Here is a 288358-nt window from a genome sequence, read left to right on the forward strand (position 1 = left end):
TGGATCTTTTTTTCGTTTTTCTAAATATGGTAACACGGGAGATTGCGAATTCTGTTCAAGTTGGTGACAAAAAGGAAGACTATTATGCTTGAAAAATACAACAGATTTCTGTTTGAAAATCTGCTATATGTGACGTTTTGATATCGTGTAGACACTAAATAAAAAAATGGCAATAGTGATATCAAAGACATTATCCGTTGACAACAACAAATAAATGTATAATCAATGCATGTGTACAGAGTATCGCAGGTGACATGTGAAGAAAAATGTATATTAGCGCTTCGATATAGTAAGTTGGAGTTTAAAGATACACACAGAGAAGAAGGTGTTAAAATGACCTTTTAAAAGAGTCTACGTTTGTCCTGGAGACGACACCCAATTTGAATCAACCTGCAAGTAACAAACGAGTCTACCCACTTGACTTCTTGATTCTCAACCTATTGTCTACCGTTATATAAGCCTCCTCTTATTCTGAAATGAACGAGACTTGTAAAGGGGGAAAGGTCATCGAACTTTTCACAGGGTCAAATTTCAAACTTGCTCAAATTGTTTTGACAACCATTCCAATGTATTTCAATGTATTCCACTAGTCACAAGGATTCAGAAAATGTATAGTTTGACCTATTTAGGACATGTCGTTCTTGAGTTATAACCAAAAAGGTCAAAGATACGGTTTTTAGCTCTCAAAACAACAAAAACAGAGTGATCCGAATTTGCCAAAGGAGGTGTTAAAATGTTTGTTTTGATAAAACAAAGCAAATAAGGATAGGATTACACCACCTTGGATGTTTCGTTACCTAGGTAACACAGCGAAATAACCTTGGCAACGAAACACCTCAGGAACATTAAAAAAGTTGGTTTGGTTCAGTCTTGTGGGGGTGCAAAGCAGGTGGTCCTAGCTCCCTGAATAACGCTTCTCTAGCCTGACTTGTTACTTCAAGTCTCACTTTCATTTACCGCAATTTAACAAGATAGTGACCGTGATGAGGTGTATAATATTCATTTGTAATGCATGATGTGTTTACATCTCATTTGCGCACGGATAAAGAAAAAAGCGCGGTGATTTATAGTGCGCTACGCAGAGACACAACGCCTAGACGTTGATCCACAAGCCTAACCAAGGTAGTTAAGCAAATGCCCTGGTGCCGTGTGTCATTACCTTTCATGCACTGATCAATCACACGATAAGAGAAATCGGGAAGCACTGTAAAACTTGGAAGTGATGACAAGAAAGTTTCGCACCACGTACGTCGAAGTTCACTTTTCAAAGGGCGAACTGTTGTTACGAAAACAAAACGGCTGGTAAAAAAGTCTACTAAATGACCTCAAAATGTCAAGTCTTCTGCTTAACGCTTAAAAACAAAATGTCGAAATTGCGACAAGAACTGTCAGTGATTGTCACCCTTGCGAGTGAAACTACAGTTTATTTATTGTTTTTCTTAACATATTGGACTACCTCCACAACTATATGTTTTTTTACAATATAACAGCAACAGTAAAAGAAAACTGAAATTGTTCGTCATTTTTCGGCACAAAAATTGTTGGCAAAAAATGACATCACGGAGATAAACAACAATCTCCTAATTAGCATATGGTCGCCATTCCTCCAGCTAGCTCGTCCTGTGATTGGTCCTTTAGTTATCTAGTTTTATTCTATATCGCTGAGCCTATCCCCTAATAGACTGCGCTGCATTCCTTTTTTTTTTTTTTTTTTTTTTTTTTTTTGATAAACAATTCATACGTTTCCATGCATAAAACCATTTAAAATCTATGACGAAACACATTACATCTCCAGTGACTGCCCTGCCCAGAAAAAGTTTTCTCATGGATATCTGAGCTGTTGAATCAGAACAGGAATGATGACTTTTCCATGGTCAGGGCAGAGAGATTAATTTAGGGAATGATAAATTAAACTGGTCTACTACAGTAGACTAATCCCCTAATAGGCCTGGGCGATACATGGAAATACGACGAGTAACTACTTGTTTGCATGACATCTGAAAAGACTGCATTAAAATCACTGTAATACATAATTAGTGGTATTTAACCATAATATCTATCGACTATATTCGACTATATTCTAAATAGGTTAGAAAGTAACTCTACCGCAGTTGGGCTTGAAAAGATTTTAGCGGTTTGTGAACTGCAAAGTGACTATGGTTGTGAAATACAATTTAAGTGGCGGTGCTGTAAAAAAGATTTTACAGATGAGGTAATTTGGGGATTGATTGCTACTAACTAACGTCTCAATTACTTGATCTGGAATATATCTTTTTATAGATTAGCAACATTGGAATAAAGCCAACTTATCCGTCTGTGAATATTAGAAATGTGACTGACCTGTTGTTGCGGAGTTATTGATAAAAATGGGTCGAAGGTTATAACTTGTTCGAGCGTCAAAAATCGACACAGGTTGGATGCCCGTTCCGGGCAATTTTCTTTAGATTCAAATATTTTAAAAACCGCAATTTAAAGAGCCAAAACGAGCGAAAGAATTACGCTATACAGTCGTGAACTTCATTTGATCGATTAGTTTAAGGAAACGATGAGGTGTCTCCGTTAAACTGGTGCGAAACTCATCAAAATTTTTTCACTGAGATAACTGGAATTGTATATTTTTAGACCTTTTCAATAGGGACAGTAGATATTAAAAATGATGTATCCTAATTATGCAAATTAATCATACTTGAGCTAAAAAGTGTTCTCGTTTTTACATGGGATACCCGAAATGGATACGTAGAAAAAGCACTCTGCATTGCGCTATTGCTCTTACCATTTCACATGCTTTAACAGACAATATTGATTCCCTGATACCGTGGATTCTTAAACATAAAGCATTAAAGTGTCTGTTTTGATCTAGCCACAAGCTACTCTTTTATGATATCCATTTTTACGGAGTAGACAAATTTAGACTTCATTACCATTGAAGTGTTGACATTGACTATAATATGAACTTATTCATATTATTTGTTTTTGCCAATACCATTTTAAAATGTCAAACTTATTTCAAAGTTTAGTATAATCTTGAATAACAGTGAGCCGACAGGTTTGTCGAACAACGAAAAACGTTTAAAAAGTTACATGGTTTAAGATCTTTTAATGTATATAGCGAGTTAGAGGAGAAAAAAGTTTTTACAGACCATCATTTCGCAAGATAATTTTTTTACGTCAAGATCACACACAAAAGTATATGAAGCTTGACGTTTTGGAATACATTGGTTTAAAACCTAATTCAATCACTAATTCTCAACAATATGTGGGTTGTTTTTTACCCAAACCAATTTTTTTTTCCAATAATTGGTCTTTGAACTAAATAATACATAACCTGTAATTTTGTAGATTCATGGCAGAGTGGTTTTGAATAGATAATCCTCCTAGGCGTTGACGATCCTGTATCATATACTGGGGTACCCAAAAAGGTGGTTTTGTTACATTTTGATGTGCAGCTTGGATTTCAAAACACTGTCTCTTGAGTATTCCTTCACTTAGAAGATTCAATTAGGTCTTAAATTGAGGCTAATTTATTCTATATTACTCATGTTTTTATCCTGTTTTAAAATATTTTTTAATTATTTTCTTATGACGTTTGGCATGAAATGTGCCAAGTGTGGTGTGGTTGAGGATTAGGGGGAGGGATTCGTATCGTACATAAATGTCTTAATGAACTCCCAGACATCTAAACCATGTAAATAAATACAGAAGGTCATTTGAAAGACTAATACTTGCTCAGAATTATTGTAAATGTAGTGGGGTTAAATCCCACCTACTTTGTGATTGTTTTTGTCCGCACTCTCTCATTTTTAACCGATTTTTATTTAAAAAAAGGTGTCAAAATGCTCAGATGGATGAACCACTTCAAATGAGATGTGTAGGTAAAATGTTTGAAACATTTCAGTTTTTTTACTATGTAACACAAAGGTAGCCCAGGTTGTGACACAGGACCTGACGTTTTACTGTCATTGGTGGCCAATGTGTTTATAAACCTGACCTTAAAGTCAGGACAATTATTGTATTTAAAACAAATTATATTTGCTTCGTTTGATTTCAATACATGGCAAATTTACATATTACATTATAACATACCAACATTACTACATAAGCTTTCTGATTTTCAATTCAGAATGTATTAAAACTTTAAATACCATACCGTTCAATTAACAGGTTGTTCAATCAGCAAAGCTGACCCGGATACGAAATGAAACAAAACGAAATAAAACAAAAAACATAGGCCTATGCAAACAAGGCAATAAATACAATAATGCAAGAGGCAAGAAGCTTGAGATGAGGTTGATCAGATGAGCCCAATGTCGGTTCATGGCAGGCATTCCAGATAGTATAACTAGAGAGGATAGCAAGTTTGCTTGGGTATTTGTTGATTGACCCGGGGTTTGGCTTTGACAATATCCTTTTGGTGGTATCGGGTGTAACCAAACCACGTGAAGTTCGTGAACAGATTTCTATGCAGGTGAGATTGCAAGTGAAACCATTCTCCGAAATGTGCAAGTAAAGCCATCTTGGAAATGTCTGATATGAGGTCTGATTGTATGGTTTTAATTGTAATAATTCAAAATGTGATTGTCAACTTTGTTCCCTATCTTCTTAATTTCCTTGCAGCCCAAACAAAATAATGTTCAATATAGTCCATGTGAACACGGCGTGTACGAGTTCGACTATTATTTTCGTGAACACGGCGTGTACGAGTTCGACTATTATTTTCATCGTAATAATAATAATACTGTGTTTTATTCAAAATCGCAAATTTTGACAAAACTACAGCACCTAAAGACATGATTCTTGCCGGGCGTGTTTAATAAAGTACAGAAAAAAACAAACTGAATTTTAAACAATATTGAGGGCGTCCGTCTCAGCAAATATAAATAATATGGCTTTAACAGTTTTGTTTACTATGTTGAGCGGAAATTAAAACGAATAAACACGTTTCGGCGCGGTTACATAGTTTCAGATCAATGTAAAATAAAAATGTAACACCGGGAGGTACTATTTTATGCATCGATATTACATTGTGCAAAACAGTAAATGGTACTGCTTCTCCTTCATTTTTTAGTAGAACATGAATGTTTCAAGGCTTTGCCTTCAATTATTCAAACATCCGCTGTTCATACACATGTTATTTCCGGTGATAACAAGAAAACACGAATACTAGTAACGAATCATTATACCAAAATCAAGTAAATGTGGTATGGTAGCTTTTGTCTTTCATGTTCTTCAAGGTATTGATAATGTTGTTTAGTAGGTTTGATTTGACCATTAAAACGGATCGTACATTATTGCTCAAATGACCAGTGAGCCCCCCCATCGATCTAAAATTTTAAAAATATCATAGAAAATTGCCGAAAAACGGCTTGTGCCCCCAATCAGATCCGGTGCCCCCAATCATGGTCGGTACCCCCCCTCCATCCCAAGTGACGACCCGCGCTACGCCACATGTTGAAAGTATTTGCCGACGGAGGAAATCCATTTCGACAGAAACTATTATGATATGATAACAAAGTTGTACAAAATAGACAATTTTGCAGCACAGTAGCTTGTTTACCGCCTTTACATTCAAATGTAGAGAAAGACTTTCCGCTGCGTAGAAGGTCACTTCGAGGGAAATTGTCTACACGCTGTAATGGCAGCGCGGAGGCAGCGTGCGTATTTATAAATACGTATCTACAAATATATTCAAAGCATACTATTGTTAGCGATTAGTATATATAAAAAAAGGCACAACGCACAACCTTGATCAACAAGACTAAGAACATTTTACAGGTTGTCGCTGACCACTAAGGCTCCATATCATTCCATAAACCATTTAACAACAAATCGGTGACTTTGCTTAATGGACAAACAACATACTTGCTGGAGCGAACAAACAACATACTTTCTGGAGTGGATGTCAACTTGCATTCATTACAGAACAATTCCCAGGCTCTATGGATGATATACAGCTGTATCGTCATATACTTAAATGGAGAGATGCAACGATTGGCACACACTAAAGGTTGGATTTTTGTCAAATAATTTACAATCGTTATATTTAACAATTGATTATTGTACCTATTTGCAGAAACTGTTGTGGTTTAGTATAACTTAGGACATGTTCAAATCACCCAACATTGCCGCAAATGTAGTTTCAATATACTTCAGGTGGCGCTGCTTTATATTCAGTTCTCCTTATTCAAGTATTACCGATATATGAAGCTATTTTAATTATAATTGTCTGGGCTAATAGATTTCCTATTATTTAGTACTAGACAAATTCCAGATGTATAGATGAATATCAAAGGGTAGTGATTCAAGTCTGGGGCATCTTACAAATATTGCCTGATTGAAATGTGCTCCTTTTGTATTCATCCTATTATTCCGAATGATTCCACATTTGCTGCAGTAATTGAATTGCCAGGTACGCTCTTTTTTTTTTTTATTCCAGAGACATTAATGTGTTAAGTGGTACGTGACATTGATCGACGATATCGCAAGATGAATTGTGATGAGAAACTCATTACCTGAGGATATTCCTATGTTTTATACAAATCAATTAAGGAGGACAAATTACCAGGTAGTGCAATGGGGATATTCTGATAATGCGAAAGGTATTGTCTAGTCGCTAAAGACATAAACAGCGGCACAAATAGATATTTCGAAATTTATATATATAGATGCACCGACTCGTTTGTAGCAAAAATTCGATTTCACAAAATATATAACTTTTATAGGAGCCTATGAAGAGTGATAAATGCACAAACACGTATAGTACCATTATGATAAAGCTATGGAATTTGCAAGTTGATATCGTTTGTATGATGCTGGGGAGTGCTATATTGCATGCCTTTTAATAAAATACCAGAACGTATTTATTTGGTAACTCAATCTGAAGAACATAGTTACACATTCTAGATTATCAAATTATGCAGTATATCTGAATAAAGGGTTGATAAGTCGATAATGGTAAAAAAGTTTCTTAAAGTCGCATGAAAATCAAAGTAAATGGGCCAATATTTTAAGTTTGATTTCTTTAAGATATCAAAAGCGATTTAAAACATAGGAAACATCCAACTATTTTATCAATGCCGTTTCGGTAATAAAGGCTCTATGCTTTATTCCACGCACTTTGCTTTAAGCATCTTAACAGTTGAAATAATTATTACTTACATTCACAATTAATATATTACCGTAAAGATTCGCCTAATGGCGCTATGGCTCACTTGACATAAGTGGAATTTTAGGTCCTCCCGTAAAAGCCCCAAAATGCCAATCTTCTTCTTAAAATAAAAAAAATAAAAAATCGTGAAAAACAACCTATGTAGGCCTATTCGTATACTTACTTGTATACGTAGCGATTACCATAGGGTACTATAGATATGGGGACCTGGCAGCCTTAATAAACATCTCAAAAAGTAAGTAACCCCTCTTAAGTGATGACCTTATTGAAAAACGGGCAATTGCATTACAAATCTGTAAAATGCGTTGGAAGCAGAATTTATTGCTGCACATTTTGACACCTCCTTTGTAGCAATTGACTGAATATTGACGTCACAGCGTACATTTAAATCAATGTAGCCCAAGATTTGAAAGTTGCAGTAAATTCTATTGATTTTGCATTCATGACATCTGAGTGTTTTTGTATTGTAAAAATTTGTATGTAAGTGCAACTTTCAAATCTGGAGCTCACTGCATTAAATTGCCCAGTGTTTTATTGTTTTCTGGGCTATCGTATCAAATGATGTGTCAAAATGCGTAGAAATAAACTCTGCTTCCAACGCATTTTACCACTTTGTTATACAATAGCCCGTTTTGAATAATGGCTATTATTTAAAGGGGTTAGTTACTTTTTTGAGATGTTTACATTGTGATGTGTAATCGATCAGCAAGCGCATTCAATTTATTTAAATGTAGCGCATAAAGTAAGGTGGGTGATAAAGAAGATTACATCGACAGCTAAATTCTCCTTTATAGACTTCAGACCCGCACAAGCACACATTTGGGATGGTACCACTTTATACATGACTACCCTTACACGTGGCTGTTTTGTGGTCACTTATTGATACTCGCCTGTTGTGTAGAGCGTTAATATGATGCCGGATCAGTGACCAATTTAATGGCGGAAAATTGTTTAAAACAATTTTACCATTTTTATGAATAGCCTGTCGGAAAATCAAATCGGCATCAAAGGAACAAAGCATTACTTAATCTATTGCCACTCTATGTTTATAAAAGCTCTTTGCTCAAGACCAACTCTGGAAAGGTAATATGTTAGCTAATACTGATACCGTATTGATACGGGTATCAACGGACTAAGTTAATCCAATATCAGTCTACATGCTGCTATATCAATAAGGTGCATTTTTAAAACAAGCTTTCGTCTCTTGGTGACTGCCTTGTGTCTTTTGCGCAAACAAGTATATTTATTTTAATTTACGTTGGGTGGGAGTAGGCACTTATATTATACACACCATGTACACAGTGACTTAAATTCTTTAATAGTAATTGAAAATTAATTACCTGGTTGAGAAGCTTTAGTATAAGGACAATATTTGTTGTTTTTATCAGCTCAACAAATGTGATTGAAGATATTTGCCGACTACAAATTAAGTTTTTCAAATCCACAGGCAAGTGTTGTCTTCAGACTCGCATGATTTTCACACTGCCGCATGATCTCGAAATCTCAACGTCATCGCATTATTGATTGAACTAGCTTGACTGTTGTTACTTTCAGTATTACATCACGTCAACTGAGGATGAAGTATATTTGGAAAACAATACTTTTGCGACGATTTAACAATACTTAATACGGTGTTGACAATACAGCATACAATCCATTAAGGGACAAAACACGAACATACACAACAACTTTCAATTGCCGTGACTATTATTGCAAAGCATTACACATAATTGTAACAGACATAGCATTTAAGTTCGTGTACAGATAAAGGAAATAGACTAGGGTATTTATACATGACAATAGCAGGTTAGCGATAACCAATGTTTTTAAATCAAGACATCGAATTAGATTACAATATGCTTCATCAGAGTGTCGCCAAACTTAACCAACGAAGACACCGATTTTCTTGATAAGGCTTGGTAAGAGTTGGTGTTAAGCAGTTTTGGATACAGTTTACCGGGTTGCCGTAGAGGTCTAGAGTTGTTTTAGTTCAATTACGTGATATCCTCGAAAACAGTATTTAATACACCCTGACGTGCTGTGTGCCATGGGTAATTAATTAAGGGTGTTCTCAACACCGTAGTCGGTTCACCTAAGAGAACTCTACGTTTTTAGTATGCACTTTTCTAGATTTGATTTACATATCAGTTCAATTTAGTTTAGTTCAGTTGTATTTGTCACAACACATTGGTTCAAGTAAAGAATAATGTAATACAGAATTGATATTTAGGAATTGATTTTTATAAATATAAGAACGAAAGAACAGTTTACCAACCCAAAGTGTTGCCAACCCAAAGTGTTACCGACACAAAGTGTTGAAAAACTATTAACTTATCATATATTTCCTCTTCAACTGGTACTAACATGAAGTGTTTAATCCTAGAACTACAAGGTTGTGGAGTTTGTACCAAACCCTTCCCCTTAATATTTTTATATTATCTGTCATAAAAAAAACACACGCGTATACGCCCAAACTACCTATGCTAATAGGCGCTAATTTTAGTGATATTTTTACACCAGCATCAAAGATTATCATAGGAAGGGGGGTGATGAGGCCCTAATGATTTTCATTTCGCTCTGAAATTATTCCATGAACTACTGACTATTTACTTGTTAGTTAGGTAAAATTTGGTGAAAATCGCACTCTTGTATAATTTTTAGCGGAAAAATCAATGTTGCCAATAGTTTTGTACATATCCAGAATTTTCCAAATTTGCATGGACGCCCTCACATTATAACGTCATAGCGACATTCTGTGGAGAATATTGGTATCACTGGATAGAAGAAAGCCATAGCTATACACTAGTACCAAATAATAATAGCGGTATATGACGTTTATAATGGAAAATTAAGGGGGTTGCAACAAACCCCACCCCACCCTTCATAGTCCGTATTACAAAATGTGGCTCTGTTAGGGTTAATTGTAAGACTTTGTGTTAGTAAACTGTTCTTTTTTATAAATTATGTTCAGTTTCCTCTTGTGTTGTTACTTATATTATGGTAATGTTATTATAAGCCCTAATACTTCTAAGCACTAGGAGACAATTTTCCATGAAAAAAATACTGTGACTGCTTAAAACTCCGTGAAAAATCTGTGGTATGTTACAGATTTTTCAACCAATCACTGATTTTGTCTCCTAGTGTTATCAGTGGACTTCGGTTGTATATATAAATGCGCATATATAAATGCGCACGTGACATCTACAAGTCGCCATACCGTATTAAACGATATAAGGTACCCGGATGTACATAAACTCCCCGTGCAAAAGTATAGGGGAAAATGACAGGTCGCAAGGAAAATTGCTTTTGCAAAATAGTGGCATTGATTACAAAGGGTAAAATAACTTGACCCGAAAGATAAACTCTTTATTAACGTTTTCCATCACGGAAAAATTTACAAAGATTTACAAACTTATATTTCATAATTCCCGTGCTAAATGGGCGTGCCAATTGGCCATATCTATGACGTAGTGCTGGTTTCATACTATCATTCTGCTTGCCGCCGAGCGGCGTGACACACGCGCATTGTAGACAAACAGACACAATCAAGACTTGTGAATGGCTGATAAGTCATGCCTCTTGTCGCAACGGCATGAAAGTATGAAAGGGGACATGATTGGCTTTAAGGTCAGAACTGTGCAGGCGGCGGATGACATGATCGAGCCGGCAACTTGTGAAACCGCTCGGCCGTATGGCATTTTCCAATATAGTCGGTTAATTTTGTGGGGTTCATTATCGAACCCCAACGGTTTTAGCTTGTATTTATATTATTTATCAACATAGGCCTATTTGTTTGTGATATTTCAAGCGTTTTAAAATTTCAAAATAATCCCATTCAATTACACGGTTGACGATGAAAATTTACTGTATTTAGAGAATGCAATGCGGCCACCACCTGGAACTGTGGTCGCAATTTCAGTGATTGACAGTGAGGTAACACGAACATGGCACTGGTATCTGGTCACGTGCGCATTTATATATGCGCATTTATATATACAACCGAAGTCCACTGGTTATAGGCAGTGTGTATTATGCAATACATTTCTCGTTATAATAATGCACATATCAAATGCATCCCCGGCCCCTGGGGACCCGGGGATGGCCGGGTCGTGGGCCGTGGATTTTGGGTTTAAAAGTGCAAGTCCCGGGTAAACACCGGGCCAGTCCCGGACCCACCCGGGCAAAACTCTCAGCCACTCCCCGGCCCCTGGGGCGAATATCCGATGCAAACCCGGGTATTCCTCGGCCCAAGTTCCCGGCCCTGAGCATCGGATATAGGCCTGGATCTACATATGGTTTTAATATCGCGGGCTCAAAATTCGGTATTCAGGTATGTCTTCACTAAATGGGCTGCCGAGCTCTGGACGTGCTGGGAGGATTCAAACGCTTCAAATATAGGCCAACATGTGTGTTGCATTGCAAATACGTCAGTTACTCACCTTGTTGCGGAACAACTAAACGATAACGAAATTAGGCTACCTAGATTCTCGTCACTAGTGCAGAGCAGCGTAATTCTCAGATATAGGCCTACTGTTTCCACTTTCGGACTAACGTCTATTGGGCTATTCCAGAATATAGGTGCACACCCCCTATAGAGGAGTAAATTTTCAATCAAAGAAATGTCCGGATTTCCAAGTTTGCTTTCTGAAAACGACTGGATTTCCAGTTGCCAATGTTACTGGAAAAAGCTTGGATATCCAATCCAATGAAGGGAAAATCACTTTGGGCACTTTAAAAGTCTGGATTTCCAACAGTCACGACTGGACAAAAAGTCCGGATATCCGAACTCCTCTATAGGGGGTGTGCATCTATTTTCTGGAATAGCCCATTATGTCTAATGACCCTTTTTCGGACGAGCACACCGTCGAAGGAATTTTACGTTACAATAATCAATGTCGGACTCCAGTCACCCGACATTCCCATTTTTCATGCTTTACAGTGGCAGGGGAACGGGACAAGTAGGTCTATATGATTAAAACATCAAAGATATGAAAGAAACAGATCACTGCATTTACACCTGTCCACGATTATACGGGAGTGGCGAATGTTCGATCTTTGCATGAACATTTTAAGCACATAATATTATAGGCCTATATATGATTTTTTTTATGTCAATCCAAAATGCAAATTCAATAATTATAATGAGGCTATTCTGTAAAGGCCCATACCCTATCCAAATAGGCCTACCTTGTATCTTTTTTAAAATCAAATGACCATCTATCAAATATTAATTGGCGCACTAGTTATTAATATTTTGTTTGCTCACCAGGTTGTCATTTTGGGTAATATTGAAAACATCCTTTCAAAGATTTGTGATTAAAGAATATTGTTGACGCTCCAACATGAAAATATAATATAGTTTTGATATCTGTATATTAACACAAAACATTGAATTCAATTTTTATATCATACACTTATAATTATTTTTTAAAGAAGAAAAATACAGCTGGAGAGTTTATAAAGAACATGTACACTACCTATAGTATCTAGTCTTCTATTAAGTATTATGGCCATGTATAGCAGTCGATCGCAGATGTCACAAAAGTATCATGGATTCTTTTATTATCACGGTCAGTTTTGTTTTTGAGTGTAGGCCTAATAATTTAAAACTTTACTCTCGGCGGGTGGTTAAAACCAATACATTTGGCATAAATAAGCGTATAGCAGGCTCTCGTTTGAACGTGCATGTCAAGAAGCCAGTGTGGTCTGGTTAAACGTGTTAACTTTAGAGCCCCGCTCAATAGCAGATACATGAACTACTAAGGCAAAATTTGGAAACAACAGCCAAGATTTTGTTTTTGGAATGGATTTATATGAACAGTAACATTAATGTGGCGACTCAGTGGATTATTAATATACATCCACGGCTCAAGTACGGCCAAGTGATAGGATTCCCTGACCCATAAATGTGGACATCCTTACTAGCAAACCACGGCCCATTTTACTGGTTGGAAAACCCCGGGTAAGTTACGACATAATCCCGGCCCGGCTCGGGTAAAGTCCCGGTCCACTTTCCCGGGGTTTTGGCCGACGTCAAGTCTTATACCAGTCCCGGCCAAAACCCGGCTCCCCCCGGGATACATTTTGAGTCAAATCCCGGGTCACATGATGTCAAGTCCCGGACCATCCCCGGGTCCCCAGGGGCCGGGGTTGCATTTGATATGTGCATAACCTGATGTTTAACATTAGATGAGGACATTGATCCTAACTCAAATGTGTTATTTAAAATAACAACATTTACAGATTGAGTACTTTAATTCTATCAAAGATGCAAGATAAATGTCCATGAAGTGACAATGATAGATGCCCTTTACTGCCGTAGACAACTTTACTTGCTGTCTTAATGCCAATGTCCGATAGCAAATTCGTTCGTCTGATTACAATTTGACTTAAGCAATAGCCATCAAATGTTACGAGGAACAATATCTTCGTCATATAGTTACACCACTTAACTCTCTGGAACATAAAACAGATAAACGCTTAACCCTTAACTTCAACTCGTAGTTTATTTGGTTAAACAGATAGTAAAAGTAACGTATGCATTCTACCCGTACCAAAAATTTTAAAAAATGGAAAAAAAAACCCAGTATAATAAATGAAGAGGGAGTGGGAGATATGGAGAGAATGTTCATAGCATATTAATTAAACAATGTGTATTTGTTGGCAATACACATATATACCGGTTCTCACATAATCCAACATTATTGAGTTTATTCCGCGAGTCTTGCCGCTGGTATCAATTTACCTTGTCGGAAAGCCCCGTGGTTTACGTAAGTAATGGAAGTTGGAGTGTTATGGTACCAAAAAGGCACATCTTCTCAAGGGCTTAATTCATCTCAGAAGACCTTAAGGGAGAATTTCATTAAATTTGATATTTAACATCTGGGGCTTGGCAATCTTTCCAAATGCTACTTGACACGTGTATAAAGATGATGATGACACAGAGGACATGGGAAGGAAAAGCTGTTTGCTAAACTTGACACAGGCATTACAGCCAGTGTGTGAAATGTGTGCTGAAAGGTTTTCTGCCGTAGTATATAAATGTCAATATTTGATGAAGGATTTGTACTCTCTGACTGAAATTTCCAATCAGATTTTAATTTAAATGTCTTTCTTTGAACTACTACCCTTTATCATTTGCCTTACAATGGTGGAGGAGGGGTTGGTTCTATTGCTTTCCCCAGGTTCAAATATAGTTCCATACGACAAATCATGGTCCGGGTTTTCTCATATATTAAAGCAGGCGTGCGATCCCGAGCAGATACATTTGAACGTCAAAATATTGACATGGGTAGAGCGTGGACCTTAGGTGCCCCTTTAAGAATTTGGCTACACTCTAATTTCACACTATTCATGTGTCCATTCTATTTTAACAAGTAACGATTTAAATTAATGTATCCAACTTTTTTTGGACTAAATTATCCATTTCGATTTGAAAATGTTCTGTTATATCCTTCATGAAAAACTAATAACTACAGTTATTTTAACGACAAAGCAATCTTTTCATATTTGATGAATTCTTGTCATTTTGATGAGAAAATCCGATTCGTTTTGAGAAATGTTGAGAAATATGTTAATTTTGAAGAGTAATAATGAATGTCTGATTTACGCAACTCAATTTTATATTGGCATTTCTTCAAACCCGATTTTCTCGTAAAGCTGTTTATTCGTGGTGCCCCACTATACGCCACTATGAAATACAGCCGACGAATAGCCGCATGGTCCGATGTACATGGAATAGAAATTGATAACTTTTGTATCTTGGGTGCACTTAATATAATATGAAACAATCTGGTATGAGACTTATTGTGTATTTGCACTTACTTACAATGCGTTGTATTGACGGTAACCTAATACCAATACGTTATAATAAAGAAGTGATAGTACAATATAATGTCATGGAAAATTGGTGGCGCTCTTACAGCTGCAATAACAGTTTCTTTTCGCCGTACATATTGACTATGTCGCTAATATGTACTGTTTTGGTGATGTATGTAATGTGTATTTTTGATTGCTTGTTTTACTTTGTACTAAATCATGATATTTCCAAAAATAATATAAACTGGTCCCAAGGGTTTTTTTCCAAGATGATGTCCAAAATGGCCGCCAAATGCCGGTAATCACTAGAAATGACCATATGAATATTATTCCTGGACCAAACTAACCTTTTAGCTTAATTAAAGAACCCAGCATAAACTCAAATTGATATAAAGAAGAAACTCCCAAAAGTCAGTGTATTTTCAACATGGCGCGCAAAATGGCCGCAAAATGCCGGTAATCACTGTAAATGACCATTATGAATACTATTTCTGAATCAAACTAACCTTTTTGTTTAATTAAAGAGCCCAACATAGACCCAGGTTGATATAAAGAAAAAGGTCCCAAAAGTCAAGGTATTTTACTAAATGGCGCCCAAAATGACCGCCAAATGCATGTAGTCACCATAAATGACCATATGTGAATGATATTTCTAAACCAGACTAACCTTTTAGCTCAATTAGGCCAAAATGACCACCAAATACTGAAAAAGACTCTAAGTTATTATATATCGGGCCTTTTCTCGAACCAAACTATAACTTTTTGGCTTACTTTAGGTCCTAATATACTTCTAAGATAAGGTAAAGGTAAAAAACATCCCAGCCACTTAAAATGGCCGCCAAAATTGGCACCCATACTAAAAATGACTAAATATTCTGAAATATTAATGCTTATTCAGTCAAGCATGAGGTCAAACTTCAGGCATCTTTGACCCTGCATGACAAAGATTAAAATATATAGTAAGTATTTTTTCCTCCCTATTACAAGTTTATTTTAGTAGATAAATGGACATTTTCTATAGCGGGTGTCCGCCGCTTGCTACTCACAAACATGTTAAACTGTTAAAAATAAATATATAACAAGTATTATTTTCTTACTATTGAACAGGTTAACATTAGCAATGACATAAGTAAATAATTAGACATTTTTTGTATCGGGTGTCCACCTTTTCAAAAAAATTACAAAGAATTTACATTAAACACACTTGAACAGACGCAATGCAATTTTGCAGGCATCAGCTTAATCAACATTGAAACAAACAACTCGTCGCTGGGCGGGAAAAACCTCATATGTAATTCTAAAGGTCAAATGCAAAACCGCATATGTAAAAAGTGGGCCCCAATTACAAAACCTCATAATGTGCAAACCCGCCCAACGACGAACTATACTAACATACAGCCCCACCCTACCCCCGTAGGCAATGATAATAAAGTGCCTTGTCCAAGGACACAACACGTTTCCACGAGCGGGGCTCGAACTCGCAACCTGTGGATTATGAGTCGGGCGCTTTATTCACTCGGCCACACGTGCTCCTACGAAGTAATATTATTTTCCCATCTGTCTAGCATTTTATCAGTCAGTGTCTTCCAAAGAAGTCAGACTCCATGTAGACAGCGTCATTTTCTTCTGCATCAACATCTTCCTCTTCGTTCTCTGTGATATCTACTAAGAGTCCCTCTAGGCGTGAAGGAAGAACAACTCCTTCTGTCCAAACTGGTTTTGTGAACTCTCCTGGTTGCCTTATCCAGCCATACCCTATCGGATGAGCTAAAATATATGTGTATATTACATGTAGTATAATAACTGTTGGTAGTGTCCATGTCTAGGATTGAAAACTGTACAACATTTTGTTAGAAAAGTTAATAAATGATCACATCAAACAGCCGTGGATAGAAAACATAAAATCAATTGGATTAATTTTTCCTAATTGCACACAAACGCAACTGGTATTATTATAGTTTCCACATAAAATAACAACAAAATGAAATTTAATTTAACAGTCATTAAAATGTGTGCTTTCGTTTATCAGTGTGACTTTACATATTCTTTCAGGTGCACCTTATTTTTTAATAAACATTTTCTGGTAAAGTGTTTTCTTATGTTCAAAATCTGTTTGTTTCCAAGGAGTATCCAAAAAAAAAAAAAAAATAATATGAAGGTTATGTGAGTTCATAAACTACAGTTTGATTCATATTATTGTTGTTGTCATAATATGCTATCTTTTCCACAAATCACACTTGAACGATGGCTTTAACCTAATAATAATACATTAAAAAGCAAATGTTCTGAACGAATTAAGTAAACATTTTAGCTGTAGTATATGAATTAGAACATTAGTTTTTGTGGTGACAAGTCATACCTGCATCACAGTAACTAAGAAACAATGAACATGTTTTAGCAAAGATGTCAAATAAGTAAACAAGAAGTGACATTGATTTATGACCTTTTCCTTTGTTTCAACACCAATGTCCAATGTGAGGTATATTTTGTTATCCCTCCTCCTGTTTTCAAGACGGAAATACGCATATCCTGAACATGTAGCTACTGTCACATAAGCACTCAAAAGCAACGGAAACATGTTACCAACAATGTTTGGTTGTTTTCTACGACTAACGAGTGTTCACTCTGATTCACTTAGTCACATCAGTCAACCTTGTCAAGTCCCAAGAACATATGAAAACATTGGAGAACATGTACCTTTTTTGTAGTTTGTTTGGTGAAAGCCATATTATAACATTTGCTGAGAAGCACGCCCTCATTATTTTCTAAATTCTGTTTTTATATGATATGTGTGTAATTTAGTAAACTAACATACCCTGCAAAAATCAAGACTTGAGGTTCTGTAGTTTTGTCAAAATGCGAGATTATGAATGAACCGTAGGAACCGTCGGTTTATTATTACGATGGAAAAATTAGTCGAACGCGTACAACGATGTGCATAACACAGTGCATGTCGTGCGGACCGTCGCGAGGATCACGACGCGTCGTGACATCAAAAGAACCACCACGACTTACGTTGGAATGAGTGGCTCGCATGTGCGCTGGCATTAAATTCTTGACTCCTCTGTTTGGGCCCAAATTACAAGAGGACATATACCTGACAGTGAAAACTAACATTTTATACCAAAAAAACAAATTCTATTTCAATTCTATTTTAATTCTTATTTCTTATTTCTTATAGAAATTAAAGAAATGGAGCTCAGACAAACTGGCATTATAATAAAGGAGAGAAAAAATCAGAACCGTTCGGATTCGAACCAGCGTGCACTGACGATTACATGTCGATCAGCTCACCACCACACGCCACAACAGCTCATGGCGGATCTACCGGCGAATAGAATATGCAATGATTTTATTCTCTCAAAATTCTCTCTTCTTATAGAAATGTTATAATATGGGTTTAAATAAGGTACTAGGTTTCTGTGAGAGTTCAATGTCCTTTTCCTGCTCCCTGGTATGCCATCTAAAAGTATAATTGGTCAAAGTATAAAATTTAAATGAAATACGAATCTAATAAACATCTCAAAAAAAGTAACTAACACCCTTAAAGAATGGCCATTATTAAAAAACGAATTCAAATTAAAAAAATTCAAATTTATTTTAGCGCATTTTGACACCTCATTTGATACGATAGCTTAGAAAACAATAAAACACCGGCCAATTTAATGTAGTAAGGTCCAGATTTCAAAGTTGCACTAACAACAATACAAAAACACTCAGATATCATTACACAGATTTTCATCCGTTATTCTGAATATAAATCAATAGAATTTACTGCAACTTTCAAATCTTGGGTTACATTGATTTAAATGTACGCTGTGAAGTTAATATTTAGACAATTGCTCTAAATGAGGTGTCAAAATGCGCACAAATAAATTATGCTTCCAACGGATTTTACAGATTTGTATTATAATCGCCCGTTTTTGAATAATGGCCATTAGTTAAGGGGGGGTAGTTACTTTTTTGAAATGTTTATAAATATGCTAAAACGTATGTTATGGAAGTTTGAATATTTGCATACCAGAACCGCGCATTATAATAAAGTGCTTCATTTATCTCAGAAGTCCCGGAGGAAGGAATTCGCTGAATTTGACATTCAAAATCTGGGGTTAGTAAGATCCTTTCGAATACTACTTGGCACGTAAATTACCATAATAAAGGCCGGTGATAACAAGCGTAGATGGCATGAATACGGGGCTACTTGCTAGAATATGCCAATAAAACCAGTGTAATGCCGATGTTTAAAACATTTCGGACTTGATTCAGGTTCGGTTCTGGACAAGCACCAACAACCATGTTTTGCCATTATATTGTTTTGATCGTAAAAAAAAAAATGTTGCTTTCTTTGATATCTTCATCAATCGTTTTCCTCATTTTTTTTATCTTTTGTTTGTTTCAAAAATCTCATCGCCAGACAAATCTTATACTCTATACGATTATTTTGAGCATTTATATTCATTTTATTCATAGTTTTATTCGCTTATAGACATCTACAATAAAGATGTTTGGAGTATTAGGTTTGCTTTTATATCCCATGTCTGCCACTCGGAGTGACATGACTACGAGCCTCCTATCCTATACACCCACCACTCACCATGCCCTCTGGGCTAACTCTTGATTTGGTTATAATGTACCACATATAAAGAGAGGAGAGAGAGACATAGACAGAGAGAGAAAAAGAGGAAGAGGTGGAGGGAGGGAGAGAGAGAGTGAGGGAGAGAGAGAGAGAGAGAGAGAGAGAGCGTGGGGAGAGAGAGGAGAGGGTGAGAGGGAAAAAGAGAGACAATGATTATCAATTTATGACTACATCATGAAAGGCTTTTAAAAACACCTGTCCGGATATGAGCTAAAACATAACTATTGATATAAGTATTAAAGGTCTAAGTTCTCGCTTATCGAAAAATCTTTTCTCTATTGCAATCAACTTCTCTGTTTACATTATTTTATCATGTCTTATAATAACGCACTAGTTAAGATTTTCAAAGATATGAGTTTCTGCATATGTCGTTTATTTGAACTTGAAATTATAGAATTACTCCACTTTATTTACTTTTACTGAATATACATTTATTTGAGTATTTATATTCATTTTATTCATAGTTGTATTTGATTGCCCAGCAAACACAAAACGTTTTTGACATTATTTGTAAAAGATTAGAAAAGATTGCCAGAAAATCGTTGAATGTAGGGTTGTATAAAGGGCATATAAAAAGGGTAAAAACGTTTTCATAACATTCAAAAACATTTTTTGAAAACTAACTGTAGAATGTTTTTACATAGCGGTTTTAAGTGCTGACGAAATAATTAGGAATAAATGTCTGCCAAAAATATCTTACAACAAAGTTTTGAAAGGTGAAAGATAAGAGTTTCGCTAATCGAAAAATAAATCTTCCATAAAAAAAATACCATTTGTGTATAACATCGCTAAAAATCAGTTTGCTGTGTATGATGTGCTCTCAGGGCCCACAAAATGCTGTGCTAAGGTGGGTAACCAATCCCTTAACAGACATTATCGATTCCATGATATCGCGGATTCTTAAAAATAAAACATAAAAGGGTCGGTTTTGATCTGGCTACAAGCTACTCATTTATGATATCCATTTTACGGTGTGGATCGATTTAGACTACGTTATCATAGTTGGTTTGATATTGAATAGGACACGAACTTATTCATAGTTGATATTTTTCTTACCGATTAAATCCCATTTAACATGTTTAAAATATCACAAACTTATTTGAAAGTCCATTATTCTCTTAAATTCACTCTTAAATAAATATTCTCTTTTACTTAAAAGTACACTTATAATGAGCTTAGAGCGAATAAAAGATTGATTTTTGTCTCAATTTTCACTGACATATGGGGACCCAAAATGCAAAGAAACAGAGTTGAAAGGGATACATCACGACAGAATCATATATATAAAGTTTAGGGTCGCTTTGGATCCCCTTTCTCCTATGCATTACTTATTTGAAAGTCCATTATTCTCTTAAATTCACTCCTGAATAAATATTCTCTTAAGTATCCTTATAATAACACTGAGCTTAGAGCGAATAAAATATTGATTTTTTGTCGCAATTTTCACTGACATATGGGGACCCAAAAAGCAAAGAAACGGAATCATATATATAAAGTTTAGGGTCGCATTGGATCCCTTTCTCCTGGATATAGAAATATATGTATCGATACCGTGTAGTGCAATTAGGTACTGTTCTACTTCAATGTTTAAAACTTCAACTTTAAGGGGGGGAATGAAATGGTGTAGGTGATTTTTCAAACAAATTATAAAAATTATTTCAAATTTGGTCAGATTGTATACCCTGATGACACTTATCATTTTCACGCAAACAAGGGCTTTATTTCGAGCACACAATATATGAAAAAATAGAGATGCCCTTTTATTGTTTCTAGGGTGTTTCATCGGCTTAGGGCATGATGTTTTATATGAGTCATTCTTGATCTATATTATCAGAAGTACCATTACTTTTTATTATGTTTCAGATTCAAACTATTTTATCTAGCATTCACCTTTGAGTGTGTACGTTATTGATAAAGTAGTGCACATGTATCTTAAAGCCATAATGTGTGATTTGCTTCACAGCGACGCCCTCAATTTTACTCGGATCTAAGTGGTATACTAAAATAACACGTAAAAGACTTTTTGTATCAGAGTTCAACGATCGAGTACTTGCTAACATGTACCGTGGATGTCAGCTTGTATGTACACACGTTGAGCGCGATGCTCCGTGCAGTTTCATGTAATACGATCGGCGAGCGTAGTACACGAATTGTAGGTGTTGGAATGAATCCCAAATTTCTTCCTTATACCTCATTTGTTTGGCTTTTGTTTTAACACAAATATGATACAAAATGTATCATTCTGATGTAGCATTGACACCGTGCTAATGATACGTCCACATTTCAATTATTTACATGTTTAACACTAACATTGTACACATTACTAGAGACTACAATGTACCAAAACAAAGTTTTGTTATGCTAGTCAGTTGCTAAAAATAAAACAGGATCGCAGGATTATACATTTAGTAAAATATAATAGTCTAATATTTTCTGTTCTTTCTTCCCTATCAGGACATTTATTAACATTACAATAGTTGTTTTTTGTTGCAGTGTGTGTCTTTTAATAAAAACAAATATTGAATTTGTATGATTATTTATTTTTGTATTGAAAATATCATAAAAACTGTAAATTTTAATGTAACACAGATATTCACATGGAAACTGATGTCAGCGTGTAGTTGCAGAGCGATTTCCAGGTTCTACTTACTGTACATGTACATGGATGAAAACATGCCAGACGTGGATACATCTTATAAATTACGATGCATCTGCCACTGGTCACAGGTCCTTAAAGTGTAGAGTCGTGTTTCCCTTAAGAGAGTTTGGGACAATACAGAGCATCATATCGGCACGTATTTCAATTGATTGATGACAAGATTGGCACGTACTAATGGTCGGACCATTGCAAAAACCGGAAACGTTGGACAATTGAATATTGTAACTATTTGCAGAAACTAGCATATTTGAACGAGTTCCACCGTTTCCTTAACATATGATAAAGCTTTAACTTTAATACAACTATCAAAACATGTTCAATACTAGCCCTACTTCTTTCTTACAAAGTTACTAGTTCGACAGCTATTAAATGTCAGGTAGTTATGATTTTTTTTATTTCAAAAACAAAACAAGCAAAAACGAAATAGCGTTAGTTCTTTTTCCTCAGAAACTTAAAATTGGGTTAAATCGAAACAAATCGAGAAAGTGGTGTTATTACAACTGTGGTTAAATATTTATTATGTCATATTAACATCATCAAACAATGTCGTGAATTCGTTTTAAGTTACAAATGAAATGCGTTTGTATTCACAGTGTTCCATATTCAAGTTGTTCTCGACATGGAGCTATTATCCGAGCTAATAGCTTTAATATTCAGTACTAGACAAATTCAAATGTTTATATGAGGACTAAAAGGGAAATGATTAAAGGTCTTGGGCATACCATCACACGACGCTAACATTTCCCAGCTCTTTTGTTAAATGTTACAAATTGGTAATAACGCTTCTGATTGGATTGTAATTCTTTTATATTGATTCGAATAACGTGAGCCACTCCGCATGATATATACATTTTATATTATATTTACGGCAGTAATTGAAACTACAGATACAGTTATAATAATGAGCACTGATAGTTACACTTAAATTCTCATACAAGAAATATTTATAGGTTAAGTGGTTCGTGACATTGATCTGCAATATTCCATCATGAATTGTAATGAGAAATTCATTACCTGAAGACATCTCTATGTTTTATACAAATCAATTGAGGTAGGCAAATTACAAAGCAGCTAATGCAGTGGGAACATTTTTTCATTTAACCGCAAAGACAAAAACAGTGGCACAAATAGAAAACATATATTTTGATATTTAGATGCACCAACTCGTCTACAGAAAGAAGATATATTCTTCGATATCACAACGTTTTAAACAATTCAGGAATCTATGAAGAGATATAAATGCACAAGCACGCAGTGGCAGATGATAAAGCTACTGTGAATTTGAAGTCGATTTTATGATGCCGAGGCATGTCATTGTAACCATGCCAAAACGTATTCATTTAGCTCAAGTTGGAGGGAAATTGACATCGATATTATCATGATTATTCGTTCTGTTCTTTTAGAGCTACATATTTGAAACTTTTGAGGAAACTCATTTTTCTGCCAAACACCGGTGAAAATATATTTTTTTAAATAAGGAAAACCATTAACACAACTGTCTATTTGATTCTCGTGATAGGATACTAGATATAACTTCCACTGTAAATAGTTTCACTATATACCTGAATGTATCCTTTACGACAAATCCTTGCACATATTTCCCAAAATTGTGCTGTTTGATAGATGTGTCGTTTTATAAAGCAGAGTTCAGCAAATCGAAAGAAATATATAACGACTTGACATTTGGTATAGTATGGAATATATTTTCGCAAATTTCCAAGACTGGTCTGGAAGGGGGCTGCATAAACCGCACGGGCTAAATATTAATTGGGGTGTGTCGGGCGATAGTATAAAATAATTGTTTGATAGAAAATATGCTTTCAATGAGTTTGCCTAAAATGGCGGATTTAGGAAGGCTGAATTTGAGCTTTGTGAGGGACGCAATTTCGGACTTTATGCAATATTGTTCGGTCAGCAATTGGCAATTGGCTGAAATACGCGTACAATGTACCATTTTTTTAAACATCGGAGGAGCTTAAAATGTGGCTCTTAAATATGACCCTGAGGTCAAAAGTTATAAAACTGCGGTACAATAAACAACTACGCGGATTCTTGCCTGTCCAATGAACTCACGCTATTGCTTAGTGTACAGTAAGTTTATAACATTTTGGCCCAGGGGGCCATTCAAACCTTTTGAGTGCGTACCACTTTTCAGAACCATATTTTTAAAGCTCCTCCCACTTTCAAAATTGGTAGATTTCAAGTGCATTTCAGTTCTGACCAAAACTTATTGGTATCTTTCTTTGGAGGCACAAATGCTACAAACACATTAGAGAGCCTACGGCCACTTTCTAACTCAGATCTGCCACGAGAAACCATTCCTTCTGTCTTTTATACTAAAGCAGTAAAACTGTAAATTCCGAGCTACGATTTTCTCTACATTATATGGGGAGTTCCAAGATCCAAAATAGATATGATTGAACTTTTTTTCAGAGTGTCAAAACTGGATCCCCCAAAAGATGTCTTTATACACAAACTCGTGCATGATTACTTAAAAGTGGAGTTCCCGTCTTTCATATCTCTCTTGAAATAGTGAAGTGAAATTATCAAAATAAATTACCCAGGTAGATAATAGTGTTAGGATTAATAATAAATATTAGGATAGTATGGTTTAGGTTTAGATATATCTGAAAAGTAGAAAGGTTTCTGAAATTCGTATTTGGAAATCGAAATTAATTCAATCAATTTCTAAACCAAAATACATTTACGTTTTTAATTGGCATCCCTCTTGAACACACAAAAAAAGAAGAAAAAAAAAGAAGATTTTCAAAAGGGATGCCAATTATCAACACAAATGTTTCTTGTTAAAAAAAGTTATATAATAATGTATTCTTTAAGTTCATTGAGGTACGTAACATCAACCCAAATTTTGAATTTGCTTACAAGAATCTTTGAATTATCTGATTTATTGACATTCCTGATGAACTTATTTGCGGATCTTAACCAAAATAATTTGCAGATAAGGCTATAATACGTTAAGCAAGTGTGAATACAGAGTTTCATTGGAGGTATAGAGTTGCTTTACTTCAATTACCTGATATCATGTTAACAACTTGTATGCCGTGGAGAAATTAGTTTGAGTTCATATTATTAAGTGTCTTAGATATCATTCGTATAAGATGACCAGCTGTTTGTAATGTAAAGGCCCTGTGACTCGTCGATATTATAAGTGTATCGCCAAAATTGCGGACTTTTAAGATTGCATATTACACGTCCAAGTTTTGCATATAATTGTAGGCGTGTTTTGATGCTTCTCTGGCTATCCATATTACACTGACGCCATAATATCAGGACAATAAATAACATTATAACATAACATAACATAACATAACAACGGCGCTTAATATAGCGCAATACCAAACATATGAACATTGCGCTTTAAATGTATGATATCCGCAATTGTATTGCCATTTAAGAATGATGGCTCATAAAGTAGTCTATATTTTCGTCACTTCTAATACAATACCTAGGAGAAATTCGATTATCTAATCCAATTTGTGAGCACCGAGAAAAGTGAGATAATTCTGTCCCTTTCAAAAAATAAATGTGTGAAATGAAGTAATAGTTGTATAAATGTCGTAATAATTTCAATGGATTAAAACTCCTCATATGTCTACTCGTTGAAATAAATGGTGACAAATTACACCAAGATTTTGATAATGTTTAAAATAAATAAATTGTTATAGTTCCATTTTTTAATATTGGTAGTGTGCGGTATCATGTCAGATTTAGAATGACTAATGATCAGCAGAACTAGCTTGTCATTCAGCAATTACATATATTATAATATTATGAGCAACAACAAAACTGCCACTTTAAAGTGCCACTTTAACTTCACAGAGTTCGGGGACATTTACAAAGATAAAATAAGACAATGCGTGCACAACAACAACCACACTCCACACCCCACATGCAAACACACCCCACATTACCCATCCTTCAAGCAGATTGGAGCAGTTAAGTTGAGCGTGCTCTGTTCTTTGCTGGAGGTGGCAGCTTGGTTTACATGAGTTACCGCCGTCATTTGAGGATGTTGTTTTCACTACATTTTGACTTAGGGCAGGACTTGTTTAATAAATATTCACCATCAAGGCGGTTGGCTCTATTCAGGACAAGGCTCGAAACGTATTGTTTTGATTTACGGATTACTAGTAATTACCCCCTCTGGCCAATGTTAATCCCAGCTGGCCAAGCACCCCCTTTATAGAGAAATGTTATGTATTAATGCCATTATGGAACCTGTTGGCACACTTTCCCACTTGGTTAACATCTTTATCAATAGGGATCAGCAGGGGATAATCGGAGGGATTAGTGGTTTTAATTCTCGCGATTCACTAGCTTTTGCTGGTCCAAACTTTGACCTCCAGGGTCGACATCGCCTTCCTAGCCACCATTAGGTTTTTACGCGAGTGTGATAATAATAATGCTTAAAACAGCTCCACAAAGGATTCCGTGTGATCAATAGATTGAAAATGGATCTACTACAATTATTGTAAACTTATGTTTAGTGTACATTCGCATGTAACATAATTATATTGACATTTACACACACAATGACATGTTCGTGTGTTGAATTCGTATTACGCGGGCTTTGGATGTCGACATTTTCCCATGATGCACTGCGTATTTTGGCCTTTCCCGAGCAACCGCTGGAGGCGCATCGTATTGTGAATCGACCGAATTTCTTTCCTTTTTCATAAAGCGACTGGTTATTTAAATTAGGCTCAACTTTGTCAATACTGCTGTTTTGTTTATTTTGTTGTTGTTGTTGTTGTTTGTTTGTTTGTTGTAGTTTATTTGCCAAATACCGAATGACAATGTTAATGACCTATCATCACTTTAATGCAAAAACTCAATTATTATTTTTATAGTTTCGCTAGGATCACTGAATACACGATTGCATGAAAAACTGTCATTTTAAAGAAAAGTTGTACACTAATGGCGCTATTTATCATAAATCTTGTTTGCATCTTTGCAAGGGGTAGACACTTGCATAATGATATTAGAACATCAGCATAAAGACTAAGAAATGACAAGGGGATTTTCAAAAAACTTTTTATCATGAAATTTAAGGTATAACTCATGTTATTTGGCTAATTTAAATTGAAATGATGTAAAATAGCGCCCTCAATTTGAAAAGTACAGTTTTGTTGTAAAAATTACACAAAAAAGCAGAAAGAGATGAATGATTTGATATAGAAACAAAAATCTATGTTAAAAATTGCTACAAAATAAAATACAATTTATTAGTGCGATAGCTGTTGGTATTATTCAGGTCTAGAATTGACATTACATAATGCTTTGTTAGAAAAATTAAAAACTGATCACATTTTAAAACTTAACCTGATAATGTTCTAGCTAAATATTAAGTTTATGTCTTGATGTCAATTTGGTACTACGAGGAAATAATTCCACACTAACTCTTAAAGTTCAACGTTTATTTTCACAGCATGCCAGGCTATATATGGATCTACTGATTCAGGTGTTCACTAAAAGGGTTAAAAGTAGAACACATTTTGTGACGTATGTATTACTCAATCTGAATATCCTTCTCTTTTGTATTTATAGATTAAGTTTGTTCACTTGTATTTCAAAATTGAAGTAAAGTTCCTTTGTGCATTTACCTTCGCTGTTGACTAATATAACGACACTTTGATGATGCACTGTATTTGCATTTAAATCGAATACGTGTAATGTTTTGGTATAAGATCCATTATTTTCGTTATCAGTGTAAATGATGAAATAGTTTAAAGTGGGGGACTATTTAAAACTTGTACATACCACTGACAATACATGTATGATACTATAAATCATATCACGTTGTAGAAGCTCGTATTATCATTGTTTATGATTATATAACTTTCACAGTCTCAAATACAAATAGCCTTAAGGGGAACACATTTTGTGACGTATGCATTACGCAATCTGAATAACCTTCTCTTATAATTATTATAGATTGTTAAACCTGAATTGAAGTGTAGTTGCATAACGCAATACCTTTCTCTTTTATATTATATATTAAGTTTGTTAACCTGTATTTCAAAATTGAAGTATAGTTCCTTTGTGCATTAGTCCTTTGTGACTAATATGACGACACTTTGATGATACACTCTATTTGCATTTAAATTGAATACGTGTAGTGTTTTGGTATAACACCCATTCTTTTCGTTATCAGTGTTACAATGATGGAATAGTATAAAGTGTGGGAACTATTTAAAACTTGCGCATACCACTGAAGATATGATACCTAATCATATCACATTGTAGAATCTCGTATTATCATTATTTGTGATTATAACTTTCACAATCTCAAATACAAATAGCCTCAAGGGGAACACATTTTTGACGTATGCATTACGCAATCTGAATAACCTTTATAAGTATTATAAGTCGTGTTCACACAGTCGGATATAAGTGAGCTATTACCGGTAATAAGCGACTTATAACCGGTAATAGTGACTTATACCGGTATTAAGTGACTTAAGTCCGACCGTGTGAACACGACTGTAGATTGTTAAACCTGTATTGAAGTATAGTTTCTTTGTGCATTTACCTACGCTCTAAAATGCTATCAGGATTAATTTAACGACACTTTGATGATACACTGTATTTGCATTTAAATCGAATACGTGTAGTGTTTAGGTATAACATCCATTCTTTTCGTTATCAGTCATGGACTAATAGTTTAAAACTTTTAAAACTTGCGCACACTGAAGACATGTATGGCAAGTATATTGCACAATAGAACAGAAAAACCTGGTTTTTCGTCGATAAACCTGGTTTTTCGACCTGGTTTTTCAATCGAAAAACCTGGTTTTTCGATCGAAAAACCAGGTTTTTCGATTGAAAAACCAGGTTTATCAATTCGATTGTCAGAGTTTTTTGATAAACTTGGTTTTTCGGCTGATAAACCAGGTTTATCAAAAACTATGACAATCCAATCGATAAAATTGGTTTTTCGATTTGATAAACCTGGTTTTTCAATCGAAAAACCAGGTTTTTCGAATTTGATTGTCATAGTTTTTGAGAAAACAGGTTTATCGGCCTAGAAACCTGGTTTTCACTGATAAACTTGGTTTTCAATTCGATTATCATAGTTTTTATTGATAAACCTGGTTTTTCAATCAAAAAACCAGGTTTTTCGATTTCGATTGTCATAGTTTTTAAAAAACCAGGTTTATCGACTGAGAAACCTGGTTTTTCGCCGATAAACTTGGTTTTTCAATTCGATTGTCATAGTTTTTTTGATAAACCTGGTTTTCAATCGAAAAACCAGGTTTTTCGAATTTGATTGTCATAGTTTTTGATAAACCAAGTTTATCGACCGAGAAACCTGGTTTTTCCCTGATAAACTTGGTTTTTCAATTCGATTGTCATAGTTTTTTTGATAAACCTGGTTTTCAATGGTTTTTCAAATTCGATTGTCATAGTTTTTGAAAAACCAGGTTTATCGACCGAGAAACCTGGTTTTTCGCCGATAAACTTGGTTTTTCAATTCGATTGTCATAGTTTTTTTGATAAACCTGGTTTTTCAATCGAAAAACCAGGTTTTTCGAATTCGATTGTCATAGTTTTTGATTAACCTGGTTTATCGACAATCGAATACTATACGCTTGCACTCCCCGATTGCACTTAGGCTAGATCCTCCAGGCCTCGAATACCGGTACTCACGCACGGCCGCTTCACTGTGTTGTATTGAGGACTGGAGCAGGGCCTGGACTGGAGCAAACAACGTTCGAAAATATGAATATTGAGTAGATTTTGATTACGTCATTGATTTCAGAGACGGGGAATATAAAAACAACAGACGCTTATGAAGCCGAGTGGATTTGCTGATTTATTGTGGTTTGTACGCTACATAGGCCTACAAGGAGCTTAAAAACAAACTGTCGAGTACCACAACTTCGTACACGCATCGATTCCACCTGGTACTGTACACTCCATGCCAGCAAATTTTCAGCAATTTTTCGTCCGCCATTTAGTGATAAATCATGATGTGCTTACAGGTTTTTAACATGATATTGGTAGGATGGATGTGGAATCTTCAAGGGGTAAAAGAGCATGCACCTTTACCAAATCGGCAGGAGCGATGAAATACCAGATTCAGGCGTGCTTGCCTTTATAAAATGGGGACGGAAAAAAGAAGAGAAAAAAGAAAAAGAAGGGAAGGAGAGGGAAAGAGAAGGGAAGGGAGAAGGAGAGGGAAGAAAAAGGGAAGGACAAAGGGAAAGAGAAGGGAAAGGAGAGAAAGAGGAGGGAAAGGGAAAGAAAGAAAGAGGAGGGAGAAGAAAAAGGGGAGAAGGAGATTTAACCCAAAAATTTCGGCTCACGCGCTACTCGCGCTCGTTATTTACCAAAACAAATAGACTCGCGTGCTACGCACACGCGATATTGCCATAAAAAAGAATAGGGACGATAACGACGTTTTAGGGACGATAACGACGTTTTAGGGACGATAAAGACGTTTGCCCCCTCGGACTGACAATGATGGCTACGCGCCTGTTTGTGTATCTATACAGCACCGGCTTCACAGATTCGGCGAGCAGGGCGCTCTATCCTTTCTACCTCGTTGATCACACCATAGACTAAATCCTCCAGTCCTTCAACATCTACGCATGGTCATCGGGTATGCTGATGGTATAAGGCAACGTGAAGGATTGTGGGTAATATAAAGACGCCGCAATTCTGGGCCTGGAAGGATTCAGGCTAATCACACCATGCCCGCGCGCCATGAAGTGTGTCGCCATTACTAATGGTTTGGAAATTCCGGTTTTTCGAGGAGCATTCGATTGTCATACAATGTAGTTTTTGATAAACCTGGTTTTTCGAATTCGATTGTCATAGTTTTGAAAACCAGGTTTATCGACCGAGAAACCTGGTTTTCGAATTCGATTGTCGTAGTTTTTGAAAAACCAGGTTTATCGACCGAGAAACCTGGTTTTCGTCGATAAACTTGGTTTTTCAAATCGATTGTCATAGTTTTTTTGATAAACCTGGTTTTCAATCGAAAACCAGGTTTTCGAATTCGATTGTCATAGTTTTTGAAAACCAGGTTTATCGACCGAGAAACCTGGTTTTTCGCCGATAAACTTGGTTTTTCAAATCGATTGTCATAGTTTTTTTTTGATAAACCTGGTTTTTCAATTGATAAACCTGGTTTTTCAATCGAAAAACCAGGTTTTTCGAATTCGATTGTCATAGTTTTTGAAAAACCAGGTTTATCGACCGAGAAACCTGGTTTTTCGCCGATAAACTTGGTTTTCAAATCGATTGTCATAGTTTTTTGATAAACCTGGTTTATCGACCGAGAAACCAGGTTTTCGAAAACTATGACAATCGAGTTCAAAAACCTGTTTTTCGTTTGAAAAACCAGGTTTATCAGTGAAAACCAAGTTTATCGGCGAAAACCAGGTTTCTCGGCCGACCGAAAAACCAGGTTAACCAGGTTTATCTACGAAAAACCAGGTTTTTCTGTTCTATTGTGCAATATACTTGCCATAGACATGATATTAAATCATATCACATTGAAAATCTCGTATTATCATTGTTTATGATTATAACTTTTACAGTCTCAAATACAAATAGCAATAACTATTGAATGCGTACTTCTGCTGGTCATCTTTCTCTATCGTAGCTAACCACCCAATTTTTGGCATTTAAAATATATTTTATTACAAAAAGAAAATAATAATCAAACGTTGAATCTCCATCCACTTAATTTCAATATATTGAATAAAACACTCACATGTAATCCAATCTTTGTTTTCCTACTTCAATTTTAATTTGCAGACAGTTAAACCTGTCTGCAGCCAACCCAATGTATTAACTTACCATACACAATCATAAATATATGGCCAGGTATTAAGGATGCGACAATAACGACTATTCTACTCGAATCCTCGCCCTCGTTTCAGGAGTTTTATCAGAGTTGATTCAAATGGAATTCCTAATTTAATCAAACGGGTGGGCATTAATTTGACAGCCCGTACTTTGTTGTTATGATGATAATAATAACGAAATATTCCAATAACTTGTAAGTAAAGTAATTGTATAAATTTGACATTTTGAAAAACTGTGATGTGACATTTTAAACAATTGCAATCGTCAAAAGTGTTTTTATTGGCACCGCCTATTGTATCAACTGTCCTTTTCACACAAGAAAACGTTCACAAATAGAATGGACGCTAATAAGATTTATAACGTGGCAAAACAAACAAAACGCATTGACAGTTGAAAAGGAAATATGGGAGATATGAGTTCAAGACATGTCATTTTGAAGGGAGTATGCTATGGACAACCTACGAGCCTAAGTGCCTAAGTGCTTAAGAGTGCCTAAAATGACCTCAAATGAGGCTATATTGTTCTTCCTCTCCATAGACATTGTGTGTAAAATGGCAAGGTCCATTAAAAAGAATTGCAATCAAGTTTGCAATAAAATGCTAATTAAGCAAGTACATTATCCAATGCATTAGTTTTCGAAAGGGCGTTATTCATTTTTGATGTATTGCAGCCCTGATGTATTGTACTGTATGTCACTGGTATATATATGTATGGACTTAAATTTGTCCATCTGAAACATAGTTTTGAAATTCTGTGTAATTTAACAGAGGAGAGTTATGTAAATATACTTCATCATATAATCAGGCTAACAGGTGGTTAAATTATCTCTGTCCCTATCTCCATGTCTTCCCAGCCCCCTACAGCATATCAAACCTGCGCGTACCACTGAAGATATGATACTAAATCATATCACATTGTAGACTCTCGTATTATCATTGCTTTTGATTATAACTTTCACAGTCTCAAATACAAATTCACACCGAACTGTTAGACGTTCCAATGTAGCCCAATGTGTATTAAAAAATTGCTACAGCAAATGCCGTTTTGACATTTTTAGTCCTATTTGTGAACAAAATTGACGTTAATCGTTAATCATAAAATAGTATAAAACTTTTTATTTGTTACAACACCGCGGCGTTGCCAAGAAAACGAGTTTAACAAACATTTCTTATCCACATCAACCGGAAATCGGTTATTTTTTACTGTGTATATATATCAAAGTAAATAAAAAGAAACACTTCATTCTACTTATAAATTCATGTTACCTTTCTAAATAATCTATGAGTCAATAATACATTCCCGAACTCATGTAAAATGCATTCGCTTGACATATAAATATATTTGTCATTGAAGCTTGAAGAAGATGTGTTATACACGTATAACTTACAATGTTTTTTTATAATTTACAACACTTTAATAAAGCGAATTCACAGATAAAAATCACTTCTCATTCCCTCTCATTTACGTCAGAACTTAAAGGGTATTTGAAAAGTATGTCCAGTGAGATTGAAGGTGCCATATTGTTTTTTAACTTTAACCATCGAAATAAAAACTGCTGTGTATTTGATATTAAGGTAGGCTTTAGGAAACCGACTTTTGCTTGCAACATGGCAACATGGTTAGTATATTTTTCGACTTTTTTCCACGACCCACTCCCTCCTAGGCGGAAGTATCTATACACCAAAAAAGTCAATTGAAGCCGTACAACTTATAGGAAATTTAATATTTAGACACTTAGCACCAACCCTGAAATTTCATGTCAGAAATTGAAATAACTCAACAAGCCGAAAATAAAAAAATCACTTTCTTCTTCAAGTGAGCAACAAAAGACTGGAATAGAAAAAAATGTTCACACGTAACATGCTAACACTTTAAAAATAACAATGAGATTTGCAACCGAGAATGAAAATAGAAACTAAAACTGTAAAGATAAAAAGACTATAAATAAAAAAAACTTTATTCTTTCAAATTGAAAGCGATTTAACATCAGAAAGTTATGAACGTATTATTTTAAAAGAACAGCGACATAGTTTATTCGTTTCATTAATCCCGACTAGACAAAATCCCGTTGTTTCTTGTAAATTCGTCTTCTCAATATGGTCAAAGAATGCAGTGACGTTTATTGCATTCGTAGTCTTGGTTATTTCCAGCGGGATACACCACCCGTCGAATATAGCAGTGTCCATATATAAGGGTTACTGGTGTACAAACAGTATCGATATATGTTGGTACCAGCAGAGTAGTCTTAGTCCAGGCTAACCAGTATATCGTTATGTATCGATTCCAGACTAGAAGAGCACGGCGTGTTGCCAAACTTGAAAGTTATAACTCAATTTATTCAGAAATCCCTACGACCTGATGAGTTTGAGCTTTTGTCAACATATTTTGCTCTAGGACCATTTTAATAATACACTTCCTTCGTTAGTTTTTACATGATATGGTGTATGGTATGTTTATTGCATTTTCCATGGGCAAGTTTTCGCATTTTGTTGGTGCTATTTAACGTTCGTATGGGCGAATTATTAATTAAATGCAATGCACCGGGAGCATTAATTGTTGACAAATGAAGTTGCGAGTGGCCTCAACCATAGCATCTAGGCAAATCGGGTGGTGATTCTGCAGCTGGTTTAGGGTCAAATTCTTGAACTTCGTCAAAATTTAAGGTAAGATAAAACACGTACAGAGTGTTGTCCTGTTGAACATTTATACTGTATTCCGCCTGAATTCGTAACAGTAGTTTTAGGTCATGAATGTAGTGGGGATGTGTCATCGACATGACATCATGATTGTTGCATGCACAAGCCTGCCGAATTTGACTCCGCTCAGTCGCCATGGCCATGATGGCGAGATAAATCAGATAATTAGTGCTTGTATATCATGTTTTAGCTCGAGGTACCCTATCATGCCTATCTTATGCTGGTTTCATACTACCATGTCACATACCACCTAGACCTATAACTGCCCATCCCTAACCATGCCCATGGCATTAGTTGAAGCCACGTATCCAAGGGTGATTTTGGTCGGGTGGTCGGACGTACGCGGAGAAATAAGCGTTCATGTCTGGAACGAAAAACGCGATCGTTTGCGTGATTGCTGCGCCGTTATCGCCCGCGTCAAATGCAACACTTCTGTAGACGCGAACATGTCTGCTTGTTTGCGTCCGGGTTGCATCCTTGACCTTGTCAAAATCGCTGCTAAGCAGTGTTGACTTCACTACGCAAACCAAAGTTATAGGTCTATAGTAAGAATTCCAATTGAATGAACGCAGCTTTTAACAGCTGCACTCGATCCAACCGCGATCGTATATTGCGTATTTTAAACTACAACGCGAACGCACGACCTTGGATAAAATGCTATCCAATCATGAGTGCGTTGGCATGGTTGGATTCACTTCCGCGTTACTCACGCACAGTCGCACACGCTGGCGTACATCACGCAGTGTCCGCAAAAATTCGTCACGCTATTGAAAGCTGCGTTCATTCAATTGGAATTCCCACTATAGGTACTTGTTTGTCTGGGTAATATTCCACTGAAGGCAAGGCTTTTGCCGCTCTGTCGCGCTTTTCGGCGCTCAGCTGCAAGGCCGCTTCGCCGCCCTAGGATCGCGAGGTCTTTGACAAAGACTAGAGCAGCACCGCTCGAGTTGATTTGAATTCAACTCCCAGCGGTGCTGCCGCTCATGATAAAGCGGTGGAGTGATTGATACATGTATATACCGGCTTGCCGCTGGTCACCGCTAGCATTTTTGGTGAGATTGCGCAGTGAAGTAAAATCATCTTCAAAGCGGCAACTTCCGCAAGCGGCAGGAAAGTATGAAACCAGCATGAAGTAAATTTTACAGTACTATCTTACATTATCTCACTGCTGTATTTCAGCTGGGGCGCAATAGGTAGAAAACCTTTTTACGTCACGAGACACAGCCATCACATTATCCTTTTTAATAGCCTGCACTTGCGTCAGCCGCAGCGTATTTAAAAGTTGTTAATGTTATACAGTGATTGGATTAAACACATCACATATATCTGTATATTAATGAGGTTATGAATAATTAAATACATTTATTCATATGATATTCAGCATTTGAGCATGTACGCGACCGCGACCATTGCCTGGCATTGAAGTGGGAGAGAATTGAATAGGCTAGCTGGGTCAGTCCATGTCAAATCAACCTAGGGAGGCTAGAGTCCAGGGCTGTCAACTCTCACGCATTGGCCATGAGTCTCACGCATTGGGTCACTTTCTCACGGTCTCACGCCAAGGTAGTATAATCTCACTCCTAGGTAGTAAATCTCACGCAAAATGCTGGAAAATGAGTAAAATCTCACGATCGTCAAAATAATTTGTTGTCCCTACGCACTTTATAGTAAACGATAGGAAAACCTAGAACCCATGACATAGATCATGCAGCACACTTGCAACACATTAACCTAGCTTGGAGTAAAACTGGTCACATTGTAGCCTAAACTAGACATCAATACCAAAACAATGGTTCATACATACGCGTTATATAACAGCATATGTGATTGGTCGATAGGCGGGCATAAACGTTTATGCCCTGCTTTCTGGTCATAAACAAGCGGCGTCAGAACCGATGAAAGCTCATGAGTAGGATATACGCACGTATGCTTTATGAAGCTATTTACGCAAAGCGCGAATGATGTACGCTGATGTTGGCGCTGGCGTCCAAACACGGTGGACTATGCAAGTAAACGTTTTCTTACAATTAGCAATGGAAAAACTTTTAAAAGGATAAGAAATTGGTAGTTTTTATTCTAAAATGACGATATTTTTTAGTCGTGGAGGAAAATAATAGCACGCAGAATGTTACGTAAACATGTATGAACAGGGTTCTATTCATCCATCTCAATACCTTGCTGGGTTACAAAGTTACAGTAAAAATAAATTTGGGAGGCACAAAAATCAATAATCCCTATACTTTAACACATGCCTCAACCGTAAGCACCTCAACCGTAGGCACCTCCACCCCTGACTCTGCATCATTTGAATTGCAATATCTCAAAAAGTAAATACAGTGTGAAGTTTTTACTTTCCACAAGTTTAGCTAGATAAATTAGCAACAAAATAGACCAAAACAAGTTCAGTACTCCTCTTCATTCTTGAGATCTGAGGCAGAACATCCTAAAGAAACTGAAAAAATGTAACACCCCCACCTTTTCCTATACCCCAATTCATGGCGCATGACCTTAAAATATCACAAACAAATAGGCCTATGGGGCCAGAGCCAAAATTCCCGTTTGTGGCGGGACGGAATTTTGATAGACCTTTTAAATTGTAGCTCTGTGACTGTTTATTTTATGGATTCTTCATGTTCTTAATATAAACAAGTAAGTTACAGACTACATTCACACGCAAGAAAAATAGTCCAAAGAATCAACATGTTGCCACGGTAACACAAATTCATCGATGTGGCGGGACGGAATGATAAACTTCATGTATTTGTGAACACAGTACATTTGTTGAATTTTATCAAAAGTACTGGGATAAAACATTTGTTTCTAACATTGGTATTAACTTCAACTATCCTTCTTTTGTTATGGAAGGAATTATAAAATTCACCCCCTCTTTATAGTACGCTCATTAATTTTTAAAAATCATGTCATTGTGGCGGGACGGAATGTGGCGGACGGAATTTTGTCCACCATGTCAAAATCAAGAAAAAAAAGCAGTTGATTCACTTTAAAACTGACAAAATTGTCTTTTCTTTCACTTCCAATGAAAAAATTATTGCAAAATATAAACTGAGAAAGAAAATTTTCATCCCTTCCTGAACTTAAAAATATCATCTCAAAATGTGGCAGGGCCATGTTTTAAACCACAGACCCTGAAAATAGCCTTATTGCTGGCATCCTACCAAAAAAGGCCTGAAAAAGAAGAAGTTAAAATGGAGCTGAGTCTAGCAAAGTTGATGAATTCAATTTTGTGTACTCAGGAATGTTTATTACCATAATAGTTGATATTTTGGAAAGTTTTGACTAAAATTTTTTTTCCGTCCCTTCCGGAACGTAAAAAAATCACCTCAAAATGTGGCGGGACGGAATTTTACACATATTTTAATTTATTTCTTTATTTTTGCAAAGTCCACTGATATTTTTTTTAGTGCTGAAATTGTCCATACAGAAGACCTTTATAATACCATAAACAAAAAAAATCCTATCTTTTTTTTTTTTGTAGTAACATCAAATTTAGCAATTCCGTCCCGCCACACCAAGAGGGCGCTACATGTGTATTTAATTGCTTGCAGTCCGAAATTGACGGGCAAATTTTACTTTTTTTTTGCCGATTCATAACCTTTGGTTAGTAGTCTATTAAACCAGAGGAGAAATTCACTCCTGTGACAATTTCTAAATTTTAGGTTGAGTGATGACCATTTTTGGCTCTGGCCCTATGTTAATAAATAATAGAATCTAAAACCGTTGGGGTTCGCTAATGAAACCCTCAAAACTAACCTTCAAATTAATTTTACAGTAAAATTTAATTATTACTGGGTGAGAGTCGCTGTGATGGTTTTAAATTTGCCGTGTTGGTTTTAAGTCTCGAACACTCAGTGTGCAAATTGAATGGCGCTGTACCATGATCACGGCAGCTGCGTAAATTCAGTCCTGATTTACTTCCGTGTTCGATTGTATGGAAAGTGCCATACGGCTGAGCAGTTTTGCTGTCTCTCTCTATTCATGATGTCATCCACCGCCTGCTGGCTCCATACATTCGATGTAGGGGTGTACTTGTGAGTGTCAGTGGTGATTTTTACCAACTTAAGTGGCTCATACATGCAACTTCCTTTTCTGGTCAGATAGAGAGCTGCAAAGTTGCATTCTACAGGTTGAGTCAAAAAGAAGTAAACTCATGTTTGAGTGGCTGTAACTTGAGATCTGTAAGGAATCTGCTAAAAATGAAAATACCACTGGAAAGAGCAAATTCTACACGTCTAAATAAAAACAATTGTTGCAATTGCTCACAGCAAACTCAAGTTCGGTGGTTGAATACAACCACCCATTTTTGTAGCTGAATTCAACACCCTTAGACAAGAAATAGCAGGTTTTCCACCCTATTTTCAAACTGCCATCTAACTATGATGGAGTTGAGTTCCAAAGCCACCACAACACTACACCTAAACACCCCACCCACAAGTCTTTAGTTTTTAAGTTTTTAAAGTCTTAACCTCCTCTCACCAAGCCTTTGTTTACCTGTGGATGGTTACCACCCACTCGAGCACCAGATACTTAAATGATTTTGGTACCAGTCTTCCTCTTTCCATTGAGACCAACTCGAAGCAGCATCAGGGGCGTAGCCAGCTTTCTTAGTCCGGAGGGTAATATTTGAGTGGAAAGGCAAAACAAAATTCCCGGTTGCATCATTTTGGTACTATCGGTGCGATATACACATAGAGTGTGATCGGAAATTGGGTAACATTTGGTGAAAAAATAGGATTTATTCAAATTTCCATAAAAAATGGTTTTAATTTGGTGGAAAGGATTATATTTTAATAATCTAAAAGAAAAAAGAAAAATTTGTCGTAAATTTTGTGTTTTCCGTGCCGCTAAAGTTGCGTGCATTATTTGTAGCGTGAGGGACGGACACTATGTTGCATTATTATGAAAATACTTCTCTTAGGAAGAGATTATATGCTATTGTCAATTTTTGTTTACAGATTATTAGTACAACCCTTGCTACAGGAAATATCAATGAGATTTTTAATTGGATGTCTTCCAGAAGATAGGAGGGGTCATGGAAGGTGAACCCTAGAAATTTTGTCCGTCCCTCACGGATAAAAATCCAAAAAAGTTTTTTCTCTGAGAAACATTTCAAGGAATTAAATTAGCATATACCCTATCTATCAATATTAGTGCTCACCTTACTAGAGATAAAGAAACTAAAATTCCCAATCTTTAAATCTAAGAGTTATTAGTCCTTAATTAATGTGAGGGACGGACATGTCCGTCCCTCACACTAACTTATTTTGGATGTACAGGTACCAATGTATGTTAAGTGAAACTATTTTTGTTTACATATCAATAGTGCAACCCCTGCCACATGAAATATCAATGAGATTTTTAATTAGATGTCTTTCAGAAGAGAGTTGGAGGTCATGGAAGGTGAATGCTAGAAATTTTGTCCGTCCCTCACGGATAAAAATCCAAAAAAGTCGTTTCTCTGAGAAATATTCTAAGGAATTAAATTAGCATATATACCCTATCTATCAATATTAGTACTCACCTTACTAGAGATAAAGAAACTAAAATTACCAATCTTTAAATCTAAGAGTTATTAGTCCTTAATTAATTAAGGGACCGACATGTCCGTCCCTCACACCAACTTATTTTGGATGTACAGGTACCAATATATGTTGAGTGAAAATATTTGGCCACTAAATATTAAACCCAATTCTTCTACCCAGTCAGAGAGTCTGTCTAAAACAAATTCAGGCCAATCCCAGAAGGTCATGCTCCCAAATATTTGGAATTGAAGGTCCTGTTGCTAAAAAAGAGGGTCTGTCCGTCCCTCACACCAACTTATTAAAATTAATATTATTGTAAATTACTGCTTCTTTATCAGTAAAACTACAATTGGGTATTGAAAACAAACAGCATGAAGTAAAACCTCTGTGTAATTTGAAATTAAAAGTGAGATAGACACTGAATAAGATATTTAGGCCATCATATGTCCGTCCCTCACAGACAAGCTGTCCGTCCCTCACACAAGTATTTAGGGGGTATAATCATATGATATTTCCACTGAACTTGAATTATTTTGACAACTGCATTTCATTTAGATGTCAAGGATAGCATAAGTGGTGGATTTGGAGAAATCTTGCCAAATTTGAAATTTTGTAACATTTTGTCCGTCCCTTACATAGAAAATGTCCGTCCCTCACATAAACTTTGGACCCGCTTCATAGACGCCTTGAAAACAAACTGAGTCAAATTTCTTAATGTTTGGAGAGATGGAACATTACTCTTTCATGAAAAGTACATATTGATTAAACATGTGTATAAGTTTCAATAGAAAACTTGAAGATGTAACTAATGGTGGTGATTGCTTATTCTATTGATTTCCGTCCCTCACACGTGAAAATTTTGTATAGTGAAATAATTGATGCACATGTGGCAACATTTTCATGCATGAAATAACTATTGGTTGAAGGGTTATATATTAACCTAACTTAAAGGAATAAATTTTAACAAGGGTTAATTAAATACAGCAATTAATCTATTGATGTCCGTCCCTCACGTGAGGGACGGATTCCGATCACACTCCATACTGGTTTTTTTAGCAAGACTACATGTATGGTAAGTCTTCGAGCTTCCAAAAAAGGGCTTTATTCGGGCAATGTGTGCATGAAGCACTCAAAAAATTATGACCCATAATCAGGGCTTAATTTTGGTGGGAAACAATCTTCCCAATTTTCTTCCATTTTTGTTCATAATTTGTAAGTCTTTAAAGCTTTCCATATTAAAAAGTGTAGAGTTTTTCACAAGAAAGTTATCAATATTAAAAGCAGGGCCTGTTTGTGTTTGGTTTTCGAGTGTCAATGCATTAATTCTTGTAACCCAATATTTGTTACATGTATAAACTAGAGCGGTTACCGCACAATAGCTGAACCATGGGGCTTTGGCAGTATATTGTGGTACATGTATGACCCCTTTATGACCCCTTAATGACCTTAAATGAATTTTAAAATATTTTGAACATGTTTAGAATGTCATAAGGATCATTGCATTTAAATTTCAGCTCAAATGGACCATTTTGAAAACTTGACCTTTGACCCCTTTATTGACCCCTTAATGACCTTAAGACAAGTTTTAAAAAGCAATATTGTATTATCACCTGTTATGCAAATTTTGTGGAAGAAGCATTGTGAAATGAAAATCACATTTTTGTTTATGAAGAGTTTATAATATGCATCAAAATGTTTCTGTGATTATTTATAATTGAAATTTATTTTTATCATTAAATATTTCCCTTCCTTCCACAGAGATTTAAAGGGAAAGTTAAAAAAAACCAAGCTCATTCTAGAAATGCCGTAGCTGTGAGAAGGCAGCATATTCACAGAAGAGGACTTCAAAGTTAATATTCCTCTGGCAAAGGCGAAGAAGCACAGTGAGACCAGGGTAAGTATTAAACTGCAGTAACAAGATCAATAGATCATTCTGCTATTTGGCAGAGATGCTCTGATATTGTGCCATGATGGGCAATAAATGCTGTGTCTTGATCTGGTGGCGGGATCTACCCCGGAGTGTACCTGGGACGTAATAGAAGAGTACTCATAACTGTGCTGGGTCGTATGCAGGGGAAACACTCGCTGGGACTTGAACATGGTGCCCGGGGCTAGGGGCGGGGACTTGGCGGGATGTACCCGGGATGTACACAGAAATAGTGCCCGCCCTGCAGGGATTAAGACGGGACTGTAACATGTTTGTAACAGTTTCCAAAATTACATCCCGGGTAGGTCTCGGCCCCGGGGCCGGGACTACAATTGATTTGTGCATTATTTCAATGAGTCAACTGAGTCTGTACCTTTTGCAGGGACCTTTTGATATAAATTTACCTATTATTGAAGTCGAAAATTTTGTTGAATTGCAATTTTAGCAACATTTTTGATGTGATCGCCCGCCGTGACCCACTGTGTTTATTTCTGAACTTCCATTGCTTTACATGGTGCCATGCTTCAGCGAATGCAACTAGATTTTGAATGCAATGGTCTCTAGCCTCGAATGTGAAGCTATCAGTGAGCAAATTCGTGGCTAGACCTCTCGAGCAACTCAAGCTTAGAGATCATTGCACTCGAAATCTAGTCGAATTTACTGAAGCATGACACTGTAAAGCAGTGAAAGTTTAGAAGTAAACACAGCCGATCATAACACTACAATTTTGCTAAAATAGGCAACCTTTACACAAAAGATACACTTGAATCATTGTAAATAACTTGCAATCTGCATTTCTACATAACAAAATAACATCCATTGCCTAAAATGTCAGTTGATGTTGATCGACCGGAAAACGACAGAATGGACTCCAGTATCAAATGTGTACAATCGTGCACAAATTTGAAGCTAAAGTTCTTGAGTAAAATGTGCGATTTAAAAATCGCTAGTAAAGTATGGTACCGTAATCATGGTAATCAAAATTCAAATGCCGGTAGAATTATCCAATTCAGTGACAGTGGTGATTTGCTATTGATAACAACTTTTGCGACTCAAGGAAATAATGCGAATCGTTGCTTTTATAATTTTTTTATTATTGTTTTTTTTATTTCAGGACACCATCCATTACTGATACTCAAGTGGTGAAGAGATCAGCATCCATTGACTTGGGACTCTGCTTGGGGAGAAAAGGATTGCTCAACCTTACTAATCCCAGTGTCAATATTGGCCCACTGGTTTTGGTAGAGTTGGGTAATTGAAATCTCCCACACACAACATGTCCGGTTCGAAGAAAGTGTCAAATCCAATCAAATCCTGACATGTCACCTGGGATTTTGTCCATGAGATGAATGGTGTGAGCGTAATAACAACAGCGATGACTACATGTGCCTGCGCCTGATGATGCGACTCGTGGTTTTACAAAGTGCATCAAGATATTTAGGAACATTTTTGAGCTTTCCATGTAGTGTACATAGCTAATCTGTATCTGATTTCTCATCAGAATATACATATTCTGTAGAAAGCTGACAATGTCTGACATTGTGGGAGTAAAATAATATAATCGTTATGTATGATCATTCTAATTTGCTGTAGAAGTTCAAGTAGTGATGTAACAGGATTAATTACCAAAGCGATGTATGAAAACATTTTTGAACGTATTGCCCTGCACTAGACATACATGGTAACTCTGTATCGCACCATTAATGATCAAAGAACATGCATAAAGACCTGTACCTGGTCCATGTACGTTTCATTTGCACAGGTACGATTAGTGTCTTTGCAAAGAGCGGTAATGTTTTTAATCTATGATTGCACACATTCACAGACATGACAGGTGATGAGTGTGCCTACTTTATATAATGTAGGGCGACACATCAAAAAAACACAATCCGACAGCGACCTTTTCACCTATCGCTGTGGTAATTTATCTCGCAGCATAATTCTCATCGAGCCAGTACTGGTGGGGCAATCAAAATGCTCTTGCACATGTGGATGCTTTATGAAGTCACTACAAACTCCAGGTGAAATGAGATATAACAAAAAATGTAAACTTGGCATAGATTCGAACAGGGGTAGCATTAAGGCCCGAAAGTCGGGGTTGATTTCCGTGTTTTTCACTCCCGAGCTTGGAGAAAATCCAAATACATGGGGTGAAAATTAAATCTCGGGGGTGAAAAATATTTTGCAGTGTAGTCAGGGATAGGAGTAAGGTCCAAAAGTAGAGGGTCATAGTTCACCCCGAGCATGCACATATTCTCAATATAGAGGGTGAAAATTTAATATTTTTTTTTTTTTTTTGGTCATTCACCCCCGATCGGGGGTTAACTCTGTCCCTGGATTTGAAATAAATCAATAATATTTCTCCTGGACAGATATACAGCATATACTGATAAACTACAGAAATAATAAATGTATGTTCTCCAACTTGTCTTTCTTTTGTGTGTGTCATGTTTTCTGCCCTAACTGATTGAAATTTGGTGCACTTGGATGAAAAAAAATAAAGTGTCATAATATGCTATTATGATAGTATGTGTATGCATACTTTTATGGTACATTAAATAAAATGCAACACTGAAACTAGAGTTTTGTTCTTCATAGCCTATGCAGGGTTCACCAATATTTCAATTTCCCCACCTTTGAAAATATGTATGAAGTCTCCGAGCACTTTCGAGGAACCTTTAGTTGTAAGTGATTGTTATGGCACAAGAAAACAAAATAACAATGGAAATGTAAAACTGTTTCTTCTTAAAAGTGGGCACCAAAGTTGTTTGAAATAATTGCCGAGATTGCCCGGGAATCAAAATAATGAATTTTAGGGTCCCACTATAGTGTTCAAAGTGGGGTACTGGGCTCAAAAATGTATATTATGTACAAGAGTAATCAATTAGGATACTGGCCGGGGATACTGGCTATGAGGCTCTACATAATTAATGTTTGATTTCCTGTTGCTGCCCAGTGCCCACCCCCAAATCCCAAAATAATTCATTATTTGAGATAAATAATTTGACAGCTGATGAAGGAAGAGAATGCAAAATGGAACTTGAGAGAGTAGAACCTTTAACTAACGGTACTACTAAGCCATGCTAAGTAGGAAAGGATTTTTTGTGCACTTTTGTTTCATGCTTCAGATATACATGATTGATTTTGCTATAACTGTAGCAGGATTTTTGGTGTGTACTTTTCTTGCTGAATAATTTTATGGACCCCCTCCCATCTCAGGTTGAAAATGTTTATGATCCCCTTCTGCCCACAAGACTCAAAACAAATTATTCCTTGTTGGAACGAAGGTGTGGAGCGCTCAAAATGTCTAATTTGTAAGGACAAAGGATGCACACAAAAAATTGAGTACACAAAAATTTTGATCATAAGCAAGCCTTGAAATAAGCAGGTGCTGGGAGCAAATGATGCAGTAGATGCAGCAGTGCTGATATGCTGCATTGTATATGCAGAACAGGATTTACTATTTGAAAATTGCTGCCCGTTCTTCAAATTGCTCCTGGTTCCCTGTGATTGCACTTGCAGTGAACCAGGAGCAATATTCAAAACAAATTGCTCCTGTTTTCAGTCTACTTATTTCAAGGTTTGATCATAAGTGTAAAGAAAAGATTCTGAGTGTACAAAAATTTTGATTACCTAAAGATTGTGGCATTGTGCACACAATTTAATTGCATGCATGCAAGTTAAAAAAAATGTGTGTGTAGTGCGTAAATATTTTGAGTCACAGCACCTAATAATTTTAAACCTGTATTTTTGGTGTCAAAAATCACTTAACCCCCATATTTTGGTATAAAAATTCAATGACCCCCAGTATATTCATGAGCCCACATTTCAAAGAAAATGTGGCCCCTAACGAGAAACATTTTTTTATAATTTTATAGCCAAAATCCCCCCCCTCGGCTTGTCGAAAATTGCTCTCCCCTGGTTGGCCAAATATCCCCCCATTTTACCCGGGCTCAAATTATTGCACAGCCCGGCCCCTCAGTTGAAAAATTGAAGAGCCAATCGCACCAGCCTTTCTCACCAGGCCTACTCATCCGGCATTCCGGTAGCTCTATGGTAAGTCTCGAACGACCCCCACCCAGCCCACCCCTCCCGCAGGATCTTGACCACCTTGATATTTTGGATTTTCAAACCCTTTTTTGTACATTTTCGGTCATTTTGACCATTTTGTCAAACTCCCCCCTCTGAGTTGCTTTGTCTAACCCCTCTTGCCCCCCCCCCTCCGAAAACATCCTGGCTATGCCACTACATCGATCCAGCACATATCATGATATTACCTCACCATATTTTAATGTTTGGGCATATATAGGCCTACTGTATAGGCCTAATTGCCATTTTTAGACCAAAAACAGTAGTTTGTTGCTCATATTTGCAGAAAAAACCATACAAAATATATCTAACCCTTGTTTGAAAAAGCTGTTTGGGTAGAATACAAGTGCAAAACAAAAATAGGCTATCTTTCATCAAGGAAATCAAAGAAATTACTCCCTTTTATTTTCTGGGCGCTAGTATCTCAAAAAATGAAGCTGTTCATTACTATGCATTATTACTTCATTTTTTTGTAACATGTATTTTACTTCCCAGAAATGCTTCAAATGAAAAAATATACCGCTTTTCTCGATTTTTTTGACACAGGTAGTTAGATAATAGTGTTTTGCTGTCATTTAAACTAAATTTAATCAATTGGATGTCTGAATTTTTTTATTAAAAAAAAAATCTGCACAACCAGAAAATCACATTCTGATCAAGTCGGGCATGAAAAGGTGCAAAATGGTTGCACAGTCTAATTGTGTGTCAAAAATGTATTTTGTGTTTATCAATTTGCGTATATTTCTTTGTAGGTTACGCTTGCTTGCCTTTTAAACATTTTACAGTGTGGATGAGGAGAAAACTTCCCTGTAGGAAAAGTATAAAGTCATGATAGATTTGGAAAAAATCTGAAGTTGTAAGTTCTACGAATGATTTTTGTTTATATTATAGTCGCTTCTTGCAAAAACGCCCTCATGAAATCGCTGTTACAGGCTTACAGCTATCACATGATTCTATATTTCGTTCATGAATAGCGAGGCATATTATGGAGGCAGAGGATGATTTAAGCACTTCCCACCACGCCACTGTGTTGACTTGCGGTTAGCACAGCTGTGTGAGTGAACATGACACGACTGCTCGCACACTGCATTGGCGGCCATGGTTAAATTTGAATTTGGACTGATATATTTACAATAAAAACGCATTCACAATGCTGGTCGATTTCACATTTTATGTTACCTACAGAAGGTGTGAATTATCCTTCATGCATACATCACTTTAGATCTGAAATCGACCAACTAATAATGACACACGCACAATTCTTAACCAACGTCTTTTGCACAGAATTCAATGGGATTTGAAAAGTAAAGTGGCAGTTGAAACTCTGGTGATAACACGTTTGCAGTGCATGATGGGGCTTCCTTAAATCATCCTCTGTTATGGAGGATAGCAATTTACGTAAGAGTATCCAATTAAGGGGTCGTCTCACAAAATTGGCTTATAAGCCACATCGATCAGCATTCAGTTCCTGTACTGGTCACCGTACATGTACCTGTGTGCAGTGCATTGAGAACTATGTGAACATTTTCTTTGACCTTGTCGACTGTGTGAGTGTGTTATTCGTGTGTCTCTTTTACGTCCATGGGCATGGTAGAACGTAGTGCAGAACATCATGCCTGGGAATGCTACATATATTACCGTAGTAATCGAGGTAGCAAATTCCGTCAACCGACATGAGTGTGTCTACTCTAAGGTAAGCTGGTATGTAACTTATCTCTATTGTTCATATATTATTATTATTATCATATTATAATATTAAAAATCATGATTGTTTTACTTTCAGACTTTTAAGCTTACTCCTATACTGTTACGTTACCCGGGTACTGTACTGTACGTCAGTGGCGTATATAGCCAGTATTTTGGAACCGAGGGGGCACAAAAAGAACTTGTAAATGTACATTGTAGGCCTACCGACGGAAATATTTTTTGCCGACGGAAGTTATGATTTGTTGACCCAATTTTTTTGCATTGTTTGAAAAAGTGAAGAGCAAAAAAAGAAAAAGAAAATGGGTATATAAGCGGTACCGACATAAAAACACAATTTTTTTTATGTATTACTATAATTCAATTTAATTCACAATTTTTCATGCTTTTTTTAAAATTTCGCCTTTTTCTGTCACCGTGGATAAAAAATAGTCTATTGTTAGCCGGCCCCCTGCCCCCTCCCGACTAGCTACGCCACTGCTGCACGTGCTGATCATCATGATCATGTGATGCTGTACCTCAATTAGAGGCAGTGGCGGCGCCACGGGGGGGGACATGGTGGAAAATGCCCACCCCAGTCAGAACCCTTCCCACCTTGTTTCCCCCAGTAAAATACGGTACGAAAATTCCCACTTATTACCACATTTTTGGGCAATTTTTTTCATTTTGCCCCCCCCCTGAAATTCACTTTGCCCCCTCAATGCCCCCCGAAAATAATTCCTGGCACCGCCACTTAAGGTTGGTCTGAACCCTGGAATTATGAAAACTTTCGGGCCTCATAACTGCTAAATTATATAAAAGTATACATTTTTTGAATGGAAATTCATCTGTGAGGTCCAATTTGGGCCAAAATGCTCATTTTTGAGAAAATCCCAAAAAACGGGTTTTTTGGCCCAAATTTTTCGTGCAACGTAACAAAAAAATTGTTTGGCCAAAATTTTGTTTTTATTAATTTTTAAAAACTAGATAAAAATATCTAGGGACTGTTTTTTCATTTTTTTGAATTTTGACAGGAACAGGAACATTTTTCATTCAAAAATTAAATTTCTTTCTGTCATGATTCGAAATATCAGAATCAAGAATCAATTCTTCAAATAATTTACTACCTGGGGGACGGTTAAGGAAATCATCAACATACACATTAGGCCGTGTGTCCTGAACTCGCCACCCTTAGCGTTACATGACAAATATTATGAATTTTTACACCAACCGGGTTTCTAATTAGATTATCTCGACAATCATCAACCCTAAACTAGCAAAAGTATACATTTTTGGAAAGCTGAAGGCATAAGCAATTCAAATATATACATGTCAACTCATTATACAGGGTGACCTGCAAGTTATACAGGGTGGAATAAAAAAGATTTTGATAAAAAATGGGTCACTCAATGCATTGCTTATTACCAACTTACAGTAATAAACTGGAAGTAAGCAACATTCATTTGGTTAGAGGATATGGAGAGCCAACTGACTTTGGAAGAAACCAAAATCACAGCTGTTTGGTAATCTAGGAATATAGGGTGTCCCAAAGTATGTTAGATTTTTTTTACAATTCAACATATTTTGAACCTATTAAAACATTTCCCCCCTAACCGGGCCCCTAACCCATACAGAAAAAATATGTCCATATTTAGATTCCTCGTCAAATTTCCCTTCAGAAAATCTATACTTTGACTATGATAGGATAAGTAATTAAAATTTTACAGTAACTTTTAGATTTTGAAGACATCTGCATTACTTACTACAGTGTTTAATATGACAACGGGTAGTTTTGTATGGAAAAGTTTGTATTTTCTAGACTAAACCAATCATAAATTATTAAAAACAATTAGTAGAATTGTTAAGCTGTAAGGCCATGAGTGTTTTAGATGCTAAATAGAGTCCAAATCCAATTTACATCCTTTACAGAAGCAGATTACGCGCTAAAAATACCAATCCCATAGAGTTTGTGTGTACCACATCCCCCACCACCACATCCCCCACCACCGCCACCCTGCCCGTTCTGAATTCTATGAAGCACAGTGTCAGTATTAAAAAAGTTGAAGTATTTCTTTTTACAGGGTTGAAAGTGCATTTTATTTAGCAATAAAATGAGACCACAAGCATGACAATACCTTCTTGCTTGACAGAGATATCATCATTTGTTTTGAGTGGACTTTGGCAAAATGTAACGTCGCCACCTTTTTTGGTGGCGAGCTCAAGACACACGACCATTACCTTTATCACACCAGTCTTCATAGTAAAAGTACTGTTTAGATTTTGAATGAATATTTCTAAAAAAACATAAAGATTGGCAGGCACCAAGATTAGGTAAACATACCAAGTTCTGAGGGAATCAGCTAATTGGGTACAATTAAGCTTATTTAAAATACTTTCAGGAGCATATGATTTCCGTAAAATATCATCATCAGACATCAAGCAGTAAATTAAACCAATACATTTTTTGAGCCAAGGCAAAAGTGTAAGGGTCTATCATACGAAGGCCACACAGAAAAAAATCATTGCACACACATTTTCTTCTGACTCTATCATTACCAGCATTCCAAATGAATTTGAAAAACTGTAAATAAAGAATTGGGAATTTTAATACTCAAAACTGAAAAAGATAGAGCAGCTGAGGCAAAAGAAGTGTTTTAATAACACAAGTTTTTCCTATCAAAGAAAGGTTTCTAGCGCGCCAGCAATTTAAGGTTCCCTCTATCTGTTTAAGCTTAACCTTCTAGTTGAGATCAAACATTAACTTAAAATTCAATGAAAAATTAATACCCAAAGTTTTAAAATCTCTAGTTTTCCAAAGAAGACCCAGCCCAGAAAAGGGACGATTTAAACCTTTGATTGAGCCAATCCAAATAGCTTCGGATTTGATGAGATTGATCTTGCAGCCAGAACAAGTTGCGAATCTTTGTAAAGTTTCAAAAAGATTGTTTTAAAAGGAATCAGGCAAGCCATCCAGGAAACAGGTTGAGTCATTTGCTAACAAAGGTATGGTTCCCTTTCTTTTCAAATAGCTCTTTTCTGGTTAATTGTTTTTAAAAAAAATGGTCATGTGATGAACGTCAGTCTGTGAGCACGTTTGTTGGCGGATGCTCCCGAATTTTTCATCATTTTAACGTTCAGCTTTCATTTTACTACTCTTATCCCAAGATGCCAAACAATAAAAACTCAGGGACAAATAAGAGAGCGGGTTCGCCCATGAAAAGTCAGCTGGAAAACAGCAAAAAGGCTGCAAAATCGTTAAGCTTCTGTGATCAAAGTATGGACACAATGGGTAGCAGTGATCCGGCTACTTTCGGTGTAACAAGCTCAAAGATGGCAGCGCCCATGGATCGGGAGCCGCCTACTCTTTTCGCCAAACGCCAAGAGTTTCTTGAATGCTGTTAAAATAAGAAAAGTTTTAATGCTAATTTATTGCACATTCTAGGGAAGCGTGGATAACCGAGTGAGAGGGTTTTCAATCAAATATTTTTCCTGTCAAAACTGGAGTATCCTCTGTATAAGAGAAAATATGAATATTAACTGCACATCATAATGATTCGTGATACCCAATTGTGGCACATTTGATGTCGTTTATGAGGCAGAGAATTTTATTTCAATGCTATATACGCCAAAATATTTTTTTTAATTGAGCGAGAATGGCGATAGAAAAAACATTGAAAATTCCATGTAAAAATTACATTAGACCCCGCCAAAGATTACTGTTTTGTTTTTATGGTAATCTAATCTTTTATTTCCTGAAATAAAATTAAGGGTCTAATGTGGATTTCTTGTATAAATTATAAAAACATTGACGTGTATTATACAAGAAGCTACAAGAAAAATGGTAGGCTGCATATACTGACTGACATATCATGCATATTGAAGATATGGACTTTTCTCCCAAAAAGACCTATTGTTTTGTGGAAAATAATCCATATCTTCAATACGAAAGGTCTAATGGGACATTATAGAGCACATCAGACATATTGAATTGCATTCTGAATACGAAGAATGTCCTGATGATATCAAATAATTTTGATTTTTTGAAATTCGCAATGTAATACACATTTTATGGCAAATGATTGAAAATTTAGATTTTTGACATTTAACAGTACTCGATGTAAACTTTATAAATCTGATGATTTATACTTAAAGTGTATGTAGGTGGGATGAAAAGCCGACGATCAATTGAAAATTTTGACATTTTGTATTGAAGATATGGATTTTTTCCCAAAACACCAAAAAAAATTAGGTCTTTTGGGAAAAAATCCATATCTTCAATATGAAAGGTCAAAATTTTCAATTGATCATCAGCTTTTCCTTCCAGCTACATCATTAGATTGATAAAATTTACTTCAAGGACTGTTATATCAAAAATGTGAAAAATGTCAAATTTTAATAATTTGTCATAAAATTTGTATTATATTGTGAATTTCAAAAAAATGAAAATTATTTGATATTCATTCATTCATTCATTCATATTTTATATCAGAAAGACATTCTTCGTATTCAGAATGCAATTCGATATGTCTGATGTGCTCTCATGTCCCACAAAAAATACTGTCTAAACGCTCAAAATGCTCATTCCAGATCCCTATAAAAGCTAGAACACAATTCAAAATCACTGAGTACTTTCAAAACTTGTTTAACTGAATCAATATCCTTAACAAACAAGCACAAATCATCTGCATAGCAGGACAATTTCAAATGTGTGGTTGTATGATTGTATCGATTTGAATCCCAATTATGTCCTCTTTGTTATTTAATTGAATACACAGAATTTCAATGGCCAGATTAAAAAGTTGATGAGGGGATCACCCTGTCTAAGACCATGCATGACATCAAAATATCCTGTAGACATACCATTGTTCATGACACAGCTGCATGGTTAATATGTTTTTATAGAAAGTACCAATCCATTTTTGAATTGAACTTCCAAAATTAAAAATCTTCATGACTTTAATACATAAAGTTTAGTCTATAGAATCGTATGCTTTTTCAAAATCAATAGTAAAATCCCAGGAATATTTCTATATTTGGTATGAAAAAGAATATCGGACACCCTTTAGCTGCGGCCCCTATGTATCTTCAAAAGCATTGATGGTGAAATAAACACAAAATGATAAATAACCCTGTAAAATATAAACATCAATAATATGCTTTCCAGCAATGAATATAGCCCTACTTTTAAGCCTGTGTAATTGGTACATAAAATGGTATCCAGGAATTTTAGTATACCATTCATCTTAAAATTGATGTTTTCAGCTATGAAAAAAATAGGGTCAAAACTTTAATCTACAAGTTGTAGCACAATTATACTGCTGCATGCAATTTTAGGTAATGTTTACCCATCTCATCTGCCTGTAGACTATATTGTACATTATAAACATACATGTACCTGTACAGTTCAACCATGTGATATAAATAGCCATGCATGAGTTCACAAGGTCACAACTCTACACAAACTGTATGACAAACATCTTGACATTTTATAGTGAGGGACTTCTCAAAAATGTACAATGTTCTGATTGTTTATTTTAGGCACTAGCTAAGGCCCTTCACAATTGATTCGAGTTTACTGTTCAAGATTTTTAAAATAGGACGAGGTGACTTTTAATTATTAATCTATTATTTTCTTTATTTAGTATTAGTTATCACAACCAATTATCAACCCGTTTTGACAGGAGTCGGCATTTAATTATTTTATTACTATGCTTACTTTTACACATACTATAAGGAATAAGGCCCGTTACAATTAATTCTTAGTTTCCTGTTTCCTCGCATGTCCAAAGTAGAGAATTGCAAAATATTTAATTATTTTATTTTAATTTTGGATTTTCTCTTTTAAAATAACTTGTAATGACTTCCATTTGCTACTTTCTGCTGACTTTGCTTGTATAAATGATGACTAAACTGTACCGGTCCTGTGTCACAACCTGGGGTACCTTTGTGTTACATAGTAAAAAAATGAAATGGTTCATACATTTTACCTACACATCTCATTTGAAGTGGTTCATCCTTCTGAGCATTTTGAAATATTACGAACTGCCGTGCTGCCTTGCCTTTTGAGTGAAAATCCAAGGCAATTAACAACTTGCCCTAAAAAAGTTGCTGTGCCCCTTCAGATCCTTAATTCGAGGCCTGAGTAGGGAGGATGTAACCCCACCTCTTTATTCCACATTTACAATCATTCTGAGCAAGTATTGGTCTTTTAAATGAACTTTTGTATTTATTCACTTGGTTTAGATGTCTGGGAGTTCATTTAGACATTTTTTTACTAGATTCAAATTTTTAAAGGGGTTTTAAATCAAATTTGCAATATGAATCCCTCCCCCTAATTCTCCTCCCCCTAATCCTCAGCCACCCTTGGCACATTTCATGCCAAACGTCATAAGAAAATAATTGAAAAATATTTGAAAACAGGATAAAAACATGAGTAATATAGAATAAATTAGCCTCAATTTAAGACCTAATTGAATCTTCTAAGTGAAGGAATACTCAAGAGACAGTGATTTGAAATCCAAACTGCACATCAAAATGTAACAAAGCCACCTTTTTGTGTACCCCAGTATATGGCACAGGATCTACCATTACTTTTAAGTATAAAATCAAACATAGTTGTAAAATAATTAAATGCATGTTCCGATCAAAACAGAATGATGTAGGATGCGACCACTTGTTTAAAAATAAAGAAAATAATAGATAATTAATAATTAATAATTAAAAGTCGCCTCATCCCTTGTTTTCAACCATGAAACAGGAAACTAAGGGCCTAAGGTGCAGTTATGCTGTTTGTTTATTCATCATTATTGTTGATATGATTCATGTTATAAAGTAGCAAGTAAAATTCATTAAAAGTTATTTTTAACTAAGGAAAATAAAAATAAAATATTAAATATTTTGCGATTTTCTATTTTGGATGCGGGCGGTTAACAGTAAACTAAAAATTTAATGTGAAGGGCCTAAGCTGGATTTAAGAAATGATATGGTCTATGGTTATACATGCAGGAGTGCTCAGAAATACCTAGGGGGGGTAAAAATGTAGGGGGACATAACACTTTTGGAGTCCTGAATCGGGGGTGGGGGGGTAAATGTTTTGGGTGTATGAACAGGGGTGTCAAAAGGTTTTTGGGCATGTAGAGAGGAGGTGTAATAAAAATTCCTTTAAAAAGGAAATGGGCGTACCAAAGAAAACTGTCAATGATTTAGGGTATTGTAAATGTTTAACATAAGTATTGGGAATAATGGTATGAATGACTGAACTGGGACACACATACACACACACAAAGAACTTAAGGGTTGGGGTATGAGCGCTTGGATATTATTTTTGGTGGGACATGATATGAGAGCATATCACACATTTAAGGTAGCATTTGAGTTGCATTCTGAATACTAAGAATGTCGTTATTATATCAAATAATTTTGATATGCGCGAAATAATTTACATTGTATGGCAAATGATTAAATATTGATATTGTTTATAGGACTACTTAACAGTTGTAAAAAAAACCCAAAAAAAGAAGCAAGTCTGTTTTGGGGAAAAAATATATGAAAGGTCAAAATTTTCAAATGATTGCTTAAAAACTGAAAGTTTACTTCGAGGATTGTTGAAAACATAGGGTTGTAATAATAAGACTGACATAGGGTTGTTATGCAAAACAGACCAAGAAAAATCGGACAATACTTGTGTAAAGTGAGAGCTGAGAGGTCTATTAAGTAATATGCATTTTTGTGTGAAAAGAGCGTTTTATATTTGGATAATGTGGATATGCTGCAGAGTAACGCATCATGTTGATATCTGCATGAAGTCTACAAATGTGTGAAACTCCAGATCATGGGCCAATCACACCATTGGACTATTATGTGCAACTGTGATAACGACTTTAATCATTGTACTAATACGTTGAAGATGTTAAACCATGACGCGTATTGAATACTTTTTTCTGTAACTATTGTGTAAACTGAATAAATTATTCGCTATGCATGAAGTTTTACAAATTGACTCGGTAATCCACGATATATATTCATATTGTGTGCAGAAACACCTCAAAATATAATGGGGTTGCACACAGTGTCATCGCCCCGATATCTTCATGGCAGAAATCGCCATGGTAGGTTGAATCCACCGCCACGCATGGCCATTTTGTATCGATCTGTTTAATAGTTTTGAATTGCATAATGTGCCGAAGGACATATGACTAAGGCTACTGACAATAGCCACGATTAGCTTGGTGACTGACCTCGCTGTGTTTCGAGTCGAGCATGGTACACCATAGGTCATATGCTTTTAGATTACCTACACGATTAGCCTATACACTGCGCTATATAATTTGGCACATATAAATCCAAATTATTGTCAGTTTTTGACTCAAGGCATAAGCCAGTCTCTCAAGAGCGCAAGCTAACGACTATCATATCTGTTCAAAATATACATTCAAGTGTAAAAGGAACCACATCTGGTTTCTTTATACGAAATCATTTACGGGAGATATTCATCATTTTCTACCCCGGTATCCAAAGATTTTCTTCTCATATCAAACTCGTGCATAGCAAATTCACGTGTATCGATCCTGGGTATTTTATAGTATCACTGCTGACAAAGTATAATTACTAGCCAGGTGATGTCAGTGTGTTGTGCAGTAACTGACGATATTCCTCGATAATCCACCAAAAAAACTTGTCATATAATGGATTACCATGCAGTTTCCATTGAATTCAATAGCGTTTGTTTTGGTATACCGTTGCTTGAATGACCCTGCAACTTTATGATGACAACCATTATGGCTTAAAATGAAAGACCAATTTCCGTCCATCCGTGTAGCTTAATGGTAGCAGATGTCGCTTCACAATCGGGAGGTACACGGTTCAAAACTCAACTGGGCTCAATTTTTGTTTGTTTCCCACTCAAAAGGTCACTTGTATTGGAATTGTTAATTTTAATTTGGCCAAACTTATCTGAATGACAATGTTGTTATTTTTTTCTTTGATTGTCTTTTTAAATGAATTAATATTTCTGGTGTTTCCTTATTGATAACTTAAATTACCCGTTCGTCATGTTTGAAGTGGATGGAAACTATACCTTTTATTCTTTCATCAATACTATAATATATATTTTTAAGATAAAATGGTGAATGTTATTAACAATAGTGATAGGCTGTACAGCCCCAAAAAAGGGGTGATGTTTCAAAAAGCTTAGGGTACCAGCTGAATTGAAGCAGCTAATCCTCCTGAGCATTTTGACACCTTTTAAAAAAAATCGGTTGAAAAATGAGACAGTGCCGACCCAAAAAACTACGCACAAAGGGGATTTCTTGGGACCCCCATATTTTCACTATTTTGACAATTATAGGCGTTTTCTTTGCCTATTTGTTGGATTCTAATGATTATTTACATGATTTTGGGCCCTGGATATATTTGTGCAATTTTTACACAAATCGTATGTTTTGATGCAAGTTTAAGAGCCAATTTAGGATGTGAGGGCGCTGTTCAGCCTAATAGCTGTAACATATCCCCCCCCACTAAAATTGTATAATTTCTTATTATCAAATCAAAGTTACAGATAAATAACAGCATCTGTCCAAATTTGACCTTATTTCACTTGTGCGTGGTATCCATTTGAAAATGTATAGAGGCGCTTCCATTGACTTACATGTGATACAAAAGGTCGTTGACCCTGTATATTGCTATGGGCAGGTTACCCCTGTATTAAAAATTAGCGCTAGCATTATAATGTGCACAGTTCAACTGTTTAACAGTTCAAGTTCTTATCAAGCGGTTACGTGTATGCGCATTGAACCATGCTGTCTACTGAAGATAACTAATACATAATTATGTAATGAATGATTTATGACAAATTCCTATTACTTTGTTATATTATTTGTTTTCAACAATAATTATAGGCGTTAAATTAGAACAACCTAATATTCGTTAGAAAACATGTTTATTTGGCCTATAAAAACTCAGCATTATGGATGTTTTCAATAACTATTCCCTAAATAAACAAATTTCTTTGCCATAAAATTTTTTGTAACATATTTCAAAAGGAGAATAACTACCTAAAACTTGTGAGTAACAACAATTTGATATGATTTCCTGTTTTTGAGATGTAGCACAAAAAACTTACTTTGCTGCGACAGCTCAGACCAACTAATCATAAAATTTGTGTAGGTTAGGTTATGTTTCACTGACCACTCCCTAAAAAAAGCCAATTCCTTTATCAACAATTTCCAAAGCATATGGTATACTCCCATATTGTGTGCAATATGAAGTTCACATGACATTCCGTTGTTGAAAATTTTGTGAGTTCAAAACAAAGTTTAGATAAATATTTTGCAGGTTTGGAGCCTAAATACGAAATATGACGTAATTTAGCATAGGAGATGAAACTGCATGCTGTATCAAACTGAGTATGCAGGTGTGGAATGGGGAATATGGAGAGAAAAAAATAATGATGATCGTAAGATGATATAATTTATTGTAGCTGGTGAAAAATGTTCTTACTATGTCTTCAGTCTAATCTGGGACACATCATACAGCACAGATCGCAGTGAATATTTTACTGAGCGTAGCAATTGTAGTGAAATACTCTCAGTGCATCAATGTGCGCATCTTGGGCGTAGGGCGCTTGTTGTCAGGTGACGGACAGCTGTACATGTACACAGAAAGTGCACATACAGTATGAAATTAGTGCGTTCAGACATGACTGCACACTGAATTGCAAATTTGTGTAATTTTTGTCTTTTCAAAATTCTTTTCACAGGATGTTGGGAGTATTTTGAACACCTCAACAGAAGGCCGAAAACTACTCAAAAATGGCAACATAAAGAACCATCTCTTCACCATCAATGAAACTTTAACACTGTAAACAACATTCTGGTACAGCATATAATTTCACGGTATGGGTATAGGTAAGCAACATTTCTTTATATGAATGGTATATTATATATATTCAGAAAATTATAGCATACAAATTAATAAAAAGATATATCAGGCCTTATGTGCAAAGAAATATGACCCTGCAAAGAAGCTATTTATAGTAGAGGTGGGCTATATTATGGGTCATATTAGGTTATACATGTAGTTTTAGATCATTTCAAAAACAATTGATGGGTACTAATCATTTTGGGGAGAAATCTGAAAAAGTGCTAAATTTTGGTGGCAAGTTCTAAGTTTCATAAAATGCTCTCATGCATACAAGGGTCAGCAAGGACCTTATTATAATAGTTGTGTGTGTTTCATTGAAAACTTTTAAGCATGCATGTAGTATTAAAGCGGCACATCGTTTATAATTACAGTCTGATTTTTAGGAAATATTTGAAGTGCAACCTTTTTGGAAAGCGCCACACAGCTCAATTTTGCCAAAAATGGCAGTAAAATGAGGGGTCATGGTGAGATGAAAGTTGCAGAAAATGATACCTAAATACTTATAAAACTTGTTTTTGAGAGGATATGGCAGAAATAATACTCGACACTTTCTGTGGAAACAAAATACATCCACTATATATAATTACATATTGTAATTCTTTTGCAGTCCAGGCTCATTTATCAAGGATGCAATGGCTCAAGCTGTTGTAAGGGCCTTTCCCTTTCTTAAGGATCTGGCCGGATGTACAGCTCATACAGGCTATGTAAGTATATATTATTAGGTGTCAAACAAGAGACATTTTGTGTGACAAAACCAAGTGAATTTTTACTCACTACAATATTTCTGACTACAATAGGTATGACTGATATGGTTATCTGATCCACTTTCCCGGGAGATGGGTTTCCAGTGATGCTTAGACTCTTTCGCAGTCTTCAAAAGCGGATCATATACGTGGCTAAGGAAATATGTGCCCTACTCTCTGTTTAAGGTCTTGCTCCCCTTCTTCTTATCTCCATGGCTTCTCGAACTTCTCTAGACGTCTTGTTGTGCTCCGCCAAGGATCTTTGAATCATCCCAATTAATAACATGGTTGGCCGGGCAACATGATCAGAAATTGCTGATTTGGTCCGTTCTTTTCTGATAACTTGCGTTCAGAGCGAGTGTACTTTTTGTTAGTGGCCTTAGCGTATATAGCCACACATATGATCCGCTTTTAAGGACTCCATCACCGGAAACCCAGCTCCCGGGAAAGTGGATCAGATGACCATATCAGTCAAACCAGATGAAGTCCTCCGATGTAAAGGACGAAATATTGTAGTGAGTAAAAATTCACTTGGTTTTGTCACACAAAAATGTCTCTTGTTTATTTAATCAACAAACCTGATGAACTTATTCAACGATATTAGGTGTCAAGCGAAAAAGAAAGCCCTGCTCTATGTGCAAGCAGTCTTTTGAAGTAAGGTCGGTCGGTCAGTTGGCATACTTTTTTCTTTACTTTTTGTGGGTCGCCAGCATGTTGACACTTAGCTTTTGCTTGGATGTATGTACAGATGTCCCCATCAACCATTTCACGCCAAAAGGTGAACCAAGAAAGCAAAGTCTGATTTTGATGCCCCTTGGCATGTGGGTAGTGACAGATACAAGTGTTACCCATGCAAACTGATGACAGAAAATATGCATATTAATGAGCTCATTTGCATATTTCTTCTGATTGAGACAGTTGTGCTTGTACATTGCAATGTACACCCTTGCTGTTCCTGTATCTTTGCAACTGCTTGAGGGGATCTGGTCCAAGGCGGCATTTGGACCTCCGCTCACGCCACAGGTGCACATGTGTACTCTTCAGCATCCTCCGGGTCCTCAGAGATAGTGACAGGAAGCCCTGTCACAGTCTAGATCAAGGAGGGACCACTGTATTTTTTAGTTTTAGCTTCCACTATGCCGCTCAATTCATTGTATAGACAGTCTGTTTGTACATGTAGATTCAGTTGGCCTAAATTATATTTTTTTGTTTACTTCATAGTAATATAACAATTGGTTTCTGGATAGAAGTGGGAAATGTGAAGTGGCCCACAGGTTGATATTCTCTGAATATAGCAAACGCTAAAGCTGAGAACCGCAAATTCTTTTTTTTAAGCACCCGCGGATTTTACATTAAAAAGTTTCCCAAATGCCAAATCTGGGTCGGTTGGGCCTCGTAGAACATGGTTTTCTTTTTTCGTCACCTAATATTTTCATATACTGATCTCTCATAGCTCTGATGATCTGTTTACATTGCACAAATGAAGTTCTGGGATCCGCACATGTCCATTATAAACTTAAAGCCATATTATAACATTTGCTGAAGAGAACGCCCTAAAAAATGTTAAATTCTGGTTTTTACATGGTTGTAATGTACTTAAGTAAACAGAGATACCCTTTACCACAAATGAAGGCCTTCAAATAGCTGTTTGAAAGCCTTCACTGAACAAATAATTTAGCCTTCAGATATTAGCTGTTCAAACAGCCTTCAAAATGACGAATTAGTGCAGATTAGGTACAGCTAGCTAAGCTAAGCTACTGGCTGTTCAAACTTCTGCTAAGTAACAGCCTAGTGAAGGCTTAATTAGCTGTTCACTTTGGTAAGGGACTCTGCAAAATCAAGACTGTAGGTACTGGAGTTTTGTCAAAATCGAAATTTTGAATAAAAGCGAAGGAACCGAAAAGTTGAAAAGGTATTTCAGTGTCTATGGGCACACAGATTAGCTGTTTTCTAGAACTACAAATGGGTTTGTCTTCATGATTTTCATTGCATCCCTACATGGGATTTTAATCTTCCTCTTAAAACGGCTGGTCTTACAATGCTACATGCATAACTGTGTACAGTATTTTGCAAGAATGCCTTTTGCTGTTTTGCAGGGTTTAGGCATGCTGTGCGTACACCACGCATTATGCAATCACTATGCTACAGCAAACTATTTTTCTACTCGAGAGTACAGCAAAAGTCAATCTTGCAAAATACTTATACTCATATAAGTATAAGTGTTATACTCATATTAAGTAATGCTAGTATAAATAATTTCTATTCATTTTAGGAAGCATGGTTTTGTCAAGGTTCAAGTGGCCGGCCAGGAGAGGAAGAATTGAAGCACATACAGTTGAAATATGCCAGGACTTGCAAGAATGGTAAAAAAAGTAAGCCTTGCAATTAGCTAAACACCACTCCAATGAAGCCTCATTTAGAGAATAAACGATAGGAATTTTTGTTTTTACTACTGTATCCTCTACCGTGTGATAGATGACAGGCAGGTCCAATATTTTGAGTAATGGATGCGGGCGCAGCCGGTACCCCTCGAAAAAATATTGGACCTGCCTGTCGTCTATCATAGGTAAAAAAAAAAAAAAAATGAGGCTAAGTCCATTTTCAAAAAATCAGAAAATATGAAGATCAAGAGATCCCAAGCTAATTTTTCAGTTCTTGCAGAGAATTACCTCTTCTTTGATGAAATCCTATTAGGAGAGTGGGTGTGGCGTTGGCGCATAATAATACAGGCGTGCAAAAATGTGCAAAAATAGGAAATTTTGACCTTTGACCTCTGTTAACTCGGTGCGCCAACGAAATCCCAAAAATTTTTTGCTGAAAAATGAAACTTGCCATGGAAGTCTTTAATTTCAAACTTGTTCGGACTTGGGATCTTGATGGCGCAGCCCGTTATGATGCTTTGAAGTTTGCCGGCGCTTTTCATCAAATCATTGGATTTGCTGATTTTGTGCGCCATCAAGATCCCAATTTTTTTCTTGGTTTTTGTAATGTAACCATTTGGTACTTAAAAAATGCAAAATGCAGGTTGGGATGATGATGGCGCATGCGATGTTATGCACCTCCAAAGTTTACCATTTGCAAGTAAGGCTCAGAGAGGCTGAAATTTCAAGAATTTTTTAAGCTGAGCGAGGCGCTGTGCACGCTCATATTTTACATGTGAGTTGTTGGTGCTAATATGTACCAAAATTATTTTTTAAGAGAAAATTCTATTTTTTTTTGTATCACAGATGGGTACATAATAAGGGAGATTGGCTCTTAAAGCCCATTACACTGTATATAAACATGGGAAATTTCAAGATGGGGAGAACAAAGAGCATAATGAACCTTACATAGACCCTATACTCCCCTTAATTATGAATGTGTTTGCCTAGGGATATTCTCCTGTGTAATAGTTTTATCAATAATATATGGATAGACTATTCGCATTGTCTAGTCAAGCATCTGCAGGTCAGACTTTTCTGCATTTAAAAAAATAACATTAACATTTTGTTGTTGTTGTTGTTATTTTTGGAGGATAGGGGCGGTGGTTATTTCTTAACCTATTTATTTAATTAAAAGTGTATGACCTGAAGGACAGCATCATCCCCAACTTTTCACCATCAAAGGACGAATTTGGTATCAGAAGAAAGCCCATATCTTCTTATTACCCTAGTCAAATATTTCCTTCAGATATTATAAACAAAAATGTTTGAAACAATGTGGTCAACCACATTTGCGTACATTTTTAGTAAAATACCCCTTTATAAAGAATTTCATGGGCGTGCTGACAGTTGACAGCAATATTGGAAACAATCACGGTACCTATTTTCATTATAACAGTACATGGTAGGGGTGTGTGTGCCATATTGTGTGGATGGCGCTCGTCTGGCTGCTCATCACATCGGGCTGGAAATCAACTTGATTGTTTTACCGTATTTGACTCGAATTTTTAAATTTTACTTTATTGCTGCATTTATCTGATCATCAAGAATATTTTGTGCTGCAGAAACTGTTTTAACTGTTATGTTTTGGTGTATTTTACTTCATTTTCGTCTCGACTACTGTGCTCTTTTATACATTGAGCTATTGCGTGTGTACAATCTCCGCATATTTACCGTATCGAAAAAGTATCGACATATCGATTTGTTTATAACTAGTACTCTAACAATTCCTACTCTGCAATACACCAATTCCACGCTGATCAATATTGCGGAAAGTGTGATAAACACCTCAGAACAAGGTTGATGCACAGACATGGAACATCATCAATGAGCTTGGTATATCTGCCAGAAAGAAAACCAGACGCGGCTGTCGAGCGGGTAAATCTAGAAATAAACAGCAAAAAATCCCCTCGATTGTTACAATTAGTCGCGATTCAATACCCGATTGCCAGACGAGCAGGCCTGCAGTGAATCATTCCAATATATCCCTATCAACCATAATCAGCAGAGCGCTCTAAACGAATGTAAAACTGCTGAAAACTTTCCGTAAGACAACCAAACCTCATATTCAAACTAAAGTTGCTACATTCAATGTGATTTTATAATCAGAAAGGAAATTGATATTCTCACCATTCAAGAATCGTGGCTATGTGGTGACGAGCGAGACAATTTTACATTTGCGGACATATGTTACACCTTGCCTAACTTTGACTATTTCCAGTCGCCTAGAAAATCCGGAAGAGGCGGTGGAATTTGTTTCATCCTCAAAACAGGATACCATCCTGTTATCAATAAGGGTACAGTGTACCCGAGTTTCGTAGATATGGATATGACAATCTCCCAAGGATCTTCTGTCAGGGTGTTTAATATATAAGCCACCACCCTCCTCGGAAAATAAACTTACTCAGTCTATGTTTCTCGAGGAGTTTGGGACATTCCTTGAGACCATTTCAGCCATACCTGTCGTGATAATTCTCCTAGAGGACTTCAACTGCCATGTTAACGACGCAGACGACCGATTTGCCAGAGCCTTCCAAGATCTGTTGGACGCGGTTGGTTTGCAACATCATATCAATGGCGCAATGCATAAATCAGGACATACCTTAGATTTGATGATCAGTCGTGACACATCTAATGTCATCATAGGTGTAGTTGAAATAATTCCAGAGATATTCTCTGATCATTATCCTGTTGGCTGCTACCTCAATCTACAGCCCCCCAAAGCACCCAGAAAGACTACGAAATAATCGCAAAATCAGAGACATAGACACAACTGAATTCATGCGTGATATTGAGTCATCGTCACTCTATACTAATCCTGCATCTGATCTGGAAGAACTGGTTAACCAATATGAAACGGTAATGGGCATGCTCCTCAATAAGCACGCTCCGCTTGTTGAGAAGTCTGTAATTGTCAGACCGCACTGTCCCTGGTACACCGACGAACTACGATTGGCAAAGCAGAAGAAGCGTCAGGAGGAAAGAAAGTACACCAAATCCTAACTTGAAATAGACAAGCAAATTTATGCCGATCATAGCAAAAGCTACAAGACTATGCATGAGACGGCAAAGCGTAACCATCACCGATCCAAGATAGAGGATTGTGACAGCAAGGAGTTGTTTCGCGTTGTTGACAAGTTATGTAATCCCGCTGCTGAAACTAGCCCTTCCCAAAATTTGCTAAAATGATACTTCGATGAAAAAATCCGGAAGATCCGCAATGACTTGCACTTGGTTGATCAAGACATCTTCTGCAACTGGAGGCTCCTGTGTTAGCTCATTTGAGACTTTTCGTGAACTTTCAGGTGATGACATCCATGAAATCATTATGGATTCTCTCACGAAAAGCTGTCCGCTTCATCCTATCCCAACTGATCTCTTCAAAAAAATGCATGGAGAGTCTTCTCCTGTAGTCACCAAAATAATCAACCAGTCGCTGTCTCTAGGAACTGTGCCTTCGAGTTTTAAAACAGCAAGAGTGTCTCTGTCGCTGAAGAAATCAAATTTGGACAAGAGCGTTTTCAAGAATTATCGCCCGGTTTCTCAATTGCAGTTCATGGGTAAACTTCTGGAGAGGTGTTGCCTGACACAAGTTCAAGAGTACTCTATGTCCAATGATCTTAACGCGGAAGCCCAATCTGCGTACAGGCCCAATCATTCAATAGAAACGGCATTACTATGTGTCCAAAACGACATCTTGCAAGGACTTGACAAACATCAGGAAGCAGCGCTGATCCTACTGGACCCAAGCGCTGCTTTTGACACCATGCATAGACCAGGTAAGACCACACCATTCTCCTTGACAGACTTCAAGAGCGCTATGGTATTTGCGGTGCAGTTCATTCCTGGTTTCGCTCTTATTTGGATAGTTGAACTCAAACAGTTATCATTGGTGATTCTGAATCGCGTCCTCGAAATCTTGTTTATGGTGTGCCTCAGGGTTCGGTTGCAGGAGCTCCACTTTTCACATTCTATAGTGCCCCACTCAGTGACATTATAAAGAGCCACAACACCAGCCATATCATGTATGCGGATGACACCCAAGTTGACCTTCTTTTCCATTCAGATGACAAAGACTCCGCCATTCACCAAGTTGAACAGTGCGTGAAAGACATAAAAAGCCTGGGCTGTCACTAACAAGTTGCAATTTAATGACTCTAAGACTGAGGTACTGCACCTAACCACACGCTTTAAGGACACCAGCTGTAACATATCGATCCAGTAATTATCAGCGATTCCGTTGTTACCCCATGTTCGCAGGCTCGCAACCTTGGAGTAGTGTTTGACGAACATATCACGATGGAATCTCATATTTCCAACATCCTTTGTGCAGGGTGGGCATGCATCTATAAACTGGGCAAGATCAGGATGTTTTTGGACCGCTCATCTACTGAAAGGCTAGTGCATGCATACATAACATCTCGTATTGACTCATGCAGCGGCTTACTTGCTGGACTACCCACAAAACAATTGCATCGCCTTCAAAGACTCCAGAATGCCGCTGCCAAACTTGTTTCGTGTACTAAGCTGTGCCAGCACATCACCCCAGTTCTCCTTGAACTACACTGGCTGCCAGTTTGTAAGCGAGTTCAGTACAAGGTCTTACTTCTGACTTTTAAGTGTCTTCACGATCTTGCCCCATCATACTTGAAGGAACTGATCAATTGGTACGAGCCCGCGCACGCTCTTCACTCAGCATCTCAAAACCTTCTGCAGCAACCGTCTCGAATGCCGCAGAGTCTCACTTATGGCGCAAGAGCTTTTGCTGCGTCACGCTCCTGCATTGTGGAATGAGCTTCCTACAGTATCAGGCATCAGAATACCATTGGACAATTAATTTAAATCAGTTCTAAAAACAAATTTGTTTGAGCAATATTTTATGTAATTGTTTCTTGTTCTGCATGAAGATCGTGTGTTATGCAGCTTTCGGATTGTTTCTCAGTTGTTTCTGTTCAAGTTATCAGTAATAGCTTTGTTTTATTATGCTTCTGTTCCTTGTTCGTGGTGTCTGCTCCTTGGCGTTTGTTTGTTGTTCCTTTTTTCTACTCGGAAACAATTTATTTGGCTAATTGTTGCAGGCACCCATGCGAGGGGACCAGTTAAGTTTTGGTGCATTGCATTTTATTAATGTTTTTACGTTTCGCTTTTTCTAATGCATGCATCGCCCAGTGGTTTTTGTTCCTCCCCGGATGGGTTTTTGCATGCATCAGCACAATGTGAACGTTCCTCGCATAACCATTTTCCAGTAGTATTTTTAATTGTTATTACAATATTATATATGCTTGCCTTATATGTATGTTTTGGAATGCCATTGTATAAGAAATGTTATTCTATGGTATAACTTTTTTAAGCAATGTTTTGATGCTATTACTGCCTTGATTATATGTGGCATGTTGTATGATTTTATCTATTGTAGTTAATTACTTTTGTATTATACTGTTATAGAATTTATTTGTAATTTGAATTTCGCTGTTGTTTTAAAAACCTGTTTTTATAGCGCCTAGAGGCTGCCTTTGCATGCATTAGTGCGCTTTTAATAAATGTCTTTTATTATTATTATTATGTGTGATCAGGGTTTGTTCAGAATTATTGTAAGACTCGTGAACTTGTGCTTGTGCATTTTGCATTCACTGGTTGGGTCTGGATGAACCAACTGTGTAAACAAACAATTGAATACACTAATATCAATTGTAAATTACCTCTCTGTCTTTCAGATAAAACAGAAAAGAAACCTGAGAAGGACACTGGAGAAGATACATCAGAAGTGACGAAATTCAGGAAAAATAGAATGGCTAAAGCTCAACAAAACTAGGTGAAAAGCTCATCTTTGGCAGAAATATTAACTCAGTTTCCAAGAATTCTGAGTATTGGAATGGTATGTACTCTATATAGACCACTTCACATGTTTTTATATTACTTTGCACAACTGCAGGGCAAGAGTATCAATATTTAAAATAGGTATTTATAATTAGGTATAATTTACAGTGCCTGTTTTAGATTATTTTATTCAATTCAATTGAAAAACAAATAAGGTAGTAATAATGGTAGAATTCAACAGAAGAATGTGTAAGTGATGCCAATCATGACATGTGAAAGGAAAACAGCATTTTTATTGCTGACTTTTATTGTATGAAAAGTCAACTCAGCAACTCAAGGCAAGTAGTTATTGATTTATTAATCAAATATTGGTTTCCTCAATTTTGACTGTAACTCCACAACTGTTGTCTGTGCTGAAATAAAAATTTCCAGTGCAGTAGTCGTAGTCCTTGCCCATATAATATACATATCTTGCTTGTCATCAATGCTCTATAACTTTTGAGAAAAGTGCAAACATAGGCACAAAATTGGCCAGGGGTGTAGTACCCCCTTAAATGTTGCATTCCACGGGCAGGCATAACTGGCCTTTTACCTGACAGTGACAGGATACATGTGCATGTAGTAATCCTGTTTTGATCAGGGTTTGTCACCAGATTCACTCACATCACCATACACAATCATCCTCACTCCAGCCTTTGACCGCATCCCTCCTCTAATAAACCTACTTCCTCGCCTCCTTTACTTGTTTCTTCTACATCTTCTTTGGTTTCCCCTGCTTCCTTGGACCTTTTAAAATTTGAAGACATCCTCATTGGCGGGAGAGGGTTCGATCGGACGAGGTCTGACAACCAAAATAATTGTTTATTTGCCTATTTACAGACAGAAAATGTAAATAAATAATGATGCATGTTATATTTTGGTTTGCAGATTGAGCAGGAATTCACAATAATGTACCCTGAGAAGACAAGTAAAGCATTGGCCCGAGGTGTCTGGTGTTTATTTGAGATACTTGAACACCAAAGAGCCTGGATGGACTGTTCATTGAGTTGATAAAGATGATTTAGGAAAACGAACGAAAGGTAAGCTTTTCTAGTACATTTTTAAAGGAGCTCATCACAGGGTTGTCTGGAAAAAAAACTTGGTTTGTCTCCATAATTAACAAAATGATAAAACAACATTAGTCTTTATCATAAGCAGAAAAATATATTGTTTTGCAATTTCATGAATATAATTGAACTAAAATAAGAAAACAGGTGCATTACACTGAGTGAAGACGGGTCATGCATCAACAGGTATTCATAGCCTAGAATTAAATTTGCCTAACTTTGCCTATACATATTGCACTAAAAACTATACTTTGAGCGTAAACTGGAGATGTTCTATAGTTTCAATAGGGTTTTGTCTAGATCCAAACGAAAACCTAACGATATACTGAAATTTGTAAGAAATGTTGACCTACATTTAACCTCATTAAACATTATCACCTCTGGAGAATATGAAGGGGTATGTAACATGCTTTTTGGGATCTTTCAATTGCCCTTTAAGGGGGTACTACACCCCTGACCAATTCAGTGCCTATTTTTGCATTACTACTTACTACTGCACTGAAAATTCAGCAACTCAAGGCAAGTAGTTATTGATTTATTGATCAAATACTGAGTTTCCCTCATTTTGACTGTAACCCCACAACAGTTGTCTGTGCTGAAATAAAATTTCCAGTGCAGTAGTTGTAGTCCTTGCCCCTATAATATACATATCTTACTTGTCACCAATGCGCTATAATTTTTGAGAAAAATGCAAAAATAGGCAAACAAAATTTGGCAGGGGTGTAGTACCCCCTTAATGAGATTTTGTCAGGACTCAGGAGTATATAAGATGACTGAAGTGTAAGATTGTTGCCAACATTTAATGTTGCCCCTATCAGGACTCCAAAAAAAGGTAATTTCAAGCAAGATTCCAGCAAGAATTCCAGATTCCAGCAAGCCAAATTTTCATGTACAAAAGGCAAAATTCCTCCAATTTCAAGATTTCTCTAACTTTTCTCCAAATTCCCCATTTTTCCTATAAATGCCCCTGTACATGTAAATGTTATTAATTTAGGCATGTCTTTGCCATGGCTTAAAAAAGTGGGGAATTTTGGATGCTCCCAGGAAATCTTGATATTTGGAGGAAATCTTGAAATTTAGAGAGGAAATTTTTCTTTTTGGTAGGCCCTACATATGCTCGTACAATGTAAGAATCTATAGAAAGTTGTGGAATTACTTTAGCATGCTTGAATTTTGCTTCCTGGGAAATAAATTTTTTTGAGCCCTGGTGTGCATGCTTAAGATGAGCGTACATGCATTTTGCAAACGTGAATTTTGCAAACATGCTTAGTACGTACATGTGTATTATGATGCCTGCATTTGAATGAAGCAACAGAAAAGCAAACTTATTCAGATTTTGTCAAATCTACGTCCAGCACAAATTGTAGACTCTGGTGTATTGTTATTTTATGTACATTACAATGATGTGAAAAATAGTGATTTCAAGGAAATATAGAGAGTGCTCGATTTTGTAAAGAACACACATCTTGTCTATAAAATAGGCCAAGTCATTCTATAAATATAGGCCAGTACCTCTATTTTCTTGAATGTATTGTAACTTAATTCTTGACAGCAACATCAATATTGTGTTGTATTGGGCATCATTTTAATCTACATGCATGTGAATATGATTGTATGTTTACTCTAGCTAGGGATAACAATAACTGTTGCAGAATGTTTTAATGTGGTATAATATACGAGGGCCGGTCAAAAAGTTTGTAGAACTCGGTATGCTACTTTGTCGCACGGTATTGCATTTGGTCTCATTTGAAAGCTTGTTCCTTCAAAACATTACTGCAAAGATATTATATTTTTGCATCACTGTATACTGGGCAGGACACTGTTCAGAGGAAGCCTACCTCCATGAATTCCCAGGGGCTACCAGAAATGAATACAGGGTCATCATGGAAATATCTCCCGACGGTGGAGAAAACTCAAATGAACTTTAACAATGTACAGTTATTGTAAATGGTAATGAAGTACTTGGTATTCAATAGCAACGAAATGATTTTTAGAGTTCAAGAATGGAGTGAGCGTGCTTGAAGATCATCCAAGGTCCAAAAGACTTGCTGACGTCACCACTAGTGATATACGTGCTGGTACAGTGGCATTGATAATGAATAAAGAGCCAAATAAGAAAGATGAGATAGCCACAAAATATGACAACTCGGATGAATGTGTTTTCAATATTAATCCATTAACATTTGGGTATTCCAGGGTGTCTTCTCGATGGGGTCCCAGAATCTTCATGCACAAAGCACAAAATAATACCAGTTGACATATTCAGGTCCACACCTTCTATACATTTAGAATGAGGACCAAGGCAAATTTAATCTATATGTGGCTAAAGGTGATAAGGCATACATTAATCACTGGAATTATGACACCCCTCAGAAGATCATCGCTCGGTCACCGTAGTGCAAGATCTTCATCGCTGTTTCTGACATCCAGGGATAGTCTTGATGACAGATCATTTGCCAAATGAAAGTAAAATCATAGGCATATATCATACAAATTTTGATAGCAAAATTGAGGCAAACAATCATGTGGAGGAGGTTGATGGTAGGAATGTGGCTGTTCTCGGATTGTGTCCTGTACACTATTCTTAGTTTGTCAAGCTGCCATTCACGACAGAGGGGCCAGTTATTTAAAGTAACCATATATTGTGGTTCAGGCATGACTTCCAGTTAGTGAAACCTATTTTAGAATTTTAAGTCCTACCTTCATAATATCAGGTTTGGTGGTGATCAATGCTAGTGAGCCTTCACTGAAGAATGGCTCAAGGAGCTATCGAAAGACTTCCATTTTATTGACATAAAAGGTTTCAAGAAAAATTGCGACAGGTACATTACGGTATGTAGTGACCATGCTCAAGAGAGAGATAGAAAGGATTTGGCTAGTACTCTTTCAAGTACCTTGTTCTACTGAACTTATTGACCGCCCTCGTAGCATTAGCTTTTATTATCAATCTAAATGCTTCAGTGTATCCTAATTACATTGTTAAATATACCTCAACAAAAGATTTGTTACCATTAATAATTTTCATTTCAGATGAGCAAGTAAACACTGCTCTGCAGTTGTTACCTTTAATCATGAAAGGAAGGTCTAAAGGTGGGAAAGGAAGGTGCGGCTATGCAGCATCACTTGCTTCATTTACAGACCAAAAGAGTGTAAGTGCTGCAGTAAAGACAAAAAACATCTTATTTTTACTACATGTACTGATAGGGTTGCTGATTTTTTTAATAAGGTTTTATTAGTTTGTCTAAATAGAACCAATTTACCTCCGCAGAGAGTGGTCTGTCCTAGTGTTGCTATGGTGTCGTTTACATCCGAGTTTGCAATGCCAATCGGTTTTGACGTAACTCAGCCAAAAATACATATTTATGTGGTTAGGGTTATTTTAATTCACATGTGTAGAGCAATAGCCCTAACCGTACTGTATCTCACTATGCCTCACTGGAAAATGCCCTCTGCGCATGCGTGCCCGTGTGATGACGTCATGATCCTCGCTCATGATTAGGGAGGAAAAGCTAAACGGTTAGCTTTCCTCGTCGGTAGCGTGCATCGGGTGGCCGAGGTGTTTTCATTATTTGGTCAAGGAAAATTCAAGAGTCTTGAATATTGATGACCAAATTCCAGTAAATATCAGAATTTTGTATTCAAATGAGTTAACAAATGCCAGAGATTTAGCAAAAGTTTGATATGCCAATTTCAAATTTGTTTTTTATTAAGTGTTGATCTGAATTTTTTTAAATTTAGGTCAATGAAGTTAAGTCCTGGAAAATCCAGAGAACGTAGAAAGCTGTGGGAACCCTGTTCTGAAATTCCTTATTTATTATACACTATATTAATACAATAATGTGTTATTTTATTTCCTCTGCAGGAAAATTGCAACATTGACACATTTGAGTGCAATTAGTGCAACAGAGAAGCCACAGCTCTATGTCTTGTTACTGGGAAACAGACTGACACCTATAGCTAGACAGGTCTTTGTGATAATTGAACGTAGGGCCATGTCCACTCCACCTGTATTGAAGGCAATAGACATTTGTTTTAAGACTCACTACTACGTCCTGGGATTGAAATATCAAAGTCATTGCCAGGCAGTGTGGCAATTCATGGAGGCAGTGGTGTTTCAGATGGCTCCTAAACAGGAGATATATAGCTGCGTGAGAGAGTTCAATGCATTTTTTAACATTGTTCAGTCTTACAACTCCCGCACCTAATAAGTACTGTACAAACCTCTATGTATCTCAATAATGAGTTCACCTTGGGCCTATAATGTTTGGGCACCATATCCTGCAGCAGAGATTACATACCTTGTTCACTTATGTTTGTACCAATCAAAAACCAAAGCTTCTGATTATGAAGAGTTTTGAGTGCATCTTTAAAACATGTTCACTTAGGCTTGAACCAATCAAGAACCAAGGCTGGTTGTGATTATGAGTAGTTTTGAGTAAACTTTGAAAACTTGTTCACTTATGTTTGTGCCAATCAAGAACCAAAGCTTGTGATTATAAAGAGTTTTGAGTGAATCTTTAAAATGTGTTCACAACCAAGGCTTGTTGTGATTATGAGTAGTTTTGATTGGACCATTAAAAAGTGTTCACTTAGGCTTGCACAATCAAGAGCCAAAGCTGGTTGTGATTGTGTGTAGTTTTCGGTAAACAATGAAAATTTGTTAACTTATGCTTGTACCAATCAAGAGCCGAAGCTTGTGGTTGTGAAGAGTTTTGAGTGAATCTTTAAACAGTGTTCACTTAGGCTTGAACCAATCAAAAACCAAGGCTGGTTGTGATTATGAGTAGTTTTAAGTAAACCATGAAAACTTGTTGTTCACTTATGCTTGTACCAATCAAGAACCAATACTGGATGTGATAATGAGTAGTTATGATTGAACCATTAAAAGTGTTCACTTAGGCTTGCACCAATCAAGAACTGAGGCTGGTTTTTGATAACTTGTTGTTCACTTATGCTTGTACCAATCAAGAACCAAAACTGGATGTGATAATGAGTAGTTATGATTGTACCATTAAAAAGTGTTCACTTAGGCTTGCAACCACCAATCAAGAACCGAGGCTGGTTTGTGATCATGAGTGGATTTAAGTAAACCAATATAATTTGTTGTTCACTTGTACCAATCAAGAACCAAAACTGGATGTGATAATGAGTAGTTATGATTGAACCATTAAAAAGTGTTCACTTAGGCTTGCACCAATCAAGAACTGAGGCTGGTTTTTGATAACTTGTTGTTCACTTATGCTTGTACCAATCAAGAACCAAAACTGGATGTGATAATGAGTAGTTATGATTGTACCATTAAAAAGTGTTCACTTAGGCTTGCAACCACCAATCAAGAACCGAGGCTGGTTTGTGATCATGAGTGGATTTAAGTAAACCATGATAATTTGTTGTTCACTTGTACCAATCAAGAACCAAAACTGGATGTGATAATGAGTAGTTATGATTGAACCATTAAAAAGTGTTCACTTAGGCTTGCACCAATCAAGAACCAAGGCTGGACCTTGTGTGATCATGAGTAGTTTTGAGTAAACACTTGTTTGTACCAATCATGAACCAAAGGTTGTGATTATGAGTAGTGAAATTGACTGAACCTTACAAAAGTGTTCACTTAGGCTTACACCAATTAAGAACCAAGGCTGGTTTGTGATTATGAGTAGTTTTAAACCATGAACACTTGTTGTTCACTTACCAATCAAGAAACAAAGCTGGTTGTGATTATGAATAGTTTTGAGTGAATATCTCAAAAAAGGTTTGTACCAATCAAGAACCAAATAACCATAATCAAGAACCAAAGCTTGTGATTATGAATACATACCAAGATCATTATGGCCAGTTAATGGATACTTCTATAGCATAGTACCTGCATAGCTACTCCAAGCTAGAATAGTGCTGGGGTACTTCAGAGCTACTCTGCGGCTTGTCTACCATGAGCTACGGCATGTGCAGCTAATTCGCCATGAGCGACCTCATTGTAAAGTAGCACCAGAGTAGCTCTGAAGTACAACCAGCGCAACTCCAGCGTGGTGTTGCCTTGGCAAGCAGGGTTTTCTTTAAGCATTATGCTGAAGGGGTATTTTCAAATTTTTTTGACCCTTTCAATTGTGAATTTTTCCTCTGAAGGAGTCAAAAACATTGCCCAAGGGGTATTTTTTTAATATTATTTTTGAAGACATTTTACACGATATGTGTACGCCACTGTTTGGAGCAGTGGCGGATCTAGAGCAGTCAGAAGGGGGTGAGGCCAATTTTAGAAGAAAGTAGTAATATTTAAAAATGCCCCCTGAGAAGTAAGAAACTTTTGCAAAATGAAGACCTAATTGAAAGCAATTTGGTGTGTAAAATTGAAGTTTGAACAGTTGAAAAGCCGAAAATAGTGAAATGACGGTCTATACAGCCTTTCGTTGTCACGTTTTCCCCATTAGACCTATAAATCGTGTTAAACATAGGGCCTAAATTGGCAAATGTCGAAAGCAGAAGCGAAATCAGTGGTCACTTGTTTATCCACTACGCATGGGGGTGTCTGATGTTCCCCCCTGGGAGGGAAAAATTTGCAAAATTAAAGTCCAATTGAAGACATATTTGGTGCATCATTTAAACAGAAAAAAGGACCCGAACCCAATTTGCAAGATTTCAAACTGACACTATACAATTTTAGAGACTCGCAATCACTAAAACATACATGGATCGATGCTGACAAAATGTGATGGGCCCTACATATCGGGAGTAGGTCCTAAATGCCAAAAGCAGAGAATAAATGCACAATATCGAGTGTTTCTCTATTCAAATCTTGCAATAGGCCTATCTGAACGCGTACGTTTTCAAGATTTTGTACGCATTGGACTTTGGGACTATGGATTTGAAGGAGTCAGAAAAGTGCCTGAACGCGTAAATACGCGTGTTTTGTGCGTTAAAGTAAACCCTGTTGGCAAGACACTGCTATAGTAGCACCCAATAACTAGCCATAGGAATCTTAGTGTGCAGTTTTGATATAAAATTGGATGGATTGAGCATGATATACAAAGATATTGGTCAAGCTGTGAGTTAAAGATATCTCTTAAACTCACAGCGAGACCAATATCTTTGAGTATCGTGTGAAAGGATCCATTCGATTTTATCATTATTATGCTTTGAGAATCTAATTTTGGTCAAAAAATGAGATTTTTGGTCAAAAATGTGATATTTGGTCAAAATTGTGATTTTTGGTCAAAATTGTGATTTTTGGTCAAAATGTAATTTTGGTCAAAATGTGATTTTCTCCATTACATTTTGTAACCATTTAAAGTGGGTTGTTAAACAGTGTTACGATATCTACACGCTACATGTACGGTGATCGTGGACTGTAAGCAGATGCAGAGACCTACGATATCGGGTAAATTGGGCACCAATTTCAGTTCGTGACTCTAGCGGTGCCAGATATCCAGAATAATTGGTTTTGAAAAATGTGTATAAAGTATAGGATGGAAGATTCTCAAAGCGTAATAATGAGTGAACTTGGAAACCTTGTTCACTTATGCCTGTACCAATCAGAGCTTGTTAAAGCTTGAGTGAATCTATAAAAAAGGGTGTTCACTTAGGCTTGCACCAATCTAGAACCAAGGCTGAATGTGATTATGGGTAGTTTTGATTAAACCTTGGAAACTTGTTCAATTGGTACCAATCATAAACCAAAGCTTGTAACTGAGTAGTTTTGATTAATCAAACTTTACAAAAGTGTTCACTTAGGCTTCCACCAATCAAGAATCAAGCCTGGTTGTGATTATAAGTAGTTTTGAGTAACCCAATGAAACTTGTTCACTTATGTTTGTGCCAATCAAGAACCAAAACTAGATGTGATTATGAGTAGTTTTGATTGAACCATTAAAAAGTGTTCACTTGCTCGCACCAATCAAGAACCAAGGCTGGTTGTGATTATGAGCAGCTGCAAGTAAGCTTTGAAAACTTGTTCACTTGTGCTTGTACAGCCAATGCTGGTTGTGATTTTGAGAAGTTTTGAGTGAATCTTTAAAGAAGTGTTCACTTTGGCTTAAACCAATCAAGAACCGAGGCTTGTGACTATGAGTAGTTTTCAGTAAACTTTGTAAACTTGTTCACTTATGCTTGTACCAATCAAGAACCAAAACTAGATGTAATGTAATTATGAGTATTTTTGCTTGAACCATTTAAAAGCGTGCCCCTAGCGTATGAAAATCAAGAACCAAGGCTGGTTGTGAGTACGAGTATAGTTTTAAAAAAAAAAAAAAAAAAGTGTTCACTTTGGCATGAACCAATCAAGAACGAAGGTTCTGAGTTTTGAGTAAACTTTAAAAACTTGTTCACTTATGCTTGTACCATTATGAGTAGTTTTGAGTGAACCTTAAAGCCATAATGTGTGATTTGCATAAAGAATAGATTCCTATTTAAATGCTAGTTTTCAATGATCACATTATTCCCTTTTAATTTTGAGCCAAACAAATGAGGTAAAACAAAGAAAATTGCGATTTCATTCCAGCGCCTACAATGTGCGTATCGCTCGCCGATCGTATTACATGTAATACTGCATCGCGCTTGACGTGTGTACACATAAGCTGACATGTTAGCAAGCATTGGATCGGTGAACTCTGAATAAAAATGTGTCTCACCGGTAATAATATAAAAACTTAAATTTTACTGTTATTAAAGCACTTCAGGCTTGGTCTTTAACATGGTATTAAGGTACACAACTGGGCATTATAATTATGCAAAAGTTGAAACCGAGTAAAATTGAGGGCATCGCTGTGAAGCAAATCACACATGGCTTTAAGCAAGCATTCACTTAGGCTTACACCAATCAAGAAACAAGGCTGGTTGTGATTATGCTTGTTCACTTATGGCAAGGTTCAACATCTGACCCCGGTTTTACTGCCAAAGGTACATGTAGTTGATATTAAAGTTTAAGTATAAATTTACTTTCAGAATATGACATCAAAAATGCAAAATCTTGAACTTGATTTTTTCCCTATTGGATTGTACATGCCCAAAATGTCTGAATATAGTATTCATTTGTTAAAAAAAGTAGCTCGTCAAAACAAAATTAGCTACAGCTCTACAAAATTAATGGCTTATTGGCGACTGTACTAGGCATAAGCAATTGTTTTGTTGGTCTTTAGCTTTTTTTGTTTTCATGTTCTACATTTTTAAACAAATGCCTGTATTGTTTTCAGCCTTCAAATAATAAAGGGTAATGGACTAGGGGTAACACAATTGGATTAAGGGGTCATTCCGCATTCTAGACCCTTCCTACCAAATTGTGTGAAAAATCTAAATAAGTTTTGTGAAAAATCTAAATTAATTTTTTATGGAGATTTTTATCAATTTTAAGAGACCATTACAAGCAAAATATTTAATATATTTATTTGGAAACTGTTTTAAGTAGTCGACCATAATTATCATAAAAAAGATCGGAAAGATCATTGCAATTTTATTTTCAGAGTATGGTGGACAATTTGTAATAGTTGGTAGAAACAATTGTCACCAAAAAGTGCCCATTTACAACCCGAAAACCGTATTTTTAACGGAATAACAACATAAAATGTGAGGTTTTCGGTTGCAAAATAAGAAACTATAGACAGCTTGTACCCTTAATAGGTACTACATTCTTCCAATTTTGTGCCTATTGTTTGCATTTTTCTAAAAATTATAGCGCATTGGGGACAAGTAAGATATGTATAATATAGGGGCAAGGACTACAACTACTGCACTGAAAATTTTATTTCAGCACAGATAACAGTTGTGGAGTTACAGTCAAAAATGAGGGAAACCAATATTTGATCAATAAATCAATAACTACTTGCTTTGAGTTGCTGAATTTTCAGTACAGTAGTTGTAGTCTTTGCCCCTATACATATCTTACTTATCACCAATGTGCTATAATTTTGAGAAAAATGCAAAAATAGCCACTAAAATTGGCCAGGGGTGTAGTACCCCCTTAAAAGAATTATGTTTTCATTTTGAATTGATATTTTCATCCCTAAGTTTTTCAACCTTTTGGCAGTCAAACCAGGGCGAATTTTGAACCTTGTCCCAATCAAGAATCAAATCTGATTTGTGATTATGAGTAGTTAACTTCCCAGTGTACTTTGTAAACTTATGTTGTGTTGTTTTGTTAGAAGTTTAATAAAAAAGAAAATAGAGCAAAATTTGTGTGACGTTTTTCATTCAGACTCATGGAGTGAGTATTATTTCTGCGAGAAAAGTGTTTGCAAACATATAAAAGACTTTTAAACCACATTGAACAATAAATGTTTTAAATTTTTAAAGAACTAGATGTTAAGGGTTGGATGTTAACCATTAACAATTTTAACTTTTAAACGCCTCTAGTTTAATGTTTTAAAGTTTTGAACAATTAATGTTTTAACTTTTTAAACAGCGAGTGTTTAAGTTTTGAACACTTTTAAACCAAGCAAGAGTTAAACCTTTAAAATCTGTTTTGGATTAAAGCTTATAATGGGGTTTTGAGTTAAAGATTTAAACAACAATTGCTTGCACGTTTAAAAAATGGCAACCTGAAGTTTAAGGCTTTTTAACAACTACTAGAAGGGAGCGTATTTATAACACACCGGTATAAGATTGTTTAAAAAATACGTAAATCGCGAATTAGAGTGTATAGTTGTGTCAGAATTTCCATTTTGATTTCACCCTTTTTCACTTCAGGCTGCTAAAATGTCGAACTCAGTACTTGAATTTCGAAAGCTACCAGCAGAAATTAATAATCAATATTTTTCTAGTGGCTTGCAGAATCATTCAACCATGGGTATATTTACGTCTTGATTTTGCATATTTCTCATCGGAAGTGAAAAATTGGGAAATCATAATAGACCTAAATAGGCCTATGCAATAAATCAACCGGACCAGTATATTATTGATTGAAATGACAGCCATGTTGGGGGCCCGGGGTTGGGGCACAGTTCTAAGATGACATAGGGACACCGAGGTCTCTAGTTCAAATCCACAATTCCCGGGAACCATTCAGGGAGAGCAGCGAGTGTTCGCCCTATTTTTTTTCGACTAGCGAATGTCAAAATTAAGTTTTGGACGGATTTGATTGGCTCATGTGAAAGCTATTGGCTAAATACCACCACATTCTCAGGACTACATGTCTTACCATAGCAGCAGCGTAAAGCAAAAAGAAAACTTTTCAAAGTGTAGAACTTGTCCCATGCTGGGGCATGTCAAGTTCGCCCATATCACTGCATATGGTGGTGTAAGTTCACCCTATTCAAAAAATTGTGTAAGAATAACACATTTCATATAAAAATTTGTGTGTTATAGGAGTTTAAAATTCTCTTCCGGGGACTTGGAGGGTATGGGGGTCCAAAGTGAACAAAAACATATTTGTTGAACAACTTCAGGGGGATAATGGTTTAGGACATACACAGGTATAATACTAATACCAAATGAATATTTAAAAACAGCCTTTCCAGCAGGTTTACCGGTTTTAACATGTTAAAATGGTACATGTATTAGGCCTATTATCAATATTTTGCATAAATACACGGACACGGATGGGGCAGTCTGCCCTCGAGTTTGGGGTAAGTCCGCCTCGGGCAAGCATGGGGCGAACATGCCCCATCCTTATAGGGCGAACGTGCTTCTTGTGCACATCTTTGTCTTTACCTCAGGTTATGCCAAAAACAAATCGAATACTGAGATTTACAACTGCATAAAATTTTTAACAAAACCCGCACGTTCCCAATTTAGATAAAACAACATTACCCATGTTAAAACCTTACTTGAATATGTTGATGGGTATATAGGCCTACCTATAATGCAAGAAAATTCACGTTTTGGTGTCATTTTTTGTTTTCCTTAGTTTAATAATAAACATGTTGCTATAGGCCTATGTCGCGTATTTTTTTGTGGGTAGTTTACAATGACCTGCATGACCTCATAGCTGGGAGGAAAGACCGACGACGAGCAATTGGTGTTTTTTGGGGGAAAATCCATATCTTCAATACGAAAGATCAAAATTATGCCTGCTTTTCATCCCAGTCCCACATATCATCATACTTATCACTGCAAAAACAGCAGAGCAACACTTAATAAACACTTTAGGGGTGGTGCAATAATTATGTGTACCTCGGGGGTGAATTATAGGGGGGCAAAGATTTTTGGCAGGCCAAAGGGGGGGGCAAGCATTTTTGGCAGGTCGAAAGGGGGGTCAAGCGATTTTTGGCAGGTCGAAAGGGGGGGGCAAGCAATTTTTGGCACAGATATTTTGGGCAACGTTTCTATATTACGCCCTAAAAGGCGTAGGAAAACATTATGAACACATTCAAATATGCAAAATTTCCTGCTCGCTGCGCTCGCATTATATGTTAAGACAATTTAAGGTTTTAAATTCGGGTTCCCCAAAATCTTGCATGTGTAAGGGGGGGCAAAGATTTTTGGCACGTCAAAAGGGGGGGCAAAGGTTTTTGGCATGTCGAAAGGGGGGCAAAGGTTTTTGGCACGGCCAAAGGGGGGGCAAGCGATTTTTGGCAGACCATTTTGAGAATTCACCCCCCAGGGGTACACATAATTATTGCACCACCCCTTAGCACTTCATAAACACTTGTTTGTACAGTGAAGGTACAGGGATGTTAGTTTATAAACACCAAAACACGTTTAGAAATATGAAGATGTTTATGTTTTTTAACACAAGATAGTGTTTATTGGTGCCAATAATAAATAGTTCATACTGTGTTATTTTTGTATAAATGAGTCACCCCACCCCCGCCCCTATATCCTCAAATGTATATGGAGAGGTTTGTACAAATTGGAGTGTAGAAGACTGATATACTTCGGAATATCAGATATATTAGACTATGAGGCATGAGCATTTATCTTTCACTTCTGTAGTCTACTCTTGGGAACTACATGAAAACATAACAAATCAAGAGAAAAGATATGTCTGAATTAATATCCAAAAAGTTCCCACGTTTTACTTGGGACATTTAGGAGTTATTTGGGGTTAAAATGTGTTTTTGTGATTTTTTCCATTTTGCCCAAAATGTCAAATATTAAAATAGCTGTAACTTTAAAAATAAATTGAGTAGAAATTGTATTTCTATTGTAGATGTTACATGTCACATGGATGTATAATACTGGTGAATAAAATGTAACCGCACAACTCTAACATATAAAAATATGGCAAAATCATATTTTTTGTGCTATTTTAGCCATTTTGACCTAAAATGTAATTTTTGCATGGAAAAAAAAAAAATATATATTTTATTGATTTAAAAAATATGTCATTATATCAACCTAGTTATTCTGAACAAAAAAGTTAATGATGGTGAATGGCTGTGAGCTATAGTTTTTTATCTACGGCCCTTTCAAATTCACATATGGACTAAAATAGCATGTTTTTATCAATTTTTCCAATATTAGGCTGAAAATGGTACTTTTTTGTAATTTTAACAAAATTTTCAGTGTTTGTAAAGTGGGAACTTCACATATATTATGGACATATTATAGTACTTTCATTTTAAGCTATTTGTAGATCCACTGGTAGCTCGGTTTCCATGGCAGTAGCAATTATATTGGTCAATTTTACTAATTTCAATGCAGCAAAATCATTTTAGTCATCATTTTACTGCATTGAAAGTAGATAAAATTGCTGCTACCCCGGTAGTGGGCATACTAGTGGATCTTGAAATAGCTTAACATTAAAGTACAATTACATGTCCATATTATTAAGTGAAGTTCCCACTTTCCAAAAACTAACAAGTTGGTTAAAATGGCCATAAAGGACCATTTTTGGCGTAATATTGGAAATATTGAACAAAAATGTGCTATTTTAGTCCATATGTGAATTTGAAAGGGCCATAGATCAAAAACTATAGGTCACAGACATTCACCATCATTAACTTTTTTGTTCAGAACAACTAGGTTGACATAATGACATATTTTTTAAATCAATAAAATATATATTTATTTTTTTTTCCATGCAAAAATTACATTTTTAGCTCAAAAATGGCCAAAATAGCACAAAAATATGGTTTTTGCCATTTTTGTATATTTTAGAGTTGTGCTGTGACATTTTTATTCATCAGTGTTGGAAATCCATGTGACATGAAACTACTACAATAGAAATGAAATTTCTACTCAATTTATTTTGAAAGTTACAGCTATTTTAATATTTGATATTTTTGGGTAAAAATGGAAAAAATCACGAAAAACCCATTTTTAACCCTAAATCACTCCTTAATGTCCCAAGTAAAACGTGGGAACTTTTTGAATATCAATTCAGACATATCTTTACTGTTGATTTGTTGTGTTTTCATGTAGTTCCCAAGAGTAGACTACAAAAGTGGAAAACCAAGGGCCGTAGAGATGCATGCCCCATAGTCTATATTGAGTTTGTTTTAAAACTTGATTTAAACAAAAAGCAAGATAATTAGGCCTATACTTTTACAAACGTTAACGTCTATGTGTGTTCGTGACATCATATTGGGGCTGGCGATACCCAAATAGAATAAGCATCGGTGAAAGGCCGCTTTATAATGAAACCTTGAAAATAATAATGATTGCCTCATTATGAGCTGATGTTTTAATATTTTTTCCATGATATTTTCTTGTAACTTGTAAGGGGCTGTGCCATAATTCTGAGCCGAGGGATACATTTCTAAACGGCCTGCCAAAATTCGCTTGCCCCTCCCGCTGAGGTATACTAATATCAGCCCCCTGGTCCACCAAAAATATTGCCCCCCCCCATTTGCACATGTTAAATATTTGGGATCCCAATTTGCAAACTTTTACTCGATAGGCCTATATTGCGAGCGCAGCAAGCAGGAAAATTAGCATGTTAAGCTTTTTCGTACTGTTTTCCGAAGCCTTTTTAAAGAGTTTTCTTTAATAGGCACCCCATGAATGTATGACAAAAATGCACCCCCCCTTTTTTTTTTGGCCAATTTTATCCTCCCCAAGCTTATTGCACACACCCTTACAAAAATAGGTCACATAATGGGCCACGTAATTTTAACTGATTTATACTTAAAATGCCAGCTAAACCAAGCGGCCAAATTCCACCATTAACGTACATGTATACATGAGCAACCAGGATGAACACCCTTGGCCTACTATATTATATAGGCCTATAGGCTAATCCTGATAAATCGGACACTCGTGTACCTGTTTACCATGTTTACTGGTATGAGCCAGAGCACATCATCGTGGCTGGCAGCAACTTCGTAGCATTGCCAGTGTCCTAATGAGACTAAAACAGTATCACTATTGATCGGTTGCATGGTAGGCTAGACTAAGACTAGTAGTCTAGCAGCGAGATTTAACGAATACTGCTGGTAACAAGTATCCGATTCATATCGCTGGTGCCTACTAAATTAACCTGGATACACAGGGGAAATTATAGATTTGCTCTTTTCCGGCACTGTACATGTTTGAAACTTAAAAGATGAAGATAAAATTGGTCACAAGTAAAGTTTGCAGGCAGGCAACGAAAAAACTGGGCAGATGTCGGGCAACTGCGGGACGACTTTTTGGGGCGCCCTCCATGGAGGACCCCGATATTGTCTTGGAATTACAAATTTCAAATGTTGGTTTTGCTAGATTTACTTTGCATTTGTTTTGTTTGAAAGTACGTGCTCAAAATAAATAATGCAATTGATTATATCAAGTGTAATTGCTTTATAATGTTTTTAAATGTGTTTACTATAATTATTTTGTATTTGTTGTATTATGCCTAATAGAATATGTTCTTTTGTAGTTTTTGCATAATGTATTAGTAAGTTTAGTTCTCTGTTCAGCGCATTGAGGCCTGGCATACTGCGCTTTATAAATTACTTTTATTTATTTATTTATTTATTTATATTACTGTTTACTAATTTGCACTAAATGTTAGTAAAGTAATTTAAGCTTGAAATACGAAATTAATGAACGCCTTTTTTCCAAGCTAGAAACACGCAAAATGACATTGTTGTTGTTCTTACTTAATTTTAAGATTAAAAGATTACTTAAGATTTTGTCCAATGATTCAAGAGTGATTTATTATATTGTGAAACTTTTACGAAATTGATTAATGTATTAATTCCTGTATTCAGTGATCTTTCTGTAATATGGGTTATACACACTATTTTATCGGATGTAAATCTTAGAGCATCTTCAAAATTGAAACAGCAGTACTTTTATCATCAGATACGATATTAAATAATTCATTTGCCAACCTCTTAAAGCAAAGACAAATAGTATATGATTACCCGGCACATTTACACAGCCCAAGAATCAGCACTTATATTGCTATTAATAACTCAATATTGATATCAAGATATATATTAATACGGTACTTTTGTACTCGTCAAATGTCTTATTAGTATTAAGTGTGTGAAAACAAGTTGAATTTACATAGGTTGAAGACACCCAAATCTCGTAAGAACAATATGGGGCAACCCAAGGCATAATTCGGTTAATTTCCGACATCGAATGGATACATGAAACACAATGCTCAAGTTGTCCGCTTTACAGGGACAGCTGACCGTAACCGTAATCCTAATAGTAGGGATGACCAATGAACCATCAACTTGATTAGAACACTCCCATAGACATGCAGGGAGCTTAACTGTGCACTGGGTGCACTGACATTTCTAAATTGAGCTAATTCTTTTATTTTTCATAATTGTTCTGACAAAATTGGGGATATTAATGCCAATTATGTTTTGAAACTATCCTGCAAATTACTGCAACATAACTTATTTGGTTTTCCTGTAAGTGTGAGTCAAAATTGATCCATCGCCACAGTGCGCTTAATTGTCAGTGGCAAAGTACAGCACTACTCATAATGGCACACAATATTCAGATCAATAAGATCAGATGAGAACCTTGACCTACTGAGATGTAATTTGGCAGAGTTGCCATTATTACCTCTATCATACCCTCTGTAAAAAGGTTAAAAAATGGACAAGTCGATCTCGAGTTACAAATCAAATCACCAGCTTCCCTTTGGAATTTCCAGACACCTTTCTGAACATAAATGTGAAGTTTCGTGCTCATTTGATGTATTTTTCACCTGATCCCAACCCTAAACTTTTTCTTATATTTATACCATCTACGCTGACTATACACGCACAGGAGCTGTACTTTTAAAATACGCGCCTAATCAATAATGAGTCTTTCACTCCATTGTTAAAGTACTGTACTCCCTGTAGCATTATGGAGTGACCAGGTCCTAGAGTGTGATGGTTTTGTAGCAGATGACAGTGCTCATTCAAGCCTATCAAGGTCAGTTATTAGCCACTTGCTGAATGGTTGGGCAATATCAGCTATCAAAGAGATACCTTATGCAGCTGCCAATCACAGAGGTTTGATAACATTTTGTTAAAAACCCAAAAGTGATATAAGGACAAAGCTGTGCATGTTGGTACTTGATTGTTTGGATTCCTATGTTGACAATCCCTTGTAGTAGCATTTTGTATGTGTAGTGTATATTATTCATGAATTATATAGCTTTTAAATTTAGGGCATTTGTGCTCTGTTACACTGTATAAACACTATAAAATTGGATTTTTTTTCATTAAATGTTCTAAATCATGCTCATACATGGCACCAAATTAAATACCACTTTTCTCCACAGAAGTGCGCCCTCGCAGAATTAGAAAACAAAACATGGATCACATACCAAGTGAATTAATTACCATTAATGATATGTTTGTAAGAGCAGAAACATATATTACACAAAACATTCCCAGTCTGGACGTTTTTTACTCCCGGTATAAAGGTGATAGGTCAACATTTTAACATTTTGTTTGCTAAAATGAGATCAATGAATATGCTAAAGTCATTTGATCGCTTATTGCATTTTAGTTCACAGGGGAAACGTTTTAAGGGGGTTCGTTTCCCTTCGTAGAAAAAAAATTAAAGCACGTACCATAATTACTGCCCCTCTCCAAAAAGAACCCCCATCGAGCCCCGTTTTTCTCCTAGTTTAGACAAGTTCATATCGAAAGTACTTTCTTATGTCCCTTTAGTGCATTGCATTATTAAGCCAAGCATTGAATAAATAATTATTTTGATTTATTAAGGGGGTACTACACCCCTCGATAAATTTGTGTCTATTTTTGCATTTTTCTCAAAAACTAATAACATTGTGGTGACAAAAGTTATGTATATTAATATAGGGGCAAGGAATCCAATTATTAGGCTGGAATTTCAGTGACCCAAGACAAGCGGTTCGTTATTTATGATAAGAAATGAGGTACCGCTAGGATGTACCTCATTTCCTATCATATATACTGAACCGCTTGTCTTGAGTCACTGAAATTTCAGTGTAGTAATTGGATTTCTTGCCCCAATAATATACATAAAAAATTGAGAAAATGTAAAAATAGTCTCAAATTTACCACAGGTTTGTAGTACTCCCTTAAGCTAACGATTTATTTAACGATCAAAGGTTTCTTTACATGCCAAAATTATACTAGATGAACTTTTCAAAAATAGAGGGCGCATTATTGGATCTGTTTTAGGCAGGCGGTGATGGAAGCGATATCGCCAATTTTCAGGTCGCCATTGGATTAACACATAATCATGAAATCTTCACAAACAATTCTAAATTTGTTATGAGGTGTCAAAGCAAAAGTATCTTACTCTAAAACCGTCGGGGTACGACAAAGTACCACACTGCAAGTATGTTAATTTTCCATTTGTAATTGCTAACCGTGTATTTTGAATGGGGCTGACAGCCCTGCCAGCCCTGTATCTTCGCCAGCCTCGTACGTCACGTGTTGCGCTTACTATGCCGCCTGGTTTTAGGGACACCCTGTATGAGCATAATCTAGAACATTTAATGCAACGTACATTGTAGTTTCAATAAAGCTGGGCTGATTAATGCAATGCGCTAACGAGACATAAGGCAAGAACTTCTGTATGATCTGTTAACAGTTTTGGAGTAATGTGACAAGCTGGCGGGTAGTAGTCTGGTTCGGAAGAGTTACCGACGTCATTTGAGGCTATCGTTAACACTATAGCTTTTGGCTTAGGGCATGGCTTGTTTAATGAAGCTTTATCATCAGGCGGTATTCATTCTGTTTGGTTGGCATAGTTTTAGTGCAAATGTATTTTGTGTCATATTCATTTTTTTAGATGGGGTTGATATTGCAGCAACACCGAATTGTTGAATTGTTTACCTAATCGATTTAATTTACCTCACCGAATTACTTACATCCAATAAGAGTAGCAAACTTAAGATCTAAAATTTAAATTTCCATTGCAATTAAAAAAATTACAATAACTTTTCGAAATGTAACAAAACGCCTTAGATATAGATTTATAACTATTCCTTGTTTAATATGTTGTTCAAAGGAGAACAATTTCAGACCACTTTGATCAAAATCGGAGCATTTTTGATTTGATTACCCCTTTGGACAATGTTGGACACCACAATTGGACATTTGACCGTTATGTCTATAACTCAAAAACTACACATCAGACTGCATGCATTAGCAATCCGGGAAATTAACCTGATCTGGTCTGTACATGTACGGCATGATTTACTGGAATGAACAGAGATGCCAAAACCGCTTACTCGTATGGCACGTATTTTGTCCGATAAAAGAAGAGACTGAATTCATCGGTTAGCCTGGTGTCTAGTACTGACTAGTATTGACATTATGGCAATGTGTTCTCATCATGGGTCACCCATGTGGGTGACAACACTACTGATATCGCTCGCCTTCAGACCCTCCAAAACTGGGCTGCAAAAATCAAATGCAAAGAAAAGGGACCATGTATCGCCGCTTTTACGTCAGTTCCACTGGTTGTCTGTAGAGGATAGAATAACATTCAAAGACATGCTGTATGTTTTTAAATGCCTTGCCGGCATTGGACCAGAATACATGTCATCTTGTCTGGAACTTGAGAATCCTTGCGAGGGCCTTAGATCCGTCTCAGATCGCACACGTTTGAATGTACCGATCATACTCAGTTGGACTTTCAAATCCCCTGCCGACAAGGCAGGACTAAAAACCCGGACTAACAATCCTTGTTTGTTTTTTTCAAAAAGGCGGTGTAAAGCGATCGCTAGATACCTCAGCATTAGCGCAGCCATTGGCTCAAAAATTATCTTGAAGCAGCGCGCTCACACTATTTTGCAGCGATAATGGCTTGCCGATTTGCTGAGGTATCTGGCAATTGTCCCAACCATAATAATATTGGTTTCTCATCATTTCATTTTTCTTTGTCACTGTTGTGTAATAATTGCATTACTATGCTCCGCTTGTATGTATTTTACTGTGGTTTTATATGCAATAAAATATATGAATATGTATAGGTATAATGTAGGTGTGTAAACATGGAAAAACAGAAGTTTTTCTGGCTCAAACGTAAACATTTAAAATTATTTTAAAGCAAATTTTCCATTAAAATTGAACAAATTCCCATGTCAAATTAACAACAATAGAACAAAAAAACCCTACTAATTTAAAGTGTACTTTTCCAAAACCACAAGATAAGATCGCTATACATTACATACGTTGTCGGCGATAACGGTTATCAAAGATATTGGAATCAGGTGTGGTCGAGTGGATAAGGCGCCCCACTCATAATCCATAGGTTGCGAGTTCAAGCCCCACTCGTGCCAACGTCTTGTGTCCTTGGGCAACGCACTTTATCCTCATTGCCTACTGGGGAATAGGTTGGGTTGGATGTTTGCATAGTTGTTTGTTTCAATGTTGCAATATTGGCGCTGATTAAGCTGCTGCCTGCAAATTGTATTGTGTCTGTTTAGGTGTGTTTAATGTATAATTCAAGCAATTTGACCTGCGGGTCACCATTACAGTTTGAAAGAAAACCTTCCTTTTTTATATTGCTTTCATAATAATTACAAATACATTGTTTTCAAAGTATTACGCAATAATTGAAAAAAACACATTAAACAAAACAAAGCAAAAATGTTTTAGTAAATTTAACATAGCAGCAGACGTAGCATTTAAGCACATAAACATAGGATTACAAGTAGATAGGCGGCAAAACACGTAACCTACAAACAATGTTCGTAAACAACCCATCGAATTAGATTACATCATGTTTTATCAGAATGATACTACACTTAACTAAAGAGGACATCGATTTGCATGATAAGGCTTTGTTCGGTGTAGTGTTAAGCAAAGTCGGATAGAGTGCACAGAGTTGCCTTGGAGGTACGTACTTGCTTTAGTTCAAGTGCATGATTATACAATCTCTCTCAAGGCAGCTGCATTTGATACGCCCTGTCTGCCATGGAGAATTAATGGTTCCAACACATCATCTTTTGCTTTCAGGTTATAACGTTGCCAGGCATGCATATATGTACTTTATCCAAGAGATGTTTTAGTTACTGTTACCATTACGCAGTCTTCTGGTTTACATTTCTAAAGGACCAAATTATGACAACAATTAAGTTCAATGGACAATGCATATGACCAGGTAGAAAATGAGTATATATACTAAAAACCAAACTTTTAGTTAATATAAGAGTGTTGCTTACTCTAAATTATTTTGTTATTGCTAAATGCTTCTGTGTCAATCCGTATTTCGATACCTCATATAACGTTCAATGTACACGTGTTAGGAAAATATAGCTATTGATGTCTACTTTCTACTATACCAAAATGTGATGCGATCAAGCAAAATCAGTCGGAACTCGGCAATAATAAATTTTCAGTTTCTAACAGAATAGTAAAAAACATTTACAAAGCTGGGTTTTGCAGAAAACCCCATTGGAATTGAACATTCAGTTCCAAAGATATGAGCAATTAAAGAGTTTCCAAAACAATAGGAAACAAAAGGAAATATTTCCTTCATTTGGCTATATCTCAAAATCAATATTTCCGAGTTCCGACTGATTTTGCTTGATCGCATCACAAATAAGTACCAATATTCTCCACAGAAGTGCGTCCTCGCAGAACAACAATATTTTTAAAATGTTTTCAAAATGCTATTGTAAACTATTTTGCAAACAATTTTTGCCAAATATTTTGTCAACACTTAAATAACATTATGTTAAAATATTTGCACCCAGCAAACACAGAAATGTTTTAAGATGTTTTTTTTCCGAAACGTTTTAAGGTTGGTCTGAACCCTGGAATTATGAAAACTTTCGGGCCTCATAACTGCTAAATTATTAGTCTAAAGAATATAAAAGTATACATTTTAGAATGGAAATGACTTGATGAATTCATCTGTGAGGTCCAATTTGGGCCAAAATGCTCGTTTTGGAGAAAATCCAAAAAACGGGTTTTTAGCCCAAATATTTAATGCAACATAACAAAAAATTGTTTGGCCAAAAAAATGTTTTATTAATTTTTAAAAACTAGATAAAAATATCTAGGGACCGTTTTTTCATTTTTTTGAATTTTGACCAACTTCACCAAAAATATTTGAAATTTGGGCAAAAATCAGGCTTTTTATGATTTTTTTGAAAATTTTCCATTTTTGACCATTTTGGTGCAAATTTCTCAAAGTTGATCAAAATTCAAAAAAATGAAAAAACGGTCCCTAGATATTTTTATCTAGTTTTTAAAAATTAATAAACAAATTTTTTTGGCCAAACAATTTTTTTGTTATGTTGCACGAAAAATTTGGGCCAAAAATCCCGTTTTTGGGGATTTTCTCCAAAAATGAGCATTTTGGCCCAAATTGGACCTCACAGATGAATTCAGCAAGTCATTTCCATTCAAAAAATGTATACTTTTATATTCTTTAGACTAATAATTTAGCAGTTATGAGGCCCGAAAGTTTTCATAATTCCAGGGTTCAGACCAACCTTAATAACATTTAAATGTCGGGTTATATAAAAGGGGATGAAAACATTTTAAAAACGTTATTGCAAATATTTTGGGCAAACATTTGTCGCAAAATATTTTTTCAACCGCTAAATAATATTCTGTTTAGAATGTTTTTATCAAGTTTTCAACAACAAAAAAATGGACTGTTATTAAAACGTTTTTATACCCTTTATATAACCCGACATTTAACCGTTTTCTGTAAAACATTTTGTATTTGCTGGGCAGTAGATTATCAAAAAATGTTTTTTAATGTTAAGAAAACGTTTTATACCCTTAATATACCCTTTATATAACCCGACTTTTAAACGTTTTCTTACAGGTTTTTATTAACTTTGCGAATGATGTCGAAAACGTTTTGTGTTTGCTGGGTACCAATTAAATTCATTAACGCTTAGAATATGTTTGTATTAGAGTAAGTACAAAATATTGCACATATACAAGTTTGAAGTTTGTTACTCCCGGATAAGGTAATAGGTGAACCTTTTCGCGAAAAAAGCTTAAGGATATACTTAACATTAAAGAAAGTAACTTGAGCGTTTATTTGAGTATTTTAGTAGGGCGAGGGTTAAATCACATGCCATTATTATGAACATAATTTACCACATTCAATGAAACATAGATTCAACAAAGTCGGGCTTAATAACGCAAAGCCCTAACGAGACATACGAGAGGAACTTCAGTATGAACTGTAAACAATATTGGAATAATGTTCTAAGCTTGCGGGTAATAGTTCGGTTCAGAAGAGTTACCGCCGTCATTTGAGGCTGTTCACTAGCTTTTGGCTTAGGGCCTGTTTAATAAAGCATCATCATGCGGTTTTCCTTCCGTGTGGTTGGCTTGAGTACAAGGTTTCAAAATATTACTTTCCAAAGGCATTTGATCTTGTGTCAGATTCATTTTTTTATACAAGGATGATATTTCATCAACACCTTTATATTATAAAATTGTTTTGAGAGAGGGGAGAAATACAACATGAGTAAAGGTGTGCTTGAATAGTTCCCGTCACTAGTTCCTGTCGTAACAGAGCTTTAAAATTCTGACGAAATGCGACGGATCTAGACGTCAGTCAAACTTGGTTAGTTTTACCAACCTTTCACAACATATTCTACTGGTTTTGTAAACACAATAGTTTTAGTTGTGTAATATTTATTTATCTATTACAAGCCAAAAAACAAAATAGACACATCAACTTAACCCGTTACATTTCCATCCACACGTATAATAAATGTATTGTATATAATAGAAGCAAAGATTCACACTTCATGCATTACGCATACAGTCAAACGACTGATGACCATGTATTGGTGCACAAGTTATCCTTATCCGCGACTTATCGTTAGAAGGATGTTGAGTATTTTTTAATGGTTCCAAAAACAATTAATTTGAAGGATTCAATGACATGTTATGCTCGGTAAAGTTCACTAAAGAGAGACTATCGACAGAAACTCAGGTGGGTTTACATTTAAATGTCCCGAATAGAATTAAACAAAGTTTAGTTAGTCAACATTTTTTTAACATTATACACTTTTGTTCCGATGTGAGTGCAAAAGTCCAGAGATTCGATTAAATTAAATTTATATTTCACACACATTCTTTTGGCTAACCCATGTTTGTTTTGATTACCTATTTAATTTTGGAAACTTTAAGATGGTACTACACCCCTTGGTAAATTTGTGACTATTTTTGCATTTATCTCAAAAAATAATAACACACTGGTAACAAAAGTTACGTGCATTATAGGGGCAATGTTACTGCACTGGAATTTTAAGACAAGCGGTACGTTATTTAAGATAAGAAAAGAGGTACCGCTAGAATGTACCTCATATCTTAACACATATAATAAACCACTTGTCTTGAATCACTGAAAGCAGTGGAGTAATTGGATTCATTGCCCCAATAATATACATAACCTTTGTTACCAGTGTGTAGTTAAAAATGCAAAATTCGTTACAAAATTTAGCAGGGGGTGTAGTACCACCTTAAATGCTCACTTTTCCAATAGAAGCTTAGCTTTCACTGGTATTATGTCTTCAGACAATACAATAGCCTCTATGCCTGATTTATCTTTATCTTCTTAATGATACCCTTCTCGCTTTTGTGAAGAAAACAAGAGATATTTGATTGAACATCAGTTTAAACAGCTTTGACGCATTTCAATACATCATTATTTTAATTAAACACTTTGATCAAATTCAACCTAGGACATAGCCAAATTCAATTTAGATGTAAATAAAGCTTAACTTTAAATCTGTCAGTAATCGTTCCTTTCACTTTAAACTTTGAAATTCCTAATCTTTTTAGATGGACGCTTTATACAATACTGTCTATAACCATGATCCTAACCTATATTTCACATAAAGTATCTAACACAAAATAGCTAACACAAACATTGTGATTAATGTGATGAATATCTGGAATCACTATAATTATATAGCATCTTTAACATTAGTTTCTGCCATCGGCAATTAAGCCAAACATTTATCTGACTGATGTTATGAACTAAAATATCGGCATCTTATATAAAATTACGCGTCTGATGACAAAGACTTACAAATGTATAGTTTTTGCTATCTACGACCTATCGTTATTGAGTTATCCTACAAAACCTCATTTTTAAGCAAAATTACATGTTTTGGTTGTAAAATGTCAACTTACTCCGATTTGGGCAAAAATGGTATAAGTATCAAAAATCAGAGATCAACAGTGGATTAAGGACCCAATGGAATTTGACCTTGAACACAGAAGATAGGAACAATTATTCTTTTCCTGATTCTATTCAGCTACACAAACAACTTGCGACCAATTTTGCCCAAATCGGAGTAAGTTGAAATGTTAATTCATGTACAACCAAAAACGTGTAATTAAGCCTAAAAATGAGGGTTTTGAGGGATAACTTAATAGCGATAGGCCGTAGATAGCATAAACTATAGATTTTATTAGTGACCTCCAGCGAAAAACGTACCCTACAATTGGAGTCCACTACCCCTAGCAGTGATCTAGAGGGTCTATAATAATACCTCGTGGTATCAAAAATTGGTTGACATGGGTGTTGAACTCGACCATTTTTCAAAACCCCTAAAGCTCCTAAGACTAGTGGAATATCGCAATATCTTTAGTATTACCACACTCGCGTGAAAGTCTAGTGGTGGCCGGATGCCATACATTTGAAATGACACGTTATCAGCATTCTATAAAGGGTGTAGCTTTGAGTTGGTGACCATGGATTTCAATTTTATTCAATAAATATTCAGTCTATGCCAATCCTCAGATCGTGCTACGGTTTTACGATACATGTAGGAAGCAAGGTTTTATTTCAAACTCTAATGGTGACCCATTAGAGGTCAAATTGCTAGAATTGTACATTAAACACACCTAAACAGACACAATGCAATTTGCAGGCAGCAGCTTAATCAGCGCCAATATTGCAACATTGAAACAAACAACTATACAAACATCCAATCCAACCCAACAACATCCCCAGTAGGCAATTAGGATAAAGTGCCTTGCCCAAGGACACAACACGTTGGCACGAGCGGGGCTCGAACTCACAACCTATGGATTATGAGTCGGGCGCCTTATCTACTCGGCCACACTCGGCTCCCACGAGTGTGCGGTTAAAGTGAATAGACTCTCACCAAACATTAATTATGCTTTAGATATTTGACGTCAACTTTGTCGAGTGAGTTAATTATGTAACATGTGCGTATATTATTGGTCTTTACTATCATTTCTTGTGTTGTATTAGTCCGTGATAAACAGAGTGGCGCTATCAATGACCCTTTATGTTCCAGTTACGAAGTTGCATCACGTTTTATCTGTCTCATTCTTAGATACAGTCATTCTGAAATGCAAAGCTCTATATTGATTGATCTATTTGGGTGAGATTTGAATCTCTAATACTTCTCCATCGGTCTCAAAACCCACCTGGTCAAATCATAATGGCTACTCTGTATAGTACTGGATATACCTGTATTCAGATAAAATACTAATCTCAATATGTGATTTGATCAAGCAAAATCAGTCGGAACTTGGAAACATCAAATTTTCTGTTTCTTAAAGGATAGTAAAAAGCATTTACAAAGCTGGATTTTACAGAAAACCCCATTGAAATTGAACAACCACTTTCAAAGATATGAGCAATTAAAGAGTTTCCAAAACAAGAGGAAACAAAAGAAAATATTTCCTTTGTGTGGCAATATCTCAAAATCAATATTTCCGAGTTCCGACCGATTTTGCTTGATCGCATCACATATGTGTAGTTCTCTTTAAGGTATTTAGCAGGATGGAAGATATCGCTGTCATTATAGCTGCGACGGACACAGGTGGACTGGCTATACACAAATCCATGTAAAATTATAAAGTAGAAATTTGACTTTAAAACCAATGCGAAGTATTGCTGTTAATGCAGACAATACTTCGTTTCATATCCAAACTAATAATATTCCCGCTTTGATAGTTTATTCTTATTATTTAAAAAACACCTTTGACATTTATCGGTTTAACAAAACTGGGGCATGTAATCCCTGTGCCTCTTCATAAATCATTATACAGTATCAACTTCTTTGCGTGAAACCTTTCATTTGATTGAAAAAATGCATGCAGCGAGGGACCACATTAACTGCGCTTCCGCGAACATGAGCTTAACAACCTTCTTCCTTTCTTATCCACATCGCTTGAAATTCCATCCTCGTTTCCACCCATGTAACCTCAATGAGCAATCTTTATGTCAAAAATGCATTCACGTACTCATGCAAAATGCATTCATCTGATACGGAGCTGATACACAAAGATATGTGTCATTAGGAACCTCATCCAAATTGGTTTGGTTTGGGATGGTCCATGGACATGATGGATGATGCATGGATACATGTTATCAATACATATCTAGATATATCATTTACTAGATACCTTGAGGATTGTTCACTTGTTTACAGCTGCTGATTTGGACGTTTTGAAGAAAACCGTAGAAACACAAATGAACGTTACCAAAGGTTTGTCTAAAATCTATCTCAACATAATCTGTACGTAAATAATTTTGATTCTCACACCTCCATAACGCAAAGAGAAACAGAGAAGTGCTCGATTTTGATATTTGTCTAAGACTGTCCGGTTGCCTACTTTTGTTATCTGCTAAATACTCTTGTTTTCAATTATAAATCGTACTGATATCAATATAACAACAGCAACACCAATAACAAGAGTCCAGAGTAAGAAGAAAGGTATCATACCAAATGCTGCTGGAATGTAACAATTTATATGGTTAGTCAATGGCTATTTCCTCGCTGCCAGTGATTTGGGGTACCTTGTTCTGGGGCGGACATTATAAAAATGAATGCAATTTATAAGAGCAGCAACAACACCACTTGCATTACATTCCAGATGTTAAATGTACATCATATGCAAAATTTGAGGAAAAATGAACGAGGCCGTTTTATTTTAGGGCCATTTGTCTATAACTGATCTTTACATGCATGTAGCCCTATGGAGAGCGTGCCCGTTGAGGGCGCTATAACCCCCATTTTAGGAACAAAAATGTGATTTAAAAAACGGCCTCGTTCGAATTTTCTAAAATTTTCCCAGTATGTAGTATGAATATGTAAAAATATAATCAAGTAGGTACCCTACCTGCTCTTCTCCGAAAAAATAAAAAGTCCTATACCTCAATGATAATGAAACCTAGGTGAGGGTATACGATGTATTGTTGGTCGAAGCAGCAGGAAAAAAAAGTTGTTCACAGCATCTTGCGAATGGTAGTGAGCTTTAACGACAATTGCATTGCTCAATTCATAGCGAGCGTGTAGAAGAATTCAAATATCACATATATACTTTTGTAGGTCCTGTGGTTCTTGAGTTATGTTGTAAAGAGGGCTGAAACAAAAACACTTTTGTAAAACGTACATAACTCATTAACAACAATAAATTAAGCAAACGCACATAAATGATAAACAACAGTAAATTAAGCACGTTTTCCAAGTATATGATTTGTAGAATGAACTTTTGCAAAACACTAAAGTGTTATTTTTCAATAACATATTGATTCCGATAATGAAAATCGATTTTTTGGCTGCTTCGACCAACAATATCTCGTATACCCTAATGTCGTGGAGTTGTCTGAATATGAATATGAATACGTCTAACCGCGGCTTTGTCGTTGGGACGTAAATAAGTATTGATAACATGGTCATGCTATAAGTTCAATATTATTTTAGACAATAATAACTATCTGTTTTGAGGTCATTGCGTAAATTTGAAAGGGTTTGTTTTGGGCCAAGGTATTTTACCGAAGGAGCGTAAGCTCCGGATGAAGCATACCGAGGCCCAAAACAAACCCCGATGATATCGCGCAATGACCGTAAAAGTTAGTATTGTCATTCATTATGACATTTTTCTATTTCATGAAAATGACACACGATTTTTGCTTAAAAGACACTTGGAAATGTCCACTGTTTGAATGCGCATTTAATACGTGATCCTCACGTACTCGGGCATGGTCGCGGTGTTTACCCGCGCTTGTGGTGCGTGTTAAGAAACGATACCCAAATACGGGATATTTATCATGTTTATGTGCAATATTGGAAGAATTACGCGGTCAATTGTGAGATATTAGAGATATTGCGATGTTCCATACGTACTGCGTGGCCTGCGCGTTTATACGGCGTTCAAAACGGCGTTCAATATTGCTAGTCTCGGTTCCGAGCTGGATTGTGCTCCTTTGTCACGAAGGAAAACAAGGCGTATTTACAAAGACAAACATCTGATCATTATGGAAAGGTTTCTATACAAAAACGATTCTCTTATAAATCAGCATGCGCACAGTTTTCACCTCGATACACCTGAGCACACATTTTCGTCACAAGAGCTTCCAAACAGAGAACAACAAGCAGTGAATGTCTCCACCACAGTCTTTGATTACACTACACGGTTGAGTGCATAGCAATGTAGGAGCTGTGAAGCTTCTAGCTAAAAAATGGGCCTCTTTGATTGGTTTTTGTCGAAATCTCAAGTGTTCCCTTCATCCAATCAGAATTTTGTTTCATATCAAACGAACGCTAACACTTCCCCCTAAAACACTTTTCGTCACTAGGTAAACAGATAACACAATTCAATGTTATAGCAAGGCAAATGTGGAAAATCTGTTAAAAACTACCTATCCAAGCACATTTTTTGAACAAAATGTAGGTTTTAAAAGTCAAAACCCCAAGTGTTCCTTACAATCTTTTTCAAATTGTATGTCATTAAATGAAAAAAAAAACACACTTATATTGTCCATATACTAGAGTCACTAGAATGAGCAATGGTCAATTATCTTTAAATTGCAAATCTTTTGCAAAAAATTACTATTTTTGCCTGTTTTGTCATACGGTTGTAAATTCAATGAACTATGACTTTTAAAAGAGAGCACATACAAATTGATATGTTGGTGACAGGGGTACTTGACAATTGTGATTTCCGGTTCTTTTGTCTACTTCAATACAGCATGGTATTGATTTTGACTAAAAACCAAATGTAATATTATGCTGCATACATCAATTTTATTTCAGTGCTTCAAAAATATTATGGTTGTTAAAAAAACAATTGTTTGTAGATTAAGGACCACTACATCCATAAATCATGACTTTCCTTTTGAAATCAGACTTTGACGTGGTAAAAATTAGGCGCGTGCATTAACGGTCGTGACGTCGTATAAAATGTTAATTGCAACGTGGACCGTGCGTATACCGTGCGTAAAGTGTTTCCGTCGTTGTGTAACATTCAATTTGGATTAATATAATTGTCAAGTGTATTCTGATGAAACAGTTAATATTAGCCGATTAAGAGGACAAAATTGTGTTCAATGTGGTGGTAAAATACCCACGTTACGAGAGCTTTTGATGGCAGACGTCGTAATCATGTAATGCAAAGAGGGTGGAGCTTTTGGTACAGACAATGTCTGGAAGATATTGTGTTCAATTTGGTGGCATAATACCCAATTTACCAGAGCTTAAGATGGCTGAAGTCTAATAAATTGTCTGTTGCAAAGAGGGTGGAGCTTTTGGTACAGACAATGCCCGGAAGACTTCAAAATGTCAAAATGGGAGTCAAAGTTTTTTTTGCCTTATTAAGATCAATAATGTGTCTATTCTTAACCTAAAATACATTTTACACGATTTGAATGCTGTCTGAAAACAGGACTAAACGAAGTATATTATTTCGCAAATCATATTAAATATCTAAATTATATGTTATTCAATTAGCGACAGAACATGTTTTTCATTAACAACAAATGCCTTATTTTAACTAATAAAAATCAACCTCAAACCTTGAGTGTATCGCATTCATTGTATAAAAATGATTTGCCAAATTAGTACATAATGGATTATGTCTTTGCAATGTATTAATAAGATAGCCCGTCGGGAGAGTTTTCCGACTAGAGATATTTGCAGCTAGAACGGGGTAAATCGAATGTCAAAATTTGTTAGTAAGCAGTGTAAGCTTATAAATTGTCAGCATCCCCAAAAGTTGTTTCCTTTCCCTGTTATATCATTTAGTTTAGTAGCCCATGGTATTTCAAATTATAAACATTTGGATTATTTATATATTAATCTTGTTGATAGAAATCTTGAAAAAGTGGCGCTACAAAGTTAAAGAGAAATGATCCAAAAATTCCTTGCAAGAGAAACCTTAATGCTAAATTGATAACCGCAGTCATAATATCTAAAATGTGAGATTTCTACCATGTTTCTTGCTTGTGTTATCTGTCATATAAAATAACCTTCACAATTCTACGCAATTTATATAGTCTGTGTTACATCGAAGCTATAATACAATTAATCTGTAAAATAAGATAAGATAACAAAAATTACAAAATAAAAGAATGAAGAATGGCCGCCGGACTGTGAGGACATGTACTGTGTGTGTCCCCCAAAATTGATTTAAAATGTATCTTTCTAGCAGTACATAACTTCAATATCCTCACAGATCCATTATATTAGTCCCTTACTAGCTTATAAGAACCAACTTTTATGCCTGTTTCACTGGTGTGTGGAGATTTGCAGTGTTTTTTCAACAACCAACTTGTGTACTGAATGACAGCCAGAGGAATTCAGCAACCTGGTATAAGCTTACATGTACATGGCAGTTGAGCAGCTAGACCAACAGCACTACAGCATAGGCTAGCATCCTAAACGGCTAAAAGCACGATTTCTTCAGCTCATAAAGGTGAGACCGTTCTTGATTTTTCATATCCCTTGTGACGTACACACTCATCTCCAAGATTAGAATGCTGAGAATAACTTGCACCACTGGAAGCTTCTTCATTGTTGTATTGGTGACGCTACATGTCGGACTCCCTGATGGACATAGTCCAGCTGATGGTCATCCCATGCAACGGCGTACTACAGTCATCTTTCCTTCTGGTCTCCCGTTTAATTTGTCAGTCAATCTTGGTACAGGTTATAAACAGGGTCGATACCATGGTAGACCTATTTCATATGGGGCTAATATCATCAGTACCTACCACGGTTATCGGATCATAAAGGGTTCACAAAAATAACTTCCCCCCCCCCTAAAATTACAAGACATTTATTTGCATAACTTGACATACATTTCGTTGATTTGAAAAATCTAAAACCTATGAATAAAGGAATAATTTTCCTACCCTTCCGAAGTTCTTTCCTTAAAAAATCTTTTTGTTTTGGCCAAAAATAATCACATTTTCCAAAAATGATGCTTTCAGAAAAAGTTGCACTTTTCCACATACTATACATTTAATGTACAAAAACATTCTCGATATCAATGTTTTGATTTATTTAATGGTGTTTTTGTTTTCTTAAATTTTTATGTATACGATTACCCAGTCACCCATGCAATCATCTTGCAGTATAAAACAATGACTAATTGACATGTACGGGGTTTTTCTAGAAGATTTTATTGAGCCGGTGTTTCAAAAATGGTAAAATCAATTTAGGAGTTGCAAAACATTTCTTTGCATAACTTAACATTCATTTTTTTTATTTGAACAATTTAAAAACCTGTGAATAGAGGCATCGTTTTACTACCATACCAAAGTTATCCCTTCTCAAAATCTTTTTGTTTTGGTAAAAAATAATCACATTTTTCAAAAATGATGCTTTAAAAAAAGTTGCGCTTTTCAACATCCCATGTACAAACCTTTCTCGGTATCAATGTTACGATTGATTTAATTGGGTTTTTCCTTCACCTTTTTGTCTCTGAACTCTTAGTCACCCATGCAACCATCACGTAGTGCAAAATAATGATTTGTTGAAGCTAATTTTGACATAAATGAGGATGTTGAAAAGTGCAACTTTTTCTGAAAGCATCATTTTTAGAAAACGTGATTATTTTTGGCCAAAACAAAAAGATTTTCAGACGAAAGAACATTAAGAGGGTAGAAAAACAATTCCTTTATTCACAGGTTTTTAAATTTTTCAAATCCACAAAATGTATATCAAGTTATGCAAAAAAATGTTTTGTAATTTTAGGGGGGAGTTATTTTTTGTGAACCCTTTATTATCAAATGACATTGAGTTAAATCCTGGCCCACAACAAACAACAGGGTCCCTCAGTTCATTATGTGATGACATGCTGACATTAAAGGGAATTAAAATAGCTCCCCTGAACATTGTATCGCTGCTTGGAGAAGATAATTCAAAAATTGACACTCTGAGATTAGTATTACAAAAGATGCCAGTTGATGTTTTATGTGTAAATGAGACACGGCTCTCAAATCAAATTACATCTGAAGAGGTCTCAATAGACGGCTACTCTCTGTACCGTAATGATAGAAATCGTCGTGGAGGGGGAGGAGCAATCTATTTTAACAATAAATATCAATGCGTTCATAGGGATGAGTTACAATGCGATTCTATTGAGTCCACTTGGATTGAAATTGGTTTGAGACAGAGTAAACCTATCATAATTGGAACTATCTATAGACCCCCAGAAGAAAAGGTTGAATATATAGATAGACTTAAGGACCATCTCAGTAATGTAACTGATGCAGCGGGTAGTAATGATATCATAGTTACAGGTGATTTTAATCTTGATCTTCACAAACCTGAGACAGCAAAGACCATGAAGCAAATATGTCAGCAATTTCAACTGCATAATGTGATAGACACTCCAACACGTATAACTGAGAAAGTGCCACCTGTGTTGACTTAATTCTAGTGTCAAATGATAACAAACTGTACACATCTGGTAATATACCAGTTGGCTTTAGTGATCACAATTTGATGTATATGACATACAAGTCTCGCCCTATAAAAGCGAAACCCAAGATCTTGAAAACCAGGTCGTACCGTAAGTTTGATAATAGTTTGTTCCATGATGATCTTAATAACACTGATTGGAATTATGTTTTTCAGGCTGATAATCCCGAGATTGCTTGGTGTTGTTTTAAAGACAAATTTAAACAGATTTCAGATAAGCATGCACACCTAGTTGAGGTACGTGTGAAGGGGAACCAGCCTTCATGGTTCAATGAAGATATTTTGTCAATGTGTAAAGACCGGGATTACTACAAAGGTAAGGCACATAAATCTGGTAGTGCCAAGGACTGGGAATTGTATCGTAACATCAAATACCAGACTACAAATATGATCAAACAGGTTAAAAAAACATGTTATACAGAGACCATCAAGGAAAATAAGGATGACAGCAAACAGCTATGGAAAACCATCAAAACCCTATTACCATCCAAGGTGCACGGTAAAATCAGTGAAATCAATGTTGATGGTAAACAAGTATGTGACCCCAAGCAAATTGCTGACACCTTTAATGGTTTTTTGTCCAAGTTGGTCAGAAATTGGCCCAAAGGTTTGAAGGTAGTAAAGAGTGTGAACTTCCCAGCTACAGCGGGGAACCCCTTCAATTTATTGATATTGAGGAAGAGTTTGTCCAGAAACAATTATCTGCCCTTTGTATTAACAAGGCCACTGGGCTTGATGGTTTAAGCTCTAGATTGTTGAAAGAGGGTGGTGCCCATATTGCCAAACCGCTCACTCATATAATGAACCTCACCATCTCCACAGGTATTATTCCTGCAGAATGGAAACAAGCCATTGTTACTCCCATTTTTAAAGATGGTCTCAAGACCGAGTGTGGGAATTATAGACCAATATCTGTGCTGCCGGTTGTCTCCAAAATTCTTGAGAGGGCTATTCACAAGCAGGTTTATAATCACTTACTCTCAAAAGGGCTTCTTTCAAATATGCAATCAGGTTTCCGTCCCCAACATTCAACCCTTACATGTATCACAGATGTGACCGACTACCTTCTTAATAACATGGACAATGGTGAGTTTACAGGTGCTGTCATGCTTGACCTGAAAAAGGCGTTCGACACCGTCAATTATGAGGTGCTTCTGTCAAAACTAAAACACCTTGGCATTATGGTAAAGAATGGGACTGGTTTTCAAATTACTTGAGTAATAGGCAGCAGTGCACTAGCATTGATGGTGTCCACTCAGAACTTATGCAGGTGACAGTTGGTGTACCTCAGGGCAGTATTTTAGGCCCACTCCTTTTTATTGCATTTATTAATGACATGCCTGGTGTTCTTTCCAAAAGCAAGGTTGTACTATATGCAGACGACACAGCCATCATGTACAACTCTAACTCCAGGGATGACATTGAAGATGTTCTTAATGAGGAACTTGCACTGGTCGCGGAGTGGATGCATGTCAATAAATTGACTGTTAATGCCTCAAAAACAAAGGTAATGCTGTTTGGCTCACAGCGTAAGTTGAAAAACTCTGTCCTTAACATCAAACTTAACAATGTAAAATTAGAACATGTACATGTTTTCAAATATTTAGGCATGTGGTTTGACTCACATTTGAAATGGAATACCCATGTTAAAAAAACTGCAAATAAGATCTCGCAAAAGACTGGTATTCTAAGACGCCTGAGGTATTACATAGATCAGAAAACAATGACCATGTTGTATAATGCAATAATTCTGCCCACATTGACTACTGCTGTCCGATATATGTAGGTGCTGCTGATAAGCTTATTAACAAAATCCAAGTGCTTCAAAATCGTGCTGCAAGACTCACACTGGGATGTAAAGTTAGGGATACACATGTTAGTGAAATCTACGGTGAACTAAATTGGATGAAGGTGGATCAGCGTGCAAATTATTTTAAATGTATTTTGATGTACAGGTGTATCAACAAGTTAGCCCCCGAGTACTTGGTACAAAACATCCATGATCGCATGAAGTCCCATGGTTATGGAACACGATTGCATGACACAATCAACATCCGTGTTGGTCGTACATGTAGTAGAACCAATTGGGGCAAGCGTACCTTTCAGAACTCGGGAGCTTATTTGTGGAACTCACCCAACATTCACATATTTAAAAAAAAATGCTCAAAGCCCACATCCTCAATTGAGTTTAGGTTTATATAATGTTTTTTGTTTTCTGGGACTGGATCTGTTATTGTATTGATTTATTGATTATCTCATTGATTATTTCATTATTGTGTTTTGGCTTGATGCCCAACATGTACTTCACCATTAATGTACTGCATGTACGCACAGAGGAATTTTTGCATCATGGTGTATAGGTTGTGGAGCTCGCGGTGCTTGAGTGGAGTGTTGCCCCGGAGCTGTGGGGTGCTTGCTGAGTTATGTTTTGCATGATTTAGTGAGTGTTGCATGGTTCTGGGGTGGGTTTCCTTGCTTGATTACTGTGGGTTTCTTATACTTACATGGCATTTGTGTAGGGGTTCATCTGTGCGTACATGTACTAGCTTTACTGGTGGAGCCAATTACATTCCATTTCTTTGTATCTATTTAAATAGTAATTAATAAGTCACATTTTGGTTTTAGTAAGATTTTGATGTTAATTCTGATGGTTTAGTGTTCTTGTTTAATTTAATAGGCTTTGGTTTGATTCACTGTGGAAGTCAATGGTATCACTCTACGTTTTGAATCGGTCATGTGCGGCGCCTCCTGTGTCTTTGTGCAATTTTGGGATGTCCGATGGCTTTCGAAGTGAATCACACCAAGGTTTATTTTGTACTAGTAGCATTTTGCTGTGCTAAGTTTTTGTAATAAATATAATTTTATGTACTCTTGCAATCTATTTATATATCAATGCAATTTTATCAATTTTGTTGTACCTATATGTTATGCTCATTTGATTTTAAATTGTGATCCAATGTACATGTATAGTCTGCACGGGAAGTGGCGCGGCTGTTATAGATGCGCCGGTGGCTTCGGAGCTAGTATTTGCTTTCGGAATGTTTCAGCGTGGAGAGGGGGGGGGGTGGTTTATTTGCGCGTGTTTTGGTGCCCCGTTTGTCAGATGTGGTTCAATATTGACAGCGTAGTGGTGTTTTTGGGGAGAGGTGCCTGGGTTTGAATGTTGCAGTTAACATCGTTCAATGGATGTTGTGCCGGTGCTGTGGTGCGTGGGGCCCACCGTTGTCTAAGTCGCGCTTGCTTAGATTCCATACGGATAGCTGCAGCTTTTGAGTTCGGGTATTTTTTCTATCGAGGCGCTGCTGTGTTGTTGATGTTGAGCCGAGTTGGATAGATTGGGCATCAGAGTGTGTGTGGGTGGATCGTCCTTCCTTTTTATGTTGGGATATTGTGGGAGCGAATATTTGGTTCTGGAGCTATGTGCGTATTTGTGGCAGCTGCGTTGCTTTTTGTGCAGACTTTATTTTATTGATATGCATACAATTTACAAAAGTGCAATCTATACAGTTTTTCATGGTATTTTAAGTGCTTTGTAATTTAAGATTAAGGAAATTTTATTTTTCAATATGTGTATATGTTTTTATAATTTTGTATCTCTGTGTATTTTAATATGTAAAGAGGGCCCCAGTGGAAAGCAGTGCTTTGTTCACTGATCTGGGCTACCCTCTATAAAGATGCCGTTAATAAAAAACAAATATATATATACCAGGAAGTTCATGTTTCCATAACAGTTTCAAGCGCGATGCAGAATGGCAACCCAGTTTTTCTTATTTTCTTAAGTTATTACCGTTGGTGGCACTAAAAGCTAGTCCATATAGTTTCCATATGCGGACCTCTGATCATATTACATTTTTATTCTCTCTTTTACGGGATATATGGCGTTTCCATTATATCTTCATTATATGGCAATTGGGGACGATACTTTAGCTTTGCTATCATATTGGGACAAACAATTGACAAGTGCAACGAAGATTTGAAAAGACAAAAGAACATGTACCGCACAAATCTCCCTCACACACACACACAAAACAGCATGCATACATTCTTGTACAAGGTTTTGCACCTATTTAAATAGAGCTAGTATGATGATACATGTATTTTCAACGGGATTGACGTCATGGTCTTGATGGTTAGCCATATATGCCATAACTGACATCAGCAACCATTCCATGGTCCAACGCTACTCCACGTCCTTCGCAACACATTGCACGCCTGTCGCGCTCGCGCCATCCCTTTGCCACTCCAACGGCGCATGCGCACCGACCACCGTCCTCTCCAGCATACTCTTAATAATTGTATAGACACATTTCCATTGTGGGTAATGCTGCATTGATAGTGATTTATTACATTGGAAACTCCCACGAAATTATATCTTTACTATATTCAGTATTTTTCCGCAACATTTGCTATGCTACTTTATGTCATATAAAAGTTTAAAAAATCTTAAAATGTGAAACAGCAGCACTTTTTCATCATATAACTAATATATTTATTCATTTTCCAACGTCTCAAGATGAAGGCAAACAATATACTGTAAGATTATACGACGAACTTACATTTAATACTATTAATAATTCATTTAGTTCGCTAAGAAGAATACATCAAGAATATCAACACAACAAATCACTTTTATACGCGTTTTATGTTTGATTATACTTAAAATTGGCAAGTAAATAATTTTACTTTTTATTTAAATTGAAAGTAGACACTATTATTGACCGGTTGAACAAGATGACTGTTAATTGGAATAGCAAATGTGATGGTGAATCGTAATTGTGTAGTTTTTTAGCCACAAACCACTTTTTCCTAAACTTTAGTACAATTTTGCGAATGTTTGCTCACAATACGATGTCACAGTAAGTTTATGTGGGGAATATGTGTACATATTTTGATATCAATGTATTGACATGAACTATGGTACCTACTTTACCCCAAAAGTTGCATCTTTGAAATCCATAAATTTTTGCGGTAGACGTAAATCGACGAATCACAGAACCAGAAATCACGATCCCCCATCATATCAAGGGTATTCAACGTCGTAATGACGACATGGACCTGCTGTTTGGCCACATATGCCATATGCACGCCTGTCGCTCGCGCCCTCTCTTTTTGGTCCGTGCCACACCAGCGACGCATGCGCACCGACAACTATCCTCTTCAGCATGCTCTATATAATTGGTTAGACTTATTTCTATTGTGGGTAATGCTGTATTTGTAGTGATTTGTTACATTGGAAACTCCCACGAAATTATATCTTAAATATTCAGTAACCTTTCCGTAACATTGGCTATGCTACTTGATTTCCTATGCACGCTTAAAGCATCTTAAAATGTGAAACAGTAGCACTTTTTCATCAAATAACTTATTCTATTTATTCATTTTCCAACGTCTCAAGACGAAGGCAAACAATATAAGATTACCCGACAAATTTACAAGTCAGGCCAAAAATCAACACTTACATTACTATTAATAATTCATTTAGTTCGCTAAGAAGAATACATTAAGAGTATTAACAAGCCACATGTACACGCGTTTTATGTTTGCTTATACTTAAATATGGGCAAATAAGTATACTTATTTTTTTAAATTGGAAGTAGACACTATTATTGATAAAATTACATAATTGATTTCATTAATTCTTTATTTGGAAATGTATAATGTGTTTGCAAATTTGTGTTAGAGCCACGTATTTTCCAGTTGAACGAGGTTATTATTTGGAGGAGCATATCTGTTGAATCGCATTTTGTAGATTTTTAGCCACAAACGAGTTTTGCGAGTATCTGCTAACATTATGACGTCATAGTGACGTTATATGGGGACTATTTGTACTTATATTTATATCAATTGATAAGGAAGACCCATTGTACCTAATATATTGCTATAATGGCATAATAGGGGGATTTCAACTCCCCCGACTTTTGTAGTTTTTTTTACAAAAACTGGCTCAAAAGAACTATGAAAATGCTTCCCTCTAGAGTGGTAATTACATAAATACATAATTATAGTTTGACCTATTGTAAATAGAGAGGTCGCTTTTTGTCTACATAGGGTCCCGTGCAACAGCTTTGGACAAATGTTATCAGTCGGTATTTCTTGTTCCACAGAATACAAAGTAACGAGTCACTAGCTAAATATGAATATGATACTTATCCATGGAAATACCGACATAATGCTTTATAATATGTGAAAACCCGTTTTTTCCTTTACATCTCTGAAAACGTCCTTACTTAAATATATTTAATATGTGAGACATGATTATTGACAAACCCAGCAAAATGAGTGGCCCAGACGACTTCCGATAATGCTGAAAATTATGGTAAACAGGTTGAAAAATACTATTGCTGGGCGACTGCATCAAAAACGCACAAGATTGCATCTTCGACATCCATAATAAAGACTTATAGAGGTTGTGCATATGACGTATCATGGCGTTAATATGGCGGACTTCTCAAATGCATTCAACAAAGGCATGATTGCAATCTACCGCGACAGTTAGCCTCACACACATAACAAATGCACTACGATCAAATAGGTTGATGACAATATTTGATTGGATTGACTGCACTGCGCCATGATTACGGTGAAGGACAGCGGTTCAAATCCTTTGTTTGGAGGCAATCGATAAAAGCATGAAGGGCCTCTATATCGGCGAATAACAGAACCAGAGATTACGATCATCCGATCATATCAAGCGTATTCAGTTACTGTCTACTGAAATCTTAGACCCTAATAAGCATTCATGGATGCTTAAGCTTTCTTAGACACCCAGGAATGACCATTTACCATGACTTAGTCATAGGCTTACCACGTGACATGCAAAGACAGAAAACGTACCATATTTTGGAATTGTATTTGCTTAAAAACATTAATGTGTATAAATAGCACTCAATTATTAATAACTGCGTGTTCAACATACAGAAATTCGACAATAAATGTCATGCACAATACATTGTATCGATTTTGACTCACCGCGCTGCACGTGCGCTACTCGTATAATACATGTGGGTCAGTACATGGAGCCTGCCATTTTTCTTGAATACACCAAATTAGACCCCAAATTTTATTTCAGGAGAAAAAAGATTAGATTACCATAAAAACAAAACAGTTATTTAATGTCATTTTTACATCGAATTTTCAACGTTTTTTCACTTAATTAAAAAAATGTTTTGGCGTATATAAAATTGAAATTAAATTATCTGCCTCTTGATCGTCATCAAATGTGCCACAATCGAGTATCACGAATCGTTATATATGATGTGCAGTTAATATTCATATTTTCTTTTATACAGAGGTTGCTTCAGTTTTGACACAAAAATATTTCATTGAAAACCCTCTCACTCGGCTATATCAAAAAGGTAACCACGCTTCCCTATAGAATGTGCAATAAATTAGCAATACCATTTTTCTTATTTTAACAGCATTCTAGAAACTCTTGGCGTTTGAGTGACGAAAATAGGAGTGATTACAAGTATGTTGTATAGAGGTGTTGATATTATAAGTGCAAATATAATGCATAATTGGTATAGCAAAAGCACCAGATCGCTACAAATGTATCTATTAGAATCCGGCCAGATGCACTTTTTTTCAACATTTATGTGCGCTTACTGCTCTGGGGAAATATTAAAATCTGCTCAAAGTATTTATATTCTTATTGACATTTTATTAACAAATCTGCAAGTGACTTAAATTTAATAAGTCGAAGTCTAGTTCTATTGAAAACAAATCAACATACGTTTGGCATGTTGGTAAACAACTTCCAGTTTACTGTACGTGACAAAAACAGGTAAGCTACAACCAATGTTCCTAAAACAACCCATCGAATTAGATTACAGTATGCTTTATTGCAGCCTTAACATGCTTAGCCAAAGAGGACAGCGATTTGCATGATAAGGCTTTGTTTAGTTAAGTGCTAAGCAAATTTGGATAGAGTGTACAGAGTTGCCTTGGAGGTGTAGAGTTGTTTTAGTTCAATTACGTGATATCTCCCAAGGCAGATAAATTCGATACACCATGTCTGCCATGGAGAATTAAAGGTGATTGCAACACGTGATCTTATATTTCTAGGCTATGCCGTTATATGCGCATCTAAGTATTAGATCCAAAAGATTACTTTTGAAACTGATTCAGATTTATTACGAAAACTAGTTTTTAGCTAAATGCATAGTTAGAACATTTAGGGTTTTAGGTGTGAATATTCTTCAAAATAACGTACAACAGTATGCTTCGACTATATTTATAAATATATTTTATAAATACGCATGTGACTACCTTCGCGCTGCAATAAAAGCTTGTTGTAGACACAAGTCTTGAAGTGACCTTCTATATACATAGCAGGTGGTCTTTCTATACATTTTGAAAGCAAAGGCGGTAAACAACGCGAGACTGTGAAGCAAATGTGTCAACTTTGTGATTATATTTTAAACATTTCCATTGATAAATAGTTATTTCGTCGGCGAACTAAGTACTTTCAAAATGTTGTTTTTGATAGTATATTACAATTCGGAATCCCCCGTGTGTAATCATTCGTCGGTCGCACACACGAGTATATACCAAGCTTGACGTTGAATCAACATCTTGTCCTCCCACAACTGTGAAATTACTGGCGTATGTCCATTCGAAAGGACTCAATGGCTATTTGCTGTCAATTAAAATAACATGTAAGTCACAGTTTTACCACACTCCTTAGAGTAATTGATAGAACACCTTACAGAATTGGGTGGCAATCATGTGGTTCATTTGAAGCACCCAGTGGAATAGCTCCTACGAGCTTCTGAATTTCATGTGGGGTAAAAATCAATGGTTTTCCAAGACCTCCTGCAGACGACCTCGATGAACCCCAGAGATACATAAATGGGCAAGTTGACATCACAGGCATCACAGGCAGGCCAAACCTCTCTTAAGACGTGCTATGAATGCCATGTTGAGCAGAGCTAATATATGCATATAGATGAATGGTGACAATGCCCGGATGGCATAACACTAAGACTTTTGAATAATCAATTTTGCGCAATCGGTTCACAACATTTGCTACTGAAGGTCTTTTTATCTTTCAGTATTGGTTTTTGTTTTCGTTCTCGGGTTCAGATCTCGTTGTTATTTGAAGTATTAACATGGTACGTGTGAACAATCATTTTTATTCTAGTCTTTTGTTGCTCACTAAAAAGTTTAAGGAAGTAAATCTTTGTTTTAGGTTTGTTAGCTATGTAAATTTATGACATGAAAACTTGAAATGTGAGGGTTGGTGCTAATCCAGGAGAGGGGAGACTGATTCGGAGAGGGGAGGGAGGAAGCAAAATAGGGAGAGCTACATTGATAACAAAAAGTCAGGAGGGAAGGGCGACACTGCGGCCCTGTAAAGCCAGGATTTATTGGTGGTACGATCGACTCAAAAGTGGACCTTTGGTGATTTAAGGGTTGATTGGCAACGTTTTTACAGAAAAAAAGCGGACCTTTTCATTCTGACTGGCATTTTGTCACATTATTGTGAACAAGTTTAACATTATCAAATGCCTATTATATGTATTAGAGGACAAAATGGGAGGGGTGCTAGACCACTAGAACACCGGTGTTCCACGGACACTGTGGGTGTTCCATAATCTTGTCTCATCCAGCCTTTATTGACAACAGGCATCTACCTCTATTAAAATAAGCTAATTAGTACTTCAAACTTAACATTGAATTTAAGTTACAGATCAACTCACATACTCTTTTGCAGACTCGCAGAAACTGAAAAGATAAAAAGACACTGAGTCCTTATTATTAGTCACACGCCAGTGGTTTTACAGTTGTGGAATGATAAGATGTTGATTCAGCTATCAACTCAAGTATTTTCACTAAATACCTCATACTTTTTAACCTTGTGGAATTTATCATCGAACTTTTCTTATTCATGGGCTGAAATGTGTATTAATATTTTGCATCTGACGTTTACAAGAAAACTGTTAATTTTATGCATAATAATTGTCAAAACAATTCTATAGCTGATTCGTTTCCTCTCTGCAAAGATCTATTCACATTATTGAATGTGATAATTTACAGAAGAGAGGTATCATTTTAAAATAGCATTTTTCCACTTACCCTGAAATGGTAATAAAACTGGAAATATTGCCGCCAGAATGCATTTTCAATTAAATATTAAGTGTAGAACACCTAACATCAGAGTAAAACATATAACATGTAAGGATAGTACCCTTAGGGTACTTACTACACGTCACTGCATGCAAACAACCAATATTTGTAACAAATAATAAGGTTACTTTGTAAATAGTATATCGTCTATAGGGACTCCATGCATCTCACCAAAGTATCTCCGTAAATATTTCTCCATATATATTTCTCCATATCTCCATATATTTCCTCGAATGTGTAACTCTCTGTACATCTTTCACTGACCCATCTAATGCATAATATTCGTGACTGCAATTTTATTGCATTTTGAACTCAATTGAGTTTTTCATCATTTAAGAATTATGGATCATAATTGCGTAAGATTAGAACTACTATTACAATCCCTGCGGGGAAATTCGATTCTCAAATCCAATATGAGCAACGGAGAATAAAACATGTTTCTCCATTTTACCAAAATGTGTGACATGAAATAAGAGTTGGGGTAAGTCTCAATAATCTAAATGGATTTAGAAAAATTACATGAAAAAAATTCCGCATGCTTTCAGACAATTATTTTGAAAGTTGGTGCGCTATGGTTAAAAGTCAAATTTATTATGAACTAATTGGACTTGCGGGGACTGTGATTGTGCCTATACCTGTATTGGCCGTCCTTTCGGCGTTCGTCTCAAAGAACACCCAAAAGAGGTGGGGAAATTTGAAACTAAGCCATACAGACATTCAAAAAGTCAGCTATCGCTGATCAGGTTTCCTCTACAAATCATACCATCCATTGAGAGGATTCAAAGTTATCGACAGAAAAGCTAACAATATCACTTCAATGGTGACTAAAAGAAGCCACCGGCTCTGACGAAAAGTAAAGACACTCTATAAGGACCATGGGGGTCTATTTACTAACTAATATCTTTGGCCAACTCACCACGCCATATACGGCGATTCCTGCCATCTAAAGAAGGAAGCAGTCACATGTGATGGATTGCTTGTGTGATGAAACTACCAGTCTAGTGGTGAAACAGCACTGATAATGTGAGTCTAACACCTTCATTTGAGTCTAGCACCTTCATTTGTCTTATAACTGTAAATAAGAAGTATGTTTACAACTATATAACAATACGAATGTTTTACACCGTCAATTTTAAAAACCGAGTCTGAACGTGTTACATCTTTATTAGGTTTTATGTCATTAACTAAATCCATTTGATATAGTTAAAAATAAATACTTGCTTTCCCGGTTGAAATATCTTTCTCTTCTTCAGGTACAAGGCTATAGTATAAGTGCATTTACTGTTTCTTATAGATGTTTAATGGAAAGTTTAATGGAAACATATTTAGTGATGCCGTATGCATTGCGTAATCAGGAAAGCTTCTAGTTTCGATGTCTGATAACCTGTACCAAAGGGTATATCAAATATTGAAGTGCAGTCATCACCGACATCACAATGTTGATAGACCGTATTTGCATATAGTTGTATATGTGCATTAGTACTGTATATAATCAGAGACAGTCAGGATTTCAATATTGTTCTTATTTATAAATGTGTACGCGGGGAATATTGATCGTTTCGGTATATAATAAACGTATATGGCAAGCTAAGCGGCTCAGAACGTGGGACTAGCTACGCGCAGCTTCTTTCTCGTTACGTGCAGCTTATTAACCAATCAGATTCGCGGTTTTAAACACGTGGAGCTGATGTAAACATCCTCTCTCACAAATATTACGTTGTTAATTTTTGTAAATGAAAATATCTGTAGTATATCAGCAAAAAATGGTATAGGTGCTATTAAAGTAATATCTGAACAGAATGATGATTGTTCTATATTTAGGGGGCTATCATTTTCTTCGGAAGGGGATCCCAAATATAGGGGGTCATACTTTTTTGGAAAGAAAAGTAAGGGGGAGGGGGTCATAAATTAATAATGACAAAATGTAGGGAGTCACAAGATGACTACAGATAGTGTGTTTATTGTATAAAGACTGATTTCAATACAATTTTAGCCTGTCTAGGGGGTAAGGTGTATCGGTGGTGGGAGTCGGGGGTCATAACATTTTGATGCCGAAATAGTGAGGGCCGCAATTTATTGACGCCGACTTTTTGTAAATTTAGGAACCCCCCGTTCCGAAAAAAAATGATGACCCATTTTACTCTCTCCATATTTACACAGTGGCATGTGATATCGCTTTCCCTGCAATATCTTTACACAGCGCTTTACATCAGTAGTAGTTGTTGTTTGACCTTCATATCCCCTGCACCGCTAATACAGCCCGAGTATAACAGTATAAAGTTACTTGCTATTAAACACGGTGTAAACTTGGAAACACTAAATAAATATGCTTTGTGTCATTTTAGCCAGGCATTATAGCAACATGTTCTCTTGACACGTGCTGTGATTTGGCCTCCTTTACCCGTTCGTTATCTATGCTAATTCCGTAAATTAATTACAAGATAATAATTGTGAAAGAGGATACCTATAACTATACTACGCGCAGCTAACGACCCAACCACGTGATTAAATTTGACTATTTTGATTGGTCAAACAGCTGCTCGTAACGAGAAAGAAGCTACGCGTAGCTGTTCCACGCTTTTGGCCCCCTTGGCTTGCCATAAACGTATGACGTTTGATTACAGCTTCTGGATCACTATGGAAAACTAACAACAATAACACTTGAAGTGCGTCATAAGACTTAGAACAGTTTACTGTTAATGAAATGTTTGTTTAAAGACTCAATGACTGGACAACGCCACTGAAATTTGGAGATTTTTTTTGTTACGTCAGTTTAAGCAACTTTAGCAAAAGTGTTGTATGCTTGGGAATACATGAATATGCTACGAACCGAAGCCCCCCCACTAGGGAATTTTGGAGACAACAGGTTTGGAATCCTTACCCATATGGGAATTGAAATAAGATTTTCTGCAAAACTGTCGACCCTGGGTTAAGCGGTGAGGGCGCTTTTTTCAAAAGATTTTTTCCAGAAGTTGACCAACTGAACCAGTTATTCACTCCTAATATGGTATCATTCGTGGATTCTACAACGTTTCTATGACTGATTTTGTATTCGATTTTGCGATTTACTTTCTTCTAATATTAGAAACTTTATTGCTCACATTATGTAAATGCAAAATAACTGCTTATAGGACCGTTTTGAATTCTACTGTAACCGCATGATACTTAATAGCAAACAGATGTGGTAAATCTTTCTACTATTACATATTTTTTAAAGAATGTAGATGTATTCATACGAAGTCAATTTATATATTCGGTCATATCACATACTGACCTATTCGGCGTATTACGCTTTTTGAGAAAATAGCGACTGACAATTTTGTTGTTGGATTTGGCTTCATGGGGCCATGTGTCTCATGTGTCTTAGGACCCTTAAAAGGGTAGCGGCGTGACATTTTTCTTAGATAATGGAAATGATAATGATATTTTTAGAATGAAGAAGAATACTGAGTTCTTTCTTTTCAATTTGACACCTAAACCATGATATTCCATAGATGCTAATTAATTTATGATCACGGTACCATAGAAAGTCTATGGAAAAAGTAGGGAAAACAGTTTGATGCATACTTGTTTCCCTTTTATGGGGAGTTAAAAATCCATGATTATTTTGGAGCAACTTAATAAATATGTACTTTGTGTAATTTCATCTCATTAATTAGACCAATGAGCGCATTTTACAGGCTCGTCAATACCTTTTCACATTTTCAGAATTGCGAGTAACTAGTCTAAAAGTGACAAAAAAGAGATATGTTTTCTTTCTGGTATGGAATGATTATGTAGGACTGAAAGCAGTCATTTAAATGTGTTTAATCAGCTAATTATCACAAAATTATATTTGTTATAATGTCAATAATATGTGATCAATTTTAGAACTCTCGGCAAAAGAGATTGAAACGCTTACAATTTGTAATGATAGAATATAAATAAATATAGAAAACTTTTTTCTTCACACATTCTTAAAAAATGGTTTGCTCCTTTTGTAGTTATATTGTATTATAATTGAAGACCGAATTAAAAAGACTAGTTTGCGTCTGACGTCAGAACAAGGGCGCGCCGTGATTGGTTGCTGATCTGCGCAGTACACCGTTTTTGGTTTGGTTGTCAGGACGTCATACGCAAACTAGTCTTTTTAATTCGGTCTTCAATTATATCTATCGTGAATACGATCTATTAGCGTTAGCCATGATATATGATCACATAACGTAAACATAACTCGCGTACTGTTGTTCTAACTGTTTGAGGAATATAATGTTCATGGAGGCGAGTGTAATGAAAGACTAGAATCACTAGAATGATCCGCTTGAACATTATGTTAACATTTATGTTCTGCCATCAGCTATTTAGAGATAGTCATTTATTTAACTTTTGTTTCAAAGAGTTAGGCAGGTCGTAAACTCGTAAACATTACAGACAATATAACGATCGTGGTGATTATCCGTGGTCAATGCACTGGAGATTTGCAATGTGTGTTTAAGTAGTTTTCATCGGTCCAGTCTTTGCCCGATAAAGTGTCTCCTTTTAAATATTACTTTTGATCAACAGACTTGCTAAAGAGTACTAATGCTATATGTCATGTGCTTAGTTTCTTTACCATTTGTGAATTAATAATTTAAGAATAGTACTACACCCCTGCCCAATTTTGTGCCTATTTTTGCATTTTTCTCAAAAATTATAGCGCATTGGTGACAAGTAAGATAATATACATATCTTACTTGTCACCAATGTGCTATAATTTTTGAGAAAAATGCAAAAATATGCACAAAATTGGGTGTATACTTACTACCCCACCCGCTTCTGCGCTAGGGAGCAATATCATCTAAAATGTATTGTTTATAGCGTACATGTGTCAGATAATCTATTGTTTATAACGTGCAGGTAAATGGCTATGAAGGTAGGTCGTAGAATATTCCGCACGGCAGAAGAATACGGGAGAATAGAAACATATACTAAAAAGTACATCTCCAACTAATGAAAGACCATAACTCCAAAACAGTCTGTCTTATGCCAACTTTGGGGTGTACATTCAAGATAGAATTTATTTCTGCACAATATGACAATTCATTTGCTGCAATGACCCCAATATTGATATCAAAGCGTATATTTAAATGACCGTGACCCATAATCCTAGTGTCCCGTATTCAGTGTTCATGGAAGGAAATATTTTCCGCTTTCCTTGGATTATTACTTTTGTTTCATGAATTTTAGCCAGTGTAGGCTAATAAGATGCCTGCTGGTCCAAATAGCTTTGATAAAGATAAGGTACACACTATTGTGTCAGATCAAGCTATTGTGGACAATTTAGATGCAGAATACTTATAAATTAGTTGAGACTCTTGAACTAGTACCATTTCTTGAGAGCTCTTGAACATTTTAAAATAATTTCTAAACAACTCGAAAGAAGTTGCTTTTTAAAGTCTAAATCCTAACCCTAAAACCTGAATTTTGTTGTGGCTTGCCAGATTCTGCAAATATGCCGATGATAACTCCACGCGATTTTTTATTCGTCTCATTCAAATTTGTCAGCTTTAAATTGACGTTTATCAGTCTCAACTGATCTGGAACATGTAATCTCTTTTTACCTCTTCATGAAATGCACACATGAACTTATTTACACGACACATTTTATTTGATTGGAAGAAAACATGCAGCGAGGTACCGCATTAACTGTGCTTTTGAGAATCTGGGCTTAAACATAGTTTCTTATTCACATTGTTTACAAATTTATTTTAATGTGCACGTTTTCTAGATCAAACAAACAAGATAACCTTTATTCTACTGAAAAACGTCTAATTCTAGAAACCGTTATAAACAATCTCTACGTCAAAAACTACATCCATGTACAATGTATTTTATTGATATGCGGATCTTCAAGATGATAAAAGGATACAAGTATAAATTTTAATGTTTTTAACATTCTAGTATATATATGAAAGAAATACTCTCGACTACATGTGTTGAACATTACAATCCAGCAGTAAATGTTACTCAATGTTGATTATAAAATGCATATCGCAGCCAAAAAGCTAAAACGGCAAAGAGTAAGTGTTCTTAAAATGAATTAAAAATTTAATTTAAATTACAAAGTGGGACAAAAATTTGACTTGGTCTCCTTACACTACAGTCCTGGCTTCGCGTCTGTAAAAACAATAAACATGAAAGATATAATATAACTTGACTAGAAAAAAAAAAGAATATCCCCGATCAAACAGTCTCATACCCTCACTACTCACTCATCGGACCTTTTAAAGGAGCAATGTCTATTAAAGGGGGTAACCCTATTGGTTTTGGATATGGATTGTCTTTAAAATTACATAATAATATCAAATATCGCCCCCTTTATGCTGCTTTGTGAAAAAAAGAGCATTTTCAGCGTAAATGTGAATAAATACCAAATTTGCAATCCAATACCTTGGTATACGTGAATTGCATTATGGGCAGGCAAGCAACAACAACAATTCCCGTTCGTATGACGAATGCATGACATGCTGTACAATGCCCGGCCCGTATTGAACGGAACATATTTGTTGTTTTTTTCGTTTTTTTTCAGAAAAAAAAAGAAACAAAATATATTTCCCTTGCTATATGTACATTTCAAATGAATATAAAAAGATTTGGGTTAAAAATGGAGAGGAAAAAAATCTTCCGATACCGGATTTTGAACCGGGTACCTCACGAGTGAAGCATGATGCGCTAACTAATTGAGCTAATCGGCCCACTACGTGCGACGGAACCGTGTACAGAGAGCCATAACTGTATATACTCATCTCGCAGTCAGTTTAGAAAAGAGTAGAGTGTTGACATTTGACTTTTCACATTCCGTTCCGGTGTCCAGATGGTTTGCAACAGAACAAAATTACCAAGTTAAAACAAAATTGATTTAATGTTGCCTCTCACGTCGTAATTTTGACCTGATTCAATAACTCTGTGTGGGCTTGCTTGGCCTAATTTGAATATGATACTGTAACAAAATGCTGAGTGTTTTGCATCAGAAGATTGGGTATCATTCGATGAGACAATTGGCATGTCCTATTTAATTTGTGCTAGAAAAACTTAATATTACTCTCGAAACCGCATCGACGCCCACGATGTATACGATCATTGATGATGATGATGGAAGAAATAGGCCTATATAATAATTCATTTACAACATCCTTTAATAAAACTTGATTTCCTAGTTGGTTACCTATTCCATATCGTTTTGATGAAACATTATATTATGCAATATTTGTTGCAGTTTCATTTCAAAGTGTGGATTTTTTTTGTTAAGTACCATTCTTTAATTCTGAAAATATGGTTTGAAGAATTTTTCAATGACCTAATTTTTATCTAACAAGTACTATGTCTTCCACGTGTTCTTGCTTAGTAATACTTCGGTGGAGGCTGAAAAAGCATTTCTGCTTTTATTTGTTTAAAAACAAAATATTCACAATGTCAACACAAATACAACGTTCACCTTAATTTTGGTTTTAAACATACTGCAGCAGGGGCGTAACTACCATCCAGAAAAAAAAGGTTGGCACACTTTGCCTGTCTTTTGGTATATCTCTTCCCCCGCTCCCCCAATTCAATGTTGTACAAGCCATGTTGTCAACAGGTCCCTGGGACCCTCCAACATTGTAAGATGGGGAGTGGGGAAGGGTGAGATATAGGGGGGGGGTCTGTACTTCACATATATTGCATGCATGTTTCACTCGCTTCTCCAATTTTGATAGGGCACGCATTTCCACTGTTTAGTGCAAGTGTGCCAACTATTTTTTTTCCTGGATTGTAGATTATGACCCACCCAGTGCAAGGATATAAAAATGGCACCGCTTTTTCATTTACATGAAAATGTGCGCGGTGCATGCGAAAATGTGCAAAAACATCATTAATTTTGTCATAATCAAGGTAAATTTGCACTCAATACATAAACACAGTGTGTACATAGGGGTCGTATGGGCACGGTAAATGCCGTGCTGGGATGGATATTCTGCAATACAAAATACGATAGTTTTTAACACAAAATATAAAAAACTAGTAAAAACTAGTTACATTATATTGCAAGATCCTAACAATAATGCTTCTCAATGTTTCAAAATTAAGGATATTTCTAGAGACAGCCGGTCACCCTTAAGGTTGCTCATTGCTTTCATGCCCTGCGGGCCCCTCATATTGGGGTCCCGCTTTGGAGTATTTAGTCGTCGCTTAGGATTATCGGGCCTGCGACCTTGATGTTTGAAAAGTGTAAGGCGTTTACACCTGACCTTCCACATTCGAGATGGTTTAATTGCAACAGACAAAAAAAAAGTCAAGTGAAAACAGAATTGGGCTCCTTGATTTAATGTTGCCTCTCATGTCGTGGTCAACTGGCATTAATATTGACCTGATTCGATAACTTTGTGTGGGCTTGCTTGGCCTAATTTGAATATGATACTGTAACAAAATGCTGAGTGTTTTGCATCAGTAGATTTGGTATCATTCGATGAGACAATTCGCATGTCCATTTAATTTGTGCTAGAATGACTTAATATTATTTTCAAAACCGCATTGACGCCCACGATGTACACGATCAGTGTTGGAAGAGATATAATAATTCACTTTATTTATAACGTGCTTATCATAGTCAACTAACAACTTCAATAAAACTTTTCCTAGTTGATTCCCTATTCCATAATGCTTTGATGAAGAATATATGCACTATGTGTGGCAGTTTCATTTCAAGGTGTGGATTTTTTTTGTTAAGCACCATTCTTTAATTCTGAAAAAAAAAAGGTTTGAATAATTTTTCAATTGACCTAATTTTTATCTAACAAGTAATATTTCTGCCACGTGTTCTTGCTCAGTAATACTTCGGTGGAGGCTGAAAAAAGCATTTCTGCTTTTATTTGTTTTTTTAAAAGAAAATATTCACAATGTCAACAAAAATACAACGTTCACCTTAATTTTGGTTTTAAACAGACTGCAGCAGGAGCGTAACTACAATCCAGAAAAAAAGGTTGGCACTCTTTGCCTGTCTTTTGGTATATCTCTTCCCCCACTCCCCCAATTCAATGTTGTACAAGCCATGTTGTCAACAGGTCCCTGGGACCCTCCAACATTAAAAGATGGGGAGTGGGGAAGGGTGAGATATAGGGGGGGGGAGGGAGTCTGTACTTCACATATATTGCATGCCTGTTTCACTCGCCTCTCCAATTTTGATAGGGCACGCATTTCCACTGTTTAGTGCAAGTGTGCTAACTATTTTTTTCCTGGATTGTAGATTATGACCCACCCAGTGCAAGGATATAAAAATGGCACCGCTTTTTCATTTACATGAAAATGTGCGCGGTGCATGCGAAAATGTGCAAAAACATCATTAATTTTGTCATAATCAAGGTAAATTTGCACTCAATACATAAACACGTCTTCCGATCTTTAAGCGCAACCAGAGCGGTAAATGCCGTGCTGGGATGGATATTCTGCAATACAAAATACGATAGTTTTTAACACAAATATAAAAACTAGTAAAAACTAGTTACATTATATTGCAAGATCCTAACATTAATGCTTCTCAAGGTTTCAACATTAAGGATATTTCTAGAGACAGCCCGTCACCCTTAAGGTTGCTCATTGCTTTCATGCCCTACAGGGCCCTTATATTGGGGTCCCGCATTGGAGTATTTAGTCGTCGTTTAGGATTCTCGGGCATGCGACCTTGACCTACCACATTCGAGATGGTTTGCAACAGACAAAAACAGTTAGCAGCCTGCACAACCGATTCAGAGATACACCTTTTTGCTGTGAAATTAATTTTCTCGGTCAAATATAAAGCATTTTTTTTTTTTTCTTCAGTAATGTCAGTTAAAAACTTGGTGCTTGGATATACATTTTTTTTACAAATCCTGGTGTTAAAATTAAGCATCAAATTGTGTCTTTTAGTGTGATATTTTTGATTTTTATAGGCCTTCAGTTCGCACGCGAGCTTTTTACGGAATTCATTTTTAGCGTCTCAAACTAATATAGTTTGCTAAAGAAAGATATTTCCCACCTCTGTAAAGCACATCGTGTGGGTCTATATATTATAGTTTTGTTAGAATTTCCGTTTTTATTTTACCCTTTTTCCCTTCATACTCCGAAAATGTCTAACTCAGTACTTTTATCTCGAGAGCAACCAACAGAAATAGTCGATATTTCCTTTGTTGTTTATCCAGGTCAATTTTCCATTGAAAGCAAATTGCCCGACCAGCGATTTGGTAGCCCAAATCCCCAATTGAGTGTTCTGGTTAAACATGATCAGTAGGAGCGCTATAGGCCTGGGAATTTCTTTGCTATATTGAAGTTCTAGCAACACTGTAGCCATGCCGGTATTCATATTAAACCCAGGGATATCGATCCACAATGCTAGTATTAGCCTTAGATTTCACTCGTTGATTTTGAAAAATGGTCAGCCGGCAGTTAAAATAGTGAAATGAAAACACAAATTCTGACAAAACTATGATATATCGCTCACGGTGATGTGCGTTAGAAAGTTGGGAAAAATCCTTCATTAGCGAACTATCTTACTTTGAAAAGCTAAAGGTTGATCCAAAAAAGGCTCGCGGACAGAGTTTAAGCCTATCAAAATCGAAAATCTTACACTAAATGACTAAATTTCACGCCTAAGTTTAACACTAGAATTTGAAAACAAAATACAGTATCAAGCACTACAATTTTTCCTGACATTTACTGAAAAAATGAAAATGATTGCTTTTCATTTGGCCGAGAAAATTAATTTTACATCGAAAAGGTGTAACTAAAAATTTAGCTCATTTCAACACCAAATTCGATCGTTTGTATTGCCTCATTAAATGACTGAGTGAGCCTTGCCAAAAAAAAGAATCGGTTGTGCAGGCTGCTAACTGAAAACAAAGTCAAGTGAAAACAGAATTGGGCTCCTTGATTTAATGTTGCCTCTCATGTCGTGGTCAACTGGCATTAATATTGACCTGATTCGATAACTTTGTGTGGGCTTGCTTGGCCTAATTTGAATATGATACTGTAACAAAATGCTGAGTGTTTTGCATCAGTAGATTTGGTATCATTCGATGAGACAATTGGCATGTCCTATTTAATTTCAAAACCGCATTGACGCCCACGATTTACACGATCAGTGTTGGAAGAGATATTCTAATTCACTTTATTTATATTGTGCTTATCATAGTCAACTAACAACTTCAATAAAACTTTATTTCCTAGTTGATTCCCTATTCCATATCGCTTTGATGAAGAATATATGCACTATGTGTTGCAGTTTCATATCAAAGTGTGGATTTGTTTTGTTAAGCACCATTCTTTAATTCTGAAAAAAAAGGTTTGAAGAATTTTCCAATTGACCTAATTTTTATCTAACAAGTAAAATTTCTGCCACGTGTTCTTGCTCAGTAATACTTCGGTGGAGGTTGGAAAAAGCATTTCTGCTTCTGCTTTTATTTGGTTTTTTTAAAGAAAATATTCACAATGTCAACACAAATACAATTTTCACCTTAATTTTGGTTTTAAACAGGCTGCAGCAGGGGCGTAACTGGATTATGACCCACCCAGTGCAAGGATATAATAAAAATTCCTTTAAAAGGAATAGGGCGAGCAAATGAAAAATTGTCAAAAGAAATGAGAGAATGAGTAACCCTTCACAATTAAAAACAGGGAAAATATGACAATAACACAAAACGTATAACAAGTTAAAAGAGTTTTTAACTTTATACGTTTATACGCACATATTGTACATGGAAAACATTGTGACAATAAGTAGTGTATTGTCACGGTGAAGACCGTGCTTGGAAGAGTATGCTGTATGCTAGCATATGTATGGTCACGGTGTTTCCCGTTGTCAAAATACCACGTACTTTAGTACCGTAATAGCGCCCTCTGTTGGTCATAATTCACTTTAAAACGCATTTTTAACGTAGTGAAGAAATATTTTTGGTAATATAACACTATAGAATATAAAAACTAGTATTTTTAGAAGTTACATTTCAAGGTCATTACATTAAGGTTACTCAAGGTTTTAACATTAAGGGTGTTTTTTTTTAAATTAGAGATAGCCCGTCACCCTTAAGGTTACTCATTGTTGTTTGTTGATGCTGGGGCCCAGTATCAACCAAAAACATCAAGGCCGCAGGGCCGACAGGCCCGAGGCCGGAGACTCCCATACGACGACTAAACACTCCAAGTGAGACCCCAATATAAGGACCTTGCAGGGCAATAAAGCAAGAGTAACCTTAAGGATGACGAACTGATAACGAAAATTCTGTTATATTTACGGACAGCTAGCCACCCATTTCACAGGCCTACTTTAATTTTGTTTTACTCTTTACCCCATAATTTCCCTCATTCTTCAGGCCCTGCCCTCTATCGGGGGCTAATTTATAGTTTAAGCTTGCTTGCTATTGTTTTTGGAGCAATATTGTTTCTTTATAAGCCTGCGGCGCAACCTTGAACAATATTGTCTTAGCAATATTGTCTTTTGATATAACGCCCCGTAGCCACCCCAGCCAGCCCCATACCTCATTTTGATTTTTAACATACCAATATTCTGCTTTTTATATTCTATAGGGTCGCATATTACCTCATATATTTCTTCACTGCGTTGAAAATACGTAATTATGACCAACAGAGGGCGTTATTATTGTACTAAAGCACGTGGTATTTTGACAACGGTAAACACCGTGACCATACGTATGCTAGCATACGGCATACTCTTCCAAGCACGGTCTTCACCACGGCCGTTTTTATCGTCCACTTTTATCGAAAACAACGAAAACTGAGGGGGTAAACGATTAGTCTCGTATATACGTTAGTGGAGTGTCAGACGCCTACCCAGCGAATGCCCACCGTTACTGATGAGTACGTTGAAGATATGGACACGTAATACATATTACGCTTTAAGCTTACTGAAAGTTAAGTTTTTAAGCTTACTGAAAGTTAAGTTTTTAAGCTTCCTTAAAATCCCATTAGATCATGTTTATATAATAGTTGAAGTGTCCAATACCTTCAATTGAACAATAATTTTGACTCTAAGCTAAAGCAATTAATGTAAGTTTAATTGAATCTATTCCGAAGTGAAAGTCCGATTCATGAAGACCCGGTCAGTGGCCACCCGTCTGTTGGACGGGCAGTTTAGAACGTAGACGGGTGGAAAAATTCGGTCTTTTTTTTTCACCAGAACATAAACTGTGACGGTGAATCTGAACATACCGGTACGCTATTTTAGCCTATTTAACATCGTAAAGAAGTACGACACAGCAAAATGTAGAATTTACTCCAGATTTTAGGTCCCGTAAAAAATAAGTTACGTAGCTGGTTAAAATAGGCTAAAACTTATCGCGTATTGTTGCGTATATAATTGGTCTTTCGTAGGAGCTTAATGATGAAATTGGAACATACCGGTAATTTATTTCAGTATCGTAAAGTACTAAGGAACCCAGTGCATTAGACAATGTAGAATTTTATCGGGAATTTTGGCCCGTAGAGCATTTTAGTTACGTAGCTGGTTGAAACAATCTAAAACTCATCGCGTAGCGTTACATTTGTAACACGGACCAAATTGGTCCTTCGAAAGAGTGCGACGATGATATCGGAACATACCGATACACTATTTCAGCATCGCAAAGAACTACGGGCAAAATGGAAATCTAGAATTTATCGAGATTTTAGGCCCCGCAGAAAATTTTGTAACGTAGCTGGTAAAAACAAGCGAAAACTCTTTGCGTATTGTTACGTAACTTACGCATGTGACAAAACCAATATTGGTCTTTCGTAAGAACTTGATGTTGACATCGGAATATACCGGTATGTTATTTTAGCATTGTAAAGTACTACGGAACCCGGTACGTAAAATTATATGTAATATAGAATTTTATCGGAAATTTTGGCCCGTACAGCATTTAGTTACGTAGCTGGTTGAAACAAGCTAAAACTCATCGCGTAGCGTTACATTTGTAAATAGGACCAAATTGGTTCTTCGGAAGAGTACGACGATGATATCGGAACATACCGATACACTATTTCATCATCGTAAAGAACTACGGAAGGACAAAATGTAAATATTGGGTTTCTATGTACATGTATAGTTTACATGTACATGTACTACTGTAGTACAGTATTAATAGTGCGTGTATTATCCCTACATGTCATATCATTTCTGCAAAGTATATGGACTGTGACACTGTTATGCTCGCACAAATTATTATCATTAGCATCTGTTTTACTTGTAAATAAAGCGAGGATGATTATTAACTGTTTTTATGTTCCAATATTCTGACTAAAATACGCATACCGTACGGTATGATTCGCATTTTGTGCAGTGAAGTAGTGATGGTGTACGGACATAATGTGTCTATTATTAAGCATCTAAGGAGTGTGAACGGTAACTCTTGGATAGCATTTTTATCTAAAGCTTCTGGTTTACTTGAAAAAAAAAAGATAAAGTGTTTTTGTGGGTCTATTCTAGTGATCAAAATGGGTTATTTTCACCTTCGAAAGGACATTTCGTCGCCATTATCGGCGACCGATTACATTCGGTAACTATGTAGGGTTGGGCGGTATGACAATTTTGAGTCAACAGTACCGCTATACTTTTGTGTGCTAATTGGTATCGGTAGTTTACAAATATCACTGTTTGTATCGCCCTACACCACTTAAACGAAATAAGACTCCTTAAGTCAAAACTGAGGGCGCTCTAGATAAAAGTGGACATCACGCATAGGCGGCGAACGGCCGTGTCACCGTGACAATACACTACGTATTGTCACAGTGTTTTCCATATAAATACGTGAGGATCAGGTGTTTCCCCCATTGGATGTTGTGTCATATTTTCCCTGAATTTAATCTTATCCATTGCTACTGAATGTTGTATCCTTTTGGATCCATCCTTTGGTTCCCTGCTGGTCAATTGGAACAGATTTTCCCTGTTTTTATATTAACCCTTCACATCATAACAGAAAACGTGTTATATTAGCATTTTATATAAAACATTGTTATAATATTTTTGTAGATAATAGTTATTTAAAACATTTTCGTAATCATACCTAGAGTTTTTTTATCATCAGATAGGAAGACTTCTGCTCATCTTCTCTGGTGAGACAACAGGTCTGGGCTATCTTTCCATATCAAAGTTTTAAAATCGGTCATATCTATTTCCTCAATACATTGTTTTGATGAGGGGAAAAGTTTGATTTTACAATATTTCGATTTTTTTATCATAATCAAGGTAAATGTGTACTCAATACGTATACACAGTGTGTACATAGGGGTCGTTTGGGCACGGTAAATGCCGTGCTGGGATGGATATTCTGTAATACAAAATACGACAGTTTTTACCACAAAATATAAAAACTAGTAAAAACTAGTTACATTATATTGCAAGATCCTAACATTAAGGCTACTCAAGGTTTCAACAGTAAGGATATTTCTAGAGACAGCCCGTCACCATTAAGGTTGTTCATTGCTTTCATGCCCTGCGGGGCCCTTATATTGGGGTCCGGCTTTGGAGTACTTTATAGTCGTCGTATTGGATTCTCGGGCCTGCGACCTTGATGTTTGATACTGGGACCCAGTACACGGTAACAATACGTATGCTGTAATACAGAATATCCATCGCAACACGACATTTGACATGCCCATACGACCCTTATGGACACAATGTGTTACGTGTAGATATGCGTGTATCTGGTTTGGGGCCTGAGATAATGATTATTGCTGACATGCAGGCGAAGCGCGTTTTAATTTTCACCGCTTGGGGGGGGGTGCTGAATCGATCGATTTATGTTATAATGGCCATATAAAATCGGCCGATTTAGCATCCCTCCAGCATGTCCCTTCCCTGTCTCCTTGCCTACGACCAATACAAATATGCTAAGGAATTAAAATTAAACGCGAACAATTTGGCACTTTGTATGCCTACACGGATTTAGCCATATCACACTTTGTTGATCTTCCGTATTTTCCGGCCATCACCAGAGTTTTTATGAACACTCCCTCGTTTATTTTTATTGCAAGATACTAACAACTCCAGCTATTTTATGAATCTATATTTGCGGCATATCTTATGTAAAAGATTTCACGATAAGTCAATAAAATATTGCAAGCTGTAACTTGAAATACAAGATCTAGCAATTATGTGAGATATGTCTTTTGTATAAGCCCTAGATACTTATTATTTACACTTATATATTTCAATCGAACCGTTGACCTGTATTTCGTGATCGAAACTATATATAGGCAATATGAATAAGGTGCTATAAATTGTATCATGAGGTCTACTGCATATAGACACCATTTCTTTTTGGTTTTTTCTTTCACATGATTAAAATGATTTTTTTCACTATAAATGATTGAAACTATTTTTTTCAGCAGCGACAATAGCGGCAAACTTTTTGTTTCATAGTAATCATGGTAATAGAGTTGCCTTACTTAAAAATGTTAGGTATCTATGAAGCTTGTTTTTGTATATTTCTTTTTTTGCCTGAGTTACTCAATCAGTGAATGATTTAAGGTATCCTATATTCTTCAATGAACTCTTCGTCATGTTCTGTCTTGCATTTTTGTGATCAGAGAGGACCATACTATAGTAAGAAATCCAATTGAATGAACGCAGCTTTTAACAGCTGCACTCGATCCAACCGCGATCGTATATTGCGTATTTTAAACTACAACGCGAACGCACGACCTTGGATACAATGCTATCCAATCACGAGTGCGTTGGCATGGTTGGATTCACTTCCGCGTTACTCACGCACAGTCGCACACGCTGGCGTACATCGCGCAGTGTACGCAAAAATTCGTCACGCTATTGAAAGCTGCGTGCATTCAATTGGAATTCCCACTATAATTTTGACTAAGCATAGTGCATGCAGCTGGAGTTGGCCATCCAACTCACTACAATATGCACCAGGTATTTCCGACGACTAGCTACATATTTGTACACAAAACAAAGAAGTTTAACTTACAATCTAACATTCTCCTCAACTATCTGGAAACACAATTGCACACATGGAAAACAAAACCAGAATACCTTTATTTATTTATTTTATACTATATTTTGAATACTCAATAAAAGCAATAAACGTATATTTTCACATCCCTATGTACGCCAGGGTGCGTACACAAACATCACCTATAAAGGGACAAGCCATTGATACTCACTGGTTATGATGTTTTGTTTTAATGTCAAATCAAACACATTCCATTGGGTCTTTTGAGACTTTTATTGTTTTCCTTGCAAATTCAAAAACAATAGTCCTACGACTGTATAGGTGATAGAAGTGTTAATGATTACCTTAAATACGCATCAACGTCTACCATAGGTCGGGGGTTGTCAAAGCCCACCATAATTTCGTAAAGCAACACCGATGATATTGTATCGGATATGGATTTTTTTCATACACGGCCGCAGTACCACTGTCACTATGTCTTAAGCTTTCGGCACGCTCACAATGAGGCCGTCAGAAGTAGATCAAAATCATGATAGCTCTGGTTTGTAACCTAACACCTACCCTAGGGTTTGGCATAAAAGTGTGAGTATACGTTATCTTAACTAATATTAGTAATTCGCGTGGATATAAGCCACCTACCGTATGTCCCTTTGTTTTCTCAATTACATGTTACTCATTTCGGTAACAAATGGACGGTCAATTCTGCCCTCCATAAGAAAATGTAAGTGATTTTGGGGTATATGCATGACCACTTGCGTCTAACTAACTGTTCAAGTGACCACGCATATACCCCAAAGTCACGTGCATTTATTATGGAGGGCATAATTAACCGTCCATTTGTTGCAGAAATGGGTAACAGGTAATTGAGAAAACAACTGGATCTGGCTCTAAACCTTCGAAATAGAAAGGACCACATGGATGAATATCATCTTCAATATGGAAATGGCATATCGTGGACGTGTTTAGGCCTATATTAATTTAATAGGAATTTGAACAACAACTTTGGGAGGGGGGGCACCCAAAAGACTTGGACAAGTCTAGAGTCTAGGTGGCAAGGCGTTCCAATCTAAGATGGTATTATATATAAGACTTGTAGGAAATACATTTGACTCAGGGCACAAAGAAATTGAAATTACTAGATCAAGTACGATGTGTATGAGCACTTGAAGCTCTAATGAAATTGATTTTGAGGTATGGTGCACCAGTATCATTGGAAATGTTGCATACATGGTTGAGTCTTAATTATTTGGCACGGCCCTGAGAATTTACAATTTTAAGGCCAATTGATCGACGTGTGTTCTGGGAGATTTAGAATACGAAGCGGACTATTTTGTTTTGGGCGATCTCTAATTTATACCTAGCTCTGGTGGTGATACCAACAAACCATGCTGAACAGCAGTAATCTAGATGACATTTTATGAGAGCAGCAATTAAGTTCTTACGCAGGATTTAATTAAGATAGCGCGGAGAAGATCACCAACCATAATAGTATCTCCTGAGAGTTTTTGATCCATTGCGATACCAAGATAGTTGATACTATTTTGGGAGCTGATAACTTGCCCATTATAAGTGTTAAAATGTTGAAATCACTGACTCTTTAATTTCACATGAGAGCCAAATAAGATGCACTCTATCTTACCAACATGCATGTTTTTTTTAAACAATGTTGTGAAACTAAAGATGCATTAACACACTCAAAAATGAAAAAAAAAAAATTGTTGTGCGTGTCAGCAAATGAATGAATTTTACATATGTTTTACATGGATATTAGTTAAATAGAAGCAGAATAATCTGTGTATTTCTAACTTATCTAATAGAAAAACCGTTGTTTAAGCGTTGTTTGTTGTGATCACTAGCTTTATGCATTTCTCCAATGAAATGCTTCTCACGTAAAGAAGTTGATACTGTTTAATGATTTATGAAGAGGTACAGGGAGATCACATGTCCCAGTCCAGTTACCCGATGAACGTCAAAGATGTACGCACACGACAGAAATAAAACATGGGGGATTATTTGTTTGGATATCAAACATAACATCGTCTGCTGAGAAATCCTTACTTCGAGTTGGATTGCATTCCACCTTACATTTTTGTCATGACGATAGCTCATAACAACAAACAAAAAGTTTGTCTAACAACATGTAATTGTTGTTAGAGGGTCTCCCGGGAGGGTCGTAAGGGTCTGAAATAGTATTACTTTAATATTATTGATATGTTATGATCCATTTTGCGCTTGTAAAAGTATTGCAAAAAATTTCTTTGTAGTACATGTTGGAAAATTTCACTCACTGAAAATGATTATCGGAAACATTGAAGACAATTAATTTAAAATATTTACAGCTCCAGGTCTAATAAATTTAAGCATGAGCCTGTCTCAAGAAACCAATTAAATACCTCTTGAATAATGAAAAACATGACAGCCTGACCGAATCACATAATAGGAAACAACACAGTTTAGTGCAAGCTATTGTTAAATAGACCATTTTTAATGATTTTACGACATGTTTATTAACAACAGGAGATATTCGCTGCCAGAGATAACGGGCCGCTTTAGTTCAAGCCAACACAATCGGTTCTAAGCCCAACCCACTCCTTCTTGCACCATCTTTATTTTTGTTTTCTTCCCAAATACAATGAATACTATTCAGATGATAGACTTATTTCATAATTATGCAAACAGGGCAAACATGTCCGAGTTTTATCTCCATGTTAGGACTCGGTTCTGATCCTAACAAAGGCATCATCATGTATTCAATTTAAATGCAAATACAGTCTATTATCAAAGTGAATCATGACCGTATCTTAGAGCGAAGGTAAATGCCGCAAAGGAACTATGCTTCAAATTAGAAACAGTGTTTGATCCAGGTTATTAAAGATAATCTATAATAGAAATAGGAGGTATCTAGAATGTGTAGTGCATACGTCACAAATGTGTGTCTTTTAAAACCTTTTAGTGAACATGCAAATATCAGTAAGTAAATTTAAAGTTTCGAAAAAGAGAAAGATAGGCTTTAGCGGTCAGTGTGGATTTACTTTCTTGCCGTATTAAATTGAGTTAAAGACGTGATAAATGTATTATTTGGTAACTGGATCCAGCACAAAGACTGGACCTTGTCCTTAATGGCAGAAGCACTCAGCAAAAAGATGATGCTTTCTATGAGTCTCTCCTTGGTGCTGTTGAGCCATTCTTCCCTCTAACCACAGTAAAGGTCCATAATAATAATAAACCCTGGATGTCTGATAAAATAAAAATCCTGTCAAAAAGGCAGATAGCTTTTTTAAACAGGTAACAATGAGGTGTACAAGAAGCTGCGTAACAATGTACGCTTGTATTATGCAAATATAGTTCGTAATCTTCAGGCTGCCAATCCACGGAAGTGGCGTCAGCAAATCACACGAAAATGACAAGAAATGCAAAATCTGAAGTCAGCATACCTGTCCCAGGGGTAAACGATAATGATCATGTTGCCATTGCGAACAAAATCAATGATCGGCTCTCCTCCCATATGACACCTTTGGATCTTTGCAATCTTGAGACCTACTTACCGGCCATTGATGCCCCTTCATTGCTCTACCCATGGGATGTGTATGCTGAACTCAGTAAAGCATGTGGCCCAGATGGGGTTTCCCAAAGTTGATCAAGCAATTCGCATACGAATTAGGTATCCCTGTTACTCACATTTTGAATCGTTCTTATCAAGAGGGTGTCCCCATGCATTGGAAAAGGCCATCGTTGTCCCGATCCCCCAAACAAAACCTCACAAGGTCGACAAACTTAGACATGTCTCCTTGACTGATGTTTTATCGAAAATAGGTGAAGAATTTGTTGTGAAGTGGATTTTGGAAGACATCGAAGACATCGAAAACAACAAAATTGACTTCCAACAGTTTGGTAACATTAAGGGTATCTCAATTTCCCACTACTTGGTCAACCACCTCCACACTCTTCATCAATGCACTGACAGGGTCAACAACGTGGGAACGGTGGTTCTGATGGACTTCGATATGATAGACCACAACATCCTTATTGAGAAATGTGTCCACTTGGGAGCCTGTTTATATGCACAGTGATTTTCATCACTAGTTCTAGTGCACTTTTGTATTACCATTGATCCTTGTTGTTTTTGCAGGTTCAGCACTTCTGTGGGCCTTGGAACTGGTAATTTTTGGCTATCGAACTTTGCCTGCTTCTTATGTCTACATTTGCTGTTTTTGTCCCCCTGCGTACTGTCTTGTCTGCATTTTACTTGTTTCCCCACATCAAGTTGGTGTACCTTTTTTTCTTTCCTTTATGTATACCCAACTGAACATACTGCAGTAAGAAATTGTGACCTATCAATCAATACTTTTTTAGTCACTTAATTAATCGTTTAATCAAGCTAGTAAAACTAAATATGCTCGTGCCGCTAAATACGAGTGGCTGTTTGAACGTGTGCTCGACGGGAGGGGGAGGTTGAGTGGGATATTGGTTAGGTATAATAATAGAGCTGGTTGGGTGGGGTGGGGTGGTGTATGCGTTGCGAGCCTCCTTTATTCGTTAATGGACATTTCATATTATGATCCTCGCATATTGTTTTTATAACTATTACAATTACAAAGCTTTTTCAACACCAACAGATTTATACTTCATACTTCAGTTATTGCGCGTTTTTTTTTTCTAAATGAGTGTTTGGCAATGGCACATCCATTTGTTGTATATTGACGTCTCCTTTCATTGTATATAATGATGTTATTTCTGAGGCGACAAAAATCACAGCAGCTAATAAATATGAGTCTTAGCGATAGCTATAAATATATTCTAAATTTGACATTTTAAAGACACTGAATCCATATGAAAAATAAAAAAAAAATAACAAAACAAGATGGTGTGACGCGTGTTTTCTTTCAAAATTACAAAATTAAGGGACCTACTTAAGAAATAATATAGGGAACGCTAGCATTTGATATAAAAAGATCGTTGTTATTTTCCGTCTTTTACTTGCAGACAGTGCAGACAGACGACGACTTAATTTACATTCAGTGAAGTTAATGTGACTTATTTTCACTATAATTGCATTTAACACATTTACTTTGAAGACTAATTTGAAATTGGATTAGAGAATACAAGTTCCCCTCGAGATTGTAATAGTTCTTTATATTTTATATTAAAACGCATCTGGGCCATAATTCTTAACGATAAAAAACACAATTGATTTGAACTGCAATAAAATTGCAGTCACAGATATCATACACTTTTGTTTGTGTTTTTACAGTATACCAATTTTGAGATCCAATGGGTCCTTGTCAGATGTAGAGAGAGATACGGCATACCTTAGAGGTACGGAGTCCCTATAGAAAATGTGTTATCTGTGATAACTCTACAATGGTTATTTACTCTGATACTATTTAGTTTTATTAATAAAGTACATTGTAATATACATACCCTAGACATTCAATACAAGATGTTCTTAATTAATAAGAGAAATATTTGATTAGATTTTTAGTAACAACTAAAAATAGAATTATAACAATTATACTTACCGAAGACGCTCTCGATCGAAATGTTTACCATGTTCAATGTTAAATAAATCAGATTTCCAAGTGATTTAACTTAAGGTTGAACAACGAATGTGTTACTCGACGTACTGTCGTTAGTTTAAAAATACCGTTATTGCCAGTTAGGTTGAAGGGGTGCTGTACAAACCCCAAGATTGTTCATGTGGCAAAAACACAAACGAAACACACACCCCACCGCACACAAAAACACACAAAATGACTTAAACTAATCCTAGATCCAACCTTTGCGCTCATTTTAGCTATAAATTGTTACCCCAGCCCTGACCATCAAAATTGATTTTGCGGCGGAATGCCAACATTATGACGTCATAGGAATATTACGTGGGGAATGTTTGTATAATGGGATAGATGAGATCCATAGCTACACAATGCAACGGTCCCGGGGCAACGGTAAAGGGTCCACATGCGTCTACAATTAAAAAATGATCCGATTTTAATCAAACTGGTCTCAAATTGTAAAATTAAATCAAAATGAGAAAATTTACAATGTTTTGGATGTTTTGTTACATAGTTAACATAACTGAATAGGTCAACAGGGCTTAATGGACTTTGAAGTTTTTGCCAAGGCAAATACCTGGATATGGTAAACTATTATTTTTTAAACTGCTTCAGTGCTTGAAAATATAAAAAAGTAACCCACATATGTATTTGCAGCAATATTAATCCTTCATGGTCAAATTTGGTTCATTTTTATACAAACAAACAGAAAAAAAAATCACTCATTTTGGCAACATATTATATCAGTACACACAAAATCATGAATTGTTGCCCCCGCCCCCCTTACGTTTAACCAGTGGCGATTCAGCACCCTATAAGACGGCAACTAAAGCACCTGACCCCTCCTACCCTAGCTACATCACTGGCTTCGAATATACTCTCATCCAACTGCATTTTAAAGTGGTTGACATGATGGAATGCCGAAATTGGCAAAAGAATTGAATTATTCAACCAGATAGTGTTTTAAATTTCAATTACGGTTCTCCGTGTATTTTATATAATGAGCTGTGGAAGTGCGCCCATCAACATTTTGAACTAATGACTACAATGCTTAAAAAGTTGTATGATCAGAGCTGGTCTCTATTAGTTGTACGTTGAGAGCGGGTGTCTATTTTTATCACTTAAAAAAGAAAAGTTTTGTCTTCTCGAAACGTCGAGGTTTAAACTTTGTTTATAACTTGTTGTTGTGTTGTTCTCCCCATTGGATGTTATCTCACTTTATCCCTGTTTTTAATTTTTGTTTCTGAAGTAAATCTATACTTAAATAATAACTCGACAACCGTGAAGTTCTATTCTTGATAATAAAAAAATGTTATAACTAGTTCGGGTGACAATCTAATATTTATGAGTCTTAAATAATGCGATTCCTTATTCTGATATTAAATGTTAAAATTATTCGCTTTAGGCGATTATAATAGCTATAGTAATTCCTTTTACACAAATAAATTATTTTCTTATTTTAAAACCTTGGTTTCCACGTCACTTACTTTCAGCAGATTTCATAATGTACAGGAATTGCTTATTTTATTTATTAAGCTAAACATGATCTTAAACTAATATATCAAATTCCATCGAGATATCAGGATTTACTGACACATATTCCTAATATAGTTTACATCATTTTATATGACTAGCTAATCATATACATACATATGTATCATCAGCGGTAAACCAAAACCCGGGATCAAAACAAAATCCGAATAGTGGCTTCATGGATTTATATCTTTCGTTTGAACAAGACAGCAAACTCGTCTTGTCTCAAAGTTATATAAATCACAAATTCAGTTATTAAGTCGGCAACATGTGTTCACGTTTTAGCAGCAATAAGTTTGAAGTTAATGATCCTAAATACCTACATCCCTTGAATGTTGAGACTCCTGGATCCGAATGTAGAACATGGAATTATTTATAATCCGTATCAGCATTTTTCAAACACCCAAAGTTATATACATTTCCAACCGTTTTCAGAGTAAACGTTTTACTGTCTAATACTTTTATGATGCTTTGCAAATATGATTTAAGCAAAAAATATATATACATGTATTTTCAACAAATACGTTGTTTTTAACATTGTTCAAAGGCCATTTTGGCTCGCAGACATCGGCAGCTGTTTTTGTTTTCAATTTTAATGTATACCTTTGTAAAAAGTTGAGTGGGAGGATTTTTTTAAACTCATCAGTGAAGGAGTATTGACCCATCCGATACCATGCCAAAATCCACCTTCATATTGGGAAGAAACATTCTTAAATTGTGAATTTTCACACGCTTCGAGCACAGATATCACAGTAACACAGGCACGTAATATGCTCGTCCCCTGCAAATGTCGGGGCCCACCAATACTATCTCGGGACCCTAATGTATTACGTTGGTTCCTATTGAGGTCCGAATAAATAATGGGGGTCTCGAGGTACTATCTCGGGGCTCCGAGATAAGTTTGTTTTTATATGTCATTTGAAAAAGCTTTCATTTGGGTAGCAAATTTCAACCGGCCATATGGTTGTGTATCGATAGCCTGCGGTGATTTCGCGGACTTTTACCCTAAGGGTATGCTATATTTCCGACATTGGCTTAGACGCTTTGGTCCGTATGCACAAAAGAGTTAGACCGGGTCTAAAGTTAGACCTGGTCTAAGTGGAATTTGGTCCCAGGAGAAAGGACATTTTCCTTTACATTTGCTTAAGATATTTTGAATTATTTTTGAACTCTACATTTAAATCTTTAGAATTTGCTAGCTACTTTAGGAAGGAAATAGGAGTAAAGGACCATTCCTGATGGAGCTAAAATCCACTTAGACTAGGTCTAACTTAACACCCGGCCTAACTCTTTTGTGCATACGGACCTTTGACTCCGGTCTCTTACTCTACAGTTGCATTGCTTTTGGCATCTTCGGGCAATTTTCATTACTTAACGTATTGTTGCTTCTATCCATCCAGATTGCATAGGTTACTCTTACTACTCTTAATGCATAGGCTACTCCTAATACAAAGATTATCCATCTTCAACTTCAACTACCGATGCATTACTTTCCTCTTTAACTACGGATACAAGTGTCAGAATATAAAACTCATTGATTATAGATCGGCCTTTTATACCCATAATTATATAACCGGACATTTAAACAACATTTCAAGCTGTTTTCAAGTTGTTTTTTTCCAACACGAACGTAATTTATTTGCTGGGATGATGCATGCTTTTGTTTATCCATTTCAATATGTAAATTATTTCTAAAGTTAACGTTTAAACTAACTTTCAGCAAAAATTTCAACTAATCTTGAATTTTTGATGTGTGACACACACCTTCATCAGAAGAAGTCCTAGGATGTTGTGATGGACTTGCCCAATTGTATTGACCTTTGGTGACTTGTGGTCACAACATCCTAGGACTTCTCCTGATGAAGGTGCGTGTCACACATCAAAAATTCAAGGTTAGTTGGATTTTTGTTTTGAAAGTCAGTTTAAACGTTTAGAATTTTTTTATCACCAGACGTATGAACTTATATTCGAATATGTAAATTGTCTGCTTTAATTAAGTTGTTTTAAGTTTGTAATCAAGACTTTTAAGTACAACTAGTATTTTACTACGCCAAACCTCAACATACTTATTAAACATAGCCAATTATCAGGATTAACAACTTGCACAGGATTTAGTATTTATAATAACTAGTTCACTTAATCTCTCTTTTGCTTTACGCCGCCTTTGTCTGCTGCTTCATATTCGATTGCTCATCACTTAGGCTAATCCAGGGTTTTGGTTTTCGTGGCTGTTTGAAACCAAGCAATTTCGTTTACTTGATTTTCCATTAATTACAGACTCCATTTTCCCCCACTTGGTACTTATATTATCGTTGAGTACACTTGTAGCAGCAACATGAAACTTGCACAAACGTTTAAGTCAACCATCCGTCATTGCTACAACACTAAAGATAGATTGATAAGAGTTTGGAGGATCTTGACACTGCTGTTTCTGAAAATAGAACACCCAATTCTGTATATATATTATGTTTTTTATTACATACTTTATTAAAGGGTTTATCTTATGTATAACTATATCGTCAGTCGTGAGTCGTCTATACTAAAAACAAAACACTTACGGGTGTTTTGATGATGCACTATTCTCTTTGGTACAAACTAATAGTTTCTTCTATGTAATGAAGGCAACATACAGTAGTGTAGCAAATGGAGGGCCAGGGGCCGGTCGTCACGGTCCGTCGATACACCACGGCCGCGTGTAACGACAGTCCATGTTAAGAAAAATCCTCTAATCGTTTCTTTTTCAAAACGCTATGACACCTGTCAGTAGATAAACTTCGTTTCATATTTTCAGCAGTGGCGTAACTAGGGTTGGTAGCGCCCGGGGCAAGAAACAAAATGTGCGCCTCTACACCCCCCCGAGAATATCTTAGACACGGGCAATTCTTGAAACAATTGCGCGCGAAATTTTGGACAAATAAGGCCTACCACTAATTAATTTCGGTTACTAGAAGTTGAATATCGGTCTTAAAATGTTCTTTCAATTAATTTTGTGCTGAAATGCGCGATAATTTTGACTTTCATCGCTTGGAGGGGCGCAGAATTGATGCTAAATTGGTCAATTTGGCCCCCCCCTACGGGTGGCGCCCGGAGCATGTTGCGCCCCCCCCCCCTCTGCCCCCCGTAGTTACGCCACTGATTTCCAGACACGTGCCACTTTTATTATTTGAAGAGGTTCCACACACACACACACACACACACGCACAAAAAACATCGCCAGGTCCCAAACCAAAACCAAAGTTGGGCCTATTAAAGTAATGATATTGCAAACAGTTGATTCTGCTTACACCAGTTCTACAGTGTGGTCCAACAAGACATTTACCCAAGTTGCAACATGAGAACACATCAGACACATCGAATTGTATTCTGAAAACGAGGAATGTACTTCTGATATTGAATCATTTTGAACTTTATGAAATACATGACTCATTTTGATTTTGGCATGATGGCATCAGAAAGCAGGAGGTTGTGAAAATTATTGTAACAAGTGAGCTGCTTGAGGTGTCGGCCCTGTTCAGGTTAGTCGACGTATACCGTATACGCATTATTTAATTATCACATTACGAAGTCTTTATATGCTGAGTACATGGTCGCAATAACTTTCTTGCACCGTGAAACTTATATTTAGATATTCATGTTCAACTTGTACCCCTAACTAAACTGCCATATATAGTCAGTTTATAATTAATCTTAAAATGATTATATACGGCAGTTGATGAGACAGAGTTATAGCGCCCTCTGTTGTTATTAATTGACGTTAGTACGTATTTTTAAAACGTTGTGAATAAGCATTTTGACACCATTATAAACACTAATATCTTTAAAACTAACATTACATTTTAAGGTCGTTACATTCAGGTTAATTAACTGAGGCCCGGTATAAAAAAAAACCAAGCCGCAAGGCCGGTAGGCCCGTGACCGGCGACTCCCGTATAACGACTAAACACTTCAAGTGTGACCCCAATATAAGGACCCCGCAGGGTAATGAAGTAACTTTAACGGGGACGGGTTTTCTCCACTAGGTGACGTCACCCAATAGAGACAGACCGTTACCCATTTCATATTTTTACCCTTTTCTTACTTTTAATCCATTTGATCCCAATTCTTCGTACCCTGCCTTCTATCGGGGGCTAATTTATAGTTTAAGCTTGTTAGATATCCATATTTAGCGTTTAGTGGTTATTTGTAGCCCTGTGGGCCAAACTGGTTGGATATCAACATTACGTGTACACGCCTGTGTACGAATGGAAAGGAAAATGTGTTGTTACATCGACACATAGTCTGCTTGCTCATATGTATTTTACTATTTCAAACACTGCGTTATGGGTGAAAAGGGTAAAGGATCTCACCGTTTGTTTAGTAATTTTTACTTGTTATGTAATATTAGTTACTGAATAGAAACAATATCTACGCATAGCTAATATAATGTCAGCGACCGATTTATACTCTTTTCTTACCCTCTTCAAATAATAATAGAGACACGTATCCGGGAATTTGAAACGAAGTTTGTCTGCAGACAGGTGTCATGGATTTCTGTACTTGCACTATCTATATCGTTTTGAAGAATCCTCACGCGGAAAACAACATTGCAAAGCGCCAAACTAAATTGAAATTGCTACAGTTGGGTTTCTTGATTCATGTCGCCTCTTACGCCATGGTCAGCTGGTGTTTAGACCTGATCCAATAACCCTGTGTAGGTTTGCTTGACCTATTTTGACTATGTTACTGTAACAAAATGCTTAGTGCTATGCTTCAGATGACAGGTCTAATTTGTTCTTGGACGTAAGGCAAACAGAAAGCCGTCATACCAGTGACATATGATGATAGGAGGCATACAACACAGTTGAGTATGTACAGTAAAATGCATACTGTCAGCACCATATTTTCCTTTCACATCAGTGGGGGAGGAGTACCGACCATGATTGGGGGCACCGAATCTGATTGAGCGGGGGGCACAAGCCATTTCGACAATTTTCCTACGGGATTTCAGATCAATTGTGGGGAGGGCAAATGCTCCCGTGCCACTATGACGCTACGCCATTGTTTCAAATCGTCCATTCACGTAGTATTTTTAGTGGAAAAAGATACAATTATAAAAAATTACCCTTCTTTCCAAACCTTCGATTGGTTTTGTTGTTGAAAATTAGGCATCATACTTAGAATTTTAATTTTTGCAAACAAATATGTAATAGCATCATCAAGGACATTTCGTGATCCACAGCTCCCCCCCCCCACCCACTTTTCTGTACAAAAAGTTGAGATTTTTATACTGGAAACCTCTGACTACATAATGTTTATGTACCAAAAATTTGGTATACCAGAACGAAATTACAACAGTGGCCTATGGAGCAGTGTAATACACAAATCATGCACAACTCGCAAACGCAAAATCGGAATCAACTGAAATCTTGGAAATAAATCCTCCTTTAAGAAAGTAATAGTTGTCTTCATTTCGTTATATCTTATTATTAAAACCATCTGCTAAAAGATAATGCCAGAAGGCTTCAGATGTTTGCAATCCCAATTCATTCATTCATTCATTCATTCATTCATTCATTCATTCATTCATTCATTCATTCATTCATTCATTCATTCATTCATTCATTCATTCATTCATTCATTCATTCATTCATTCATTCATTCATTCATTCATTCATAAAAGGTTTATTCATAAATTGTTATCACAATATAAAAAACCCGAATTGCAACAATTTTACATAAAAATTCAACTACATCAAAATAATCAATACCAGAAATTACGAACAATCTTAAAATGAGCATTGACCAGCACATATGCCTAATAAATACATACAAGCACTAACAACCCCACACCACCCCCACCGCATACACCCCCACGCACCCACCGCACATCCCACACGTCCCATAGACCCTGAGTAACACCCCCTCGTACTCACACATCTCACATAAGATGCACAACCTACACTCCCACACTCTTCCAACACACCCCCATACACTTAAAACCAATCCAAGGTTAAAAATAGATTCATGCAACTACATAAAAAAGACATAGAATAGGTATTTTGTACTCTGTATAATCATTAATATAATTATTAAATATACACGGTATGAATGTAAAATGCTCCTAAAAATCAGCCAATGTCTCAAATCTGAATTGCACGAACAGAAGACTTATGGCACCTTTTTATTCCATTGTTGAACATATTCCAAGTTGCTATCAATTATGTGTGAATTATTAATGTATCCTTTTCGGTCCATATACCATTTATTAACATTTGTATCAAACAGTTGTACCAAGCGTTGACGTGTGATAATTATAATCTACTACTATTATCTAAAGTATTGGTAACTTTTGCGCAAGAGATACTAATTTGCAATTTGGTATAATATCTAGTTTGTAACTACACACCATTGTTAAGGGGGTGGGGTGGCTGGAGTAGTATTTTTGTGAAATAAGGGTAATTTTGTCATTTTAGATTTTTGTCTAAATAAAAAATGTATAGAGTTTTGGGCTTTTATTTGCTTTTTATTTGAACCAAATCAGACATTTGCAGACAACTGTAATGTAAGTTGCAAGTAATCAAAGTGAACAAAGTGACGCGAATTGAATTTTGTCCTATATTCTACTACACGTAATGTATTTCGTATGTTTTGTATTGTTTTCAATGGCGATGTCATGAGTAACATCAGCAACGTGTGGTATTTAAAACATATAAATAAACGTTTGTTTGTTTGTTTGTTTGTTTGTTTGTTTGTCTACTTCGTTTTTGATACGTACATTCGTAATGCCAGGTTAACTTATCATACTATAAATCTTGATGGTCATTATAGGTTAAATACCACTAATTATGTATTACACGAGTTTCAATGGGAAAATGGCTAATTTTGGGTGGAATTTTCGCATATTCAGAACTCTCACAGTTAAATGCCACTAATATCAGGTGAAAATATATGATTTAGATGCCAAATTATCACAAACTTAACATATGTTGACCTGAGACTTTTCTTGTTTTAACGCACTGAACCGTAAACACCTTAAAATGGCAGTGCGCCCTCGAAGCTGAAAGTTACAATATGGTAGGGCGAATATTTACTAAAAACCGAAGCCGTGCGTATGAATTTTGGTACTATTACAACAAAAATGTCATATAATGAGAAAAAATATACCATTTTGAAGCATCAAACCCTAAAAAGTACTTTTTTGGCTATATAACTTGATCAATTTCAGCGATTTTAATGCAGTCTTTTCAGATGCCATGCAAACAAATAGTTGCTCGCCGTATTTCCATGTATCTCCCAGGCCTATTAGTGGTATGTAACCACAAGTCCGATACTTGATGGTAAGGATGTCCATTTGTCTTCATTGCGGGACAATTCCCAGGTTCTGTGCAAACATTTCTTTGCCATGACATGGTTATCTTATATAGTTACAGTGCATGTTTTACTGATTACAGGCGCTTAAATTGGAGAGTTGTATTTCCCTTAAGAGAACTTAGGACAATGCATAGCATCGCATCAGCACGTATTGCTATTGATTGAAGAAAAAATGGCACGTGCTGTGGGTAGAATTATTGTAAAACATGGAATATCGTACAATCGACCATTGTAACTATTTGTGTGAACTAGAATGGCCATAATTGAATCTGGTCAAAAGTTTAGACGTACTGTCTTGAAATTCAATACTGCTTGGAACACTATTTGCAAAGTTTCTTATAAAGGGACGAAAACCATTTTCTTTTAAAATCCGAAACAATTACATTACATTCAAAACAAATAAATACGACAGAGTTAGACTTCTTCACAAACGCTGATGTAAGCAAATGGGAAAATCCAAGTAACGTTGGTATTCTTCCTTATACATATGTTTTACGTCAATGATGGCGCCAACACTCACCCACTAAAATCTACAAAAAAGGAGAACAGATATAAGAAAAAAAAAGAGAAAGTGTAAACTTTCGCGCAATTGAAAAAGTTAAAGACGAGCCTAATGAACTGCAAATCCATAATAATAGATAGTAGTGTAAAATTGGAAAAAATCAAACTGGAAAACGTCAATACATTGTGGGCCAAAAAACAACTTTACCCGGATTCAGAGGGTGGTTGCTCGAATTGTAGAACAGCTATTCATGATATTGCTACATATTCTAAATGTATATCTTTCTAAAAGTATGTGATGAAGAAATGAATGCAAAAGGAGCTAAATTAACAAAATGGTGATAGTTTTACGTCCGAGGGTCAAAAATCACTTTGTCCACACGTAATTCAATGGGATTTGTCCGATTGCCAAGAGTAAGGCATACATATGCGTTATAGGCATACATGTAATTAGTAAACACGTTTGGCTTGTCTTTGAAAAGTGATGATTGTTTTACATGCATGAAAGAAATACAATCGATTTTAATCCCCATTTACTTGTCATGTACTCGAATTTCACGCCTGTCATTGACCAACAATTAGCATAATAATTATACAATTAAAAAGGTTTCACCTGGCGCAATTTTTTTAATTTTAAATAGGTCTTCGTGCATTTTGTGACTGCGTGGCTTATTTCTAAATAGGTTTGCAAGGTGTAAAGATAAGGCAATTCACAGCACAAGAGAGGACTTTTATGGTAGAAGTATACTTAAGAACAGAATGCTTTTTGGAAGTGCAGCGTCAAATTCTGATTCATTTCCCGAACGCGCGTAAGAGTCTCGCCGAAACCTACCATAACTCTACTTACGAACAACTTTCACAACCACGGAAGTGTGATGAATAGATGCAAAGCACGGAGCGGACGTCCAAGAACTGGCCGTTCAGCTGCAAATATTGCAGCGGTACAAAGGGAGCATGCAGCTAACCTAAAGCCAAGAATTTTCTGCTTTACAAATGCTAAATTCCGCTTTTCTCCGCTTTGTAATTTTAGCACATTTCTGACATAATAAAATTTCACAAGAATCCAGCGAGTAGCAGCCCAATGCACGTGTCTGAGTCATGATGAAACACGTCCAAAAGGTCGGGAAAGCCCCAAGAGCTATTTTTAGTCGGGCGCGCAAAGGATTGTGGGATACTCGAGCTGTAAAAATTGTATTTTTCTTTTTTTAGGTCATTTTTGCTTCTTTTTTTTTACATTTTTTCTCAGAAATGCGTTTTCCGCTTTACCTCCGAATTCCGTGATTTTCGCGGAATTTCCGCAACGCGGAAAATTCTTGGCTTTAAGCTAACCCCACTACCCCAGAGTCAGTTGTCGAGGTAACAACTTGCCAAACATACCACGAACGCAATAAGTGCAGTAACATTTTTGTAGATAACATTAATTTGACAAAAAATGACAAAAATTAGGTCTGAGGTTACAATTGCTTTGCGCATATTTGAAGATAATTGTTTTTATATCTTTGCAGCAAGAAAGCTGCATATCATGACGAAATATCGTAGCTTGACATTTAAATTGTTTATGTTTGATTATTTCATTGTGTTATATAAAACTGCTGAACAAATTTGTGCGTATACTGAGTGGTTCTCATTCTCTATCGAACTCGCTATTGCAAATGATGCGACGCGACAACTAGTAGGTTTTCGCGTGGATAAAGTTAATTTTGATCCTTTCATTTAAATCGTCACGTTTATAATTTAATACATTATTGGATTTTCTTAAGAAAATGTTCTTTACGAACATGTAAAAATATTTTGAAGCAGACTTTTCAATTTTGAGATATGAACCTTTTAAATTGGGTAAAGTTGTCCTCTTTAAGGATCACCGTCACGCCCCGACTTCAAATCTTGGATCCGCCCTAGTACAGACTTGGCATTTAGTCTGGGATATTTTTTGACAAAATTCCAAGACTGGGCGGTTTTGATTGATTTGAATTCAGCCAATTTGTGCGTAAATTTGAAACAAACTGAATAAATAACTAAGACACTTAAGGTATTACTACTGCACGGATAGAACATTAATTACCTCTAACATGATAATAATATAGTTATATCTGAAACATGCACCTAATTTCCATCGTAACTGCTCTCAGTTAATATGAAACCTAGTATACTAGTTGAACGGTTAATTCTGCCCTCTATAATATAATTTAAGTGACTTTGGGGGTATGTACATGGTCACTTGCGTCTAACTAACCATGTTAACTGATTAAGTGACCATGCATATACCCCAAAGTCACTTGCATTTATTATGGAGGGCAGAATTAATCATCCATTTGTTGCCGAAATGTAATTGTGGACATAGCTAGTTCTTGCTCTAAGCCCTCGATATAAACTGCCAATCAACGCTATAGGATAAGTATCTCTTTATTTTAAAGCAGTGCGAAAACATAGGCACATACACAAACCTCGGGGTAAAAATAAACTCTTTTAAAGGGATGTGCAGAGTCAGATGGTAAACACATTGTGTGTGATTAAAGTAGTTTAAGTGAGCATTGTTTTTGTCAAGTACTGAATTATTACTCATATTCTGAGCAATGGAATACATAAATGGTAGGCTACCTGCTGAAAACTTGCGTTAATTAATTTCCATCGTATTTGCTTAATTTTACTTACAACGTGCAACATCTTATTCCACATTTTATTCGAAATTGCCTTTGGTAATGCAGTTTAATTTCCTCGTCAAATTAAACACAAACTTCTCCCAGCGGCTGAAATGGTCTTCCGTCCTGAAGTCACGTGAGCATCGAGGACGGACGCATAATTTTTTTTATCCCACCCATCACTCCCTTTCTGTTGATCTGATTAAAATTGATTATAATAGTTAACAGGGCGTCATATAAATGATTATGTCCATGCAGAGGTTTAAGATCCTTTCTTTAATTGATTTAAAAGGATTTTATTTTTATAAATCGGACAGTTAATGTGTATTACGTGTCACTCTCCTGGTATTTACTATTTACTGACGTTTCTGTAATTATACAGAATAATATAATTATGCAACATCAGTTCATGTCAAATCAGAGCTTCTTGATAACAACCGTATCGATCTCACCAAGTAGTGTACCGCATTATTTAGTCTTCAACATCTAAAGTCAAGGACAATTAAATAATACACAATTTCCCGATACATTAACAATTCAGCCGAACAATCAACACTTATGTCGCTATTAAGAATTCATTTAGTCCATTAATAATATTAATTAAAGCTATTAATAAGGTACTAATACAATGCATCATTGTATATCTTAGGATACTTCAGAATGTACAAACAAGTTAAGTTGTACATTTTTGAAATTTTCATTGAAAGAAGACACGTTTGTTGACAAGTCTACATACATGCATAGAGATTCCTTGGCAATTGAAGTTTTATTTGTGTTTACCATGTATCACGCCTTGTATATAAGAATATGAATGTTTTCTTTTGGGAGGTACCTCTTCAACAATAACCGCTATGATGTTTTCAATCGTATATGCGCTCAAACAATAGTAATATAAACCAAACTTAACAAAAGATTGTCTTGTTGAAGTATTCGCAGTAGAAGTAGTTACGTAACCGGAGTAATTAGCATATGGTGTAACTACTCGTATTGTTGAATGTATCGTGCTGCGCTACACATCATGACATTACGCCGTATAATGACAAAGACCAGGAACATAATTCAATAGAATTTTCACATTATGCCGAGCTTGTAAAAATTAGTGTCTTTGAAAAGGGCGGTATCGTAGTTAATCTATCATTGCACAGGTGATGAGTGCAACTTGCTTATAGTGCACGGAGATACATTCAAAGATAGTATGCATCCATTGCTATGGTAATTAATCTAGTTACGTAATTACTTCTTAGGCAAACTGATATTTACAAAATGCTTCACAGATTGTTATAAAAACATAGTAAGTGTGATATACCAAATCCACTTGGTCTGTCCACGATGTGGTAAATTACACCTTGGATAGACAGGAAACTTGACTAAATTAGGGAAAGTCAACGGAAATGAACATGTATCCTAGTAGGTCTAGACAATGAACACGTATCCTAGTAGGTCTAGACAATGAACATGTACCCTAGTAGGTCTAGACAATGAACATGTATCCTAGTAGGTCTAGACAATGAACATGTATCCTATGTCTAAACAATAGGCGCCATCTTGCAAGATGGTTAGAGTTCATAGGACAAACGTTAAAGGTTTAGTAGATTAGGTCACCCAGACACTGTCTGTAATTATTATTCATGTGTTGCAATACCGGTATAGGTAAAAACATTGATTTGTTAAAATTTTCTCGATTCCCAATTACTAAATTTAAGTACAGTACTTAACAAACTATTCTTTGGTAAATTTAACCAATATGACGGTGACTTTTGAGATATCTACGCATCAAATTAAAACGTCTTCCTGACTTATCTATATAGAATATGTACGTCAATTATTTTTTGCGCAGTGTCAAAAGTGCTCTTAGACTAGGCCACAGACTATCCGATAGACACTTGAACAAACAAGGACCATACGTTAACATTGCATGGATGGACCCCATCACCACTCCACACCCACCCCCATCGCTGGGATAGATCGCATGGGTTTGCTACAGCCCTCTTAAGTTCCTTGAAGATATGGTAGAGAGGAATGGTAAGCTGGCTAGTACCTCGACAATTCAGCTATCATTGACCGAATGTTGCAAAAGTCACCATACTTTGAGTATTGCATCAAGCAAACTGCAGACAAAATACAAGTTGGATAAACGCGTTTTCAAATGAGTACAAACGATTTTAAGTCAATATCACTTTAACTGTTTTTGAAAGAGCACAATTTAATATCACTGGTCTACCATCGAACTTAGATCGAGCACCCCACCCAAAGCGGTGGGCTATATGGCATATATTTCTTTTAAAATGAACACAATAGTAGTACGTCCGATTAGCCTGTTTTTTGAACGTTTTCCGAAAAATATAGATTTGACCCTCTCGTATTTACTATTCACTCAACTTTCTGTACGTAAATGTCCTATAAGCTACTTCAGTTCATGTTAAACGTCAGAACACCTTAATTTTAATTAAAACATCAGTATCGCTTTCATTAATACTATATCCTCTTATTCTGTCTATAAGCCCTTAAGTCAAATACACGATTACAAGATCAGCCCAGCAACCAACACTTCTATCGCTATTAATAATTCATTTAGTCCATTAATAATATTTATTCAAGCTATCACAGAAGTACTTCTATACGCATCATATTATACTCTTAAGGGTGTGCAAACAAGTAAATTTATATATACCTTTAATTTGCATCGTATAGACAAATATACAAAGAGATATATTTGAAATTTAAATAAATGGTTACTATAAAGCTTTCTTTTGAAAAACGTGATTGACAAATATATTCGCCGTAATAGTAATAGTCCAAGCATATATTATTAAAAAATGAGATAACATTTTTAAATTGTTCAAATCTTGTTAAAACCATATCAATGTATACATAATACCGCTCATCATAAGAATTAAGAAAAGATATAATTTGAATCTCGGATGTAAAGTTATTTAGTTATAATATGGGAAAAGGTCAAATATTACAATTTTGGAATCCACTGAAGAGTGTGCCACTTGCAAAGCCTGTGCCAAAAAATTGGAGTCCACAATTAGCAATTTCAGTTGGCAAAAATTTTTTCGTCAATTGGGAGGACTCCAAGATACTTGGCAAGGAGCATGTCAGAACGTCTAGAGAAGTACGAGAAGCGATGAAGGTCAGAAAGAGAGCGACAAAGACCATGAATAAAGAGGAAGGCGCTTATTTCCTTAGTCACGTAACGAATCAAGGGTGGTGTTGAGTTTTATTGACTCCACATGTCAATTGACTACACATGTCTTATCTTACACCTAAATGAAATCCGCCAAATGTGTTATGTTTTAGGTCAATTTTAACTTAGAGTTATAATTATAACTTCATGTCTGCTATAGAACTCCATGTTTTAAAACGTTTAAAAAACGGCCAAATAGCTGGGTTTATTTCACTTTGCATTGTTACATTTTACACCCGTCTATGCTATTATCCATTATCAGCATGTCTTCATTCCTTTCGGAACAATATATCCAGGGGAATTCCGTTTAGATCATATTGCAGTTACTCTCCGTTTTCCTACACTCATAGAAATTGTTCGTTGGCATTACTCAGTAAGTTGATGTAAGTCGTTGCGTCAACTTTCCGAGTAATGCCTACGCGTACAATTTGGATTAATGCTGACTCGATATCATTATGTTGGTCACACTCATTTGCACTTACTTTATTGAGTTGTTACAACTCAGAAAATGAAACTAGCCTGGTATAATTTTCTAGAGGTGTGCTATAGTATACACAATATTGCACTGATTACAAAAATAAATATTTGAATACTGCTAATTGTGCACAAAATGATCCAATTACGTGAATTAAGTAATAAAGTACCAAATTGGAATAACTCAAAACAATAAGTACCAGTAACTTAATATGAACGAGTTACATCAACTTACATTTTGAGTTACAATAACTCAACTAATTGGTTCTTTGAACCTTGTTTATTTTCTAAGTTCCCTGAACTTGAATTCAGAAGTTGGCATTACTTAAAAAGTTGACGCAACGACTTACATAAACTTTTTAAGTAATGCCAACAAAGTTGATTAGTTGACGGAACTTTTTGAGCTTTTTCAGCATTTTTTAAGTTCGGATAACTTAATGAATTTTGTTTTGGCAACTTTTACACTATTTTTGAGTTGTCCAAACTTACTCCTTTTGAATTGCGCCAACAAGGCGAACAAGTTATTTCTATGAGTGTATACACAATACACAGTGCTCTCACCATTGACGCGCGACTTTTACAAAATAATAGTGTATGTTAGAAGTATAGGCATTTGCCTAGTTAACATCACTGTGTGAAAAATAACCGGCCAATATTTAAAGTATTCTCCAAACTTCTATTCTAGCAAATATATTTCTCTAAAATTACAGTTAGGTTAGATGTTCAGAAATATTCACACTTTGGTAAAATATGAGTGAGGGCAAGGCATAGCTAGCTCATAGCTAGCCAACTCCCCGTGTTGATTGAATGGAGATTTGACCGAAAATATTGTTAACGGACCGCTCACTTCTGAAGGATGCCACAAAAAAAGCTACATTTAAAGTATTCTCTGAAATTCTAGAAAATATAGTTTTGTAACATGTCCTAAATTTTTAGCTAATTTAGGTGTTTGGAAGTATTCGCACTTTTGTGTTTTAGGAAGGATATGTAAACGACAGATAACACCAAAAAATATGAAGAAATTATTTCCAAACCGTGTTAAGTCAACAATCATTATGTTGCTCATTTTCAAGAATGCTGGTTAACAATAAGCAGACCATTGTCTCATTTCGTGAACAAAGGCCCACATACCATTGTTACCTTGCGTTTCCTTTATAATCGGTAACCCAACTGAAACTATAATACCAGCCCATTGCAATACCGCACAGGTAAAACAGACACATGTGCACAACCAGAGAAGATCTGATTTAATCAATTGAGCTGTTTTCAATGAATGTTATCTTGGCTTAATAGCTTTTAATGGGGTTTAAGTCCTGCAAAGGTCGTGGTGAATTCTACTGTAGACATGACTGCATCATGTACAATAGGAAACTGGACTACCTGGGATAACTTTCAAGAGCAATTATGGTCTGGAAACCAAATGCACATACAGTCGCTTGGGAACTGCCGGATCTCGAAGCCCTTATATATGTGTTTGATAGTTAAAAAATATAAAGACACACCAAATACCAAATAAGAACAGTATGCTTCGACTATATTTAAAAATACGTATTTATAAATAAGCACGTGGCCACCGCTACCATAACAGCTTGGAAGTCTGGAAGTGGCCTTCGACATAGAGGTTGGCCATCCTGTATATTTGAATGTAAAGGCGGCAAGCAACCTCAGACTGTGCAACCAACTTGTCTTTTTTGTTCAACTGTTGTGTGCAGTGACGTAGCCAGCACTTTTTCAGCGGGTGGTCAAAGGGGGGGGGGTCAAGCCAAGTATTATAAATCGATAAATATTTTTTCCGTCTTCAAAACATTTCAAACTGTTCTTTCCGATTACACATTATAAATTCGGGATCCCCCAATGTGTAATAATTTTGCTATTTCAATTAATACAGAAATTTCCTATCCATTTTTGTATAGTTATCAATGGCATGAGGATTTGGTCACACTTGCTGGTCTTGTATGGTCTTGTACGTATATCGTGCCCATGGGTCACGTGCGTATTCATAAATACGTATTTATCAATGTTGTCGAAGCATAAAATATTCTAAACAATAATAATCTAATGTTATTAAACTGTTGTCAAAATATTTTGCAACAATGTTTTCCCAAAATATTTTTATATACATGATCTTTATACATGTATAACCTGACATTTTTAAATGTTATTAAAACTTTGATGAGCACCTACTTAAAAGGTAAGACAAATACTACTATGGAACATAAGATAGCAAATACGTTCATCGCCTGCAGGCTTATACGTTTTGTGGTTGAGGGGATTTTAATTATGTTTGCGCCATGAACTTGATGAAGGTCATCATGTTACATGTTTGACGTTATCATAAAACGAGGTACCTATTTCCATGACATAATTCAATAACCAATCAGCATAACATGTCCTTATTTACGCAGCTCACACATTCAATATTTAAATATCGGTTTTATAGAATGCTGCAGTAAATCTCGTACAATCTACGTACCCACAAAAGGCTGATTTTGTAGGCACCGGGAACAAATTTGTTCGATCTTTGAATCGACAGTCGATGCTGCAACGATGCTTGATATTCATGAACTAACAACTAATTACTCACAAGTAATGCTAAATTTATATTGACCATTGTCAATACAGCAAAATATTCATAATTATGTTATCACAATTAACAATGGTCAATTAATTGATTTCATATATAGTTAGGATCGACTAAGCATCGATGGTCAATAGAAAGATCGAACTAATTTGTTTCTATTGCCTAAAAAAAGACTGGAATTTACTGGAAATTTATGACCGAGTTGCAAATGCTCATAGGCCAAATAAATCGCCTCATTTCTTCACAGCACATTTTGTTGACCACAATTCAGTCGCTCATTGATATAGAATATACAATGCAGCAATGTTGAATGACGTTCGGAAATGAAAAACGATATCAAAATAAAAACCATGTCTTATTGAAAGTAATAAAATAGAAATATAATACATTGGCAATATTGAAATATTATCCCATGGTCTTGGCATGAAAACGGTATCTGGTTTTCAACAAATACAAAGAGACATCTGACAGTTCAAAACAATAAGATAAGAATTTTCTTTTTATGCTTAACATTTTAAATGATATTGTTAATATTAAGAGGGGGGATATATGAGGGGGTTTGTACAAGACATGCACCCTAATAGTACCGTCCAGTGAATCACTGAAATAACCCACCAACGAATTGGGATAGTTATCATTTTGATATTAAATTTAACTCTTCGTTTAGAAGTTCTTCCTATTTGACAAACATATCACTTGTCAACCGACTTTATCTTGTCACTAGTATTGATTTCACAACCCCACAGTATTTTGATAAAACATAATAAAATACTTAGGAAAGTTACCTTCAAAACATCGATTATTTTGAAAGTTAAGCACAGTCCTAAAATTTTGGCAATTAAAGCACAAGCCGTTCAATCTTTATTTTGGAGGAAAATATAAAAGCCTAAATATTACCCGAGGAAGTTATATTACTTCCTCATGTTCTATTTTTAAAGATAGAAACAGTGTCTTTATGACCCCTTTTCTACGGGATATTGTATGTAACAGATTTAATAAGTCTATGAAATATTGCAAGCTGCTATATACTATACAAGATCTAGCAATTATGTGAGAAATACTTAAATTGTAGTATTCGTCCCAGATATTTTATTTTCCTTGCCCTTATATCGAGCGAAACGTCGACCTGCATTCCGTGATCTAAATTAGACTATGGTATTATATATTTGTGCTTTGTGCTTTTTGCGCAATGACACTATTTGGGATTGGATTTTTTTTGTTGCATATCTGGCACAATTATTAATCGATTGAAAAGTTTTTTTTGTTTTTTAGCAGGCCACTAAAAGTTGGTTAACTGCAAACGTGATTTATTTTGTGGGTGACACAGTATTAACACTTAACTATGTTAAATTGAGTTTCCCTAGTACTTGTCATGTTCTGTCATGCATTGCCGTGGTCAATATATCATGCTCCTGGCATTTTAGACGGCTGGCTACATACGAATAAAATAGGAAGTTGATCTTACAGGTTAAAGGCTTCCAAACCTACTGGAAACACAATTACACACATAGAAAATAGCCGGAATATCTTCATTGATCTATACAATACTATTCGGTTGGATTCTTAATAAAAGCCTTACGCGCATTCTCACAACCCTGTAAAGCGAGGGAGCGTACACAATCATCACCTAAGAAGGTACAAGCCATAGAGGGTATCCGTGTTCTATAAGGCCTCGTATCCATAGGCTGTTCCCTTGTGGCATGTGCCCTTGTTCCGTGTTTACTTTTTCCCATGTGACCTGCCACACAGACAACCTATGGATACGGCCACTAAGCAAAACAAAGGTTCGTTGTCTGTGTGGCCGGTCACATGGGAAAAAGTAAACACGGAACAAGGGCAGATGCCACAAGGGAACAGCCTATGGATACGAGGCCTAAGCTGCATATCCTATCAAGGACTGCTATACCTTGTTTAGGACTTTCAAAAGAATTACCTGCATGTGCAACCATGACTGTTTAAAAAAAGCCCGCCAAAGTAATGCAGGGAACTCCGAGGTCGTGCATTGAATTGGTTTGAATGAGGGATACTACGGGAATCGGCGTCTTTTGTTAGAAGTCACGCGTGAGTAAAGTGAATAACCTCTATTGATACTCACTGGGGAAAATGTCTTGTTTTAGTGCCAAATTCTATACGATTCTTTTTCTTGATACACTCAATATTTTTCAAAAATTATAAGAAATTAGCTGCTTCAGATATATATCGTGCGGAAAACACTTAAAATAATTATTATGCAGAAACTCGCCTAACTGCAATTAATGTCAGTTTCGGAACTAGTGGTTGCATACTCTTGTATTATAGGGCAAGTTTTAAATGAACATGATGTAATGGTCGTTTACCTCAGTCGATTAATATTGAGATGATCCATAACATTTCCACAGATTATTACACTTTGTAATATTTCAAACTCTATTTTCATGAAATGCCATGCATCCGTTATTGCTGTACTGAATAACAGCATTTATACCTGACGATCAGTCATTATATTTTCGTTTCTTTCAGTTTCAAGATATACACGTCACATGATTTCACCGCAAATTATTTATTATGTAAGTGGGTTTAAATTTGGTACAAAATAATTGCACGAGTTTTCCCTGTGCAATGATAACTTCAACTTTGTTGTCGCTTGCTGTTTACTAGAAATATGTGCGTTTGAAAGGGTATCTAGACTTTTGGAACACCCGGTATTTGTAACCCAAAACAATGTAAAAAATAAAAAGTATGCATGCAAATTCGGCAAACCGTATAGACCTAGCAGTCTTGTGTTAGTAACTTAGTATAAGTACATGATTTTAAGATGATTCAAATAAGCACCGGAATATAACAATAATTTGTGGAACTACGGCAAAACTAAAGAAGAACCAACTTAAAACAAAAGAAGAAAAACACTTTCAAGAAGTTCTGACGTAAATGAGATGGCAATACGAAGTGATAATAAATTATTCATACAGCGCAACAGAGTTACAAAATGTCACTTAAACTTGGTATTTACGTTAGTACTTCTAGATCTTTGTGATGCAAATACTTGTATGACTGTATCATAGCAATGAATGCATGTTTTACATGAAGATTAATATTATAAAGGTTACGTCAACCGATTTTGCAAACGATATGGATAAGAAGTATTGTTAAAGGTCATGTTCTAGTAAGAACAGATGATGTGGTACCTCGCTGCATGCATTGGGCTATTCCAGTTGAAATCCACATTGCCCCTGTGGAAGTTTTAGAAATATGTTCCATAGGGGGAGTATAATTTTCAAATGTAATTGGTCAGAGTTACTCCCCCTGTATTATGGCTTTACCTTTAACTGGAGTGAGTATTTCAAATGGAAGCTACCCAATTGTCTAATCTAATCGAAACCCATACTCCAACTGTGGAAGACTTTAGCTAAATCGTCCACAGGGGGAATGTGATTTTAAATGGAATAGCCCATTTGTCCATTCGAATTAAAGGTTTCACGTAAAGAAGTAGATACTGTTTAATGATTTATGAAGATGTAAGGGAGATTACATGTCCCAGTTCAGTGAAAACCGACGAACGTCAAAAATGTATTTAAACGACAGGAATAAACATGAAAAACAGGCGTATGTGCATGAGAGTATTGATTGTTTGGATATCAAACAACATTGTATTTAGCAAAATCCTTATTTCGCATTGGATTGCATTCGATTTTCTGACGACTGAGCATTTTTTATGAAAATTGTTCATGACGATTTACCAACAACAGCAAATTTGTCTAATAGCTAACACGGCATATGATCACAGAAACTTATTTCTATTGTGTATATTTGTAAAAGAATGCTGATCATATTAATGATATTATGTAGCTAATAGTATTGATGTTATTCATTTAACACGTATGTATTGGTGATTCCGTATCCATGACAAAATACAAGCATAAGCTTAATGGCAAATTCAGCAATTTGCACATTTGGAAATTGGTAAAAATCTTCAAAACATTCGGGTTTCTTTACACATTTTATATAGTAGCATACTAGATGGTCTACTAATATTAATATGAAGGCGTGTATTGACATTTTTATTCGTACATGTGCTTGTAATATGTCTACTTAATGTAACTCAAATTCTTATTTGAAATATATATACATTGAACCCTAGCTGGTCCCATAAAGAGTTCTCTTCGTCGATTGGCGGCGCACTGTAAAGATATTTTGTGAGTGACATCATGCGCCAATTACATTGTGTGCAATGGATTGCAAAGATAAATTTGGAAACCATTGTAAAGGCATCTGAACATTCTGTGCCCTAAAGTTACTTCGTCTCTGCATTCAAGCGAATCTGTGTCGTTCCGCCATTGTAAGCACTGGGATAGGCGCATATGACCGTCAGACGTCACCACAAGTGACACATTCCATGTCATGTATTAGCCTAATCATACTTATTTCATGCAACTTAACATTTCCATTCACTACATAAAATCGACAGGATACTGGATCACTATTCAACTTACAGTTTTCGGAATTCATCTTTTTCAACAATGTTGCAATACTTTTGTGTAGTGTATAATTATGTGATGTGATCGAATTTTGATGACTTAATATTAAGACACTGTTAATTTTCTTCTGCGTTTAACGCCTTGTGTTATATGTACAACACCACCTATACTTTTAAGTGTAAAAATAAAAAATAAAGGTGATTTAGTGTTTATTTAGAGTCATCAGTTGTGGTTTTCAAATGGAATTTGCGATTTGCATGCCTAAAATATTCAGAATTTCACCATATTGTTTTGTATTTGTCACTTGGGTTTTATAAATTAACATTAGGCTTTGGCTGTATTCGACCCAGGCAGCTAATGGCCCACAACATACTGTAACTGAATTAAAAAATGTTTACTTGTTTCTCTACGTCGGTAAAACAGTCAGAATTGTAATGCATGCCGAAACTATTCGAAATCGCATAGGCCTATTTTGCGCTGTTTTCCTAATGCTATAAGCGTTTGATCACCAGCGATTTCTTAATCGCAAGCTGCGTTTGCCGGTATGATAGAATGTTTGTTGTCGCATGAATGTTGTCGTGTGTAAATACAATTAATACTATATATTCAGATTCTAAACATAGACACGTATCTTTTATACAAATGTTTTATCTTGCTGGAACAAAGTTCTGATCTTATACCAAGTATTTACATTTATTCAATTTAAATGCAAATACAGTCTGTGATCGAAGACTTGAAAAACATGACAGTATCTTTGAGCTTAAATAAATGCCGCAAAGAAACTATACTTCAATATTCAAGATGGTGTTTGATCCAGGTTATCAAACATAATCTAAAATCGAAATAGAATTGCATTTAGACTGCGTAGTGCATACGTCAGCAAATGTGTGGCCTTTAAAACCATTTTAGTGAACATCTAAAAATCAGTAAATCCATTCAAAGTCTCACAGGCAGTAGAAGAGGAAGATAAGCTTTACCGGATTGTGTGGATTTATTTTCTCGCAGTATCAAATTGATTTAGACACAGACATACACGTGATAAAGTTAAGAGCATGCTCGGTTAAGTTAAGACAATTACGGTGCAACAAGTTTTCCCTTGTATTGCTTGCTTAATTTAAATGTATATGTGTGTCTATCGATTGCTAATACAAAACAATTCCACCATTTTTGTCATCACAGGAGTTGAATTGTGAATGAGCTAGAGTGGTAAAGACTTAACAGCCCATGAGGCTTATAATCTCACAAATTAGTTATCAAAAAATAAACGAGGAAACTGAACCACCCCCCTATGATACTAACAACAGATGCAACTAAATAGACTGGTTTATTTTGAAAAAAAAATGCGTTTCAACGGAGGAGTTTGGGTAAAACACTGGTTCGCAACCAGCTTATATTTTTGGGTATGCCAGGAAATATTTTTAAGACCGTGAATCTCAAAAAGACCTCAGATCCCCATAGGATCATATGTGACATAATCAAGGGGAATGAGTTGGATGTCGCTAATATTGATTTTGAGATATTAGCAAAGAAACTGTTAAAATTCTTTTGTTTTATACTGTTTTCAGCGATTGATAAATTGACACAACTTTGTAAAAAAAGTTGTATCAACACGGGGTTTTCAATTTCTGAAATCTCTAAATGTCCTTTTTAGAAACTTGTGTAAAATTTATTTTTGAACAGGGTCGACATGTGACTCATTCCTCTTATATAGGCTGCAAAAAGTACATGTAATTGTATTCAAATAACATATTATTCGTCTGGCTTAGCGGATACCAAAAATATACAAAAGTTTTTGTGCTTACGACCTCCATATCAGAAGTTATGGGCAAAACAAGTCTAAGGTCAAAATTAATTTGTATTTATTTATTATCTATCTTCTGAAATTCACATCGCATAATAGTAAAAACTATTCTTTTCCCAAATCCATTAAACTTGAGGTACAGTTTAAATTTTGATTTTTCACCCTTGTTCAACATGCAAATTGACATTGAACCTGTTAAGCCTCAACTTTGTAACTACATGCAAATACAAACATATTTGTAACCCCCCAGGCCCACTAATATAATTTGACACGTTCTATGGTGACTTTGGAGCATGTTTAATGTTTGCCACCTATATGATCATGTACGGGTTCTGGAGGGTCATATTTAGGGTCACAAAGCTCGAATACAGGTTGACAGACAACAATTTTGTATTCAGCATTCCCGAATTAAACAAAAGTTGCTAGCTTTTACGCGAACTTACCACTTGATGCTTAAAAATTACACATTTACAAAAGGTGAACTCGCCACCAAAAAAAAGGTGGCGATGTTACATTTTCCCAAATTCGACTCAAATTAAATGATGATATCTCTGCCAAGCAAGAAGTTATTGTCATGCTTGTGGTCTCATTTTATTGCCAAATAAAATGCACTTTTAACCCTGTAAAAAGAATTCCATTAGCCTACACTGTGCTTCATAGAATTCAGAATGGGCTGGTCGGCGGAGGTGGGGATGTGGAGGTGGGATGTGGTACACATAAACTCTATGGGATTGATATTTTTAGTGCATTATCTGCTTCTGCAAAGGCTGTACATTGGATTTTGACTCTATTTAGCATCTAAAAGACTCATGACCTTACAGCTAAACAATTCTACTAATTGTTTTTAATCTATTTGGTTTAGTCTAGAAAATACAAACTTTTCCATATAAACTACCAGTTTTCACTGTAGTAAGTAATGCGGATGTCATCAAAATCTAAAAGTTACTGTAACAATTTAATTACTTATCCTACTATAGTCAAAGTATACAATTTCTGAAGGGAAATTTGATGAGAAATCTAAATATGGACTTACTTTTTCTGTATGTGTTAGGGGCAAAATGTTTCAGTTCAAAATATGTTTAATTGTAAAAAATTCTAACATACTTTGGGACACCATGTATTCCGAGATTACCAAACAGTTGTGGTTTTGGTTTCTTCCAAAGTCAGTGGGCTCCCCTTATCCTCTAACCAAATGAATGTTGTTTACTTCCAGTTTATTACTGCAAGTTGGTAATAAGCAATGCATTAAATAACCCATTTTTTATCCGAGTCTTTTTTATTCCACCTTGTATAACTTGGAGGTCACCCTGTATAATGAGTTGAAATGTGTATATTTGAATTGCTTATGCCTTCAGTCTTTTAAAAATGTATAATTTTGGGTTGATAATTGTGGAGATAATCTAATTAGAAACTTCATTGGTGGAAAAATTCATAATAATTATTTGTGATGTAACGCTAAGGGTGGCAAGTTCAGGACACATGGCCTTAAACAAGTATTCCTCAAAATGGCCATTTGAGAAAACGAATCATTATAGAAAGCAATAATATTGACATTCGGAAGTATATCTCAGTGATCTGGAGTAAATCTCCTCTAGTCTCATCAGTATGTGCAAGCACAATGTGGAGCAAACAGCAATAAACATTGTATCATATAGAATACACCTGCTGATGTAGGATTTATCCCGATAACGATCTGCTATGTTGGTATTGCTACATGTAGTGTAGATAAATTGGCGACTAGCGTTTTCTCTCTAATCTCCTTTAACATGCACCGCCGCGCCACACTATCTACTCTCTATGTCTCCACAATAGAGTGCTTGCACGAAAGGTCATTAGTTCAAATCATCCTCCAGACACGCTCCAGAAGATATGCAAATGCATGGAGTACAACAGAATTACTTTGATCAATAGCAGTATTATACTCCATGCATTTGCATGTCTTCTGGAGCGTGTCTGAAGGATGATTTGAACTAATGACCTTTCGTGCAAGCATCCTATTCTCCCATTCTCTTCCTCACTCCCTTTTTGTCGTTGCCTTTCTATCTGTCCTTCTGCCCTTCTCTCTCACTGACTTGAGTGTCAAAGGGTGGTTTTCAATAATAAATGGGTTTCTTCTAAAAACCATGCTGGTAATGAGAATTTATGTTGCATGTCTCTTTATCAAGTACACTTCATACACTCTTAATTGGTGGAGAATTAATTAGAGCAAACGTTAGAATAATGCGAACAAAGCATTGATTTTGCATCTAATGCATTCAGTCCGAAACCAAGCCTCCATGACCCTTGGAAATGATCTATTGGTGTGAACCTTAATATTGTTTGGTGAAGCATTTAGGGCACATTATATATTTCAAGGGGAGTATGAATCTAATTGGAAGTTTGGGTTAATTTTTTTTTTTTTTTCTTCAGAGGGACTTTTTTTTCTGTAAAATGCGTTGGAAGAAGAATTTATTTCGACACCTCACAGCATACATTTAAATCAATATGTAACCCAAGATTTGAAAGTTGCAGTAAAGTATATTGATTTGTATATTCAGCATATTGGAAGGAAATCTGAGTAATGATATCTAAGTGTTTTTGTATTGTTGTAAGTGCAACTTTCAAATCTGGACCTCACTACATTAAATTGACCGGTGTTTTATTGTTCGTATCAGATGAAGGGTCAAAATGTGCAAAAATAACTTCTGCTTCCAACACATTTTGCAGATTTGTAATACAATAGCCCGTTTTAAAAGGGGGCAATTGCTTACTTTGAGATGTTTACATCAATATAATATAATGGAATAACACACTATTATAAACAAAGTCTTTCAGATATAGTACTTAGATGTACCCGCAACAGCATAACCTGAAAGCTTAAGACGATGTGTTAAAATTACCCTAAATGCTGAGTATTCTTTATGGTAACAGGGTGTATCGATTGCAACAGCCCAAAGATATATCAGAATAGTTGAACTACAAAAACTCCACGCCTCCAAGGTGCACTCGATCGAAATTTACTTAACGCTAACCTATAATACAAAGCCTTATCATGCAATTCGCTGCATTAATTCATATAGTTAGCTGGTAACCTGTTTATATTGTCACGTACATCTACGTATATTTTCTATGTCTGTATGCTTTTCAAAAAATGTTACTTATCCTGTTCCTATGAATGGAATTGTGTTACTAAATGTCAGGTATAATTGTTTCCAAACGCTTATATCAAACTCGTATTTTGTCTGCGATTTACGTGATGCAATAATGAAAGTATGATACCTATTTATCAGTCGACATTAGTTCAATCGATGATGCATTAGCGTGTGGCGCATGACAGACAAGGAACGTACTGATTTACTGATTGACTTTATTGTTCTGGTACCGTAAAGGTTCGCCTAATACCCATCTGGGCTCCTTTGCCTTCGGGTTAAATTTCGTGTGCAAATGTAGAGCCCCTCCTCTGAAATCCCACCAAGAATTAAAGTTCCGTGCTCTTATTTGCTGGTGGAATTTTACGGAAGGGCACTTTTAGGTTGTTCCGAAAAATTGCACTTAATGTCAAGGGAGCCCTTAGCGCCGTTAGGGCAATCTTTGCGGTATATAGTATGAGACTAGGAAAGGTCATCCTGGCTGCGGTGGTTTACTATGTAGGAGGCAGTTTAGGATATGCGTTTAGCAGATGATTATGAATTTATTTCTAATGTTATCGACAGCGGGGATAGGCTGTGTAGGCATGGAATAGCGTACTAGAAATCTAAAAATAGGATACAGGATATGATAAGGTACTGCTATTTTAATCATTGAAATGCTCTGAACTTTTCCATGATTCGAAGTAGCAAATATAGTATGTAATTGCAGAAAGGTCAGTGTCAAAATAAATTGAACGTATTAAAATATATTGGGGTGTAGGAAACTTTCCTAAAACTCCAACGAGGGCCCTCTATCCCCTCATACTACCCTACTGCTTAAATAAATAAAAAAAACACCAAAATGCCAGTTCTGGCTTCTGTTTTGAACACCTGTTTACATTTTTTAAGCAATGATAACACTAAAACTCTAAGTGAGCAAAGTAGTCCAGTATATACCAGGGTTTAATGTACATACCCCTGGACTCTACCAAGCCAACTATGTTAGCTTCCTTTTGTAGTTCTATAACACGTTCAAGATGTTAACAATACTGAACTGTGGCTATATTCAAGCTCCAAGGTCAACACAGTGGTCAAATTTCAAAGTTACTCCAATCTGAATTTTATAACCTGAGTACATATAACAATTTTATAGAATAACATTATACTTTTCACTTATCATGAAGCTACATTGGGGAAATAATGGACAAAATTGTTCGCCCTACACCCAAAATAACTTTAAAATGTGGGCGCACACCATGAAAGTACAAATTTCAAAATTCAAGTTGCTATAGCAAAAAATGTGTTTTCATAATTTAAGTTAATATCTCACAAAACCTGCAGTCTTGTATTATGTTTCAAGTCTTTGGGCATCCATAGTTAGCGAATAAGAATTATGCCTTTCTCAAAAGCTTTCCCAGAATCTAAATACCTTATTCGAATTAATTTTATATATAGGCCTGTACATAATAGGCCGTGCAGTTAATTTTCACTGATAATGGATCCCATATAACACACTGTGGCAGACCATTGACATTAAATGCCATGGAATTACGATATTTGGCTTTATTATAGCACAGAACCAAAAGCACTCAACACTAAATCATCCTTCCAGTATGTTAATGAAGATACTAACTAGATACTAACGTTTGGAGCTTCACACCCGGAGCAATAGTGAACCTGTCAATAATGTAATGCTGAGATAAAATTAATCATTCGTTTCGTCTCTTATTAGAAGAATAAAAGGGATCACAATCCAATTGGCGAGCCAGTGTTATCGTCATACAACAAATGGGCTGTGTAAAGAATTTAAGAAAAATTATGTTCTCCTGATTGCCTGCCTAGACTTGAATCACAACCCTTTGTACCTTCATCTGTTATTTTGAAATATGTGCAATATTGCATAAGACTATTGAATATAAAACTGCCAGATCTCTTAGGTATTATAGCAAGCACAGCATCAGTGGAAGAAAGCAAGAATGCGAATACAATGTCGTTGTTATTTAAACATCATTTACAGCGTTGTTAGATTATTTAAAAGTGTCAATGAATAGGCTATACGGTATTGCCGTAAAATATTGATTAGATTTTCTTCAAACACATTTTACAACTTTTAAGTTGTTTACGATATCGTTTGTGAACAGGCTGTTATAATTTTCCTTTTTTGTTCTCCTTTTGTTTTGACTGATACAATTGATTTAAAACAGCAAGTTTACTTCAATTGAAAGAAACGGTGAAAGTAGTAGTTCTATAAGCATTGACTTGTTAAAATGTGCCTTAATAAAATGTTTTAACAAGTTTAACCATGGCCCAAGATATGTTAGTTGCTGCATGTAAATAGTAACAATAGTCGATTGTCCGATATTCCAGGTGTTGAAATAATTCGACCTACAGCAGGTGCCAATCTTTTCTTCAATCAATAGCAATACGTGCTTATGCGATGCTCTGTATTGTCCTTAACTCTCTTAAGGGAAATACGACTCTGCAATTTAAGCATCTGTAATCAGTAAAACATGCACGGTAACTATAACATAACCATGGCCTGCAAAGAAATGTTTGCATAGAACCTGGTAAATTGTCATGTAATGGAGACTAATTGACATCTGTACCAGCAAGTATCGGACTCGTTTGCCCACCAAGTCTTTTAGTGTGAAAAAATACCAGTTATCAGTGCGAATGTACGTGCCAGTGACAAAGCAGTACGAAGACGATGCGTTAATTTATAAGATTGAAAATGCCACACGTTGCCGATGTTATGCGTTGCTAGATCTCTTAAGATGACTTTATATCCTTGTCGCTAGCAAGATGCAACTGATCATGGTTAGGCTATTACGTACTCTTGCAAACATGAAGATGTAAAGTATAGTGGTTTATTTTCAACATCGAAACTAATCGAAGATTTCGAAGGGTAGTTTCCGTAATTATTATTAATTATTTTGCAATAACATGTTTCGTATAAAAGAGAATATGTGAAAAAGAAAGAAAATATGATTCTGACGGTATTCAGTTTACTGAACACACAGAACTGTGTTTTATATCTGAATCATCATACGTCATTGGTTATGAATGTCCTCTGCTTGTCATCCGTCCAAGAACAAATTAAACCAGACATGAAACGCTGTCATCCGAAACTTAGTACTAAGCATTTTGTTACAATGCCATAGTCAAAATAGGTCAAGCAAACCCACACAATGTTATTGAATCAGGTCTAAATGCCAGCTGACCATGACGTGAGAGGCGACATGAATCAAGAAACCCTACTGTAGCAATTTCAATTTAGTTGGCACTTGGCGATGTTGTTTTTGCGTGAGGATTCTTCAGTACGATACAGGTAGCGCAAGTATAGCAATCCATGACACGTGTCGGCAGATAAAACTTCGTTTCATATTCCCGGACACGTACCAATATTATTATTTGAAGAGGGTAACAAAAGAGAAGAGCTCGGCCGTTGACAGTGTTTGACTTATTCAGAAAAAAAAACTTACATCACAAACGTTGATATACGTTACCCTTGTCACCTATAGGATACTGTTGGAAATTGAAAGCGGTATAATTGCAAGACTTCCGGGCGTAACCTCAAGTGTTGTAAGCATTCACAGACAAGAGGTCGCTCATTTTTTAGGGAGCAGACCCTTGTGCCGTACAGGCACAGACAGAATATTCCCTTAGACTGCTGCCCTCAGTCGTCAACCGTCTGGATTGACGACTGAGAAAACTACGTGGAAAAAAAGTGACGGATTTTGCAACAGGATTCCTGTGGCATAGAGCATGCGCAGTTGTGTTCAAATTGACCTTTTGACCGAGTTTGTTGTTTTTAGAAGTTCAGAGCGCGATCTTGTCACAGCGGCGCGGTACAGCGACGCGGTACGCGGGCGCCGCAAGTCAGTCGCGCTACGGCGCACAACTGAAGTCGCATTGAATAGTTTTCAGAAGTCCGTCATGATATTGGCTGTAAGATAATCAGTCGTCACTACGAAGCATACACAGTACATGCGAAGTGTAGACGGCTGATTGGAATTAGTCTAATATTCCCTTCTGTCTGTTCATACAAAATCATGCACATTCTATTACTGGAGTACAAAATTCCCAATATACAGACTGGCAATGGCATATCGGGACACAACTGACAATTTACTGTCGACTGTGTATTGCCATACAAAAATATGTCGTTATGATCGCCAATGATTACAACAGTTTAAAAAAATCACGCCCTTTATTTCAGATTTTTTAATGATCAAACATGACCAAGATACCCAGTGTACTAAATAGTTCCATAAAATACAGATAATTAACAAATACTTCTAGTACCCATTTCTATTCATCGTAACTATCTGAATACCTGCACGGTAAACAATGTACATACTTGACATGAAGTATGGGATATTTTCCCGCAAAATGTTACGACTGGTCTGGACGGAGTATGCAATTGGGTCTTTCTAGAGATGGTGTAAAATAATTGTTTGATAGAAAATGTGCTTTCCATAAGTTTACATTATGGTGCTCATAATTTAGCGAATTTGTTTAAATTGGGGGGATTTAGGGAGGTTGAATTTGAGCTTTGTGGGGGACACATTTTCGGACTTTATGCAGCATTGTTCTGTTATTATCAAGTTTATAGGGGTGTGAGATGATATTTCTTAAACTTCGTCAGCAATTGGCATTCATCAAAGCTGAAACATACTTGCCTTGTACCTATTTTTTGAACACGGGAGGAGATTAAAATATGGCTCTTATATGTGGTACGTACTCAGAAAGGTACCGAGAGGTCAAATGCTATAAACATACGTTACAAAAACAACTGCGTGGATGTACTCGTGCAAAGGCATTCATCAAGAAAATCACACTTGCTATGCATTGTACTCAGTTCATTGTTCTTATTATTGGGACACCTTTGATATGATAATGTAAATAACCCCCGCTCCCCTAATCAATGTTGAACCCTGATGTATTCCGTACGCTTTCCGTTCCTACTGATTTCACATCGTGCAGCACGAGCCACACGAGCCGTGTTGTAACTGTGCTGAGATTCGTACCAGGGTGTATCGATCAAAGTATAATGCATGCTTGCTCAACTGAGGATAATTTGTAAACCTGATATTCGTATTATACACGGTCCCTGGTAAAACATACTGCAGTTACTGTCCGTTTTCCTATACACAATACACAGTGCTCTTACCATTGACGCGTGACCTCTACAAATAGCGTACGTTAGAAGTATGGGGATTTGCCTAGTTAACGTCGCTGTGTAAAAAACAACCGGCCAATATTAAAAGTACTCTTCTAAAATTCTAGAAAATATAGTTTTGTAACATGTCCTAATTTTTTAGCTAATTTTGATGTTTGGAAAGATTCGTACTTTGGTGTTTTAGGAAGGATATGTAAACGACAGATAACACCAAAAAATATGAAGAAATTATTTCCAAACCGTGTTAAGTCTGCAAGCCACCATGCTTCTCATTTTCAAGAACGCTGGTTAACAATAAGCACGTATTGTCTCATTTCGTAAACAAAAGCCTACACAGAATTGTTCTCTAGCGTTCGCTTTATAATCGTTCACCCAACTGAAACTATAATACCAGCTCATTACTCCATTGTACGTGTAAAGCAGAAACATATGTTGTGTGTATTTAACTAGAGAAGATATGATTTAATCAGTTGAGCTGTTTTCAATGAGTGTTATCTTGGTTTAATAGCTTTTAATGGGGTTTAAGTCCTGCAAAGGTCATGGTGAATTCTACTGTAGACATGACTGCATCATGGCCATCCTCTTTAATTATAGCAATATAGCAGCTCCCTCCCTGGTAGTTCTAATCTGTGCGGAAAGGCTGCATAATGAGTTGAATGTCGCTGATTGTGATTGTGAATGGTCATTTGAATACGTTATCCAATGCACGGAACGTGTTCCATTCGCTACTTGCATGGTTCCGCCATTATGCACTACGTGCGGAGAGCCTCGAACTGGCAGCATACATAACTGAGGAGACACTTTAAGCAGCTAATTTGTTACTTCTTTGTCACGACATCAAAATGGGTTATGCAATACCCCCAGCCTCTCACACCAAAGAAAGAACTGAAAACAGTGTTTTATTATATATTCTGACACTTGTCGTGTGATAGCAATCTACTCAAAATAAGGACAGCAATACCTGCATTTACATCATCCCTAGGTACACTGAGGTGTTCATCTTATCGGATTGATGATACATACCTTCAAATATGGGCATACTCTGGTCATATATTGTCCATCGAGAGTTTAATGCACAAACGCGTGTTGCACATAACATGTAGCAGTATCTTAACCGTCAACGAGTCATTGGCATTCAAGCTTACTGTTATCTACCTCCAATGTAACTTCATAACTTAATAATAAACTAAGGTACCTGAGGCACTGAATTGGTTGCAAACAGCCGTGGAACTGGGGTATAGGCAAGATGTGTAGTTCTATAACATTTTTAACATAATGCAGAATTATATCACATAGGTATGTAACTATATGTAGTATACAGTGGAGGAAAAGTATAAAACTACTGTCATTGGCAATTAAACTGTTTTTATACTTTATTATGGCACATCTTCGAAGCAATGGAGCAGGGAGCAAATAAACATACACTAGCGCCACAGGTGTAAACAATATGCTTTATATTCTGACACACGTTTCCGCGTGTAAAACGGGCCACAAAGCGAGCGTTGACACCATCTAGTTACACCGAGGGTGTTAGCTTTCATGTACCTTATATTACTGGTTTGATAATACCTATTTTTCAATGCCCGTCTTAAGTTTAATGCACTCACAACCGGGCGTGAACTTTCGTAACGGATCTGGAACTATAAGAATAGCAGAAGAGCTTTGTACTACATGTTTACCATTAAAATTCACCCCGATCATGGGACAAAATAGTGTAAAATACCACTGTTTTATGCACTACGCGCACAAAAGAAACTCTATATATGTACTGTAACTGTATGGCCCATCGATAATACCAGGTCAAAATAGTCTTCGTCTTTGTCGCTACCGCCATCAACAAAACCAGGAAGAAATTTCATTGTAACACCCCCCTCCCACGCCCATAAAAGCTGACTACGCCAAAGGCACCCATGTAAAAAAGACCAATTTAGCTGACAATTCCAACCCACATCTAACGAATGTGGGTCATCAAAAGGTATTCTGTTACAAGAAAAGGTAACACTGCTCACGCCATACTCTTTCACTCTTTCTCTTTATGTAAAGAAATTAATTCGCGCCAACAATAAGTGATGTACTGAACGACAACATTTTGGCTAAATTTCTCATGGACGAAATAATATACAATAAATACTTTAATCTAGAAAATTTAATTACAATATTTAAATATATTTTAGGATAAGCAGAAGCTCCTTGAATACTTTTAATATCCATGGGTTATGTTTAGCTCATATTCTGACAGGTGATTTTAAAAGCCTTTCATGCTATAGACACTCATTGAATCTATATATGGTACATAATAACCCAATCAAAAGTTAGCCCAGAGGGTATCGTGGGTGTAGTAGGCCCGTAGACATTTTTGCATCTGTATTATCCGAGTGGCAGACGTGGAATATAAAAGCAAACAATATGGACCGGACTTCCTCCGTGTGGATATTTGTACGCGTATAAAACCATGAATAAAATGAATAGTATTACCATTAAAATGAATATAAATGATATATTAAGTACACCGTTTTATGACGACGAATGAATTCACTAAGAACAAACACGAGGAGTAGGTGAAGAGAAAAGTGATAAAGGGAGTCGTCGACATCCATTGATTGAGAGAGGAAAAATGCGCTTTGTTACAATGTAAACTATTATAAGATCATCTCTGAAACTTGGAGAATCCCAGTCTCAATCTTATTTTACTGCTTCGCACTAGTCCGCAAAACAATTAAGGTTCTAGTTATTATTTACTCCTGTATATGACACCCTCTAATATTCAGTCCATATCTCACTGAATACACGGCGTAAATAGCGCCCTCTGTCGACACCTAGAATGGTTCCCGCACCATAGCTGAACTATGGGACTCAGCTGTTCGTCAACGTTACAATAAGGTTACTCTTGCTTTCTAGCCCTGCGGGGTCCTTATATTGGTGTCCCAATCGGAGTGCTTAGTCACCGTATAAAGGTCGCTGGCCCTGCAGCTTTTGATTTTTTCATTCATTTCATACTTTTTACTTTCACTTTTTACCCATAACTTTCTTCATTCTTCAGGCCCTGCATTCTATCGGGGGCTAATTTACTGTTTAAGTTTGTAGGATGTCCATCTTTTGGCAAACTAATTGAATATCCAATTTCGTAGTTAGTGGTTCTTGTTTTAACACCCGTAACCACCACCAAGCAGCCCCCTACCTCATGCAGCTATTTTACTTCGATAGTTTAAATATATATTCTATTGGGTCAAATATTTACTAACATTATAGATGAACTCCAAAATTCAGATATGATGATTATGTTCTTCTGATTGCCTGCACCAGATTTGATTCACAACCCTTTGTTCCTTCATCTGTTATTCTGAAATTTGTGCAATATTGCATAAGAATATTGAATATAAAACTGTCAGCTCTGCTCTCTCAGGTATTATAGGAAGTACAGCGTCAGTGGAAGAAAGCAAGAATGCGAATATAACGTCGTTGTCATTTGAATAGGCTATACGGTATTGCCGTAAAATATTGATTAGATTTTCGTCAAACACATTTTACCTATTTTAAGTTGTTTACGATATCGTTTGTGAACAGGCTGTTATAATTTTCCTTTTTTGTTCTTCTTTTGTTTTGATTGATACAATTGATTTAAAACAGCAAGTTTACTTCAATTGAAAGAAACGGTGAAAGTAGTAGTTCTATAAGCATTGACTTGTTAAAATGTGCCTTAATAAAATGTTTGAACAAGTTTAACCATGGCCCAAGCCATGCTAGTTCCTGTAAATAGTAACAATAGTCGATTGTCCGATATTCCAGGTGTTGAAATAATTCGACCTACAGCAGGTGCCAATCTTTTCTTCAATCAATAACAGTACGTGCTGATGTGATGCTCTGTATTGTCCTTAACTCTCTTAAGGGAAATACGACTCTGCAATTTAAGCATCTGTAATCAGTAAAACATGCATTGTAACTATAAGATAACCATGGCCTGGCAAAGAAATGTTTGCATAGAACCTGGTAAATTGTCATGTAATAGACACTAATTGACATCTGTACCAGCAAGAATCGGACTCGTTTGCCTACCGAGTCTTTTAGTGTGAGAAAATACCAGTTATCAGTGTGAATGTACGTGCCAGTGACAAAGCAGTACGAAGACGATGCGTTAATTTATAAGATTGAAAATGCCACACGTTGCCGATGTTATGCGTTGCTAGATCACTTAATATGACTTTATATCCTTGTCGCTAGCAAGATGCAAACTTGAAGATGTAACGTATAGTGCTTAATTTTCAACATCGAAACTAATCGAAGATTTGGAAGGGTAGTTTCCCTTATTATTATTAATTATTTTGCAATAAAATGCTTCATAAAGAGAAAATGTGACATAGAAAGAAAATATATTTCTGACGGTATAAACTTTACTGAACAGACTGAACTGTGTTTTATATCTCAAATCATCGTAAGTCATTGATTATATGTTCTCTGCTTATCATCCTTCCAAGAACAAATTAAACCAGACATGAAACGCTATCATCCGAAACTTAGTACTAAGCATTTTGTTACAATGACATAGTAAAAATATGTCAAGCAAACCCACACTAAGTTATTGAATCAGCTATAAATGCCAGCTGACCATGACGTGAGATGTGGCATGAATCAAGAAACCCTACTGTAGCAATTTCAATTTAGTTGGCACTTGGCGATGTTGTTATCGTATGAGTATTCTTCAGTACGATACAGGTAGTGCAAGTATAGCGATCCATGACACGTGTCGGCAGACAAAACTTCGTTTCATATTCCCGGACACGTACCAATATTATTATTTGAAGAGGGTAACAAAAGAGATGAGCTCGGCCGTTGACATTGTTTGACTTACTCAGAGAAAACTTACTTCACAAATGTTGATATACGTTACCCTTGTCACCTATAGGATACTGTTGGAAATTGAAAGCGGTATAATTGCAAGACTCAAGTGTTGTAAGCATTCACAGACAAGAGGTCGCTCATTTTTTAGGGAGCAGACCCTTGTGTCGTACAGGCACAGAAAGAATATTTCCTTCTGTCTGTTCATACAAAATCATGCACATTCTATTACTGGAGTACAATATTCCCAATATACAGACTGGCAATGGCATATCGGGACCCAACAGACAATTTACTGTCGACTGTGTATTGCCTTACAAATATATGTCGTTATGATCGTCAATGACGCCTTTTATTTAAGATTTTTTAATGATCAAACATGATCCAAGATACCCGGTGTACTAAATAGTTCCATAAAATACCGACAATTAACAAATACTTCTAGTACCCATTTCTATTCATCGTAATGTATTGTTCTTCAGTGTATTACATTTCACGAACTACCCTTCATGGCCCTACTATCTGAATACCTGCACGGTAAACAATGACATGAAGTATGGAATATTTGTTTTGCAAAATGTCACGACTGGTCTTGACGGAGTCTGCATAAACCGCACGGGCTAATTGTTAATTGGGGTCTTTCAAGAGATGGTGTAAAATAATTGTTTGATAGAAAATGTGCTTTCCATAAGTTTACATTATGGTGCTCATAATTTAGCGAATTTGTCTAAATTGGGGGATTAGAGGAGGTTGAATTTGAGCTTTGTGTGGGACAAACTTTTGGACTTTATGCAGCATTGTTCTGTTATTATCAAGTTTAAAGGAGTTTGAGGTGATACTTCCTAAACTTCATTGGCATTCATCACAGCTGAAATACACTTACAATGTACCTATGTTTGAACATGGGAGGAGCATTGAACATATTAGAATATGGCTCTTATAAGTGGTACGTACTCATTAACTCCAAAAATGCATTGCACTCAGTTCATTGATCTTATATTATTGGGACACCTTTTATATGGTAATGAAAATAAACCCCTGCTCCCGTAATAAATGTTGAACCCTGATATATTCCGTACGCGTTCCGTTCCTACTGATTTCGCATCATGCAGCACGAGCCTCACACCGTGTTGTAACTGTGCTGGGATTTGTACCAGGGTATATCGATTAAAGTATAATGCATGCTTGCTCAACTGAGGATAATTTGTAAACCTGAAATTCGTATTATACACGGTCACTGGTATAACCATCCTCTTTAATTATAGCAATATAGTAGCTCGCGCCCTGGTAGTTCTAATCTGTGCGGAAAGGCTGCATAATGAGCAACCCTGTGATGAATGTCGCTGATTGTGAATGGTCATTTGAATACGTTCTCCAATGCACGGAACGTGTTCCATTCGCTACGTGCATGGTTCCACCATTATGCACTACGTGCGGAGAGCCTCGAACTGGCAGCATACATAACTGAGGAGACACTTTAAGCAGCTAATTTGTTACGTCTTTGTCACGACATCAAAATGGGTTATGCAATACCCTCAGCCTCTCACACCAAAGAAAGAACTGAAAACAGTGTTTTATTATATATTCTGACACTTGTCGTGTGATAGCAATCTACTCAAAATAGGACATCAATACCTGCATTTACATCATCCCTAGGTGTTCATCTTATCGGATTGATGATACATACCTTCAAATATGGACATACTCTGGTCATATATTGTCCATCGAGAGTTTAATGCACAAACGCGTGTTGCACATAACATGTAGCAGTATCCTAACCGTCAACGAGTCATTGGCATTCAAGCTTACTGTTATCTACCTCCACTGTAACTTCATAACTTAATAATAAACTAAGGTACCTGAGGCACTGAATTGGTTGCAAACAGCCGTGGAACTGGGGTATAGGCAAGATGTGTCCTTATATACCATTTTTAACATAATGCAGAAGTATATCACATAGGTATGTAACTATATGTAATATACAGTGGAGGAGAAGTATAAAACTACTGTCATTGGCAATTAAACTGTTTTTATACTTTATTATGGAACATCTTCGAAGCAATGGAGCAGGGAGCAAATAAACATACACTAGCGCCACAGGTGTAAACAATATGCTTTATATTCTGACACACGTTTCCGCGTGTAAAACGGGCCACAATGCGAGCGTTGACACCATCTAGTTACACCGAGGGGTGTTAGCTTTCATGTACCTTATATTACGGGTTTGATAATACCTATTTTTCAATGCCCGTCTTAAGTTTAATGCACTCACAACCGGGCGTGAACTTTCGTAACGGATCTGGAACTATAGGAATACCAGAAGAGCTTTGTATTGCATGTTTACCATTAAAATTTACCCGATCATGGGACAAAATAGTGTAAAATACCACTGTTTTATGCACTACGCGCGCAAATTGTCCAAGCCATTTTTGGAAGCTCGATATATGTACTGTAACTGCATGGCCCATTGATAATACCTGGTCAAAATAGTCTTCACCAAAACCAGGAAGAAATTTTATTTTAACACCCCACTCCCACACCCATAAAAGCTGACTACGCCCAAGCAACCCATGTAAAAAAGACCAATTTAGCAGACAATTCCAACCCACATCTAACAAATGTGGGTCATCAAAAGGTATTCTGTAACACTGCTCACGCCATACTCTTTCACTTTTTCTCTTTATGTAAAGAAATTAATTCGCGCCAACAATAAGTGATGTACTGAACGACAACATTTTGGCCAAATTTCACATGGACGAAAAAGTATACAATAAATACTTTAATCAAGACAATTTAATCACAATATTTAAATATATTTTAGGAAAATCAGAAGCTCCTTGAATACTTTTAATATCCATGGGTTATGTTAAGCTCATATTCTGACAGGTGCTTTTGAAAGCCTTTCATGCTATATACACTCATTGAATATATATATGGTACATAATAACCCAATCAAAAGTTAGCCTAGAGGGTATCGTGGGTGTAGTAGGCCCGTAGACATTTTTGACATCCGAGCGGCAGACGTGGAATATAAAGGCAAAAATTATGGACCTGACTTCCTCCGTGTGGATATTTGTACGCGTATAAAACCATGAATAAAATGAATAGTATTACCATTAAGGGATCTAAAATGAGCGTTTATTGCGTTTCGACAGTATTTTTTGTGGGACATTAGAGCATCTCAGACCTATCGAATTGCATTCTGAATACGAAGCATGTCTTTCTGATATCAAATAATTTTCATTTTTTGAAAATCACAATATAATACAAATTTTATGACACATTATAAAAATTTGATATTTTTCAAAATTTTGATATATAACAGTCCTCGAAGTAAATTATCTAAATCTAATGATATATTCTTAAAGTGTATGTAGCAGGGAGGAAAAGCCGATGGTCAATTGAAAATTTTGACCTTTCATATTGAAGATATGGATTTTTTTCCCAAAAAGACCTTTTTTTATTTTGGTGTTTTGGGGAAAAAAAATCCATATCTTCAATATGAAAGGTCAAAATTTTCAATTGATCGTCGGCTTTTCATCCCACCTACATACACTTCAAATATAAATCATCAGATTTATAAACTTTACTTCGAGTACTGTTAAATATCAAAAATATCAATTTTTAATGATTTGCCATAAAATGTGTATTACATTGCGAATTTCAAAAAATCAAAATTATTTGATATCAGAAGGACATTCTTTGTATTCAGAATGCAATTCGATATGTCTGATGTGCTCTAATGTCCCACAAAAAATTCTGTCCAAAGGTTCATACCCCAGCCCTTAAGATGAATATAAATGATATATGTGACCGTCCACGGCGAATGAGCCTTAAATCCTCCCCCGGTCAATTTTGTTTTATTTCGTATTTAAAAAATAAACATCATAAACTTAAAAATGATATATCATTTGACTTCAAACGATATCCAGAAGCGGGGTTATGGTTAGTTAAACTTTGCTCCTTCAACAAAATTATAGCTTTTTTCGTATATCCGTGTCTCTTTTTCCACATTGCTGGCAATAAATATCAAACAGTCATAATTGGCGGTCATTTCAAATCATCCCCAAGTCAAAGAGGTTTAAGAAGGTTCTCTCATTGTTAATTGTTGGTTATGCATACCTATACAAAATACAACGCCTGGTAACCCACCACTTGAAAAGGATTTAGCAAAAGCAAACAAAGACCAGAGCTATTAAAAGTTCTATAGCCATCTAAGGTAGAAGCTTATTATCCACTTCGATAATAGGATTATTGATTGGTGTTGTGACTATCGAAATAAGACAGATGTCGCGCCAGCTTAAGTGACCGATGAATACGACCTTCGTACACATTTTACACCATAACTCAGAATACAATTTAGGGAATTTACGGCTCGTTTGTGCTGCCGGGTCACATATTAAGTACACCGTTTTATGACGACGAATGAATTCACTAAGAACAAACACGGGCACACGGTCGACGTCCTATACGATAAATATAAATTTAATACTCCGTTGGTGAGCGACGGGCGAGTGGTAGTGAGCGACAGGCGAGTGGTATTTCACTGAACGCAAGAAAAGGAGTTCTATCTGATTGGCTAGCAATCGATCGCTTAGGTCGCTCAGTAGTCAACTACAAACTCATGCATTCAATTCGATTGAAATCGATTATTCTATTATTGACGAAGATAAAGAGCGTGATAGTGTGTCAATAATGTACATTGTATTGCACCTGGTTTTACCAGCATTCCTTTATAAAATAATTTTCTCAAAGAGTTGAATATTATCAAAATTTTTACAGCGGATTTCAAATGTTTTACATCAAAATTGCAGTTAAACATATCCACAGCAAAATACCGGTCCTCACCAATTAGTACATTTAATATCCAGTTAGTACATTTAAACGAAACCTGTGATTTACGTGACAACAAATAAAATTTTCTTACAATAGAAATATCATATGGGATACTGATATGGTAGGCCGCAACCGCCACAACGTGGAGCTGCTACGCGTAGCTGACTTTTTGTTCCGTGGAGCCAAATTCATTCAGTTTTTCATTACTCGGAGGTAAAACTGACCAATCAAGTACGACTTACTCATTACGTGAAGCGAATTTAGTCATTAAGAATTTGCCAGACGAGCTTCACGTAGTTGCAAGATATCCTCGGTCACGATAGTTATGATTCAAAAAGTAATTTATGAAAAGTACGAACCGATTTATTATTAAGATGGACATGCACTCACAAGAAACTCATACAGTATTGTACACAACTATATAGCTAGGCAGAGTGGTGGTAAACCATGCACACAATTCTGCGATCTGCAGTGTATCGCCGTGAGCTGATTTGTACATCTTGCGCGGCGTGGCCTGCGGAATTCGACCTTCAGCAAACCAGTTCGGATTTACTTTATATACTAGTAGTAGGCCATACATAGGCCTACTGTAGTTACGGTACTGCCCGTTTTCCTATACACAATACTCAGTGCGCTCACCATTGACGCGTGACCTAGTGTATGTTAGAAGGTTTTATGCCATTGCCTATATGACGTCACTGTGTAAAAAATAACCAGTCAATATTTAAAGTATTCTCTGAAATTCTAGAAAATATAGTTTTGTAACATTTCCTAAATTTTTAGCTAATTTAGGTGTTTGGAAATATTGGTACTTTTGTGTTTTAGGAAGGATATGTAAACGACAGATAACACCAAAAAATATGAACAAATTATTTCTAAACTGTGTTAAGTCTGCAAACCATTATGCTTCTCATTTTCAAGAACGCTGGTTAACAATAAGCAGACTATTGTCTCATTTCGTAAACAAAAGCCCAGACAGTATTGTTACCTTGCGTTCGCTTTATAATCATTCACCCAACTGAAACTATAATACCAGCTCATTGTTCATTGCACTGGTAAAACAGACACAAGTGCAGTGTGTATTTAACCAGAGAAGATCTGATGTAACATAGTTGAGCTGTTTTCATTGAGTGTTATCTTGGTTTAATAGCTTTTAATGTGGTTTAAGTCCTTCAAAGGTCGTGGTGAATTCTACTGTAGACATGACTGCATCATGATTATTTTAAAGTCAACAACATTCAACAATATGATCACCGTGATAGTATGACAGTATCAGTACCGTGGGTGTCAGTGATCCTGGCCTGACACAGTAGACAAACAAACAAACACGCCACACACATGGCACATGCATGCAAGATAACATTGACTATACACTAATCAAACAATGGTATTGATCCTGTACAACTGTTTGTGGTTTATTTACATTCGATTCATTTAAAATCCACATAGTAAACATTAATTTTGGCAAGAGTTTTTCTCTCTGGAACGATGATGCATCAACTGGCTCCGCGTAATGAAAAGATCTAACATGATTGGTCAATTTAGCTCCGCGAAGCGAAAAGTAAGCTACGCGTAGCAGCTCCACGTTGTGGCGGTTACGGCCAGCCATATACTGATCATGCGAAAATCGTAAAACATAGAATAGAAACAGTGTGGCCGGCTCTCAAAATCTCAAATTGTATGCATAGCCTGAGTCGCACGGCCTATCTCGAACAAAATAGCTCAAAATCACCATGCGTAGTTGTTGAAAAACGTGAGGATTTATCGTACTACCACGGCAATTTTTAAGACGAAGATATAGGGATGATGATGGTGTGACGGGTAGTATGTGACGAGAAAAGTGATCCTGGGGAAAGTGATAAAGGAAGACGCCAAAGTCTATTGAGTAAAAGAGGAAAAAATGCGCTTTGTTACAATGTAAACTATTATAAGATCATCTCTGCAACTTGAGAAATCCCAGTCTCAATTCTCGCGTTTCACAATACGATGCGCCGCCAGCGGTTGCTTTTGGCAGTCAAATTTTCGACTCCATAGTCGACATCGCCGATCTAGCTGCTATTGAATTTTTACGCGAGTGAGATAATAAATATGTTGAAAACAGCTACACGAAGGATTCCCTGTGATCAATAGATAGAAAATGGATCTACTATAGTTGTAAATTGTTGTTTTAGTGTGCATTCGCATGTAACATCATTATAATGACATTTAAACACACAATGATGCATGTTCCTGTATTGTATTCGTATAACGCGGGCTTTGGATGTCGACTCATTTTCCCATGATGCACTGCGTATATTGGTCTCGACCCAGCGACCGCTGGAGGCGCATCTATTGTGAAACGTGAGAATTGAATGTGGTATCTTATTTTACTAACTTGACAAACTCTTGTGATGCACTACAGTCTGCAAAACAATTAAGATTCCAATTATTATTTAGTCCTGTATAATGACACCCTCTAAAATTCAGTCTATATCACACTGAACCAGGTTCAATATGAATATGAATATACGGCGTAAATAGCGCCCTCTGTCGATACCTAGAATGGGGGGCTCAGCTGTTGGTAAATGTTACGCTTGCTTTCTGGCCCTGCTGGACCCTTATATTGGAGTGCCACTCGGAGTGTTTAGTCGTATGGAAGTCCGACGGTCGACCCTGCAGCTTTGATTCTCTTTTCATTCATTCCATACATTTTACTTTTATTTTACCCCATAACTTCCTTCATTCTTCAGGCCTTGCATTCTATCGGGGGCTAATTTATTGGTTAGGTTTGTTGGATGTCCATATTTTGCGGTTAGTGAGGTCTTAAATGAGAGCTGAAAAGGTATTGGCTGCTTATTTCAATTTTGACATAATTGTCTTTGTTTATGATATACAGGGGTACATTTAACTGGTACCTTTATCCTTTTGCGCACTGTATATTCCTGTGCTGCATTCTTAATACGGGGGCTTTTAATGTCGGCATGCTCCCATGGTGCCTGGTGTATGTTGGTCTTCATCGCATCATGAATTTACCGATTTGTGATATTATCAGAGAGAATGGGATCATGTGCTCTTGAGAGTTTAGCAAGTGGAAAGAGCTAACAAAGTGAGCCCAAATCAACCCCCATTAGCATACCGAAATACATGTTTAAATGAGTATTGAGCAATCTCTGCCACGCTACATGGGTACTCAATTTCCCATTGATACAACAATGCCTTGTTGACGTCTTACAACTAAAACATCATGTTGTATAGAAATAACAGGAAAAACATATAGTAATAATGACGCTGTATGGTTATGTTGTCATTGAGATAGTAAATATAATGTTAAAGGATGATCCTATACCTGGAACACAATGACAACCAAAAGTATGTGAACATGGAACGTGGTGGCCACTGAATGTACATGAACCAAGCCGTTATTATGATCCATACAAAACTGGCCCAATGTGAAGCACGATCGGCATCCTCAAAGGACAGCATGATAGGAAGACGACATGACTGTTGCAACTGGGTCAGCGTTCTGCTCAGTTGACAGATTTGGTACAAATAGCAAAAAGCATGTTAATCATGACAGCGTTGATACATCATGAGAGATGTTGTTGAAGTCACACATATCATGCTACAGAGTTGCTACAGTTCATGATCATAGCCACGATGTAGTGTTAATTAAGTCTGGTCTTCTTGAGGTATTTTTACATCGTTATTATTTATATCAGGCCTTGGGGCGATACAGCAAAACTGAGTGAATGTTTCACAGCTTTTGCATAGTTTTTGAATATTGTATCGCCATCGCGCGTCACCATGGTCACCGCACGGTTGTTTGATGTGATCATTTATTAAATCTTCTAACAAAACATTATATAATGCTCAATTCTAGGCTTAGACAATACCAACAACTATCACACTACATATGTACATATATTTCCAGCCCTTTGCCACACATATTTTTGTTTCTTTTTCAACTTATCATTCATTTCTGCTTTTTTGTGGTATTTTTAATTCTATAAACAGTATAATGTGTGTGCAAATTGAGGGCGCTATTCACATATATGTTAAATTTAATTTAGCCAAATAATAGAAATTATTCCTAGCATTTCATGATAAAAATGTTTTTTGAAAATTGTATTGCTATTTATTACTCTTTTTCTGATGTTTTAATGGCATTATACCAGTGTCTACCTACCCCTTGTAAAGATGAAAACACGATTCAAGATAAATAGCGCCATCAGTGTTCACCTTTTCTTTAAAATGACGCAGTTTTATATATTATTATTAAACAACCGTGACCGTACTATCAGAAGTCACAACAACACAACGACCTGCTTCTGTATAGGTTAGGATTTTAAAACAGGTAACATGACGAACTTGTAATAATGTATTAGCTTAAAATATGCCATGAGTAAATAGCTGGAGCGGTATCTGTTAACAGTTTTGTGAATAAAAATACGACTAATATTGGTAAGTTTTCACAGAGCAAGTAGACTAATGTGGAGACAAATAGGAAATATTCACTTCTATTCATACATACTTATACATTTATGGGAGGAATCCAAATAACTGTCGACTTTGAGCAGGCGGTAAAATATCCGAAGATATAGTTTTGATCACCATTCTTCAGAGGTTACACTAGTCTACATAATATACCTAATTTCAAGTATATAGGCCTATGTCTCTGCAAATTTACTCCGGCCTTAATAGACAATCAAAGCATTATAGTGCCTTTTTATGATCAAACACGATTCATGATATACATTTTACAAAAATATGCAAGTGTTATTGATACTTAACATTTATATCTAAACATACCTAGAACATAGTTCCACGATGTGATATAAATAATAATTAAAACGAATTATGTAAATTCTAAGATGCAAACACACAAACTAGAGGCAGATCTGTAATCAGTAATTTTATATGCATACACACACAATCTACCTAAATGGACAATAACGCGCATTGCCATCATCTATAGGTACACCGATGGGAGTTTATTTCCATGAATTATGATACAACTCGACAGGCATGATCATACATTGTCCATAGTAAGTTCAATGAACTTTTAACCACACATTGCAAATGACAAATAACCTGATACGAAGAGTAAGCAAGTGATTGGCATTCATGCTTAGCTACCTAATTCCCTGTAACTTCATAACTAAATCCATTACTCTACCAGAGGTACTGATTTAGTTGCAAACAACAGTGGAACTGGGCTAAGCAGGACTTACTCGAGTCAAATTTACAAACCATCTATAAATAAAATACATAAATATATCAAAAACATATGCAGCTATTTATCAAACAAAATAGAGAAATATATCGAATAGATAGGTCACTTGAGGTATACACGTCACTAGCACAGCCAGATTCATGAGTGTACCCATTTTATTCCTTGAATAGCCTTCTGAGGTGATGATAGTTCTTTGTTTCTCATTTAGTATTATCAGAAGAACACTAATGCTGAATACACATTTACCACTGCTGATCATTCCTGAAACTTCTTCATGAAGGATAACAAGATGAGTGGTTTTTAAAGAGTATTACATGGAGTTGTGAAATGTCTACTGCTATTTGACACACACTCGTCCACATCAGGTAAATAATTATTTTGTATAGACAGCAAACGAACCGGTCTATACATTTCCCGCCAGCTCGCGGTGAGTGATTTGGTATTGGTATTGCATATTGAAAACCCACCAAAAAAAATCGAATTTTCTTGAGTTGGTGACGCTAAAGAGGGTAATGAGCATGCGCAGATCGTAAAAATTGAGTCATTTCAGCTGATATATGGCAACATCCCATATTTTATCGTAACAGGTGGTGTGCTGAGTCGATCGGCCTATCTCGCCATGCGTGGCTGTTGAAGAACCAGTGGATTCGCCTATCATGGCAATTTCTGACACGAAGCATAGGGATGAGGACGCTCTGTGGCATTAGTGGTAATTGGGTTTACTTAACTTTAAGCAATTATAAAATGCCTCATTTGTGTTAGTTTAAGACCAATCAAATAGTAACTTACCTATTCATATTGATTTTTCCTTTTCATAGTCAATAATTGATATTTGCATTTCAGCTACCTCAAAAAATTGACATTAAATCTCAAATCCGCAACAAGGAATGGCAAGGAAAACATGCATGGCAATAAACCGTTTTTAAAACAGATTTCTTGTCCTTGCTGTTGGTGTGTTTGTATTAGGCAATGATTGGTAATCCACAGAGAGGATATCCCATTATCAAAAAGCAATGCATGGGACCATCAAGGAAAAACCTTGGTACAATCAGGAAAACTGGCGGTGCTAGTGAGTTGTATACACAATAAGCAATTTAATTGTTTTATGATGGCACAACTCCCAAACGACAGATGTAAAGCACTAAATAGAAACTATGCATACACTAGAGGCACAGCTGTAAACAAAATGCTTTATATTCTGACAAACGTCTTCGTATGCAAATCGGCCGCAAATCGACCACGCGTTGCAAATGACAAATAACCTGATACGAAAAGTAAGCAAGTCATTGCCATTCATGCTTAGCTACCTAATTCCCTGTAACTTCATAACTAAATACATTACTCTACCTGAGGTTCTGATTTAGTTGCAAACAACAGTGGAACTGGGCTAAGCAGGACTTACTCGAGTTAAATTTACAAACCATCTATAAATAAAATGCATAAATATATCAAAGACATATGTAGCTATTTATCAAACAAAATAGAGAAATATATTGAATAGATAGGTCACTACTTCAGGTATACACGTCACTAGCACAGCCAGATTCCTGAGTGTACCCATTTTATTCCTTGACTTGCCTACTGAGGTGATGATAGTATATTGTTATTCCTGATGTTCCTCATTTAGTATTATCAGAAGAACACTAATGCTGAATACACATTCACCACTGCTGATCATTCCTGAAACTTCCTCATGAAGGATTTCAAGATGAGTGGTTTTTTAAAGAGTATTACATGGAGTTGTGAAATGTCTACTGCTATTTGAGTCCACATCAGGTAAATAATTATTTTGTATAGACAGCAAACGAACCGGTCTATAAATTTCCCACCAGCTGCTGAGAGTATAGCTGCTAGTTAAAAGTTATACGGTGAAAGATTGGTATTGGTATTGCGTATTGAAATCTCACCCTGCGTATTGAAAACAAAAACTGACACAAAAAATGGAATTTTCTTGAGTTGGTAACGCTAAAGAGGGCAATGAGCATACGCAGATCGTTAAAATTGAGTCATTTCAGCTGATATATGGCAACATCCCATTCGAATATTTTATCGTAACAGGTGGTGTGCTGAGTCGATCGGCCTATCTCGCCATGCGTAGCTGTTGAAGAACCAGTGGATTCGCCCATCATGGCAATTTCTGACACGACGCATAGGGACGAGGACGCTCTGTGGCATTAGTGGTAATTAGGTTTACTTAACTTTAAGCAATTATAAAATGCCTCATTTATGTTAGTTTAAGACCAATCAAATAGTAACTTACCTATTCATATTGATGTTTCCTTTTCATAGTCAATAATTGATATTTGCATTTCAGCTACCTCAAAAAATTGACATTAAATCTCAAATCCGCAACAAGGAATGGCAAGGAAAACATGCATGGCAATAAACCGTTTTTAAAACAGATTTCTTGTCCTTGCTGTTGGTGTGTTTGTATTAGGCAATGATTGGTAATCCACAGAGAGGATATCCCATTATCAAAAAGCAATGCATGGGACCATCAAGGAAAAACCTTGATACAATCAGGAAAACTGGCGGTGCTAGTGAGTTGTATACAAAATAAGCAATTTAATTGTTTTATGATGGCACAACTCCCAAACGATAGATGTAAAGCACTAAATAGAAACTATACATACACTAGAGGCACAGCTGTAAACAAAATGCTTTGTATTCTGACAAGCATCTTCGTATGCAAATCGGCCGCAATGCAAGCGTTGATACCATCTAGGTACACCGAAGGTTGTTGGCTTTTGGGTACCCTATTGGTTTGATGATAGCTATTTTTCAGTGATAGTCACACATTGCCTGTCTAAAGTTTAATGCACTCAGAACCGCGTATGACCTTTTGTAACTGTCTTGGAACAGGAATATTCTGGCTTACTTATTTCCTTATATAACGTAATATGTGGTATACAACAAGAGCCATGCTAAGATATATATATAAGACAGGTTTCAAGAAATTATCATCGGGACTGGATTTTGTTTATGAATCCTCAATCAAAGCAAGTCATAATGCAATATAAAGATATCTTTCATAATCCGTTAGCAATATGCATCAGTCAAAAGGCTAACACAGTTTTAACAAAAATTAAAGGTTACAGTATTCTAGAATGTGATAAGGTTGCAATGTACTGTAAATATATTAACACAAAATATAATTTTGTCCATGCACGCTCATTTGAGCGAAAGACTAACTTGGAGGTCGGGGGAGTTGTTGAGGCCCGGGTCCGACCAACATTTATAGCATTTGGGGAATTTTGCTTTTGACTGACCAAATAAAATAAGCAACTATGTAATATTATGAAAGCTTCTGTGAATACTAGTAACAAGATTATGTGTTGATTAGCAAAATGCTATCATGTGTTCATGAATTGCCCAATAAACGAATACTTAATAAACTATTCAACAACTCTTCCTATACCTTTGTACAGGTGCCAACCATTGTTAGTCCTTGATGAATCCACAGTTCAGTAGCGTATACGCGAACGCAAAGTTACGCGTTCGCGTTACGCTTGAGCGCGTAAAATTCGTCATGCCTGGAACGTATGCGTAAACATGAACTCTCTTATGTTATGTTAGCGGTAGCAGCTATTACCGCTTTATTCTTTTATTGCCGATATCAACAGAGAAATACCGCGATCTTCTTGTAAGGTTGAGTGACAATGACAAATGTACATTCCGAATGAAAGAATCAGGTGAATTAGACATCTTCAGCTTGTTTCGTTGTTGAAAGGGACGTCCGGCGCGTCTGCGTGGTTTACTTCGCTGGGGCAGCTAAGCTGCTCTCGCGAAGTAAACCACTCAGACGACGCGGACGCATTGTTGTTAATCGGTGATGAACAACGGTGAAACATGATTGAATCCCTAAATAATGGAGAGTATAATAAAGATTACATACTGTCCACATTGTTGATATTGCCAGATAATTGGTTTAAGGTTAGTTTTAACGTTGGAATTTAAAAAAATCTTCGGGCCTCATAACTGCTAAATTGTTGGTCATAGAGTTAACATATAATGCTCCGTTTTTGGCAACATAACAACAAAGTTAATGTCAATAATTTTGAGAAACTCGATATAAATATTTATGACCCATGCAGACTACATGAGAAGTTTTGTGTAAGTTCACACTGTTCTTCTTCACAGGGATTCCGAAAACGACGCCAAAAACTTCTTACAACAAGGTCATACCCTGCGAGAGTCCGTATTTACATGTCATATGCCGACACTTTTGGCTTTCAGTTAAAGACCCATTCAGTGATCCCAGCGCAAGTGTAAAAATAAACAATTGTTTATAAATTGCTTAAAATTGAAGGATAAGTCAATGAAATTGTCATTTGGTATTTTTGAAATTACAAATTTGGCAAAAAGCGAAGAAAACAGCAGTACTGACGAAGTTGAAGCCCCATTCAAATACATGTAGCTAATTTAGATACTGTTAATATCTAAATTACAGATTCGTGTAAAATGTCTTCTTTTGTCTTAAATACACGGCTTTCGGCTGAACCACTCACAGGCTATGTTAGCACATCTATGACGATGACAAAGGTACCAAATTTTGATGACCTTTATGATCTTCCGGATGAGCAAATCACCAATGGGCCTTAAAACTGTATCAGCAACACAGCCTTTATATCGGTATCTGTAATTCTAGTTATCTACAAGGAGCTAACGTGGCTGGTTAATGTTCTATTCTATTATCACGATACTGTTACAAATATCGAGATTACACAGGCCTTACCGTTTGAGGCGAGCGATCGCTCTCGCTCACCACCGCTCGCCCAAACTCAGTTTCTAGTGAGCGATTTTCTACTCGCCATAAACACTAAATATCGCTCGCAGCTAATCACCTAAAATTTAACTACATTCAAGTTTCAGCATTTTCAATGTTTTCGATTTATTGTAATAACTTCGCCGTAATCCATGAAAACGAAAGAGACGGTATCAACATTGCGTAAGTGTTCATATTGGTGTGATTTATCTTTTAGACTTAGAGAATGATTCAACCACTTCATACTAGAGAATGATTTGGCTCTGAGAGTGATTCGACCACTCGCCTAGCATCATGCTAGCGACTGATTGACCACTCGCCTTTAAAATATAAACGACATGGCCTGCTTACAAGACACGATCTTTATGGTATGTAAAAGACATCAACAATTGGCGGATAAAAGAGCTCATAAATTAAAATCACGGCCAATACAATCAACAATTGGTATCTACATTGCAGCGGATACGCTTTTTAGAACTATTAACTATTAACTTGGGGCATCACAACATATGTTCATTTGTGTCATTATTTGTTAAACTGCGAATTTTCCTTTTTAAGAAATGCGTTATTTAATTGGAACTTTTCGGAGAGTATCACGTTAACCTTTTCATCCCTTAAAGGTCTGATCACAAAATGCATTATACAAAAGCTTTCATTAATACAAAACGATTCCTGAATGCTAAAAATGTCGACAGGAAACGTGTTAATGTCTGGATAGAGGAATAAAAGGCTGATGTGTGAACAAAGTGGTTTATATTCTGACACTCCGTACGTAAAGAGGGCAGCAATGCACTAACTCCACACACCGCGCTATGTTGACTTTCCTGCATTATCAGATGCATATACAATTATGGAGAAACGTGACAGAATCCAATACTGTTGTGACTGGGAGAACTTTGGGATGACAATGTTCACATCAGTAATTGTTGTAACTGCCAAACTCTCGTATTTCATTATATTATCAATGAAATGGGACCTTTGCTGCCTAATTTACTTACCAGAAACGTGTTTAAGGCTCTGCCTTTTACACCCTTAAATAGTCATTTAAAAACTGTTTTATAAAAACGCATTTTGATATCTCAAACAACCTTCGCCAACAATGCAGTTGGGAAGTATGGAACCCGGGTTTAAAGTAAGTTTTCTTAACACAGTGTTGGGAATTGTTGGACTGTCACGGACCCTCAGGGTAAATTTCTGTGAAAATACAGAGTCCTACATGGACCGTGGAAGTTTGATACTGACTTGTTTTACAACATTAATGCTTTTTTTTCATAAAATAAAGCTTTCCTGAGTATGCCATTAATATTGACCTAGGTGTGTGACGTCTAAAAAGTACCCGTTGAACACCTTTAACAGATATCTGCCTCAAGTATGTTACATGCAACTAAAATGCTTTCACTGCGTCAAATCAACCAACTTAGTGGAGGGCAGATCTCCTAAAATTGATTATGCGGAGCTCGGTTAAGTCCTGAAATGGACCGATCAATATGGAGACGCCTTAAAATAAGTTGTAATCTGTTTATTCACAGCCGGTCGAAGCAGTTCAAATTTAGTGTAACTAAAAAAAGGGTAGTATGTAGGAGATAGTTTTGCTGTTTGAAAATGTTAATACGGATTATACATATTTCCGTGTTCCACTTTCCGAAACAGGAGTGTGAAAATCGGCGGATAGGAAGCCACATTCTTTTGTTTTCTTTGTTTTGATTGCTAATAGTAGGCATGTCCACTAAAAATTGAAGTACTTTTAAATTGATTCAGACCTAACTTATTGGATGGGAATTGATGAAAGAAACATTTTGGCGTTTAAATAATCTTAATCGGACGTTTCATTCCAGAGATATGGCCTTTCGAGTGTCACGGTTTTATATAGGGCTGCTAGAACATGTTAAAAAGTTAAAGTCCAAAAGGAATACTAACAGAAAGTGCAACTTTAAGGTACTTTTTCTTAATGTATTTATTAACTATCTTATCTGGAACATTATATTTGCTTATAACAACATGAAAATAAGATCATCCTGAAAATTTAATCGATTTTGTTGACATACAACAAAAACTATAAGACCTCAAAACCCATGGTTTGTTTGTTGAAACCTCAAGCATGATCATAGATGGCCGCCATGGAAAATATCTCCATAGAGGAGATGAACAATAAGTGCATTATTTCAAATGAAAAGCGGTAGTCTTAAACATTGTTCAATCTTTTAAGGTCAGCACATTTTATCTTCAAAAATTATTATATTTCATCATGGCATAAGTTTGGTAACATTAATCACTACCAATTTTGAGAAATTTGCCCCAACTCAAAGGTTATCTTTACTACATTTAGCAATACACTGTGTGCACGGAAGCCATGATGGTCCCCGGTTTTTATACTCCCTATGAAATGGACATGGTAGTGAGAAGTGCACGGGGAAGTGCATGATTTGAGATGGGCCGCGGTAGGCTTAAACATTCTTAAATTTCTTAACATCCTACACATTTTGTCTTCATAAATAGTTAAATTTTATGAGTATGTAAGTTTGCTTGTCTGATTCACTCCAAATTCGGAGATAATTGCGTTTGAACACCTGATGCACGGAATGGTGTCACTTCAACCTGTTGTAGTTCTCATCTCATTAAATTTTTCATTAAAAAAGTTGATCTCTTCATGCAGGAAGGTCCTCTCTATTTACTGACCAAACAGGAAAAAGTTTGGTGAATGTTTTCTGGTGGAATCAGGAATTTCTTGAAACACCCTGATATAGGCCTACATTTGGATCAAAACAAGTATGTACGCCATTTAACATGCCTGGGATTTCTTGTATCGATCAGTTTCTCCATAGACAATACGTGTGTGAGTGCACGCACACAGTAAATGAAAAATCGTTCTAGTGGAAACTGTATTGAGAGTGGGCATCCCTACTAATAGTACATATTTATATCGCAGATTATCTAAAATCTAGGTATATATAATATAATTGGAATGTGTGTCACACTAAATCTTAATACTCGATGATAACCCCTCTCTTTTCTCCCCTTCTGTATCTCTCTCACATGAACGTAAGTTCCCTTTTCTCAAAGTAAGCAGCATGGCGCTTGTTTGGGGAATAGTTATGCGTACTAATAACTCGCGTTTACACATTACGAACAATTTTAGAATCAAACAAAAAGATGCGAAGGAGAGAATGTATTACTCTTTTAAGAGCATCTGACATAAAAACAACCCGACCGCGTTTACTCCCAAACGATGAAAGCATTCGTATATTCATCCTTTGCTCTCATTTTAGGGATACAATTTTACCCTAGCACCGGCGGTGTGTGTGTGTGGGGGGTGAGTCCCATCTTGAAATTATTCCAAAACAGAATATTGTTGAATTTTCACTGGTTAATTTTGTTGAAATCATCATTTTCTTCCATATTTAGGATAATTCATGCATTGTTTTTATGATCCATCGCATGTACAGAATAGTTTAATTGTCATTGGGTTGTATTTTCCCCATAATACATTGTCTTTATGCAAGCCTCGTGTATCATTTTCAGAATTCGTTGTACATTGCAGATGCAATGAGCGACCAAATTTAGCCAATAAAATGTACTGTACTGTGTGGTACAGAAAAGACAACACAGACCTTAGGTATCTGATCCGTTGCTCGCAGCTAAAAAATCGATATGGATAAATACTGTGTGTTGCTCGACTTATGTGTGGCAAGGTAAGATTTTGATTTCAATAATATATTATGGTGGTGACTTGGGTTATCTCTACAGTAATCCTAAAAAAATTGACAAGTTGTCTCAAATTTTAAAATCAGCGCCATCAGTTGCGTGATATTTTGTCACGACGTATATTGAGTTATCGAAGGCTATTCCATTACGGCTGAAAAGAAGTTGCAGCATTGACAACACAGTTGCTGTAAAACGATATCGATATTATATTGGGGAGCTGGGTAGGAACGTTTTGTTCTACCGATTCCCGGACCAATTTTAACAAAAACACTTTTCGTGTTACTTGTTAAATGGTCACAACAACTGCAGATTGTTTAAATATAGTGTTGCTTTACTCGTATTCCACTGTCAAAATAGCCGGTTTAAGATTTGCAAAATAGAAGAACAACTAAAATACGGGTAGGTGGTTGTTGCTGCCTATGGACGCAGTTTCGTGAACATCACACACAGTCATGTAAAAGTTCATGTAGTGTTTTTTAATTAATAATTTAACAGATTATCATTAATCATTGACAATGAGTCAATTATACATGATATTTAGAAATGTAAACTGCGATATGTTGTTTTCAGATAGCTATTCCCGGGGTTATGTTTGACAGGCCTTAAACCTTTAAAGAGGAACAAACGTTGGCCTGGTCAACTGGCCAGTTGGTAGGCGACCTTGTCCTTATAGATCACACTCATGTATACTTGTATACATGTCTGGACTTAGGTGGTGTCTGGACTGACATGCCCTGGGCCACATAACTCAATTATGTAGTTCATTATTCCAGATGTGCTTGTTCCTCTTTAAGTTTAAACACAGGAAGTTTAACCTCCTGGCTTTCTCTGTACGTAGCCAGCCGCGTGAAATGCCTGAAGCAAAACTAGGTAGTGAAGTGAGTTGGATGGGCAGTAACCGGCAGTTCCAGCTGTAAGCCATGATGCATAGTCTCAATCTGTAATGATCCTCGTTGACAACGGCAAAGCAAGACACTGCAAAGAAAAACAGAACAAGACATGCCTTATCAAATACACCTACTTCTGCCAGCTTCAAAATGGAGTTCGGATGCAGTTTATATTGCAATTACCTGTAGTTTGCGGGAAATATGCAACACGTATATTGCGCAATAAACATAACATGTAAAACACACAATTTTGCTTGTCATGAAATATTGTTAATTCTATACCCGATATGTTGGAGGTTCCTATATATGTTTTAAATTCAAGATGGCTACCAATAAGTCATGGGGACGATCGGATTAGCATGTAAGAAGCAGCCATGATAGCGGCTAGTTGCATCGTGGATTGAGGCCCACCCCTGCCGAACTAAATGTCCCTCTTTAAAAAAAAATTCATATTAGGGAAATGGAGACATGAGAATTTGTGTATGGCGTATGGTTGGGTGAACAATTACCCTTCTGCTTTAGTTCAAAACAATCTCTGTAGTCTCTGAACTCAGGAAAAAAGTGTATAATAGCGTATAACAAAAAAGTATCCTTTGAACCCTTAAAAGATATAGTGATTACACTGACAAAATTTCATCGGTATAGCTCTTTCACTTCTGGGTGATGTCAAAAACTTTTGGATGCCCCCTCGTATGCCTCAAGTATGTTACATGCACCTAAAATGCTTTCACTGCGTCAAATCAACCAAGTTAGAGGAGGGCAGATCTTGCAACTACTTCCTAAAATTGATTATGCGGAGCTCGGTAAGTCCTGAAATGGACCGATCAATATGGAGACGCCTTAAAATAAGTTGTAATCTGTTTATTCACAGCCGGTCGAAGCTGTTCAAATTTAGTGTATCTGAAAAAGGGGTAGTATGTAGGAGATAGTTTTGCTGTTTGAAAATGTTAATACGGATTATACATAATTCCGTGTTCCACTTTTGGAAACAGGAGTGTGAAAACCCTCAAGTAGTGTAGCTATATATATACGCACATGACGGATCGTTAACTTCAAGCCTTGATGAAGCTCGATGATTACATCTATCCGTTGCCGACATAAGTATATTACGACATAAGTATATTATCTGTAATTGGTATAACTTTTTAAAAAGACATGTAACATCGAACATCGAGTGCAATAACTTTATATATTCTAATCAAACGACGAATATAAAGTCACATTATGTTTTTTTATTTTGGTACATATTTATATCGAAGATTATTTAGGTATATAATACGTAATATAAATGGTGTAAACTATAATTGGAATGTGTGTCACACTAAATCCTCCCGATGAAATTTGACATTTTCATTCCAAATCACTTTTGGCTTACTGAATAAAATTTGCATAATAGCTTGACGCGAATAACTACATATAATATCAGGATGAGAAATCGCCTAACTCTCGAATTTCCCATTAATAATAAATTAGAGTGTCACCTGCACTAGTTATCAATAGTTAATTAATACTAGTTCATCAAACTTGACTTCAACAAAAACAATGTATTGTACATATTATTCTTCACTTTATGTTGCCCGTCACCAACTCTGTACTTCTCTCCCCCTCTCCTTCTGTATCTCTCACACATAAACCGACGATCCCGACCCCAGAGATGCTCTCTCTCCTCCTCCTCCTCCTCCTCCTCCTCCTCCTCCTCCTCCTCCTCCTCCTCCTCCTCTCTGTCTTTTTATGCTTTGAAGAGTCTCGGTGTATCAGGTTTATTTACGCGAATTCAGATAAATGGCTCTAAGGACAATTAAATTGAAGAAAAAATAACAGAAATATCTAAAATAAGAGTTCATACTGAATTAAAAATAATCTTATGCAAAGCAAATATCCAAATATTGATAGAGTGTTATCTTCAATATCAATTTCAATTCAATTTTATTTATTTATTTATGTATCTAACATGATGTTGGTGTTATTATACCCGCCACACACCCGTAATTCACAACCTCAAAGTAAGCAGCATGGCGCTTGTTTGGGGAAGTTTGGCGCATAAGTGTAGCGTTTACACATTCAAAAACATTTTAGAAACAAAACAGAAAGACACAGAGGAGATATTGTATTACCCCCAAGTATCTGGCATAAAAATGCTCGCGTTTACACTCAAACGACGAAAGCATTCGTACACCTATCCTTCGCATTGTAGATGCAATGAGCGACTGAATTCAGCCAATAAGATGTACTGAACTGTGTGATATAGATAAGACGACATAGCCCTTCGGCATATGATCCGTTGCTTGCAACTAAAAAAAAACCCGATATGGGTAACTACTGTTTGTTGCTTGACTTATGTGTGGCAAGGTAAGATTTTGATTTCAAATATATATTATGGTGGTGACTTGGGTTATCTTTACAGTAAAACCTGGAAAGATTGACAAGTTGTCTTGAATTTTAAAGTCAGCGCCAGTTGCGTGATATTTATCACGTCGCGAAGTATATTGAGTTATCGAAGGCTATTCCATTACAGCTGTAAAGAAGTTGCAGCATTGATAACACAGTTGTTCTAACGATATCGATATTAAGGAGCTGAGCAGGGACATTTTGTTTTACCGATTCCTGGACTAATTTTACCAAAAACACTTTTCGTGTTACATGTTGAATTGTCATTACAAGTGCAGATTGTTTAAATATACCGTTTTTATTACTCGTGTCCCCCTAAAAGCATAACAATAGCCGGTTTAATATTTGCGAAAAAGAAGGACAACGGAAATACGCATAGGGGGGTTGTTGCTGCCTTTGGAAGCAGTCTAGCCAATATGAGTTTCGTGAACGTCACACACACTCATGTGAAAGTTCATGTAGGGGTTTTTTTAAATAATAATCTTACAGACCATCATATATCATTGAAAATGGGTCAATTTATACATGATCCTGATTCTAAGAAATCCAAACTGCGTATGCTGTTTTCAGTCAGTTATTCCCGGGGTTATGTTTGACGGTCCTAACCGCTAAGTTTAACACGGGAAGTTTAACCTCTTTTGCTTTCTCTGTACAAAGAGATTACGTAGCCAGTCGCGTAAGATGCCTGAAGCAAGACTAGGTAGTGAGTTGGATGGGCAGTTCCAGCTGTAAGTCACATACATAGTCTCAAATAGTAAAGGTCCTCTTTGACAACGTCAAAGCAAGGCAGAACAAGACAGGCACAAAACAAATAAGAAAATAAGTAACAAAATATAATCAAAGTACATTAATACATTGGCAATAGATCTTTTCTAATAAATATTGTATTTTTTGTATTGAAATACTAAAGAAACAGGGGGCTGTGTAGGGAAAAGTTATCCGAGAACGGGAAATACCATAACGGTAAAAAGTCGTCAAAACTTAAATGAAAAAAACTTGTGTTTTCTTATTTCGAGATCAGTGCGATATATTAGTGTTTATGATTGGGGTGCACCGCTCAGCCTGTTACTCCGCTAGTTCACCTACACAAATTAAAAAAAAAACACTGCGCTAGTCTGACAAAAAAGCATACTCTAGTCCGAAAATGAAAACCACCGCAGCAGTCTGTCACTGAGCTAATCCGAAATTTAATTATGAAAAACACACCGCTAGTTCGAATTTCTGTCGGACTAACGCAGTGTTTTATTAAAATTCTGAAAATCACGCAGTGTTTGGAAGTTTTTAGAAAGGTAAAGGTCTATTTAGTATCCAAACTAATACAATATCACTTTAAAAGGATAAAAGTATGGCTTTCATCATCATACGTCACGGAGATATACATTCTCTCTATATATTGTATTTCCAATAACAAATTAAACCAGATATTCCGATTGTCTCATTGGATTATATTCCTATCTTCGTAAGCATAACACTCCGCATATAGTGTTACAATATCATAGTTACGCAAACCTTCACATTGAACTTATTGAAACAGTTTTTCATGCCAGTTGACCATGAAATGAGGCCGATATTTATCAAAGAACCTAGTTGTACTAATTTCAACTTTATTTCGCTTTGAGATTTATTTCCCGTGACGATCATTCTCAATGATACAGGTAGTTCAGGTATATCAATCCATGACACCTGTCGGCAGATAAACGTTTTATGTTCCGAGACACGTTCCAAGACAATTATTATCTGAAGAGGGAATAAAAATCCCTTAAAGGGAATGGCTCCCATCATGTTTAACTTGTTCCATCATAAGACACTAATAATCATTATGTTCAGATATCGTTCCTTTCTTGCACTGAAACAATCTAACTTTCACTTAATATATAGTATGTTTAGACAGAGAAGGTGGACTGGCCCAGCCAAATTCAAATATAAATTGTGTTCTCTGATCTACCAAATGTTATAAGGCATATCAGGTATCAGCATAAAAAAACCTTTTCAATATTCACCATCTCGGTAAAGCTACTAATATCATTCATCCACGTGTACCAATCATTGTTCAAATTTAACCTCAAGTTTTGAAGTATAAGTTTTTGTACATAACACATTTAAAGGTCATTCAATCATTATACAAACATATTGGGCTACAGAACTGGTGCCATAGGGAATGATGTTACTTTTACTACAGTTGGAATTTTGTAGTGTAAGCTCAATAACCTACACTAAACCACCTAGCTTGAAATAAGACCTCACGTTGTGGAGAATGAGGTTGTTGTTAGCTTTGGTTTATCACGTCACCATCGTGCAAGAGAAAATTGTCATGGAATACTAGCCGGCCCAATGAATTTGGTCGCCAAAAAAGTACCACAACTCTGTGACTCGAGCGTTGACATCATATCACTGCACATGACAGACGTCTTGACTTATTCAGTCACTAATATTAAAGTAGACATTACTTCACAAATCGTGTATCACAAATAATAATTATGCGCAGCCCTTGTCACCTATAACACAATATTTGATATTAAAATAATAATAAAGAAACTTTGGTGTGCATTTTTTGACAATTTTTGGTGCAAATTTCTCAAATTTGGTCACAGTTTTAAAACAATAAAAAACAATTCAGTATTTATATAGCGCCTTACCTCAGATCACGGAGTGTTCAAAGCGCTGTAATTTTGCTGCCATGGTGAATCATTACAGTCAGATCGCATCAACTAGGCATTGAACCAGGGACCTCAGTTGTGCAAAGCGAGGGAACTACCGCTGGGCTAACTCGCATATATATTTTTAAAATGAGAGAAATGATCCATTTGGTTTTTGGGTTACACCAAAATGTCTTTAGGGGGAACTACGTTTTGAGCAGCCTGTAACTATACAACTATACGGTAAAAAGGTTATCTAGCTGGTGTATTTAGCACGGATACTTCGTGTCAATGGCAATTAAATAGAGATTATGCAGCAAATGACCAGAACTGTGCTGACACCTAACAAGCAGCTTATTTGCTACAATCTGATTAATTTCATCACGGCAACACGAGTCATGTAACTTTCAAGGTGCAAACATACACACCCAGAGGCAGAGCTGTAAATAGTGTGTTTTATTGTGACACACGTCGTGAGAAGATAATGTTCGTAAAAAGGACAACAATGCGTGCATTGGCATCGAGGGGTTGAGAAGCTTATCTGATTTAAACGCTTTATGTATAATTTGGAAATTGTATCATCACTCCCCATGATCATAATACATTGAAAGCTGGTGACGGGCAACAATATCTTATTGTTGTTTCACACCCCAAATCATAACGTCGTTTAAATCATTTCATGTCGGATCTTAACCTGTTCATTTTGTTCACAATCTCGGTATTATTTATAGAACAATGACTTGTCAGATTGGGGAACAATGTTCATACCTTGACGACGCCAACAATCTCAAGTTAGTGTTTGATTTTGTCTTTTTAGTTTTGTTATATTGTTGTATGTCTTCATACCTTGCGCATTACGTTATGTGTAGATCTGTTAATAACGTGGTATACATTCGATAAATATGCCAGACGCATAATTTGTTATAGTATCTTAAGGATGCAGATGAAGAATCTTGACCAAATTAACAAAAATAAGCTGGTTGCCAACAGATATTAAGCCATTTTTTTTATTCTACTATGATGAAATTTCTAAAAATTTATGTAATTATACAAAAAAAACAGAAAGACACACACTCGAGGCAGAGATGTAAAGAATGTATTTTATATCCTTACATAAGTGTCTGTGCGTAAAAAAGAACCACAATTGGAGCGTTGACAACTCATCACACCGAGGGTGTTGACGTTCATGTACCTTATTGGTTTGGCAAGACCCATTTTTCAATGACAGTCACAGGTTTAATGCACCCACAACCGCGTATGAACTTCTGTAACTATCTGTATAGTATATAGTATTAGCGAGCTGCAACTTTAGCTCATCTTTCAAGGTCAATTTATTTAAAAAGCTGTGTTAAAAGAAATTGGGGCCCTATTACTTTCTAGTAACTAACATGATTGAGGACATAATTTTTCAACCCCTGGTCCCCATTAAAGACCATATGAAGTTTCATAATATATAGCATACCTTTTAATTTTAGTTAATACACACCTATGACGTCGCGCTATTGTTTTACCGCTCCATTATTTTCCACGAATGGAGCGATGATCACAATAACACGCTATTCGTAAATGCCTTTCTCTTTTCTCTGAAAAGCAAATACTTTTCAGGGAAAAAGTACTGGCATTTACGAATGTAGTGTTAATATCAATTGCACTTTTGAAAAGCAAGTATTTGCGAAAAGTGCGGTATTGTTATCATCACTTCATTCATGCAAAACAATGATACGAAAAACAAGAAGAAAATGATTTTCATTAATACAATAAATTGAGGAAGCGGATAGCAACATTTGCACAGTATTGTTATGGGACCTGAGAGCACATCAGACATATCGAATTGCATGCTGAATACGAGGATTGTCCCTATATCTAAAAATAATAATAATTTTGATTTTGTGAAATTTCGCGATATAATACAAATTATTAAAATTTCATATTTTTTATATTTTTCCAAATTTAACAGTCCTCGAAGTAAACTTTATAAATCTAATGATATGTAATTGAACTATAGGCCTATGTAGCTGGGATGAAAAGCCGACTCAATTGAAAATTTGACCTTTCATATTGAACTTAAACATTTTTTTCCAAAAAGACCTACATTTTTTAGTGTTTTGAGGAAAAAATTTATATCTTTAATAATGAAGGTCACAATTTTCATATGATTGACGGCTGTTCAACCCAACTTCCTACTATTTACTGCATATCGTTAGATTTATACAATTTACTTTGAGGACTGTTAAATTTCAAAAATATCAATTTTTAATAATTTGCCATAAAATGTGTATTGTATCGCGAATTTAATAAAAATCTAAATTATTTGATATCAGAAGGTTGTGTCTGATTTGCTCTCAGGTGCCACAAAAAGATACGTAAAAACGTCGCTATCCGAGCCCTTACAGTGCAATCTGTGAAAAGCAAGTCAAGATCAAAACGGGCAGGTTAAATTGTTGGCTAAGTTGTACTTATTATGCAAGATGTGTTTTTACCCTCACTTTGGAAAATGCTTATTTAGGCTTTACTTCGTAGGCCCTTTATTTATTTATTTGGACCTTTCTTTCTACGCTTACTGTTTTTATAACATTTTTTTTTCTTTTTTATATTTTTATACGTTTTCAGTGGCTTAGGCCCTACATATAATTTGTCATATTTTGGGCAACATTGCTAAATATACATAATACACATTCTGTATCAATGTATTTAGGCCTATGAATCTGTTTATTTTTAAATCGTTCTCTTCGGGCATGTTTAATAATGATAAAAGCCACAGTATGTCTATTTTCTGTATAATTTTTATTTGTCATTAGTATATCTGATGTTTCATCTGATGGTATTTTAGCATGCTTGAATATTTACATACATTGATCAGTAGGCCTAGGCCTATCCGATACCGTAAAATGGGGTAACTTTGGGCACTTTTCAGAGTTTTTAAACCACTGCTTCCAAACAAAACCAAATATATTTCTAATTATCTCTTTTTATGACATTAGGGTTCCTTCTACACCTTGAAGTTGAAAAAGATTTTGAATAATTTTGAAAGGGTGCCCTAGGGGTTGAAAATAGCCTGACCAAAGTTACCCCGCATTTGGGGCAACTTTGGTCAGAGTATTACATTCCATGAAAAAAAAAAATGAACAAAATTGATCTTCGCTGTATATGGGCAAGGTTTTGTTTTTTGTGACATTTGACCCCTTGCAAAATTAAGCAAGCACGCATCCTTGCTCACAAATATCGATTTTTATTTTGTCTGAAAAAAATGTAAAAAGATGCTCATTTTTGGTCAAAAATGCCAATATTTCAAAGTTTAGGGACAGTATCAACTCTCACACATTTTTAATGAGTTTCTAGAACTGGGTTCAAGAAAATCCCCAGATAGAACATCAATTGGCAACACCAAGACCTACGCTGGAGATACATCTAGCGTCGGTTGCCAGTAGGAATCACTCATCATCAAGTGTTGACAAAGGCAACAGTGTTGCTGAAACGTACACAAAGTAAGTGCAATTTCTGGATCAAATATCAAGAACTTTGGTTACTGAATGCTATTGGAGGTGAAGCAGGGGGACGCATGGATTTATTTACCAACATCTGCAGATTACATTCCGAATTCCAAAATCAACATAAAGACATATATTTCGAATTGTTTTATATATAAAAGGATTACGGAACATGACCATTCTAACAACGGAGCTCTGTTGAAAACGTGCTGATGCTTTCAAAACAACAATAAAGGTTGATATACATGTACTCTCTGAATGCAAAACAAAAAAGTAAATAATAGTTTATTTAAAACAAATCTACAAGTATATTACAAGCTACTTTTTTCAAAGTGCCACATCAGCCAGGTTAGTGGTGGACAGATCTTTCAACTACTTCTAAAAATTGATTATGTGGAGCTCCTGGCGTGTTGAAATGGATCGATCAATATAATGAAATCTTAATAAGTTCGAAATCTGTTTATAGAAGCTATAGAAGAAACTCAAATTTAATACACCTGTATACCTGGAACATGGTGGTCTTTAGTCTTTTCAAACTGTTAATATCGATATACAGCATGTCTCAAAAATTGTGCTAGTTAAAAGCGCCCTCTTTGGCAATTCAAAAATACAATTGTGGCATGATGCTTACATCAACGTCAAGGGCGTATTCTACGCTCTTGAATGCCGTTTGTTCTGTTCAATTTGCTTCTTTTAATCTCGAGATATGTTTAGTTAACAACGAAGGGGTAAAATCACAATTTTGCCACTTTTACTAGGGAAGAGGGCTGTATAATTATGTAAATTAATGATAGCATCAAGTTTATCAAGAGTTCCTTCGTGAAATCAAAAGAATGCATCGATTACACAACAATACAAAATTGTTTTATACTGTTTTTACTGTTTTGTCATGATTCAGGTATAATGAGTCTCCTTTTCCACTCAAAACAGATTATTTGATAAATACCTATTTCACATTTTACTGTAAGCACATTTCCGAGTGTGCAGCAGCTTGAATCCAACAGTTTAATCCATTTTACAGTTTGTTCTTCGACATTACTGTTCGTTTACATGGGTCGCTCAGAGCCCCCTTCCGTCTACGTGACCATCACCCGTAGCAATTATACATCTTGCTGCTCTCGTCTTCAATACAATTATACTCAACAATTATGACATAATCATTTCTAATCCTACAATTGAATGTTTTTTTTATTAACTGTACTGTACAGGTATTTGGATATAACATTCTATTCAATTTCCTAAAAAGTGGCACAAAAGGGTTTTCATACATTTGTGTTTAGCGAAGCAGATCTCTGGATTGCCGAAGCCAAAAATGAATGGAATAAACGGTATTTAAAAGCTAGGTCTGCTCCCTTGATGTTAATGTAAGCATCGTATCACAACAGTATTTTCCACTTGCCCAACAAAATATTTTTTCAACCCCAAAATAACATTCTGTTTAGAATGGTTCGTACCAAATTTTCAAAAATGTTTTTGGAATGTTATTAAAAGTTTTTATACCCTTTATAGAACCTGACATTTAAATGATTTCTGTCAAACATTTGTGTTTCCTGTGCAGTAAATTACCAAGAAATGTTTTTAATATTATGAAAACGTTTTATACCATTAATGTACCCTTTATATAACCCGACATTTAAACGTTTTCTGACAACCTTTTAGAACCTTTTGCGAATGATGTCGAAAACGTTTTGTGTTTGCTGGGATATTATCTGTGATTGATATCAGTTTCTAAAGACACCTGACCAATCGAGTCCCATTATATTTCTATATGTTAATCATACCAATGGAACTATTATGTTGCTTGCTTAAATGCATATACAGGGTGTGCCCCTAAAACAGAGCCCTCATTGCCTTTTTTTTACATACCAAAATATCATTGATAAACCTTTCATAAATAGGAGAAGAAGAGGGCGCAATGATGGTTCTGGGTTTTTTTTCGGACACCCTGTATATGCATATGATATATTCATATGGGGGTAATCCATTGGAACGTGTTCAGACTAAGTCCAAAGCTCTTAATGACAACTTGATATTTCTTTTTCAGATTACGTTTAGTTTAGTTTAAAAGGGTAATTTAAACATGTGTTTTCAAATCTGCTGTGAATACAATTGACAAGATTAAGATGCTTGGTAAATGCTATTTTTGTGAAGTAGGAGGGACTTTGGAATTTAATCGCGTGAAGCAAATGTGACCTGAACTAGTTATTATCTAGATTAAACTGTACAAATGTTTAGTATAACTGACTTAAAACCTATTTCATTAAGTTTAATTTTTCACGTAAGCCCGAATTTGTTCTAATGCTTTTATTATACTTTAAAAAATTTCGAAATATTAGAATCCTTTACGCGCATATCTCGAAAACAGTATTTAGACGCATTTAATTAATTAAATTCAAAGCAAGAATTACCGAAATAGAAATTTCTATTGAAGAATGAAAAAAAAAAGCTGGTGAAAGCAAATTTCGTGAGGTATAAGATATTACGTTTACTCACAGTTACAATTATCATTAATTTACTAAAATAAGTTGGGACCTTTTGTCAGTGCAATAATTTCTCTTGTACAAACGTTTAAAGAAGCAACGACAGGTAATTGAAATAAATAAATAAAAGCTTGTTTGCAAAGGTCACAGTTACATGTAAAATATTTGAAAGTGCTTTATTTTCTAATTTCTTATTTTCAATCCAATAAAGATACGGTCTTTATTTTGATATCGTGTTTCATTCCAACAGGTCATGTTATACTGCAGAGGCAGGCAACGCGACGCGACCGATTGTAACTGATAAATAATGATGTCTAGGCTTACTTTATTACTTTGATGCAGAATTGAGCAGTGGGGGCATCAACAAAAATGTTCGGAGGTATTGGGAGCCAAAGCGAATTTTAGGGGCCAACCCCCCAAAAAAAAAAAAAACCACACACACATTTTGCTCAAAATTACGGCAAAAAGTAAAAATTTTTGTAATTTGTTTTGACCAATAACGTTTGCTTTTGTCTTAAATTCTAAAAGCTAGTGTCAGTTGTTTGATGTTAAAATTGTATTGCTCTACCATTACTACGCCACTGTGCAAAGCCGTGGTACTAGCTGCTAGAGTCTAAAGACGCGTTAAACAGTAGCATATTGCCAAGACATTCCTTTACATTTTATAGAGGCGATATCTCAACAAGAAGTAATATTATCCCACCTGCAAAACGACATCGGGTGAAGAAACAAAATAATTTGGAAGTAGAGCAAAAGTTCACGACAATATAAAAATGCATTATCTAGTTTGAATGCAGACTAGTCGCAGTCTGTGGACCGAATTTCCCGAAGGGCAGGGCTAAGCGATTTGATAGTATATATATTTATACCTGCCTGGATAGTTTATCAAAACGACAGATCCCAAAAGTAGTGACAGTAGTGACATCTAGTTTTGATTATATGGCAATGAAACCCCGCGAGATATTTAATACAGCTGTAATGCTTTTAAAATTTAATCGTGCGTAAATAGCCGATATTTTATTAAAAGCAGAATCTCTTATATGCAAATTATATATTTCAAAATTCTATTTAACTAGAGACACGTTTTGGCGGGATTTGTTCTATGTGCTAAATCTTTTTATGCACCAAATTGGTTGCCAGCTTCCAGAATCCATTTAACTTTGCACATATTTGTGTTTTTATTTCAGAAAATTCCACAGGATTTGGATCAAAAACTAAGAGAATGTGCGACTACAAAGTGTTGGTGTTTTGCATAATTCAGTATACAAATATTAACTGTCTATGAGTGTAATGGTCGAAATATAATCACGAGGTGAAAGATGGATTGTTCCATTCCACGAGCCGGAACGGCGAGTGGAATGGAACAATACATCTTTCACCGAGTGATTATATTTCGACCATTACACGAATTTAAGACAGTTAATATTTGTTTTATATCACTCATGCATAAATTCTATTACTAAAATACTATTTAAGGTAGGAAATACATTTTTCATCAACATAACACCATGTTTTGCCGTGATATACTTCACATTTTGGGGTCCACCCCATAACTAAATCGGCGAGTCCAAGAGTCAGCGCACGGCTTGGCGCAGGCGCACTACGGCAGAGCACTGTGATAGTAAAGACTATCACACAGAGTGGGTGATGGTAAAAATGATAAATGGTAATCAACCAATAAACTGTCTAGAATGTATGTATGAGTGATATAAAAATAACTGGCCGATGTTTGGTTTCTGTCGAGTATGACTCATTTTGTTGTACCAAGGGAATCATGGTTGGCTCTAGTTTATATTATAAAAAAAACACTTTTATAGTGACAGATTGTGAATGTCATGCTTATGGGTGCTTAGTTAGTTTTGTAATAAAGCACCAATCGGATGACTGAGTTAACTTTGGACACCGTTGAAGCAAATTTGAAAACAAATATCTTACTGACATAATATGTAGGATACTAACCCCTGTTGTGTAAAACAGAATTAATCAACAGGTGATTAAAAATTTTAACCAACCACATCTTAAAGTGTAGCAGATGTTGGATATTGGTTTTAAGCAACACATTCATCTTTAATTCCCTGCTGGTTACAATTTTATCAACAATTTTAAAATGCTAACCCACATTTTAGTAGTGTAAATAGTTGCAGGTTAAAACTGTATTTTTGCTTGATGAGATAATTTTAGCTTGATTAATAATACTCACCGAGTTCCTATAATGTTGTTCAGTTTATTTTCAGGTGGTCAGTACTAGAAGAAAATCAACACGCAGTGTCCGGATTCATCAAGATATAAAGCATTCCCCTCTGAGAACCACCACTGCAAAACCTTTAGAGATTCTAGCAACCAAATAAAATACCCGTTTTTGTTTCTTTAAAGAACCTTTCAAGAGGGTTCTTTTACCATGTAGAACTCTTGTGATTCCATATAGAGGAAACAACTGAAGAACCCTTTTTGGTTCTTTAAAGAAACTTTCAAAACGGGTTCTTTAACCATGTAGAACTCTTGTGATTCCATATATAGAGGAAACAACTGAAGAACCATTTTTGGTTCTTTAAAGAACCTTTCAAGACGGTTATACAACCATGAAGAAACCGTAGTGTTCCATACAGAGGATAAAACTGAAGAACCTTTTTCGGTTCCTCAAAGAACATTAAAAGAGTGTTCTTCAATGAGATGGTTCTTAGGCAGAACTCATAATGGTTCTGCATAGAGGTTCTTAGTTGAACCATTTTTGCTAATAGTGCAGGAATATACCCAACCAAACTCATGGTTTATAATGGCGCAGTGTAGTCCATTTAATCAAAATGTTGTCATTAAGGGCTGGGGTATGAACGTTTGGACAGTATTTATTTTGGGACATCAGAGCACATCAGACATATCGAATTGCATTCTGAATACGAAGAATGTCATTCTGATATCAAATAATTTTGATTTTTGAAATTCGCAATTTAATACACATTTTATGGCAAATCATTAAAATTGATATTTTTGATATTTAACAGTACTTGAAGTAAACTTTAGAAATCTGATGATTTATACTTAAAGTGTATGTAGGTGGGATGAAAAGCCGACGATCAATTGAAAATTTTGACCTTTCGTATTGAAGATATGGATTTTTTTCCCAAAACACCCACAAAAATTAGGTCTTTTGGGAAAAAAATCCATATCTTCAATATGAAAGGTCAAAATTTTCCATTGACCGTCGGCTTTTCCTCCCTGCTACACACACTTTAAGAATATAACATTAGATTTATATAATTTACTTCGAGGACTGTTATATATCAAAAATTTGAAAAATATCAAATTTTTATAATTTGTCATAAAATTTGTATTATAATGTGATTTTCAAAAAATGAAAATTATTTGATATCAGAAAGACCTGCTTCGTATTCAGAATGCAATTCGATAGGTCTGAGGTGCTCTCATGTCCCACAAAAAATACTGTCGAAACGCAATAAACGCTCATTTTAGATCCCTTAACCTATTTGATTTGTTATGTGCGTGAGACGAAATATCGCGGTAGATTACAATCATGCTTTTGTTGAATGCATTTCAGTAGTCCACCATATTTAAGGTATGATACCGTTGAAACGTCATAAATTATGCACAACCTCTGTAATTATAACACTAAAATAAATAATACTACTACTACTACTACTACTACTACTACTACTACTACTACTACTACTACTACTACTACTACTACTACTACTACTACTACTACTACTACTACTACTACTACTACTACTACTACTACTACTACTAATACTACTACTACTACTACTACTAATAATAATAATAATAATAATAATAATGATAATAATAATAATAATGATAAAAACACTAAATAATAATAATAATAATAATAATAATAATTAATCAGGACTAATCAAATCAGTATATATAATTGGACTGATAAGTCTTCATGGCTTAATTTAAGACGTGATAGAAGTGTGACGTTTGAAAGGGCAATCATCTATTGTTATTATTATCAACCAAATAACCCGAAAACAAACAGAAACGGAGCCAATCTTTTGTTAGATGTTATGGATGTTGTGTTTGTTGTGGATTGTGTTGTTTTCTATGTGTAAATGTATTTACAATATTATTCCTTTAATATTTGAAAAACGTTGTGAACGTTCAGAAGTAGGTTAGTAGTTCAAATGAAGAGACGATCAAATACACCGCTTATGTGAGAATTATCTGTGTAACCAAGCGAAATATTAGTGCCGTTTACACACCCCATTCATTTAATTTCGTGGAAGATAATTGAAGTATTTAGCGAGAACAGCAAATTTAAGAATCTCTTATGTAATTATATATTTGCCCTTAAGGAGAAATGAATTACGGCAATGTTAACATATTAATCAGTAATCTCTGTGCGCGCCCAAATTTCATTAGTATTTTTAATACATCTTGAGAAATCTGTCAAGTACCGAGGTAAGGTCTAATCTACTTATGTTCAACACGACTACAAATCTGCATTTAATATATACTAAACTTGCGTTCATGTTTTATAGGATAAATCGTCGGCATTGCATAGCGACTTCCCATCTTGTTCAAAACTCTCTACAACCATTATTTATTCCACTGCCACTGAGAAATAATGTCAGCACTTTGTTCGTAATTATCCCCTAAGAGCGTTGCATTTGGTTTGAAGCATACAAAACGAATACAGGCAAAGTAAGTAATGCGCGAGAATAGGTCTCTTGTGTTTCAATTTGTTTTTCGTGGTCAGCCATGGATAAAAAATAAGTGCCTCGTTTAGGGTATCAAAATAAGCGCAAACATCAAAACGTAATAATATTTCTATTCAATTTTCTAAAACGTTGCACAAAAGGGTTTTCATACATTTGTGTTTAGTGAAGCAGATCTCTGGATTGCCGAAACCAAAATGAATGAAACTGCTGCAGTAAACAGTATAAAGATGGCGCTTTGCACTTGCACAATTTTTTTCTTTTTTTGAGACAGGTTGTATAGGTCATTATCGGCGTGAGTTGCTTACCTTCGATTTTCGAGTAAAATTTTCGAGTCTCCAGTTTCGTGTCTCATATTTCGAATCTTTTATTTTGAGTTCGATTATCTGGAAAATGATTGTTTTTGTGAATATGTGTGTTAATATGTATGTCTGGGAATATGTTTTCTGATTGCTTGTTTGGTGTTTTTTAATATTTATTTTTGTATTACTCTAAACTCGAAATTTAAGACTTGAAACTCAAAAATAGAGACTCGAAACTCGACATTATAAACTTAAAAATTGTCACTTTGGGTTGGTAAACTGTTCATTCTTCCTTATTAAATATATTCAGTTTTCTCTTGTAGCGAGCAATCGTTCCCCATTGTGTTTATTTGTTATTGTGCAGGATGCGTATCCCCATTACCTACTTTAGTTAATTTTAGTGTCACTTCAACGCTATAAACCAATCAGCACTCTTACATTTCATCAAGTTGACATCATACTGTCCAACGGACTTGAAGTAAGACAAAGTCCCGCAACAAATAAAATGAACACCCGGAAAGTAAAATGTCAAACTAGATCTATATTGATAAGTTCTCCGCCACGTTTGATATTTCCAACATCCTTACCTGTTATTTCTCTAAGAGTACAAAAAGCATTTTAACATATCAGATTTCACCATGCGCTTTATGTGTGGTGTTAAAGTTCTATTTGCTGAACGTGTTGAATTCAAGCAAATGGGAGAAGAACGGTCACCTTTCCTTCCCTTGTGTGTTATCATAATACCCGCTCGTGGCAGTTCAGGATGTCTTATTTTTTGTAAGGTAAATTAAATTTAGCATTATATTACAATTCTGTCGATATATTGGATCGTGATTTGTCTCCAATGACGTTGTGTCTTGCATCAGACGAACATTATCTCAATAAACAAGTGTTTAACTTTGAAAATTGAAAGATCTTCTTTTAGAATAAATGCGCTGACGTGTTGCTTCATCTGAGCGCATATACCGTAAAACCTCGTCTACAAGCATACATAGTGTTTTTGCTGAAAGCTTAATTAATACGAAACAAGCGTAAATATACCAATACAATAGATTGGTCTTATAATAATACTTGTTTGTACATGCTTGAATCTGTTATTTATTTGCTCAAACTCCATAATGGCGCCTGGAATGATTTAGCTTTCATCAGAAGCACTCTATATGCTTGTAGACGAAGTTTTACGGTATGTAGAAACTAAACTAAAAGCTATGGCAAAACTTAATGTCAAAACTAAACAAGCAACAGCAAATGTCTTGGCTCCTTAACATCGACAAACACATTTTTTTAAATCTAATAATAGTAAACAATACATGGTATCTTTGCCTTTGGTACGAGAGGTCCTTGGTTCAATTCCCCGCAGGACCAAACAAAATATCCGCTCTCCCCGTGGTTCATCTGGTAATGGCGGGGCAGATAACCCATGATAAAATACCTCGTTATAGTCGGTTCCGATCAGGGTAATGCCCGATTGTCGGCTACACTTGCCTGTCCTGTAAAAATACCCCGACCAGCTATCTACCCTTCACCAGGTCACTTGTGCCTGGCCGAAGTTTCTTCAGCGTTATCTCCTAGATTTCAGCTGAATACTGAAACATTCACTAATTCATAAACTAGAACAAGAAGTAGAAATGTGATAAAGAAAATGGTAAACATATTGAAAATTATTATAACATAATAAACGACAAGAAATAATTGGTCTGACTAAAAAACACATTGTATGGAGTTTTTTTAGTTCTAAAACCGTGCCATATATTTCAGAGGAAAATAAACACATAAAGATTATTTGCAACAATTCAACATCTAGTAGCTATATATTGCATCCTACCCTGGATACATCCTTGTATGGCCACAGCAAAAAAGGTAAGACGAGTATTAAAAACCACAAACATAATAACTGTCAACATTTGTAACGTAAAGACCGACACATTCAACAGTGATGCTTTAGCATGAATCAATAAATGAAATAACAAAACACGAGACCGTAGGTACAATACAGCTTTATACGTAATATGTCTTGGCGTTACACTGTAAAGACTAATAGATGATTGCAAACAGCATTGCAGAAACCTGTTGTCCGCTTACCTCTAAGCGAATCTTTCAGTTGTCAGAAGTATAATGCTGTCGTATTCTTTTACTGATTGACGAAAGCAATGTACTCTGCAAATGACCAGTCATCATATTAGTGGCAATTACCGATGACGAGGACAGATCTGTTTTTACATGATAAAATATATCGGGTTTAAAGAGTAAAGGGGACATAGAAGCGGACTTTTGTGCATATCTTATGCTCTGATTTTGATATTCGTAACTGAACTTTAAAGTATAACAAGTTGTCAATAAAATAAATAAATAAATGTAGATATTTATATAGCGCTTTATGCCGTAAACAGCCTCAAAGCGCTTTACATTTATTCCGCCGTCATTAGATTATGCCGGAACCACGTTTGCAGCCTACAAATGGCGCAGGGTTCATCAGTACAACGACTGTGACTAACCCTAACAGCGTCCCATTGCACCTGGGTGGGGTGAGGCAAGCGAGGTAAAGCGCCTTTCCCAAGGGCGCAATACGGTGTTGGGACGGGGACTCGAACCCACGCACGTCGAGCAAGCTTTCAGATTATGAGTCCAAGGCCGTAACCACTGAGCCACCGTGCCCTCAATATAAAAAGAGAGGCCGTAAATGTTACATCACTGTTGTGAAAACACGAAAATTACGCTCTACCAGTCTCTTGATTAGGCACTTTGGATGGTTAACCAATGTTTACCGTCGTTTGTTTCTAGAGACTGACGTAAATTATAGGTTTTGGTTATATAGTCTACAAAGGGCACTCGTGATCTGTATGTCCTGCCTGTCCGTTATTAGTATAATTGCGATAAATGGTTGGATATCATGGCTCAATATAATAATTTATGTCAAAATAATTTGCCCATGATTTGACATTTTGAATGATAGTAGCTTTATTAGCGAGTAGTCTTTATGTTTTGTGTTAGTCGAAGATCCAGTATAACCAAGAAGGTGCGTAATAATGGCATTTTTTTGCTTCACGTATTAGATTCAGAATCTGCTGGATGCCAAGAAGGCACACTTGAGCAAATTGAGTTATTGAGGTCAAATGTCACACGAAGGATTAAAGTGAAAAATGCTTTGATGAAGTTATAAAATACCATAAGTTGTTCGTCTGGTCCCAAAGAATACAAAAGTCAATTGTCATGTTGTCATTGTCATTGATAAATGATGCATATGTTAGGTGCGGTTGATTTTTAAAATGGTCAAAATATTATTTAAAAAAATAGTATCAAATTATTCGTATTTATATACAAATGATTGTGATAAATACACAAAAAATGTATTATTTGAGTCATGTTATTCTCAAATCATGGGCCCAAGTGTATATAACCTTGACAGTTCATAAATCATAATATGACATCTAGACTCCCTAGATATAGTTAGCTATACATTTTTCTTTTGATCGTTTTATTAAAAATTGCACTTTTACTTTTGAAAAATGTACCCTTGTATAATGTTGAGGTTTTATTTAAGCATTTAAAATCTCCATTTGTAACATTTGACCTCCATAACTCAGTTTGCCGAAGAGTGTCTTTTTAGCACCCGGTGGATTATGAATCTACATACCCTGGCGCCCATATGGCCATTTTCCTGGTCTATATTACAGACTCTCTCATGTATTTAATTTTTTAAATATTTGACGTGGTATATCAAAAAGAGACACTTTTGGGTAGGTTATCAATTTTGATTGTTTTACATATTTTAAATATAGAGATATTTTGTTTCACAATACCATTTTGCACAATGAATTGAAATCAGACATTCCTAAGGAAATATATTGAGTTTGTAAGTTATGGTGTTATAACATTGGAAATTGAGATATCTGCCTTTAAAAATGTTATAATTATATACATATATATGTACATTGTGAAGTGTCTGAAAAATACAAGATGCCAGTTATATTACGGTCTAAAACTATCAGACAATATTTTAAACATTATTAACATCAAAAATGTGCATCAAACCCAAATTGTGAACAAATCAAACACCCCCGGGCTGATTCTTTTTATTTCTCCATTTACGATCCTGCCCAAAAGTGTCTCCTTTCGATATACCACGTCACATTTACTCTTTACTTAACCAAATTCTAAAAAGATGAGCAAGTTAACTTTGGTCTCGTATGTTAAATGTGGTCTTGTATGTGTCAAATCTTAATAAAAGTGTAAAAATGTAACATTGTATTTTATACAACTGAATTGTCGGCGTACAAGGCATGGGAAACATGATATTATAGTATTTCGAAAACTAGGTCGATGTTAATACTAATTTCAGTTTTCATCAATTTTAATTAGCCCTTTATATGATATCAGTACAGGAATGTACAGGGATATCGCATGAAATAAATCCTTTCAACACATGACTATATAACTCGTTTCAATATCCATGTTACCCACGCCGAGAGTATGTGGCCTATAACGCCACAGGGAAGATACAGATGATTGATGATTGACAACATGCTGCTAATATATTTAAAGGTATATTAGTGTGAACCAGTTTCCGGAGTCAGATATGCAAATATATAATCACGAACATGAAACAATAAAAACAAAACAATGCGTGTTATATCTTACGGTCTTAAAATGATGTCTAGGAATGGGTGGGGTAAATAGCTTTACTTAGTACGTGTTTCCTTGCTTACGGCGACTTTTACAACCCAACACAGTTGTTTGCATGCCGTCTCGTATGGAAGGGAGAAAATGAATTCAATCTCACAGTAAATATGTACAGTTCTGATACAACAATTGGTGATTACGAATATAAAAATTGTAAAACTTTATATTATTACAGTTCCGTCGCAATTTAGTTTTACTTTTTTGGTGCCCCAACATGGTATTGCCTTATTGCTATATTGCAACATTTGCTGAGAACAACGCCCTCAATATTAAAAAGAAAGTCTGTTTCCACGACTATAATGTACTTCTTGTAATATACCATCCACAAATCAAGACTTTTACATCATTGGCAATATCGGTGCTGGTAATAAATTCCAATTTTCTTTGCTTTACCTCAGTTGGTCGGTAGTTGTTCAAAATTAAAAATGGGGCATATCTGGCGTTAAAGCTGACGTTTTATGGAAAAGAAATACTAATCTGTTTTTATTGAAATACTACAATATGGTTTTAAACAGGTTACAAAAGAACCTTGGTAAACCGAATTTTAGAGAAAGGTGCAGGTACAAATAGCTCCCAAATGTTTGTTTTTTCAAAATATACCAATCTGAAACACATCTGGGGATAAACTCCCCATACACCCCACCCACCCACCCTTAGCAAGAGAAGTGAATTACTTTCATTTCTCGGTCGTTCTGTAAGCGCTTAAAGGTTCACTTAAGCGAACGAGTACATGTCACAAACATACGTCATGAAATACATTACATGTAAAACTCTATTTATTATAAAGAATACCTTGATTGCTCTTGCAAAAAAAAATGTTGTTATAATGCAACCAACTTAATAATAACATTACTAAAACCGCAGCTAATATATTGCTTGCCCATGGGTCAATGTATATTGCAGACATTATGTATTAACAGTTAGCTATTGTATAAAGTACTACATGAGAGCTACTGTTGGTATTACTTTCATTTCCCGGATCCACCAGAAATACACATCATCCATGAATAATTAAACTGAACATTGCGGGTATATTTGACTTGACTCATCCTTATAAATAAATAGACACATTTCTGTCGCAAGATGATTGCCTGTATATGCAATCTCTGTGGAGATATTACCAGATGTTCTGCAAATAAGGAACCAAATAAAATAGGCGATTTACACTCAGCAAAGACATGATTACTTTTCTTATGCTAGAATCTAACTCTTAGATGGATTCCTGGTATCGAAGCAGATTATAGGTTTTACTACATAGCAGCGCCTGCAGTACTATTTCAAATGTTCTTTACATAGAGTCAAGATATATGAGAGCAAGGGACAAATTCATTCTCAAGTGGCATTATGGAAACCTAACCTGCTGTTCATGCTTCCATTCTAAGCCTTTCATTTCAAGATGCCTTTTATGCGGGTTTCTAGTAACTTAAGTTTGGGATTTTTGTTCGTGCGTATATTAAAATCAAAATGTGAGTGTGACGACGGAACGTTGTAGCTAGGTATTTGCAAGCTTCCAGTGGAATGTTTTTGATAATCTGTGGCAGTTCTTTTGCAATTAAACGTTACTGTTCAGGTAATAGTGGTGTGTTTTTATCTCTGCAATGAAGCAGTGCAATATAAGCTTGTCAATGCATTCCAATTGTAAATAACTCGAATATAGAGACCAACAAAAATGTGTTATGATAACGCAACCTAGTCATTTTACTAAAATGATCATATGAATCATTCTACAACTTGGTCTAAAAATGACCATATCAATCATTTTAGTGTAGTGATAGCGACATATGTTGTTATTAAGTTTATGCCGTATACAAAACGTTTTGAAGCTACACTAGTATTTAACATCATTGAATATAAAAATACGTAATTTGATAAGTAAGGTTGGCAATAACTTAAGGTTACGCAAGTATTTGTTTTTGAATTATAACCCAATTTTTGTAAGGTTACTATTATGTGCCCCTAAATTATTCCATAATAGTTATTAAAAGTTATGTATTTTGTCATTAGATATTAGTTTTCACTTGATATCTATCTCCATTTGTTTGTACATTGAATGTTCTTGGCAGCAGAACATAATAGAAGCTACCAGAGTAGTAAGTAGAGGCTCTATTAATGACCGGGATTAATGATTCTGATTGGTTTGTGTTCAGGTAATGAGCTATACTTAGAAATGATGTATACAGATCAAGTCGGATTGACTTCTGGTGTTGTAAGGAACTATGTTTCTGGAAACTTTAAAGTAAACAGCAGGAGAAGTGTGAATTTCTAAAAGGGGACTCTGTAAAAGTTATGTTAGCCAGAGGTGGTACAATAATTGTACCATAATTGTATGAACCCTTTGAAATTTCTGTAACCGGTTCCTGTGTGTTGGAGAGAATAAAATACGCCAAAGGCGGTAGTAGAGCTAATAGTGCTTGCTTTTGTTGACTCACACAAGCGGCAGACTGAAATGGCTCCATCAACGAACTGTGGTATTTTGCTGGACTAACATAGTGTGTTATCTGACTGCCAAGTGAAGCAGAAAGCTTACTCAAGAGATCATCGAGAGAGGAGCTTACGGTCAACATAGAATCAAGAACTGAGACCATCAACGGAATCTCGTCAGAAAGTTAGCCAATCACGATCTCCAGGCTTAGCTATATAAAAAACAAGTTTAACTCTATTCGAAGAAAATATTATTACATTACAAGTTGACACTTGTTGCATATTTTGCTGGCTCGTACGGCTCTTTTCATCGTTCGAAGCGAAATTGATTTCCAATGCAACAGACTGATGACGAATTTATATGAATAGTACTCTCCAACGCAGCCAGTTTAGTTACGCGTAACCAAACTGGCTGCGGAGGAGACTATGTGTTTCCAAACACGGATAACTCTTTTGATGTTCATTGATATATGTAAAGCGTGACCTTCAATACGAAAAATTGGGAATGCTACAAAACGATTAGTTCCCGATAAATGCACATATTTATTTGGTTATTGCATAATAAATACAATATTAAATCCTGTTCTAGCACGTTTGTGTAAATGGTATTTTAGGGATCAAATTCTGATCATACGGTGAAATTGATCTAAAACTATTTTTTTAGTCCAAATATTTCTCATCAAGTTGATATACATATGAATTTTAATATCTCATTTTACTAATATATAATAAAGAAGTGGCCTGAAGGTATCAATGTGTATACAAACTTTATGTAAATTTACATCATCACATCACTGTAGTTTCTAGGTCAAATCTGTCTCGTTAGAAGGAACTCACCGCTTACAGCTGGTTTTTGTGGAATATCAATATTCAACGACTTATTTTCTCAAAAAAAGAGTAATTTTCATTGTCCTGGTCCTCATACTATTAGCTTGGCAATGATATGATGTTGTCCGTGCATTCAAATGTTTTTACCAAATCCAAAACCCGAAATGTGATATGCTTAAAACGTTTTAAAAACGTGTTGTGTTTGCTGGGTAAACTTGTAAACGTTAAAACAGCTTTAATTGTTTCGATTTGAACTTAAATGGCATTTCGTCACACACAGCCTTATTCCTTAATTTTCACAACAAATTTGAGATTTGTATGCCACTAGAAACCAACATAATGGTTATGTACAAAACCATTCTTGCAGATTAATTCATTTAGCAAAACTATCATCAAATTTGTATGACAACACGGTAGCATATGGAACAGTGAAATACACATAATCATGCACAACTCGTAAAGGCAAGATCGGAATTAACTAACATTTTGGAAATAAACTTTTTGCGGGGATATCTACTGAAAATATCTTAAAAAGCTCGAGGTGTTTTGATGTATTTCTAATGACCCAATCAAATAAACAAAAAATAATCATTGTTATTATTGTCAATTTTGATCATAGTAGTAAAGGACCATCCTGTAGAATCGGTGACCAAATCATAGAACAAAGGTTTGAGAGTCATTTTGGGATCTTTTATTGATTCTGAATAAATTTGTCTTGGGCTCACCTCCTGAAACTTCCGGGCATTCCGGGGAGGGGTCAATCAAGGTCACATGGGGTAAAATTTTCAGAATGCTCCAATTATGTCAAGTAATATGTCAAATTACTCGTATGGTCATGAGAATTACAAAAATGTATAGTTTGTTAAGTGTCAGACCTTTCAAGAGGGCGCTATGACGAAAAATGTTCCAAGGACAACAACCTTTTAGTTAACAACGTCTGATTTAGGTGATTTTGGTGTCTAATTATATGTTTTCTTGCATGAGAAATACAACTACGCAACTTAAAAAAACTGTACAAGGAAACGATGACTTCCTAATTACAATATGGATGATTTTGGCAGCTATGTTGCAAAAGAGGGTAATCAGTTCCTTGTATAGTTTTTTTTAAATTTGTTTAGTTGTATTTCTCATGCAAGAAAACATATAATTAGACCCCAACATTACCAAAATCAAACGTTGTTAACTATGGTCAGAATTCAAAAAGGTCGTTGACGTTTGGATTTTTTTCATCAAAGCGCCCTCTAAAAAGGTCTGACGCATTACAAGCGTAATATTCGTTGGAGCTGATTTTTATATTATTAACTTACGGTGATCTAGAAAAAACTATTTTGCCACATTTTGTTTCTTTTTAATTTAGAACTAATTTAGTTTTGAAGTCAAATACGCAATGATTCGGGATATTTGTTTCATTGTATATTATATCCGTAGCAGACGGATATCTATTTCATTATATGTAATAAGATATTTTTTCAATCATAGTGTGATACGTTACACCAAGTCTTATTTATTTTTTTTACTGAAAGAGATAAGGAACTTCAATAACAGATGCAATCCACATGATCTGATCATAATGATCTGTAAGTTATATACATAAGAAAATATACATAAGGTTACACTTTTAACTTACTTGAAGCGAATTTCAATTATTGGAATATCTATGCAGGAATAACAGTCTAGCATACATAGCGTAACACAATATGGCATAATTACCCGAAGGTGTAATGCATCTTGCATACTTTATACCAAAATATAAACTTACTGCATGTCGAGATATAAAGTCACATTTGATTATTGTTCTAAAGTGTCTATCTAGTTTGTTTGTGCGTCATCTAAAACATAAACCCCAGCCAAGTTTCAGTAGTCCCTTGGTTACAAATTCCATGATTGTGTTTTTTAATTGGTGATAGTGTATCCATTCTTGCATCAGTGAAATTTGCAGTCCCTCATGAATCTATCTTAAGGCCCCCTTTTATCTTGTATAATAGTCTGTCAAGTGCTACTACCCATAGCAACTCCAATGTGGTATTATTTGCTGATGACACTGTATTTTGTTTTGTTACTTCCAAGACAATTAATAGTATTTTGAACTAGCTCACCTGTGTCGCACTCAATATTAAGAAGACCGAAGTGATGATTCTAGGTACTGCCCAACATTCTGCTCGTAGAGCTACATAGCTTAAGGTCTACATCAACGAGTCTGTCGTCGAGAATGTTGGTAATTTCAAACACTAAAAGGTTGGCTGGGCTGGTCACTTACCTGCTCACTTGGTCTTTTCACATTGGGAAAACATCAATCACTTTTCAAAGCGTAACGGCTGGTTAAGAAGGCTGAGAAACACCTTGTGTGACACGCCCTTATGAAATAATTTTAGTTTTCATCAATTTTAATTTGCATTTTGTTTAATATCAGTACGGGAATGCACGGATATACCGCATTACATGCATTCTTAAAACACATTTACACACTATATAACTCGCATCAATATCCATGTTACCAACGTCAAGAGTATGTGGCCTATATTGCCACGGGAAAGATACATACGAGCATATGATTGACAACATGCCGCTAATGTATTTAAAGGTATATTAGTGTGAAACAGCTTCTGGAACCAGACATGTAAATATTTAATCACGAACATGAAACAGTAAGTTAGCGGGAAAAAACCAATGGGTGTTATATAAATCTTATGGCCTGAAACTAGGATGAAATGATGTCCAGGAATGGTGTAAACAGCTTTACTTATTAAAGATGTTTTTATTGCTTAGGGCGACTTTTCCAACCCAACACGTTTGTTTGCATGCCGTCATGTATGGAAGGGAGATTGCGAATGGTTAAAGCGAAATTGAATTCAATCTCAAAGTTGTTTAAATATGTACAGTTTGTGGTTATTATGCGACAATGGATGATTTTGAAAAAGTTTTAACAAGTTGGATTTGAGGGTTTATTTAGTTACATGCAATACCCAAGAAACATCAATCTCAACAGTATCGTCTATATACGAGTTAGAAAAGCAGGTCTAGTTTTATAACTTCTCCTCGAACCTTAATATTGTGATGTAATAATTTTGCTATTCCAAATGACCCAAAACTTGGCACCAGAACATCCATTTGAATACGACATGATTAATTAGGTGAGCGAAGATTCCTGAGAACGAAAAACTCTATCGAGTTATTCTCCCATTAGCCCATGCAGTTATGCCTTCAAAGTATATAATAGGCCAAAATTTAGTTTCGTTTCAAACTAAGGAATATGCGATTTTCACAAGATTTCAGGTCAAAATGTAAAATGTCTATGGCAATTATATCTTATAGTCCCCAAAAAGCTAAAATAGATACCTGTAAACAGCTGTGGACAAACTCTCTATCACCCTCGATGTTTGGCTGTAAATGCAGGCGTTTTATCTTATCGAATATGAGAAAATTACCAATATTTCCAATGGAAAATATGTAACTTAATTATGGTTCGACCCAAAGAAAGCGGGCAACACTCATGGCAAAACGAACTTGTGCATATTAATTGCTTTAATCAAGTGTTTTAACTTGAAAAAACGTTGCCATTTTAAATGAGCGGTATTCATACTCCTTTCCGTAATGATATTGCAATGCAGTACTAACTGAAACATTGAAAACCATCTCAGTCTGATCGACCACCCTACCGGGGTAATGCGGTTGGTCACAATTGCCATTGAAGCGCGTATTTGGGGATTAATTACCCACTCACCCCACCCACATACCCTTAGTAAGACAAGTGAAATGCGTTTGTGTCTTGGGTCGTTCTAAAAGAGCTTTTAAAGGCGACTTCAGCGAACATTTACATATCGGAACTTCATGAAAGACGTTTACATACTGAAAGATCATAAGCTCTGCTTACTACATTGCTACTACATTGATTACTTTTGCAAAAAAAAAATGTAATCAAACGAACTTAATAATAACACTCTTAAACCGTAACTTATGCAATGCTTGAACATGGGTCAATATATATTGTAGAAATATATATTTGCTCTTAATAAAGTGTCTTGGTAATGCGTTCATTCCCGGATCCACCAGAAAATACACATCATCCATACATAATAGAACATTGCGGGTACATTCGACTTGACTTTATCCATATAAATAAATAAATAGACATATTTCGGTCGTAAGATGATTGCTTGTGCATGTAGTCTCTGTGGGGATATTACCAGATGTTCTGCAAATAAGAAACCATGTAAAATAGGCGATTTACACTTTGCAAAGACATGATTACCTTTCTTACGCTAGATTCCGGGTATTCCAGGCATTGAAGCGGATTATAGGTTTTACTATACAGCAACGCCTGCAGTACTATTTCAAATGTCCTTTACATAAAGGCAAGATATATGAGAGCACAGAAAAAAGGGACAAACATATACTCAAGTGGCATTATGGAAACATAACCTGCTGTTCATGCTTTGGTTCTAAGCTTTTCATTTCAAGACGCCTTTTATGTGGGTTTCTAGTAGCATCTTAAAGCTCTGGGATTTTTTGTTCGGATATATTAACTAAAATATGATCGAGTCTGATGACTGAACGTGGTAGCCAGTTATTTGTAAGCTTCCTGGGGAATGTTTTGATAATCTGCGGCAGTTTTCGCAATTAGACGATGCTAAGTATATAAATCTTGAGATTAAGTTTGTATAAGTTCTTACATTGAACGAAAATCTTAGCTTGCTGTCATGGCTATTTCAACTTTAAACTCGATCACATTGCTGAAAATGATTTTCTTTTCATAGATACAGTATGCCTGTAACACGTTACCGTTCCGGTAATTATGTTTAGGTGTTATGTTCTCTGTAATGAAATAGTACAACAAGCTGTTCAGTGAATTCTCATTATCTAACTTGGATATATAATAAAAGACAAAGGGAAGGGTTAAGGGTTAAAGCATTGTCAGTGGTCTTTCAATCCGCAATTTTTCTTGTTGTTTCCCGCCGTTCTCGTAACAGACTGGTACGTTACTTGTTTCTCTAACAGATTCAGTTCAGTGGCGTTAGAATTAACCTTCCTCTCGGTGTTATGATAAAGTGATAAAACAAATAACAGAAAGCTTGTATAAAATTGTTAATTCTATATGTGTGGCCATTATGATAACAAATCATGCGGATACCATTCTAACCGGAGATCGGTTACACTGTCGAAGTCCGATCGTTACAGAGTGGTTTGTAAACTGAATGTATTTTACTCATAAAGGTAAAATGCCTCTAATTGCATGTATGAATATGAACAGATTTACTTCCAAGGGTCAGAGCCAAAAGCCACTAAGTGTATTTTTGGCTAAAATGAGATTTTGATCTAAAATAATCCTTACAACATTGGGCATCTTATGATTGTATAGCCATAATCAAGCTATAGCCACAGAAACTGTTATCACCGAAAATGTAACGCCCTAAGTGCAACATGTATGAAATGCGTGAAAGACAGAAGGCTATAAGTACAAAAATACATGTATCACTGGCTACCGTATTTTTTAATACCATAAACATGTTATAGCCACAGAAACTGTTATGAACAAAAATGTAAAGCCATAAGGACAACACTATGCATGAAACGTGTCGGAGCCAGAAAGCCCTAAGTACATTAACGACTGTGTCATTACATGTCGCCTTTGTACTTAGGGCCATTTGGCTCTGATCCCTTGATTTGTACGCTAATCCTACTTGACGAGTAGTCCTACTAGTCCTTAAAACAGTATAGAGGCAATTGGAGTATCAGTAAACAACTACATGATAACACTTCTCCCTTATTATGTACGGATTTGCGATACAAACAAAAATAGAATTGTCTCTAAAAAATAATTTTGGTACATATTAGCACCAACAACTCACATGTAAAATATGAGTGTGCACAGCGCCCTCGTTCAGCTTGAAAAAATTCTTGAAATTTCAGCCTCTCTGAGCCTTACCTGCAAATGGTAAACTTTGGAGGTGCATAACATTGTGCGCCATCATCATCCCAACCTGCATTTTGCATTTTTTTAAAGTACCAAATGGTTACATTACAAAAACCAAGAAAAAAAATTGGGATCTTGATGGCGCACAAAATCAGCAAATCCAATGATTTGATGAAAAGCGCCCTCGTGCAAACTTCAAAGCATCATAACGGGCTGCGCCATCAAGATCCCAAGTCCGAACAAGTTTGAAATTAAAGACCTACATGGCAAGTTTCATTTTTCAGCAAACATTTTTTGGGATTTCGTTGGCGCACAGAGTTAACAGAGGTCAAAGGTCAAAATTTCCTATTTTCGCACATATTTGCACGCCTGTATTATTGCGCGCCAACGTCACCTGACTCTCCGAATAGGATTTCATCAAAGAAGAGGTAATTCTCTGCAAGAACTGCAAAAATTAGCTTGGGATCTCTTGATCTTCATATTTTTCTGATTTTTTGAAAATGGACTTACCCTCATTTTGGAGGTCAATTTGACCTCTTTTTTCCCACTCGCTGCACAATGTGGGCTTTTTACTGCATCACAAAAAGATGCGCCAACAAGATCCCAATTTTATTTTTCATCGTCTAGCTTCTTTGGCAACCAGTAGACAAAAAACAAGCAACAGCTAATTGGGATCATGTGGGCGCACTAATATAAAAGAGGTCAAAGGTCAAGCTTTGTGCCAAAGTGATGCATATTTGCCTATGTGCAGCACGAAAGTGCAACTTTGACCCGCAATAAAAATGTGCACCAACAAGATCCCATCTTACTTTTTGGATGATTGGATAAAGGGGCTTATGTATGACTGATAACAAGTAAAAAAAAGTGGGATCATGTGGGCGCACTAATTCAATAGATGTCAAAGTTCATACTTTGTGCCGAATTGGCATTACTTTGCCTATGTGCAGCACAAAAGTAGAACTTTGACCTGCAATAAAAATGTGCGCCAACAAGATCCCATCTTACTTTTTGGATGATTGGATAAAGGGGCTTATGTATAACTGATAACAAGTAAAAAAGTGGGATCATGTGGGCGCACTAATTCAATAGAGGTCAAAGTTCATACTTCATACAAAATTAACCGATTTTTAGCCTAAAGTTGCCGAATTCAGCAACCTTTCACTCAAATTTTGCAAAATATGACTAAGTATTTTGACAAATTTTTTTTTTACTCTCAGCAACGACCATGATGGAATCAGCATCATCTGAAATGCACTCACATAAGTTTCTATGAGACATGTCTGGTGATCCCCATTGAAAAAAAAATTCGGCACAAAGTATGAACTTTGACCTCTATTGAATTAGTGCGCCCACATGATCCCACTTTTTTTTTACTTGTTATTAGTTATACATAAGCCCCTTTATCCAATCATACAACAAGTAAGATGGGATCTTGTTGGCGCACATTTTTATTGCGGGTCAAACTTCCACTTTTGTGCTGCACATAGGCAAAGTAATGCCAATTTGGCACAAAGTATGAACTTTGACCTCTATTCAATTACGGTGCGCCCACATGATCCCACTTTTTTTTTACTTGTTATCAGTTATACATAAGCCCCTTTATCCAATCATCCAAAAAGTAAGATGGGATCTTGTTGGCGCACATTTTTATTGCGGGTCAAAGTTCCACTTTCGTGCTGCACATAGGCAAATATGCATCACTTTGGCACAAATTTTGACCTTTGACCTCTTTTATATTAGTGCGCCCACATGATCCCAATTAGCTGTTGCTTGTGTTTTATCTACTGGTCTCCAAAGAAGCTAGACGATGACTAATAAAATTGGGATCTTGTTGGCGCATCTTTTTGTGATGCAGTAAAAAGCCCACATTGTGCAGCGAGTGGGAAAAATAGGTCAAATTGACCTCCAAAATGATGCTAAGTCCATTTTCAAAAAATCAGAAAAATATGAAGATCAAGAGATCCCAAGCTAATTTTTTCAGTTCTTGCAGAGAATTACCTCTTCTTTAATGAAATGCTATTCGGAGAGTCAGGTGACGTTGGCGCGCAATAATACAGGCGTGCAAATATGTGCGAAAATAGGAAATTTTGACCTTTGACCTCTGTTAACTCGGTGCGCCAACGAAATCCCAAAAATTTTTGCTGAAAAATGAAACTTGCCATGTAGGTCTTTAATTTCAAACTTGTTCGGACTTGGGATCTTGATGGCGCAGCCCGTTATGATGCTTTGAAGTTTGCACGAGGGCGCTTTTCATCAAATCATTGTTTTTGCTGATTTTGTGCGCCATCAAGATCCCAATTTTTTTTCTTGGTTTTTGTAATGTAACCATTTGGTACTTTAAAAAAAATGCAAAATGCAGGTTGGGATGATGATGGCGCACGATGTTATGCACCTCCAAAGTTTACCATTTGTAAGTAAGGCTCAGAGAGGCTGAAATTTCAAGAATTTTTAAAAGCTGAACGAGGGCGCTGTGCACGCTCATATTTTACATGTGAGTTGTTGGTGCTAATATGTACCAAAATTATTTTTTAGAGACAATTCTATTTTTTTTGTATCACAACCCCCCTTATTCATGTACATAATAAGGGAGACTGGCTCTTAATCAATGATATAAACTGCGTGCCTATTACTATTCGTCTTACGTCTTATTTTTATATCACAGCTGCGTGAAGCTCATCGGCGAGCTAATACATGCATTATAGGCGCTGCTACTGTCCCTTGTGTGACTTTAACCCCAAGCTGCGCAAAACTTATATTAAGTTTCGGCCAGTGGTTCTTCTGACTAAGTTTGTTGGTCATATCATGTTATTTTGTCAATATCATTTTAAAGATTTCTGCAAATCAACTCTATTAACCCCTACATGACCTTTGACCCCAAGCTGTTGTGATGTGCCCTGAGTAATTTAATTTAATTATTTAACTTTGTTTACAATCTGAAAATATTTCATGAGTTGGGAAATCCCCTTGCAGTTGCAAGGTGTGTAAACTGTAAACAAAGTCAGATCTATGTTTGGAACTTGGAAATCCCCAGTTCATTAGTGCACCATCAGGAAAAAAACCCAGGAAGTGATGTAATGTGAAAGGTTAATGTGTATAATTAATCTTGGGAAATCCCAAGATTGCAGCAATCTGTTGTAAACATGTGATTGAAGTGATGGTTTATTAATAGATCTTGGGTTTTCTGTAGTATAAAAATGTGAGAGCTGATTTTCGCAGGACAAGTAAATCGATATATTACATCAGTCGTCCAGAACATTGCAAGAACTTTAGGATCACCAACAAGAAGACCACTGGTTAAGTACCGATAGAATAAAACTGATTGTGTGATTTTACTGTATATGCAATATTGTTGTTATATGTACCAAGCATACTTTATTTATAATTAAAGACTTAGATTGTGTTAGCTTAATCAAATAGTGTATTTGTGTTGTGCATTCGTGTGAGTTCGGGTAAAAGGTGATGTTGGCCTTGAGTCAGTACGACTCGTAACACTGTGTACAACTTATACTGCGCCAATAAAGTATCCGTACAGTTGGAAAAATAATCACAATTTCAAAACTGAACAATATTTGGGTAAATTTGTTTTTTTAATAGATGCACTATTTAATCCTGCACATTATGACACCACATTGAATCCAATGTGACTTCAAGAAGCAAAGTTACAAGCATTTGATTAGACGAAGGTCCAGTTTTAAAAGTGACAAACTGGCCTATTCAAAACTCCACAGACTAGATTTGAGAGTGGTGAATGGCTAATTTATGCGTTTGGCTTTAATTTAAAAACAAATGGAATAAAAGAAAACTGAAACAAAAGAACTGACAAATAAAATGAAAGTTATGAAAAATATAGAGAAGTAAAAACTGAAATAAAAACTGTTTTAAATAACGCTTCATTGAAGAAACTGTGTTGTCTCTTTGTTTCGCTTGTTGGAATCTTTTTACGCCTTGTATAGGCCAGTTTGTCACTTTTAAAATTGGACCCTCGTCTATTCAATTGCTTGTAACTTTACTTCTAGAGGTCACATTGGATTCAATGTGGTGTCATAATGTGCAGGATTAGATTAGAAACAAATTTACCCAAATATTGTTCAGTTTTGAAATTGTGACTATTTTTCCAACTGTAAGGATACTTTATTGGCGCAGTATATAAGCTTGTAACAGTGGTTCTTCCGAATAAGTTCGGTGCTCATAGTAGGAGTAGCAATTTAAAAGTTTTAACAAAATGGCCCCTAATAGCCCATTCATGACATTTGACCCATATCTGTGTACAACTAATATTAAGCTAGGGTCAGTGCTTCTTGTGCCCAAGTTTGGTGCAATCGGTGCAATCATCTGGCACTATAGTAGCATTTTGAAAGTGGGTTTGACGAAAGAAATGGAAGCAGTACATGGTGCAGTACATAACGATGTTAACGTTAATAACAAAATGCTTGTTTTCCTTTAAAAATAAAAATGAAAGGCATACTTATCAAAGTAATAAGATCAGGGTTTGTTGCTTATCCATTGCTGATAGTTAAATCAATCTATACACCTGGTGAGATAAAAGCATGAGCTGTTTGGAAGTAAAGACATCGCAAAAAGTAAGGCAGCCGTCATAATATGCCTATAGCTTCTGAACTATCAATCGTATTCACGATATTTTAACATTGATAACCCATACGTTCCAATATGTTCTAAGAATCTTCCTCCCTATACGTTGTACAGAGTTGAAGAGTCCAATAAAATTATAATCAACACTTGGACTCAAAACTTGGACTGTGTTGGATAGGCTCACTTTTCCTCAAAAAATTTATTTTCTACAATTTTTGACCAAAATCACATTTTTGACCAAAAATCACATATTTGACCAAAAATCACATTTTTGACCAAAAATTACATTTTTTACCCAAAATTACATTTTTTTACCAAAAGTCATGTTTTGACCAAGAAGAGATTCTGAAAACATAATAATGATAAAATTGGATGGTTTTTTCACCCAATACAAAATTTATTGGTCTCGCTATGAGTTTAAGAAATAAAGGGTAATGCATTATCCTTTACTTAAGAAATAAAGGGTAATCATTATCTTTTACACGCAAATAATGTGTCCGAGGCAGTAAAAACGTAAATAAAGGGTGAGGCGCAGCCGAACCCATTATTTTAACGTTTTTACTGCCGAGGACACATTATTTGCGTGTAAAGGATAATGCTGCACCCTTTATTTCTATTCTATTACCACAAAATAGTGCGATTTAAAGTGAAAATATCACATTTTTGCCCAAATATTTCAAGTTGTTTACCTCAAGGTGGAGCGCCTGCGCGTAGCCAAAGCGTAAGTGATAGCGAGTATTGCAGACCGCGTAACCAAGCGTAAAGCTTTGCGTAGAATGCGTTACAACGCTAAACATACTGCATCGCGCTTTGCTGTGCGCTGTGATGCGAGAAGAACATAAAGTTCCTTGCCCTGGCCACTTTATTGCTAATTAATGGTCTTTCACGTGACACGTTTCAACAAATCACAGTGCGCGATTTTGAATAATGGGTCGTGGAGGTAATAGAAACGAAAATAATGTGTCCGAGGCAGTAAAAACGTAAATAATGGGTGAGGCGCAAGGATAATGCTGCACCCTTTATTTCTATTCTATTACCACAAAATAGTGCGATTTAAAGAGAAAATATCACATTTTTTGCCCAAATATTTCAAGTTGTTTACCTCAAGGTGGAGCGCCTACGCGTAGCCAAAGCGTAAGTGATAGCGAGTATTGCAGAACGCGTAACCAAGCGTAATGCTTTGAGTAGAATGCGTAACGACGCTAATATACTGCATCACGCTTTGCTGTGCGCTGTGATGCGAGAAGAACTTTCACGTGACGCGTTTCAACAAATCACAGTGCGCGATTTTGAATAATGGGTCGTGGGGGTAATAGAATTAAAAATATTGGACTCGATTTCGTCTCGTCCAATATTATATATAAATGTATTGGGTTCAAACCATCCAATTTTATATCAATATTAACAACACCGCATGCAGTGTTTATAAAGAAGTTTTGAATTCTGAATTTGAAAGTTGTCTATATTGATATGAATTCAGCGCGAAGATAATGGCGGATTTTACATACCACGATGCTTTTGTAATAACATTTGATCGCTATCAATGTCCCACAAAAATATTGTGCAAACGTCGCTACCCGTAACTTTAAAATACGGGTATTAGTACTGCGTTGTAACCTTTGAGCAACATTGGACAAACCGGGTTTCAAAATGCGTTTAAAATAAACCATTCCTCCTGTCTATGTGAAAAATTTATGAATATGGCTTTAAAGTATTCAAAACGACTGCATTTCTTTTTGTGAAGACTTTATTTATGATAAGCATAATTATAATATCTTCAAAACTGTTTTATCAAATGAGCTGGATTTCTTTTGTCTGTCCTTGTGTTTTGTTGCTGTTGTTGATTTTACATATGACGCAAACATTGAATTTGAATGGTTGCTAAAAATACGTCATTTGTTGGGGCTGCTTTTTCTGAACAACCCTTATATCATCAACTATCGATAATCGAAATAAAAAATGTATTTTGCTACATTTTCTTTCTTTTTAATGTAGAGTTGTTTTACAAAAGTCAAGTTTCGAGGTCAAATACGCAATGATCAGATATTGGTTTATTTATATCTATTTCATAATACGAAATAAGATAATTTAGTTTTTCAATAATAGTGTGATATGGTATACCAAGTCTTATTTATTTTTCGCTGAAAGATATAAGGGGCTTCAATAAGGCATGCAATCCACATAATCTATTGATGATACATGCTCATGCATATTTGGAAAATATACATAAGGTTACACTGTAAGCAATTCAACTTACTGCAGACGACTTTCAATTATTGTAATCTCTATGCAGGAATTACGAGTCTAGAATGCATAGTGTAACACAATAAGGCATTGTTACCCGAAGGTGTAAGCTATCTTGAATACTTTATCTCAAAATGTAAACCTACTGCATGTCGAGTTATGAAGTCACTTTTTGATTATTGTTTTAAAGCGTATATCTTGTTTGTTTGTGCGTCATCTAAACACATTTCCCATTCCAGTGTCAGGAGTCCCACAGTTTAGATTCCATAATTAGTTTTTGACACAAATGCATTAAGCATTCTGGTCCTTAACATAGGGTACTGCAGAGTAAAAGCCAACAACAAAAAGCAATATGATTGCCCAATGGAATTCAACCAGGATATCAAATATCCTACTTTTCAGGTGAACATAAGTTGTGTAAATATAAAAACACGAACAAATTTCCCATTTTTTTGTATTGGCGAGCACTAATCTCTTCGATGTGGGAGACACATTAATGATGCTTTGCCAAACATATATTTTATCATTTGTCGTGTTTCCAGGTTTTGTCGATACTGTCATCATATCTAGTAAAGCTAATGAAGCTGCAAGTGCATGGTCCCAATATATTGGTGACTTATAATTCGTGAACATATTTGATGGATTATTTTACTGTACGGTATTGTTTCAATCAACCAAATTACCCACTTCAGAAACACTAAATAGTTACAATAATTTAAAGTGCATTTCGTAAATTCAAGTTACTTCCGCTTACGGAAAAATGTAGTATTGTAACTTTCAACAAACTTAACTGTAAGAGAGCGTGAGTTGCAACGTAGCAAAATGGCAGAGCTTCACCAATCTTTTTGTCTGTTCCATTAGTAGGTAAGACTCACATATTCAAGACATACTATACTGGCTGCCGGAAACGCGAGACGGGAAACGTGTTAACATTTATGTTCAAAGTAGTAAAGATACCACCCTGTTACCGTTTATATAATCGGCGGGTTTGTATTTACACGTCACTATCGTGTCTTTTGTCTTCGGGAGATGATCAGTACAACCTCTTAATGCATCAGCAAGGACGTCCTAACACCCATGCTTTGTTTTGGTTAATTTTTTTTTTATCCCTGTACGCTGATGGCTGTGAAGTGTCATGCATAATATAGGGTGCACAACTTATAAGTTCCCCCCTACATATTTTTAAAAATAAATCGAAAACTATTTGACGAAATGCAAACCTGTAAAATGATATGGGTAGCCTTATTTGTTTTACACATGTGGACCAAATTTTAGCGTCACACGTCATTGCGTTCAGTCACAATGGTTCATTATGTAAAAAAGGAGACCGTTTTAAACAGTGTTAAAGTTGCATCTGAGTCCATAGGACTCAAATCTCAAACAATACAGTAGGCCAGGGATATTCATGTGTTTGTAAAAGAAAACTTAATCTTTGGTATTCTTCTTCTTCTTCTTCTTCTTCTTCTTCTTCTTCAAAAGCAAAGCAAAGCAGGTGTTTTATTCTTTTCTTTTTAATGATAAATGTCTGAGATGGAAGGGATATGTACTGCAGTTATTCTCTGATGAATCCAGATTTTATCTTTAAACAGTTGATGGCCGTAAGAGGGTGTGGAGACGTACTGGAGAAGAGATGTTAGAAGATTACATACAAGGTGTTGACCAATATCATGGAGGAGTGTGATGTTTTGTGGTAGGATTAGCAGCAATGGAAGAACCGATCTGGTAGAAGTTCCAGGTCGACTTAATGGCGCTCGTTATGTTAATGAAATCCTCTCACAACATGTTGTTCCCTACCATGGTGCTATTGGTGCAGATTTCATATTCATGGAGGATAATGCTACACCTCATCGTGCTATGATAACGAACGCATACCTGGATAATCAGGGTATTGTATTGAAAGAATGGATTGGCCAGCAAAATCTCCTGACATGAACCCCATTGAGCATATTTGGGACCATGTTAAAAATGAAAACACAACACTGCAAGAGCTAACCCCAGCAATCCAACATGTATGGAACAATATGGACCAGCAACGGGTCCGGAATTTAATAAACATCATGCGGCGACGTTGCAATGCACTTGTCAACAGTGCAGGAGGACACATCCCCTACTAAACATCTAGACTTTAAGTTTTATTTCCATTACAAACACATGGGCAGGCCTAACATATTGTATTGTTTGACAATTGACTCCATTGGACTCAGGTGCAACTTTTAAAACTCCCTCTTTTTTTACATAATGAACCATTGTGGCCAAACGCAATGATATGTGACACTACAAAATGACCCAGATTTGTAAAACAAATAAGGTTACTCATAACTTTTTACAATTTTACATTTCGTTAAATAATTTTCGATTTATTTAAATAAAAAAGCATTAGGGGGAACTTATAAGTTGTGCACTGTATATGTAGTATGGTATGTTGTTTGCACGTATATTGCTAGCCCATTACACCCAATTATACCGGTGTAAATTCACTCATGTTTTTATCACCAAGTGCACTTGAATTAATTTATATTGGAATTGTTAATGCCTTCCAATTACTAAGTGTATTTTTATATACTATGCTAGAGTGAATGGTAGCCCACGAGGAGTGATACGGGTAAAACACTTATACAGACACCTAGCCAATATAAAATAAAAAAAACTTCCACAATCAGTGGTTCACAGCAGCTTAGGAACGACAAGAGTGAAGGGGTACATTAAAGCATCAGACACACGTATGCCCTCTGCCCTTGAATGATGGTACGCCTTTCACAAAACCTGACAGATTAAACGTAAAAGTATTAAGGGATCTGGAATGAGCGTTTTAAGCGTTTCGACAGTATTTTTTGTGGGACATGAGAGCACATCAGACATATCGAATTGCAATCTGAATACGAAGAATGTCTTTCTGTTATAAAATAATTTTCATTTTTTGAAATTCACGATATAATACAAATGTTATGACAAATTATTAAAATTTGATATTTTTCACATTTTTGATATATAACAGTCCTCGAAATACATTTTATAAATCTAATGATATATTCTTAAAATGTATGTAGCTGGGAGGAAAAGCCGACGATCAATTGAAAATTTTGAGCTTTCATATTGAAGATATGGATTTTTTTCCCCAAAAGACCTATTTTTTGTTGGTGTTTTGGGAAAAAATCCATATCTTCAATACGAAAGGTCAAAATGTTCAATTGTTCGTCGGCTTTTCATTCCACCTACATACACTTTAAGTATAAATCATCAGATTTATAAAGTTTACTTCGAGTACTGTTAAATATCAAAAATATCAATTTTTAATGATTTGCCATAAAGTGTGTATTACAGTGCGAATTTCAAAAAATCAAAATTATTTGATATCAGAAGGACATTCTTCGTATTCAGAATGCAATTCGATATGTCTGATGTGCTCTAATGTTCCACAATAAATACTGTCCAAACGTTCATACCCCACCCCTTAAGCAAATCTTTATAATAAATGCACTTTCCACCAAACAAACAAAACGTACAAAAAACAAGTAACACATCTACCTGCTCTTACTTTTTTATGCATTGACTCCGTCAGTAAACATCTGACTGAAAACTCACCGGTTGCATAATTTCAATATGGTGTGAAAAATGTAACGACTGTTTCACATCAGTTTACGATATTTAAATTAAGCCGTTATGTTCGTGTGCAAAGCTATATCCTAACACGCAATTCTCAATCATGGAAATGATTTGAGTTAATTATATTTATATAATTCCAATTTTAAAATAGTAGGAATTGACACTATTACCACGATTAGGATTTATAGTAATATCATATTTCTTTAATAATTTCCATCATCAGAGTATGTTACATAATGATAAAAAGAAGCTACCATAATCCCTTCGTGTTAATGTTTGTATAAACCTGATTTTAACCCTCGTCTTATTACCATCAAGGTGCATCAAGCGCTCAAAATGAGTTGGGTTAATTATATTTGTATAATAATTCCAACTTTAAAATAGTAGGGATTGCCGTGATTAGGATTAATAGTAATAGAGTATTTTTGAATAGTTTCCATCTTCAGAGTATGTTACATAATTATAAAAATAAGGTGCCATATTCGATTCGTGTTAATGTTTGTATAAACCTGACTTTAACCCTCGTTTAAATTAAGCCGTTATGTTCGTGTGCAAAGCTATCTTCTAACACGCAATTCTCAATCATGGAAATGATTTGAGTTAATTATATTTGTATAATTCCAACTTTAAAATAGTAGGAATTGACACTATTATCACGATTAGGATTTATAGTAATATCCTATTTCTTGAATAATTTCCATCATCAGAGTATGTTACATAATAATAAAAAGAAGGTGCCATATTCGCTTCGTGTTAATATTTGTATAACTTGACTTTAACCCTCGTCTAATTACCCTCAAGGTGCATCAAGCGCTCCAAATGACTTGAGATAATCGAAAATTAATACTTTTGCTCTTTCAAAAATATTGTAAGTGATATTGAGTAGAGATCAAATTGAAATAAAATTGGATTAAAATGGTGATTTTGTTTGTTTGTTTGTTTTATTTCTTCTTTTGCCTGGGTTACTCATTCAGTGGATGTTTTAAGGTATCCTCTGTTCTTCCATGAGGCCCAGGGGTCACATAAAAATATACATTAAAATACATCAAAATAATGAAACAAAATATTTAAATACATAGGATACATAAATATATAAGCATACACAATCATAAATTTAAAATGGGGAAACTAACCCATATTTTACATATTATAAAATACATAATTTTAAAATACATAACCAACACAGCGCATCAAATTTAACAACAAATTGTTTTTATCAAATATAGAATTCAGAATTCATAATTTTTTCAAGAAAGAAATTTAAGATTTCAGATTTCCATTATACTTGCCAAAATACAGCATAAAAGACATGTTTTGGAAACTAAATAATTTACACGGTTTGAGATTTGTGACACAATAGAATTTACATAACAAGAAAATTTAGTATTTGAATTAAATAAACATATTTCTCAAATTATAAAACAATCGAAGACTTTTAACACACTAAAAATTGATACAGTAAGAAATTTTAACGGCATTTCAATTATATATACACATTTGAAAACTAAAATTTTGATTGCAACATTGGTCAAATACAAGCCTAAGGCCATGTTCACAAAATGTTTTAAAAAGGTTTGCTACTTAATTACTCAAATGGTCATATTACACTATTAAATATTGCAAATATTATTACACACTTAAATACCTGTTTTTGAAAATGGAAGTATTGGTTGGTATTGGATATTTCAGATCAGATTTCAGATTATTCCATGCTTTGGCCCCCTGAACAGGAAAGAACGTCTTCCAGCTTCAGTTCTGGGTTTAAAATTGAGAGCTATATTACCGTGAGAGCTACCTCTTGTATTATGGCCATGATTGTCTCTAATAAGAGTAAAAACATCATTTAGGCCTTCAGGAACAAGCCCGGCTAGGCATTTAAAGACAGTGATACATAAGTTATCATGTCTACGATCACTTAGGAGCTTCCAGCCAAGCCTGTCCCTAATAAATGAAGAAGGTGTGCGAACAGGGACCCTGAGTATAGCTCTCCCAGCCCGATTCTGAAGACGTTCTATCCTGTTCTGGAGAGTATAATTGCAGTTACCCCATACAATGTCACAATAACTGAGTCTGGGAAGCACAAGAGCTTTGTAAATTGTATTTAAATTGTCAGCTGATAGCCACTCTCTAATTCTATATAGAAGACCAATATATTTTGAAACATTACAACAAATTTGATTTATGTGAGGCTCCCAGCACATTTTTTAATCCAGAGTGAGGCCTAAGTATTTACATTTATTTACAGTTTCCAAGACATCATTATTCAAAAATAAACTAAGATCATCAGATTTACTAATATTACGACTTGAGCAAAAGAGCATGGCTTTGGTCTTTTTTGCATTAAGAGTGAGTTTATTTCTTTCCATCCACAATGCAATTTGAGAAAGGTCAGAATTGAGATGATCATTAATGTTATGAACATCTTTGGAAGCGAAAAATATGGCAGTGTCATCAGCATAAAGGTTGATTTTTGTTTCCTTAGAAACAACAAGGGGGAGATCATTTATATACATTGTGAAAAGGAGAGGGCCAAGTATTGATCCTTGAGGCACCCCATACTGGACTATTTCAAATTCAGAAACAACATTTCCAACTTTAGTGGCTTGCTTCCTATCATACAAATATGAACTAAACCAATCCAGCTCCAGACCTGCAATTCCAAAAGATTTGAGTTTGTGAAGCAGAATAGAATGGCTGACAGTGTCGAAGGCCTTCTTGAGATCAATAAAAATGCCTCCAACAAGATGACCGGCATCCATGTTTGTAAGGATGTAGTCAGAAACCTCAACTAAGGTGGTGAGTGTGGAATGTTTTGGTCTGAAGCCAGATTGGTTTGAAGAAAGAAGGTTGTTTTCACTCAAGTATGAATAAAGTTGATTATGGATCAGTCTCTCAAAAATCTTCATGACAACAGGAAGGACGGATATTGGGCGGTAGTTATTTACCTCAGATCTAGAACCCTCTGTAAAAAGAGGAGTAACTCTACTCGTTTTCCAAGGTTGGGGAACCTGTCCCATAGAAAGACTAAAGTTAAACAAGTGGGTCAAAGCAGGTGTTAGGGGACCAGCCCCTGCTTTTAACAGACGACTACTCACACCATCTGAACCAGTCGCCTTCCTGTCATCTAAAGTTTGAAGAGATTTAAAAACCTGATCATTTGTAATTTTGACAAATTTGAAATTACTAGAACATGTATCAGATTTTTGAAAATCATTTGATGAACCAAACTTTTTGGCGAGATTTTCTCCTACAGTGGAGAAAAAATTATTTAAAGTGTTTGCAATCACAAGCTTGTCATTTACTATGCCATTTTCACTTTTCAAAGATGTAATATCACTATGACTTTTGCCAGGTAAAACAGATTTCAAAGTCTGCCACAATCTACGAGGATCACTTTTGTTTTCATTGATTTGCTGGTGGAGTTCTTTAGCCTTTAACTTATTGCGCAAGTTATTGACTCTATTTCGCAATAGTTTAGATTTGACCCAGTCTGCATCTAATTTGGTCTTTTCTGCAATTTCACGGGACTTTTGGCTCTGACGTCGCAAATCAAGATATTCATCAGTGATCCACCTAGGCTGTTGATTTGAGACTTTGATCTTTTTTTTTGGTACATGTTTATCACAAAATGGCAAAAAAAGCTTTAAGAACAAATCCCATCCATGATCAGGTGAGCTGGCACTGTAAACTTCATCCCAATTAATATTGGAAAGATCATCGACAAATGAGTTCTCGTCAAACTGACGAAAAGAGCGGGCTTCAATGATTTTTGGATCCCGTTTTGTTCTTATGCCTTTTCTGCTGGTATAAATAAATCTATGATCACTGTACGCACAACTGATCACCCCATTGTTAATATACATGTGTGGTCTATTTGTCCAAACATGGTCAATACAAGTTGAGCTATTACTTGTGACACGAGTAGCTTTTGTTATAATTTGCTGCATCCTAAAATTACTCATTGTTTTTTCAAATTCTCTCCAATTAGCATTATTGGTTTCAAACTGATCATAATTAAAGTCTCCTACACATATAATTTCACATGGATTTCTTCCCTTGTTCAATGGTTCTAATAATTCATGTAATATTGAACTAAAAGTCTCACAAAAATCTGTTTCAATTTGCGAACGGTAGATCACTCCAATTAAAATCGGTCTTGTATTTGGTAATGAAAGCTTTATAAACAGAGTCTCGGATGATGGTGGTAAATCGGGTTCAAGCATGGTGTATGGAAGCTGGCTGTTTATGTAAACTGCAACACCCCCGCCATCGCGTGTTCTGTCCCTTCGATGGAAATCGTAACCCATGATTGATAATTCTGATGAACATATTGTGTAATTAATTTTGGTCTCCATAAGAGCTATGATATCAGGTTTGCATTCTTGAATCATTAATTTTAAATCATCTATCTTTGCAAACAAAGAGTTAATATTCAAAGACAAGATCTTTAGCCCTTTCAATTTAATAACTTCTTTGATATCAGTGGTTGCAGTAGAATTGTGACTGGTTGGACCAGGGTGAGGATGGATATCACCACATTCTAATAAATTAACTTGAAATGTAGAAACTGAATTGCTGTAGTATGAAATTGGTTGTGAATATGTAGCCTTAGATCTGTATGATGAGGAAAGTAAACTGGCTGGTTCAATAACATTGCTGAATTGATGGTGATCAGCAGTGTACAAAAGCAACCAAATAGTCAAGTGGTAGAAAATCATTATGTTGAATATCCAAGGATTCTCAAGTGTAGAAATCAATATAAGTCAATAATTACTGAAGCATGGGCCTATGATGGTTACACAGTAAGCCCTGCCAGGCTGCAGAATTCTCTACCTTCTTGTTGATGCAAAATGGCAAGAAAACAATGATAAAACTTACATAGAAATCCACTACGAAAATCAACCAAAGTTGCATATATAGTTAAAAACAGGAATTAAATATGTTATTATGGTGGCTAAAGTTGTTAAAGGGTGGCGCATTAAGCTAATACAGCCCAAGTCTGAGTCAGCCGCACTTCCACCCTGCCACCACCACTGCCAAAAGTGTTACCACTGCCAAAAGTGTGATTTGCATTTAAATTTAGCCAAGACTTTTTTTTGTGATGTTTTATGTTTATGTTTGAATTGTGAAATTGAATTTTTAATGTAGATTGTTTCCATTGTTTATCCTAAACGTTTGTTTGTAGTGGGTTAGTCGGGTATCGCCAGGAAAATGTTGCAAATAGGGAAACCAGGTTTCCCTTGTTCAGTCAGTTGTTGAACTGGTGAATGCTGCTTATTTATAAACGTATTGGTCAGAAACGTCGGACTGTGACTGGGTCTCATATCTGGAACTGACGCAGAGAGGAGTGATAATGTTTGCCTTGTTATTTCAAGTTCGCCCTATAACAGGGTGGGTCAAAAAAGTGCAATAAAGCAAATAATCGATATTTTTTCAAGAACCAAGTCGAACTTTCCCATTATTGAAATATTCTATAAATGTCACACTCAATAGTCACCTTCTGTGAAAATATGAAGTGATTTTTTACATAAAACATTCGCAAAAAATATTTTACAAAAACATTTTGACAACATTTCAAGAATGTTGTTATAATGTTTTTGCATACAAAATATTTTTATATTAACAAAACAATACCCAAAATATAACCCTTTAAAAATAGTATGTGTTTACTGGGTACGCATACAGGGTGTATCAAAATGATTGGTACCCATAAATTTTGATGTTAATTGGAAAGCCTGCTCTTCCAAATACAATAGTAGATAATGTTCAAAGTTACAGAATGTATAGTTTATGACTTATTTTACAATTAATTTACAAATTATTTGGATCTTATGTTGAATTTTGATGTGTCACGCTCATCCATTATCAATGAAAACTGATGGGTACCAATGATTTTAATACAGCTTGTACTACATCTTGAAGAGTTGTGTACATTCCATACTTTCACTGAGATAAATATTTGGAATATGTGACCTGTAAATGATGAACTCAGTCAAAAGTCCATTCATAAACATGATAAATGATAAGTTTTAATAAAGCCTAACAAATACATGTAACTAGTAACCTTATACATAATTCCTTAGTAACATTATTTACATGGGACACGGGCATGGAAAATGTCCAAGTTGACCATTTCTTTGCAATTTACGGCGTTTATACAGCTTACACACCCCTCAATAACACAACAACAAGCAGACAATTTGCGGTTTAGCGCTTTTCCTATTAATGCCAGGTAATAGCCACCATAACTCAAATTTCCAATAAATTCCATTCATATTCCAGTTTGGTGCTGTTGGGACTTTGACTGTATCACGACAATAATTATTGACAAAGAAAAAACAAAGTTGGGGTCATCTGAATAATTATAAACTCGAAATAGGTGAGAGAAAATAGATAAATATTTCATCAATGTGTTTTATCTGTATTTTGCTGACAAAACAAAATAAATTGCAAAATAATGTTATGTTAATTAGCCCCAACATATTTCAAAGATGGCAACGGACTGACATTTTCCGTTTAATGTACTAAAGTATCATCATTGTCAATGTGTTTGTTAACTGCTGCATCTATATAATATTTTTATGCTACTTTTGTTCAGGCATATGACTGTGAAAGAAACACTTTGGTTAGTTTGCTAAAGGTTTACCAAAACCTATTGCATAATGAATAAAGAAGGAATCAATTATAATCCAATCAGAAGATATCTCTATGGCTATAAAGTAATAATTTCATGTGCATAAAAACGGGCAAATAAGTGTTCAAATAACTTTAATTCAATACTAAGTGTAGTACCGTATTTAATCATAATTCAATACCCTTTATCTTAAAAAAATATTGCAAGTGATATTGAGTACAGATTAAAATTTAGAATAACATAGTGACTTTCCATTAGCGTTTTCGAGTATGGCGTACACAAGAGGAGGGCAGTTTACAATCTGGGTTAAACCTGGCAAATTCAAAAGACTTTACCCACTTCATGCAACGCCATCTTATTGTGTTTGCAATATCTCGAAAAGGCTAATTCTTATTTAGCAACACTTTGGTCAAAATTACATACTGTTTTTGTTCATTTTGCATGTAAGTGGTTTTTTTAACTATCGATTCCTGGAGGACCACCCAATATAAACCCTTATTACTTCTCTCATCTCGAGCATTGTGTCATATGCTTCGATTGAATATAAGGAAACTTGTAGATAATATGAAGTATATAAATCGATTGGAAACATGCAATGAAATAGATAATGGGAAGAACATGGGCAATAACACACACACAGGTGCAACACACGCCATGTTTTATCCTCCGCGTTTGTTTGTAGTGGGTTACTCGGGTATCGACATGAAAGTGTTGCACTGAGGAAACCAGGTTAAGATAATGTTTGTTTTGTTATTTCAAGTTGACCCTATATTTTGTCATCAGGTGTGTTGTATATGTGTAGACATGGATTATACTGTCTGTGTCCTAGATAATTTTGAGATGTTTATCTAGGCATACTCTAGATCAGAGGATGATTTAAGGAAGCCCCATCATGCACTGCAAAATTGTTATCACTAGAGTCTCAACCGCCACTTTACTTTTCAAACCCCATTGAATTATGTACAAAAGATGTTGTTTTAGAATGTGTGTGTGTCATTATTACTTGGTTGATTTCAGAGCAAAAGTGATGTATGTATAAAGGATGATTTGCACCTTCTGTAGATAACATAAAATGTGAAATCGACCAGCATTTTGAATGCGTATTTATTGTAAATATATCTGTCCAATATCAAATTTAACCATGCAAGTCTATGCAGTCAGCGAGCAGTGGTGTCATGTTCACTCACACAGCTATGCTAACCGCAAGTAGTGTTGGGTAGTACTAAAATCATCCTCTGACTCTAGATAGTGCCGTATGGATTATTTCTTTCAAATAAAGTTTTAAGTGCTTTATATTTCTTATACATGCTGACGTGATTTCTTACACATAAACCACACATTACGTATTTATAATATCTATATAGTATTCATCACTGCCAACACAAATGAAAACAACAGCAATGTCTACTCAACATAAACAACAACAATTACAACTACCCTTTAACAATAACACACCATTACAAAGAAACTTTCAATCCCACGTTTCACCGAATCCTGGATATTTGATATTACACGGTTGTTACATAAAATTGGCAAATATCTCCTAAAAATATGGATAAGCTTGTAAACTAGTATAGCATTACATTGAACATGGGCATGTGAAAAGTCGTTGATAATTTAGTCGAATTTTATGGTGTTTATATCGCATGATACCCCAAGTTGTTTTGGACCTACAGTTTGTGGTTTGACGTAAATCTTATTAATACCAACATTTTTAAGTTAAATTTCCAATAATTTTTATTCTATCCAATTTGGTGTTGTTGTTGGTGAGATAATGTTATTTCATACGAAATTGTCTATCCAAAACTAGTTTGCACCACATAACATAACATAACATAACATAACATAATATAACATAACATAACATAACATAACATAACATAACATAACATAACATAACATAACATAACATAACATAACATAACATAACATAACATAACATAACATAACATAACATAACATAACATAACATAACATAACATAACATAACATAACATAACATAACATAACATAACATTTATATGCGCCTTTGCCAAGGGATTCAAGGCGCAAGAAAAAAAGAAAACCAAAATATGCACAAATACAAAAAGCAAGGACAGCAAAAATTAAGGAAAGTGAGTTTTGATCAATGACTTAAATGAGTCCAAGTTGATGGCATTCTTGATTGTAGATGGTAAGCCATTCCAAAACCGTGGGACAGTCACTGAAAATGCCTTATCTCAGCACATTTCCTGGTGCGAGGACTGATAAAACGAACACTCTCACTGGACCTAGTACTCATAGCAAACATTGTAAAAATAATTTTCACTGGAGTGTACTAGTAGTATCATCATTTCTAATGTATTTGTCAACTGCTATAGGTTAGTTCTACTTGTGTTCATGGAAAGGTACAGGAAGCAGTTTCGGGAGGTGATGGAATGAATGATCATGATGAATCAGGTTTTGGTTTATTGTAAATCCTATCCGTTGCAGACCAAAACCTATTGCATAATAAATAAAACAAGGAATATGTGCTACAATATAGTTATACGAATTCTGCCCCATTTGCAGGGAGGTAAACAACAAGCAAAATTCTTTCATTTAGGTAGGCAGCTTCATGGTTGTTGCCGCAGTTAAAAAGATCTCAGGTGACATTTGCCTCCCTACGCAATGACTTATCATGACTATGAATTATGTATAATTACATATGTATTTTTTTTTATCTCGCAATGTAAAAGTATCCTAGTAGCTGTCAGACAACGCAATAATAAGCAATATATCTTGTTCATCATCATTTAAATACATGTGTAACTCAAGTTTCAGGAAATGACAATCGAATCGAAAAAACAAGTTTATCGGCGAAAAACCAGGTTACGCGGTCGATAAACTTGGTTTATCAAAACTATAACAACCAAATTCGAAAAACCAAGTTTATCGATTCGATTGTCATAGTTTTTGATAAACCTAGGTTGATCAGCCGAAAAACCAAGTTTATCAAAAAACTCTGACAAACGAATTGATAAACCTGGTTTTTGGATTTGAAAAACCTGCTTTTTGGATCGAAGAAAAACCAGGTTTATCGAAGAAAAACCAGGTTTATCGATGAAAAACCAGGTTTTTCTGTTATATTGTGTAATATACTTGTATGTGGTATATGTGGTGTCTCATATGCGGTGTAATTACTTGCCGGATTTAGACCCGGATATTAAACACCCTACTTTTTATGAGACTACGAGTTTTACAGAATATAAGGCATGAACAGATCTGCCATTGTAATGGAAAGCATTTATAGCCGTTTCAATATTAGACACAATTACAATGTATGTTCACGTATTTGGAGCTTAACGCAGTTTAGAAATGTTACCCCATCTCATTTCATGAAGCGTTTTCAACTACACGGATATCGGTGATTTAATGTCAAAGTTAACTGTATCATATCAAAGTACCAAATAACCCATTTCAGAATCACTTAATTTCAATTTGAGGGTTTTACTTTAAGCTTCGGAATACAGCAATAACACTTAATCGAAAGTAGAATTTGAAATCTTTTGTACCAGGGTATTAACAATTTGAAATAACCAGAGTTAAACTACATTGTCGGTTCAGATATTCCAAAATAATGCCTTTAATGTTTAAGAAAATACTGAGATCGGAGCACCATCGTGCGTGCTGCAGCTCATGAGTGCAAACTATGATGCAAGTTACTTTAAAATATATGAGCTTCAAGCTTATAGTTACACCAATTCGTGACATTAACTAATAATTGCAATATATTGCATAAAATAACAGTATTGCTACAACATACACTAGACAGCTATTAAAACGTTCAGATTTTACGAACTAACTGAAAGATTTGCAAGGATAAACTTAACTTATAATATTAACATTGTTTATTTTTTTTAGACTTGTTTGGTACCCGATCAAAGTTTTAAATATAAGTTCGACAATCGTTCTTCTTGATATCTAAATCAGGGGTTTCATAAGATACTTCCTTATGGGTAAAAATTCAAGATGTCGCTATATGTTACTATGCAACTAAGAACCAAAATGAAATTGATATTTGTATCGTTTGAATTAATAATGTTTTTATTCAAAATTTGTGTTAACAAATAAATATGGTTAATAAATTTGTTGATAATGAAGACTACCGCTCTGGCGGTGCGTTAACAAAGATGTGACGATATTTGGTAATTTCTATAAAGGTGAATATAAATTTAGCACACATCGCTGTTTTGTAAAAAAGCGATAGAAATTGAAGAATGACGTACAAATTAAAGTATAATTCAATCTGCTTCAGATCGACTTCCCGCACAGTCTAAATTACTACTCAAACTGCTAGTTTTTACACACAAAGGACTTAGCGCATCGTTTATCCAACATATCCTACCTTTTGCGGACATTTTAGGGTTGCAAATTAATGTAATCATATGGCCTTATATCATTGTGGATTAGTATCAATATATTTTATTTGAGACTTCTCTTTACAATCATCACGAATTATTAATTCAAGTCATATTATTTGTTTCCTTTATTTAAACTGCACAATATCGACTAGACAGGTTCACCGAAGCGATTTTCTCCGATTACAAATTATATCAAGCTATAGACAGACTTACTTCAGAGTGACCAATTTTTGTTTATGTCAAAGGTCAAATCTAAAGCAGGTAATTTTTTTATATAGTGATATAGCTGGCAAAGTTTATTTTGACCTAATTTTTTGCAAAATTGGCAAACTCCGAGTAGACGTTGGACTGTTATTAGGCCTGCGTTTTTAAGCTAAGATAATGAAAATTATTGGAGTTTGTCTGATGAACGGCAAGGATTTGTTGACAAAATAGAGACCCACTATGTGCACAATTGCAGCAGATGCTTGATGACATGGTCACACAAAGCACGCCATCACTGTAATAGTGCCCTGAATATAATCACTAAATCAGCAAAAGCCATCATGTTATTGTTGAATAACTTTAATTTATATCCGTTGGCACAAACACATACACCCCAAACGCATGCGCAAATTAACTTTGCATAAAATAGAGTCACTGCTTGAAGAGATTGATTCGATACCGATGAGCTCGAGCGCTATTTGGCTGCTTTAACATTTTGATCAAAACATTATACGAAATTCTGTCTCTCCATGGTAAATTCAACTAAAAAAAAGAAGTTCTATATCAAATAGGCACTCATAGTTTTTCTGTATAGCGACTGCTATTGTACGCCAATGCTAACTTCTACGTTTACGCCAGATTGCTCAATTCAAAATCACTCTAATGTGACTGATTTCTGATGCATTCAATTTTTGAGTGAAAATCAGTGGAGTAGAGAAAGTGTAGAAACTAACTCTCAAAATGTCCATTCCACATGCTCAATGTGTGTTGCGCAATAGCCACATCATCTCTTGACATGACATGAGCGTATCACCTGAGTCAGTATAATGGGTTATTAAACAAAAGTATTTTTCAGTTTTTCTTATAGTAGTTTATTATATAAAGTATCTTTGACCTCAAGACGATTTGATAATCTCGAGGCAATATCATTTAATTCGCGACTAAAAAACAGCTAGCATTATCAAAATCTTATTAGAAGCACATATCCTTGCTATCTTCGAATTCAATAGTCAAATTAAAAACAAACAACTATTGATTCCCAAATGATTCAGCTGGAGATTGACGTGTTTGCTTTATTCCATTAGTTTTTAAGGGTGTTTTCATTTGTTCATTCGACAAATACCTACATCATATCAATATGACACTGTAAAGATTGCATTGTCCTGAATTCATATACAATGAAGTAACCCCAATTAAAATACATAAGAAACTATTCTGTTAACGCAAGAGATTACACTAAGGGCATTTATTTTCGATGGCATGAATTCGAAGAAAGGTTTTAGTATCATTTAACGTGTCAGAATTTGGGAGACCAATTTTTTAATATATTCACTTGAACAGATTGAACATTTAGGGTATATTTTAACGCGTGACTCCGTTCATAATGTAAGCAAATGTACATTGTGCAGTGATATTGCCAGGTATTTCGCTGATAAGAATACCATAAAAGTGGGTGATTTACACTCTGCAAAGGCATGGGTTTTTTTCTATAGAAACTAGCTGTATTCCTGGCATCAAGGCAGATTATATAGCAACGCCTACAGTACTATTGCTAACGTTCTTTATAGAGTCAATGAGTTTAGGAAAAAGAGACAAACATATACTCAAGTGGCATTATGGAAACATAACCTGCTGTTCATGCTTTGGTTCTAAGCTTTTCTTTTCAAGACGTCTTTTATGTGGGTTTCGAGTACCATCTTGAATTATTATTTCAGGGTATGTTCTTTTTGTGTTTGTGTATAACAGTGAAAACGTGTTTGATGATTGAACGTAGTAGTTTCCTGTGGAATGTTTTGATAATCTGCAGCAGTTTTCGCAATTACCCGATGCTAGGTAAGTTTTGCGGTTAAGTATATAAGCCCTTACTCTGAACGAGGAAATATCATAGTAGATATTCTTAGAGTTTGACGGCATATTGAAGATCATAAACAGGTCAACAGCTTCGTTCTTTCGATTTCAATACCCTCTTTGAACTCAATTCGGCATTTTTTTTAAATATATAATTATTAACAACCTTGGAAAATGGCCGCATCTCAATCTTTCAGTTCTTTGACGCTCGCTTTGTCTCTTTACAGGAGTTTTAATATATCCTGTTGTATATCATGTCTATATTTTGTCGACTGTCTAACCTTTTTTACCATTTTATGTTGGCATCACTGGATACAGAAGACCCATAGCTATTATAAAGGGTTTGCTATACAAATAAGAATCCAAAGGGTATTAGTAAAATCCTCACCCATCCGTTGTAAAGCGTGTCAATACATGGCATACTCTAAACCTGTTTAATAGAACCACAACGTTGTTAAATGTTGTAGCAATGTTCTTATAACTTAACGACATTTTAAAAACCATGTGACAGCATTACTTGCCAAGGTATGTTAGTGGGGTTGATTATTGTATGGATATTCTGTGTAATAAAGTTTCCTATTCAGCAATGCCAGAATTGGCCAAATTTAACGTAATAGTAGTAATAGCGGTTTTTGGATTTGGATTCTAGCCGTACATTCTTACTCATTTGCCGACCAATAATCAAGATTCCCCGGGGTTGGATTACACTATGCGTGATAGGCTTTGGATTTCCTACAATCAATGATAAATGGGAAGGACTTCACTTGGTATAACGTATCACAGATTCCTGCGTCATATATTGTGAAGTAGGTATTGGTAAATGGGAAGGACTTGGTATAACATATCACTTCATTAATCAACAGCATCCTGCGTCATCTATTGTGAAGTAGGTATTGGTCTGATATGGATGGGATTTAAAGTAAACCAGCCTCCGATTCATCATGATAATTCCTGCCTTCACCTTCAAAATTGTTTTCTGCAAACTTCCTCCACAGAAATATAGACAAGAATAGAATACAGTTACTTTTAGCAGTTGAAAATGGCAAACTCATTGAACACGACGAAAGTCTGGATTTTCTTTTTGGTTGCAATTTTGTAATGAAATGTTTGCATTTTTTTTATTCACTAATAAAGATCACTTCATCGTTTCCTGTTCAGCAATGCTAGAACTGGCCATAACTTACGTAATAGTAAACCTTCCTTCCTTTTTTACTAGCAGTTTTTGAAGTTGACAAACATATTGAGCACGGTGAAATGTGTTTGTTTGTTTATTTTTTCGAAATTTTGCAATGAAATTTATGTACTTTTTCGAAAATATTTAAAAAACCCTCGCAAACCAGTTTTCGGATGTTATGTATCTTGCATATTTTCATCTTGCAATGTAACGGGAACCTGTGATTGTACTTATGAAGTTAAAAAGTACGATACTGCCTTAAAATACGGTATACAAAGTTTGTATATTTTACATCAGTATCGTACTTTTTTCCTTCGTATTACTCTTCACACAACCGGAGCAGCTTTTCCCATACTAATACATGTCGATTTATGAAGTGTACATCGTTTTCTGGTTAGTAGAGCACTAATATTCATCGAAAATGCTTTTCTAACCTAATGTCAGGAAGTCACATCACATTTTATTCAAATCACAGTTACTAAATTAAGATAAATACTAATTCTAAAGTTCTGCGTAATTGCTTCCCGGAATTAGACCAGGATATTAAACACCACACTATTTTATGAGACTACCGATTCTATAAATATTAAGGCATGAACAGATCTGCCATTTTTAATGGAGTGCATTAATAAGTTTTATGAGACACGTTTACAACGTTTTTGGTACATAATGTAATGTTTCCCCTTGAGTTTCCAGTACAAACCGACAAAGTTTCGGGTAAGTGTAGAGAATACGTATTGCGAACCGCGGTGTATCGTAACCTCTCTATTGGTCGGTTGTTTTCTGCCTCAAGAAGGAGACGCTCTTCCCTTGCTCCGGTCACAATAAAGCAGATGTTTTGGCTTTTTGTACTTCCACCCTTCATTATAAACTGGCAGCTTGATCCTTAGACATACTTAATTGTGTAGGCATATCAAATGCTACGTAATTTTCACTGAGCTTTAGAGCAAACAATTTTTTATAAATGAACACAGTAGGCTATAATGTATGCCAAAGTTCAAATCTAAAATAGGTATATGCAGACATGATCTATTTTTACCCTATTTTTGCAAAATTATTTGGCGTTTTAGGCATGTGGTTTTTTGTTGTTGTTGTTGTTTTTTGTCGTTTTTGTTTTTTGTTTTTTGCTTTTTTTTTGTAACTGTAGGCTTTTGTTTAGAGTACGGCAAGGATTTGCTCAGAAAAGAAGAGACACATTGAGTGCACAAATGCAATCTGCAACAAATTCTTGGTGATTGGTAACATACAGCACGCCATCACTGTAATGGTGGTCTGCTTATCATACGCAAAGTCATTGTAGAAAGGGCAATTATGTTAGTGTGGAATAACTTAATAATTTATATCCTTTTTTGTCACAAACACGCAGACCCCAAACACATGCGTGAGCTGAATTTACATACAGTCACTGCTTGAAGATACACTGATGAGTTCAAGCACTATTTTAATGCTTTAAAATCTGACCAAGTCAGTCTTTCAGAATCATTACTTTGCGATTAAGTATAGTATATGAATTCAACTACAAAATAAACAATTTTGACGTCAAATATATATATCCGTATTTTCCTGTTAAGAGGTTGCTACCTACCACAACGCTAACTTCTACGTATACGCTCTGTTTTGACTGATTTTTGATGGATTCAATTATCGAGTGAAAATCAATTACAGTGAAGTGGCGTACGTCAAATGTCCATTCCACCTGTTGAATGTTTGGTATGCAACAATCAAATCATCTATTGTGAAGGCATAGGAAATATGTGATTACATTAAAGTGGGGAAGAGGTCGTTTTTACCCTGAGTATACCACCTGAGTCAGCATAATGGGTTATTTAATAAAAGTCTTGGCATTTTTTTTTTTCAGTTTTCCTTACAGTAGTAAGAAAAATGCGTTAGAGAGCATCTTTGACCTCAAGACGTTTTGATAATCTCCAGGCGATATCATTTAATTCTCGAGGAGGAAAACAACTAGCATTATCAAAATATTATTAGAATCGTGTGCCCTTGCTATCTTCGAATTCAAAAGTCAAATAAACAAAAATATGGATGCTCAACTGGATATAGCTAGATTCAGCTTTATTTTGTTAATTTAGTTTGTCAGTCATTTTGACGATTTGTTAATTCGACCATGACTATACACAGCCTGTCTAAAAAGCGCCCTCTTTGGCAATTAGACAATACCGTTGTGACATGACGCTTTTAATCTCGAGATATGATTAGTTAACAACGAAAGGGTAAAGTCACGATTGTGCCACTTTACCAGGGAAGAGGCTATACAAGTAAATCAATAATAGCTGATGTTGATGCGTCAAATGCACTCCCCCTTCGGGGCTCGTGCATTAGACGCATCAACAATTCAGCGCGTGTGCATTATTTTGTCTAATTTCTCTCCCAACATTAACCTATAAGTGTGCAATATGTCTTTGTCTTTTAACATGACAAAGACAATGACAGTATTTACCATGATAAAATCATTGACATGCACATGTATTTAATTATACAGGAGAATGTGAAATATTTATTTATCTTTCAATTTGTTTTAAGTGGAATGAGAGAATCATTATACCTGTATCATGATAACACAGTAAAAACAATTAAAACAATTTTTTATTGTTGCGTAATTGATGCATTCTTTTGATTTCAAGAAGGAACTCTTGAAAAACTTGATGCTATCATTTACATGTACATCCCTCTACCCTAGTAAAAGTGGCACAAAGGTGATGTTACCCTTTCGTTGTTAAACTAAACATATCTCGAGATTAAAACAAGCAAATTGAACAGAGCAATCGGTATTTGAGAGCTAAGGCGACGCCCTTGACGTTGATATAAGCATCATGTCACAACGGTATTTTCTAGTTGCCATAGAAAGAAACTGGAATCCACGCCTTATTGTTTCTTGCCTTGGTCCTTTACCAATCTGGATCGATACGGATGTAATTACTCGTGTACATAGTCCATTGTTAGTATCCTTGAGGTAAATTATCAGACATACACAATCACATGTGGCCATCCTGACCTTTTGTCATTGCCTTAAACAATATTGAGCAATGGAACTTAATATTACAAACAAAATAGTTGAGAGGTATAGCCCTACCCCAATATTAACCTCTCTACGCGACTATGCCGGGCAGAGTTGATTTAATTGGCATACGATAGGCCTGTATGTAAACAAAAAACTGTGTATTGTATATGCAACATCAGAAATTCGAGTTTAAAAACAATATAACCGTAGCACAAAATACAGGGTTCAAAAGAAATAACTCCTCCCCTAAAATTGCAAAACATTTCTTTGCATAACTTGACATACATTTGGTTGATTTGAAAAATTTAAAAACCTGTGAATAGAGGTATCTTTTTGCTACCCTAATTTTCTTCTTTTTGAAAATCATTTTTGTTGGTCAAAAATTATCACATTTTCCAAAAAAGATGCTTTCAGGAAAAGTTGCACTTTTCAACATCCTATACATGTAATGTACAAAAACGTTCTCGATATCAACGTGATCAATGCAAATTGTTAGTTAATTTGTCTTAGATTTTATGTATCCGATTACTCAGTCACCCATGCAATCATCTTTCAGTTTAAAACAATGATTCATTGTCATGTATTTTGACATGAATGGGGTTTTCAGTCGGTGTTTTAAAAATGGTAAATTCACTATAGAAGTAGAAATAAAGTTTGCAGTGTGATGCTCATTTCTTTCGTTAGCTCGAAGAGATGAAAAATTTACTAGCAAATTGTAGACTGAAACAGTTGCAAAGATCTATAGCAACGGCTCTCTTGAATAAGGCGTACATGACAAAGAAGAAATGGCCAACAAAGATTGGAGGTTGGAAGTCACCATTCAATTAACACCATGCAGCCAATCTCTTGTGGCCACATCATGAGTGTTACACCTTTATCCAAGAAAGCCATCATTTTAAATCAAAATGCAAGATGCTTTAACTGACCCATACGGTAAATGTTCACCCTTTTGGTCATTGTTTATGTGCGGAGAGCTCATTTCTCCTTCCTAGTGATTTTATCATTTTGAAACAACTGCTGATTAAAAAACTTCAAAGAAAGTCTCATTTTACGCCGAAAGTAAGTTCAACAAATCTTTGTTTGCACTGAATGATGGTTGCATGGGTGCCTGAAGGATTGGAGATAGAAGGGTGAAGGAAAAAACCAAAAATTAAATCAACCTTAACATTAATATCGAGAATGCTTTGTACATAATGTGGTAAAGTGTAACTTTTTCTGAAAGCATCATTTTTGGAAAATGTGATTATTTTTGACCAAAAATATTTTTTGCAAATGAAACAATTTTGGGAGGGTTGAAAAACGATTCCTCTATTCACAGCTTTCTGAATTGTTCAAATCAGCAAAATATATGTCAGGTTATGCAAAGAAATGTTTTGTAATTTTAGGGGGTATTTCTTTTGAACCCTGTATAAACCTATTTGCCGTTGCGGTATGAAATCACAATCTTGGAAATATCTGTTAGTTTTCATACGTCTGAATATTGGAGCGAATTCGTGAGGAAACGAGATACATGGTCAACAAAAGAAGGGCACGTTAAGGGGGAATAATACCCTGATTTTCATCAGTACCCCTCTTCTTTTTTTTCTTGCAAATTTATAAAGTACATAAATATGTTCATCGTCTCATGTCCTGAACTTATAAAATATATCTACATACAAAGTGGTTTTAAACCATTTTAGTAAGTCATTTTAGCCCTATATATTTTTTGTTTACTGTATCCTAGTAACTCAGATGCGTGTTTCATAACAAACCATAATGTATTCTATTCAACATGTTCAAGTAGGGTACATGAATAGAATACATTAAATCATTTGTTATACTCTCTATAGAAAATCTAGTGGTCCATGCAAAATATATAACACTGAATAAATTAAATAAACACTTACACAATGGATGCATAGTCATTAGTCAATTTAATACTATGTTGTAATGTTAGGAGAAGAAAAGGCAATTAGGTCACCGTAAGCCAGGTTATAGGTCAATTGCTTCAGGTCAAATTTAAGCATCAATTTTGAATACACATGTGAGAGTCTATGAATGATATCATAATGAGGCATAATTTTGATATTCTGTCTTTAACTGGATATATATCGAGAAGTGCAAGGTGGATATACTAATATACCTTGGGATGTAAATGGTGAGTACAATTTAGAATGCCTAGTTGAGATGGATTTCACAAATAAATATAAAATAGTTACCAAAATCACAAAAGTTAAGCTTACGGAAAACTACCCAATATGGTGGTATAGGTGACAAGAAATACAATTTTTTCAACATTGCTGTAGTATGGTTGTGGTAACCTGTTACCTGTGGCTTAATTAAGTTTCAGTGAAATAATGTCGCAAGTTAAAAATACAAAATATAGCTCAACATTGAAAATATAAGCATTTTAACCAGTTCCTTTTTGATAGTTGTGGAGCACCAAGTTCATGAAGTCATAAAAGAAATCAGGAACCACTTATTCCCATTTTACATATCAACTTTATTTCCTGTGTTAGCAACACATATCCAAAATTTTAACGAAATCCGTTGATAGTAAGCTTTCCAAAATGAAGTGAATTTAAATCATCAGTGATGTACCACCTTTTGGCTTCTACTTTTAAAAGCATGTAAGCTACGTTGATACCGATGCCACCAATAAAACGAGAAGAGTTGCCCTTCATTTTGGATACCACTAGTCCAATTTTTTTGTAATTTCTTCACAAAATGCAAAAAAAAAAATAAAAAAAAAAATCAATGGGTGTAGTACCCCCTTAACAGTAGTTATAGATATTGAGATTTTTAACAAATCGTATAATGTAGATATTTGATAGCCTTTGAAAGTAATATTTTGTTACGAGTTCGTATCAGATAAAAGCATCATAGATCATCATCATGGAAACGCTCAATAGTTCTTTACCCAGTCTCTTCGTGGTCAAAAACAATCTACATAACAAACCAGTGAAAATACAAACAAAAGCACAATACTTTTTTCAAAACATCCCACTGTGTACTAACTATTATTGGGATTTAATATTAGCATCCAGGCAAAAGAGAAACATTTTGCTGTTGATATGTTTGCTTTCGTTTTCTTTCTTTTTCAATTCAGTGAACTTGGTGGAGCATTACAATTGTTTTGACATTCAAGTCGACACAACCTATTTTATTTCTAGAATCAATCACACCTCTCGGATAGTCTTTGACATTTACCAGCGAGCACCCGTCTTCTTTCTTCTATTTTAAACACAAAGGTGAGTTCTATGTCAGGAGTGGTACATACAATTACTCGTTTTTTTCGATATTGAATATATAAATATTTTACATAAAACACTTAAAGATACCAAATTAATTGAAATGAAAAATATATTTTGATGTATCCGTATGACAAAAAAATAATGTGTTTGTGTATGGTTTTTATCACAATCTGTTGATATTGTCTCCATATGTGAACTTTGCCTCTTTAAATGGGTTCCATTTTTTTATCGATATTTTTGGGCCTATTTTAAAATGAATTCTAATGGTCAAAACAATCTATATGCCATGTCGTGTGTGTGTCTTTGTCTCCTTAATTGTGTTACCATGCCATGATTAATTTTGCTTCGTTTCGTCTGATTTCGCATCATTTCGTTTCTTTTCGCTTCATTTAATATCGTTAAATCCAATAAGACATGCATGATACCAAAGATACCACTTTCTCAAGTGATTCTCTTTTCTTCTTATTTACAGTCATCTGACGGGTAAAAATGCTATCAGATCAATTGCCAGTTCAATAGATGCACCCATTTATCCGAAACAATAGTACCACTAAGAACAGAATACCATCAAATCAATTCGACACGTACACAAAGGGATATTATGATACGTAATGTATTGAATATCCAAGTTTAAAAAGATTCTTGGTTAAAAACAACATACATGAAATATTGACCATTGTCATTTCTTGAGGCCTGTGTCCGTAAGTTATACGTAATAAAACTCGAACACTACTTTAAACATGAAGCAGGTGACCACAAAGGAGTTCCCAGCTACGATTTGCGGCAACGGTAGCAATAGCATCTCGTTTCCAATACTCTGTATAGTTTATTGCACTAAGTATTGAAATACGGGGACGTGACATGAACTATCAGATTTCAGATAGATAAAAAGATGCCAAAATGAGCATGTTTTGAAGTTGGCATGTTCTTTGTGCACTATGTTTGGCGTCTAATTCTGAATAGCACACTCCGGCTTCTGCAAGGTATCACAGAAAGCATGATTAAGTAAGAAATAACTTGAAATAGGTTAAGATATTCATACTTTTTTGTGTTGGTATGCATCGTACGTAGGTCCGAGCAATGATTCCATTATTTACATAACATAAGAAAAAATCCCATTCGGTTGCTCAAGCATTATCATACATGTCTTATGCCCAAAGAATATTAATAGTTTGCAATTTTCACTACATCATTTGTCTTTTTAAAGAAATTCAAATTTTACATATCCTCCAAATTCCACGGAATTTGGGACTTGTATTCGTAGTCTTTGAATAAGTATCGTTTTCTCAACATAGTTTTTTATCACAAAATAACTTGAAATCAGATGTTGCTGGGAGTACTTTGTGATCAAACACATTTCAAAAATCGGATGTTTTGTAATAAAATGTGTGTTATTATTTGACATGCTAAATATGACAGGGATATCCAGGGTAGAATAAAAAACATTTTTTTACGAAGATTCAAAATAAATATAACTGTAACCTTGTCGATGCGTATTCTGAATTAAATAAAGACGTGATGTGAGCTCATGAATCGAGCTTATTATTACGTAAATGCCCTCAAAACAAATTCATTTTATTGCAAATATGTTTCTACTAGATTAGTATCCTTGTTTCTTAATCCAATATAATATTGTACAAATCAAGAAGTTGTTTAATCAATCTTTATTGATCCTATTTAATTTTATATACACACGGTCTTGAATCAAACAGATAGTTAAGAAAATGGATTTCTAAATTTTCAAGTAGTAAAGTAGTACTTTTTATATTTTTCTGACCAGCTGATGCTCTAGAATTGTGATTGGATAATTTTAAGGGATTGGATGCACGTATCAAATGCTTCACGGTGCTTCTAATGTCAACAGTGTACGAGTGTACTCGACCATTTGTTTGTGGTATAGTATATTTTGTACACATATTTGTCATAGTCTCGGCTGTGTTTCTTTTCTTACATGTTCTATCTTTCTTCTTCTGTCGACAGATTTGGGTTCAAAGGTCATTAAGGGGCATTTCCGGTCCGCACGAAATATCTTCAAAATGCAACTTTTGAGACTACTTGATGATACCCCAGCAAAGCAAGCTCTTCAAGAATGCGAACGACACGTAAAATGTCCAAGAGGGAAACCAAAAACTACGTGGATATCAGCAATTCAAAAAGAGCTGAATGAAATCAAAGAAAACTCAACGGCATATACCATTAAGTAACCCCAGATGAATAGATAAGAGACTAATCTTATTTATTTCCGATGGTATTGGACGTTACCCATTAAGCTTCTTCTTTTTTTCTTTTCTTTTTTTTTGCAATAAAAACAAGAATGACAGGAGTCATTGAATTATAGTTATTATTTTTAAGCATTGATCTAAGGATGTTTAATATGCTATTTTATTGTCAGAATTTCTCCAGGTGGCCTCATTAATCTGGTCTAAGTGTGTTTTTTGTGTTGCTTTTACAGGTAGGGAATACGAAAAACCAAAGCATCATCTGCATCGGGCATAGCCACGAAGACTTTGTTGCGTAAAGATCCTGTCTTGATACTTGGTATCTCTTTCCTCACACATCACACCTTAAGAAATAACACTACCACTTTTAACTTTATCGGTTACACTACTTAAATATCATGTCACTTATAAAGGCTGACCATCAGACATCGAGGGCGAAGCCCGCCGTTGGCAATATTAATTCAAGTGTGGCAACCATTTTTGATCTGAGATAATCAAGGCGAATGTCAAGTTTATTGGGAGCCGTATTGTTAAACTGGCTCAAGACTTCGTAACGCCTGTTGGGTACTGAAATGATTTTTGACGAGTGTGTGCCTCAAGCTGTCAAAACATTGCCCATTTGAAGGGTATTTTTATGAACCTTAATCTAAGAATTTGAGTTATTATAGGTCCATATTGTTACCGATTTTCATATCATATCACATACAGCCACATCTACCCCATGTTACAAATTAGTTAATTTAAGGTATATATGATGTGATCGAGTAGCGCGAAAATTTGTTTTAAGAAGACCCATGTTTTGGCATATTTACTTGAACAAATTCAACAGTTAGGGTATATTTTAAAGCGTGACTGCGTTCATAATATAAGCAAATGCACATTATTGTACAGTGATACGAGGTATTTCGCTGATAAGAATACCAAAAAAGTGGGTGATTTACACTGTGCAAAGACATGTTTTTTCTATAGAAACTAGCTGTTAAATGATTCCTGGCATGAAGGCAAATTATGTAGCAACGCCTGAAGGCAAATTATGTAGCAACGCCTACAGTACTATTGCTAATGTTCTTTATAGGGTCAATGAGTTTAGAAAAAATAGACAAACATAATCAAGTGGCATTATGGTAACATAACCTGCTGTTCATGCTTTGGTTCTAAGCTTTTCTTTTCAAGACGTATTTTATGTGGGTTTCGAGTACCATCTTAAATAATTATTTCAGGGTATGTTCTTTTTGTGTTTGTGTATAACAGTGAACACGTGTTTGATGATTGAACGTAGTAGTAAATGTTAAGCTTCCTGTGGAATGTTTTGATAATCTGCAGCAGTTTTCGTAATTACCCGATGCTAAGTAGGTTTTGCGGTTAAGTATATAAGCTCTTACTTTGAACAAGAAAATATCATAGTAGATATTCTTAGAGTTTTACGGCATATTCAAGATCATGAACAGGTCAACAGCTCTTTGAACTAAATTCGGCTTTATTTTTTAATATATAAATATTAACAACCTTGGAAAATGGCCGTACCAGACTCTGTTTCCAACTTTTATCAATTGTTATCTCAATATTTCTGTTCTTTGACGCTCGCTCCGTCTCTCTGCAGGATTTTTCATATATCCTGCTGTATACCACACTGAATTGATTGATTGATTGATTTTATTTGGTTCCATAATACAAAATACATAAATATATTATATTGCACAGATTTCATCATTCGGTATCAGGTCCTAGTCTGGACTTGATATCAAACAAGCTTGATATTTATTTCAAGGTTAGAGTCCAGGAAAGGACTCGTAGTCGCCACCCTCAAGATTGAAACCAATTCAGGTTTTCATCAATCGGAATCAGGTCCTAGTCTGGACTTGATATCAAACTCGAGTACATGAAAGGACTCACAGTTTTACCATAAATAAGGTTGAAATAGATTTTTTAACCATAATACTAAAGTTTCTATAAAAGAGACAGAAAAAGGTTTACGAACCGCAGAATGAACGGCTCTTTTCAGAGCCACCGAATTTTACAAAAAGAACGATATGATTGGTATAATATTTTGCTTTGATATTCACAGTTTTGAATATTATTAAACAAAAAGCGTGACTTTGGTTATGTATAAATACTTCTCTTTAGAAACCAAGATAAGGTTTCACTATAGGCTATTAGTATATAATTAAGAATTTCTCAGCGGAAGATTTCCTAATTTAATAGAGCAAGGTTAAAGTTTTATAAACAAGGTTATTACTGGAAGCAGGTACCGTCTGCGCCCCTCACTTTTTTATAAGAATAAAATACATTACATGTATATAACACTTGACAAAATAAGAAATTAAAAGATATACGATGTGAAGATAAAAATACACTAGGAACCGGGATAACCCATAAAGCCAATGTTTCAGGCTTATTTCCAATGGGGTCCTTGAAAGAAAGATTTTGGCAAAAAAGGCAAGAGTATAAACAAAAGAAGAAAGAAAGCACACAATGGACAGCAGACCCCACTGAAAATTAGCCTTTACTGAAAAGTTTCCTTATTGCACTCTTGATCTTGAAATGATTAAGATTGGGGATATTTTTGATGTCATTTGGAAGCATGTTCCAATCCCGTATTGCACTGTAATAAAAAGTAGTGCCAGCTGAACTTTTGATTTTAGGCACATGGAAATTAAAAAGCCGCCTTCTAGTATTATAGTTGTGAATTTCTGAGGTTTTGGTAAAAAAACTAGCACAGGTAGGGGGCACTTGACCCATAATAAATTTTGTGCACATGACATAATTTTAAAAATTTTACTCGACACTCTACATTTAAAAATTTCAGACTGTTGAGTTCGGTTTGACCAATATGTGACCGGGGTTCTAGATTTAAAATATAGCGCACCATTTTATTTTGAGTGATTTGAAGTTGTTTTTAAGCCGTTGACCGAGTCCGGAATACCATGAAGAAGATGAATAATCAAAGTGGCATTGAATTAAAGCCGAACACAGAATTTTGTGACAGTTTTGATTGAGACAGCTGCCATTGTGATACATAAATTTCATCCTGGAATTTGCCTTTTGAATAATATTGTTTGCAATTGCTTCCCCAGACACAGATTGGTCAATGTTAATACCCAGATATTTCACAGACTCATGGCCTTTAATAATCTGGCCAGAGCATTCAACAGAAAAATTGTCAACATTTTTTTTTTTCCTTTTGGATCCGAAGATAATACTTTCAGTCTTGCCGAGATGTAAAGACAATTTGTTGTCTACCAGCCAATTGCTGCAAGACTCAAGAACTTGGCCTAATTTTTGTGATAGGACGCTAGGATCTGTATGAGAAAATAGGATTGTACTGTCGTCTGCATACAACATCAATTTAGAGTCTGGGTCTATACTAATGATCATATCATTAATGTAACATAAAAATAAGAGTGGCCCAGTATGCTACCCTGGGGCACATCACATGAAATATTAAGAGATTGAGAATCAGCATTGTTAATTTGAACTATTTGCTGCCTATTTGAAAGATATGAATGAAACCAGTCAACAGATTCAACTCCCATTGCATTTAATTTCTCACATAAGATTTGATGGTTGACCGTGTCAAAAGCTTTTTGGAGATCAATCATGATCATGCCTGTATGGTTTTGATATGGTCCATCAAATGAATGAGACAAAAATCTGTTGAAAACTTGCTTCTGAAATCTGATTGGTGTTCATACAAAATGTTGTTTGATGTCAAAAAACATTAATTGGTCAGCTTGACTAACGTAAAGTTAGTCCAGATGGTGTCCACCATGACTAACGTAAGGCTAGTCAAGCCTGCTTGACTAACGTGCTTGACCAACTTCAAGTTAGTCGGGCCGGCTCGACTAACTTGCTTGACTAACCTGGACGTTACTTGAGCAGGCTTGACTAAGTTGCCTGACTAGCTTGGACGTTAGTCAAGCCTGTTTGACTAGCTTAGGTTAGTCGCTCGACTAGTTTATGACTAACCTTAAGTTAGTCCAGATGGTGTCCATCTTGACTAACCTAACGTTAGTCAAGCAGTTCTAAGCTGTAGCTTGCTTAACTAACGTGCTGCAAACCACGTTACTGGTAAAAAATTGAAAACAAAAGAGACAAATGTGGACGTTTATCTTGTCTGGTGGGATTTATTCCCATAGTTTTGCGTTTTGAAACTGATATATTACTTGATTATATTATTTAACTATTGCTACTAAAGAAGTCTGTTCAATTAGCTTAGATTCTTGTATTTTTAAGATATTTGAAAAAATAAAAAAAATTGGTCAAAGTCATCAAAGAAAAGTGTTAGCACAGCCTTAGACCCAGTGTGATTTTAACTTTTCAAATTCCAAAGTTTAATTTAAAACCCCATTTCTTTTCAATTTTGCCTCATTTTAGGCAGTTATTTGGGTGCAACAAATGGGTTGCAGTTTGTCTCTTCAAGTTGGTCAAGCCGTCGATATTGTAAGCTAGTCAAGCACCGTATTATACGTTAGTCAAGCAGGCTTGACTAGCTTATCAACATTGCAAGCTAGTCCAGCAGGCTTGACTAGCTTAAGCTACGAGCTTGACTAACGTTAGGTTGGTCAGGCGCGCTGGACTAACCTGCTTGACTAGCTTTAACTTAGTCAAACAACTGCCTGACTAGTGTTCAGTGCATGTCAATTTGTCGACTGTGTTACCTTTTTTGCCATTTTATGTTGGTATCACTGGATACTCTAAAGCTGTTAGAACAACAACGTTGTTAAACATTATAGCAATGTTCTTATAACTTAACGACATTGTAAAAACCATGCGACAGCATTACTTGGCAAGGTCTAGCCGTACATCCTTACTCATTTGCCAACCAATAATCTAAAATCACAGGGGTTGGATTACACTATGCGTGATAGGCTTTATATTTTCTACAATCAATGGTAAATAGGAAGGACTCACTTGGTATAACGTATCACAGATTCCTGCGTCATATATTGTGAAGTAGGTATTGGTAGATGGGAAGGACTTGGTATTACATATCACTTCATTAATTAACAGATTCATGCGTCATCTATTGTGAAGTAGGAATTGGTCTGAGATGGATGGAACTTTAAGTAAACCAGCATCCGATTCATCATGATAATTCCTGCCGTCATCTTCAAAAGTGTTTTCTGCAAACTTCCTCCACAGAAACATAGACAAGAGTAGAATAGAAGTTAACGAACATGGTGAAATATATGTTACAGCAGCATCGTACTTTTTACCTTCATATTACTCTTCACACTGCCGACGCAGCTTTTTCCTATACGATAGTACTAGTACCTGTCGATATATGAAGTCTGCATCGTTTTCTGGTTGGTAGAGCATTAATCCTCATCTAAAATGCTTTTCTAACCTAATGTCAGGAAGTCACATCACATTTCATTCAAATCACAGTTACTAAGATAAATACTAATATCGCGTCTAAAGTTCGGTGTAATTGCTTCCCGGAACTAGACCAGGATATTAAACACCTCACTATTTTATGAGACTACCGATTCTGTAAATATAAGGCATGAACAAATCTGCCATTCTTAATGGATTGCATTAATCCATTTTATGAGACACGTTTACAATGTTTTTGGTACTTAATGCAATGTTTCCCCTGGAGTATCCAGTACAATGCTGTAATTTTAGTGTATTCCTATGTTTTGTCAGTAATTACATTCAACGATTCCGTCGTCCATTGCATGAAGCGTTTCAAGTATGTCGGTAACTTACGTTAACTTGATTATCCAACACCAAAATCATCGTTCTTGCTTTCATCGGTTGCTTTGCGATCATACTTCGGGTAAGTATAGAGAATACATATTGTGAACCGCGGTGTATCACAACCTCTCTATTAAGGAAGCAGGTCGGTTGTTTTCCGCCCCAAGAAGGAGGCGCTATTTCCTATCCTTGCTCCGGTCACAATAAACCAAGAGTTTTTCTACTTCCACCCTTCATTTTAAACAGGCAGCTTGATCCTTTAAGATAGACATGCACAATTCGTGTAGGCATATCAAATGCTAGGTAATTTTCATTGAGCTTTAAGAGCAAGCAATTCTATAAATGAATATAGTTTATGTCAAAGGTCAAATCTAAAGCAGGCAAATCTTTCTTAGAGCAGACAGACTCTATTTTTACCCTATTTTTGCAAAATTACTCTGCCTTTTAGGCATATGCTTTTTTGCTTAGACTTTAGAAACTGTATGATATTGATTAGAGTACAGAAAGGATCTGCTCCGAAAAAATGAGACGTATTGAGTGCATTATTGCAACCTGAAGCAAATGTTTGATGATTAGGTCAAATGCAGCGCTCCAGCACTGTAATAGTGGCCTACTTATAATACGCAAAGTCATTGTAGAAAGAGGGTACATATAATATTGTTGAATAACTTAATATAATTTATATCCATTTTTTTCACAAGCACGCAGACCCCAAACACATGCGTGAGTTGTTACATACAGTCACTGCTTGAAGAGATCAATTTGACACTAAACTCTAACACTATTTTACTGCTTTGAAATCTGACCTAAACATAATACAAAAGTCAGTCTTTCAGAATCTTTGTGACCAAGTGTAATGTCAACTACAAACCTATCAATTTGGAAATTGACGCCAAATAGATACCCGTCCTTTTCTGTTAAGAAATTTCTACCTACGCCAACGCTAACTTCTACGTATACGCCCATTTGATCTATTCAAAATCACTCTATTTTGACTGATTTTTGATGGATTTAATTATCGAGTGAAAATCAATCACAGTAAAGTGACGTACGTCAAATGTCCATTCCACCTGCTGCATGTTTGGTATGTAACAATCAAATCATTTATTGTGAAGGCATAGGAAATATGTGATTATATTAAAGTATGGAAGAGGTCGTTTTTACCCTGAGTATACCACCTGAGTCAGTATAATGGGTTATTAAATAAAAGTCTTGACATTTTTCAGTTTTCCTTACAGCAGTAAGGAAGATGCGTTTGAGAGCATAGTTTACCTCAAGACGTGTTGATAATCTCCGGGCGATATCATTTAATACGCGAGGAGGAAAACAACTAGCATAATCAAAATATTATTAGAATCGTATGCCCTTGCTATCTTCGAATTCAAAAGTCAAATAAACAAAAAATAAATATGGATGCTCAACTGGATATAGCTAGATTCAGCTTTATTTTGTTAATCTAGCTTTAGTTTGTCAGTCATTTTGACAATTACAATGAAGGAATATCCAGATTGATACAGGTTGTATCAAAATGTTTGGTACCCATCCGTTTCCAGTAAATATAAATATGACTGCCACATCAAAATACAACATATGATCCACATAATTTGTTGATTGTCATAAACAGTCATATAACTATATATGGTGGTCATTTCAAGAAGACCCAGTGTTGCATCCAGAAGGAGCATCATTTCAAAAACCATTAAATCTGATGGGTACCAATCATTTTGATACAGCCTGTATAAGCGACTCTTCTGTTAACGCAAGAGAAAACAATGACATTATTTAAAATGAACCATTGTAAACCAGCAGGATTGTTGAGTTTTATTTCTTTGTCTCTATTTAGCCCTATGGAACCCTTATAATGTTCATAATTGTATTTACATAATATTAGTGTCATTTTATATCAAAATGAGATTGTAATTGTTAGCTGCTAGGGGGAAAACAATTAGTTTTACTACGATATTAAAACCGTGTGATGAATTTCAAAACAGAGAAATGGTTAAATGAGTACAATAATACTGTCATGGCTATTGCAAGAGATGTTTGTAGTATGGTTAACATATAACATTATTGTAAAAGGGAGAGAAGGAAATCAAATGGTTTTATGGCTGCTTTAGTCACTTTTTTCATCACTCAGATGATATCAACCCGCACAAGGTAACCCATTTGTTAACCATGGATGGGCGGGAGAGTCGATTTACACCAGGATCTGTCATTTTCTGCAGCTCTCCAAACCTGGAATCCACGCCTTATTGTCGATACCTTGATTCTTTACCAATCTGGATCGATACAGATGTAATTACTCGTGTACATATTCCATTGTTAGTATCCTTAAGGTAAATTATCAGACATACACAATCACATGTGGCCATCCTGACATCCTGACTTTTGTCACTGCCTTAAACAATATTTAGCAATGGAGCTTAATATTACAAACAAAATATTTGAGAGGTAGATTGCCCAACTCCAATATTTACTTCTATACGCGACGCGACTACGCCGGGCAGAGTGATTTTGAGTTGATTTAATTGGCATACGATAGGCCGGTATGTAAATAAAAACTTTGTCTTGTATATGCAACATCAGACATTTGAGTTTTAAAACAATATGACCTTAGTACAAAATACAAACCTATTTAGTTTAGCAGTATAAAATCAAAATCTTGGAAATTTCTATTAGTATCATACGTATGAAGATTGGTGTGATTTCGTGACGAAACCAGATACATGGTCAATAACAGAAGGGCACGTTACCAGTAGTTATAGATATCGATATTTTTAAGAACAAATCGTCTGATGCAGATATTTGATAGCCTTTGAAAGTAATATTATGCTACGCTTTCGTATCAGATAAAAGCATCATAGATCATCACCGTGGAAACGCTCAATAGTTATTTACCCAGCCCCTTCATGGTCAAAAACAGTTTACATACAAACCAGTAAAAATACAAACAAAAGCACTCACAATATTTTTTTCTAAACATCCCAGTGTGTACTATTCTTGGGATTTAATATTAGCATCCAATCAACAGACACACTTTTTGCTTTCGTTTTGTTTCTTTTTTAAATTCAGTGAACTTGTTGGAGCATTACAATTGTTTTGGCATTCAAGTCGACACAACCTATTTTATTGCTAGAATCACTCACACCTCTCGGACAGATTTTGACAGTTACCAACGGGTACCTGTCTTCTTTCTTCAATACTAAACACAAAGATGAAATTTTTTAAAGAGCACTACCGTTGCACAACGCCTAGATGTTAATCCACAAGCTTCAGTACACTTTCACTTTTTGTCTTTTACCTATGTATGTCGTGACTACTAATAGGTGCATTTTGAAACATACTTATGAACCATTTATTATTATTCGGGAGAAGAGAAAAGTAATGTATTCTTAAAATAAATAAAGTTCCCACAAATAATGTGGTGTCATATTTCAATCTTTATCTCGTAAAATATCCCTTTTCAAAGTAATGTTCATGTGGCTTCCTTGTATCGATGTGGTCAGTATTTGAATAGACCCAAAATTAAACCACTTCAGGAAACCACAAAACAGAGTGGTCAAAGGTCATTCAGATACAACAAAGTACTCATATTGTGTTAAAACTACACCAAGTTATTCCTCAAATCAGAAGTATTCAAAAAAAAAATCAGAAGTATTCAGAAGTATTCAAAAAGGTCAAATGTCACATACACATTGTGGAGTATTTGCAAAGTGCTCTTACCTTGATCAAAATGGACTCAGATATTGTTCCTTTTAACCTGATATTTCTGACATTCGTCAAATTTTTACCCATAAGGAAGTCAAAACTTAACCTTTGACCTTTTTGCGTATTACTCGAAAACGGTTTATCACACTTACATAAAATATAAAACAAAATATAATTTTAATGTATCCGTATGACAACAAAATTGCGTTTGTGTATGGTTTTTATCACAATCTTTTGAACTTTTCTCAATGTGGACTTTGACTTCTTTAAATGGGTTTCATACGTCCGTATTTTTGGGCCTATTTTAAAATGAAATATAATGGTCAAAACAATCTACATGTCATGTCGTATGTGTGCCTTTGTCCACTCTGTCTCCTTAATTGTATTACCATGCCATGATTAATTTTGCTTCGTTTCGTCTGATTTCGCATCATTTCGTTTCTTTTCGCTTCATTTAATGTCGTTAAATCTAATAAGACATGCATGATACCAAAGATACCACTTTCTCAAGTGATTCTCCTTTATTCTTATTGACAGTCGTCTATCGGATAAAAATGCTATCAGATCAATTGCCATTTCAATAGATGTACCCATTTATCCGAAACAATAGTACCACTAAGAACAGAATACCATCAAATCAATTCGACACGTACACAAAGGGATATTATGATACGTAATGTATTGAATATCCAAGTTTAAAAAGATTCTTGGTTAAAAACAACATACATGTAATATTGACCATTGTCATTTCTTGAGGCCTGTGTCCGTAAGTTATACGTAATAAAACTCGAACACTACTTTAAACATGAAGCAGGTGACCACAAAGTAGTTCCCAGCTACGATTTGCGGCAACGGTAGCAATAGCATCTCGTTTCCAATACTCAATATAGTTTATTGCACTTAGTATTGAAATACGGGGACGTGACATGAACTATCAGATTTCAGATAGATAAAAAGATGCCAAAATGAGCACGTTTTGAAGTTGGCATGTTCTTTGTGCACTATGTTTGGCGTCTAATTCTGAATAGCACACACCGGCTTCTGCAAGGTATCACAGAAAGCATGATTAAGTAAGAAATAACTTGAAATAGGTTAAGATATTCACACTTTTTTGTGTTGGTATGCATCGTACGTAGGTCCGAGCAATGATTCCATTATTTACATAACATAAGAAAAATCCCATTCGGTTGCTCAAGCATTATCATACATGTCTTATGCCCAAAGAATATTAATAGTTTGCAATTTTCACTACATCATTTGTCTTTTTAAAGAAATTCAATTTTACATCCTCCAAATTCCACGGAATTTGGGAATTGTATTCGTAGTCTGTGAATAAGTATCGTTTTCTCAACATAGTTTTTTATCACAAAATAACTTGAAAATAACTTGAAATCAGATGTTGCTGGGAGTACTTTGTGATCAAACACATTTCAAATATCGGATGTTTTGTAATAAAACATGCGTGTGGTTTTTTTGGGGGGGCATTGAGGCGCCAGCCCCAGGGGTAAAAGCAGGGGCGGCCAAAATGAAGGGGCGGCGGAAGAAGAAGGGCGGCGGAAGAAGAAGGGGCGGCGGAAGAAGAAGGGCGGCAAAAACAGGGCGGCAAAAACGAAGGGGCGGCAAAAAGAATTGGTTAATAAAAAGGGCGGAAAAATGTGCTGCTTTTAGGGCGATAGCGCCTGAAACCCTTCTTTTTTTTTCTTTTTTTTTCTCTTCACTTTTTCAAACGACCGAGAAAAAAATTGGGTCAACCTTTTCGGGCTGGTGAGGAAGGGGCGGCAAAATTGAATGCCTCATTAATCTGGTCATAGTGTGTTTTTTGTGTTGCTTTTACAGGTAGGGAATACGAAAAACCAAAGCATCATCTGCATCGGGCATAGCCACGAAGACTTTGTCGCGTAAAGATCCTGTCTTGATACTTATTTTCTTGGTATCTCTTTCCTCACACATCACACCTTAAGAAATAACACTACCACTTTTAGCTTTATCGGTTACACTACTTAAATATCATGTCACTTATAAAGGCTGACCATCAGACATCGAGGGCGAAGCCCGCCGTTGGCAATATTAATTCAAGTGTGGCAGCCATTTTTGATCTGAGAGCCACAAGGCGAATGTCAAGTTTATTGGGAGCCGTATTGTTAAACTGGCTAAAGACTTCGTAACGCCTGTTGGGTACTGAAATGATTTTTGACGAGTGTGTGCCTCAAGCTGTCAAAACATTGCCCATTTAAAGGGTATTTTTATGAACCTTGATCTAAGAATTTGGGTTAGTATAGGTCCATATTGTTACCAATTTTCATAGCATATCACATACAGCCACGCCCACGCCCATGTTACAAATTAGTTAATTTAAGGTATATCCCAGCAAACACAAAACGTTTTCGACATCATTCGGAAAAGGTTATAAAAGGTTGTCAGAAAACGTTTAAATGTCGGGTTATATAAAGGGTACATTAATGGTATAAAACATTTTCATAACATTAAATAACATTTGTTGGTAATTTACAGCACAGCAAACACAAGTGTTTTACAGAAGACATTTAAATGGCGGCGTATATAAAGGGTATAAAAACGTTTTAATAACATTCCAAAAACATTTTTGAAAACTTGGTACAAATCATTCTAAACAGAATGTTATTATGGGGTTGAAAAAATATTTTGCAAAAAATGTTTGCCCAAAATATTTACAATAACGTTTTTAAAATGTTTTCAAGACCTTTAAATAACCCGACATTTGAATGTTATTAAAACGTTTTGCAAAAAACATTTTAAGAACATTTCTGTGTTTGCTGGGTGCAAATATTTTAATTAAGTGTTGACAAAATATTTGGCCAAAAATGTTTGCAACAATAGTTTATAATGACATTTCGAAAACATTTTAAAAATATTGTTGTAGTGTGTTTTCATACAAAACGTTTTAAAACGATTTCATGACCTTTATATAACCCGACATTTCAATGTTATTAAAACGTTTTTACCTAAACCAAAACCCAAAATATAACCTATTTATAACGTTTTAAAAACGTTTTTGTGTTTGCTGGGATATGATGCGATCGATATTCACTTAAACAAATTCAACAGTTAGGGTATATTTTAAACCGTGACTCCGTTCATAATATAAGCAAATGCATAAGAGGTATTTCGCAGATAAGAATACCAAAAAAGTGGGTGATTTACACTGTGCAAAGGCATGTTTTTTCTATAGAAACTAGCTGTTAAATGTTTCCTGGCATCAAGGCAGATTATATAGCAACGCCTACAGTACTATTGCTAATGTTCTTTATAGAGTCAATGAGTTTAGGAAAAATAGACAAACATATACTCAAGTGGCATTATGGTAACATAACCTGCTGTTCATGATTTGGTTCTAAGCTTTTCTTTTCAAGACGTCTTTTATGTGGGTTTCGAGTACCATCTTGAATTATTATTTCAGGGTATGTTCTTTTTGTGTTTGTGTATAACAGTGAAAACGTGTTTGATGATTGAACGAAGTAGTAAATGTTAAGCTTCCTGTGGAATGTTTTGATAATCTGAAGCAGTTTTCGCAATTACCCGATGCTAAGTAAGTTTTGCGGTTAAGTATGTATAAGCCCTTACTTTGAACGAGAAAATATCATAGTAGATATTCTTAGAGTATGTCGGCATCTTCAAGATCATAAACAGGTCAACAGCTTCGTTCTTTCAATTTCAATAACCTCTTTGAACTCAATTCGGTTTTATTTTTTAATATATAAATATTAACAACCTTGGAAAATGGCCGTACCAGACTCTGTTTCCAACTTTTATCAATTGTTATCTCAATCTTTCTGTTCTTTGACGCTCGGTCTGTCTATCTGCAGGATTTTGAATATATCGTATTGTATATCATGTCTATTTGTCGACTGCCTTACCTTTTTTGCCATTTTATGTTGAGATCACTGGATACGGAAGACACATAGCTATTATAGATGGTTTGCTAAATAAATAAGAATCCAAAGGGTTAGTAAAATCCTTCCCCATCCATTGTAGAGCGTGTCAATACATTGCATACTCTAAACCTTCTACTATACTTCTACTAAATACTCCTAAACGTTGTTAAACGTTGTAGCAATGTTTAACGACATTGTAAAAACCAAATGACAGCATTACATTACTTGGCAATGTATGTCAGTGTGGGGTTGATTATTGTATGGATATTCTGTGTAATAAAGTTTCCTCTTCAGCAATGCCAGAATTGGGAAAATTTAACGTAAAAGTAGTAATAGCGGTTTTTTAATTTGGAATCTAGCCGTACATCCTTACTCATTTGCCAACCAATAATCAAAAATCCCAGGGGTTGGAACTTGGATTACACTATGCGTGATAGGCTTTATATTTTCTATAATCATGGTAAATGGGAAGGACTTCACTGGTGTAACGTATCACAGATTCCTGCGTCATATATTGTGAAGTAGGTATTGGTAGATGGGAAGGACTTGTTATACCGTATCACTTCATTAATCAACAGCATCCTGCGTCATCTATTGTGAAGTAGGTATTGGTCTGAGATGGATGGGATTTAAAGTAAAACAGCATCCGATTCATCATGATAATTCCTGCCGTCATCTTCAAAAGTGTTTTCTGCAAACTTCCTCCACAGAAACAAGGACAAGAGTAGAATACAATCGCTTTTAGCAGTTGAAAATGGCAAACTCATTGAACACGATGAAAGTCTTTTTTGTTTTGTTTTGCAATTTTGCAATGAAATGTCTGCATTTTTTTTTTGAAAACATTAAAAAAACACCACTGCATTGTTTCCTGTTTAGCAATTCTAGAACTGGCCATAAATTTCGTAATAATAGTTCTAGCAGCTTTTGAAGTTGACAAACGGTAAAATGTGTTTGTTGGGTTGTTTTTTTCGCAATTTTGCAATGAAATTTCCGCACTTTTTTAGAAAACATTACAAAAACCCTCTCTAACCAGTTTTTGGATGTTATGTATATTGCATATTTTCATCTCGCAATGTAACGGGAACCTATGATTGTACCTTATGAAGTTAAAAAGTACGGTACTGCCTTAAAATACGGTATACAAAGTGTGCATATTTTACATCAGTATCGTACTTTTTACCTTCATATTACTCTTCACACTGCCGACGCAGCCTTTTCCCATACTAATACATGTCGATTTATGAAGTGTACATCGTTTTCTGGTTGGTAGAGCCATAATCTTCATCTATAATGCTTTTCTAACTTAATGTCAGGAAGTCACATCACATTTTATTCAAATCACAGTTACTAAATTAAGATAAATACTAATTCTAAAGTTCTGCGTAATTGCTTCCCGGAATTAGACCAGGATATTAAACACCACACTATTTTATGAGACTACCGATTCTATAAATATTAAGGCATGAACAGATGTGCCATTTTTAATGGAGTGCATTAATAAGTTTTATGAGACACGTTTACAACGTTTTTGGTACATAATGTAATGTTTCCCCTTGAGTTTCCAGTACAAACCGACAAAGTTTCGGGTAAGTGTAGAGAATACGTATTGCGAACCGCGGTGTATCGTAACCTCTCTATTGGTCGGTTGTTTTCTGCCTCAAGAAGGAGACGCTCTTCCCTTGCTCCGGTCACAATAAAGCAGATGTTTTGGCTTTTGTACTTCCACCCTTCATTATAAACTGGCAGCTTGATCCTTAGACATACTTAATTGTGTAGGCATATCAAATGCTACGTAATTTTCACTGAGCTTTAGAGCAAACAATTTTTTATAAATGAACACAGTAGGCTATAATGTATGCCAAAGTTCAAATCTAAAATAGGTATATGCAGACATGATCTATTTTTACCCTATTTTTTGCAAAATTATTTGGCGTTTTAGGCATGTGGTTTTTGTTGTTGTTGTTGTTTTTTGTTGTTTTTGTTTTTTTGTTTTTTGCTTAGATTTTGTAACTGTAGGCTTTTGTTTAGAGTACGGCAAGGATTTGCTCAGAAAAAGAAGAGACACATTGAGTGCACAAATGCAATCTGCAACAAATTCTTGGTGATTGGTAACATACAGCACGCCATCACTGTAATGGTGGTCTGCTTATCATACCCAAAGTCATTGTAGAAAGGGCAATTATGTTAGTGTGGAATAACTTTAATTTATATCCTTTTTTGTCACAAACACGCAGACCCCAAACACATGCGTGAGCTGAATTTACATACAGTCACTGCTTGAAGATACACTGATGAGTTCAAGCATTATTTTAATGCTTTCAAATCTGACCAAGTCAGTCTTTCAGAATCATTACTTTGCGATTAAGTATAATATATGAATTCAACTACAAAATAAACAATTTTGACGTCAAATATATATATCCGTCTTTTCCTGTTAAGAGGTTGCTACCTACCACAACGCTAACTTCTACGTATACGCTCTGTTTTGACTGATTTTTGATGAATTCAATTATCGAGTGAAAATCAATTACAGTGAAGTGGCGTACGTCAAATGTCCATTCCACCTGTTGAATGTTTGGTATGCAACAATCAAATAATCTATTGTGAAGGCATAGGAAATATGTGATTACATTAAAGTGGGGAAGAGGTCGTTTTTACCCTGAGTATACCACCTGAGTCAGCATAATGGGTTATTTAATAAAAGTCTTGGCATTTTTTTTTTTTATTTTTCCTTACAGTAGTAAGAAAAATGCGTTAGAGATCATCTTTGACCTCAAGACGTTTTGATAATCTCCAGGCGATATCATTTAATTCTCGAGGAGGAAAACAACTAGCATTATCAAAATATTATTAGAATCGTGTGCCCTTGCTATCTTCGAATTCAAAAGTCAAATAAACAAAAATATGGATGCTCAACTGGATATAGCTAGATTCAGCTTTATTTTGTTAATTTAGTTTATCAGTCATTTTGACGATTTGTTAATTCGATCATGACTATACACAGCCTGTCTAAAAAAAATGTGCAAATAAAAAGCGCCCTCTTTGGCAATTAGACAATACCGTTGTGACATGACGCTTTTAATCTCGAGATATGATTAGTTAACAACGAAAGGGTAAAGTCACGATTGTGCCACTTTACCAGGGAAGAGGCTATACAAGTAAATCAATAATAGCTGATGTTGATGCGTCAAATGCACTCCCCCTTCGTGTGCATTATTTTGTCTAATTTCTCTCCCAACATTAACCTATAAGTGTGCAATATTTCTTTGTCTTTTAACATGACAAAGACAATGACAGTATTTACCATGATAAAATCATTGACATGCACATGTATTTAATTATACAGCAGAATGTGAAATATTTATTTATCTTTCAATTTGTTTTAAGTGGAATGAGAGAATCATTATACCTGTGTCATGATAACACAGTAAAAACAATTAAAACAATTTTTTATTGTTGCGTAATTGATGCATTCTTTTGATTTCAAGAAGGAACTCTTGAAAAACTTGATGCTATCATTTACATGTACATCCCTCTACCCTAGTAAAAGGGGCACAAAGGTGATGTTACCCTTTCGTTGTTAAACTAAACATATCTCGAGATTAAAACAAGCAAATTGAACAGAGCAATCGGTATTTGAGAGCTAAGGCGACGCCCTTGACGTTGATATAAGCATCATGTCACAACGGTATTTTCTAGTTGCCATAGAAAGAAACTAGAATCCACGCCTTATTGTTTCTTGCCTTGGTCCTTTACCAATCTGGATCGATACGGATGTAAATACTCGTGTACATAGTCCATTGTTAGTATCCTTAAGGTAAATTATCAGACATACACAATCACATGTGGCCATCCTGACCTTTTGTCATTGCCTTAAACAATATTGAGCAATGGAACTTAATATTACAAACAAAATAGTTGAGAGGTATAGCCCTACCCCAATATTAACCTCTCTACGCGACTATGCCGGGCAGAGTTGATTTAATTGGCATACGATAGGCCTGTATGTAAACAAAAAACTGTGTATTGTATATGCAACATCAGAAATTCGAGTTTAAAAACAATATAACCGTAGCACAAAATACAGGGTTCAAAAGAAATAACTCCTCCCCTAAAATTGCAAAACATTTTTTTGCATAACTTGACATACATTTGGTTGATTTGAAAATTTAAAACCTGTGAATAGAGGTATCTTTTGCTACCCTAATTTTCTTCTTTTTTGAAAATCATTTTTGTTGGTCAAAATTATCACATTTTCCAAAAAAAGATGCTTTCAGGAAAAGTTGCACTTTTCAACATCCTATACATGTAATGTACAAAAACGTTCTCGATATCAACGTGATCAATGCAAATTGTTAGTTAATTTGTCTTAGATTTTATGTATCCGATTACTCAGTCACCCATGCAATCATCTTTCAGTTTAAAACAATGATTCATTGTCATGTATTTTGACATGAATGGGGTTTTCAGTCGGTGTTTTAAAAATGGTAAATTCACTATAGAAGTAGAAATAAAGTTTGCAGTGTGATGCTCATTTCTTTCGTTAGCTCGAAGAGATGAAAAATTTACTAGCAAATTGTAGACTGAAACAGTTGCAAAGATCTATAGCAACGGCTCTCTTGAATAAGGCGTACATGACAAAGAAGAAATGGCCAACAAAGATTGGAGGTTGGAAGTCAGCATTCAATTAACACCATGCAGCCAATCTCTTGTGGCCACATCATTTGTTAGTGTTACACCTTTATCCAAGAAAGCCATCATTTTAAATCAAAATGCAAGATGCTTTAACTGACCCAATACAGGTAAATGTTCACCCTTTTGGTCATTGTTTATGTGCGGAGAGCTCATTTCTCCTTCCTAGTGATTTTATCATTTTGAAACAACTGCTGATTAAAAAACTTCAAAGAAAGTCTCATTTTACGCCGAAAGTAAGTTCAACAAATCTTTGTTTTGCACTGAAGGATGGTTGCATGGGTGCCTGAAGGATTGGAGGTAGAAGGGTGAAGGAAAAAACCAAGAATTAAATCAACCTTAACATTAATATCGAGAATGCTTTGTACATAATGTGGTAAAGTGTAACTTTTTCTGAAAGCATCATTTTTGGAAAATGTGATTATTTTTGACCAAAAATATTTTTTGCAAATGAAACATGAAAACGATTCCTCTATTCACAGCTTTCTGAATTTTTCAAATCAGCAAAATATATGTCAGGTTATGCAAAGAAATGTTTTGTAATTTTAGGGGGGTATTTCTTTTGAACCCTGTATAAACCTATTTGCCGTTGCGGTATGAAATCACAATCTTGGAAATATCTGTTAGTTTTCATACGTCTGAATATTGGAGCGAATTCGTGAGGAAACGAGATACATGGTCAACAAAAGAAGGGCACGTTAAGGGGGAATAATACCCTGATTTTCATCAGTACCCCTCTTCTTTTTTTTTTTTCTTGCAAATTTATAAAGTACATAAATATGTTCATCATCTCATGTCCTGAACTTATGAAATATATCTACATACAAAGTGGTTTTAAACCATTTTAGTAAGTCATTTTAGCCCTATATATTTTTTTTGGTTTACTGTATCCTAGTAACTCAGATGCGTGTTTCATAACAAACCATAACATATTCTATTCAACATGTTCAAGTAGGGTACATGAATAGAATACATTAAATCCTTTATTATACTCTCTATAGAAAATCTAGTGGTCCATGCAAAATATATAACACTGAATAAATTAAATAAACACTTACACATGCATGCATAGTCATTAGTCAATTTAATACTATAATGTGTTGTTAGGAGAAGAAAAGGCTATTAGGTCACCGTATGCCAGGTTATAGGTCAATTGCTTCAGGTCAAATTTAAGCATCAATTTTGAATACACATGTGAGAGTCTGTGATATCATAATGATGCATAATTTTGATATTCTGTCTTTAACTGGATATATATCGAGAAGTGCAAGGTGGATATACTAATATACCTTGGGATGTAAATGGTAAGTACAATTTAGAATGCCTAGTTGAGATGGATTTCACAAATAAATATAAAATAGTTACCAAAATCACACAAGTTAAGCTTACGGAAAACTACCCAATATGGTGGTATAGGTGACAAGAAATACAATTTTTTCAACATTGCTGTAGTATGGTTGTGGTAACCTGTTACCTGTGGCTTAATTAAGTTTCAGTGAAATAATGTCACAAGTTAAAAATAAAAAATATAGCTCAACATTGAAAATAGAAGCATTTTAACCGGTTCCTTTTTTGATAGTTGTGGAGCACCAAGTTCATGAAGTTATAAAAGAAATCAGGAACCACTTATTCCCATTTTACATATCAACTTTATTTCCCTAATGTGTTAGCAACACATATCCAAAATTTTAACGAAATCCGTTGATAGTAAGCTTTCCAAAATGAAGTGAATTTAAATCATCAGTGATGTACCACCTTTTGGCTTCTACTTTTAAAAGCATGTAAGCTACGTTGATACCGATGCCACCAATAAAACGAGAAGATTTGCCCCTTCATTTTGCATACCACAAAATGCACAAAAATCCCAAAAAAATCAATGGGTGTAGTACCCCCTTAACAGTAGTTATAGATATTGAGATTTTTAACAAATCGTCTAATGTAGATATTTGATAGCCTTTGAAAGTAATATTTTGTTACGAGTTCGTATCAGATAAAAGCATCATAGATCATCAACATGGAAACGCTCAATAGTTCTTTACCCAGTCTCTTCGTGGTCAAAAACAATCTACATAACAAACCAGTGAAAATACAAACAAAAGCACAATACTTTTTTCAAAACATCCCACTGTGTACTAACTATTATTGGGATTTAATATTAGCATCCAGGCAAAAGAGAAACATTTTGCTGTTGATATGTTTGCTTTCGTTTTCTTTCTTTTTCAATTCAGTGAACTTGGTGGAGTATTACAATTGTTTTGACATTCAAGTCGACACAACCTATTTTATTGCTAGAATCAATCACACCTCTCGGATAGTCTTTGACATTTACCAGCGAGCACCCGTCTTCTTTCTTCTATTTTAAACACAAAGGTGTCAGGAGTGGTACATACAATTACTCGGTTTTTTTCGATATTGAATATATAAATATTTTACATAAAACACTTAAAGATACCAAATTAATTGAAATGAAAAATATATTTTTGATGTATCCGTATGACAAAAAATAATGTGTTTGTGTATGGTTTTTATCGCAATCTGTTGATATTGTCTCCGTGTGAACTTTGCCTCTTTAAATGGGTTCCATAGGTCCGTATTTTTGGGCCTATTTTAAAATGAATTATAATGGTCAAAACAATCTATATGCCATGTCGTGTGTGTGTCTTTGTCTCCTTAATTGTGTTACCATGCCATGATTAATTTTGCTTCGTTTCGTCTAGTTTCGCATCATTTCGTTTCTTTTCGCTTCATTTAATATCGTTAAATCTAATAAGACATGCATGATACCAAAGATACCACTTTCTCAAGTGATTCTCTTTTCTTCTTATTTACAGTCATCTGACGGGTAAAAATGCTATCAGATCAATTGCCAGTTCAATAGATGCACCCATTTAACCGAAACAATTGATTGATTGATTGATTGATTTTATTTGGTACTATAAGAATAACATACAAATTACACTACATATACAGTATTATTATAACAAAATAAAATATATTGCACATCAAAATTGTATAACGAAATTACAAATCAACACAAGTACCAAGGATAGCCCAAAAAGCCTTGAGAAAAGCTTATTTCCATTGGGGTCCTTTACAAGCAAAAGAAATATATATAGGAACAAACTGCCATACAAAAACAAGAACAGAGACAACGTGCAAAAAGGACGGAAAAAGCAGAAATGTGAGACCAGCTCAAACTCTAAAAATCAAATGGACCCTTGATCAGCTAAAACTGTTTGACAGATTGTTTGTACAATTTAAAATCATTGATGTTCTTGATTTCATTTGGCAGTGAGTTCCAATGATGAATTGCACTATTAAAGAAAGTGAGGCTATTTTGGCCCTTGGAGTGAGGAACCTTAAAGTTGAATGGACTACCCCTGGTACTGTAATTATGAAGAGATGATACTCTAGTAAAATGCATTTTCATATATTCAGGACAACAGTTATGGAAAATTTTAAAAACATGACTAAGTTTTAATTGAACTACTCTGTCTTGACTGGATAGCATACCCACCAAATCCAATTCTTTCTGCCCAATATGAGTACGTGGCCCCACATCCAAAATAAAACGAACGATCTTGTTTTGCATAATTTGTAATTTGTTTTTGTAGTTTTTAGATAACCCTGTATACCATGAAGAACATGCATAATCGAAATGACAAAGAATTAAAGCTGAACACAGTGTCTTGCGTGTTTTCATGCATAAAAAGTCTGCATGTCTGTACAAGAATTTGAGTCTCCCGTTTGCTGCTTTTTGATAATATTAGAAGCAATTGATTCACCGGAAAGAGTGTTATCGAGGGTGACCCCTAAATATTTCACAGACAGAGAGGTATTAATTAGCTCTCCATTGCAAGCAACAGTAAAACTATCAACTGAATTTAGCTTCCTTTTGGTACCAAATAAGATGGCCTCAGTTTTACCAAGATGAAGGAGAGCTTATTATCTATCATCCATTGCCTGCAAGAGTCTAATTCGAGACTCAGTTTATCAGCGATCTTTTGGGGATCTTTATCAGAAACAAGCAAGACACTGTCATCAGCGTATAAAAGTGATTTGCAGTCGACACTGGTGGGCATGTCATTCACATAGCAGAGAAAGAGGAGTGGACCAAGGATACTGCCTTGCGGAACTCCACAGGAAATATCAAGTGGGGCAGAATCAACCTGGTTGACATTGACGATTTGCCTCCTACCAGTTAAATAAGATTTAAACCACTCAACCGAGGACACTCCCAAGGCCTCTAATTTTTCAAAAGAATGACATGGTCAACAGTGTCGAAAGCCTTTTGCAGATCAATCAAAACCATACCAGTAAAATTGCCAGAAGCGGTCTGACTATGAATATAGTCAGTAAGGTGAGTCAAACATGTGTCCGTCGAGAAAAGCCCCCTAAATCCAGACTGGAAGCTGTAAAGGATGTTATTCTTTGTTAAGTAGTTCTCAAGCTGGACATAGACGGCCCTCTCAAGGATCTTGGAAGTGACACTAAGAATGCTCACAGTACGATAGTTACCAACTTCTGTTCTTACATTTTTCTTAAAAAGTGGTTTAACACGAGCCATTTTAAATTCGGTTGGAACTGAACTTGAACTGATAGATAAATTGATAATGTGCGTTAAATGATCTTTGATGACCAAGGCTCCATCCCTAAGAAATCTTGCTGGGATACCATCGAGCCCAGTACTTTTAGATGTGTTTAATGAACAGAGTTCTTTAAAAACAAAATCAGAAGTGATGGATGAGAGTCTAAAACTGTTTGGTTTCACATCCTTTTCTTTATAATAATTTTAAAACTTCAGACTCAGTCGAAAAAAAGACCTTTCGATGGTGGGAGATCTTTCACTAGGTTGCCAGCAACAGTAGTGTAAAAATCATTAAAACAATTGGCAACTTTTTAGAATTAAAACACTTCTCACCATTCACAGTTAAAACAATTTGAGAATGATCTTTACCTTTGGAGCTGTAGCCAAGAGATTTAAATTGTTTCCAAAGACCTTTAGGATTGTTTTTGTTTTCTTCAATTTTGTTAGAAAAAATATGAAGCTTTTGCCTTCTTTATATCCCGTTGAATTTGATTTCTGATTTTACAGAACTTTGTGTAAACCTCAGGATTGTTATCATGTTTAAAATTGTGCAAAAGCTTATCTCTTGTACGGATGTTATCCAAGATGTCATTATTCATCCATGGTTCGGTTTTATTTTTTATTCGAACCTCTTTGACAGGAGCTATTTTGTCAATGACACTCAACAAGTTCATTTTAAATACATTGCAAGCAGAATCCACATCACTGCAATAAACATGTGACCAGTCAGTATCAGCCAGTGCAACCAGCAGATCATCTTTGCTGTAATTCTTAAGAGAACGCACGTTGACCACGTTGTGTTTATTTTGAATCTTCGTAAACGTTGTTTATTATTCTACCCTATATAGTACCACTAAGAACAGAATACCATCAAATCAATTCGACACGTACACAAAGGGATATTATGATACGTAATGTATTGAATATCCAAGTTTAAAAGATTCTTGGTTAAAAACAACATACATGTAATATTGACCATTGTCATTTCTTGAGGCCTGTGTCCGTAAGTTATACGTAATAAAACTCGAACACTACTTTAAACATGAAGCAGGTGACCACAAAAGAGTTCCCAGCTACGATTTGCGGCAACGGTAGCAATAGCATCTCGTTGCCAATACTCTGTATAGTTTATTGCACTAAGTATTGAAATACGGGGACGTGACATGAACTATCAGATTTCAGATAGATAAAAAGATGCCAAAATGAGCACGTTTTGAAGTTGGCATGTTCTTTGTGCACTATGTTTGGCGTCTAATTCTGAATAGCACACTCCGGCTTCTGCAAGGTATCACCGAAAGCATGATTAAGTAAGAAATAACTTGAAATAGGTTAAGATATTCACACTTTTTTGTGTTGGTATGCATCGTACGTAGGTCCGAGCAATGATTCCATTATTTACATAACATAAGAAAAAATCCCATTCGGTTGCTCAAGCATTATCATACATGTCTTATGCCCAAAGAATATTAATAGTTTGCAATTTTCACTACATCATTTGTCTTTTAACATATCCTCCAAATTCCACGGAATTTGGGACTTGTATTCGTAGTCTTTGAATAAGTATCGTTTTCTCAACATAGTTTTTTATCACAAAATAACTTGAAAATAACTTGAAATCAGATGTTGCTGGGAGTACTTTGTGATCAAACACATTTCAAAAATCGGATGTTTTGTAATAGAATGTGTGTTATTATTTGACATGCTAAATATGACAGGGATATCCAGGGTAGAATAAAAAACATTTTTTTACGAAGATTCAAAATAAATATAACTGTAACCTTGTCGATGCGTATTCTGAATTAAATAAAGACGTGATGTGAGCTCATGAATCGAGCTTATTATTACGTAAATGCCCTCAAAACAAATTCATTTTATTGCAAATATGTTTCTACTAGATTAGTATCCTTGTTTCTTAATCCAATAAAATATTGAACAAATCAAGAAGTTGTTTAATCAATCTTTATTGATCCTATTTAATTTTATATACACACGGTCTTGAAACAAACAGATAGTTAAGAAAATGGATTTCTAAATTTTCAAGTAGTAAAGTAGTACTTTTTATATTTTTCTGACTAGCTGATGCTCTAGAATTGTGATTGGATAATTTTAAGGGATTGGATGCACGTATCAAATGCTTCACGGTGCTTCTAACGTCAACAGTGTACGAGTGTACTCGACCATTTGTTTGTGGTATAGTATATTTTGTACACATATTTGTCATAGTCTCGGCTGTGTTTCTTTTCTTACATGTTCTATCTTTCTTCTTCTGTCGACAGATTTGGGTTCAAAGGTCATTAAGGGGCATTTCCGGTCCGCACGAAATATCTTCAAAATGCAACTTTTGAGACTACTTGATGATACCCCAGCAAAGCAAGCTCTTCAAGAATGCGAACGACACGTAAAATGTCCAAGAGGGAAAGCAAAAACTACGTGGATATCAGCAATTCAAAAAGAGCTGAATGAAATCAAAGAAAACTCAACGGCATATACCATTAAGTAACCCCAGATAAAATAGATAAGAGACTAATCTTATTTATTTCCGATGGTATTGGACGTTACCCATTAAGCTTCTTCTTTTTTTTCTTTTTTTTTTTGCAATAAAAACAAGAATGACAGGAGAATTATAGTTATTATTTTTAAGCATTGATCTAAGGATGTTTAATATGCTATTTTATTGTCAGAATTTCTCCAGGTGGCCTCATTAATCTGGTCTGTTGTTTTTTGTGTTGCTTTTACAGGTAGGGAATACGAAAAACCAAAGCATCATCTGCATCGGGCATAGCCACGAAGACTTTGTCGCGTAAAGATCCTGTCTTGATACTTGGTATCTCTTTCCTCACACATCACACCTTAAGAAATAACACTACCACTTTTAACTTTATCGGTTACACTACTTAAATATCATGTCACTTATAAAGGCTGACCATCAGACATCGAGGGCGAAGCCCGCCTTTGGCAATATTAATTCAAGTGTGGCAACCATTTTTGATCTGAAAGCCACAAGGCGAATGTCAAGTTTATTGGGAGCCGTATTGTTAAACTGGCTCAAGACTTCGTAACGCCTGTTGGGTACTGAAATGATTTTTGACGAGTGTGTGCCTCAAGCTGTCAAAACATTGCCCATTTGAAAGGTATTTTTATGAACCTTAATCTAAGAATTTGAGTTATTATATGTCCATATTGTTACCGATTTTCATATCATATCACATACAGCCACATCCACCCCATGTTACAAATTAGTTAATTTAATTTAAGATATATATGATGTGATCAAGAATTTATACCTAAAACCAAGAGGAGTCAACATTGACGGAGATTATTTAACAGACCTGAGATTTGCAGACGATGTTGCATTAACAGCTGCATCAGTTGAGGATATGGAGGTGCAACTAAACAGCTTGAACAGGGAGAGTAAGAAGATAGGACTGAATATACATAAGGGGAAGACCAAATTCATGACAAATTACCAGACGAACAAGTCCATTGAAGTAGAGAATGAGCAGATAGAACATGTAGAAAGTTATAAGTATCTAGGCCAGACAGTAAAGATGGAAGACAACACGAGAGAAGAAGTCATGCTAAGAATAAAGGCTGGCTGGAGTTGCTTTGGCAGACACAAAGAAATCCTATGTGACAAAAGACTACCAATGACACTGAGGACGAGAGTCTTCAACCAGTGTGTATTACCTACAATGACCTATGGTTGTGAAACCTGGACAACAACTAAGTTTTTAGAACAAAACTCAAGGTAGCACAGCATGCTATGGAGAGGAAAATGCTGCATATCACCATACGTAACAAAGTAAAAAATGTGGAAATCAGGGACAAAACAAATGTCAAAGATATCATGGAAAGGATCAAGGAGGCAAAGTGGAGATGGGCGGGACACATAGCTCGTAGAGAGGACAATAGATGGACAAAGAGGTTAACGGAATGGCAGCCAAGAACAGGAAAGAGAAGAAGGGGAAGACAAAAACGAAGATGGCGTGATGATCTCACATCCTATTTGGGTACAACCTGGGCAAGAGAAGCACAGAACAGAAGCAAATGGAAGCTACTTGAGGAGGGCTACATCCGACAGTGGGTGACACAGCCTGTGAGGTGAGGTGAGGAGGATGTGATCGAGTAGCGCGAAAATTTGTTTTAAGAAGACCCATGTTTTGGCATATTTACTTGAACAAATTCAACAGTTAGGGTATATTTTAAAGCGTCACTGCGTTCATAATATAAGCAAATGCACATATTGTACAGTGAAACGAGGTATTTCGCTGATAAGAATACCAAAAAAGTGGGTGATTTACACTGTGCAAAGACATGTTTTTTTCTATAGAAACTAGCTGTTAAATGATTCCTGGCATGAAGGCAAATTATGTAGCAACGCCTACAGTACTATTGCTAATGTTCTTTATAGGGTCAATGAGTTTAGAAAAATAGACAAACATAATCAAGTGGCATTATGGTAACATAACCTGCTGTTCATGCTTTGGTTCTAAGCTTTTCTTGTCAAGACGTATTTTATGTGGGTTTCGAGTACCATCTTAAATTATTATTTCAGGGTATGTTCTTTTTGTGTTTGTGTATAACAGTGAACACGTGTTTGATGATTGAACGTAGTAGTAAATGTTAAGCTTCCTGTGGAATGTTTTTATAATCTGCAGCAGTTTTCGTAATTAACCGATGCTAAGTAGGTTTTGCAGTTAAGTATATAAGCTCTTACTTTGAACAAGAAAATATCATAGTAGATATTCTTAGAGTTTTACGGCATATTCAAGATCATGAACAGGTCAACAGCTCTTTGAACTAAATTCGGCTTTATTTTTTAATATATAAATATTAACAACCTTGGAAAATGGCCGTACCAGACTCTGTTTCCAACTTTTATCAATTGTTATCTCAATATTTCTGTTCTTTGACGCTCGCTCCGTCTCTCTGCATGATTTTTCATATATCCTGCTGTATACCACACTGAATTGATTGATAGATTGATTTTATTTGGTTCCATAATACAAAATACATAAATATATTATATTGCACAGATTTCATCATTCGGTATCAGGTCCTAGTCTGGACTTGATATCAAACAAGCTTGATATTTATTTCAAGGTTAGAGTCCAGGAAAGGACTCGTAGTCGCCACCCTCAAGATTGAAACCAATTCAGGTTTTCATCAATCGGAATCAGGTCCTAGTCTGGACTTGATATCAAACTCGAGTCCATGAAAGGACTCACAGTTTTACCATAAATAAGGTTGAAATAGATTTTTTAACCATAATACTAAAGTTTCTATAAAAGAGACAGAAAAAGGTTTACGAACCGCAGAATGAACGGCTCTTTTCAGAGCCACCGAATTTTACAAAAAGACCGATATGATTGGTATAATATTTTGCTTTGATATTCACAGTTTTGAATATTATTAAACAAAAAGCGTGACTTTGGTTATGTATAAATACTTCTCTTTAGAAACCAAGATAAGGTTTCACTATAGGCTATTAGTATATAATTAAGAATTTCTCAGCGGAAGATTTCCTAATTTAATAGAGCAAGGTTAAAGTTTTATAACAAGGTTATTACTCGAAGCAGGTACCGTCTGTGCCCCTCACTTTTTTATAAGAATAAAATACATTACATGTATATAACACTTGACAAAATAAGAAAAACCGGGATAACCCATAAAGCCAATGTTTCAGGCTTATTTCCAATGGGGTCCTTGAAAGAAAGATTTTGGCAAAAAAGGCAAGAGTATAAACAAAAGAAGAAAGAAAGCATACAATGGACAACAGACCCCACTGGAAATTATCCTTTACTGAAAAGTTTCCTTATTGCACTCTTGATCTTGAAATGATTAAGATTGGGGATATTTTTGATGTCATTTGGAAGCATGTTCCAATCCCGTATTGCACTGTAATATAAAGTAGTGCCAGCTGAACTTTTGATTTTAGGCACATGGAAATTAAAAAGCCGCCTTCTAGTATTATAGTTGTGAATTTCTGAGGTTTTGGTAAAAAACTGGCACAGGTAGGGGGCACTTGACCCATAATAAATTTTGTGCACATGACATACTTCTTAAAATTTTACTCGACACTCTACATTTAAAAATTTCAGACTGTTGAGTTCGGTTTGACCAATATGTGACCGGGGTTCTAGATTTAAAATATAGCGCACCATTTTATTTTGAGTGATTTGAAGTTGTTTTTAAGCCGTTGACCGAGTCCGGAATACCATGAAGAAGATGAATAATCAAAGTGGCATTGAATTAAAGCCGAACACAGAATTTTGTGACAGTTTTGGTTGAGACAGCTGCCATTGTGATACATAAATTTCATCCTGGAATTTGCCTTTTGAATAATATTGTTTGCAATTGCTTCCCCAGACACAGATTGGTCAATGTTAATACCCAGATATTTCACAGACTCATGGCCTTTAATAATCTGGCCAGAGCATTCAACAGAAAAATTGTCAACATTTTTTATTTTCCTTTTGGATCCGAAGATAATACTTTCAGTCTTGCCGAGATGTAAAGACAATTTGTTGTCTACCAGCCAATTGCTGCAAGACTCAAGAACTTGGCCTAATTTTTGTGATAGGACGCAAGGATCTGTATGAGAAAATAGGATTGTATTGTCGTCTGCATACAACATCAATTTACAGTCTGGGTCTATACTAATGATCATATCATTAATGTAACATAAAAATAAGAGTGGCCCAGTATGCTACCCTGGGGCACACCACATGAAATATTAAGAAATTGAGAATCAGCATTGTTAATTTGAACTATTTGCTGCCTATTTGAAAGATATGAATGAAACCAGTCAACAGATTCAACTCCCATTGCATTTAATTTCTCACATAAGATTTGATGGTTGACCGTGTCAAAAGCTTTTTGGAGATCAATCATGATCATGCCTGTATGGTTTTGATATGGTCCATCAAATGAATGAGACAAAAATCTGTTGAAAACTTGCTTCTGAAATCTGAGTGGTGTTCATACAAAATGTTGTTTGATGTCAAAAAACATTAATTGGTCAGCTTGACTAACGTAAAGTTAGTCCAGATGGTGTCCACCATGACTAACGTAAGGCTAGTCAAGCCTGCTTGACTAACGTGCTTGACCAACTTCAAGTTAGTCGGGCCGGCTCGACTAACTTGCTTGACTAACCTGGACGTTACTTGAGCAGGCTTGACTAAGTTGCCTGACTAGCTTGGACGTTAGTCAAGCCTGTTTGACTAGCTTAGGTTAGTCGCTCGACTAGTTTATGACTAACCTTAAGTTAGTCCAGATGGTGTCCATCTTGACTAACCTAACGTTAGTCAAGCAGTTCTAAGCTAGTCAGGCAGCTGCTTGACTAGCTTGCTTAACTAACGTGCTGCAAACCACGTTACTGGTAAAAAATTGAAAACAAAAGAGACAAATGTGGACGTTTATCTTGTCTGGTGGGATTTATTCCCATAGTTTTGCGTTTTGAAACTGATATATTACTTGATTATATTATTTAACTATTGCTACTAAAAAAGTCTGGAGTGTTCAATTAGCTTAGATTCTTGTATTTTTAAGATATTTGAAAAAATAAAAAAAAATTGGTCAAAGTCATCAAAGAAAAGTGTTAGCACAGCCTTAGACCCAGTGTGATTTTAACTTTTCAAATTCCAAAGTTTAATTTAAAACCCCATTTCTTTTCAATTTTGCCTCATTTTAGGCAGTTATTTGGGTGCAACAAATGGGTTCCAGTTTGTCTCTTCAAGTTGGTCAAGCCATCGATATTGTAAGCTAGTCAAGCACCGTATTATACGTTAGTCAAGCAGGCTTGACTAGCTTATCAAAATTGCAAGCTAGTCCAGCAGGCTTGACTAGCTTAAGCTACGAGCTTGACTAACGTTAGGTTGGTCAGGCGCGCTGGACTAACCTGCTTGACTAGCTTTAACTTAGTCAAACAACTGCCTGACTAGTGTTCAGTGCATGTCAATTTGTCGACTGTGTTACATTTTTTGCCATTTTATGTTGGTATCACTGGATACTCTAAAGCTGTTAGAACAACAACGTTGTTAAACATTATAGCAATGTTCTTATAACTTAACGACATTGTAAAAACCATGCGACAGCATTACTTGGCAAGGTCTAGCCGTACACCCTTACTCATTTGCCAACCAATAATCTAAAATCACAGGGGTTGGATTACACTATGCGTGATAGGCTTTGTATTTTCTACAATCAATGGTAAATAGGAAGGACTCACTTGGTATAACGTATCACAGATTCTTGCGTCATATATTGTGAAGTAGGTATTGGTAGATGGGAAGGACTTGGTATTACATATCACTTCATTAATTAACAGATTCATGCGTCATCTATTGTGAAGTAGGAATTGGTCTGAGATGGATGGGACTTAAAGTAAACCAGCATCCGATTCATATGATAATTCCTGCCGTCATCTTCAAAAGTGTTTTCTGCAAACTTCCTCCACAGAAACATAGACAAGAGTAGAATAGAAGTTAACGAACATGGTGAAATATATGTTACAGCAGCATCGTACTTTTTACCTTCATATTACTCTTCACACTGCCGACGCAGCTTTTTCCTATACGATAGTACTAGTACCTGTCGATATATGAAGTCTGCATCGTTTTCTGGTTGGTAGAGCATTAATCCTCATCTAAAATGCTTTTCTAACCTAATGTCAGGAAGTCACATCACATTTTATTCAAATCACAGTTACTAAGATAAATACTAATATCGCGTCTAAAGTTCGGTGTAATTGCTTCCCGGAATTAGACCAGGATATTAAACACCCCACTATTTTATGAGACTACCGATTCTGTAAATATAAGGCATGAACAAATCTGCCATTCTTAATGGATTGCATTAATCCATTTTATGAGACACGTTTACAATGTTTTTGGTACTTAATGTAATGTTTCCCCTGGAGTATCCAGTACGATGCTGTAATTTTAGTGTATTCCTATGTTTTGTCAGTAATTACATTCAACGATTCCGTCGTCCATTGCATGAAGCGTTTCAAGTATGTCGGTAACTTACGTTAACTTGATTATCCAACACCAAAATCATCGTTCTTGATTTCATCGGTTGCTTTGCGATCATACTTCGGGTAAGTATAGAGAATACATATTGTGAACCGCGGTGTATCACAACCTCTCTATTAAGGAAGCAGGTCGGTTGTTTTCCGCCCCAAGAAGGAGGCGCTATTTCCTATCCTTGCTCCGGTCACAATAAACCAAGAGTTTTTCTACTTCCACCCTTCATTTTAAACAGGCAGCTTGATCCTTTAAGATAGACATGCACAATTCGTGTAGGCATATCAAATGCTAGGTAATTTTCATTGAGCTTTAAGAGCAAGCAATTCTATAAATGAATATAGTTTATGTCAAAGGTCAAATCTAAAGCAGGCAAATCTTTCATAGAGCAGACAGACTCTATTTTTACCCTATTTTTGCAAAATTACCTTTTAGGCATATGCTTTTTTGCTTAGACTTTAGAAACTGTATGATATTAATTAGAGTACAGAAAGGATCTGCTCCGAAAAAAGGAGACGTATTGAGTGCATTATTGCAACCTGAAGCAAATGTTTGATGATTAGGTCAAATGCAGCGCTCCAGCACTGTAATAGTGGCCTACTTATAATACGCAAAGTCATTGTAGAAAGAGGGTACATATAATATTGTTGAATAACTTAATATAATTTATATCCTTTTTTTTCACAAGCACGCAGACTCCAAACACATGCGTGAGTTGTTACATACAGTCACTGCTTGAAGAGATCAATTTGACACTAAACTCTAGCACTATTTTACTGCTTTGAAATCTGACCTAAACATAATACAAAAGTCAGTCTTTCAGAATCTTTGTGACCAAGTGTAATGTCAACTACAAACCTATCAATTTGGAAATTGACGCCAAATAGATACCCGTCCTTTTCTGTTAAGAAATTCTACCTACGCCAACGCTAACTTCTACGTATACGCCCATTTGATCTATTCAAAATCACTCTATTTTGACTGATTTTTGATGGATTTAATTATCGAGTGAAAATCAATCACAGTAAAGTGACGTACGTCAAATGTCCATCCCACCTGCTGCAT

At 35.7% G+C, this 288358-nt stretch overlaps 1 long non-coding RNA gene across 1 annotated transcript; it reads left to right on the plus strand.

Annotated features, from left to right (window-relative positions):
* The first annotated feature begins 34692 nt into the window (after positions 1 to 34692).
* Positions 34693 to 43464, plus strand: LOC140165942 (uncharacterized). The gene is made up of 3 exons (XR_011860790.1): positions 34693 to 34781; positions 42113 to 42248; positions 43396 to 43464. It is a non-coding gene; the product is annotated as an uncharacterized lncRNA (long non-coding RNA).
* The last annotated feature ends 244894 nt before the right edge of the window (positions 43465 to 288358 follow it).

The sequence above is a fragment of the Amphiura filiformis genome, chromosome 1, assembly GCF_039555335.1.
Source record: "Amphiura filiformis chromosome 1, Afil_fr2py, whole genome shotgun sequence".
Taxonomy (NCBI): domain Eukaryota; kingdom Metazoa; phylum Echinodermata; class Ophiuroidea; order Amphilepidida; family Amphiuridae; genus Amphiura; species Amphiura filiformis.